Genomic DNA, 268,324 nt, shown 5'->3' on the forward strand with positions numbered 1-268,324 from the left:
ATCTTGGTTAAAGTAAAGATTGAAGTGTTTGTCTAGGACCTCTTTTACATGTCTTAATCAATTCACCATCAATACGAAAACATAGGTAATCATTTGAAAATATCGTATTTTTACTGTAGAATGACACAAAAGTTTCATTTTACATTAATAGCAAACGTCGATTTATACTATTCGGCCGTGAACTATTTGTATCGTTAAACTTGTTTTCCCCGGTACATCTTATAAAATACGGTAGTAGCCACCTATTCCAAGTTCAATTACTTGTTAAAAACATTCCTCAAGCTGGTCTCTTAATAAAACCATGTAAACAATGGAGACAAGGAAACATGCTGCCTCTAATTTTGACTTTAAATAACATTAAGGCGGCATATTCCAGACTTAGGTATTCGTTCATCGCAAATATACGTGTAATTATGTTTCATTAAATGAAAATAAAATACTTCCATATGATTTCATATCCTTGTTAGTGCTCAAATGTAAGAGATTTAAAATTCTTGAACTAATCTAATCATGTGAAATCTTCCAAGAAAACACACACAGGAGAGTGTTTGTCTAATACGCCAAGAGGATATCTATTTTCAAAGATAATTTTCACATTTGCAGTGTTGCCAATGCCGTGTAGGTACATTTCTTCCCCGTGAAAGAAGTACGACAAACCAGCAATGACCGTGTATTGTTGTACCTTAGGTTTGGTGTATGTCGGTAATTAATGAAAAAACAAAAACAAAAATGAATGTTTTAGTGCTAAAAGAATATTAAAAACCGATAGACATGATACTATATTCAAATATTTTGTAATGTTATGCTGTTGCAGTTATTTAATGTGCTTTTATAGGTATCTTCTGCTAGAATTCTAATGCAATTGTTTTTGTAGATGTTGTTGGCATACTTATATAAAAGCGATTTTTAAGATGGCTTTGTCCTTTGGAAGCTCATACTACATATAACGAAATAATAAGTCTAGGTTTGATTTTGATTTTTTTGTTGGCATGTTTAACGATGCCAACTGTCAACACGGCGAATAAAGGTCTTGTAGTGTCTTTGTGACAACGTGAGGGAAAACGCGATGATGGTTAGTTTGGCAAATGCATACCTTTGGACATAGGAATGTAGTGGTACATGCAACTTGAATGAACAGATCACAAAGTGTAAGTAAGGTCAGAAAAATCTTATTATTCAAGAAGGATCAAAGCTGACATTACTCAGATTATATTATGCCACGCATAATTGTTATCAAGTTGTGTTAAAGGGGCTAGACTCCAAATGATACCATTGCAATATTATTTTGACAAAAAGTTAGATATAATCTAACATCGTTGTCTACAGTCGTCGTCGTTTTTCGCAGTTTTATCTGGTGTCCAGTCCCTTTAAGAAAAGACGCTCAAGCAATAACAACCAAGCATTCAGTCAATACATTATCTGAAATTAAATCATATATGGCGGGGAAAATATTTATTCAGCACAAACAGAGTAGAAACGTTATCTCATTCGATGGCTTTTAGCTTCTTCACCATATAATTTGTAATATTTATTTTAGGGAAAACAAACAGCGAAACCGCAATGGCTGCATTTATGCTAAGCTGAAGTTATTATCCCGAAGTCTCTTGACAAGAAGCAGCAAATCGAGACGACAACAGGAGTGTATTTCCCTTGACACACGCGGTATATAAAACCATCAGTAAAATAACTGACCAACCTGATTAATGTCTCTCAACATCTAACAACAGGAAAGTGTTGGTCCACTAAATTCTTTGACCAAAGTAGTAATTGGAACATTCCCAGTCTTATTTTGGTGTATTAAGTCTATTACAGTAAGACGTCTCCGTAACCGTTTTAGGTTGATCATAGCTTACATACACGGCATCATATGATATTATATCATATCATATGAATGACTCAAATAATCAGCAGTTTTACGATTATTGGATTATTTGTATGCATACTTCGTTTCAGGCACTGGAAAGTACAGGGACGAATCCAGGAGGCAAAAGTCTAACTACTCTTTTTATAAAGGTACAAGAAACCGGCTCAAATAAACACAAAACAAGAGATGAACGGCTTTAAATGCCAACAAAACCACAATACACAAATCGCAAAATATCGTTATAAGTAAGTGTAACCTCCTTGCCACAAACTGTCAAGGTCGGTATTTGGTAAATTGGCATACAAGCCACTATCATGCCTGTATATAAATCACCGCCCATAGATGCTATTTAGTTGAAACTGTAGGTAAAACTACCTAAAGTGGAGTTAACTGCAGCGTTTGAACGTCTTTTAACTTAATTTTGGATAAGGTTTTGCATGAAAGCCCACGTTATTTGCATACACGTTTCTTAGTAACAGCCCGTGGCTTTGGTTTAACTACCCTTAACGAAACAATATTATTCTATAACCGCTTTTTCATTCTTGTTAGTATGGTTATTTATTTCAATCGAAGCTTATCAAAGTTTGGTTTGCATTCCATTCAACTCTTCATAAATGCTGTCTTATAAATAAAGTAGAAACTGAATATGGCTTGTTTTAAAGAATTGTGTTGCTATGACATTTTAATTATTTAGTCTCATTTGCTCTCTCCGTGAATAATACAGCTCGCTCTTCTCGAAAATGCAATGTTTTTTATGTATAATTGTCACTAATAAAGTTATTCTGAATTGTAAATTATCTGTATGCAAAACAAATTAATTGCAATATTGATGAAATGCGACAGGGATGCTATTTATTAATGAAAACGCCTCGTTGTATTAAATTGTGATCCACACAGTATTTAAGTTAGATCTGAGTAATTGTCCCTAAACATTTTAAACATTTTATATTACGACGATGAACGCGAAATAGCTTTTTTGGACATAGTTTCTTGCCGAACTTTACACTTTACACCAAAATCGCTACGAACTGTTACTGCGAAATGAAATTAATCAACCGTGATCAGTTCTTTTCCTGGCACATGTCTTTGTACCAAAACCTCTTCTAATACCTCCTTTCTAACAAAGCTAATTGTATCAATATTTATGCAAAAAGCTACAGAAACATGCTCAGTAGCAAAAAGTTTCAATATAAACCCGGTTTAGTGGCAATGGGCAAACGCCAAAGACATAAACGCCAAAAATACCTCCGTCATTTGTTTATATTTTTTCAATGAATAGTGTACATTGCTCAAATATCTCTTTCATTATGTTGTTTTTCTTAAGAAAGACACTTAATAAATGAATCCAATGTTTGTTTGTTTAATTAATGACACTTGAACCCCCACAAAAGAGCCATTAACAACTTTTCCCTATATGTCTATATTGGCTGCGCAACCGCTGCGTTTTCCCTATATATTTATATTGGCTGCGTTAATCGCTGCGTTTTATACAGACCCGTGAACTAGGATGTTACCATGCAAGCAAATCAACTATGCAGCAAACGACGTTATTGAATGCCGGATGAGGACAAGTAACATTCAATATTTTCACCTCGGTACATCAGATAAAGTTTAAATAACTTGTTCCGAAATGGACTGTCTTTGTAGCGACTATGGTGTAAATGCGAACGAGAAGCAGTATCAGTTTTGTGTTGAAATGCAAAATTTATTCTGGTCTGTTTAATATAACGATATTTCCATGGTCATCTGATGGACTTTTGTTTCGCATTTCATAGAGAAATAAAATCAATCTGCCTTTTGCAGATTGCAATTCCGTATCTCTGTAGAATGTATATGTACAAACATAATATCTCTAATTAGTTTTATGAATATTGTCTGCAATTAAATTACGTGTTCTGACGATTGCTTCCACAAACGTTAATTGTGCTCTTGTCTTGTTTCACCTCCCATGAAATAATATAAGCCGCTATCACCTAATACATCATGTGCAAAACATAATCATAGAGATCTTAGACATCAAGAATAATTCACTAAATCTTATTTCGTCGATATAAAGTTTCATGATATTGGCCGAGTGTTAAGCAATTAGAGCTGAAGTAATCAAGTTCAAGCCATATAGAAATGGTTAACGAGAGGCTAGACAGTGCAGGTGCGCGACGTGAATATTAATTAGAATGCTACAGCACACTTTACTTGTCCAGCTTGTTGCTGTGGAGAATTGCTTTGATGTTCAGGACTAGACACATAAATGCTGATCAAGAATGACTCTACTAGTGATCTGGAATTATATCCCAAGTGATTGAGGTAAAATGTTCCAGGAGTGTTGGATAATTTAAGTACACAGCTTTTGTATTTATATGTTAATATGGAGGTGTGCATGCATTATATGATATTTTATCAATAAAAAATAAATTATAACTTCAACTAGGTTTATAACTATTGATCTTGGCACGCATTAACAGATTGAGGAACGATTTTCTGCCAAAATTCCTAATGTTTTTAATATATCATTGAAAACGATAGAGAAAAACTCAGTAGCCGAAAAATTACCTAAAATCCCTTATACGGGCCCAATGATCACGGCCAAACAAACACTAAACGACCTTCACACAACGGCACTAAACAACAACAACAACAACAACAACCCAGTAGACGAATTAATATCAAAATATCGTTATTGGAAAATGACATTTGCAGTAAATGTTTAATTCAGTGTTTGCTCAAGATTTGAGTGCAAGTAACTATCACGCCTATATTTTTGTTCCGGTCACATACAACCAATAAGTCCTCTGGCCCTTCGGTTTAAGGGTGGCTACGCCGTTGTGAAACGACGAAGGTCTATGGGAGGTGAAAGTTGCGTATTAGAGTTCACACATAAAATATGCGTTGTACCACTCTCGTGGAGATAAGGATCCAGACTATCTAATATTTTTGTAAAAGAAGGGTGAGAGTTGTGGTAAGAGTCTTTAGCAACCTCCCACATTTGTAATTGAGCTGAAGCTTCATTATCGATATCGAACAGTTTGGTGAGATATCACTTTGTTCAAATAACTGAAAGATATTGGTACATAGCAAAACTAGCTACATTCACATACTAGTATATCAGAAACAACTTCATGCCTTTTAAAAACTAATTAGTGTTTATTTGCGGGGTCATTTGGCGATACTGCAATGATTGTTTAAGGTTTTATAACAAATTTGTACGTTTATTAGGGTAAGATATAACAAATAAAGTGACGCTCTTATTCAAAATCAATACATACACATGTATAACAAACATCAATTTTGACTGATAAACCTATAACTACTTATTAAATAATGCATTAATGAAAAATATTTACTACTAATAACAAGATCGTAACCATGTATGTAATAGCAGAAAGACCAAAATATTTAATGATTGGTGAATGCCTAAAGATTTACTATGATTTACTATAGTTTCATAAGGTATAAATTACCTTGTTTTATGTTCATTTTTTTTCAAATTAATCTCGGTATTATTCATAAGAACCATTGTTTTCGACATTTATTCATCCTTTTTGGAATATTAAAACAATATTATTAGATGTGCTAAACCTTTTTCAGTAGTAAGAGTGCAACTTTAATGTCGTGTGAAACGTGAACATTCATCGTAAAAATAGTAACACATTTACACAAGTTCAAAAAAGGCTTTACTTATAACACCTATTGATTTTTCTAGTCGAAATCGACAAAACACTTTCGATTTTTGAATAATGTTAGGCAGGAAATGACTTGTTTTACCAGTTGCTACTTCGTTTATAAAAATTAGTTAAATAAAAAAAATAGTTTTGATTCATCTATTAAAGTAATCTCAATAATATCGTGGGTCCTTACAAAAGTTTCGCAGTAACATTGCATTCAGTTCAACTCTTCATTAAGGCTATCTCATCACTGAGTCAGAAATAAAATGTAACTTTTATGTATTTTTTTAACAGGCTTTGCTTTTTCATTAAGTATTTTATTTCCCATGCTATTGATTCCGTCCGTAATTGCTTAAGTTATGCCGTTCATTTGAGAACCAAACAAAGGTGCACTTTATGAATAATGATGCCTGCAGATATTTTTCTCTTCTATAAAATGCAATCGTTGTTCAAATATCACTGTTATTGATATAATGATCTGTAACAGAATACAATTCAATTAAATTATGGGTATAACTGAACAGAGCAGACAGATAGAATTTCGATATCCGGTTCGGTGATTCAATTAATTAATTGCTTTATTAATTTAAAAGGCAAGAGACAAGAGTTAGACCTATAAACCATAGGTCCATGATAACATGCACAAAATAGAACTTATCTGTCATTGCAATCTCTAGCGCTTTCCATCTTTCTTCAAACAGCTATATATAAAAGTTCGCGGTTATCAACTATTACATTTTAACCATATGACTATATTTTCAAAACTTAATGAAATTATATAGTTCAAACCATTACAGCTCACACGGAACGCGACTGAACAGAATTATTGGACAAGCGGAACGTCTTCAACAATTTCAAGGACAGAATAAGTTTTTGAATATTGTTGGTTGTGTTTATAGTTTCATTTACTTTACTTACTCCATCGTTGATTGGAAATAACGTTGTGTATCTTGTGTGTGAATAGTAAAATTTCATTCAATATCTCTATTTGTTTTAACGTTATCTTCAATATTCCGACAAATTATTATCGAAGGGGATATTTGAAATATAAATAATAATGATTGTTAAAAATCCGAACTTTGAAAATTAATGTTGAGTCCCTCAGCATGTGCACGAGACTTTGATATATTCTTGTTTTGTTTCATTACAGAATCGTTGTAGGATCGCCGTTATATATTGTACCTCATAAAGGCCATTGTTGCTGTTTTCTAAAAAATACGCAGGCAAATTATGTTTTCTCGTATGTTTTTTCTTGTAGCCCTCCTCTGTGAATAAATTCACATCTGCTATATCCATATGTGTACACAAACGGACATTTTGCTTTAGACAATGAAAAACTCTATTCAAGACATATTTTATGCGAACAGCGTTTTATTGCGAGTCGTGATGTAATTAAACTGTTGAAAATATCTTATATTCATGTTACGTAAGTATACGTACCGAAAAAGAATTCGTTTTTGTGTGTGTGCTCTCTCAAAAATAATTCTTATTAGGAAACAAGTATAAATATTCAGGATCTATGGTATATACACAAGAGTGTACGATATATTGCTTTGATCGTGAAGACGTAAGAATAAACGCGATTATAGTTAGTTAGACATATGCATACCCTTAGATTTGGAAATTCAGAGATACATCCTACTTAAACATAAAATATCATAGTGATGGTTAGGTCAGAAAAGTCAGATTATACAAATAGGAGTTTAACTGACATACCTTAGAATGTATTATGACATGTATAAATGTTATTAAATTTCGCTACGAACGATACACATGCAATAACGATCAAACATTCAGTCAATTCATTATCTGAATTGAATCAGTATACAGCGGGGAAAAGATATAATCAGTACATAATATCCAATATTCATCACCGGGAGAAAACAGTGAAACCACAATGACATCAATTATACTTAGCTAAAGTTATGATCCTTAGGCCACCGAAGTTCAAAAGTTTAAGCAGCCTCAGAAGAAAGTACTTCCTTTGACAACTGCGAAATTCATTTACAACCATACAGATAATAGACCGGTTTGATAAGTCTCGCAATATCCAACAATAGGACAATAATGGTCCGCTGAATTCCTTGACCAAACTAATAATTTGAACATCTGAAGTTTTATCTAAGGCAATCAACACACTGATATCCCTCATTGTATGGTCACACCATCATATGGAAATCGGACAGCATATTGCGGGATATTCCAACCAGGACGTTGCAAAAAAAATGTCGAAACGAAATGAGTATAAGTGTGTTTTAGTATGAAATCAATCGAGAATGATTGAAGAACGTTATTGTTACGCCCGAATGGTTCACACACATGACATTTTATTAGATATTTTGTATTTTGTACTTCATATATACTCAATTTTTCGTAAATATAAAAACAAAGTTTTATTGCAAACGAGACGCACATTTACACACGACTAATGTTTATACTGGCATAATTACAATAAATCATTTTGATAGATATACTTTACTTTTAGTCATACTGCAAACTATTAAAAGAAATGCGGAAGATTAACAGATAGATGTATTATAACTATAAATAATAAAAAAAATATAAGTAAAACATTATAAATCATGATTACAATAACGACCAAATACCACGAAAATGAGAACAACATGAAACAAAAAATATGCATATACATTCTGATATGCATATGTTTTCTCGTGTTATCCTTTTACACGACAAACCATGCGTTTCCTTATTAACAGTTTGAGCCTCGGTAGAATACGTGTTTGTCATTGTTAGCGTTTTCATACAATTTCATTTACGGTTTCGATGCCGTTTTTGGTTCTATGTATTGTTTGACATAAGTTAAGTTAAGGAGATTTAAATAGTAACATCTACTTAGAATTTTTACAAAATGCTCGTCTTATATCGTGTAGTGGATATATATGAAAATTTATAAGCTGATGCTGATGTTCATTTAAGCTTTTATTTAGCTTTAAATATATGGAATTCGTGGTTTATTATTTCCGCTTCTTCCCAATTCACACGATTGTACCTAAACAAAAGTTGGCCAACAAACCTTTTTTTATTTTTTTAACAGCAATTTTCGCGCTGTAGAACGCGTTTTCTACGACAGAATGCGTTTTCTCTGGTTGAATCATAAATTATTTGATATAATTTATTTAATGTAATCTTTTTCTTTTTGCTTGTCCTACAAATTATATGCAAACTGATGACATTGCATGAAAAGGTATCTTTTTCCATATATTTTAAGTGACTTGAAGAGATCCAGTTGGAAAATAAATCTTGTTGGCTAGGGAACTGAATTGATTAAGATAGATTATGCAAAGGATAAACAATGTTTACAGTCACCTTCTAGTCAACGTTGATTTCCAGCTTGGACCAGCTTAGATCAAGCTTTGCCTGTAATCCAAATGTATACTTTCTGGAATGAGTGAATACCCCATCAAGTTTCCAAGGAGTATCTAATTTTGACGAGGACAACTTCTATCTCCGCCACAGTCGCTCTTGCTACTCACGAGTTATGATATAGAAATGGTCAAAATATTTTCCAAAATATCTAAACATAATACAGTGGGCAAGTGTTTCAATTTTTAATATACCTTTACTGATCCATGCATTATCAACTGTTTACCTTATAATATTACTATTATAATATCATGGTAATGCGTCCTTTAATAAAGCGGTTGACTTCTCAGTTTTGCATTGTCTGCAATTAATTCCCGTATATTAATGGGTGTATTATAGACCCATATCGCAGTACTTATTCATATATATCAATCTACAGAAACAAGGCCAGTGGCCAATAGCTTAAATATAAACCCCTTTAATGGCACAGGGTAAACGCCAAAGACATAGAAACACAAAAAAACAATCACAAACAAGAAACATGGATCAACAACTCAAAACAAGCAACATAGTACATATATACTATAGAAAAACTAGGTGTGCTTATCAAGGATTGTTAGGTATCGCATTTGAACGATCAGTAATGTATTTATGTTTCAAATAAACATACGTTACTCTAAGTACTATCTTCTGACATATAATTTGTAAAATAGAATGATAGGTATCGTATATGCATGAATATATCTATGTATTGTATTTCGCTTACTTCAGCTCCATTCATTTAAGATAGTGTGATATTACGTTAATAAGTCGAAATTTAGTGCATGTGTGTCTACTGATGCATACTATATTACAACATCCATCACTTTCAGTGATAGGTACGAGGGGTTATTTATCTCTTGTTGTTATTGTTTTTATACGTCTTTCAACGAGGCTTTGAATCAACTAATGCGTGTGCCGAAAAAGTTATATATCTACATTGATCAAGTGTTTTGATATTGATGAGCCTTATTTTCAATTCTCTAGTTATATCTCAGACTAATTCTTACGAATGCTTTGCAGCAAGGGTTAGGAAGAAGAATTTTGCAGGGATGGAGGGGGGGGGGGGAGGGGTCAGGAGAGGCGTAATGGAAATGGATCGTTTATGATTAATATAAGAGGTAATGCCGTTTAAATATTTCTTTGTTACTCATATATCAATTTTATATACCGCTTCAGAAAATCTCTGTACATTCATGATTTGTTCATATATACCTGCCAAAAGGCAACTGCAACCCTTACAATAAAAAGTGAAGATGTACGTCAAAACAATCAATTATAGTGTTACATGTAGTAAGGTTCTCTGACAGACATTCTATTGCCCACATACATAAATTGGAATTAATGTTTCTTTTCTAAATAATAACGTATTTTCTTCAAATGTATTTACTTTGTAGGCTTTGAAAACAATATGATTCAATCATTTCTAAATGTTCTTACACATGTTTTAAACAAGACATTTTCCATATGGGAATTATTTAATGAAAAACAACCAAACACAATTCAACAGTTCAAGGTCGACTTTTGTTGTTTAAATGTATGGGAATATATTGCAGCATTGATATAAGATTATTCAACGAAGCGCTGGAAATTGTTGTCTGGGTCTTATTTAAGTTTTGTTGCAGATATTCGTTCATTTTAGCATTTGTGTTCATTTGCGTTGTTCTACTTCGGCTAAAGTATAGACCTGGGATAGTTAGATTCAAATGGCTATGAACTTTTATAGATAATAATTCCCTGTTGCAGTGGTGGGGACATGCGTTCCATTGGGGGACTTTGCTGGCAATAAAAGGAGGCATGTCTGGAGATGTTAGGGAACTACGAGTGCAAGGTTGACTGGTAGTATTCATGGCTGTTTTGGCCAAAGCATCACCACACAAATCCTCATGCGGGTTGAAACAATCAAACTAATTCCGGAAGTCATGGTCTGGCATGCCTTTAATCAGCTCATGTCTGGCTGAAAGTTTGATGTCAAATGTCAAACTTGTGTGCACTTCGTATATTGAATAAGTACCTAGGGGTTTTGACAATATCTATGATTTCCCACCTTAATACTAATTTGTACTGCATCACCTATCCTAAATTGTTTTAAGTTTGACGTTGTTAAATTGATATGAAATTTATTGCTGATTTTAATAATGAACGCTCCCTGAAGTAAGGGAGAACATTCGATTTCACGTTGCTTTTTATTTGTAATTTATTGACATTTTTCGCTGAAAGCAGAGGAACAAGTAATATTGCCATATATTATTATTTTCATTATATTGTACTTAATTTCGAATAAAAATGCAATATCTTTAAAATGACGTTTTATTATCATTTTTCACGCGAAAATAAAATTAGTTCTCAATATTGAAAAGTAGTTTGATAATGACGGCATGATTACAGCGCGTGACTCATATTACATGGGGGTGTAATGTGTTTTACCAGCACTGGTCACATGACCGAAAACACACGTATAATGAAATCGCGATTAGTAATTCCGGAAATAGATTGTTTTTTTAGCGATTTCGGTGTAAACTTCGAATATAAATGGTATCCGCAAAAATCTATAGCGTTCAGTAACTTGTTATCAAAAACCTTTTATATCGAACTAAAATACTTTGTGAATTACAATTTATTATAACGATCTTTTCATTGTAATTTGTTTGACTTTGTGGCTTTTTAATTCATAGAGACCTTAAACTTATTTCCCTGTTGAACATCACGAATCTTTATCACTGTCGAACGTATATGCACACACATACTATCTGTACTAGGTTTCTGAAGGTTGCTTCATTGGCGTTTATTGCGTTTTTGTTTCGTTTCGCGTTGAAAGTTGGTAAATTGGGTGCTATTACCAGCATTGTCGCGTCGTATTATAGTTACATGTATTTGACCAATTTGTGAACAACGAGATACCAGACAATACAGGTGCGATACGTAAAATTTGATGTCCAAGCACGCTTGTTACTGTGATGAACACCTTTGTCATTCAGGACCAGACATATTATGAGCTAATCGAGAGCGACTGTATCCGCGATATGGTCTGTCACATTGATATCCCAGCTGTGTATCGGATGCCAAAATACTATTTTCAGATAATTTACTCTCCCTTGCACATAATTAAATTTATATTCATTTCCGACTGACAAAAACTCGCATTTCCTGTTCCCTTCCGCGGGTCGAGCCCAATTGTTTATTTGAAGAAAGAAATGAGAAATTTTAATAGCATTGGGGTCGTCCTCGGCGATATGGTGCAAACTGTACAATTTAATTATTTTCAGATAAGTACACATGTTGCCAGTGACAATTTCTACATAAATAGCACAAACATATAAGTCAGGCTTTTACAATTGCTGAATTCTAAATATTTTCGACAGAAACAACAACAGCAACAACACAAACACACCACTAACAGACAAGCGTTGCCATCCGTCTGCGGTGCCTTTGTTTGAGTTTTTAGCAAAAAAGGGTTATTACTGTTATCTCTATTGCATTTTGCGTGCATGGCTCAAGATCATATCACAGGAACTACCTCAAACAAATTTAGTTTTTGCGGAAAGCTTGTATTTATTGTCTTAGTAAAACAATGTCAACCACAGAATAACTCCATGTAACCTAACTATTCAACCAAAATCATCTTTACAGGCACAATATTCTATCCCCAATAAACACTAAACGGATAGATATACGACGTAGCACGTTAATAAATCACTTCACACAAAACCTTCTACCAAAACACATTTCTAAGTTTATTTAACGGTATTGACTCTTAATGTTTAACCAAGTATTTGCATTTGTATTTGCCTATGTTTTACATGCAAACCAATTCCATTCCTAGATATAAGCTACTGCTATTGAAACTTCATCAACATGGTCAAAGGTACAAAACAGTCACGTATCAACTCAATTTTCTGTGAATTATGACCATTTCCGAACGGGGTATTGGTCAAGGGTTTGCATCCATCATTCACATATATCAGTAACATCCCATGTCTTATGTGTTTAAAACCTACCCAGTGTAGGTCCTCAACTTACATGAATGGAATGGACTTATAATGGCTTTTCTATTTGGTTAAATGCTTACCCGCAAGCTTATACAAGTTTAACAGTCACTATCAATGTATTAAATTGAACTCTTCATAAAGGCTGTCTGTGACAAAAGCCTATCACTGAGCTATAAACCGAATATAGCTTGTTAAAGTGTGTGTGTGTGTGTGTGTGTGTGCGTGTGCGTGTGCGTGTGCGCGTGTGTGTGTGTTTTGCTTTAACATACTGAATATTTAGACCCTCAATGTAAATTCCATCCGTGATAATTATAAGACGAACGTTTCTTTAATACCTTTATAAGCAATGTTTGCAAATAGTTTGCTCTTGACTGTAATTTGCAAAATTATTCTTAAAGCTGCACTCTTACTGATTTACCGTTTTTTTTTTACCGAAGATCGACCATCTGATCTTTTGTCAGCAGTCTTTTATCACTGGTTAGCAGATATTTGCGCAAACAAATTCTAATTCCAAGACAAAAATAAAAAAGTTGGAAAAACGGTAAATCTGTGAGAGTGCAGCTTTAAAGAGGTACAATATAGGTTGATGCCATTCTTTTTTCATTTCAACGAATTATTTATTTTTATTTTTATTGGATTTCAGGATCATAACAAAACAAAGACCACATGATGGGTGTACAGATAGAAACATATTTGCGATACGTTAGCGCTTTTAAATTGGTGAATATGTGGTAACCTAGCTATTAATTGTTATTTTCTTAAGGCTTTAGGATTTCGATAAGCGACGACTGGGGAATCGATTTAAAATTTGTATTTTGTTTGAAAAGCTCCGGTACAGGAACATTTCATATGACAACGAAGCTATCGTTATATTGAATTAAATTGAGATATACATGTACCAGTGTTCTGTTTGATAAGAATAAGTGTACTCTGGCTTTTCCGAAGTTTCCATACATCAATATAATAAGCATTTATAAAAGTTATGTTTAAAGAAAGCTTCAGTATCTTATTTGGACCAATTCTTAAATTTACGATCTATGTTTTCGTCATCTTAAGTGCCTACCATGTCGGGTTTGCTGTTTATATACAATAGGCTTAAAATAAAAGCGCTCAGTTATTGGTTTTTAAATTCTAGCCCTATGTCTTCAAAATTGATTGAACTAATTTTACAAAATACTTCAAGTGGGACAAACCGGAACAGAATTTTAGGACAAACGGAACGTCATTAATTTTATGCCGTTTCATTGGTTTATTTTATATGTCCAGGTGGAATAAACATTGCGTCATTCGATCTGATTGCATATACAAATAGCTTGTTTGGTATTATAATTTAACTCTGCTTTTAATCACATTTCCTTGAATATTTTGACAAATAATGCTTAAGTGGAAACTATAATTTGAAACAATCAACAGTTTAGAAATAATATTTATGAAATTACACGTTGAACCCTAAAACTATTAACCAAATTTTGAAATTTTCTTTGATTTTGCGATATAAACAAAATAGGGATACAGTGCTGTGGATGTTGCTGAATCGACCAGAAATGAGGTAGGTTTTTTAAATACCATTAATCGAACTTTATTGATTGAAAGCCTTCTCCGTAGATAAATTTACTGAGATAAACCAACTATTACTTAATATACACAAATGAACTTTTTATTTTGAGAATGAGCAAATCTCGAAATGAAATATTTGACATGAATAACGAATTACTACGAGGCAATGTATAATATAACTGTTGAGAGTATCTTTGAATACTATACCAATTAAATTTGTTTTAATTTTAGTATTACATTTTATCAGATTACATTATTTTTGTATATAGGCTAGTTACAGGTATATCTAATTGAGCAAAGGTGCAGTTTAACCGTAACTCAGGCTAACTGTTTATTTATTATTGTCTATGGCTAATTTTCATATTTTTTGTCCCGTGCAGAATTAGCAAATTCCTTCAGGTATTTACTTCAAATCTGATATATTTATGAGCAGTGCAGTACTGTGGCACCATAGCTCTGAAGGAGTATTTGTTAACTAATTGCTTTTTGTCTGTTTTCAAGCTTTATCCTTTGTTGTAAGGCAAAATTGAAACTGTTCTTATTTCGGTGGGGGATATGGAAGTCTATGACTGCTTTTGTTTTCAATTTGGACCTCGGTAGCTTTTGTGTTTCGACAATCATCAAAAACACGTTTTCAAGGACCTTTCTGTTACTGTTTTATGTTTGACATTAGACAAATAAAGGAGATTTAAGTTATAAAACACTCTTTGACTTTAACATATTGCTCGTTTTATTGCCTTCTGCACTTCTATAGAAATAAGACTTGAAAGGCTGGTGTTGATGTTCAAAATAGTTTTTATTATGAGAAACATGACTTAAATATACTATATTTATTGAATTTGTCCCAACGAAAACCATTGTACAAAAACATAAGCGGATCCACATGCTGTTTATGGAGGTGTTGTTTTTTTCTATAGCGATTTTCGCGACTGTTTAACGCGTTTTAATGCGTTTTTAACGACATAATCATTAATGCAGTTAATACAGTTATTTTTGTCGCTAGTCGGGTAAAAAGTTATTCGCAATTGTATGATAATGCAAGTTTTGGGTATACAAAAATGAGTTTCTATTTAAAATAAATCTTGCCGCAACATTACCCGTTTGGAGGACCGAATTCTTAAAATGGATTAAGCAAAATATTTAAAAAAAAAATACTTTTGCTTTTAAACCCAAATTCATGCTGATATTTATTTACGTATTTTTTTGGAATGAGTTGATTCTCCATTAATGTCCATAGGAGTATCTTATAATCAAGTAACAGAACTCTTGTGTTTATGTTGTGCATCTTCTAACCAGTACATACTTCGTCAGTTTAACATTTTTTTTGCGTTTCATCTGGAAAAGTTAAAAATGATGTGTAGATATGAACTGTGTGAATATGCACTGATTTCTCCGTCTTTTTTTCTTTTTTATCATCCACCCATATAGTCTCAAAAATCTTTATATGGACGAATATTTTGTCTGGAACATGCCCATTGTTTGTTAATTTGTCAAACAAATCAATTGATCTTGTTGGTACAAAACATATTAAACAACTCATCTGTTTGATCATTTCTATGCTTATTATTTGTTTGGGCATTCCGTTTTGATATTAAGTTGTACTATTTGTTTTGTCCACATTATATCACCGCAATAATGCCACTTTCAGCGCTATCGATTTCATAATTCCAATAATTCTGAGTTCGGATGAAGGCATATTGGACGCAAAGCGCCCGCATTAGTTTGAATCATTCCTGTTTCTAGCATGAGCATTCGTGTCGAGAATTTTGAAGTCCCTTCACTGGTATTGGAAAGTTCTAAGTGCGTCCATATTCCAGCATCACTATCATGGTGAAAGAACAACTAGAACTGGCGATCAAGAATCGTATGGGCGATAACGGTAAGCTTACGTGTTTTTCTGATGTAAGGTCTATATGCAATGTAACGACGAAACAATCGATAGTTTTAGCTCTCCCGCGTTTTTGATCAAGGAAGGAGAGAAAAGTTAAACTAATATAGCATAACCTAACCAGTGTTTTCATCGCTAGATAGGTTCAACGATAGTAGTAAAAGAAACATTTTATTTTTTTATTTATAGTTTTGGTTTATGCGAATTCACGTATTTTTCATAACATCTGATCAATATTTAAAGTAACGCGTAAACACCCTAAATCAAGCTAGGAAGCTATCGCGTATTATATAATTTGCTGTCAAACAAATTCTAAGAAATCCTTATTTTTCTCGAAATCTTTATGTACTTCACCGTGTATGATGATTTAGATTTAAATGAACATCACCAGGTTTGGTGTTATTTCGTATCCTTTATTATGGGGTATTTTGCGATAGTTATGGTTTCTAAATGTTTAAAGATAATTTTAGATTTTACAGATATGTCTCCAATGAGTTTATGTATTTCACATATTGAAGTAGGCTTCTCAAAGGAACACATTTATGTAGTTTTCGCAACAACTGTTTGACGTTTTAAGTGCGGTTTTATTAGTTGTTGATATATATTCAAGGAAATATTAACTAAAAAAATGTATTGGGATTTGTATCAATTATACACATTTTGAAACAAACCGCATGACAAAGTATAGTTTATTCATCGTCGCTAAAGAGTTTATATCTTAACATCGAAGTAAGTTAAGATAAGCTCAAGTGAGCAAGAGTTCACATTGTTCTCAATAATCGAAACAAAATACTAATTCAATTTTCTATATATTATCTAGTGAATTGAAAAGATTTGCACCCAAAATGATTTCTAGTTCATCATGACCTCCAATTCCACAAGTCGGAAGAAAGTTCAAGTTGTGTACTATGCGTTAAACAACATTTTGAAAACGGTAACATTTCCTATGAGAAAAACAAAACTGTTTGATTGTAACTTCTATGTATTCACAATGTGGGGAAAATGTAAATTCGAGAAAGTAGACACAGTAGAATCAGCATGTCGAGCAAGAATTTGAAACCCAAACCGTTCACCTTCGAAACCTACATAAGCAATATTTGTCTTTATAAAAACCCCAACACATCTGCCACATTTAGAAGTAACTTAATTAATTAATTGATACTAAAAAAATCTGTAAATTTTGCGCCTTCTGTGCGCTTTGAAACTCTTACCGCCATCTTGTCAACTTCTATATTTCATCGAAATTTACACTGCTTTGTTACGTTGCAATTTAAATAAATGTACCAAAATAAGCATACCATAAGCGATTTTTAATCAGCAAATTACCTTAAAAAAGTGTTTCGAAAGCCCATATTCTATTGTAAGATAATCTTTTATCCTGAGCATGCGCAATAATTGATAGTTAATTTCCGACTTAAATGTACATCACTAAACTCTACTGTGCTGTACTTAATATTTATGGTGAGCGTTCTTGATCTTAATCTCGCATGTTTAAGACATCAAATGACGAATTGTGCTTGCCTTGGGTAGTCGTGCGGAGCTTTAACTTTTATTGTATCAAACTGCATTTATCTCAGAACGCATGGCGCTAGTTACAATTTGCACTTGTTATGCAAAGATACATTAAACATACTTTTTGTCACATTATGACATGTTTCGAAACAAAACAATACACAACAACAACAACAACAATAAATGGTTGTTTCCTTCGTGTATGGTGCTTTCGTTAGATATGTGAACATAAAGGATGTTATAACAGTAACTTGTCATCGCTTCCGTTGCAATTCAATTATAGTTTACATGCAATGCACTAAAACATATATCAGCAACAACCCAATTGATCAGCAATTCCAGGAATACCAAATAGTTAGTAAAACTATTTTGATTTAAAAACAAATGAAAATTACAAGGGACACAACAAGAAGACTTAAACATAACTAATATCCTTTCTCAAGCACAAGGATCAGGGCATTATCAACACTACACGAGACACATTACACATTACAAGCAACAAAACCAAAAGAAATAATCTCAAAATATCGTCTTTAGCAGTTATTTGTTGGAATAATCGCCTTGGCACGCAATATTCGTCCAATGTTTCTTCAAGATGTGCGTGCATTGATATTTCTAAGGAGCCAATCAGTGATGTAATTGAGTCAATACTTTATCAGCGGAATCAAACATTTCTTGATTTGTTTGTTTAGCTGAGAGCACATATTACCTTTTTGAACTTGAAAACATTGGACAAAGTGCTGCATCAAAGCCGACTATTTTCACCTACTCTTGTCTGGGTAAAGCCATGCCATTGTATATTAAGGTTCGCTTCAAAAGAGTCATTTGACTTAAATAAGATATTTGAAAGAAATAAAAAACATTGAAAGTATGCGTGATTTTTAATTAGAGCCTTTAAACCCCCCCCTATCTATTATTCTTTGCATTCAATTCAACTCTTCCTAAAGGTTGTCTTTTCACTGATCTAGAAACTGAATCTAGCTTGATTTAGGAATTTCGTTTTGCTATAAAAGACTGATCATGTCGCATTTGCCCTATATTTGAATAGTATAGGTCGTTCAACTATGAAATGCAATTGTTGTGCAAATATCACTGTGGTTGGATCAGATATAATCTTAATTTCAATTTATCTGTATCGGAAAACAGAATCATTGCAATATGGATAGAACTGAACAAAACATAGTTAGAAAAAGAAAATGTGCGACAGGGAAATTCATTTAATTGCTTTATTAATTAAAATACCACGTTGTATTCTGATCTGATATTCACAAAAGTTTTTAGTTCGGTGTTAGTCAATGTACAGAATCCGTTTTGCATTACAACACTAAACGCTTTGTGTATCCGGAGTTTTCTCCAAAATTTCTACAAACACTATTCTTTTTTCGGAATGTTCGAATCTCGATTTAAACAATTGCTGAACATCTAGGCATAACTACAAGAATTAAAGCCACAGTTACCAGGCAATGTCATACCCAAAGGGTTTTTTATTAAAACGTAATCCTTATTCGTAACATAGTATATTTATTTGCGTTTGGTTAAAAGTCAGTTCTGGTGTATGATAAGCTACCGTCAATGAATAAATATATCATCAGAATTTGAATTAATGTGTTGACAAGACTTCTTCATTGTATTATTTTTGCCTTATTCCTTTCACGCATATGTGTTGCCACCTCCGGCGCCTACCTTGTCGGTCACATTGTTTGCTATTGAAAGATGTCAATGGCCCATGTGGCTGCATTAAGAAAAGGTATCACTTCAATATAATCGATAATAAATTTTACAAAGCTTTAACAGCCCAAACGGAATATGCAGCAACATCATTACTGAATAGCGGAACGCCATTTATTTTGAAACAGTTTCTTTTTTTTCTTTTTTTTTCTTTTTTTTTCTTGAAAACTAAAATGCTTGAAATAATCCAAATTATTTTTATCACGGCAGTGTACATGAACATCCAAGAAACCTATCATGTTTGCTATCATACTTCGAACTCATTTACACTAACACTCCTTCGTTTTTATTTGAGCCGAAATAAAACAACAGAACTAGGTAATAATGTTAAAAATATACACATTTTACATAAAAAAAAATGAAAAATGAATGCCTAACAACTTCCGCTCAAGTCATGGTAAAAGATAACAGCTGAAAACCCTCTGTAGTTTCTGTGACGTAAGTATGTTTTACTGAAAGGATATTATGCAGGACCAGGAGCTGTTTATGTGTAGTAATTAAGGTTGCGTGCTCCATGTTGGGAATGCGTGCCTAATCCAGTCTAGTCAAGTCAAGGAGAGAAGAACAGAATCACAGCAATACGTGGAATATATTTAATCATATTACTTAAGTGAATCTTAACGTTTCCGTTATCTTTTGCAAATAATAATTAAGTAGCCATATCACTAAATATTTAATCATTATTGCAAGCCACAAAAATACTCGATCTGGTCATATTTACCAAGTGAAGATTAACCAGGACACGCTAACATAAAGCTATACATGTATTTGTTTTTGTATTACATTCTTAATAACAATTAAGATTGCACTATACTGAATAACCACCATTTATGTATCATTGCTGTAAATGACTATCAAGTGTCATTCAAAAGATCCAATTTCAAATGGTTAATTGTTTAAGCCTCTATATTGTAGCCATATATATTAGCATCACGTTAACTATTCTTGTTTGACATTTATTTAGGTTTTTCGTTGTTTATGTTTGCCATGCGTGTTCATGTGTAACAAGAAATAAAACAATCGATGATAACAAAATAATGACAGTGTGTTGCTAAAACTTGTCTTGTTAAAAATGATGAAACATGCCTGAATCATATCATTTTCAAAGTGTACAACAGTGGTAGGTTCACACAAAAGCATACATGTCTGAGAATCTTACAGGCACTATTCATGGTTGCTTCATCGTTTAAATAAATATCTTCACTTTGTTTTAAATGTGAGCTACACAAGTGCTGCAGTTACAATTTGGTGAGTAATGATGGGGGCTTAGAACATTACGAGAGAACTAGAATGTGAATATTTGCTTCAGTGGTTAGTATAACAAAATATGTTTCAATAGTAAAGCCAATTTTCAAAGCATTTCCACCAACATTTATCAGATACATTACCTTCTGAATGCCCCTTCGTGGTAACCTACTTTCAAACCCTTGTTGCAAAACAATCACTAGAATCGAGAATTCTGATTTTGGTTCCTAAAACCTGTTACAGCAATTTCGGAGCACAAATGATATAAAGGCGGCACATCCCAGATATTGGTCTTCCATGTTCGCATATAAACGAGTTTTTTGATTTATCAGAGACAATTAAAGAAGTTTATTGACGTTTATATCCTTTAAAATATTGTGTTTTTATGTCAGAGATATTAATATGTTGGGAATCTCTTCAAGAACAAAAGTGATCATGAAACACCGTTGAAAAGAAAGCTATAGATAGATATCTGTTTAATACGACAAGACGACTTCTATTTGAGAAATCCCTTTAAACTAAACAGTGGACCGTAATAAACAAGAAATACATTACTGTGAAAGGAGTGAACTTAAACATTTATGTGTGAAAGCAAAACTTGACGATGTGTATAAATTGTCTACAAACGATCTCAGTAAGTCACTTCGATGTTTTACATGTACTACTAAAGATTTAAACATACGTTAATGACACATTCAAATGTTGGTCAGCATTGGTTATTTTGCACCTGCGATTCATATTACAATTCATTTCATCTGGCAATAAGTATAGCAATTGACCAAATAAACATGGTTTAAACACAATTGTGTCGAATTTCACAAAAGCTATGTCCAGGCGTTTATCATAAGTATTCATCACTTCTTTCGATGCTTAAAAGTGTGTATGTTATTAGATAAAAGAACCTTTTGACATTTAAAACTTATCATGGACCTCAGGCCTTTGTTGGCATATGTTTTGTTTATCTTACAAAGGTGTTGCAATCCGATAATGTGAGAGGTCATTTGAACAGTAATTCATTAGACGATTATTTCTATATGTATTGGATATGACTTTTATGTTACAATTGAATGATTGCTTGAAATGTTTGCATTGGCTTCGGATTTATTATTGCATTCTTTGGTTTATGATAGCCATCTTATGTTTGTGTGAGAAGATGTTAAAGGAACCATTTAAAAACAAAGTTATACAGTACACAGTAACCATTTATGTACAAGAGATCGTTTAAGTCAGATTCGTTGAAAGAAGGTTCCATATATAACAATGACCATTAAGAACGATGAGCTCAAGAAAACGCCAGGTAAGCATATGGGCGATGGTAATATCAAGTTTATTGATTTTGGTATGATTATTCTTGATATTAAGGCTCCAGATCTAACGCGCAATTACTGTTCTATGTATGTATTCGCCTCCATTATCAATAATTTATACATGAATATGTTTTCTCACATATTTACATATTTTAACTCTATAATTATTTATCGTCATAGGTAAGTTTATCGTTTTTATTGGATGGTCCGTTTTGGTGTTATTGTTTTCTGGTTTATGCGAATCATTTCGTTTAAGTCTGTGTATCTCATCAACATTCTAACGTCGTCATTGGCGTGAAAAAAAACCCATCAATATATCCCGTAGCGTTGATAGTTTGAAATGTAGTGCATGTACGTATTCAGTTATATATTTAATAGCAACATCCATCTCTTCCATTAACAGGTACGATGTATTTTTCAGTTGTGTTAACTGACAAAACAAAATGTTTTTGATGCAAATGATCTTATGCGACTTTAAGCGAAACTTAGTTTAGATAACACATGGCATGAAGGTGGCATGTACTAGAAAATACTATACCTTACCCCGTCAATTTTTCATCCAATATTCATCAAACGTATCTTAAGTTTTCTGGTAATATATCAGACGAATTCTTAATGAATTACCAACGATTCGAAAGTAGGTAACTACGAGTTGGCGTTAGGCAACTGAAGCTCGTTTGTGATTTATTCCTTCAGATTTCTCTATTTAACTGAATCTTATATTTTAAAATATTTCAGTCCAGTAATTTACTGATTTTGTATATATACATTTCAAAATGCCAATGCAATATTCACATTTAACAAAATAGTTAAGATAGTAATCTTTATGCTCAAACAATCGATTGTAGAGACTTAAAGGTTCCTTAATACATATGTTACTATATATAGTAACACATTTGTACAGGGATTCAGCGATTATCAGTTTTGAGGCCCGGGCCGATTATTGATTATCATTTTGCGGCCCGTAGAACGTTCGCACGTGAATTCAATGTTCGCCTTAAAATGAATTTTGGCGACTGTGAAATAATGTCTTGACTAAATAATCAAAATTCATTGATCTGCTTGAACATATTTATTGTTAAAATCTTAAAGGGAGGCAAAGGCGAACGCAGTTCAGGAAGATATGCTAGTGTTTGATAACCAGTGTGGACCGTTAGGGAGGCGTTTTTCATTCTGCGTTGACATTCAAAAAACAAAACAAAGGGAGCGGCAAAATTGAATTTACTTGAAAAACAGCAACTGTTCATACATGTTGACATCATTAATACGAGGTATTGGTTTATCTAAGTACAACCAGTCGTTCTACTTGCTACGTGTTCATGTTTATTGAATTGAATTCAGTTATTCAGACCATGAATAGAAAGATGTCAGTGATTCGTACAGAAAAATTCGGATAGACGTTGTGGACTGTTCAAAGTGATCAATTGAAATTGGAATGGGAACATAAAAGTGACAAAAATGCTGTTTGGCTCACTCTCAAAAACGAAATAAATGTAAATTTAATTTGAGAATGAGTTAACTCATCGTTGTCAAGCGGGAGCAAAATAAGCACGATTGGATAGCAGGTAAACTTTAAAAAGCAAACTGTAGACTTACAAATAAGAAAAACATGCATATGTATACCATACAAAAACTTTTGACTCAATAGCCCGGCTACCCCGTGTATTAACCTCTAACTAATGTGCTATGTATTGTCCACATACAAAAGTTATTGTATGGTATGGGTTTTTGTATGAATAATGAGAATTTCTTCTGATGTATTCACTTTTGTAGACTTTGAAAAAAGTATGACTCAATTATATCCTATCAATGTGTTAATCAAAAATTATTTTAATTTGAGTTCTTTATGTAAAAAATATGTTTGAACAACCAAACAGCATTCAATATTTCCTGACAGACCTTGGCTTTAAATGTCTGGTAAAATCAAAAGCGAAATAAAATTAGTCAATGACGCGCCGGAAATCGTTATTCGAGACTTGTCCAAGTTTTACGGGAGTGATTTGTTCATTAAAGGGCTATTGGCCAATTAGGATATGAGATTCTAGGCAGTGCAGGTGCGAGACTTGATTAATTACTATAATGCACTAGCATGCTTTAATTGTTGAACCTTTTTATTAAAGACTAGACACATTAATGATCACCAGTGATTTGATATTTCCGCATGGGGATCCCAGTGGTAAATTGGATGCCGGTGCACTATTATAAGATAATCTGCACTCCCGAGCACAGACTTATTGGGATATTATAAATTCAACGATAAGTTGTGTCAAAATCATTTGATTTCTCCAATGATAACTTTTTCGTTGTGCTTCTGCGAATGTTGGCTCCGTTGTTTTTTAAGATAAAAATGGTGAAAGCATTTGGGTCTTCCTTCACCGATAGCTTGCAAAATGATGCGATGCGATGCATTTTTTTTTTAATTTTAACCATATTACTGTCGTCTCCGTTACCGTTATCGAATAAAAACAAATCACTGGAACTCTCATTGCCCAGTTTAGATATAGCGGCAGCCCTTGTCTTGTGTTTTTTTTAAACCTATGTACATTAAAAAAGGCTTTCGGCAACATATATTGTGAATATTATAAAAGAACGTGATTGAAATATGCTTTTTAACTTGTTTGCTTGCAAGCCTATACAAGTTTCTTAGACACCTACCTCGATTAAATTGAACTCATTAGTAGGGTTGTCGCAACCAAGAGGCTGCCATTTAACTATTAACTGATTTAAGCATGTAAAAGACGTTTTTGCATTGCTTGAAAATCTATTTTATTAGTCCGATATCAATTCCTCTTGCTTAAATTTATATATGAGCGATTATCCGAGAACTTCATAAGTAATGCTTGCAAAAAGTTTCTATAAAATGCAATTGTTATGCAAATATGTCTGTCATAGAAAGCTATTACATAAAAAACAGTTGGATAATGAATGAAACAGAAACTAATTGAAAATACATAAGGCTTTGGATTAAGCGACCGGGAAATTGATTTCAATATTAAATTTATCAAAAATGACTTAGTAAAAAGTTCAGTCAATAGCAATAAAACTATCGTTCTATTAAATTGTGAATTGCCAAATTTTTCGTTCGAAAATAAGCTCACACCGATCACTGGCGGATGATAATACAGAAGACTTTCGATTAAGCGACCGGGAAATTGTTTTAGATATTATATTTATTGAAAATGCCCTAAACAGGAGTCAGTCAAATAACAATAAACTTTCGTTTTTATTATACTAAAAAATAACCAAATTTTCGTTCAATAATATGTTCACACCGATCACTGGCTGTTCAAATAAAATAAAAGTATTGTTGAAAAAATCTCACGCGTATATTTTAGTTTAAATCATTGAATGCGCTGGATTGAAAATAAAAGGGCACAGTTATACGTCTTTATTCTAGCCGTACGTATCCAAAATTTGTTTTTGAGATGAAAACATTTTCTCTTTCACATACAGACATATTTTTATATATGACTATAAATGATTGTTGCTTTTAATTGCATTTTCTTGCATAGTTTGATAAGCTACTACTTAAGTGGATATATTTATTGATAACTATTATTATTCAAGAAAATGTATTCATAAAATATCTTTTGTGAAACTCAGCATATTGAAGCATTTCGATTCAATGATTATTATTGTTAAAGTTTTTAAAACGTCTACCCTCATCCGTTGGAAAGTTTGATTAGATGAACCGATATCCCTATGTATACATACATGAATGTTTTATTTTGCAAATGATTAACTCTATAAAAAAGATATAAAAAAAATATTTGACATGAATAACGATTTACTGCCGACATGAATAACGATTTAATGCCAGACTTTGCAGAAACGTACTATTGGTCATCATATATTGCAATTCCTGACGAGTGAAACCGTATCACATATACAACTTATAAACAGTTTATTTGCAAAAAAATCTAACGAAATTATTATTTTTACAAGAATTGAAATGTGATATGTAGCAATATATATCATGCCTCCAACATTAATGACGCAACGCCATTGGTACAGGACTGGTCACGCGGTGACGTCTATTTTTCCAATTCCGTTGAATATTCCGATGAATAAATGAAACATTTAAACATGTTAACAAGTTGTCGACATAATATACACATTACGGAGTTAGTAGGTGACCCAATATCCGATGTACAGGGCGCAGGAAACCATATTCGGGTTCGCGCTTCGCTCTCATCTGATACGGTTACCTTTGCCCGTATTTCACATCGGGTCACCTACTAACCAAGTAACTTGTAATACTTCTAAATTAGACATAGGGAGTATGCGAAAATAAAAAGTCATATATCAACATTTCTCAAGCTGTGTTAATTCGAATATGTAACTAATGTTTTCAAAATGAGTAAACCGTATCCGTAATTAAAATGTTAAAGACTTGTTTGAAGATTTCAATTATAAACACACCTAACTACTCTAAGAAAAAGCCATAGATTATAAGGTTTTAATTGTTTCCCCAAACACATCCAATTAAAGTACGGTAATAGTCACCTTCTTCCAAAAAGTTGCAATACGACATTCACAAATATGCTTGTTTTAATATAATTTACATTACTCTTCAAATTCCGAGCGTAAGTAATATTTAGACGGCTCATTCAAGACTTGCGAATTCCTCTTTCCATTTTGTACTTTCATGGGCGTAAAATTAGATTCTTTTACGTGATTCAATGTAAGGGATCTTAATAAGTAATAATATTGTTATCATGATATTATAAAGAACACAAACAAACACTTTTTGTTTTAATTTCTTTAAGATTAATACACACCGATAAACAGCGTTCAGTAACCTTGTTTTATAATATCCACTGATTTGCAAAAGTTGCATTTAAGCCAGGAAAACATTCCCAAAAGAATCCATTAAACAGTCTTTTAGAGAGTTTATTAGAGAGCCTGAAAATATCGTATTAGACTGCTTATATTCCCTACCAAGGACGCGCAAAGGTACCTAATGTACAAAAATGTGAATTGTTGTTGCCTATTGACACCATATTATCATTTTTGAATAAATTCGAAGGAATAAATGTCTAGGGATATAAAAAATATGTTAAAACATACAACAAAAGTAGTTTTAAAACGAGCTGTTTCGGCATAAAAAATGATATTGCACGTCCATGTTCAGTTGAAATAAAAAACATATTCAAATACTTTACACAAAGTGTAGTTTTTGTGATACAATTTACATATCAGCAAGCCTTTTACCTCACTCCATCATGAAATAGAGTCACCAACTTTATTGCCTATGGCACATTAAAATCACTAACCTAAATACACGTGGGTTTATGTTTTAAACGAAACAATGTTGTAAATGTCAATGAAATCTTAAACGTCTGGGATCGGTTGTTATATGTGCTATTTGTCTTGCAAATTCGTCATAGTCCAGACATTGCAACGGCAAGAAACAGTTCCGAGGGAAATTAGATTACATGATTCAATCCCATTGAATAGAATTATACTGACATGACAAGCTTGGGTTGACACTTCTGTACTCGCTTTATCGTTTTTCTGGGTCAGTAAATGATTAAGAAAGAAAATGATATATTTTGTATTTTATTTATTTTATGAACTTACATATCTGATTCTATTGGTTTTGTAATATAAATGCAATTCAGATCCGGATGAATCTATTTGAAGCATAAAGTAAACATTACAAAGGTTAAATTATTGGTTTAACCTTAACATTTAGCTGGTTTGTTAACTTTGTCCAAGGCAGTGCCAACCATCATTTCTGCAAATGCATGTCCATTGATTTCCGCGCGACAATTAATTCTTCTCTAGACATTGTCAAAAATTAACGCGTTAAATTGTGTTCGATGAATGCATAATCCTGTATTTAGAACACAAACGTAGAGGAACAAGCTACTTAAAAACAAATGTTCATAGTCATGGCCAAGAAAGTCAAGATATTTAGAAGCAGTTTATTTGACACAAAGCAGATTATATTTTGACATACATACAATTTATGATGTACCGTTAAGAAGGAAACACAGTTCAACAGGGAAATGAGCTTCAAATATACACACTGCCGATGTTAATACTGAAATAAATACTCAAACAATTATTTTTAAACGTATAACACTATATCTAAGGTAAGGCGGCAAATGGATTTTTTTTTAAATTATTAATATTGTTAATATCTAAACAAAACGTATACATACATTCTGATATGCATACTACTAAAAGTACAATTTCTCCAATAAAACATGCATACACATACTAATATACTTACAATTATAACGGATTACACAAAAACGAGCATTTCATTCTTTGTAATTTGGATTGCGGTAGCCCACGTCTTCGTGACTTTGGAATTCCGTTTACGGTTTCGATTTCTGTCTTTTGAAGCGCTTTTAATTCGCTTTATTAAGTAGATTTAAAAAGGTAAACATTCTTGACATTTTAAAAATTGCTCGTTTAACTTTCTGCTCCTTTTGCACATTAAACGTTTACGGCTAATGTTGATGTTTATTCAAGTTTCTATTGAGAGAAATATGTCTTAACTAGACAAATTTGGAATTGGAGGCTTATTATATCCATTTTCTCCTAATATGAAATTAAGCGTGCCTACTTGATGTTGCAAAACAGATTTTAACAGTGAATTTCGTGACTGTATGAGTTTTCTACTATAGAATCATAAATACAATATAAATATATTTACTTGTAGTTTGTCATGTAAAATTATCCATATGTTATAGCAAACTTGTGTTTATATTAGCAACAGGTGTCACACGAATAGTTTCTGTATGTTTGAATGAACGTTCAAGCTATTGCAAATCCTTTGACGCATGACCAAATAGACAAATCGAGTTAACATGAACTGTGATTAATCGAAACGTTTTGAAAAAAAGTTTATCCCAGTTCTAAAGACTTAAAAAGAGCAATGCCCACACGGTTCTCGCCATTGCTCGAGCTTTTTCATCTTCATTTTTCATTCTTTCATTCTCTTTATGTGTGCGTTTTTTTTTTGTCAGGAACATGCACAGCTACCATTGTTTGTCACTTTGTCATTTGAATCAGTTTAGCTTGTTGATACAGAGATATAATCTGTTTTAATCATCGCGATTATGATTATTAATTTCCATTTTGGTATGAAGTAGTATGATTTGTTTTTACAACGTTACCTCTAGGCAATTATAACACTTTCAGCGCTTTGTTTATGAATAATGTTGGCTTAAGGCGGATTCTATGCACAGCGCCCGCTTAGGTTTGAAGGGATAACCGCGAACACTCTTCTTGTCGAGTAGTTTAAGGCTCTTCACTGTTGATGGAAAGTTAAAAGTGCGTCCACATTATGGTCTAAATATGGTTAATGTAGATCTTAAACAAGCAGTCAATAATCATATGGGCAATGACGGTAAGCTTACATGTTGTTTGTTGTTGTTTTTCTGATGTTATGCAATCTATCTTTGTAAAACGGCTAATTAACTTTTTCGTATTCTCAAGTTTTCGAACTAAGAGAAATTATTAATCCGATAATGTATTATATTACTATTTTAATGGATTTTGCGTTTTCTCTATCATGATTCGTGCAAATATAAGAATTTAAGTCACAATTTTTTGATAGCATCTGCAAAAAACATCAATAATTACCGATTTTTAACAAAACCGGTGAGTTAATGTTATTGTTAAAATGTTCGTATGCGCTATTACACAAGCTGGACTCTTATATATTCCATGACATGCGGGTTTATGTTATCTCTACAAGTAGTTCGTTTTCTTACGATCATTCTTAATTCAGAACTATTCATTAACATTTTTATGGCCGGCACTCCTGTGATATTGAGTATTCATGTGTCAAAGTCCAACGTAACTTTATGTAAGGCGCCATCGTCTGATATTTAAATAGTCAAATATAAGGATATGTATCGTTTGTAATGTAATATATATATTTTCTTACTTTCCGTTCGTAAAAGGTTATGTGCTTTTTAGTGATTTAGTTACGAAAGATGTGTTGAAACTTCAAAAAGTTCATGAAAATAGTTTTAAGTACGTTTTAAGGTTTAATCCGTGTACTATTAAAGATTTGTCTGAGTGATTTATTCATTTAAGATTTTGGGTTCATTTCTTTTGCTGAGATTTGGTTAACGTTTATACGTAGGCGGGTTGGAATTAAATGACTTTGATATTTGATGTAATATTAAATCGTGATAGTTTAGGAATCATATGTGTTTTTTACCTTGATAAAATCAATAAAAGTTGGTATTTCTAAAGACATGAACTAAACAAATGAAATTGTTTGAACATAATGACGATCCGCCTTTCCTGTATTTTTGTTCCGGTGTTGGGTACTTTTGCCTGGAATATGAAGAAAAAATTACTCATTCATATGTAGCCTTGACATTTTCAAATAGCAAACCGGGGAACCGTCATGGGAGGAGCTAAGGTAGACCACACATAAGAAAACATGCTAGATTAAAAAATTGCATTGAAAATACCTCATCATTAAGACGGATATTTATATCGGTTAGTAACAATAACATTGTAAACAAGGCGGTAAACAAGAATGTAACTGACTTTAATTTTGATAATGAAATGAATTAGACTTTATTACTTTGGGCATTCACAAATGCCGACGGGAAAATAAATTATATTGCCTTTTTTGGCCTGTGAACTTGTGAATCAAAGATCAATGTAACGATATTTCACTGTTATTTGTCTGATTTTGTGGCATTTCAATCGATAGATAATTAAAAATCTTTTACCAGCAACATATTACTAATCCTTATCTTTTGTGTTCTGCTGTATCATTCAATCCCCTGACCATTTTATTAACACCGTCTGCAAACAGATGCGACTTTTAAAGGTTTTTTCACTTGAGATGATTGCGTCATGTTTCGTTTTGCACTAGAATTTTGTATTTCTGGCTTTATCGCCAGATATAACACCACGAAACTATACACATGAACATTCCTGACATCACAAAAATATATAAACTAATTTTTTTTGCCGCCCTTTAAGTTTACATGCTTTTGGCCAAGTGTTTTACGAGATGCTAGACAATCCAGGTGCGAGACTTGATGATTTACTTCAATACTTCAGCACGGGTTTTTTGTGCAACTTATTACTTTGTTGCACAATTCTGTTATACAAGAAAAGGCTTATAACGTGCTGATCAATGTAGAATGTACTAGCGGTATGATATACGGCATGGATATCCGAGTGGTGTAACGGATGCTCGTAAACTATTATCAGATAATATGTACTCCCGAGGACGTAATTAGTTAAATACTATTATACCAAGCTATCACAATATTTCCCGTAATGGTAGTTTTGTTGTGCTTCCACGGGTTTTAGCACCGTTGTTTATCGAAAGAAAAAATGGAGAATTTGAGAAAATTGGGGTCGTCTTTGACGATATTTTTCAAAACCGATGCGATGTACAGACACATAATTCTTATTAATTGTTTGGGTAACTGCGCATGCATTGGTACTTAATGTAAAACCAAAAATTTGCTTTGGTATTTGCTTATGTTTTGCATGATAACAAATATGATGCCTGTATCTAGGTAACTGGAATTTTAAACCCCATCATCATCGTCAAGGGTGCAACAAAGTTTCGTTAAAACTGTTGGTCAATAAATATTGCAAATTATTTCCATTTTCGAACTTTGGCATAGATGTGCAACCATCATGCACATATTTTTCTAACAACCCATATCTTCTGTATTTAAGTGTAGAATTAAAGAGATTATTGGCAACTAGCATTATGAATAAATTTCATTCATAAATGCTTTTCAACTTGATAAAATTGTAAGATGTTTTCATGCAAGCTTGTACAAGTGACCTAGTTACCACGACATGAATTAAAATAAACTATTCATAAACTTTTTCCTGTAGATGCTGCCACTGAAATAAGAAAATGAATATAGCTTGTATAAGACGTTTATGATTTACTTTGGCAACTCATTATTTGTCGGATTTTCATTTCTCATACATAAATTGCTATAATCCACTTAAGACCTGTATTTGTAGTGTTTTTTTCATTTCCTGGAATATTCTGACAAATTACTGTTCAAGGGAATATTACAATTAATAACTATCGATATTTTAGAAATTCTGTTAGTATTAATGATTAAATCACCTTTTAAACCCTGAGCATTATAACTGCATTGTGATATTTAATTAGTAATTGCGATATAAAATCGCCGTGGTATGTTTTTTTCGACGTTCTGAACGTCCAGGAAAGTAGTTTATTTTCGTATTCATTGAAAATATTTCATTAATACTCTCCTTGGTAGATCAAATTGCTTAGACTACCAGAGGTTTAGGTTAACTATATGTACATTTTGTTTTGAAAATGAACGACTGTCTTAAAGAAATTTAACATAGATAACGATTTTCTGTGACGTATACGAAGCTATTTTGTGCTCTCCCGGAATTGTTTCAAGTGATTTCAAGACATTCGGTGTATAAACTAGAATTGTGTACACCGATTGCAGAGAGGGTTGTTAAATATTAAAACGGGAACGATATCGAGTTTCGATTGTGCAGTATCATTTCGTTTTATTTAAGTATTAAATGTTAACGTTGAGTATAAACTAGTTATGCCAATGTTTCAAGAGCTCTTCGTTTCTCTAGATATTTTTTACGGAATTCAGCTTTATTCAAAAGCACTTGTATTTTTCGCACTTTCTTTTTCTTAGTGGCTGTTATGAACCTTGGCGAGTGACACGGTAACAAATAAATATATCTTAAATAATTATTTTTAAACGGTGCATTATAATCTATACGCATGCAGTGTAAATTCCAAATATATTCAAAATTGGTATATCATTTCCGTCATTCAAGTGTTGGTTTAAGGATAGATTGAACTGTTTGTTTATGTCATATTTGAGCTATTGAAAGCATTTAACAATAAACAAAAGTATTTTAATTCAGGAAATCAATTAAGTACATCGCTTTTTAGACGTATATGGAAACACCTATATGCGTATTTACAAAATTGCCATCATCTGTATTATATACCATTATGTTTTTACTATTGTTGCTTTCGAAACTGTTTCAATCCAATTGAAGTTTAGTAATATTCACTTATTTTTAAACAGTTGGCCCAAAACATTAGTTCTTAACAAAAAACAACAACAACATGTTCATCTACAGGGAGAAAACCAATTTTGTCTTCAAATTTCGACCACAAAAATTACCTAGACGGCATATATCAGACGCGGTTATGCCGTTTTTGAATACGTGCGAGTACCTCCCTAAGTGTTTATATCCTTTTACGTGCTTCGATGTCATAAGTCTTTAACGATTGAGTTTGGGATCAAGAGTAATCAGCACAATGATATTTAGTACGCTAATTGAAATATCCTAGTTTAAGAAATATAGCGGTACATGCATGTCAACATGGTGGTATGGTCAGAAATGTCGAATATTTTGTATAAACCATTTTCTGACACAACTCAAATTATATTCTGACACATTAACATTTTTTATTTAGCGAAAAGAAAGAGACGCCTGCGATTACCAGCAATCATTAAATTTTATCATTATACGACTATTATCTGAGGTATAGGAAGTATACAGCGGAGTACACTTTATGAAAAATAATCCGAATTGAAAAGAATACTCTAGCATTTCAAACAGATAATTTGTAATACTTATTATAGTGAGAGAAACATTGAATGCAAATGGCAATTGTGCTGAGGAGCATTACCTTAACTACCTCCCCACACAAGAAGCTTACGATGTGAGCATAGTTAAAATACAAATCGACACCACAACCTAAAAAGTAAATTCCTTTAACAACCGCTGTTTATCAATACATCTATAAATATTACTGATTTATCGGATTAATGTGCCTTAACATTCAACAAAAGGACAATAATGACCCGCTAAATTCTTGGACCAGATTGATATTTGGAACGTCTGATCTTGGGAAAATAACGCACAAATATCCATAGTAAGACGTTCAAGTCATTATTTGTATATTTTAAATCCCTTTAGCAAGTTACTTAATAAATAAGTTGAATCCTGAATCCTGTAATATTCCCACCAAATCGTCGTCAAAGCAAAGTGAGAACGTATTATGTTTACTCAATAGACATTGAGTTTGTTTTTTAGTAAAAATCACTTGAGGATAATAAAACACGAAAAGACCCTAATAAAACAGTTCATAATATATTTCATATATTGTATATAATTAGATTTCGGTTTGAATCGTCTGGTTATCAAAATGTATCTTGAGTTGAGTCGTTAATGTAGATTTACAGCTCAATAGGGAAATGAACAGCACATATACACACACCTATGTTCTACTGGCATAAATACTAAAACAAGTATTTTCAAATGTACTACACTAAATCTAATAGGAAGGCGGAAGAATGGCAGATGGTTTGATTTATTGAAACTGATTAATATAATTTATTTCACAACAAAACGTATACATACATTCTGATATGCACAACACTTATAGCACAGAGTAGACACTAAAACATGCATACACATACTAATATACTAAGAATTGTTACGAACAACTCAACAACGTGCATTTCCTTATTTCTAATTTGGATCGCGGTAGCCCACTTCTTCGTGACTTAGGAACTCCGTTTACGGTTTGATGCTGTTTCGGTCTCTGTCTTTTCTTAAGCTTTTTATTTGGCTCAGTTAAGCAGATTTAAATACGTAATCATTCTTGACATTATACAAATTGCTCGTATTATTTTCTGCTCAGTTTTTTGAACAATTAAACGTTTACGGCTGATGTTGATGTTCATTAAAGCTTTTATTGAGAGAAACATGTCTTAACCATGCCAATTTGGAATTGGTGGTTTATTCTATCTATTTTCACACGATACAAAAAAGCGTGTGTACGTGATGTTGCAAAACAGATTTTAAACAGCAGATTTCTTGCTTTTATGAGTTGTCTACTAGAGAATCATAAATACATTTTTAATATTTTCCTTGTCGTTTATCATGTCAAATGATGTATATGTTACAGCTAACTTGTGTTTATTCTAGCAATAGGTGTCACACAAATGGTAGTTTCTGTATTTTTAAATGAACATTCGCCTTTTAGCGTATTCTACTGCCAATCATTCGCGCATTATCATCGCCCGTGAGAAAGACAAATCGGGTTTAAACAAACAATGATTAATCGAAACGTTTTGTAAGAAAATGACTGAATGTAAGATTATCTAAGTTCTAGAGAGCTAAAAAGAGAAATGCCTTCATGTTTTTTGCTTTTGCTCGATCTTTTGCATCCACCCATTGCTCGATCTTTTTCATCAACTCATATAGTCTCTCACATCTTTATGTGTGCTTATTTCGTGTGGAACATGCACAACTTCCATTGTTTGTCACTTTGTCATTCGAATCAGTTAAGCTTGTTGATACAAAAAACAATATTCTGTTTTAATAATCACGATTATGATTGTTAATTCCTTTTTGTTATGAAGTAGTATGATTTGTTTTCCCCATTACCTCAATACAATTATAACACTTTCAGCGCTTCTTTTATCGATTATATAATTCCAATAATTCTTAAGTTGGCCTAAGGCAGATTCTACGCAAAGCGCCCGCTTTAGTTAAAAGGCATTACCGTAAACACTTTTCGCGTCGAGTATTTTTAAGACTCTTCGCTGGTGGTGGACAGTTAAAAGTTCGTCCATATTTCAGTCTAAATATGGTAAATGTAGATCTGAACAGGCAGTCAATAACCGTATAAGTAATAACGGTGAGCTTACATGTTGTTGGTGTTGTATTGAAATGCATGCTTGCAATGTATCTAGTACGTAAAACGACGAACTTTATATTCTGTTTATTCGCATTCTCGCTCTCTAGAACTAAGAGAAGTTGATAATCTAACTATGATTTTTACAATTATTTTAGTCTTGAACTTCAATGGCATTAGAAGATGATCCCTGAAATTTTTATAAATACTGTTTTTGAAATTAGGAAATAAGGTAAAATATATCATAGCAGTTAGTTCGACGTCATTGGTGTGCAGACACATCAATAATTACCGTAATAAAGCAGGTTAGCAAATGCTGTAATTGAAAATATTCGTAAGCTCAATTAAACAAGATGTAGTTATTCTGGGATCTTACATAAGGTGCTAGATTGGTCTCCTCTAGAAGTACACACCATTTACGACCATATTTTTTCATCCATAGTCATTTACAAAACATATTTATTGCCAGCACACATGTGTCAAAGTGTCACATTACTTAATATAAGTTGTAATTGTATAACATATAATTAGCAGAATAAAAGGATAGGTATCGTAAGTAATTCAATATATCTCCTTTTCTAATTATGCCCTCTTAATGAACAGTATAGTTGGCGCTATTATTTACAACCATTGTTATGTAAATATCACTGTCATTGATATAATTATTCTTAATTGCAAGTTACCTGTATCGCAATACAAAACATGTGCAATATGGATACAAAACAGACGGGGTCATAGAATTTCAATATGCTACAAGAAAAGTGATACAAATGTTCTAATAATAAAAATGTCATTTTGTTTTTAACTGAGATTTAAGCAGTATTTAAGATTAATTTAAGGTTTTGTACAAAGCATTTTCCATTGCAACCCCGATACCGTTCTGAGCCGGAGTTTACACAGAAAACACTTCAAAAACTACTGGAAACTTTTGATCATGACGTTCCTGTGCTATATTAAAATTGCTTATTTACAGTCCATTTGCAAAAACAATCTAACAGAATAATTATTTTTACAACAATCGAAATGTGATGTAAAGCAATATATACTTCTAAATTAAAAAAAAATACGACACAAGGAATATGCGAAATTAAATAGTCGTTCATAAAAATATCAACGTATTATTATTCTGATTTCAGTTTATTGTCATGATCAAAACAAAAACAAAAAATATATTATGTGTGTACAGATTGAAATTTATTAGCGATATTAACTAGCTTTTAAACTTTGGAATTTGTGGCAACGTATCTATTGATTGAACCTTTACATAAAGGCTTATATTTCATCTGCACACAAATCATATGCTATTTGTTTTGAACATTAAAGTCCAACAAGGTTTATCTTATATTTGTATTTAGTTTAAAAAAGCGCGGGACAGAAGCCTTTTAAGTTACAACGAGGCTATCGTTGTATTCAATTGAGTTTCACGAAGTGTTCCATTCGATAAGAGTAAGTGTTCTTTTGTTGTTCCGCAGTTACCACCCAACATGATAATTATCATGCATAAATTGCAAGTTATGTTTGAAATAATCACCATTCATCATTGAATTGACGATTTATGTTTTGGCCATCTTTAGTGCCTTCCATGTCGGGTTTGGTGTTTATAGACAATAGGCTGAAAATAAAAGCGCTCAGTTATTGATGCTTACATTCTAGCCCTATGTCTTCAAAATTGATTGAACTAATTTACAAAATACTTCACGTGGGACAAACCGGAACAGAGTTATAAGACAACCGGAACGTCATTAATTTGATGCAGTTTCAATGGTTTATTTAATATGCCCAGATGCAATAAACATTTCGTCATTCGATTTGATTGCATAAACAAATAGCTTGTTATGTATTACAATTTAATTACTATGCTATCTATCACATTTTTCTTGAACATTTTTCAGATAACCACTTAAGGGGATACTATAATTGATAACTTTCAATCTTTTAGAAATAATATTCATAAAATCACTTTTTGGACCCTCAGAATATTAACTACATTTTGATATTTTCATTAATGTTGCGATATTAACGAAATAAAATATCAGTGCTGTGAATGTTGCTGAAACGATTAGAAATGAGGTAGGTTTTTTAAATCTCATTAATCGAACTTTATTGATTGAAACCCTCGACCGTAGATACATTTGCTTACATATTAAGTAAGCCAAACTCTTACTTAATATACACAAATAAACTTTTTATTTTGAGAATGAACAACTCTCGAAATGAAATATTTGACATGAATTGCGATTTACTACGAGGCGATGTATAATTGTATAATTTAACGGTTTAGAGTATCTTTGAATACTTTACCAATTAAATTTGTTTTAATTTTAGTAATACATTTACCCAGATTACGTTTCCTTAACTAGTCCTTTGCTTGCAATTTTTGTCTTCAGACTTGTAACAGGGACACACAGTACAGAAAATATGTAAATACATTTTAAGATGAAAAATAATTAAATTACGACGACGTATTCCGATTTTCTCATATATACGGTTACATCTAGATATGTGTTTATCCTATTCCGTGCTGCAATGAAGAAATATCTTAAACGACTGAGTTTATCAAGATGTAATATGATTATATGAAACCATTCAAATGAACACACTCAAACACGTAACTTTCTGATACATAAAATGGACTTCTATCTTCACGAATCCTAAATAGCGCTTGAACAGGAACTACTTTCCTTTTGACGGAGTAAAAAAAACAACTCCTGAGGAAAACAAAATTAGAAGTTTATAGACAGTTTCTAAACAATGCAGCTTTCAGTAACTCTGTTTAATAATAAGTACCGATTTGCAAAACTTGAACTAACATAAAGATATATCTCATCGAAAAAGTGCAGTACATATATACTATAATTTTGACTGCACTATTATAGTAATTGCCCTTTGTGAATTATCATTTCCCTTTAAACTTTATACACAGATATATCTCATTGAACAGAAGTGCAGTGCAACCATTACTCTGGCTACTGCTTTTTTATTATTGTCTCGAAGTATACTTTTTCCTTTGTTGTTATGCAAAATTGGTACTGTGTTTACTTCGTTGGGGGATATGGAAGTCTATGACTGCTCTTGTTTACAATTTGGACTGCGGTAGCTTTCGTGTTTCGACAATAATCAAAACTACATTCTCAAGGACATTTCGAATTCTGTCTTATCTTTCACATTAGCTAAATACAGGAGATTTAGATCATAAAACATTCTTCGACTTTAACAGATTGCTCGTTTTATTGCCTACTGCAGTTCTTTACAAATAAAACTTGAAAGGCTGGTGTTGATGATAAAAATAATTTTAATTGAGAGAAACATGACTTATATATACTAATATGGAATTGGTTATTTATTGTATTTGTCCCAACGAAAACCATTGTACAAAAACATTAGCGGGCTATATGATGTTTTAAATGTGTTTTTTCTATAGCGATTATCGCACCTGTTAAATGCGTTTTATGCATTTTTCTACAATCATTAATTCAATTGATATAGTTATTTTTGTCGCAAGTATTGTAACATGTTTTAAAAGTTCGCAAATTTATGATAATGCAAGTGTATACACAAATGAGTTCCAATTGAAAATAAATCTGGCCACAACATTACCCGTTAGATGGACTGAATTCTTAAAAATGAGTTAAGCAAAAGAATAAAAAAAACCATTTACAGTCGCCCATGCGTCGAATGCGCCTTTCCAGCTTTGTTTTACTCTTGCTTTTAAACCAAAATCCATGCTGATATGTATTTAAGTATTTTTTTTGGAATGAGTAAGTTCTCCATCAATGTCCGGAGGAGAGTCTTACAATCAAGTTACAGAAACCTTGGGTTTATGATTAGCATATTCTTACCGGTATATACTTCGTTAATTGTACAATTTTTGCGTTTTATTTGGAATTGTTAAAAATAATGGGTTAATGTGAACTGTTAGAGAAAGCCCTGATATTTCTCGTCTTAGATATTTTTATCATCTAACCATTTAGTCTCCAAATTGTTCATATGGTTAAATATTTTGTCTGGAACATGCACATTGTTTGTCACTTTGTCATATAAATCAATTCAGCGTGTTGATACAAATCATATTAAACAACTCATCTATTTGATGCGTTGCTATGCTGATTATAAGTTAAGGCACTCTCTTTTGATATTAAGTTGTACTATTTGTTTTTGTCCACATTTTATCACGGCAATAATGCCACTTTCAGCGCTTTGTTGATCGATTTCATAATTCCAATGATTCTGAGTTTGGTTGAAGGCATATTCTACGCAAAGCGCCCGCATTAGTTTGAATCATTACCGTTTCTAGCATGAACATTCGTGTCGAGAATTTTGAAGGCCCTTAACTGGTATTGGAAATGTGTGTTCATATTCCAGCATCACTATCATGGTGAAAGAAGAACTAGAACTGGCGTTCAAGAATCGTATGGGCGTTAACGGTAAGCTTACGTGTAATCTTTATGTAATGTCCATATGCAATTTAAAGTTTCTACGTATAACGGGGACATATTTTATAGTTTTTGTTCTCCCGTGTTTTCGATCAAAGAAGGAGAGACATAGTTGAACTTATATAACATAACCTTACCAGTATTTTCATCGGCAGGTTAATTCAACGAGATGGTAGAGGATACATTTTGAATCTTTTATTTTTTTTATCTTGTTTTGGTTTATGCGAATTCAAGTATGTGAGTCAAAGTATTTTTCATAACATCTCATAGGGGCGTACGAAACATTAATATTTACCATAACGCTGAAAGCTCATAATGAAATCACCCTAAAGCATGAATGGAAGGCGAGCTGTCGCGTATAGCATACTTGCTGTCAAATAAATTCTAACCTATCCTTATTTTTTTCTAAATCTTTATTTACTTCATCTTCTATGATGATGAAACATGTGAATAAACATCACCAGGATTGTTGATTGTCGTATCATTTAGGACACATATTGCGATAGTTATGGTTTCTAAATGTTTAATGATAATTTTAGACAACAAATTCTGTAAATTTTGCGCCTTCTGTGGGTTTTATTACTCTTACCGCCAACTATTCAACTTCTATATCTTATCGCAAACTACACTCCTTTGACTATACGTAGGCATTTAAATAACATATACCAAATAAGCATAATACCAGCGATTTAGCAAAAGAAGAAATAAAAGTGTTTTCGAAAAGCCCGTTTACTATTGTTTATTACCTGCTCTCCTACGCAATAATTATTTGTTTTATCTCCGACTAAAGAGTACGTCGCACTTACGCTACTTTGCTGTAAAAGTATTTATGGTGAGCTTCTTGAACTAAATCTCGCTTATTTTAGGACATAAATGATGAATTGTGCTATCCTTGGGGTCGTCGTGCAATGCTTAAACTTTAACTGTATCAAACTACATGTACCCCAGAACGCATGTCTCTAGTTACAATCGGCACTTGTATTGCAAAGACACATAAAGCATACTATTAGTCATAGTGTGCTACGTTTCGAAACAAAACTACCCCAAAACAACATTAAACGGTTGTTGCCTCCGTGTGTAGTGCTTTTGTTAGCTATTTTAACATAAAGGGGGCTATTACCGTACCTCATCACCGTTATCATTGCAATTAGAATATAGTTTGCATGCAATGCACTTAAACATATAATATCAGGAACCACACAAGTGATCAGCAATTCCAGGAGTATTGGATAATTTGTAAACATATTTTAATTAAACAAACAAATGAAAATTACAAGGGACAATACAAGAAGCCCTAAATCTAACTAATATCCTTTCCAAGGCATAAACATCAAGGCACTACATTAGACACATACCACGTCACTAGACAACAAAACCACAAAACACAAATCTTTTAATATCGTCATTAGTAATTATTTGTTTTGGTAATCGCTTTGGCACGCAATGCTCGATCAATGTTTCTTCAAGATGTGCGTGCGTTGATATTTCTTAGGAGCCAATCAGTGATGTAATTGAGCCAATACTTCATCAGCGGAATCAAACATTTCGATAACTTTTTGTTTAGATTACTGCAATGTATGGCTCTTTTGATTCAATTCATCTGTATCAGAAAAGACAACTATTGCAATATGAATAAACTTGAACAAACAGGCAGAGTTATAAGAACGCAATGTGCGACAAGGAATTTCATTTTAATGCTTTATTAATTAAAATGTCACGTTGTATTCATCTGAGATTGAAAAAGGTTTTTAGTTCGGTATAGTCAATGTATAGAATCTGTTTTGCATTTCAACACTAAAGGCGTTTTTGCCATACTATCTGTATCCGGAGATTTCACCAAAATCCATACACAAACTATCCATTTCCGGAATATTTGAATATCGATTTCCTTGTTTTGTTCAATAGCTGATCATCTAGGCATAACTACAAAATGAAATTAACCCCCAGTTACCGGGCATGGTCATACCGCATGGCTTTTCATTAGAACGTACTCCTTATTAGTAGCATAGTTGTTTTTATTTGCGTTTGGTTAAACGTCTATTCTGGTGCATTGATTGGCTACCGCATATGAATATATATATCATAAGAATTGGAATTGATATGTTGTCAAGGCTTTTTCAGTGTATTATATTCGGCTTATATCTTTCACGCATATGCATGGCCACCTCACGCGCCTCCCTTGTCGGTCACATTGTTTTCTATTGAAAGATGTCATAGGCCGATGAGGCTGCATATAGAAAAGGTATCACTTCAATATAATCGATAATTATTTCTACAAAGCTTTAACAGCCAAAACAGAATATGCCCCAACAGAATTACAAGATAGCGGAACACCATTAATTTTGAAACAGTTTCGTTTTTTTTCATGACGAAAATGAAGACTAAAATGCTTGAAATAATTCAAAATATTTTTTTAAGACAATATACACGAACATTCAAAAAAACATATCATGTTTACTATCATTCGTTGAACGCATTTGACACTAACACTCCTTCGTATATATTTGATCCTAAATGAAACAACAGACTTATCAAAAATGTTACAATATATAATTTTTACATAGCAATACAACACAGCTGAAAAATCACAGCATTTCCTGTGATGTACGTATATGTAGCTGCTGAAAGGATATTTTGCAGAAATAGGAGCTTTTTATGTGTAGTAATTAAGGTTGTGTGTATGTGCCTAGTCCAGTCAAGGAGAGAAGAATAGAATCACAGCAATACATGGAATATATTTAATCATGTTATTTAAGTGAAGCTGAACGTTTTTGTTATCTTTTGCAAATGATAAATTAGTTGGCATATCATTAATACTTTATCATTATTGCTTGCCACAAAACTGCTCAATCTGGTCATATTCAGCCATTTAATATAATACCAAGATATTTAATCAAGACAAGCTTGCATACAGTTATATTTACTTTTATTACATTCGTATATCAGTCTTTCTTACAATTAAGGTTACACTGTAATTATACTGAATTCTAAACATTTGTGTATCATAGCTGTAAATTACTATCAAGTGCCATTCAAAAACTCCTAATTTTAAATGTAAAATTGTTCGAACTGTTTATATTGTGACCATATATATAAGCATCAGGTTAACTATAATTTTAGTTGTTTGACATTTATTTCGTCTTTTCATTGTTTTTGTTTGACATACGTGTTATTTATAACAAATCAAAAGAATCGATGACTACAAAGAAATTACAGTGTTGTTGCTGAAACTTGTTTTGTTTAAACAAATGATGAAACATGCTTAAACCATATCATTTTCAAAGTGTAAAAAGTGTTATTATTCAGAACAACAAAACAAACAACACAGCATACCAAACCTACGTTATGTATACGCAAAAGCATACATATCCGAGAATTTTACAATCACTTTATATGATTGCTTGATCATTTAAATGAATATCTTCACTGTGTTTAAATGTTAGTAACAGAAGCGTTGCAGTTACACTTTGGTTGGTACAGATGGGGGCTTAGAACATTTAGGAAGGTACCAGAATGTGAATATTTGCCGAAGCATTTCCACCAACATTTATCGTAAACAAGCAGATACATTACGTTCTGAATGCCCCTTCGCGGTTACCTTTGTTCAAACCTTTGGTGCAAAACAATCAATAGGATCGACAATTCTGATTTTGGTTCCTAAAACCTTTTACAGCAATTACGGAGCACAAATGACATAAAAGCAGCACATCCCAGACATTGGTCTACCATGTTCGCATATAAACGAGGTTGTTGATTTATCAGAGACAATTAAAGAAGTTTATTGACGTTTATATCCTTTAAAAGATTGTGTTTTTATGTCAGAGATATTAATATATTGGGAATCTCTTCAAAATCAAAAGTGATCATGCAAAACCGTAGAAAAGAAAGCTATAAATAAAGAGTTTTCCAGAGGACTTCTATTTGAGAAATCCTTCAAAACTAAAAAGTGGACCGCAATAAGCAGGAAATACATTACTACCATGTGAAAGGAGTGAAATAAAACACTTCTGTGTGAGAGCAAAACTTGATGATGTATATAAATTGTCTACAAACGATCTCAATAAGTGACTTCGATGTTCTACATGTACTACTAAAGATTTAAACATACGTTAATGACACATTTAAATGATGGTCAGCATTGGTTATTTTGCATCTGCGATTCATATTACAATTCATTTCATCTGGCAATAAGTATAGCAATTGACCAAATAAACATGGTTTAAACATAATTGTGTCGAATGCTTTCAAAGCTTCATAGTGCGTACGCCATGAGATAAAGGAACCTTGTAACTTGTAAAACATATTATAGACGTCCAATCTCATTAAAATCAGATCCCCAATACAGGCTTCACGACGTTACGCTATGTGGATCTGAGGACTTCGCGTAAGGGGTCACCTCAGGTTGACCTCTCCACTAGCCAATGAAATTGCTCGTTACGTCGAAGGCAGACACGAAGCTGACGTTTACTCCAAACGTCATGGCCGAATTAAGCTGTGGGTATATGGCAATTTTACAAAATATAGCAAATTTGTATGCTCAGAATGGTGTCGTTTTGATGAAACTTTCAGGGTTTCTTCCGAAACTTTTTTTCTCTCTGCATGCCAAATGCCATTAAAAGGACACCATTTTAAGATGCTGCAATAGCCGTTTATTTACGAGGTAAACACCGGCATCCGTCACTTGTAGATGTAAACCGATTGCTACTGGATTAAGTTTATAATAAATATTCCTTTCCATCCTGTATTTTCTTTTAACTGTTTTTTATGTGTCATTGATTACTGAAGTATTCCCGTAATTAACACTACCAAAAAACAAAATGGCGTCTTAGAAAATTGAACTTGTTTGTAAGTAAAACAATTGCAATATGATCATAATATTACGAACTATTGACCTATTATAAACGATGCGGATACATAAGCGTGAGTAAAAGATTAAATATGAATAGTTTAATACCATAATATTAACGGGTTCTTCTGATGTCCATGAAAAGTTATGAACTTGCTGTTTGTCCAGTCGACTGACACTTTCATTTTAACCAAATATATTACATTATTTATTCATTTCGTATGTACGAATGTTATGACTCTGCTGCAGCATTAGATACTCTGTAAGGCCTGCTTGGAAAGAATTATTGGAAGGAATAGTTTGATAAAAACACCGGATTATGAAACGTAAATACAAAATCGTACTGTGTGGGTAAGAACCAGCCGCCCGGTTAGCTCAGTTGTGTAGAGCGTCCTGCTAGCGTACCGGCGGTCGTGGGTTCGAGCCTCACCCCGGCATACTTAACCTCGCAGGTTACTTTAATATTGTAAATTATTGTAGTCTTGTAGATCATCATAGTTGATGTGTGAACCAGGCCCTGGCGGAGACCAAGTGTTTATTTCGCCAATATATTGTAATAATAATGTAAATGATAATAATTGATGACAGTCATAGATGAATACTATGAAACATGAGTCTTTGAGTTCTCTTCCCCAACCGGATATCCTACAAAACAGATATCATAAAGGATTTGAAACCAGATGACCCCCATCCAGGATACAAGCAGAGTTTATTGGTATGTACTAGCAGTTGTAGATGAATTTAAAAATTCCTTAGATTGAAGCTTGTAGACTGTCATTTCATAGAGTTTGAAACAAATATGAGCTGAGCTATCTTCCGTGGTTGAGTTAACATTTGAATATTTGTATAATGTTTAGATAATTTTAACAGTTGTTGTGATCACATGACTACCACGTGATCACAGAATAACTGTTCATTGTAGATGTACTTTAATAAATGCAATACAGTACTCTCCAAGTGTATCTAATCTTGTTCCATGGATGAATGTTACTGATGTACTTGTCCACAATAATACATTCTTAAAAAAAAAACCTACACTAATATTAAAACAAGTAATTATAATTTCACTGCTTATTTAAAGAATACATTTTTTATGTACATGTTCTTGTGTGCAGAATAAGTTACTAACTAATGTTACATTGACATGAAGTGAAATGAATGTGTGTGTTTTTGACAACTTATTGCTTTTAGTTGAACAATTCAGGAAGTCCAGCTGTCTGAAAGTCTCAGAAGAAGGTGTTCCTGTATTTACCATATCCATATGGTAATCCTTAGACACAAACAGAACAGGTGAATACATATTCAATTAAAATTTTCATCAAACTTTTTTTTATTTTATTTAAGGAATAGAAAATAGGTAGATATAATACTACTTGAAGTTAATGATTAAAGCATCTTTGGATTCCATTTGTTTGCAATATTTGTGTAAAGATAAAAAAAGCTTTTTTGTAAAAAATTGAATGATATTACATTTCAAGTCTGGAAATATACTTTTAAGTATTATACTTTCACTCTGTCAAAGAGGGAAGTCAGTGAAGAAATTTAAAGTAAATCATATTAGATGACTTAATATTTTTTATTACTTAGAATCCAAAACACAACATTGTTGTAGCTAAGCATTTATCAAGAATTTATTTATTCAACTATTCTTTCAATTCATTTTTAAGGTACACTATGGAAGTGCAGAAAAACTGGGACTCTTGCTGCCTCATAACAGCAACCATTATGTAAACCAATATGTTAAGAAAAAAGAATACAGGAGTCAAAATATTTGAAGTTCACATTAAACATGATCAGCTATGATGAATTTGATCATTTATACAGATCAGTGACATTCACTTCATTAGCTATATATACTGCAGATGAATACAGTTTGCCACCAATCATTAATTATTTTATTTGTTAATTGTTGTATTAAATGTGTCTCTTTATGTTATGTTTATGTTATGGTTAAAGTTTATTAGTTTGAATTTACCAAAATAAAATGTCTTAATGTGACATTTAGCAGCTTAGTGTTTGAGATGATATTTTGTCAACTGACCCAGCTTCTGTTCAAACCTACTGATTCACTTCATTAATCAACTACTGAATGCTGATTTACCTTAATAAATGTATACCAGATTTGAAAAGTACTGCCATCCCAATGGACAAAATATAGTTTTGAACACTAAGGCTACGTATATCGGGTATCTATTTTATTTAATAAACTGCTTCCAGAATACGATGATCTCATTTATTTTTCCTGTATATTTGAAGTATAATTAATCAAATCACCGAGTTAGATACAGACCTTTGAGAATAATAAAGACACTTCATCCTCCTTCTATTTTCGCTGAAAGAGAATCTATGTTTTCTTTACAGATTGTTCCATTACATGTATAAACTATGAAAGAAATCTAAATATGATAGAAATTTCTCTGAAGTGAAATATAATGCCTCAATTAATTTAGTACAAAAAGTTAAGGTGTAGAAAGCATCTAAACATCAAACTGTTGACTGCTTTTAACAAGGTTGTTGTTTTTTGTAACAAAAGAAGGTTGTTGTTTTTTTGTAAAAAGCTTTTCCGACTGCTATGTGCGCTCAATATTTTATCAATATCGCGAGAATACTCCGATCGAATGATGTGATTACTGAATTAGTGAATATGATGATGAAGTAGATTTTAAAATCTTCCATTTTAATAGCCGAAACACTTCCCAAATATCAAAACCTGATGTCGGGTTGGCAAAGGCGAAACCAAATATGTCCAATGTAATTATTAATATTTAGAATGATAATCATAAACAATATCACCCCAATTTACATTTCTAAGTATAACTTAAATGAAATACCCCCCTAAATATTCTTATTATTCACCTGATTCAGTCTTTACTCTTAAATCAAAACATTTTTTGGGCATTCTCTGAAAAATAGAAGAATTTTTTACTCCAATGCAGAGGGTCCCAGTCTCCTGGGTTTTTCATATTATCTTAAAACCTGTTTGATGATACATCCTTCTCCTAATAAAAGATAACATAAAAAAATCTTATTATTTATAAAATGAACCTCACTCTTCTAAGTTCCAAAATATTGCAGCTGCAATGCAGTAAAAACAGTTTATACCACAGGGGTTTCCCTCGAAAAATAACAAAAAACCCCGACTGAGCTTTACATAATTAAATACAAGTCAAGTTAAAACTTACCTGGCTTACAGTAACATTTATTGTGCAACATGATTAGCATAGATGATAGTTTACACATGCTATACTTAGGTGTTTACATATAACATTAACAATGTATCAATATGAACACTTGTAAGCATAGATATGTGCAAGTAATGACTAACTTTCAGCATTCAACTGGTCAATCAACGTGATTAACGCCTGATAACGAAGTTCAGGTCCAGGAATCTAGACAATGATGTTGCTCGTGCTCGCGAATTTGTATTATATTGTCAAATTCAAAACGTCACATCAGGTTTGTAGTGGTGTATCATCTATGGGTCTGATTAATAATGTTATTTATCCATTTACACGATATGCTCTCGTTTAAAAGCATTATATAACTTTCTTTAATCCAGTTAAGTTTATATGGTCGTTTTCCGATTCAATTGAACTGTCATCCTTCCCTTGTTATTTATTTCACGCTTCGTTAATTTATCAAAGGCTAACAGTCACTGATTTTCGGAAAGAAATTGTTAAAGCGGTCAGGGAGATCCCGGGTCAGCATCGTCACCAACGACGCCATTTAAAGTTTCAACCAAACCTGCTACGTTAAGAACGTTATCATTGGACATGATTTCGTGCACATGCTTATCAATATGCAATTTATAAAGGTAAACTTGAGGTGACCTCTAACGTCATGTTCTCAGATCATACATAACGTAATGACATGAAGTGAACGTCACGATATGATTTCAATGAGATTGATAGACGTCAGGCCTTTGTTGGCATATGTTTTTGTCTTACAAAGGCGTTGACATCCGATAATTTGACAGGTCATTTCAACAGTAATTCATTACACGATTCAATATATTGGATATGACTTTTATCTTACAATTCGGTGATTACCTAAAATGTTTTGCATTGGTTTCGAATTCATTATTTTTTTATTTTATTTTTTTTATTATTCAATATTGACAAATATTATACAACACAACACGCTGCAATATATATATATATATATATATATATATATATATATATATATATATATATATATATATATATATATATATATATATATATATATATATATATCAATGAGACATTTATATAGCGTACTTGTTATTTGTATTACATAATATTTGCTTTTTAAGTACTGGTGTATGAGTGATATCACATGCAAAAACATATTGTACAAAAAGTCAATATAGGTTACTGCTAATGCAGGAAGCAGTCTTTTAATCTTTCAATATTTAAGTGTTGAAATAAAAAGTAAGAAGATAATAATGAAGGAGGGTAGGATGTGTAGAAAGGATAGAAAGAATAGAATAGAATAGATAGAATAGATAGATAGAACAGATAGGAGGTATTTATGCATTTATGTAGTTATTCAACAGATGCTTTTTGTTTTCATGGAAGTTTATTTTGTTGTTGACTAGATCTGTTTCGCGCTCTATTTTTTCTCTAACATAGTTCAAAAAGGATGTAAAGGTTTCATTATTGCGTTCTTCGGTTTATGATAGCCATTTCATGTTTGTGAGAGAAGATGTTGAAGAGAACATTTAAAAACAAAGTTACACAGTAACCGTTTAGGCACAATAGAACATTGAAGTCAGATTCTCTAGTTTAAACATTATATATTTTACAACGATTGTGAAGAAAGCTATGGTAGCTTATACTAAGTCACTCTCGTTGGCACGATGTTGAGCGAGAGTGTGGTCTTGTGTTGTGGGGGAAACCGGAGTACCCGGAGAAAACCCACTTGTCCGGCTTGGTGACCACTAACCAAACTCACATGCGCCCAGGCCGGGAATCGAACCCGGGTCGCCTTGGTGAGAAGCGAGTGCGCTAACCACTACGCTAACCGGACAGCCAGATTCTCTGAATGAAGGTTCCTTATCAATTCAGAAAGATGAACTCAAGAAAACGGCAATAGAGCATATTGGCGATGGGTATCATATTTTCTGATGGTGGCATGTTTATTCTCGATGTCTAGATGTAACGCCCAATTACTTTCCTATATGTATACCCCTGCATTATCAATAATACATACATGAATAAGTGTATAAAATATTTAAACTTTATTATTTTTATTGTCATAGGTAAGTTTATCGTTTCTATTGGATGGTCGGTTTTGGTTTTAACTTTATTTTGGTTATCAAGGCTATGAACACATTGTTATATAAATGCAAGCAATTTGATCTTTAACCTAAAATATTTTGTCAATTATTTGATGCCTTTGTTGGTTCTATACTTAATTATGCATCCGAAGTATGGGGTTTTAGTAAATCCAAAGAAATAGAATGCATCCATTTGAAATTTTGTAAACGATTGTTACAAGTGAAATTTAAATATGTAATGCTGCTGTATATGGCGAACTAGGAAGATATCCTCTATATATTATTAGATATGTACGCATTATAAAGTACTGGTTTAAAATTGTTAATAGCAATAATATTATTCTGAAGTCTATGTATAATCATGCACTTGATGATCACAATAATAAGGGTTATACCAACTGGGTTTCAAATGTGAAAACTTTGTTAAATAATTATGGTTTTGCATATGTGTTTGATAATCCCAATGCGATACATGTTAATACATTCATTAGTGAATTTAAAAGTAGAATTGTAAATACATTCAACCAAGAATGGTGTGTAACTGCTGGTAATAGTCCAGTTTAAGATATGTATAGAGTGTTTAAACCCACTTTAGATTATGAGCATTATTTAGATATTGTACCTAGAACTCTACGATTGTATTTTGTTAGATTAAGGGTTTCTGTACACCCTTTAAGAATTCAGACAGGAAGGTATGCTCGTATTAATTTACCTCGCAATGAGCGTTATTGCTTATGTTGTAATACTAACGATATAAAAGATGAATACCACTTTATTTGCATTTGTCGTTGTTATACTCAATTACGAAAAAAGTACATTAAACGTTTGTATTATGTTAATCCATCTGTATACAAGTTCCACAATATGCTTACTTCAACTGATAGGTTGGAGGTAATAAATGTTTGTAAATATATGAAAGAGGCATTTGTTATTAGAAATACATTAATTAACATTGTGACTTAACTTTATGCAGTTTTTGTTTTTTTTCCGCATTGCCTATGTTAAAAATTGATCTATATACTATTTATTACTCATACATATTAGGTTTGATTGAATGAATTTATTTAATTAGTTCTTTTGATCTATAGTCTATTTATTATTCATAAATATTAGTTTTACTGTTTGAAGTCATGGAAATTATTTCTTTTGAAAACTATAATGTTTAGACACGTGGCATTGATTTGTGTATACTATTATGTATTAAGACGATATACTATTGTATAAGTCTAATAAACTGTCTGTTCTGTTCTGTTCTGTTGATGCGAATCAATTCGTTTAAGTCTAGGTATTTCATAACATTTCTATCGTCGTCATCGGCGTGAAAAACATCAATATATACCACGACGTTGATAGTTTAAAATGTATCGCATGTGCGTCTTCAGTTATATATCGAATAGCAACATTCCATTAATGGGTACGATGTATTATTCAGTTTCGTTGAATGCCAAAACAGATAAATGTATTTGCTGCAAATGTTCTTATTCGACTTTAAGCGAGACTTAGTTTGGATAACCCATGGCGTGAAGGTGGCATGTACTAGAAAATACGATAACTACTATTCATCCAATATTTATCAAATTTATCTTTAGTTTTCTGGTCATATATAAGAAGAATTCTTAACGAATGATTTGTACCAATGATTTGAAAGTAGGTAACTACGAGTTGGCGTTATGCAACTGAAGCTCGTTTATGATTAATGCCTTCAAATTTCTCTATGATTTACTGAATCTTATATCTTCCATATTAATATTCCAGTCAGTATTTTACTGATTTGTATATATACATTTCAAAATACCACCGCATTATTCACATTTAACAAAATAGTTAAGATAGTAAGCTTTATGTTCAAACAATCAATAATACAGACTTAAAGGTTCTCTAACGTGCTATGTATTGTCCACATAAAAAAGTTTTTGTATGGTATGTTGTTTTCTGAATAAAGATGAGAATTTCTTCTGATGTATTCACTGTTGTGCACTTTGAAAAATGTATGATTCAATTATATCCTATCAATGTGTTCAACAAAAAATCTTTCAATTTGAGTTCTTTATGTAAAAAAACATATGTTTGAACAACCAAACAGCATTTAATATTTCCTGATAGACCCTGACTTTTAAATGTCTGGTAAAATCAAAAGCAAAATAAGATTATTCAATGACGCGCCGGAATTCGTTATTCGTGACTTGTTTAAGTTTTACGGGAGTGATTTGTTCATTAAAGCCTTTGTGCCAATTTCTGTAAAACCAATGGAACTGTTTGATCATAATTCTGTTCCGCTGTATTGCATGTTTGCTGGTTTGGCTTCAAGAGTGTGAAATATGAATATAAAAAAATGATATCTGTAGTATACGCTGACTTATGTGCCTATGATATTTTACAATAGCAAACCGGGGAACCGACATGGGAAGAGCAAGAGTAGGCCAAACATAACAAAGAATCCCAGTAAAAGAATGTACCTAAGAAATCTTATCAACACATTTTATCCTCATTCTTAATAAGCCAGTACCAAAACCATGGTGGAAAAGGCGGAAGCGAAGTTATGCTACAAATTGAACTTGGCCATTGAAATAAAATCTACTCTGTATCGCAGGACACTTTCGAGTGTCAGGGAAAGGAAATAGATTTGCGAAATCACATCTTTGAAGTTCAACTATCGTTAAAAAGGAAAATAAAATCGCAAAGTTTCGCTTCGCTCGCAAATTGGGCGCTGTCGCCTTACAAATCATAAGTTAAACATAATCATAGATATTTTTGGCGTATAAACATATGAATTAAATCATTTTGTCGCCGTATTATAGTTACCTGTTATTGGCCAAGTAGGAAATGAGATTCTAGACAGTGCAGGTGCGAGACTTGATTAATTACTATAATGCTCTAGCATGTTTTAATTGTCTAGCTAGTCGCTAGGTTGAACTTTTTTATTAAAGACTAGACACATTAATGATCACCACTGATTTGATATTTCCGCATGGGGATCCCAGTAGTGTATCGGATGCCGGTGAACTTTTATAAGATAATCTGCACTCCCGAGCACAGACTTATTGGGATATTATAAATTCAACGATAGTTTTTGTCAAAATCATTCGTTTTCTCCAATGATAACATTTTCGTTGTGTTTCTGCGAATGTTGGCTGAGTTGTTTTTGAAAAATGAAAAATGGTGATAGCATTTGGGTCTTCCTTCACCGATATCTTGCAAAATGATGCGATGCGATGCATAAGGGATTATTACTGTCGTATCCGTTACCGTTACCGAATGAAAACATATCACTGGATCTCTCCTTGCCCAGTTTAGATATAGCGGCATCCATTGACTTGTGTGTTTAAAACCTATGTACATTTAAAGAGGCTTTCGGCAACTTATATTGTGAATATTATGAAAGAATTTGATTGTTATATGCTTTTTAACTGGTTTGCCTACAAGCCTATACAAGTTTCTTAGAAACCTACCTCGATTAAATGAAACTCATCAGTAGGGTTGTCGCAACCAAGAGGCTGTCATTTAACTCATAACTGAATTAAGCATGTAAAAGACCTTTTTGCATTCCTTGAAAATCTTTTTAATTAGTGCGATATCCATTCCCCTTACATAAATTGATATATGAGCGATCCTTTGAGAACTTCATAAGTAATGTTTGTAAAAAGTTTTTATAAAATGCAAAAGTTTTGCTAATATGTCTGTCATACGTAGTATTCTTAATTGCAAGCAAGCTATTACATAATAAAACAGTTGGATAATGAATGAAACAGAAACTTATTGGAAATACATAAGGCTTTGGATTAGGCAACCGGGAAATTGATTTAAATATTAAATTTATCAAAAATAACTTAGACAGGAGTTCAGTCAATAGCTATAAAACTATTGTTCTAATAAATTGTGAATTGACAAATTTTTCGTTCGATAATAAGTTCACACCGATGACTGGATGTTCAAATAAAATAAAAGTATTGTTGAAAGACTGACATGACCACATTCAAGCTTGTGTTGACACCTCTGTACTCGCTTTATATTTCTGGGTCAGTAAATGATTAAGACAGGAACTGATATATTTTTTTTTTATTCATTTTATGAACTTACATATCTGTTTGTATTGGATTTGTAGTATAAATGCAATTCAGAATCGGATTAATCTATTTGAAGCATAAAGTAAAGATTACAAAGGTAAAATTATTGGTTTCACTTTAACATTTAGCTGGTTTGTTAACTTTGTCCAAGGCAGTGCCGACTATCACTTCTGCAAATGCATGTCCATTGATTTTCTTGCGACAATTAATTCTTCTCTGGACATAGTCAGATATAAAGTTTTAACGCGATTATATTGTGTTCGATAAATGCATTATCCTGTATTTAGAACACAAACTTAGAGGAACAAGCTACTTAAAAACATATGGTCATAGTCATAGCCAAGAAAGTCGGATTTTTAGAAGCAGTCTGCGTGACACAACGCAGATTATATTTTGACATACATAAAAATTTTGATGTACCGTTAAGAAGGAAACGCTTGCAATTATGAGCAAACATTCATGTCATCACTTTATTATCAGAATTGGAGTTCGTATACAGTGGGTTGCACATGTATTAAAAACAAAACAAGGTAAAAAATGAATTTATTTGACGGCTTTTAGCATTTGCTAGAGATAAATTACTTATTAATTTATAATGCTGAAGGAAATCTTTGTTTTTATTTTTATTTAAACTTAAGGTTTAACCAAAATAAAGAGTATTGTTGTTGAGGTTGATGAAAACGACCAATTAGATAAGGTTAACTCTCATAATTATGGTAAATATTTGATTGGAACCCCCCTCCGATGATAAGTTTGATAAGATTAACCGAAATCCTTTTGTAAACATAGTAAATAAGATTATTTTAATAAATATTGGACATGAAAAACGATTTACTACGCAGCTTTGTATGATTTATTTATTGGCCATTTTATATTGCAATTCCTGTGACGTTTATACGCAGCAAAATATAGATTTTATCCGTGACTGCAGAGGTTTTTCATGTGAGGTTATTGTGTTATGTTTTCTCTAGGAATAGCTTGATATTTGAAGCGATTTCGAGACCTTTGGTATATTGACTTTGATTGCAGAACTGCTTTTGATTATTCTGGGTCAACTTTTCTATTTTTGCAATAATTGTTAACTTTAAGAACAAAAAGCACTTGCATCTGTCACACTTTCTTCTTGTAAATGTTTCTTATATCCCTTGACGAGTGAAACAGTTTCACATATACCTCTTACGAATATATGTTTTAATTGCTTTTGCAAAATCAATGTAAAAAAATATGTATTTTTACAAGACTTTAAATGTAATTTGTAGTATCTGTACGTCTAGATTTAAAAAATCAGAAACAGACGAAAACTATGAAAATAGACGTTCACCAAAAATCACAAGCAGTGTTAATTCAAATATATAACTAAAGTTTTCAAAAAAAGTATATCATATCCCTAAATAAAGTTTTATAGACTTTTTAAAGAAAAGATTGAACTTGGCGCAGTTTGAAGCATTCCACTATTATAAACAAACCTCTCAGGAGAAGCCATAGCTTATATTTTTTTATATGTTTTGCAGACACATCCAATTAAAGTACGGTATTATTCAATTTATTTCAAATCGTTGTTATTAGACATTTACAAAATGGTTGTTTTAATATAGTATATATTATTCTGCCAACTTTTGAAGTAATTAAGTATATATTTAAACGGCTCATTTCAGACTTGGGTATTCCTTTTTTCCCATATGTACGACTACAGCCATGAGTGTATATATAATTGAATGTGATTAAATGTAAGCGATCTAATTATTTATATATAATTTTGAAGGATTAAATGTCTAGGGACATAATATATTAAAATATACAACGAAAGTAGTTTTAAAAATGACCTATTTCGGCCTCAAAAAGGGATATGTTTGATGTCCGAGTTCAGTTAAAATAAAGGACGTACATTCTGTAAATACTTTACTTATACCGTAGTATTTGTAATGCATTTTCAGTACTCAGCAAGTCTTCCATCTCATAACAACATGATAAAAAGTCACCGCGCATCAGCATTTAACATGATCCCCTATGGCTCATATAAATCACTAACTTAAATGCACAGTGGGTATAGACGAATCAAAGTTACAAAGGTTTATAAGATCTGAAACGTCAGGGATTGGTTGTCATTTGTTCTATTTGTCTTCAAATACGTCATATAATGCAGGAATTTCCGAGAGTAATAAGATTTCACGATTCATCCCCATTGTATTGAACAAAGTGATATGACAAATTCAAGGTTGTTGGGTTGACACTTCTGTACTCGTTCATCGTTTTTCGGGATCAATGAATGACTTATCAAGGAAAACAAACATGCTATTTAAAAATGATAAATTTTTACATTGATTCATTTTAAGTACTGCCAAATTAGTATGTGTCGGTTTTGTAATATAAATGCATTTCAGATATAGAATTAATCCGTTTGAAGACTTATGTGCACCAAAGTAGAATTATTGGTTTCATTTTGACTTTAAGCTGGTTTTGATAACTATGTCCGTGTCAGTGCCGACTATCACTTCTGCAAATGCATGTCAATTGATTTTCTTGTGACAATTAATTCTTCTCGTGACAATTTCAGAAATAAACATAAAAATATTGAGTTCGATAAATGCATTATCTCGTATTTAGAACACACACTTAGCGGAACATGCTACTTATATAAACAAATTTTCATAGAGGTGATATGGCCAAGTCGGATTTTTCTTAAAAGTTTTTCTGGGGGTTGCACATGTATTAAAAAACAAACCGAGGTAAAACGTCAATTCATTTGATGGATTTTAGCATTTGCAAGAGATAATTTATTTTTCATATTATAGTGAATGAAACAGTCAATGTAAAATGACAATTGTACTGAGCATCATTATCTGAACCAACCTCCCATAACAAATGCTTACAATGTAAGCAGCTTTAAAATCCATATCGAAACCACAAATAAGTAAATTCCTTTGACAACTTCTGTATATAAATTCATACATAACTATAACAGATCAATCTGATTTATATCACTCAACATTCAACGAAAGATAACAGTGACCCGCTAAATTCTTGGACCAAATTAGTTTAACGAAAATCCCCAGTCTTTTATATGGAAAAGTACGCAAAAATATCCATCGTATGACGTTCAGTTCATTATTTTGATATTTTAAAATTCTCTTATCATTTGGTGTCTTATTCACTGAATCGTCGTAAAAGCAAAGTCGGAACGTATTAAGTTTAATCAATAGACATTGAGTTAGATTTTTTAGTAAACATCACTTGAGGAGGATAAAAGACACGAAAAGACCCAAAGGAAACATTTCATAAAATATTTTATATATTGTTTATAAGTAGTTTTCGATTTTAATCGTCTGAATATCAAATTTATCTTGTCAGAATTAAGTTGTTAACCTACAGATACAGTTCAATAGGGAAATGAGCTTCGCATATACACATTACTAATGTTAATACTGAAATGAATACTCAAACAATTATTTTCAAACGTACTACACTAAATCTAAAGGAAGGCGGTAGATAGGAAGGTTGATTGGTTTATTGAGAATGATTAATATTGTTAATACCCCAACAAAACGTATTCATGCATTCTGATATGCACACCACTAAAAGTACAGATTGCAAAATAAAACTTGCATACACATTGTGGTAGCCCACTTCTTCGTGACTTTGGAATTCCGTCTACGGTTTCGATGCTGTTTCGATTTCTGTCTTTTGTAACGCTTTTATTTAGCTCAATTAAGCAGATTTAAATACATAAACATTCTTGACATTTTACAAATTGCTCGTCTTATTTTCTGCTCAATTGTTTTGCACATTTAACGTTTATGGCTGATGTTGGTCTTCATTAAGGCTTTTATTGAGAGAAACATGTCTTAACAATACTAATTTGGAATTGGTGTTTTATAATATCCATTTTCCTCCAATGCAAAAATTAGCGGGCCTACGTGATATTGCAAAACAAATTTTAACTGCTAATTTCGTGGCTTTATGAGTTTTCTACTAGAGAATAATAAATACAATTTAAATATATTTACTTGTAGTTTGTCATGTAAAATTATCTATATGTTATAGCAAACCTGTGTTTATTCTAGCAATAGGTGCCACACATATAGTTTCTGTATGTTTAAATGAACGTTCGCTTTTATGTTAATGCTATTGCAAATCCTTTGACGCATGACCATCGCCCTTCAGCAAGACAAAACGAGTTTACATGAACGGTGATTAATCGAAACGTTCTGAAAAAAAATGCATGCGTGTACGTTTATTTAAATTCCAAACACTTAAAAAGAGTAATGCCCTCATGCTTATTGCCATTGTTCGAGCTTTTTCATTCACTCATATAGTCATATAGTCTCTGCTTCTTTATGTGTGCATATTTTGTCTGTAACATGCACAGCTACCATTGTTTGTCAATTTGTCATTCGAATCAGTTAAGCTTTTTGATACATAGATATAATCTGTTTAAATCATCACGATTTTGATTATCAATTTCCAATTTGATATGAAGTAGTATCATTTGTTTTTACAACGTGACCTCCATGCAATTATAACGCTTCCAGCGCTTTGTATATGGACTATATAATTCCAATAAATTTGGTTTAAGGCATATTCTACGCGAAGCGCCCGCTTTACTTTGAACGGCAAACACTCTTCGTGTTGAGTATTTTAAGGCTCTTCACTGGTGATTGAAAAATAAAAGTGCGTCCAAGAAACGGTCTAAATATGGTTTATGAAGATCTTAAACAAGCAGTCAATAATCATTTGGGCAATAACGGTAAGCATACATGTTTTTTTTTTGTGATGTAATGCAAAGCCTCTTTGTTAAGCGACTAAATATTTTTATTTGTAATCTGGCACTTTCGAACTAAGAGAAATTAGTATTCTGATAATGTATTATATTACTATTTTAATGGATTAAGCGTTTTTTCGATCATATTTTGATCCAAGCAAATACAGGTATTTGTATAACATTTGCAAAAAAAACATCAAAATTGTGAATAATGCAGGTGAATAATGCTGTTGTTAAAAATGTTCGTATGCGCTATCACACAAGATGTACTCTAGGATCTTCCATTATGTGCGGGAGAGGTCTTCACAATAAGAACGTTCATTTACACTCATGCATAAAAGATATTTACAGCCGGCACTCCTGTGAACGGTATTTAAGGCCGAACTTTATGTGTCAAATGTCGCGTTACTTTATTTAAGGTGCTATCGTCCGCCATATAAATAGTCAAATATAAACATTTCTTTCATGCTTTACGATGAAATATGGGGTTTAAACAGTGAAATAACAACAGTGAAAATATCAATTTGATATTTTCAATTCAAAATAAGGAGTGAAAATATCAATTTTCAGAACTACTTTTAAAATCCTTTGTTGTTACATGTACTTGCCTTGGTCAAAACAGAACAATGGACTTCAGTAAATTATGTCAAAAAAAGGTTAAAAAAAATAAAGAAATATTTTATAAATTTAAATAAATATATAATTGGAAATTAACAACTTACCTTTTATTACCGGTTATCCCGTTTATCAAACATTTTACTGATCTTTGAAGCTGAATGTTCGAACATTTGCTTTCATTCCAAACAAATTACAGACAAAAACAACTGTTCGAACATAAATAAAATTTTATAGCATCGATCAAATGTATTTTGAACTGTTAACCGTTGTAGTACGTAAAATGAGCTTCCTGGAGAATTCACACAACAATTTACAGATAGATCCGATATTTTTTACCCCACCCACATCTCAAAATGTGTCAACAAACTAGCGTGGCATTTACTCTTCTGGATAAAAACGTTTTAAAGCGAAACAGACTGGTCTCTGACAGTAAGATGACTGTATATTAACTTACTATAAAAACACGCGTATATGCAGTCTTAAACTAAGAAGAATGGTTAAAATCCAATGAGTATCCACATTTGTTTTGCTAACACATTTGACTTTCCAAATTTTCATTCTTTAAATAGCAGCGTAGTAATTTGGTTAAAATAAAAAGTGTTTTCATTATTTTTTGGAACATTTGTGCACTAATAATACTTCATTTTTTACTGTTCATAAAGCTTTGCAATAAAAAACGAGCGAATATTAAGATATAAGAATGAATAGCAGAGAACTATTTCTCAGCAAACCGAAAGTAAAAAAGTTGACAGCTATAATTATGCATGAGGGGCGCCCCACGGGTAGCGGCGTAAAGCCCACCCTTTTCAAAAAGGGGGTAATTCAGAAATAAATAAAAAAACAAATAAAACTCCGAAAATAAGCATAAAAGAAACAGAAGACTCGTAATCATAAAAAGCTACATTTTCACTCGTGGCTTCGCCACTCGTGAAAATATGTTTTTCTATGACACTCGTGAAATAAAATACGATCTTACACTGAAATAAACAAATATCCTCTATATTTATCGTTTGTAATTGAATATATCTATTTTTCTTATTTTACTTACTTCAGCCCCGTTCGTAAAAAGTTATGTGCTATTTAGTGGTTAAATTATGAAAGATGTGTTGAAATGTTTTAAAACAATGTAAATAGTTGAAAGTGCGTTTTAAGTTTATATCACTGTTTATTCATTAAAATTTTCGGTCCATTTCTGTTGCTGAAATTCGGTTAAAGTATATACGTAGGAGGTTCAGTGACAAATTACTTTGAAATATGATGTATTATAAATCCGAGATAGTTTAGGGATCATCAGTGTATACATTGTCTTGAGGAAATTAATATCAGTTGATTCAAGCTCTTTGGTCTTTCTAGAAATATGAACTAAACCATGTTACTGTTTGAACATTATGACGATCTGTTATTCCTGTAATTCTGTTCCGGCGTATTCCGTGTGGGCTACTTTAACTTGGAAAACCGATTATAATAATAAAAAAGATTAATATGTAGCCTTGACATTTTACAATAGCAGACCGGGGAACGGTCATGGGAAGATCAAACCAAAGAATAAATGTTAGATTAAGAATAGTGTACTGATGAAATTTTATCATTACATTTGCCCTCACTGTTATGGAGGATATTAATATTGGTGAGTACCAAAAACATGGTAAACGAGGCGGTATTCAAGCAACGCAATATATTTAACTTTTGACCAATGAAATGAAATCAACTTTTTTACGTCGGACATTTTCAAATGTCAAAGGAAGAAAAGTAATATTGCTTAATTTCGCGTAAGATAAAAAAAACGCGATTAGAACTTTCTGGAAATGGATAATGTTTGTAAATATTTCGTTGCAATTTCCGGCTACTAACTGTATCCACAAACAGCTCTTTATGCTATCCAAACTTGTTTTCTAAAAAAAATGTATATTGAACTAAAATACTTTGTGAATCTCAATTCAACATAACGATAGTTTAAACTGTAATTTGTCTTCCTAGCATTTCAATCTATAGATAATTTAAACTTATTTCCATTCCACATATTGCGAATCTTTATCTATGTATACTGTATATGTACATACATTATAGCTCATATTAGTAACATCGTCTGCAATTAAATCACGTGTTCTAAGTTTTTTCACTGGCGTTTGTTGCATTATCATTCGCTTCGCATCACAAGATTGTATATTTGACTCTATCAACTGACATATCATCAGCAAAACATACGCATAAACATTCTAGGCATCAAGAAATATAAACTAAATCATTTTGCCGCCGTATTATATGTACATGCTATTGGCCTAATATTTTACGAGAGGCCAGACATTGCAGGTGCGAGACGTGATTATTTATATCAATTCTCCAGCACGCTATACTTGTGCAGCTTATTGCTGCGTTGAACACTTGTTATTCAAGACTAGACTCATTGTGTGCTGATCAAGAGTGACTGTACCAGCGTTATGATATGTCGCATAGAGATCCAAGTGTTGTATCGGATGCACGAAAACTATTACAAGATAATATGTACTCCCGAGGACATAATTAGATGGATACTATTATTTCCCACTATCACCAGGGGTTTCCCTGATAGTATTTTCGTTGCACTTTCTCGGGGTTAAGCATCGTTGTCTTTCGACGAAAAAAAATGGAGCATTTTAAAAACCTTGGGGTCATCTTCGACGAAATTTGCAAAAACAACGCGATGCCTTTCTGAGAGTTTTAAACCAAAATGGATGGTTACTGTCGTCTCCGTTGTCGTTGCAGAATGCATGTATGGCTCTATATCAGCTCACAGGAACTATCTTAATCTAGTCTATTTTTTGCGGCCATGCTATTAATTGTTTCAGATCATGTTAAAATTCACAATGCTCCAGGCCAAACAACCACTAAACGAGAGACATATAACGTGACATCATAAATATGCGTATTACACAAAATATACCAAAACAGACTTATAAGTAATTGTTTGGGGAGCTGCATTGACACACATTGTTAAACCAACTATTTGCTTTGGTATTTGCTTATGTTTTGCATACCAGCCGTTATCACTTTCCTGTATCTAGGTAACAGCTATTTGAAACTTAATCTCCATCGCCAAGGGTACTACACAGTTTCATTATGTGTACAACTGTTTGCTCAATGGGAAATTATTTCCCTGAGCAACCATCATGCACTGTTTCACTAACAACCAATGTCTTTTGCGTTTAAGTGTAGATTTCAAGAGGTTTTTGGCAACCAACATAATAAGATTAAGAATGAATTTGATTAATAAATGCTTATCAACTTGATGCAATGATTATACGTTTGCATGCAAGCTTCTTCAAGTTTCCTAGTAGCAACGTCATGTATTCAATTAAACTATTCATAAACGTTTCCTATAGATGCTGACACTGAACTTAAATTGATTATAGCTTGTATATGACGTTTTTGTTTTGCTATGAAAACTCACTATTTGTCGGACTTTTATTTCCTTTACATAGATTGTTATAATCCATTTGAGACCTTTATTCGTAATGTTATTGCACTTCCTGAAGTATTTTGACAAATCACTACTCAAGGGGATATTATAATTGATAAATATCAAAATTTTAGAAATTATATCAATTAAATCACCTTTATAACCCTGAGCATAATAATTGCATTGTGATATTTAGTAAGTATATTCATGAGACCAAGAAGGTATTTTTTTCTCATATTCATCGACAATTTTAACTCTCTTTTGTAGATCATCTTGCCAAGACTACTAGATATTTTTAGGTTTACGATAGGTTTATTTTATTTTGAAAATGAACGACTGTCTTTAAGAAATTTAACATGTATAACGATTTTCTGTTACATATACGAAGTTATTATGTGCTTTCATGAAATTGTTTCCTATTTTGTAGTGATTTCGAGACACACGGAGAATAAACTATAGACGTTACTTCGACTGCAGAGAGTGTTGTTAAATATATCAAAAGGAACCTTATTTAGTTTCGATTGTGTAATGTCAAATTGAAATTGAAGTGATAAATGTTAACATTGAGAGTAAACTAGCTATGACAAGATTTCAAGCGCCCTTCGTTTCTCCCATATTGTTTACCAAATTCTGCTTTATCTAAAGGCACGTTTTTCTCACTTTCGTGTGTTTAATGTTTGTTATGAATCTTGGCGAGTAACACATTTATATCTTATATGATTTTTAATGGTGCATTATTATCTATTAGCAAGCAGTGTTAATTCCGAATTATTACCAATATTTTCAAGATGGAATAGGTAAATCATATCCGCCATTAATGTGTTAAAGTAATGGTTTAAGAATATATTGAACTGTTTGTATAGGCCATGTTTGAGCTGTCTTAAGCATTTAACAATAAATTAATTCATTTCAGGAAAATCTATTGAGATTATCGCCTTTTGTTCATATATGAACTCTCATATTTGTGAATTTAGAAAATGGCCATTGATGTCTTTGTATTTGTTTTCATTCAATTAAAGTTTAGCAGTAGTCACTTACTTTCAAATTGTTGGCTCAAAACATTCGTTCTTAATTTAACATGGTAATATACAGGAAGAAGAAAACATTCTGCCTTCAATTTGGACCTCAAATATCATTTAGACGGCATATTCCAGACGTGGGCATGCCGCTTTCGAATACGTACGAGTACCTCCGTAGGTGTTTATATCCTATATCATGCTTCGATTGAGTTTGGGATCAAGAGGTCATGTAATCACGTGACACCTCAAAAACAGCCGATCAAACACGTTTCTTTCTTCAACGCCCAGAGGAATTCTATCTTCAACAATCATACCGCCCGATGAACCAGGAATATCGGTCACGTGGATAAAATACAACAATTTGTCTTGCAAATACGTTATAACCCAGACATTGCAAGATACAATAACGAGAATAATTAAATTACACAATTCATCCCTATGGTATTGAACAAGACTGATACGACCAATTCGAAGGTCCTGTTTACACTTCCCTACTCGCTTTCTTTTTTTTGTGGGTATGCTATAGGTCAGTATATGATAAAGAAACAAACATGTAACAACATTATTTTAATGGATTAAAGAATATCGAAAACTGATAACTTCTTTTTTTATTTTATTTTATTGTATGCACTAAAATATTGTTCTGTATTGTTTTAATACTATATATGTACTATATATTAAACAATATTCAATTAAATGCATGCTGTACGCATTACTAAAGTAAAAATCTTAGTTTCAATTTAATCTGTCGCCAATGCTACCTAAAACACTTCAAATAAACATTTCCTTATGTCTTATTTGGATCGTGGTAGCGCACTATTTCGCGACTTGGAATTCCATTTACGGTATCCATGCCGTTTCGGTTTCTGTCTCATGTTTCGATTTGATTCCGCTCAATTAAACATATTTAAATATTTAAACATTCTTGAAATTCTTTACAAATTGCTCGTTTTATTTTCTGTTCAGTTCTTTGCACATAAAATGGCTGATGTTGATGTTCATTAAAGCTTTTATTGAGAAAAACATGTCTTATTATTATAGTATACTAATTTTGAATTTGTGATTTATTATTAAATATTAATTTTCACCAAAACAAATGTTTGTACAAAAAATGAGCGGGCCGAAGTGATGTTTCAAAACAAATTTTAACAGCGATTTCCGTGACTCTATGAGATTTCTTACAGCGGTTCATAAATACAAATAAATATTTTTACTTGTCGTTTGCCATGTAAAAAATCTATATGTAACAGCAAACTTGTATTTATGCTAGCAACAGGTGTCACACAAATTTTAGTGTACGCTTTAGCCAAATATTTAACGCATGGCCATCGCCTTTCATATATCGACCAAAAAAGTACAAATCGAGCTTACATAATTTGATTTATCAAAACGTTTTTCTTCTATGTAAGTTTATCTGCGTTATCTTTGCTCGATCTATTTCGTCCACTCATAAAATCTCTTACTTCTATATGTGTGCATATTTTGTCTGTAATATGCACAAGTACAATTGTTTGTCACTTTGTCATTCGAATTAGTTATTCTTCTTGATCCAGAAAAAATAATCTGTTTTAATTATCGCGATTATGATTATTAATTTTCTTTTGGCTATGAAGTAGTATCATTTGTTTTTACCTTGTTACCTCTATGCGATTATAACACTTTCAGCGCTTTGTTTATCGACTATAATATTCCAATAATTCTAAGTTTGGCTTAAGGCAGATTCTACGCGAAGCGCCCGCTTTAGTTTGAAGGCATTACCGAAAACTATTTTCGTGTCGAGTATTTGTTAGACTCTTCACTGGTGATGGAAGGTTAAAAGTGCGTCCATATAACGGTATAAAAATGGTTAATGAAGATTTAAAACAAGCAGTCACTAATCACATGGGCAATAACGGTAAGCTTACATGTTTTTCTGATAATATGCTTTCATGCAATTTCTCTATGTAAAACGACAAAATATGTTTTGTTTATTTGTATTCTCGCTCTTTTCAACTAGGAGATTTGGTTATCTAATAATATATATTCTTACCATTATTTCAATCTCGAGCTTCAATGGGATAAGAAGATGATCTCTTTTGAGTTTTTATATAATTATGGTTTTCGATATCAGGAAATTAAAATAATAAAAAAATCATAGCATTTATACCGACGTCAATGTCATCCAAAAACATCAATATTTACCGATTTTAATAAAGCAGGTCAGTAAATGCTGTTATTGAAAAAAAATCGCGTATGCAACTAAACAAGATGTATTTGAGGATCTTACATGCCATGATGGGATGCTGGATTTGTCTCCACAAGACGTACGTTCTATAACGACCATTTTTTTATCCATAATTATTTACCAAACATATTTTTTGCCAGCACTCATGTGTCAAAGTGTCTCATTACTTTATATAAGGTGGTATCATCTGACATAAGGATAGGTATCGTATGTAATTGAATATATCTATTTTCCTTATTTTGCCCTCTTCATGAAGAGTATAGTTTGCTTAATTATAAATTACCATTGTTATGTAATTATCACCGTCATTAATATAGGTATTCTTAATTGCAAGTTACAAGTATCACAATACAAAAAACGTGCACTATGGATACAAAAAGACGGGGTTATAGAATTTTAATATGCAACAAGAAAAGTGATACAAATGCTTTGATTATTAAAATGTCATGTTGTTTTCAGCTGAGATTTAAGCAGTTCTTTAGTTCGATTTAAGGTATTGTACTAATAATAAGTAATTTCCATTACAAACCAGATACCATTTTCAACCCGAGTTTACACCGAAAATGCTTCAAACACTGTTTGCGATGGCGATTTCATTTGTTTGATTGAAAGATTGATCGTGTCATCCGGGCGTTTCTACGCGATGTAACTTGCTGTTACTACGAAATGCATTTCCGGGTCTATTTTTGACACATGACTTTTAAGCAAAAGTTCCTTAGTCAAAACGTTGATCATATTGCACTGATTAAAATTGAATTCTGCTGCGTTGGTATCTTTCCCTCGTTTTTCTGACCATCTTTAGTGCCTCCAGTCCCTGTTAGGCTGTTGGCAAATGAACAATGTCATAGACGCATTAGGCTGTATATATAATAGTTATATTCAATAATATATTGTTAAAAGTCAATACAGCAAAAAAGTAATATGCTGGAACATATTACACGAAAGGCGGAACGTCATCAGTTTAAAACATTTTCGTTGGCCTATTTCATGGTACAAAAACGGTTAAACTGCTTGAGTCACAGGACATTCGTTTTTGTATTTTGGAATTATTTATTATAAACCTTTTATAATGTTTATGAATCTTTGGCATTCATAATTTCAGGTTAGTGCCTTCTGTTCTTATGTTTCCAAAAATGGTATTTTAAATTAGATCTAGTATTATTTTCAATTTACATCGTTTGTCACGACGGCTTAATTTAGCATTTAAGTACATGTATATCATTATAAGTTTAATTTTATACCACCATGTATATAATTTGTATAACTTGTATTAATCCGTTGCATTTGTGATATGTTTCCTAAAATGTGATGATCAGTTACTATTATTATTATTATTTATAATAAACATCTCTGATGTGTATAATTTTAGTTTTATCCCTCGGTAAACCGCGATACAAATAACACTACTATGAACATATTATATGGCGATTGGATAACGTTGACACTTACACACAAATAAGAATTAATTTTGTATACAAATTTTATGTAGGCTGTATTTCTGTAAGTGAATTACTACTACTACACTACTATTACTACTAGTAGTACTACTACTATTTATTTGCAACCTAACAGGTGAGTCGGATCTCGGAGAAAAATGTGTCCGTATATTCGAATGAGGCTGATTGAGTCAATGCAATCAATATGTCGTTGCTTAATGACAACGTGGAGATTTTTAGATTTTTTTTGTATACCTATAGATAACTATATCAGGGGCATATGTTGTGGTTCTGTCTGTGTACGTCATGTGGAATAACACCACGCCCTATTGTATTTTGTTGCATGGCTGAACATTCAAGACATATTGGAATGTTGGTTAGCATAGGCAAGTGTGCATCTGTAATCATATGACCATTAATTTCGTATAATAAAAGCTATGGTCATTGACTTGTGTGTACGTATGAAATTAAATAAAACTTTGTAATATTTAAAATAAATATATAGACGTTAGGTCTTTGTTGACATATGTTCTACGGCGGTGTTGTAATTTAGCAACATCCATAATTTGCATTAATATGTATGTATTATTTATTTCTGTTAAATAACAAAACAGATGGACATGTGCCTTTGCTGCAAATGTTCTTCGACGCCTCTAAACGAGGCGTTTTTGAATAACCGATGACGGGCGGGTGGTGAATACCAAACAAGTACAATATCTACTTCGCCCAAATTGATGTGATATTCATCAATCTTATAAAATATTATCTAGTTTTATCTCAGACTTTTTGTATTCCTTGAGACATGAAATATGCCAGTGGAACTGTTTGATTGTAATGACGATTCGCTTTTGCTGAAATTCTGTTCCGGCGTATTCCGTGTGGGCTACTTCGGCTTAGAAAAAAAACGAATATAAAGAAATAATTACTGTTTAATGTGCAGTCTTGACATTTTACAATAGTCAACTGGGAAACCGTCATGGTAAGAAATAGGGTATAACATTAAACATAAAAAAATATCTTAGATTTAAAAAGTGCACTACATAGATCTAATCAATACACTTGCCCTAAATGCTATGGAGGATATTGATACCGTGGTAAAAGAAGCAATAATCAAGCAATGCAATTGATCGAAATTTTGACCAATAAAATTAAATCAACTATTTTCCGTCGAACATTTTCCAATGTCAGAGCAAGATAAATATAATTTTGACTTATTTCAGCAATAGCTTTAATTATCTTAAAGAATAAAATCGCGATTAGATTTTTCTGGAAATGCAGAGTACCCGAAAACATCGTTCAATAATGCTGTCTAAATTTATTATCTACAATGACTCATATCGAATGAAAAAAACTGAGTGAATCTCAATTTAATATAACGATATGTTCACTGTCATTTGATCGACTATGGAATTTGAACGCTTATTTCCCCATCACACATTGCTTATCTTCATCTCTGTAGACTGTATATCACATAAAATATATCACTTAAATGTTTGATTTACATTGTCTGCAATCAAATCCCGTGTTCTGAAGTTGTTTTTTTACCTTCGTTTGTTGCACCATGTTTCGCTCGACATCACAGCTTTGTATATTAGGCACTATCGCCTGACATATCATCAGAAAATCATACGCATAAACATTCTTGACATCAAGAATAATAAACTATATTTTTGACGCCATATTATTTTTACATGTTATTGGCCAAGTGTTTTACGAGATGCCAGACAATGCAGGTGCGAGACTTGATGATTTGCTTCAATTCTCCAGCGCGCTATTTCTGTGTTGAACATTGTTGTTATTCAACACTAGACACATTATGTTCTGATAAAGTATGACGGTACCAGCGGTTTGATGTCGCATGAAGTGGTGTATCGAATGCCCGTTAACTATTATCAGATAATCTGTCCCTCTCGAGGACATAATTATATGGATTCTGATATTTCCATCTATCACTAATTTTCTCCGTAAAATTATGCTTGTTGTGCCTCTGCGAGTTATAGCATCGTTGTTTTTTTTATAAGAAAAAGCGGAATATTTTGAAATAATTGGGATCGTTTAAGATGATATCATTCAGAAAGAATGCAATGCCTATCTTAGCATAAACCAAATTTGGTTAAAGCGGTCGTCTCCGTAGACGTTGCAGAATGCATGTATGGCTCTACATCAGCTCACATGAACTGTTTCAATCCAGTAGTTTTTGCGGCAAGCTACTAAAGGGTTTTGATACTGTTAAAATGCAAAATGCTATAGACCACATAAACATTAAACGAGTGACATGTAATAAAACAACATATATATAACACAAACAATATACCAACAAAGTATTATAAGTTATTGTTTGTGTAGCAGCATAGGCACTAAATGTAAAACCAAGTATTTGCTTTGGTATTGGGTCATATTTGCATGCACGCCACTATTTTTCGTATATCTAAGCTTCTGCTATTTGGAACTTCATCATCATCGTCAAAGGTACAACACTGTTTCGTAACAACTCTTTAACGACCATTTTCGAACCTGGGAAGATAAGGGTATGTTACCATCACGCAGATATATCAATAACAAACCAAATGTTGTATGTTAAACTCGTACCATTAAAGACTTCAACAGGTTTATGACAACCAATATTATGAATGTATTATATTTATCAATTATTTTCAACTTGAAAAAAGGTTAAAAGTTTAAAACTCAATTAAAATTGTTTGAAACAATTAAGGTCAATTTCATGACCCTTTTAATGGCATGTGCATCCAGTAGTGTATGTTGGGTTTGTGTCTGTCATGTGGAATCACACCACGTCCTATTGCTTTTTTGTTGCATGGCTGTACATTCATGGCATATTGGAATGTTGGTCAGCATAGACAATTGTGCAACTGTAATTATATGACCAAAATATCGTATAAGAAGAGCTATAGTCATTGACTTGTGTGTGTACGTATAAAAATTGCACAACTTGGTAATATTTAAAACAGATATATAGACATTAGGTCTTTGTTGACATATTTTCTATGACGGCGTTGTAATATATCAACATCCATAATTTTCATTGATAGACACGATGTAAATTTCTTTTTTGTTAAATAGCAAAATAGACGGTCATATGCCTTTGCTGCAAATGTTCCTCGACTCCTTTAAACGAGGCTTTTTGAAAAACAGATGACGGGCGACGGGTGGTGAATATCGAACAAGTACGTTATCTACTTCGCCCAAATTGGTTTGATATTAATCAAACTTATTTTTAATTCTCTAGGTTTATCTTGACATCAAGGATTATAAACTATATTTTTGACGCAATATTATTTTTACATGTTATTGGCCAAGTGCTTTACGAGATGCCTGACAATGCAGGTGCGAGACTTGATGATTTGCTTCTATTATCCAGCGCGCTATTTCTGTGTTGAACATTGTTGTTATTCAACACCAGACACTATCACTAAATTTCTCCTTGACATTATCCTTGTTGTGCCTCTGCGAGTTATAGCACCGTTGTTTTTTTAAAGAAAAAACGGAATATTTTGAAATTGGGATCGTTTAAGATGATATCTTTCAAAAGGAATACAATGCCTATCTTAGCATAAACCAAATTGGGTTATAGCGGTCGTCTCCGTAGTCGTTTCAGAATGCATGTATGGCTCTACATCAGCTCACAGGAACTCTTTCAATGCAGTGTAGTTTTGTGGCAAGCTACTTAAGGGTTCTGATCTTGTTAAAATGCACAATGCTCTAGACCAAATAAACATTAAACGCTTGACATGTAATAAAACACAAACAATATACCAACAAAGCATTAGTATTGTTTGTGTAGCAGCATTGCCATTGGCACTTCATGTAAAACCAAGTATTCTTTTGTATTGGGTCATATTTGCAGGCATGCCACTATTATTCGTATATCAAAGCTTCAGTTATTTGAAACTTCACCATCATCGTCAAAGGTACAACATTGTTTCGTAACAACTCTTTTACGGCCATTTTCGAAACTGCGAAGTTAAGGGTTTGTTACCATGACGCAGATATCTCATTAACAAACCAAATGTTGTATGTTAAACTCGTATCATTTTCGATTTCAACAGGTTTATGACAACCAATATTATGAATGTATTCTATTTATCAATTATTTTCAACTTGAAAAAAGGTTCAAAGTTTGCATGCAAGAGTATTCAAGTTTCCTAGCTACCACAACATGTATCAAATAAAACTATTCAAATATGTGTTCTTAAAGTGGCTATCATTAAACTAAAAATTTGTTGTATCTTACAAAAAACATTTTTGCTTTGCTTTTACAAACTCATTATTCAGTCTGATCTTCATTTCCTTACATAAATTTCTATATTTCAAGCGTACATTTGAAAATACAGAATACACAATCACCATTATGCATATTTCACTTTCTGGAATAGTTTGACAAAAAACTACTCAAAGGGATATTATAATTGATAACTATCAATATTTATAAATTATATTAATTAAACCAGATATAAATTCGCCGAAATCAATGTCGTTGAGGTACAGGAAGGTAGAATTTCCTCGAATATTTATGGAAAGTTTTTAATTGAAACTGTCCTTGGTAAATGAATTTGCCTAGATTACCCTAAATCCTTATGTTTACACAAATGAACATTTTATTTTGAAAATGAACAACTGCATAATTTTTTTTGGACATGGATAACGATTTTCTGTTACATCTACGAAGTTATTATGTGCTCTCACTGAATTGTTTCCAATTTTAAAATGAATTCGAGACATTCGGTGTATAAACTAAATATGTTTCCTTCGATCGCAGAAAGCGTTGTTAAATATTAAAATGTGAACGATATCTACTTTCGATTGTGCAAGGGCATTTTTTTTCTAGTTTAGTATTAAATGTTAACGTTAAGAATAAACTTATAATGACAAGACAGCATGCGTTCTTTTTCTCTCTAGATAAAATTTACCAAATTCTGCCTTTTTTCAGAGTATCTGTATTTTTCTGTTGATAATGATTGTAATGAACCTTGACGAATGACATATCAACACATGGCTATCTTATATGTATCTTTTGGAATGATTGACGATCGTATTAGCCTCTACAATCTTACAAAACATGTCTTCTAACAATTTAAGATTGTGGTGTGTAGCAATCCATCAAACAATTACAAGCGGTGTAAATTCTAAGCTTTAATGAATGTTTTCAAAATGGGTATATCATATCCGTCATCAATGTGTTAAAGTCTCGGTTCAATATTGAACTGTTTGTCTAGCTCATCATTAAGCTGTCTTAAACATTTAACTTCAAACACAACTTACTTATTTCAGGAAAATCCATTAAATATATCGTTTTTTATACGTAAAAGGACACTCCTATTTGTAAATTTAGAAAATGGCCATCATCTATATCATATATTATTCAGTAGTTTACTTTGTATGTCTTTGTATTTGTGTTCTTAATACATTAAATTAAAGTTAGGTAGTAGTCACTTACTTTTAAACTATTGGCGCAAAACTTTCAATAAGTTGATCTCTTAATAAAGCAGTGTAATGGTTTGCCATTTAAAAACATATATATTTAAGACTACAGATAAATATACCAACGCTAGTTTCAAACTTAAGTGAGACATATTCCAGACGTGGGTATTCCTTTTCAAATATGTACTAGTTCTTCCATAGGCGTGTATATCCTTCTACGCGCTTCAATGTAATATATCCTTAACGATTGAGTTTATGATCAAGAGTTTATGTAATTATGTGACACCTGTCAAAAGTACACGATTAAACACGTTTCTTGAGGACTTCTATCTTCAAGACTCATACGTCCCGATGAACCAGGAATAACTTTCACGCGAACAAAATACAACAAATTGTCTTTCTATTACGTAATCCAGACATTGCAAAAAACAGTTCCGAGAGAAATTTGTTACACGATTCATCACCATTGAACTGATATGACAAAGTTTAAGGTCCGGGTGACACTTCTGTACTCACTTTATCTTTTTCCTGGGTATGCTGTCAGTCAGTAAATGATAAAGAAAAAGAATACAAACACTATGTTCAAGATTGAAGAATTTCGTCTTTATTTTGATTCATTTGTTGCCCTAACATGTTATTATTTTTTGGTTTAATAATATATTTGCATTATATTATAGAGATTATTCAATTGGAAGGATAAAGTACACATTACGAAAGAGGAATCCTTAGTTTCATTTTGACTTTTCGCTGGTATGTACACAATGGCGACTTAATTGCCAACTATCAACTCTGCAAATGCAAGTCCAATGTCTTTCTGGTGACAATACGTTTTTCGTGGCAACGTCAGAATGTACGCAATATTATTCAGTTCGCTTAATGAATTATTCTGCATTTGGAAATATGGCGGAACATGCAATGTAAATACTAGAGGTTATAGTGGTGGTATTGTCAGAAAACTTGGATTTTTGTAGCGATTTTTTCTCACACAACACAAACGTACATTTTTTCTGTAGCGTAATGTAGTGGACGCCTGTGATTTCTTCGAGTAAACATTCAATATACTATCTAAAGTGAAGGTAGTGTACAGCGGAGTTCATGTTATTAAAAACAATCAGAGTTAAAACGTCAAATTGTTAGAAGGCGTTTAGCATTTCAAAAGCTAAAATGAATACTGAAAACGTGAATCTCATTTTTCACCAGGTTTTCACACAGTGAAACCTGGTTATTAGAATGACGAACGTCGTTGTTTGGGCGGGCGGGCGGGCTGCCAGGGCGGGCGGGCGGCCGCATGGCGGCGTCAAACTCATTTATGAAACTGAATTACTTTAGAAAGGGTTGACATAATTTGACCAAACTTGGTCTTTAGAAAGAATTTATAAATACCTTTTATGAAAATGCGTTTGGGGTCCCTAGTGTCAAGGTCAAGGTCACTGTTACTAAAAATAGAAAAACAGTTGAAACTGAATAACATTAGTAAGGGTTGACATATCTTGACCAAACTTGGTTTGTAGAAAGAGTTTATGGGTACCTTTTTATAGAATTGCGTTTGGGGTCCCTAGGGTCAAGGTTAAGGTCACTGTTACTAAAAATAGAAAAACGGTTGAAACTAAATAACTTCAGTTAAGGTTGACATATCTTGACTAAACTTTGTATATAGGCAGAGTTTATGAAGACCTTTTATGGGATTGCGTTTAGGGTCCCTAGGGTCAAGGACAATGTCACTGTTACTAAAAATACAAAAACGGTTGAAACTGAATAACTTTAGTTATGGATGACATATCTTGACTAATCTTGGTCTATAGGAAGAGTTTACGGAGACTTTTCATGGGATTGCGTTTGGAGTTCCTAGGGTCAAGGTCACTGTTACTAAAAAAAGGGAAAAAAGTTGAAACTGAATAACATTAGTAAGGGTTGACATATCTTGACCAAACTTGGTCTATAGAAAGAGTTTATGGGTACCTTTCATGGGATTGCGTTTGGGGTCCCTAGGGTCAAGGTCAAGGTAACTGTTACTAAAATTAGAAAAACGGTTGAAACTGAATAACTTTAGTTAGGTTTGACATGTCTTGACTAAACTTGGTATATTGGAAGAGTTTATGGAGACCTTTGATGGGATTGTGTTTGGGGTCCCTATAGGTTTAGGTCAAGGTCACTGCTACTAAAAATAGAAAAATGGTTGAAACTGAATTGATTTAGTCAGGGTCCACATATCTTGACCCAACTAGGTATAAAGGAACAGTTTATGGATACCTTTCAAGGGATTGCATTTGGTGTCCCTAGGGTCAAGGTCACTGTTACTAAAAATAGAAAAACAGACACAGGCTGAACTTCTTCTGTCAATCATTAAAAACCTGGTTTCGTCGCATCGCGGCGTTTCTTGTTTCGACTTGGACCTCGTTAGCCTACGTGTGCACCATTGTTCTCATTCACTCTCATTAAGATTTCCATTTATGGTTCCGGTCTCGTTTCGATTCTTCTCAGTTTCCTGTAAACGTCAACCGCATATAGGACATTTTCAGTTTATGTTTTCCAGAAATTATCTTTCACATTTATTTAGCTAAACTTAGGAGATAAAAGTACTTAAACATTCTTAGAATTTTAGAAATTCCTTGTTTTATTTTCTACACAATTCAAGAAGTCCTTACAAAAATAAATTTATTGCGTAACACTGCTCAAGAGTGTTATTCGTGTGCCTTTAGTTCACACGCAACATAGACTTGACAAGCTAAGCGCTTAGGGTTGATGTTAAAGTTCTAGTTGAGAGATGCATGTCTTAAAATATCTTATAATGGAATTGTGAGTTTATTGTTTCCGCTTTGTCAAACCCATTTGATGATACAAACTATGTAGTGCCTCGCAATTATATTTTAAAATGTGATATTTTCAGCAAATTGCACGACTAAGTGTTGCGTTTTCTACGCAAAAGTTATAAATACAATTGATATATATTTTTTATTCCTTATCTTGTATTTTTTATCCAATTTGTACACGAAAACCGATGTCATTGCGAGTAAAGGGTGTTACACAATTACTTTCTGTATGTTTTAATATGCGTTCGCTTTAAGTGAAAGCTATAGCACATGCTATTCAATGGATGACCATCGTTTGTTTATTCACCTTCAAGAAAAATGACAAACTGATTTACCATGAAAGTTGGGTGAACGAAAAGGTTTGCTTGAAACCTTTTCGAATATATAGACTATCCTTGCGGCTTCTCTTAATAACAATGCTCTCCCTCATATTTGTGCAATTTGAAGCACAGGGTGGTCAAGTTGTCGCAAAAGCCAAAAACCTTGCAGACAACAGCATCTTTTTTGAAACAGGTTAATGGTTAGGCCTATTCAAAGTTAGCATAACGTTAATCGACTGGTCAATATTTATCTAACAATTACAGCACGCCAATAATTTTAGCATGTAAAAAAGACTAAAGATAACCGGTAGACAACCTATCTACGTGTTATACTGCTGGCTGCAGATGAAATGCATTATCCTTTTCAATTATTGCAGTCAGTATTGAAAAGAAGAAAAAGAGGAAATAACAACAATGCTTGGATGACCTTTCTTATTTTACAGATTAATCAGTGATCTTTAATTTTTTGCCAAGTAATTTTAATACAAATATGTCAAGTTTTCCATATCATAATACAAAAAAATTTGATTTAGATAAAACCTAACTGACTTGATCGAGATAAAAAGTTACCATGTGCTACTGGGAAATTAATTTGAAATATTCGATTCATTGAAATGCCTCACAGTCAAACAAATGAAAGAGATAGTATCTGCATTAATTGAATTCACGTTTCCGTTTTATTTGTACATTATTACACTGAACTCTATGAAAATATTGCTCGTACCACAAACTTCAGTTTTGTACTGACTAACGCGATTAGATTTACCCTACGGTGACAAAGGCTCCACTATACTTATTGAAGAAAATTACTTCATTGTTCTTGTAAAATGAAGCATGCAATTGGTTCACCATAGTAACAAAAGTACCATGCAAGTAAACGCTTGGATAACATCATCGGCTAAGGTTATTTTTGGCCTGTGAGATATGTTTTGTTCCCTTCTTTGTTTAAGTATGTCAGTAACTGATTTAATTGCCTTCTTTGACATTGCTTAGGCTTGTTCGAAAGCATCTCGTTTCAAATATAAACGTAACTGCATTGTTGAAAATTTACTATGTTGCATTGCATGGCTATCGCCTACTTCACAGCTTACTTAGTGTAGTGCAGTACTGACTAATATATAAAGAATCAAGATTCAAGATTTACCTACGAACTAAACAAGATTATTGCCCGTTGAAACAAATACATACGAAATGCAGTGTTTTCAGATGATTAATTACACATTAAAATAAATAACTTCAATAAGCCTACATATCGTATAAGCATATACAAGTACTATAGATGTTAAATAAATCCAATTTAAAATTTGATATTGTAATCTGCAAATAAAAGATTACTGATTTGTTTTTACAATGCAAGTGTACAATACTCATAGTAAAGAGCGTTTGTACTGTCTCTATAGAAATGTTGATCTATAGTTACACGATAGCTAAAACAACAGTTATATTATGATGTATATTTATGTATTAACAAAAATATGTGACTCTGTACAACAGACAACGAAACTATAGGGAGCCTTAGGGAATCTACAGAATCTTAAGATATACTATTGTAATATTCTTACCTAAATTAAACAAGGTTAGTTTAGAACCTGTTTTTGTTTTATACTACAGTCAATTGTTGCATGTAAAAAAAACTTTAACAATGACATCGTTATGTAAAGAAAATAGTTTAAACGAATAACCAACCATACATACTATTCAAATTGTTGAAATGATAAATATAAATAAATTATAACAATCATATTAAAAGCGTACTTATTTTGATACAGGTAAATTTAATTAGATATCGTTCATAACTACAATTGGAACACCCGTGCTGCTGATATATATCAGTTTCTAAAATTCAGCTAAGATTGTTTTCAAAGAGTTTTTTGCCAGTGTAGTTGAAGGTTGTCGAGTAATAGTACAGTGGTAAGAACATTCACTTCACCACGAAGACCATTATGGGCTCATTTCCCGGCCCGGACGCATGTGACTTTGGTTGGTTGTCACAAAGCAGGACAGTGGGTTATCCGTGGGTTCTGCGGTTTCCAACTCAATGAGAGTGACTTAGCATTAGGTACTATATTTTTCTTTACAATCCGTGTAAATTAAATAAAGTTTAAACTAAAGTGACCTTTACGAAAAATGTCTTTAGGAAATTACAGGAAAAGTGCAACGCCATTAATTTAATACAGATTCATTGTTTTTCTTCACATTTCCAGACGTAATAATTGATTTGAATTAGTTGTGATTAAATGTTTAATAACATCTTAACCAACGCTTGTGAAAATGTTTTTTTCTGTCAGATTTTGCAAAGGCGTTTGACTTACGTCCTTGTCACTGTATGATTTTGATGAAATACAAACACATGAATGAACAAAATGTGAAAATGAACAACTGTCTACAAGAACAAGTTTACTGAATACCGATTTATTGCAATTCGTGGTATTATTTTAGTATTAAACAAATCTCAATTTTCTGACTTATGTGTACGTAACTTTAAGGAATTTAACAAAGGCAGAAACCTACTTTTCGTAGACATTAATGAAAACAAACTGCTGGACGAAAACCTTCAAGTAGTAAATTGTGATAATCCCGATATTGATTCAGACATAATGACTTTCAAAGATCTCAAAATGTGGCAATTCCTCTTTATAAAACAATCTAAATCGGAACTTTATCATTTTGCCTATGTTTATCGTCCTTCAGAACTTCCGTTAACTAAAATAATAGTTTCTTATTTTAAGAACACATGTACCTGTCGTTCGTCTTTGTTCATCACGCATTGTCAATCATTTTTTCAAAGGTCAAATTAATACCATTTTTACACAAAGGCCTGTTGTGTACCTTAACGAGCGAAAAAGTACGATAAGCACAACTTATATTATCGTTTATTAACATGCTATCGATTTGATTAGCCATGACAACTTTTTAGCAACTACAGCTCAGATATTTGATATTTAACAGTATGTACTTCCTGATTTAAAACTATTAGATATAACGCCATGCTGCCATTCTTCATCAACAATTGGCACAGGCAGTGTCAATTCCTAGACACTATTTAAGTATTGTGTCTCGAAATGAGTCCGCTCGATTCGATACTGTCAAAGTAGTATTCGGTAGTGAGATGCTAAATAATAAGGTCTCGTAAACGATTATATCAATTGTCTCTGACAGTGAAGCTGTATTTAACCTAATGCCAACTGTAGAACCACAAACGAGGCATAAACACAATATCGTGTTCAACGACATAACTTTAATATTTAACATTTATGACCAATCTCGGGATATATTATAAAGTAGTTTACTATGAATGTCAGTACACACGCCATTTCAGATTGATTGGAGATTTACACTGAACCGAAAAAGAAACGCTCCGATTGTATTTTTGTAAAAACAAAACAAATAAAAGCCCTGTGAGTAATTGTATTTTGTATTTATTTCATTAGATATATGCAATCATAAATGTATTGTCAAAATAAATCTCATTAAAGTTATTTTATCTCAGTAGAAAATAAAATCAAACGTATTGAAAATCCCAGTTTGCACATTAAGTATCGAATATGTCCTTCATTATTTCTGACACATGCCTTACATGAATGCGCATGGAACTAATTGGTGTCTCAATACGGGATTGTGGAATGTTCGTCCACTCTTCTGTAAGCGCTGCACTGAGTGCGGGGGTTGAATGCGGCTATATACACGACTACCTAACTTTTACCATAGATGTTCAATTAGAGAAAGGTCCGGGGACATTGCTGGTCAATCAAGAACTCGAACACCATTCGCCTGTAGGAACGTCATAGTTAGGCACGCGGTGTGAGTTCTTGCATTGTCTTGTCGCAAAACACAATGACTCTGCTGCATGAACGGTAGAACAACAGGTTGTAGAACATCATTCAGATACGAAACGGCAGACTTCGAATGACTTCAGTTGTACTGAGTTGAGGTTCTCATTTCAAATACAAATCAGGGCAACAAGTAATTTTCTACCCATTGCAAAATCGGTGTTCGATATTTGTAATTCCATCCGTAAAGATAATTGACTAATCTGCGTAATGTCTTTCTGTACACACAAGACGGAACATGATAGTCTCCTGTATTCCTTGACCAAACGAGTTTCAATCCCTAACTCATATCTCGGGATGATAACACAGTTATATCCCCCATAGGACGCTCACAGCATTATATTTCACCAAGCCTTTGCGTAATATGTCTGCCGAAACGTCGTAAAAGAAAAGGCGGAACGTCATAAATTTTATCCAGAGACGGTAATTTTTATTTATTATGTTTTTTATTGGACAATCACTTGACAGTGATTGAGAAAATGGACTTGTTACACTTGGATGTTTTATGCATGAGACATTTAATTATATTTCTCATGGACTATTCTAGGGCATTGCTTTATATTGTGTCCATCTGATTCAAACATTAAGTTTAATTTAAGAAGCGCAATATATTTTCTCAGCGAACTTAGCTTTATAATAACACATTGTCATGGTTACATGAATTATTAGGAATAAAATCATTAAAATTCATTGTTAAAAAACCAAACGTATGTGTACTGATTTATTGAGATAAAGGTTAAACATTAAACAATGCATGAATATAAAACATGGTCTAAAAAGCAAAATAAACACTATAGAAAACCTTGTAGAATCAATGCATGCACAAATTATATACCTTGATATGCATTTAACCCGCGAATTTCCTGGTACATATAATATGACACGCCGAGGAATGCCCCTATGCTCGCTCTTATTAAAACATTGGTGTGACCTTACGGTTTTGCTGTGCTTGTCTTATGTTCTGTACAAGTATATATATATATATATATATATATATATATATATATATATATATATATATATATATATATATATATATATATATATATATATATATATATATATAGCTTATATGCACCTGCTTGTTTACGATATGTATGCTCATTCAATTTGTTGTACACTTTAAATTTGTTTTCGCAGTTATTGAATGTTTCAATTATTCAACTTATATAAAAGATTAATGAATGTTTTTATAAACCCTTTATTCCTTGAAGTGTTTTCATGATTTATGTTAAAGAGTTTTCAATTAATTCTTTACACATTATTATTGCTGGCTGCCATATGGCGAAATGATCACGACAAATATCTTTCAACATGTTTACCTCAGATAATCACAACGTATTTAATGTGTTTTAGTTTGACCCTCTTTTGTTTACCGTAAAGCTTGTCGTCAGCGATTTTTTTGAACGCACATGGTCTTTACCATATAACTTTTGCTGTCAATATGAACAAGTTACTTCAGTTTATGGTACATGTAAAGCGTGTTGGTGAATTGCGTTAATGAGTTGGCATAATTACAGCTATATGCATTAAGCGTCTTTTAAATACCAGCTCAATATTACATTTACACAATAACTTTAAGGGTTTTAAACAATTAATGATATCCCAGAGAGAAGTAAAGGGTTAAATATCGTATCGGCCTTAGAACCAATCACACGCAATTCTGGCCATTTAAAACAATAGCTCTAACCATGTGTTTGTTAATAAATGCGTGACGTACCAACCCTCTTACATATCAGTCGTTCAACTATAACTACCTTTGTTATTTAAGATCAAGTGGTGAAATACTGTTCATTTTTTATTAGTGAGCACAAATTGCCAATACTAGGCTATTGTGATTTGTCGTTGTATGTAATTGTTCGGCATGCGTCAACCGTCAACATTTATTCGTGAACACTGTTGTATCCTCATGCTTTCCCCAACTGTCGTGAAACTGAGCAAGAATGTGGTTATTTAACAGGGTCAATGTCAACTATGATTATGAGTTTCGTTAGATTATCGATAATTTGTTCTTTTAATTATGTGATTTGAGTTCGATTATATGTTTTGTCTCTTAAAAAGAAGATATTTAAAGCACGTTTGGAAAAGATAGTCAGGGCTATCATACAAAATATATTCGACAGTGCAATATATGGCATCTGAATTTTTAAAATGATTTTCCTAAAAAACCTTTTTCTGTCTTATGTTTTTTTTTCTATTTCGTCTTCCTTGCAGCTTCACGTCACGTTTGCCCCTTGTTAGCCTCATCAGAAATTCCGTCTATACATATTTTCCGTATGAAATTATTATTGGCACGGAATCTCAAGTGACAGAACATTATTATTCGACATGGTATGTTTTGATAAACACTAAAAGGAAGTTTATTCTGTGACAATTTTTGATAAATCAGACGTTGCGAAATCGATATATCCAAGATAAAGCATTCTTCTTGGCCAAAAAAATATGAATATTTGTATGCTAGAATATATGATGTCTCTTGTCAAGGTCAAATTCGCTCATACCTAAACGTACTAATAATCATTTTTGTTAAGAGTTGTCATGTTTAAATTAAATCAAGTTCGTATTTTTAATTATATTCGAAGGTTTCTGGTATGTAGGTCAAATTACTGTTACATATAACCTACAGTGTACGATTATATTTAAAAAGGCAACGCATCTTCACACAACAGAACACAATAAGCTAAAGATAAAATTCACATTGGATTGTTCTCAATATCACATCTTTTCAAATCCATGACGTCTTACAGATTTTATGAGAACCCGTACTTGACAGTTCTTTGTCGGATAAATAAACTTTAACTGAAGAAATAAAACTTGGAGGTATATGATGTTTTAAGATGAATTCAAACGAGTGCCCCGATGCGTTTAATGATCACGGTATCTCGCTTACTTTATTTAGATTTACATATATAAAGCGATTCAAGAATACATACAGTGATCAAAGAAATCCGGGAGCTTGAGTGACGATGTCGAGAGTTACTAAGAGCTAAGTACGCTTTATTTTACTGCATGTATATATACAACTGTAAAAAATTATGAACATAAACTTTGGCTATGTACGGTAAGGATGCCACTTATAATCTCTCCGCAATGACTTACACTTAAAATAGCCTATTACGGACTTTGCAAGAAATTGAACCCTCTAATTAATATTATTTTTTTCGGGAAACCTGATCGATTTTAATAGGTGTTGTTTTTTAATCTGTTTTACACGATGTCTTTTGTATAAGGGCATTTTTCACATTGAAACTACGCTGTTAAAGATCATGTAAAACTCTTGGTTGATTTTAATGCTAGCAATGAATTTTTAGACTGTTTTTGTGATTGCTCAACACTGAAATAGGCTTAACTTAACCGTCATCAATATGCTTATGCATACAATTTTTGGTTAAAAATTGTAAGCAATTTATTGATATGGTTTTAGATAGTTTTATACGTGCACGCAAGGCATTAAATGCATTATTGTCGGTGTTTATCATTTAAATGAGCTCAGATTTAATCAAAACGGAATTTGAAAGAGGCGGACGTTTCTGTGAAAACCGAACCGAGAGTCCATCAATATGTGTACATGCATTTTTTTTCTGGTATAAGATATTGCGTATGTTTCTAAGGAAAATTTTAAAATTAATAGGGACAGTTCTTGCTAAATCACAGACATTTGTAGCATATTTTGCATCGACTCGAAACTTGTGGCACGCACTGAAGAATACCACAGAAATGTTTGACATAATAAAGGTACAAAAACTAAAGGGAGTTCGTGTGACGGAACAGGGCCGATGTTAGGCAATTGCTTAGTAGTACTAGTAGTAGTAGTAGTACTAGTAGATGCAACAATTAACGTACCGAATCATTCCGCAACCGTTTTATGGTGTATGGTTATATAAAAAAATATATTCAGGTGATGACCGACTTAGGTAAATCAGACAATGAAAAATGATGTTGCATGATTCTTTCTTAAATACATGTTCAGCTCTTGTCGAAGAAAGATTTGCATACAACTAAATATCAAGTTAATGTTCCCTCACAAACTAATTTAACAGTTTATAAAAACAATAGGGTACATCAGCAAACAGGTTAAGTTTCTAATAATTACATTCGTAATGAACAAAGATTGTATGTATGAATTTACAAAAATAAATGGTTTTATGCGACGCAGTCGAATAACCAGATATTTTGTGTATGTACATATTAACTTACATCTATTAAGTGTTTAGGGGTCTACATGATTGTTTGTAAAATATCAACTAACTGGCCCAGCCAATGTTTATATCTCCTTTTTCACCTATTGTAATTACAATTAATTACGGCTTACTGCTGATTTAATGTAAGAACTTCCGAAATAGTGCATTTTCATTGAATACACACATCTCTGCAACCCTCAATGTCATTTCTTTGCCTACTACCTTGAGTATTCAAAAGAGGTTATTTTAATTATGAAAAAAGCTCTTCCGAGTTATGTCTTGCATTGGTGTTTATGCGGTCAATATTTCTGATTTAAGACTAAATATTGCATTCCCATTCAGTATATAAAACATGTATATGCATATCACGCTTGGACACACTTTCTTCTTGAAGATATACTAATTAATAATGAGTGACAGAAGGCCTTTAATGATTGCCAACATTTCTAATCGCTGGTGTTGACTTTGTTTGCACCCTGTTTTCGTCGCATTTCAATATTTTTGAATATTTGTTTGTTGTATACATTGTATCACATGGAATATATGTGCAGAGAGATAAAATACTTGCAAACTTTCGAAACAATGGCTAGTTACAAACGTATATTTAATGTTAAGCGTCAACATGTCCGTCAAGCCTGGTAGTTGAAATTAAAAGTGAAATATTGTGTTGAAATGTATATTGAACACATATTTTATATCGCACGAATATTATATCAAATATATGTGTGTATTGCATGCATTTGTGCCGTTTTAGGATATACACTTTGAATATTTCGCGCTGCCAGACTGTCAGGCTGCTTACTTTACGCTGCTAGACTGTCAAGCTGTCATTCTGCTAACGCTGCCTTGCTGGATGACTGCCGGGTTGTCATACAGGCTGTTGTTCTAACTCTGCAATGCTGCCAGGCGGCTGACTTTATTCATCTAGGTTGCAAGGCTTTCGTTACGCTGCCAGGCTGCCATAAAGCAAAAGAAGTACATTTGTTTCAGATTAAAACATTCATGAGATTGTCTCTGAAAATCAAGAGCTATTCACAAAAACATGATATCAAACACATTCTTCTGCTTAAACATTGAAAAGCACTTAAGTTATTTTGAAATCGAAGTAAGTGTTAAAACGATGACGCACCTGTTTCTGTTCGAAACTTTCTTTTCACTTCTAGAATTTTTTTTTGACAAAGATCCAACAGCAGGGAGAAAGGAGAACTTGAAATACAGAGAGGTTTACACCCTTTTTATCAAAATGTGTCAAGAAAATGACTGATTCATGTGGCTGGCATAGACAATATTAAAATGCTATTTTTAAACAATCAATAAGATGGTCTCTAAATGCAACAGTGTAATCTTCAGGAAGAAGACGTACACACGCTGCTCACAAATATCGACAACAAAAAACACTAAAATGAGCTATTCAAGACTCGGGTTTTCCTTTTCGAATATGTACTAGTACTTCCATAGGCGTGTATATCCTTCTAAGCGCTTCAATGAAATATATCTTTAACGACTAAGTTTGTGATCAAATGTTTATGTTATTTTGTGACACCTTTCAAAAGCACACGATCAAACACGTTTCTTGAGGATTTCTATATTCAAGACTTATACGTCCCGATGAACCAGGAATAGTTTTCACGCGAACAAAATACAACAATTTGTCTTTCTATTACGTAATCCAGACATTGCAAAAATCAGTTCCGAGAGTAATTTACACGATGCATCACCACTGAACTGATGTGACAAACTTTAAGGTCCGGCTGACGCTTCTGTACTCGCTTTATCTTTTTCCTTGGTATTCTTTCAGTCAGTAATCCGTAGTTTCATTTTAATTTGTCTTTTCGCTTGTATGTACACAGTGGCGACTTAAATGCCAACTGTCAACTCTGCACATGCAAGTCCAATGTCTTTCTGGTGACAATAAGTTTTTTGTGGCAACGTCAGAAATATACGCAATATTATTCAGTTCGCTAGTTTAATTATTATGCATTTAGAAATATGACGGAACATACAATGTTTATACAAAATGTCATAGTGGTGGACAAAAAGAAAAACGTCAAATTATTAGAAGGCTTTAAGCATTTTAAAAGCTAAAATTGAATACTAAAAACGTGAATCTCATTTTAATGACTTGGACCTCATTAGCCTACGTAGTACTTAGGAGAAATAAGTACTTAAATAAATTTTTATTTAGAATTTTAGAAATCCCGCGTTTTATTTCCTACAAATTTCAAGAAGTCCAAACAAAAATAAAGTTATCGCGTTACACTGCTCAAGAATGCTATTCGTGTGCCTTTATTTCACACGCAACATAGACTTGACATGCTAAGCGCTTAGGGCTGATGTTGAAGTTATAGTTGAGATATGCATAATGTCTTAAAATATCTTTAAATGAAATTGTTAGTTTAGTATTTCTGCTTTTGTCAAGACCATACGATGATACAAACTATGCAGTGATTTGCAATACTATTTAGAAACATGATATTTTTAGCAAATTACTCCACCGTGTATTGCGTTTTCTAGAAAATAATAATAAATTCAATTGATATAGTTTTATTTCTTGGCATTTGTCTTGTATTTTTACCAATATTGTACACGCAAACCGATGCAAATGCGAGTAAAGGCAGTAACACAATTACTTTCTGTATGTTTTGATAAGCGTTCCCCTTTCTTGAAAGCTATAGTAAACGATTTTCAAAGGATGACCATCGTATGTCTATTCAACTTCCACAAAAATGACAAACTGATTTTACCATCAACCTTTTCGAATATATAGACTATCCTTGCGGCTTCTCATAAAAGCAATGCTGAACCTTATACTTTTGCAATTTGAAGCACTGGGTGTCAAGTTACCGCAAAAGCCAAAAAACTTGCTGCGAACAGCAGCCAATTTGAAACAGTTTAACTGTTAGACTTATTAAAAGTTAGCATATCGTTAATCGATTGGACAATAGTGAATGAAACAAGAATGACAAACTGATGAACCATTAAAGTGGGTTGAAGGAAAAGGTTTGTTTTAAACTTCCTTCGAATAGTTTTGGATATCCTGGCGGCTTCTCATAATAACAATGCTCTTCTTTATACTTGTGAAATTTGAAACACAGGGTGATCAAGGTGTCGCAAAAGCCGAAAACCTTTCAGATAACATCATCAATTTTGAAACAGGTTAATGTTTAAGCTTATTAAAAGTTCGAATATCGTTAATCGATTGGTCAATAGTTATCCGACAATGACAGAAAACCAATCCTTTTTTAGTTTGTAAAAATACTAATTTATAGATAACGGGGAGACAGATAACCTATCTACGTGTTATACTGCTGGGTGCAGGTGAAATGCATATCATTACCAATTATTGCAGTCAGTATTGAAAAGAAGAAAAGAGGAAATAACAACAATATATAGATGACTTTCCATTTCGACGGATGAATCAGTGAAGTTTATTTTTTGCAAGATAATTAATACAACTATGTCAAGTTATCCGTATCATAATACAAAACAATTTGATTTAGATAAAACCTTACTGACTTTATCGAGATATAAAGTTACGATGTGCTACTGGGAAATTGATTTGAAATATTCGATTCATTGATATGCCAAACAGAGTCAAACAAATGAAAGATATAGTATATGCATTAATACGAAACATTCACGTTTCAGTTTGATTTGTTCATAATAACACTCAATCGTATGAAAATATTGCTCGTATCACAAACTTCAGTTTTGTACTGACTAATGCGATTAAATTTACCCTACGGTGACAATGGCTCCACAATATTTATTGAAGAAAATGACTCCATTGTTGTTGTAAATTGAAGCATGCAATTGACCTCATCATAGTAACAAAAGTATTATAGAAGTGAACGCTTGGAAAACATCATCGGCTTAGGTATTTTTTGGTTTGTTAAAAACGTTTTGTTCGCTTCTTTGTTGAAGCATATCAGTAACGGGTTTTACTTATTTTGACATTGCTTACACTTGTTCGAAAGCATCGCATTACAAATTTGAACTTAATTGCGTTGTTTAAAGCAAACTCTTTTGCATTTCATAGCTGCTACCTATTTTTAAGATGCTTAATTATTAAAAAAATATCGAATTAGCTTAAACCGTAATAACTTAACTTAGATATATCTATATATTTTATATTGCAATCTTTTAAATTATGTTCGGGTTCTTTTAGTCCTGATAATGAAAGTGTATATTACTATTAGTGGATAATGGATAAGCCTTGTAAATATGTGTATATATTCTTGTAATTTCCGGCTACTAGTGGTTTCCACAAAAAGCTCTTAATCGTTCAAAATTGCTATTCAAACTTGTTTTCTATAATAACTCATATCGAACTAAAATAACATGTGATTCAAAATTCAATATGACGATATTTTCACTGTTATTTATCTGATTTTATGGCATTCCAATCGATAGATAATTCAAAATGATTTCCCAGCCACATATTGCTAATCCATATATTTTGTATACTGTATAATTAAATCCCTTGTCAATTTCATTTACAGCGTCTGCAATTAAATACGAATTTTTAAAGGTTTTGTCACTTGCGATGATTGCATCATGTTTCGTTTCGCATCAGAAGTTTGTATTGTTGGCTTTATTGCCTGACATATCATCAGGAAACCATACACATGACCATTTTTGGCTTCAAGAAATATAAGGCAAATTATTTTGCCGCAGTTTTAAACTTACATGTTGCCAAGTGTTTAACGTGATGCCAGAAAAAGCAGGTGCGGGACGTGATTATTTACTTAAAAGCCCAAGCGTGCTTTACTTGTGTATCTTATAAAAGTGTTGCAAAATTCTGTTATTCAATACTCATTATGTGCTGATCAAGGTAGACTGTACAAGCGGTTTGCTAAGTGGCATGGATATCCGAGTGGTGTAACGGATGCCCGTAAACTATTACCAGATATTCTGAACTCCCGAGGACGTAATTAGATAAATACTATTATATCAAGCTATCACAAGATATTTCCGTAATGGTATTTTTGTTGTGCTTCCACGGGTTTTAGCACCGTTGTTTATCGAAGGAAAAAATAAAGGAATTTGAGGACATAAGGGTCGTCTTTGACGATATCTTTTAAAAAACGAAGCGATGCACATACACATCATTATAATTAATTGCTTGGGTAACTTCATTGGTACTTCATATAAAAATTAATAATTTGCTTTGGTATTTGCTTATGTTTTGCATGACAACAATTATCAGTTTTTAACTTCATTATCATCTTCAAGGATACAACACACTTCCTTTACTACTGTTGCTCAATAAATACTGCATTTTTTTACCACATTCGGACCCCGGCATTAGTAATGGGTGTGCAACCATCACTCACAAATTTAACTAACAAACCATGGCCTTTGTAATTAAGTGTAGATTTCAAGACATTTTGGCATCCAACATAATGAATGAATTTTATTCACCAATGCTTTCAATTTGATAAAGTGATAAGATGTTTGCATGCAAGCTTCTACAAGTTTCCAAGTAACCACGACATAAATTGAATCAAACTATTAATACACGTTTTCCTAGATGCTGCCACTAGACTAATTAAATATAGCTTGTATAAGACGTTTATGATACGCTTTGGCATCTCATAATTTGTTGGATTTCCTTTTTCCTAACATAAATTGCTATAATCTATTTGAGATCTTCATTCGTAATGTTAATTCACTTCCTGGAATATCTTCACAAATTACAACTCAATAGGATTATTATAATGGATAAATATCAATATTGTAGAAATTGTATGTATTAAATTACCTATTAGAAATTGTATGTATTAAATTACCTATTAGAAATTGTATGTATTAAATTACCTATTAGAAATTGTATGTATTAAATTACCTATTAGAAATTGTATATATTAAATTACCTATTAGACACTGAGCATACCAACTATATTGTAATATTTAGGTAGTAATTTCGATATAAAATTGCCGAGGTATATTGTGTAGAAGTTTTTGAAAGCCTAGGAAGGTAGGATTTTCTCATGTTCATTGAAAATATTTCATTGAAACTCTCCTTGGTAGATACACTTGCTTAGAATTTAGGTATACACATATGTACATTGTATTTTGAAAACAACTACTACTGTATAAAATAAATTTTGACGGCATGGATAACGATTTTCCGATACGTATACGAAGCTATTTCCCAGGAAACGGTTCTTATTTTGAAGTTATCTGAAGACATTTGGAGTATGAGCTATAGATGTTACTTCGATTGAAGAAAGGATTGTTAAAATTGGAACAATATCTAGTTTCGATTGTGCAATGCCAATTTTTCTTTTAAGTGTTTATTGTTAACGCTGAGAGTAAACTAGTTATTACAAATTTACCAAATTTACCTTACCAAACTCTGCTTTATCTACTAGCACGTTTTTCGCACTTTCTTGTGTTTTATGTTTGTTTTGAACCTTGGTGAGTGACACGGTAACACATAAATATCTTATTTTATTTTTAAAATTGGTGCATCATTATCTATTAACAAGCAGTGTTATGTGGTAAAGTCTTGGATTAAGAATATATTGAACTGTTTGTATAGGCCATCTTTGAGCTATCTAAAGCATTTAACAATAAACTCAACTAATTCATTTAAAAAAAATGCGTTTAAGTCATATATAGACACTCTTATATTTACAAAATGGCCATCATCGGTATTATATACTATTATGAAGTCTACCAGTGATGTCTTTTGTACTTGTTTAGTAACTGTAGTATTCATTTACTTTCAAACTGTTGGCTTAAAACAGTCGTTCTTAATAATACATGGTAATCTATATGGAGAAGAACTTATTCTGCCTTCTAATTTAGACGGCATATTCCAGACGTGCGTATGACGCTTTTGAATAAGTATGAGTACCTCCCTAGGTGTTAATACCCTTCATCATGCTTCGATTGAGTTTGGGATCAAGAAGTCATGTCATCATGTGACATTCAAAAACAGCCGATCAAACACGTCTATTTCTACAACGCCAATACGAATTTTTCTTCAACAATCAGACCGCCAGATGAACCAGGAATATCTGTGACTTGGACAAAATACAACAATTTGTCTTGCAAATACGTCATAACCCAGACAATGCAAATGACAGTTCCGAGAGGAATTGAATTACACAAATCATCCCCTTGGTATTGAACAAGACGGATACGACCAATTTCAAGGGCCTGTTTACACTTCCCTTCTCGCTTTATATTTTTCTGGGTAAACATAGGTCAGTAAATGATAACGAAAGAATCATATAACCACATTTTTAATGGATAAAAGAATATTGATAACTGAGAACTGATAACTTCTTTTTTATTTTGATTCATTGTATGCACTAAAATATTGCTCTGTATTGTTTCTATAATATATATGCACTATATAATAAACAATATTCAATTGAAAGCATGCTGTACACATTACATGAGTAAAAAACTTAGTTTCATTTTAATCTGTCATCAATGCCAACTTAAACCCCCCAAATAAAAATTTCCTTATGTCTAATTTGGATCGCAGTAGCACACTATTTCGCGACTTGAGAATTCCATTTACGGTTTCCATGCCGTTTCGGTTTCTGTCTTATGTTTCGATTTTATATCGCTCAATCGCTAAACATATATAAATATTTAAACATTCTTGATATTCTTGATTTTATTTACAAATTGCTCGTTTGTTCAGTTCTACACATTAAACTTATAAGGCTGATGTTGATGGCCATTAAAGCTTTTATTGAGAAAAACATGATTTAAGTATACTTTTTTTATGCAATTTGGAATTGGTGGTTTAGTTTTTAATATCCAATGCAAATGTTTGTACAAAAAATGAGTAGGCCGACGTCATGTTTCAAAACAATTTTTAACAGCAATTTCTGTGACTGTATGAGATTTCTCACAGCGAATCATAAACATTTTTACTTGTTGTTTGCGATGTAAAAAACTATATGTAACTGTAAACTTGTGTTTATGCAAGCAATATATATGCAAAAAGCTACAGAAACATGCTCAGTAGCAAAAAGTTTAAACATAAACCCGGTTTAGTGGCAATGGGCAAACGCCAAAGACATAGAACACAAATTCACAAACAAGAAACATAGAACAGCACGAAACTCTACAAACAGCACAGTGCATAAATACCTTATATATATATATATATATATATAAATAACATGTGTCACCCAAATATTCTCTGAATTTTTCAATACACGTTCGACTTTTAGTGTACGCTTTAGCCAAATATTTGACACATGGCTATCGCCGTTCATACATCGTCCAAAAGAAAGACAAATCGATTATACATGAACAGTTATTTATCAAAACATTTTTATTTATTTTCATGCATGTAAGTTCCAAAGACTTAAGAGTTATTCCTCATGTTGCTCGTCTTTTTCCGATCTTTCTCATCCAATCATATAGTCTCTTAATTCCTTATATGTGTGCATAATTTGTCTGAAACATGCACAATACCCATTGTTTGCCAAGAATCAGTTAAGCTTGTTTATACAGAAAATAATGATCTGTTTACATCATTGCGATTATGATTATCAATTTCCATTTTGCTATGAAGTAGTATCATTTGTTTTTTCCTCGTTACCTCTATGCAATATAGCACGTTCAGTTCTTTGTTTATCGACTATATAATTCCAATAATTCTAAGTTTGGCTTAAGGCAGATTCTAGGCGAAGCGCCCGCTTTAGTTCGAAGGCATTAGCGCAAATTCCTTTCGTGTCGAGTATTTGTTAGGCTCTTCATTGGTGATGGAAGGCTAACAGTGTGTCCCTATTTTGGTATAAATATGGTTAATGAAGATTTAAAACAAGCAGTCACTAATCACATGGGCAATAACGGTAAGCGTACATGTTTTTGTGATAATATGCATACATGCAATAACTTTATGCAAAACGACAAAACTTATTTTGTTTATTTGTATTCTCGCTCTATTCAGCTAAGATAAATTTGTAATCTGAAATTATATATTCTTACCATTATTTTAATCTCGAGCTTCAATGGGATAAGAAGATGATCTCTTTTGAGTTTTTCGATGTCAATGTTGTGCAAAAACATGAATATTCACCGAATTTAATAAAGCAGATGAGTAAATGCTGTAATTGAAAATATCCGTGTGTGTAAATAAGCAGGGGGTATTTAAGGATCTTACATAGGGTACTGGATTGGCCTACACAAAAAGTATGTTCCTTTACGACCATGTTTTTTTATCCACTCTTATTTACAAAACATATTTTGCCAGCACTAGTATTTCAAAGTCATATGACATATGATATGGATACAAAACAGACGGGGTTATAGAAGTTTAATATGTAACAAGAAAAGTTATACAAATGCTTTAATTATTAAAACGCCATATTGTTTTCAACTGAGATTTAAGCAGGATTTTAGTTCGATTTAAGGTATTGTACAACGTTTTTTTTCCCACTGCCGATACCGTTTCAGCCGGAGTTTACACCGAAAACGCTTCAAACACTGTTTCCGGAAAGTTCGTATGGCGATTTCATTTGTCTGATTAAAAGATCCGGGCGTTTATACGCGATGTAACTTGCTGTAACTGCGAAATGCATTTTCGGGTCTATTTTTAGCACATGGCTTTTAAGCAAAACTTTAAACTATCTTCGTCAAAAAGTTGATCTCACTGTAATAGTTAAATTTTAATTCGGCTGGGTTGTTTTTTTCCCCTCGTTTTTGTTGGCCACCTTTGATGCCTCCCTTCCCGGTTAGGTTGTTTGCAAATGAACAATGTCATAAACGCATTAGGCTCCATTTACTAGAATGTATATTCAATATTATATTGTAAAAAGTCAAAACAACAAAAGGAGTATGTTGGAATATGAAATTACACGAGAGGCGGAACGTCATCAGTTTAAAACATTTTCTTTAGTCTGTTTCATGTTACATGAACGGCTTAACTGCAAGAGTCACAGGACAAATTATATCAGGTGCATATGTTGGGTTTGTGTCTGTCATGTGGAATCACACCACGTCCTATTGCTTTTTGTTGCATGGCTGTACATTCATGACAAATTGGAATGTTGGTCAGCATAGACAATTATGCAACTGTAATTATATGACCAAAATATCGTATAAGAAGAGCTATTGTCATTGACTTGTGTGTGTACGTATAAAAATTGCACAACTTGGTAATATTTAAAACAGATATATAGACGTTAGGTCGTTGTTGACATATTTTCTATGACGGCGTTGTAATATATCAACATCCATAATTTTCATTGATAGACACGATGTAAATTTCGTTTTTGTTAAATAGCAAAATAGACGAACATATGCCTTTGCTGCAAATGTTCCTCGACTCCTTTAAACGAGGCGTTTTTGAAAGACAGATGACGGGCGACGGGTGGTGAATATCGAACAAGTACGTTATCTACTTCGCCCAAATTGGTTTGATATTAACTTATTTTTAATTCTCTAGGTTTATCTTGACATCAAGAAATATAAACTATATTTTTGACGCCATATTATTTTTACATGTTATTGGCCAAGTGTTTTACGAGATGCCAGACAATGCAGGTGCAAGACTTGATTTGCTTCTATTATCCAGCGCGCTATTTCTGTGTTGAACATTGTTGTTATTCAACACTAGACTCAGTATGTTCTGATAAAGTATGACTGTACCAGCGGTTTGATGTCGCTTGAAGTGTTGTATCGGATGCCCGTTAACTATTATCAGATAATCTGTCCTCCCGAGGACATAATTATATGGATTCTGTTATTTCCATTTATCACTAAATTTCTCGTTAACATTATGCTTGTTGTGCCTCTGCGAGTTATAGCACCGTTGTTTTTTTAAAGAAAAAACGGAATATTTTGAAATAATTGGGATCGTTTAAGATGATATCTTTAAAAAAGAATGCAATGCCTATCTTAGCATAAACCAAATTGGGTTATAGCGGTCGTCTCCGTAGTCGTTTCAGAATGCATTTATGGCTCTACATCAGCTCACAGGAACTCTTTCAATCCAGTGTAGTTTTGTGGCAAGCTACTTAAGGGTTCTGATCTTGTTAAAATGCAAAATGCTCTAGACCAAATAAACATTAAACGCTTGATATGTAATAAAACACAAACATAATACCAACACAGCATTATTATTGTTTGTGTAGCAGCATTGCCATTGGCACTTAATGTAAAACCAAGTATTCTTTTGTATTGGGTCATATTTGCAGGCATGCCATTATTATTCGTATATCTAAGCTTCTGTTATTTGAAACTTCATCATCATCGTCAAAGGTACAACATTGTTTCGTAACAACTCTTTTACGGCCATTTCGAAACTGGGAAGTTAAGGGTGTGTTACCATGACGCAGATATCTCATTAACAAACCAAGTGTTGTATGTTAAACTCGTATCATTTTCGATTTCAACAGGTTTATTGCAACCAATATTATGAATGTATTCTATCTATAAATTATTTTCAATTTTAAAAAAGGTTCAAAGTTTGCATGCAAGTTTTTACAAGTTTCCTAGTTACCACAACATGTATCAAATAAAACTATTCAAATATGTGTTCTTAAAGTTGCTATCACTGAACTAAAAATTGATTATATCTTAGATAAAACATTTCTACTTTGCTTTTACAAACTCATTATTCAGTCCGATCTTCATTTCCTTACATACATTTCTATATTTCAAGCGTCCATTTGAAAATACTGAATACACAATCACCATTATGCGTATTTCACTTTCTGGAATAGTTTGACAAATTACTACTCAAGGGGATATTATAATTGATAACTATCAATATTTATAAATTATATTAACTAAACCAGTGTTATGCGATATAAATTCGCCGAGATTAATGTCGTTGAGGTACAGGAAGGTAGGATTTCCTCCCATATTTATCGATTTTTTTTTATTTGAAACTGTCCTTGGTAAATGAATTTGCCTAGATTACCCTAAATCCTTATGTATACACAATTGAACATTTTATTTTGAAAATGAACAACTGCAAAAAAAGTTTTTGACACGGATAACGTTTTTCTGATACGTCTACGAAGCTATTATGTGCTCTCACGGAATTGTGATTTCGAGACATTCGGTGTATAAACTGAATTTGTTTACTTCGACCGCAGAAAGCGTTGTTAAATATTTAAATGTGAACGATATCTAGTTTCGATTGTGCAAGGGCATTAATTTTTTAGTTTAGTATTAAATGTCACCGTTAAGAATAAACTAGAAATAATGACAAGACATCTTGCATTCTTCCTTTCTCTAGATAAACTTTACAAAATTCTGCTTTCTTTAAGAGCATCTTTTTTTTGCATTTTTCTGTTGATAATGTTTGTAATGAACCTTGACGAATGACATATTAACACACGGCATCTAATATGTATCTTTTGGAATGATTGATGATATTATTAGCCTCTACAATTTTACAAAACATGTCTTCTCACAATTTAAGATTGTGATATGTAGCAATCCATCAAACATTTACAAGCGGAATAAATTCTAAGCTTTAATGAATGTTTTCAAAATGGGTATATCATATCCGCCCTCAATGTGTTAAAGTCTTGGTTCAATACTGAACTGTTTGTCTAGCTCATCATTAAGCTGTCTTAAACATTTAACTATAGAAACAATTAACTTATTTCAGGAAAATCCATTAAATATATCGTTTTTCATCCGTAAAAGGACACACCTATTGTAAATTTAGAAAATGGCCATCATCTTTATCATATATTATTCAGTAGTTTACTTTGTATGTCTTTGTATTTGTCTTCTTAATACATTAAATTAAAGTTAGGTAGTAGTCACTTATTGTTAAACTATCGGCGCAAAACTTTCAATAAGTTGATCTATTAATAAAGCAGTGTATTGGTTTGCCATTTGAAAACATATATATTTAAGACTACAGATAAATATACCAACGCTAGTTTTAAACCTAAGTGTGACATATTCCAGACGTGGCTATTCCTTATCGAATATGTACTAGTACTTCCATAGGCTTGTATATCCTTCTAAGCGCTTCAATGTAATATATCTTTAACGATTGAGTTGTGATCAAGAGTTTATGTAATTATGTTACACCTTTCAAAAGCACACGATTCCTTTCCGAATATGTACTAATATTTCCATAGGCTTGTATATCCTTCTAAGTGTTTCAATGTTATATATCTTTTACGATTGAGTTTGTGAAAAGAGTTTATGTAATTATGTTACACCTTTCAAAAGCACACGATCAAACACGTTTCGAGAGGAATTCTATCTTCAAGACTCATATGTCCCGATGAGCCAGGAATAACTTTTACGCGAACAAAATTTTATTCTGATTCATTTGGGTGCTCTTACATGTTATTATGTTTTAGTTTTATAATATATTTGCATTATATTATAGAGATTATTCCATTGGAAGGATAAAGTACACATTAAGAAAAATGTAAGTACAATGTATTTCTGGTGACAATAAGTTTTTCGTAGCAACGACAGAAATACGCAATATTATTCAGTTCGCTAAATAGTTATTCTGGATATTTTTGTAGCGATGTTTCTCACACAACACACATTTACATTTTTATGTAGCGTAAAAAAGTGGACGCCTGTGATTTCGAGTTAACATTCAATAGAAACAGCGGAGTTCATGTTATTAAAACAGAATTAAAACGTCAAATTATAAGAAGATTTTATCAAATCGAAAAAAATATAAAAGCGATTGATAAAGTTTTATTTCTTGGCCCTTGTCTTGTATGTTTATCAATTCTTGGTTTAAACATATTTTATTCAACATATCTCTATAAACATATAATACACGTTAAATATAATTTAAGTATTTGCATTAATATATTGAATCGGATTGAAACGAAAGCATAGCTTATAAAGTTTCTCTCCGTGAGAATTAAGTTACACGTTATGCAGAGTAATGAGAAGGTTAGACAATTTTAATTACATGTATATATGTTGTTAATGAAAACATGCAGAATATTATCTTAAGAGAACGAAAGAAAGCGTTTGAAATAGTGTATAAAAATGATGATTTGGGTAACAAAAAAAAGATGGATGGATGAAAAAAAAAGTAGACAGAGCGAGAGTATAGGTAAGTTTGATGATAGTTAGATTGATGATAGTTGGGTACCTGTACCGTTTGGTAGAAAGGGTCAAGTCTGGGAATATAGCATAATCAGAAGCGTTTCGAGTTTTGTAAGTAGCTATGAACAAAACTGAAGATTTTTTTTTATCAATACTTGACACGCGAACCGATGCTAATGCGAATTACTTTCTGTATGTTGATAAGCGTTCCCCTTTCTTGAAAGCTATATATATAGGAAACGATTTTCAAAGGATGACCATCGTATGTCTATTCACCTTCCATATAAAATGTTTTACCATAACAGTGGGGTGAACGAAAAGGTTTGTTTCGAATATATAGACTACCCTTGCGGCTTCTCATAATAGCAATGATGTACCTTATACTTTTGCAATTTGAAGCACAGGGTGGTCAAGTTGTCGCAAAGGCCAAAAACCTTGCAGCTAACAGCAGCCATTTTATAACAGTTTCACTATTAAAAGTTAGCATATTGTCAATCGATTGGTCAAAAATAACAGAAAACCAATCCTTTTTATATTGTAGAAATACTTATTTAAAAATAACAGGGAGACAGAGAACCTACCTACGTTTTATACTGCTGGCTGCCAGTGAACTGCATTATCCTTTTCAATTATTGCACTCGGTATTGAAAAGAAGAAAAGAGCAAATAACAACAATGTTTGGATGACTTTCAATTTTGATACTTTTAATACAGGTATGTCAAGTCATCCGTATCATAACACAAAACAATTTGATTTAGATAAAACCTAACAGACTTACCGAGATATAAAGTTACGATGTGCTACTGGGAATATTCGATTCATTGAAATGCCACACAGTCAAATGAACGAGATAGTATCTGCATTAATACGAAACATTCACGTTTCCGTTCGATTTGTACATTAATAAACTGAGCCCTATGAAAATATTTCTCGTATCACAAACTTCAGTTTTGTACTGACTAATACGATTATATTTCCCCTACGGTGACAATGGCTCCACAATATTTATTTAAGAAAATGACTCAATTGTTCTTGTAAAATGAAGCATGCAATTGACCTCATCATAGTAACAATAATACCTTTTAGATAACGTTTGGACTTTATCATCGGCTATATTTTTGGTCTGTTAAATACGTTTTGTTCCCTTCTGTGTTGAAGCATATAAGCAACGGATTCTACTTTCTTTGACACTGTTTAGAATTGTTCGAAAGCATCCGCCAAATATACTCCCGGCGGCCCGGACGCCTGTGTGTTTGGTTGGTGGTTTCAAAACAGTCCAATGGGTTGTCTGTGGGTTTTCCGGTTTCCACATAGATGAGAGTGACTTAGCATTAGTTACTTTATCTTTCTTTTCATTCCTTGTATAATAAATAAAGTTTTAACAAAAGCGACTTTTACGAAAAACGTCTTAAGGAAATAAAACGCCATTAATTTGATACATATTTATTGGTTTATTTCATATTTCCAGACGGATTAATTGATTTGAAAAAAATGTGATTAGGTATGTCAGAAAATATTAACCAACGACTGCGCAATGAACAGAAGAGTGTTTTTCCATCAGATTTTTCAAATGCGTTTGACTTTCATCCTTGTCTCTGTATGATTTAGATAAAATACAAGCTAACACATAAATGGAGAAAATTTGAAAATGAACTATTGACTGAATATCAATCTTCTTCTTGTTGTGGTATTATTTAAATAATAAAAACTCTTAACTTTCAAACTTATGTGTACGTTACTTTAAGAAATTTTACAAAGTCAGAAACCTACTTTTCGTAAACATTAAAGATTAAACTGCTGGACGACACTCGTTAAGTAGTGATGTCATATTCCCGATATTGATTCAGACATAATGCCTTTAAAAGATCTTAAAAGGTGGCAATGGCTCTTTATAAAACAATCTAAGTCGGAACTTTATAATTTTACCTATGTTTATCGTCCTTTAGAACGCCCGTTAACTAGCAGAAACATTATAAATCACACAATCAATGGGTTAAGTTACAAACATCATACAGACTTCTCACATAAGCTCTCAGAATTGCATTGTTTTACTATTTCAACATGGGCTATACTTTTATACTGAAGACGTAAATAATATATCGAACGAATAATGTTACCTTGAGTCTCGTGGGTTTACCATCACTGGACGTCCTCTTTAATAGTTTCTTATTTTAAGAGCACATGCACCTGTCGTACTTCTTTGTTCATCACTCAGTGTCAATCATTTTTTTCAAAGGTCAAATTAATACCATTTTTATACAAAGGGCTGATGTGTACCTTAACGAGCGAAAAAGTGCGATAAGCACAACTTATATTATCGTTTATAAACATACTAATGATTTGATTAGCAATGACAACATTCTTGCAACTACAGCTCAGGTATTTGATATTAAGCAGTATGTTCTTCTTGATTTAAAACTATTAGATAGAACGCCATGCTGCCATTCTACATCAACAATTGGCACAGGCAGTGTCAATTCCTAGACACTATTTAAGTAGTGTGTCTCGAAATGAGTCCGCTCGATTCGATACTGTCAAAGAAGTATTCGGCAGTGAGATGCTAAATAATAAGGTCTCGTAAACGATTATATCAATTGTCTCTGACAGTGAAGCTGTCTTTAATCTAATGCCAACTGTAGAACCACAAACGAGGCATAAATACAATATCGTGTTCAACGACACAATTTGAATATTTAACAGTTATGACCAATCTCGGGATATATTATAAAGTAGTTTACTATAAATGTCAGTACACACGCCTTTTTCAGATTGATTGGAGATTTACACTGAATTGAAAAGGAAACGCCCCGGTTGTATTTTTGTTAAAACAATACAAATAAAAGACCTGTTAGTAATTGCATTTTGTACATAATTCATTAGACATATGTAATCACAAATATATTGTTAAAATAAATCTCATTAAAGTTATTTTGTCTCAGTAGAATATAAAATCAAACGTATTGAAATTCCAGTTTGCACATTAAGTATCGAATATGTCATTCATTTTTTCTGACACATGCCTAACATGAATACGCATCGAACTAATTGGTGTCTCAATACGGGATTGTGGAATGTTCGTCCACTCCTCTGTAAGCGCTGCACTGAGTGCGGGGGTCGAAGGCGGCTATATACAGGACTACCTAACTTTTACCAAAGACGTTCAATTGGAGAAAGGTCCCGGGACATTGGTGGTCAATCAAGAACTGGAACACCATTCGCCTGTAGGAACGTCACACTCCTCTGTAAGCGCTGCACTGAGTGCGGGGGTCGAAGGCGCCTATATACAGGACTACCTAACTTTTACCAAAGATTTCAATTGGAGAAAGGTCCCGGGACATTGCTGGTCAATTAAGACCTCGAACACCATTCGCATGTCAACGTCATAGTTAGGCACGCGGTGTGAGTTCTTGCATTGTCTTGTCGCAAAACACAATGACTCTGCTGCATGAACGGTATAACAACAGGTTGTAGAACATCATTCAGATACGAAACGGCAGACTTCGAATGACTTCAGTTGTACTGAGTTGAGGTTCTCATTTCAAATACAAATCAGGGTAACAAGTAATTTTCTACCCATTGCAAATGCGGTGTTCGATATTTGTAATTCCATCCGTTAAGATAATTGACCAATCTGCTTAATGTCTTTCTGTATACACAAGACCGACAATGATAGTCTCCTGTATCCCTTGACCAAACGAGTTTCCATCCCTAACTCATATCTCGGGATGATAACACAGTTATATCCCCCATAGGACGCTCACAGCATTATATTTCACCAAGCCTTTGCGTAATATGTCTGCCGAAACGCCGTAAAAGAAAAGGCGGAACGTCATAAATTTTATCCAGAGACGGTGATTTTTATCTATTATGTTTCTTTATTGGACAATCACTTGACAGTGATTGAGGAAATGGACTTGTTACACCTGGTTGTTTTATGCATGAGACATTTAATTATATTTCTCATGTACTATTCTAGGGCATTGCTTTATATTGTGCCCATCTGATTCAAACATTAAGTTTAATTTAAGAAGCGCAATATATTTCCTCAGCGAACTTGGTCATGATAACATGTATTATTAAGAATAAAAAAAATAAAATTCATTGTGAAATAAAAAACGAACGTATGTGTACTGATTTATTAAAATATAGGTTAAAGATTAAAAAATGAATATAAAAACATGGTCTATAAAAGCAAAATAAACACATTAGAAAAACCTTGTGGAATCAATGCATGCACACATTATATACCTTGATATGCATATAACCCGCGAATTTCCTGGTACATATACTATGACACGCCGAGGAATGCACCTATGCTCGCTCTTATTAAAACATTGGTGTGACCTTACGGTTTTGCTGAGCTTATATTATGTTCTGTAAAAAATATATATATAGCTTATATGCACCTGCTTTTTTACGATATATATGCTCATTTAATTTGTTGTATACTTTAAGATTTGTTTTCGCATTTATTGAATGTTTCAATTATTCAATTTTTATAAAATATTTATGAACGTTTTCATAAACGCTTTATTCCTTGAAGTGTTTTCATGATTTACGTTAAATAGTTTTCAATAAATTCTTTACACATAATTATTGCTGGCTGCCATATGGCGAAATGATCACGACAAATATCTTTCAACATGTTTACCTCAGATAATCACAACGTGTTTAATGTGTCTTAGTTTGACCCTCATTTGTTTACCGTAGAGCTTGTCGTCAGCAATTTCTTTAAACGCACATGGCCTTTAGCATATGACTTTTGCTGTCAATATGAACAAGTTACTTTAGTTTAGTCTGACATTGTATCACATGGAATATATGTGCAGAGAGATAAAATACTTGCAAACTTTCGAAAAAAATGGTTAGTTACGAACGTATATTTAAGCATCAACATGTCCGTAAAGCCTGGTAGTTGAAATTAAAAGTGAAATATTGTGTTGAAATGTATATTGAACACATATTTTATATCGCATAAATATTATATCAAATATATTTGTGTATTGCATGCATTTGTGCCGTTTTAAGATATACACTTTGAATATTTCGCGCTGCCAGACTGTCAGGCTGCTTACTTTACGCTGCTAGACTGTCAAGCTGTCATTCTGCTAACGCTGCCTTGCTGTTTGACTGCCGGGTTGTCATACAGGTTGTTGTTTTAATTCTGCAATGCTGCCATGCGGCTGACTTTATTCATCTAGGTTGCAAGGCTGTCATCCTGCTTTCGTTACGCTGCCAGGCTGCCATAAAGCAAAGCAACTACTAAAAGCAAAAGAAGGACATTTGTTTCAGATTAAAACATTCATGAGATTGTCTCTGAAAATCAAGAGCTATTCCCAAAAACATGATATCAAACACATTCTTCTGCTTAAACATGGAAAAGCACTTAAGTTATTTTGAAATCGAAGTAAGTGTTAAAACGATGACGCACCTGTTTCTGTTCGAAACTTCCTTTTCACTTCTAGAAACTTATTTTGACAAAGATCCAACAGCAGGGAGAAAGAAGAACTTTAAATACAGAGAGGTTTACACCCTTTTTATCAAAATGTTTCAAGAAAATGACTGATTCATGTGGCTGACAATATTAAAATGCCGTTTTTAAACAATCAGTAAGGGTAATCTTGAAACAATTTTTTGTCGCCTGGAAGTGACATCTGTACTTTCCTTCAGGGTCGGTGAAGGCACTTATAATATTTTTCAATTCCCGTCTTGCAAATGACGGATAAATGGAAATTTACTATGACGTATTCGAATAAACTGCAGACACAAATCTTTCCTTTGAAATCGCATTTACGATTGTTTCAGCTGTTTAGTAGACAAATAAAGAATATAACTGCAATTGACACCCATAAGGAAATGCCTTCTTTTTCTTACAGGCCCTATTTATTTTAAATGGTAAATAACAGTGAATCAAAGCATGGTTATATCATCTCAGACCATTGGCTTCATTTCATATATGAAGGTTTCGAAGCTGAATGAGTTGTGATTAAATAAACAGAATGAACATGCTGGATATACCTTTCTACCTTTTTGTTAACATTTTCACTGCATTGTTTGTACACCTACATCGGATAAAGTCAATTAATCAAATACACAGTGGTTAGGTTCAACTATTTTGGCTATTTTTACTTTTTTCTAGCGTTGTTAAGTGTTTAATACACATGTGGAACTTTCTCCCCATATATGGTGTTGGGGGTCGTGAAACACTAGAAATCAGTGCTTTTTTGTACCATTCTGGGGTTACCCAAATCTACCGAAATATACGTTTGTTCGCCTATTTTGCCACCAACAACATAATTGTAATGTTTTAAACTGTTTCCTGCATTTAAATAATAATTGTGTATTTGGAAGTTTTTGGTTAAACAATCAGAAGGGCATGTTTTTAGTATTGCTGAATTGTATGCAAACACTTATATTTTGCTTCTTGATATATAACTCGACTTTCCCTTGCCTCACCAATACCAGTTCCATACAAGCTATTGCACGCCTAAATAAGATGCAAAATGACCTATGTTATAAGCTCCTGACTTGATACCAACCCGAACATTGCTTATACAATACACAATTTAATTTATTTACATGTACAGTCTAACCCCGATGGCTCGAAATCGCTCGGCTCGAAATCCTTATGGGCTCGAATTGAATGTAACACACCGATCTCTTTACACTGAAAGTAAGTTTTAACGCTTGGCTCGAATTTTCCGAGGCTCGAGGTATTTTTGCCAGTCCAAAGAAGTTCGAGCCATCTGGGTTCGACTGTAGTACAATAATAAAAGCACATTATGGAACAGAGATAAATTTCCCCAAAAGCACAAAATACAACATATAAAATAGTAGTTTAGGTTTAAGATTTTCGTTGGCAGAAGTTGTATTCTAAACAATGTTGAAAACAAATTCATATTCTTACATCGAAAACTAAGGTCAAATGCTTTCCTGATAAAATTGTTCTTGTTCGCAGCATTGTCAGAATTTAACGCTTAATTGTAGGGACATAGGGATCAGCTGTGAGTAAGAATTTTGCAGAACATCAAACTTAAATATAAAAGGTTATGATGGTTGTATGGTCCAAAAGGTTGGATTGTCGGAGGTATGAGTTTGTTTTACATGACTCAGAATAAATCCAGACATGAATAAATATATTTTATATCATTATTTATTATAATAATATATACTTATTTCATATATTATGATAAAGACAAGCCTGACATTTTGAGAAATATTCAGCCAAAAACTTTAATTGTCTCAGTATACAGCGGGAAAAACAAAAATGAAAGACAAGCTGAGGGCAAACGTTAACCAAATTAATGAAAGCAAACATTTGCAATAAATATGTGTTAAATATTTATGATGGTGAAACCTTGGTTGAACTGAGCTGCTAAACCTCTGATCCCTAGTTCCCGGCAGAAGAAATACACAACGTTAAAGCAGCTTTTATGTTTAACAAAATAATCAAAGCGACAAGTACATACTCCTACTGACAAATGTTGTGTTTGGCATCCATAAAGATAACTGACCAATCTGCATAATGACTCACAAAATTTAACAAGATGGACAGTGATGTATTCCCTGACCAAACGAGTATTCGAACGTCCCAAAGTCGTAGCTAGGGCCAGTAACTCAGAAATGTTCCTCATTGAACGCTCACAGCAATATATTTCAACCAGCCTTTGCATAATATTTCTGCCGAAACGTCGTTAAAGAAAAGGCGGAACATCATAAAATTTATTCAGAGACATTTATTTTCATTGATTATGTTTCTTTGTGGGACAATCGCCTGACAGTGATTCAGGAAACAAACTTGTAGCATTTGTTTGTTTTTCTCATGAGACATTTCATAATATTTCTCAAATATTGCTTTAGATTCTGTTTATCTGAGTTCTTTCAATTATCTTAAATTGAGTCCATAATCGCTGAATATACATTTATAGTGAACTAAGCTACAAATTAACACGCGGCAAAATGTTTACTTGTACTGTGAAAAGCATTAAAAAGGAAATGATACGTATTGTAAAATATTAACGGCTAGTTGTTGATAAGTCGTAGAAAACTTTGTTGAAGCAATGCAATCATATATATCCTGACATGCGCAACAGGACACTTAATTTTTCTTATTTTCATTGTGGTTCGTTGTAGCCAATGGATGCGCCAATGCTCGCTCTTGTTGAGAAAACAGTCAACGGTCGCGCTGACGTTTGGGTTTTGCTTATCGTCCACAAATGAAATGAAGAAGCCCAATTCCAATGCATATTCCAGAAATTCTTACGTATAAACTGAACTAAGGATATTTTAAATATGTTTAAATCTTTCACAAATTGCTCGTTTTACTGTTTGTACACATCAAACAGTCTTGAGTTATTTCATGCTAATGCAATCATAGCTAAGTAATAACGTGCCACTGTTTAAGAGAACATCTCACATGTCGTTTCCTTTACAAATAAGATATTTAGGGCCGATGTTTTATTAACTTCTGATTGAGATGCATTATGCATTCAACAACCCAAGGCTGCTGGTAAACTAATTACACTAATTACCAATGAGGCCAAATTAAAACCATTGAATTAAGTCTCCAACAAGGAAAATTCTTGATAGACATATTTTTTGTAACAGTTGTAAAGCATCTGTATGATGAAAAAAACGCATTTCACTATTCAAATAATTAGTAATAGACGTTAATATAACTACAAATGTAGAATGACTATAATTTGAGTGTGTCTTTTTCTTTTTTTTAGTTTGGTTGAAGCATCACTTATTTATTAATATATGTATGTACGCTATATCGACAGAGTAATTTGATCAGTAAAAATATATATCAACTATAAATCTTATGAAACATTTTTCATTATGTTTATGAACCAATTGATTTTGTTTCATGTTTACATATCCTTAAACCATTTGTCTATACATATCCTGTCAAATTCAATATTGGATATTTTGTATATGTCAAAAATCATAAGTCGCGTTTTCACTGAGTAAATACGATTTCATAACGCTATGGCTAAAACATGTTCAATCTTATCATTGTTTACCTAGAAATCCGGATTCATGTACCGAACGTGTAGCAGCTATGACCAAGTCATGCCTCATTTATAGGAAGAAGATGGAGGATCAAGGTATAATATTGATGATGGAGAAAAACGTAGCGAAGACGTTGTAGTGACAACTCCGTCTTTGTCAACTGCGCGTCCAAATTCATGTCATCGTTACGTCCATACTACGTAACAAAAAAACCATAAAGAGAATACTATAATACGACAATGAAGTTTATATCATAGCGCATTATGTCCCAACTCAGACATACCTAAAAACAGTCACGTCGTCCCACTGGCAACAGTTCTTGTCAAGTCATGGATGTGTATAGGCATAATGTGCTTAATTTTGAACAAAGAAGTGTGAATCAACAGACTAAAGGTGATCAATTGACACTGCTGGTAATGATGACATGACGGAGGAATAGAATACAACGAAGATCTTGCGGTGAGTCCTACGCTGCAAGCAATAAACCTTTTGTATTGCCATTATGACCGACTGCTAGCTGAGCTGAGAATAGAACCGCAATTCGTCAATTTTCTGAGAATGTGTTTGATGAACTGCTGAACAGAGTTCGGCCTAGAATTACCAACGAAGACACTACAGGAAGCATTGAGGCCATGCCTGAAACTCGCTGTAACTATACGCCTCTGGTGACAAATATTCAACCCTCCAGTATGACTTCATAGTTGCTCGCAACACACATGTCGTATTCATATCATACGTATGTTAGGCCATTGTTGATGTACTGAAATACGAAGTAATCGCCGTAAGTTGACGAATAGCGTCATCTTGCTGATGGATTCTTGAAACGATGGAATGTCACACATGGCCAGCGCTGCCATTTATGACAATCTGTCCATGTACTCTGCCATCTTCCTGTTGAATATGACCGGACTGGCCTCCAACAACTCAATCATTTCTTTTTTCTGCTTAGCGCTGAGATCAGTGAATATCTTTTACATGGATGGGGTTTTGTCGCTTCTTCTCAGCGCCAGCCGTTGCTTTAAGTTGTTGCCAGACCCTCCAGATGATATATTGAAATAAGTTACTTTAATTTATGATATATAAGCAATTTAATGAATTGTGTGAACGAGTTTTGCACGGTTATAACTATATATATTCAAGAAAATTAAATGCTTTTGAATATTACATTTACACAATAAATATGGACGCATATGAAGTTAAGCGTTTGCTAAACTCTTTTGACAAAAATGAGATACCAGACTCGGGGTAAAGGGCCAATTTGGTATCGCCCTTAAAACGAAACAATTCTGGAAATTCCGAACGATAGTTAGCCATGCTCGAACCATAACATGTTTATGTATGTGTGATAAACCAACCCCGTGCGTCATTCCTCAACTCTTTATTCATGAACATTTTAGTAGCCTTATGATTTACCCATTTCTCGTAAAAATGTGTTTTTTTTACTACAGTGTCAAATGTGATTGCGGGCTTTCTTGGGTCAGCGATACTTGTTTTCTAATTTATTTAGGAGTTCGATTATGTGTTTATCTATCAATAGCAGTAAAATGTTTTAAAATATAATTAAGGTTATCTTGAAAAATGAGTTTTAGACGTGCGATATAGGGTATCTGAATTATCATAATGGTTTGCCTTAAAAAGTTTTTCCGTGTTAAGTTAGTTTCGTATGCCTCTTTCTTGCAGCCTCATGTCACGATTTGCTCCTTGTTATTCGTCATAGCCTCATCAGAAATTCCGTCTACGCGGATGTTTCGTTTGAAATTATAAATGGCACGACACCTCAAGAAACACAATCATATCATACGACGTGATTTGTTTTGATAAACCCCAAAGGGGCGTTAATGCTGTGACAAATGTCGATAAATCAGAAGTTGTGTTTGTGATATTGTGGATTATGCATTTATCTTGGCATTAAGGATATTTGATTTGTATGCATTCCTATTTAATAAGAAGTGTACTGTAATATACAAGGTCAAACTTGCTGATAACTAAACGTACGTATTTTCAGTTTTGGGTTAAAGATGTCATGTTTAAATGAAGTAAGCTTTTTAGTTGTTATGCCTTTCGGGGTTCCATGGCTTCGTATATTGTTAGGTTTGGCCAAGGTCACCTTTTCCGAACAGGAGATTTGCTAAAAAAAACTCATTTTGTTGCAATGAGTTATGAACACACAGGCTCCAATTTAGAGTACTTTACAATAAAAGCAAAGCAACTAGATAAAATCAGGAGAAACAAATCTTAAGATAAAATTCAAATTGGATTGTGTCTGAAAATTGCTTTTTCTCAGACCATGAAATCGAAGCAATTTCATAAGAAACTAGAACTTGACAGATTTCTGCTAGAAAAACAACTTTGAAACCGAGACAAAACTTGGAAGGTATATGATTTATTAAGACGAGTTCAAACGATTGCCCAGATACGTTCAATGCTCACGGAACTTGAACAATATATTTAGATTGATATGTATAAAGTGATTTAAGAATGCACACTATTATCAAACTAATCCGGGACATTGAATGACGATGTTGGGCGAAACTACGAGCCAAGTATGCTTTAATTTACTATTCAAAACTTTACTGAAAGTCTGATTGAATTTATTAGTCTTTTAAACGCTTGTTTAGTTCAAGCGAGGTATTTCAGCACCATTTCAATGAAGTAAAACACAAGGTTTGATTCAAAATAATAAAAAAAGTTGCCTCGAGTCGATAACCTTCCTTTCTGCTTTCACACCAACCCATAGCAGCTATAACGCAATTCTTAATAAGTTAATTTCTGGGACGTGATTTTTTTTGTGCATATTACTTTTATGGTTTAAAGTGATTTAAAATGTACACGCAAGTTATTGGAAACATATATGCCTCATTTTAATTAATTCAGAATAAATCAACATACTTTAGAGCACATCAATATGTTGTTATGTATACGGGGCCAATTCCGACTGGTTCCTGCCACATACATATGTAGTAAACTAGTGACAAGCATTTCGGGAAACCGCAGAAATGTAAGTCATAATAAAGATACCAAACCACTTCAAAATTTGTGGACTGGAACATGGGCGAGGTTTTGCATTTTGTAATGGTTTAATGGATTGTTGCATGAGCATTTATGTAAGAACATACTAACAACCTTTTACTTTTGAGTGGTACACCTTTTTTACTGTAAAATATCAACTAAGATGGCAAGTCCCTGTTTATAACTACCGCTTTACGTGGTTTACATTTATTACGACTGACTGTTGATTTACTAAAAATCAATGTATTAAAAAGCTTAAGAAATTTTGTCTTCTCATTGGACAAATAAAATGTTGACCACCATATCTGTAGAATTCAAGTGACAAAAACACGAATTACCTACCGCCCTTATGGACGCAGACATTTTTTGGTGTATGGTTTAAAAACAAAGTATTCATGTGATCACCGGCTCAAGGGTATCAGACAATCAAGTTGAATAAAGTTTGATTGAACTAAATGCAAGTTCAACCTTTTTTGGTGAAAGCATTGCGTGCACACAAATATCAGAAATTTTAACTTTCATAAATGTAATAATTATGGTGTGCGTCAGCTAAAAGGTTTAATTACTTATAAATACCTTTCATTCAAGTAATGCCCCCTTATTTACTGCGCAGAATTAAGCTTCTGTTTTATACATATCCCAATAATCATTTCGTATGTAAATCATGTAAACGTTATTTTAGCCCTGATTTATTTTGTTTAGGTCTGTATGTGTATACCATTTCTATTTTAATAATGAATGTGACAGCAGGCATGACGGCCCAAATTTTCTGATGGCCTGTGTCATCAAGTTGATTTCGTCGCTTTTCTGTTTGTTATCTTTTTTAAAAATTGTTTTTATTGATTGTATCGTTATTTTTAATGTATATGAAAAGCTCAGAACCAAGCTCAGTAGCTTAAACATAAACCCCGTTTAATGGCACAGGGTAAAAGCCAAAGATATTGAACACAAAATCAAAAACTCACTTACAAGAAACACGGAACAACAGCACGAAACACCACAACAAACCCCGTGCATATATATTATAATATCAAAACTCACAGTGAATACATTTGCGGACCTTGAAAACTTCTGAAAAAACAATTACTAGAAGCCATAAAAGTACATATACTCAAGATGAAATTCAATTAGATTGTCTCTAAAAATCACGAACTTCGTAAGAAATGATATCAAACGCATTTTGCTAGAATTTCGATTCTGGCATTCTCCTGTCAGACAAACAGAGCTAAAACATAGAAAAGCACTTAAGTAATATTGAAAACGAATATTAAGTGTCAAAAAGTCAACGCCGTTGATTTTGATCCGAATATCTTGTTCTGCTTTTATTATTTTCTTTTAACGAACACCCAAACATAGGGAGAAAAGGAGAACTTTTTAATGCAGATAGATGTTAGTGATTTTATTAAGATATTTCAAGAAAGCATCGCAGCGGAAAACGTCTTATGTATGTGATTGACAAGAAGCTATTTAAACGACGTCGCAGTTTTAATACCATTAATACCGATACTCTTGAATCCTTGCGCCTGAATGTGATTCTGTACTTTACCCTTGATGCCGTTAACGGCATCGGCTGCATAAGCAAAACCTTTAACTGCATTAAATTATATTTTTATCAAAGCATGATTAAATTTGGTTACAATATAAGTGAGCTTAACGTCTCGGCCTTGTTTGATCGTGGCTTAAATCTCCTCAGTAACACAAGAGTCAAAACCGCTTTCACATAACAACAAGTAGGCTCATTTCATAAGCAGACACTAACTTAATGTCTATCTCTAAATTAATTGAGATGTGAAATGAGTATTGCTATGACATAAGGGCCTTCGCCTCTGTGTATTCAAGTTTTTACTCAGACACAAAACCGCAAATCCTAATTTTCTTAAAAATTTAAGATCAGCTGTGTAGATCATGAAACTTACTCAAAGGATTCAATACGACAAGTTAGACCTTTATCCTGGATTACGTGTTATACTTGTGTTTAATAAAGTTAAATTAATGGTGTTCTTATCTATATAAAACAATCTGAGTCAAAATCACAATTGGCGGCTTTACGCCAGCAATTGATTCACATGTAGAACTGAAGAAACAGCTTGGTTTCATATTTTCGCTATTCGCCATTCAGTTCGCCCTAAGCTATAATCAAGCTTCAACATTTGTCTTTTATGTTTTCATATATTATTTTCTTCAAGGACAGTAAACGTAATGTTGATCTTAAAATGCAACAGAAACAACGGACTCATGAAACATCACTAAAGTCTTATATTACACGTTTCGATCATGCGATTTGTAGCCTTTCATATGCTGATTAATGGATGCATTTCATTCCTTTATGGTGTAAAGTGTGCTGTAGCGGCCTATTAGTAGCAAAATGCTCGAAGGGGAGTCTATGACGCTACGACAGCAAAACAAAAACACTATGATATTTATTTCCCTTGCTTAATTGAGTCTTACAATTAGAGAGTATATCTATGTATAATATTCATGCGAGTTAAGTGACAAGGGTGGGGGGGATTGTGTTTGTGTTTCAGGATATTTTTGTGATTGTACAGCATATTTTTGTAGCTGTAACGTGTTTTGCATCAGTACTATCGTGATTCTGTATATGGAATATCATTACGGTTCGGGCTCATGCCTACTTGAATGGTATCACTGGGCAGATTCGCATTTAATTATTTAGAAGAGCAGCTCTTACAACAAAAAATCCATTTAGCAGATTACTGCAACTGCCTTATTCCTTCTAAGATACGAAAACAACGCCAAATTTCCATTGACATATTTTTTATTATTATATGAGTTCGTTGGAAGCTCGAACATGCGCACATGTTCATATATTAGCAATCGCGCTGGATATCGCAACGAACACTAAGAAAGTTTGCGTTAATGTGTATGGCGGCGCCTGGCTGTGGCAGGCTTATCGACTGAATCGATTAAAATATCAAAGATAAACACTTACTATTACTTACATATAAGGGCATTTCATGAAGTAAAACCATTGACTGACTTTAATGTTTACATGTTATTTTTTCACTGTTAACATAATGATTATGGTTTCATATCAGCAAATAAAACAGGTATCCTTCATGGAAATGGCGAGTTTTTTTCCAATTTTGAAATAAACAATATTGATCCCACATACATTTTATGTCGTATGAACACGTTTATATAATTATTAATATAATGATTTATTGAAAATAGCAACAACTTGTTATTCACTTTCTTATGGCTTGCTTAAATCGTTTATATGAGTTAAACTGATAATATGATAAAGCAATTTCTCTCCAGCAGTTATATATGTTTAATAAAGCGCGTCTGTCGTTCAAATAAGGCTAAATCAATTTCGTTGTCAGCCATTCTATGTGACATGAAATAAACGTGAGTAAGAAACCCCGCGTTTTTCCGTTTAAAGGTTTTCCTTTATGTAAATGACAGTTTTAAATGTATCTGTTATTGAAGGTTTAATATAACTTTAGTGAGAGCATGAGTGTTATCAGTTACGATCGATGGATTAAAGTAGCGACATGACCGGTAAGATAAATTAATTATTTAGCTTTTTTGTATAACGAATAACAATACGTACCAATTCTTGTATTTTATTTACTTGTTGTAAAGTCATGTTATTATATTTAGCGTGAAGTCGCTCTGAAGGGCTTATCATTTAAAAAGGGTTGAAGATTTTAAAAGCAAACTAACTTTCTTTTAAGTTGTATAGTGGTCTACATTATATTGTTGAGGCTACCAACTTAGTGAGAGCGCCGATTTTATATATACTGCTTCACCTGATTAATATAAAAAAACGACTCATAGCTGATTTACTGAAAATGTATAGGAAAAATTGAATAATATTGCCGTCTCTTGAAGAAATAAAATGCTGCACGCTAATATGTTTATGTGCATTCCTATAATACGATTTCATAGGTTTGTTTTCCTATTTCAATACATCAGTAAAATAGCTTTAACAATACATCTTTCTGAACGATTGATTATACATGTAAACCGAATTTATGACCTATTTATCATCTACCATCTACGGTACTACGAAATACATTATAGTGTATCCATTTCGTTCCACATCAGTATCTAATATTGGATTGGGTATTAGAAAACGTGCTCCACTTACAAAAGTATTATTAATTAGTTTTAGTTTCCATATTGGGGTTATCGAAACTTCCTCTCATACCAATGTGACTTGAAACATTTCAAGTAATTTGATATCGGCAAATCTTCATGTTTCATGGATGAAAATTTTTGCGATTTTATATTAAATTCTTTAATTTGTCGACTGCTTAAGTGGTTTGGGAGGACACATTCATCCATAAATCTGTTTTCATATTGTATTAGTGTAATTCGTATACAAGCATTATTATTTTTATACATGAATAATTATAACATGTTCAGGTGGTTAAAACAAAACTTAGATAGGGTAAACGCATAGCTATTTATTTTGTGTTTTGTATTTTTACAATGATGCTTTTTATTATGAAGCTCTATGATCACACAGTTTTAAACCTTTTATTTACTAAGGCAGACTGTGTGTGATGTTTATTGTTTTAAACAATAACTGCATCGTATCTTTGAAAAGTTTTTGCATTTGGTACTTTGTTGTATTCCTACGTCAGCAGATAAACTCACGATCCCTTATATTTGAAGTACTTGGGGTTCACCTATTAGTTTATTTTTTGTTTGTTTTATTATTAAGTTTCTTCAAGTTATTGCATACTATGAAAACATCTACCTTTTAGGTTTTTACTTTATTCTGGATTGTTGGGATAAGAATGAGGCTGTGCACGCAACCTGGTATAAACCTCCAGTAAATTTGTATTTTTGCTCTAGTTGCTTTATATATATGCACTGTGCTATTTGTTGAGTTATATGCTGTTGTTCCATGTTTCTTGTTTGTGATTTTCTTGTGTTCTTTTTATTTTGCGTTTACCCTGTGCCATTAAACGGGGTTTATGTTTAAACGTTCGGCCTACTGAGCTTGTTTCTGTAGTTTTCCATCTAAATATTTATCTAAATTTGCTACGCACCATATCACAATAACGCTCGCATCTTTGTCTGAAACTTACAAAAATGTGTTTTTTCTCACAATTCGAAATTTTAAGGCACGCAAAAGTAAAAAAGAATAATAGCGCATATCAGGTTTTGAAATGAACTTCCGTCTAGGACTGAAATTAATGTCCCATTGATCTCCTTCTTATGTGAACATAACATACCGAATAATCAGTGTAAACATTTTTTTAAAAATAAGCTTTCTTTTTTTTCAGGGGTACATAACACAAACACGGGCATTCTTCATGTTTTAATGTGTTTGTTTTTCACATTGAGGTTGCTTTTTGTCTTAACATTTTCGTAATTCGTCTGGCATGGGGACCAACATATTGGAAATGCCAGTCTGTGTGCTAAAGATTTTCTGAACACTTTTTACACATAGAAGTATGTTATTCAAAACAATTAAATTGAAAGAATGAATGATTTCTTTAGAAAGCATTGTGAAATACTAGTATATAAATATCAGATCCCATTGGGGGGGGGGGGTAGCGTATCTTTGATACTGTCAACCAAGGCGTTGAGCGATATTACCCCCTGTTTTAGTGGTGTCATATTCTTTAGGGATGAAAAGACAAACCATTCATGTACTGGTAAAAATTGTATGGTCGTTTGTTGTCTAAAAATATGGCGACTTATTACTGGACCCGTTTTAACTAACGTTTTGAATCTGAGTCACCATTAGCTATAGGAAATCTTTCAAGATTTGTCTTCATACAGTAGTATTATGTTTTCAAACAAGAAATAACAAGTATGATCTTACAATTGCAAAAGAAAGTTTCGTCAATGCCAGTTAATCCTTTCATTTGCTGATTCATGGCTTAATGTTTCATTTAAGAATGTTCTTCATGGTGTAAAAAGGGCTGTATAGTAAAATTAACAGCGGTCACAAATGTTGATGTTCAAAGATTTAGTATGAGCAATATACGCGAAAGGGAGAATACGAAGCTTGGGTACAGCAAAAAAAGACTGTACTATTTATTTCCCTTTCTGAACTGAAATTAATTCTCGATATCAGAGTAGTCCGTTTTTCCTATGAACTTATCTACGCACGGATATCTTCAATACATAATTTGGGATTAGATACAAGTGAACGTATTGGGTTAGTGTTTCAGGAAAGTATTGCGCCTGTACATCATATATTTGTGGATGTAAAGTGTTTTGCATCAATATTTTCGTATTCCTTATGAAGAATAGTGGTCAGTCTTATACCTGATCGAATTGGATCACTGGACAGATTTACATTTACAAATTTAGATGAATTCTGACAACCAAAAATTGATTTAACATATTTCAAACCGCAAAATTTCCATTAAGTAACGAAATCAACTATTAAATTTCCATTTCATCATATCTTGGATATATCAAGTGAGTTATTTAGCTGAAAAAGTATGCCTACTCATGGCATATATAAAGGCTTTCGCGCGAGAGTTTGCACTTAACACTTAGAAAGTAAAATAATTTCTTTCACGTATTTTAAATGCTAGTTTAGCGCCGTACTTGGGTTGCCTGCTGGCTTAATTGTTTAGAATATCAAAAGAACACCCTAACAATTAGATAGATAAACTGGCATTTCATGACGTAAAACCTTTCACTGACGATAGTATTTGGAAAGATAGCTTTCAAAGGCCCACACGGATATTAAACATTTTGACATGTAAAATTTATAATGATAACAAATGGATTAGGTTAAATTAAGATAGATTTAATCAAAAGGGTATCTTTAAAACAATTGCGGGTTTTGAAATTAAACAACTTAAATCCCACATACGTTTCCAGTCTGATAACACACATGTAAATGTCATGAATTAATAAATATAACAACAATTTCTTAATCCCCTTCTGATAGCTTGCACACATTGTTTATAGACGTTTAACTGATAATATGTTAAACTAATGTCTCTCAAGCAGGTCCATTTCATTTAATTAAGGCCACAACAAATTGATCATTTGTTCGTCGGATTTGCCGCACCTAAAATTCGAAAAACGAAAAAAAAACAAAAAAACTTTTTTTTGCGCCCGCACATACTATTTGGCCGCGCATATTTATATTTTTTGTTGACTTCTAAATTTCCTCTATTTTCTGAAATTCTTTTACTTAGAATTTAAACCTGCAACGTCGACCTCGCCTTTTTTAAGGTAATTCCATGCTTTACATTCTTCGCGAGCAAACTTTCCTCGTGTCAGGCCAAAATAAGGTCCGGGTAACCGCAAAATAGCCGATATTTGTTGACAGTCTTTTTTGTCGGGAATATTTTGCAGGACGCACCGTTGTTATTCATTTCCGGTATTAAGTTTCAGGTTACTTTCAGTATTTGTAATGTAAAATACACGTTTTAAGTGAAAATCAGTGTCATAGTCAATGGATTATAATCTTCAGTAAACAACAAGAGTTTCACAGCGTCGAAGGCAATAGTTATTTATGTGTGTTTTAAGTAATTTATTGTTTTGTACACAAAATTTAGTGTTAAATAATAACTAAATCGGATTTTGAGTGCAAAACTTATATTAAAATACACGAACACACAACTTACGGTAAAACCATTGAACATGTTTTCGTGGGTTATTTTTTAAATTCTTAAATGTCTCAGTTTTCATATAATCATAATTGTTTAAAACAGATAAAAATAGTAGGACTTGTAAATGTTTTAGAAACATTCTGTATTTATGCACGAGTCAATTGTAACCACGCCCCCCAACCCCCTCCCCTCAGGTCCGAGGATAGCGGGGTAAATGAACCGTGTTTTAACCTTCCAGGTGGCCCCGCAGTGTCGGGTAAATGCGGTGGATTTGCCCGGCGGGGTTGGCTGGACCGAAAGTCCCCGCTATTCCCCAGACCTGGAGGGGGGGGGGGGGGGTGGGGGGGCTGGTGGTTACAATTGACTAGTGCATAACACATACAGTTTGAAAATAACATCAGTTAAATCAGAAAATAAAACCTTTTATAAGTAAAATGACTGTTTTAATTTTCTCAATTCTTTGTGCTTATCCATTTTTTCCTTTGACCGAGTTGTAGTAAAGTGGCCTGTTTCTTACGGTCATTGAAGCTATGGGGCTATCATGTTATTCTTTTTAAGGCACGGACCTATACAGCATAGGTTCTTGGTCAAGGCGAGGTCTTGAAAGGGAAACACCACCTGCGTTAAAATAATAACCGGTGCCACATTTGCAGGATTGTTTGATCCTGCTTCAAGTATGTTGTCCCGCAATTCAATCCACAGTGTTTCTTTTTTAAGAAATGTTCTCTGTGTTATTTACTTTTTCAATCTTCTGCAATGTCAATGTCACTACAATTTTATCATGTGCTTCAAGAGGTTCAAATTTAGACCTGACCCAATATTTGGAAATGCTCAAATGATGAATTACTCTTACTAGTCTAAAATGTTTTTTGTGATAGTAAGTTACGGAATGAATACAATAGTTTTCTTTTTGGTCCTCGAATAATTGCACGTTACTATGACGAATGTTGTCTTTACAATATATCCACGTTTAAATTTAAGTTAATTGTAAAGCACTGGATCTCATTGCCATTTGTTAAATATTGAGACAGATTTTCATGTGATACAATCAAAACCTTTTCATTTATAACTGAGAACCTTTGTTTGTAATTGAAAAGCATTTCTTGACATAATTGTATGATAAATTTGGTAAGAAATATACTTTTTTATTTATTTTTTAATTTTTCGCTCTTCGCTCGCCTCTGATTTGCCTTAAATTTAAAAAAAAGTTTTTTGTTTTTTTTTTCGCTCGCTCGCTCCTACTTTTTTTTGGCAAAATCCGTAGAACAAATGATCAATTTGTTGTGACCTAAGCACATCTGTCGTTCAAATAAGGCTAAATCAATGTTGTTGTCAGCCATTCTATATGACATGAAATAAACGTGATTAAGAAAACCCGCATTTTTCCGTTTAAAAGTTTTCCTTTATGTAAATGACAGTTTGAAATGTATCTGTTATTGAAGGTTTAATATAACTCTAGTGAGAGCATGAGTGTTATCAGTTACGATCGATGGATTAAAGTAGCGACATGGCCGGTAAGTTGTAAATAATTATCTAGTTTTTGTGTTAAACGAATAACAATAAGTTACAAATATTGTATTCTATTTACTTGTTTTAAAGTCATGTTATTATTCATAGCTTAGAAGTCGCTGCGGAGGGTTTAAATTTAATCTTTAAGCTTATAGTAGTCTACATTATATTGTTTAAACTACCCACTAACTAAGTCCGCCACTTTTTATTTATACTCCTTCACTTGATTAAATCCATAACAATTGACCGCTGATTTACTGAAAACTTTTATTTGGAAAACTTGAAAAATACTGCCTTCTGTGGAAAAAAATAAAATGCTGCACACTAATAAATATGTGTGCTTTCCTTCAAATGTTAATCAGTTTTGCATATTGTACACCACATCATTATAGGAAAGGAAAAGACATGTCGGATAAATTGGTCTAATTTGTTGCTGTTTACATTCGTAAGAATTAATTTAAAAAGGTGTATCATCATTTTATCTGTATTTACCCATATCGTACACTTTCAGTAATTTTACTGATGAATGCGTAAGTCTTTCTTAACGATTGACTTTATATACTGAACAGTGAACACATCACCTACTTTACTGCAGGTACTACAAAATACATTTAAGTGTATCCTTTTCGCACCAGTATCTAATATCGGAAAGTATATAAGAAAACGTTAAAAACATGATCAACTTACGAAAATCAGTTTAATTAGTTTTAGTTTCAAGATTGGTGTTATCAAAACTTCCTTTTATATGGATGCGACATGACAGATACCAGGTAAATTGATAGTGTTTGCTTATGATTCATGGATGAGAGACTTTTGCGATTTCATATTAATTTCTTTATTTTTTCCACTGCTTAAGTGGTTTTGGAGGGCACATTCATCCACAAGTGTGTTTTTATATTGTATTAGTGTTATTCCAATACAAGCAATACTATTTGTATACATGTATCGTTATAGCATGTCCATGTGCTTTTAAGAAGTTAACATAATTTGCTTGGTTAAATCACGATATTATGAAAGGGTAAATGCAAAACCATTTATTTTGTGTTAGTACATACTAACAAACTTCAACCTGATGAGTGGTCTACATTGTATTGTGTAAACTACACATACAGTGGACCAGACACTGTTTATATATACTGGTTCACCTGATTAAAATAAAAAAAAACAGCTGACTACTGATTTAATGAAAAAGTATTATGTTTTCTTATTAAACAAAACAATATGTTGATCACTGAGTTCAAAAAGCATTTGCATTCAAATGAAATAGGGCTACACGAAGTGGAAGAGTTTTAAGTGCCAAAAGATTGACGCTATCCCAACTGTTTGTAAACCGTCAATCGTTTGGCACTTGAAACTATTATTTTCACCCACAACAAAATTCCTTCTTATTTAAAGGTGTTCAAGGGTCACCAAATAAAAGCTTTACATGGACCAAAATCTAAATTTCACATAAAACACACTTAAGACACCAAATGAAAGACGAGATATTTTCCTATCAGACTCACAGCAGCAGGAAATGTACCATAAACTCGTACAATATAGGTCGATGCGATTTTCTTTTGAGTTTAATGCATTTCCATTTTTAACTCATTTGGCTTTAAAGATCCAAACAAAACATGTAAATGATATTAGTACGGATAAGAAACTATTAGCGATTTTTGACGCGTTTTAACAGGATAATTTGTGGCCACGTAGCTAATAAATAAAAACAATAATTTCTAAAGGGTAATTTGTTTTCATAAGTACATAAATCAAATGTTTGTTTCTTTTTCATCTTAAAAACCAGTAAGTTTAACATGATCACGCATGTAATGATAATCATAAAATTATTTTTTGCACACCCATTGAAATCTGTAGTGCGAAGTTACCCCTGTTTTGGCGGTTTTATTTTTCTTAGGGATTAAGAAACAAACCTTTCTGTACTGATAAAAATTATATAGTCATTTGATATAATAAAATATAACGTCTTTTACTGGATCCGTATCAACTTATTTTTTGAGTTTGAGTCACCATTAGCTATAGAATTCGTTTTAAGATTTATCTTCATATAGAAGTTTTTTGTTTTCAAGCCAAGAAATATCAAGTATGATCTTAAAATTGCAACAGAAAAGAAGGTCTCGGCGATTCTAGTGTATTATTTCATCTGCTGATTCATGGTCCTCCATAGTATTCAGTTGGCTGTATAGTGAAATTACTAGCTGTCACAAATGAGCTGATTTTCAGTGTTTATATGAGCAACATACGCGAAGGGGAGACTAGGACGCTAGGACAGGAAGGTACAACTTTTGGGCTGTTTATTCCCCTGTCTGAATTCAAATTAATTTACGACAGCAGAGAAGTTCGTTTTTCCCGTGAACTTATCTTTGAACGGACATTTACAATACTTAATACGGGGTAAGTGACAAGGGGGATGATTACATTTGTGTTTCAGGAACGTATTGCATAGCATATAATTGTGGTTGTAATGCGTTTTGCATCAATGGTAACGTAATTGCGTATTATGAATAGTATTCAGGCAAATACCTCCGCGAATGGAGTCACTGGATAATAAGAGCATTTTTTTCATGTCTTCTAAATGTAAGGTTGGCTCCGGACTTAGGTTGACTGCAGGCTTGATTGTTTAGGATACCAACAATAAACATTAACTATTAGATAGATAAATTGGCATTTCATGACGTAAAACCTTTTACTGACGATCGTGTTTGAAAAGATAGCTTTCAAGAGCCCACTCAGATATATAACATTTTGACATGTTACATCTAAATTATTACACAAGGATTAGGCTTTTGTAAGTGTACAAATCAAAATTCGTTAATGGAAAATGCGAGTTTTTCCTATTCTTAAATAAGGTCCCATTAATAAGTTTATGTTATTGTCCTAATTGAATATAAGAACAATTTGTTATTCCCCCCTCTAATAGCTTGCACAAAGTGTTTATAAACGTTTAACTGATAATACGATAAAGCTATTTCTCTCAAGCGATTCCATTTGTTTAATAAAGCGCATCTGTCGTTCAAATAAGGATTAATCAATTTCGTTGTCAGCCATTATATGTGACATGAAATAAATATGCTTATAAAATCCCGCATTTGTTCGTTTAAACGGATTCTTTTATGTGAAAGACAGTTTTAATTGTCTCTATTATGGACGGCTTAATATATATCAGTGGTCAGGACATGAGTGTTATCAGTTAAGATCGATGGATTAAGGCAATGACATGGCCGGTAAGTTGAACATATCCTGTTTTATGTGTATTTTTAACGAATTATAAAAATAACCATTCTTTTCTTTTCTTTACTATTTCTAAAGCATGCTATTAGTTTTGTGTAGTTTGTAAGTCGTTCCAAAGGGGTTTAACATTTAATAATGGTAAATGGTTGTTAGTAAGTAATCACAAAAATAAGTAAACATTATATTGTGAAAACTACTTACTAACTGGGCCAGCCATTATATACCTAAATTTAATAACAGCAGCCTGCTGTTTTCCTGAAGTAAAGGTTTTGGAAAATCTGAGAAATACTGCCTCATTGGAAAATAAATGATCAGTCGAATAAATATGTTCTTATTTGTTGAAGTTTACATTCGAATATTTTTAAAGCATCTTAATATACATCATTTATTTCGTTAAAATGCATCGTTTACCTGTATTTTCCATATAAAAAAATTGCTTCGTGTCTTTGCAATAATATTACTGGTCATTGTGTATTGTAATTGTAATTAATATGTTTGAATTTGTTTCATTTTCTACTTTAATAAATCGCTAAACTAACCTTAGACTGTAATTCTTCCTTACCGATTGTTTTTGTAGATTGAATACAAACCTATTTATCCCCAGGGTAAACTGATCAGATACTCTAAAATACATTATAGATACTACGAAATACATTATAGTGTAACAATATTCGTTCCGCATCAATATTTTATATTGGATATTGTAACAGATAATATCTTACTGTTGCAATATAAAACATGGGTAATGTACAAAAGTTTCATCAATTAGTTCAAGTTTCCGGATGGGGAAATTAAAACTCCTTTATATATCGTTGTTAAACAAGACATTTTAAGTTATTCGGCAAACTTATTGTTTCTTTTTGTATTGCGGTTTCATAGTAGATTCATTTAACTATATCGTAAAAATCGCCAAACTGCTTTTATAGGTGACTTAGGAGAACACATTATCCATAAATTTATTTTTGTATTTCACTCTTATACAAGCAGTGTTAAAGATGAACATGTATCATTTGAACATGTTTAAATAAGAGCTTAGTAATGCGTAAAGATTATAAATAATGTCAGTAAGTACATACGAAATTAAATGGTTTGATACGCATAACCGTTTATTTTAGGTAAATACATTTTATAAACCTTTAGTGCTCTAAACTTTATTGCCTAAACTACTTAATGAACCAGTCATTGTTTATATTTATCGCTTTACTGGATTTAAATTTATTACGGCTGACTGCCGATTTACTGAAATAAATGAATTTAAAAATTGGAAAAAATACTGCCTTCTCGGTGGACTAAAAATGTTGACCACAAAGCACATTTTACTTTAAAAGTTTAACGCGATTCTGTTAAAAGAGGGTTTGCATTTTCCAATAGAAATGGTTGTGAAGCATAAAAAAGCCAAACGATCGGCACTATTCAAAGAACAAAATGAATGACTTGCTGCTTTGTGACGATTGCTACAATATCAACAAAGATAGTTCCCTTTTCTGAGCCGGGATATTAATTCAAGGCAAAAAGGTTTGAATAGCTTCCTTATTTGTAACATTTATCAATACTACACAATGAATTTGTTGAATGGATAGTTTGGCAAATTGAGATCATTTGGGTGCAATCATATTTCCATATTGTCGATAAACCATTCTGTTTGGGAACAGTTTTTTTATCGAATCATATATAGTCCAATCGGAATCCCGCCCTTCGCCTTTTGAAAATGACAAAGAAAAAGAAAACTTGACTATATTTTCAAGGGGCGGGATCGCGATGGCCGTAATAAGAGGCTGTACTTTTTCGTGAAATAAACCATATCCTAAAATGAGTATATTTATGCGCATGCTAAACTCGCAATTCATATTTTGTTAAATTTACTTTCTCAGGAATACATAACAAAAGAAGAAATTGTTCATTATTTATGTTGTTGTTTCTTAAAAATAGGTTCTCTTTTTTATCATTATAACGACGACACTGCTATTAAAATTTTTCTTAGGTTGTTCACAATTTAAAAACGTGCTGTTTGAAACAATTAAAGATTAAAGATGTAATTATTTCTTTAACAAAAGTCGTAAAAGAATAGTTTATAAATATCAGATCCCATTGAAGAAGATTGCATAGAGTGTTTTGGTAAGCCAAGAACGATAATGTCAACAGAAGCTTTGCGCGATGTTTACCTCTGCGATGTCGGTGTTATTTTTCTTAGGTATAAAGAGAAAAAACATGCATCTATCGACAAAAAACTATGTTCAGTTGTTATTATAAATAATAACATTTTATTGTATGCTTTCCGGTGGTTTATAGATATTTATCATTGAAATAGAAATCATATTTCACCGTTTGGAAAAGATAATTTCTATTGTCATTGTTAAATTAATTCTTTAAACAGTACTTCTCAAAGTACTTAGTTGCTGAGCTAGTACACTATTGTGAGGAGGTAAAAGCGTATCATATTGATATTAATATATAGTTATGCACCATTCAATTATAACCACGGCCCACGAGGTCCGGTGGTATACAGGGGAAAAGGGCCGTGTTTTTACCTTCCAGGTGGTCCCGCAGTGCCGGATGAATGCGGTGGTTTTATCTTCGCGCCAAAAATAGCGGGGAATGGGCCTTACCTAGGGTCCCTGGGGCGCGGGGGCATTTGGCGGAGATTTTACCAGCAGTTCGTCCCCGCAGGACATTAACCCAGGCTTGGCTGGAACGGAAGTCAAAGTCCCCGCCTTTCCCCGGACCTCGGGGGGGGGGGCGTGGTTATAATTGACTGGTGCATTGACATATATGCCTTCGTCACATCCGCACTATGAGCTCCGAACGAGTAGGTTTTCAGTACAAAAAATCCCTACAGACAAATTTGTCTCTTGAGCATGAGCATCTTATGTATTATTTGAAATCGTAGAGGACTTGCAGACTCCGTTAAACTGTTTCACTGAGCTCCAAAGTTCTCGGCGAGCTCGTAGAAATTTTCGGAAGCAGCTTGCAAAAGCCCCATTGTAACTCGGTACGGCCATCGCACGGATGATTTGGATCCCTGCGTGGCAAGAGTTTGCCGGTGCTCGCACGACTATTGCAGGCGAGGCGCAAATGCACCATACGAGCCAGTACTAACACAGGTGCAACGTACGAGGTACATCCGAGCTCCTTGCGAGATTCGCGCGACCCGTCTGCGATGTCCGTAAGGATATCATACGATTGTATCCTCAAAAACACTGGATTTTAAAAGTCGCTGGACGGCTTTATATATAGTACCAATATCGTATGGAAATGTGACGGAGGTATAAGCGGACGTTAGCACCGGGGCTGGTCAAACAAGACATTATTACTAATTTCTAGTTAACATATGCTATCTTATGCAAGAAGACGTGAATGTATCATAGGGAATTATGAGTTTTGATAAATTCTCACCAAACCCTTATTCTTCATGTATTTTACAATCCGCAATATCAAAAATTACTGTTTTTTTTTAAACCAAGCTATATTAATATAATCATAGTTTGTATTTTGGCGTTTGTGGTAAAGTGGTAAAGGTGTCCACATCTATCCTTCGATCCTCACGAGGGGTACTTTCTTAGTGCACACTACTGGAATCGCTAAAAACGAACTCGATAGCGATTTATATCAGCTTTCAGCTTTTTGCACAATCGACCTTAAATAAATAAATTATCATAATACAAATGATAAAATGTCCTGACCCCAATTTCTCGATCTGTCTGTAGTCCATTCGTTACAGCATAAAGCCAGGCACACGTATTCATTTGGTATAAATTGTGTTATATTCCCCTGTTAAAGTGATATTTTTAAAGGAAATTATTTGAAAGACAATCAAGATAAACTACTTGTTATTTTGTAAAATCGAGTTCAAACAAATACATTGGCTGAATGTTGTATGATTCTAGAGCTTGCTATTCTTAAAATATTTTGAGAAATCGGTGAAAGATCACAAAACTCTCTTAAATTTCCATATAAAAATCGGTCGAATATAATCAGATTCTCTGCATAACAACTTTCTGTCTTTTTTGTTAGCCAATGAAACCTCTGTCTTGCGTTTGAAATTTGAACATTATTCCTAATAAAATGCCCTATGCTATGATATAGAAAAAGTAAGCTTTCCTGTATGCGGTCTACTCAATAACGTACAAGACAAAATAGTTCAAACTTACCCTGCGCTCGCTCTTTATTTCATAAATTTCGCTATGTTAGCAAACTACTTGGAGCCTATTCTTGAAAAGAAACACTAATTATCTGTAATTTTGTATCCTTCTTAGGCATAAACTAACGAGGTTTATTTGAATGTTGGATTGTTATTCATTTATCTCGTGAACAACGAAAGTAAGAATAACATTTTGATATTTTCACTGCAAACTTTGGAGTGAAATTATCAACTTGAGGAACTACTTTTAAAACTCCATTGTACATACTTCTCCTTGATCACAAGTCAACACGCCCTTTTTAACCAGAAAATGTTGCCCAAAATAATTTGATATTAAAAAAGGTTGAATAATTTTAAATCAAGATATACTCGGAAATAAACAACTTACCGTTTATAAAATAAATGGTAATCCGGTTTTACAAAAGCTTTCATGAACTTTAGAATTGAATGTTCGAACATAATTATGCTTTAATTGTCATGCAAAACAAATTATAGACGAAACAACTGCTCGAACATATATATGATGTTATATCACCGTTCAAATATATTTTTGAACTATTTGACAACCCAAATTTCGATATAAGTATTTGAAAATATAGTGGAAAGCTAAACGTTTATAAAGACCATGGTCGTATTATGATTTTTTTTATCTTAAAGTGGCACACATACAATGTTTATGACGTGAGGGAGCTAAGATATTATTTTAATATAAAGATGCAAAGCAATATGCATAATGCGTGAAGTATTATACTGTATATATTATATAAGAATAAATGTATGCAAATGAAAATCATAATAGCTTTGAAACAACGCAAAATTAGCTAGGCGGATCCTCTCAGTATTGTAATATAGGAGTATCATACTGAATATAAGCATTTTTAGAATATATATACATATATATACAATGTTTTATTGAGAAAAAAAACTATTAATTATGTCATATTTATCACAGTCAGTAGTATGAGGTGCTTGCTATGAGTGTGAATGCATGTAGTTTCATCAATATAAAAAAGATAAAAACCAACATTTCACTTCATATATACAGGGAAGTATCAATACTCATAAGTTAGCGAGGGAAACGTTTAACAAGCAATAAGTAATTTAATAGTAGCCCTACTAGTAAGAAAGCCATTCTCGCCCGGAAATGGAGGTCTTCATTGAATAACTTCTCTAAAGGGAATTACAACTTTTACATATACGCGTAACTAAACGTCCAAGTGTATGTGTTGTTTCCTAAACCCGCTATTATTCATAATTATTCATGGCTAGAAATTATTTACCCTCCATGACCCAAATGTATTCTGTCGGATGGCGTGTAAAAGACATTTATTGTCATGGCTCAATTAGGATCAGATCTCTCAAAAGGCCACATTTCTTTTTCAATGAGACAGTGGAAGACAGATTCCCAGGCAACGAACATTATGCATGAGTTCTGTTTAACGTATTGCCGAGAACTCAAAACCCACTTGTATGGTGATTCCGTACAACTCAGGCCATAAACGAACGGTTGAGGAGGTTGTTGTGCCCAGTGGAATATGGATGCTGGAGGTAAAATAATTAATGTATACATTTTTACATGTTTTGCTTGGCGTGATCAGCAATGTTTTCTTTGTATATAAATGAACGAATTGGCACAAATATCCATTTTTTTATTTTCTTTTGAGTAGTAATAATTCCGACATTCTATATTCGAATAGCTATAAACTAACGGCAACCATACGTGTATGTGTTTCCATTCAACAATATATTTTCATACTGGAGGTCGTTAAATGATAATATTTGTTAGGAAATGCCGGCATTTGAACATGCCTTTTCTGTAAACGTTGTATGTAAGACGCCAGCGCTGAACGCATTGAGGTCAATGCCTAATTACACGGTATAATTAAGTAAAAAATGTATTACCCATATTCCTATAAGCTAGTATGCGTGCACTATAGGCGTTTGCGACTTTCGTTGGAGAGTTTAATCCACCGCGTGCATTGTATGTGCCGCGATGCATCAATACACAGCAGCGTAGCTAACGTGAGCTTCTAAAAGCCTTAACTAAACTTAAAGCAGATAATATAGTTATAGTAGTAATCCAATCAGACATAGCCGTAAAGTACTTGCTTAGCCCGTAACACAGATACCGTTGATTTGTGAAACCGGGCCCTTGACGCCCAACGTCAAGTGTACGGATGAGCTGTACGGGATTGTCTAGGCCGTTTTCAACGTTTATGTTGTCTGCATATGTCGTCGCACACCCATTTTGCAACAGTACACATATTCCATATGCCCCCCTAAAAGAATACAGGAACTCGTATTCCTCATAATATAAAACAACATCGGATAATAACAGAGTAATTACTTTTCAATGGCCTTCGTTGTATTTCACAATAAAATGATTTAATGTTTGATATGAAATCACAAAATATGCCAAGTTTTAATTCACTAATTTCCATGTAAAACGTGTTAGTTTCGGTCCGAATGATTTGCTTCGTGACAATGATTTTACGCATTCTAGTTTATCAATTGTTCATAAAATAGAGTTTCTCCTCATTCAAGCCAACCCCAGTCCGTCTAAATGTCCGCATCTTTGCGATTAATGCGGACGCGGATCGGACACGCAAGCGGAAGCGGCCGAATTGAATAAATAAAAAAAAATATCTATCTGGTTTATATACGGAGGGCGGATGTTGTCGCGGATGTGGGAAACGTGCGCATGGACGACACGCTGAAGGTCAAGCAAACTTGAGAAGCTTTACTCATAGTTAATGTTGTTTTTCTTATACTTGCATGATAAATGCTAAATCAGGGACATCAGCACGAACTTGGACATTTTCCGTTGTATTTTAATCATAAGATTGCTGATCAAAACCGCAATACGATCGTTTTATTACTCCAAATTTGATGTCTTAAAATTGTCTACCGTTTTGTTTTTACCAAATTCGAGACATTATTTTATTAAGCCTTAGTACTGTTAATCAATTTTTTTTACAAAAATCAAACATACTTTAAAACATACGTTTGCTGCAAAGAGTTTGCATTAAAAGACGTATGTTCAAGATTTTACTTACTAGTAACGTAACTTAAATATAATTTTCCTAATCAAAATCGTCAATATATCCCAGACAACAAAAGCTAGACTTTTTCACAATTGTGAATGCCAACAATAATACCAGACACCACAGACTAAACTTAACAGTTCTACATTTCAATAAATTTATCTGACATCAAAGGCAACTTTACATTACGAACATGACTTGTTTTTGGCATCAAATATACAGATCAATTGAAAAAGATGTACTTTAGTTGAACTGTGTCAGATAGAAGTCACACCACATGGGTGCCGTTTTGTCGAATGTGAAAACATCAGGAAATTGTTCCCCCAAAACATGATTTTCAAACGACAGATAAATATAAACGCAGCGCCACAAACATACGGAGTCGCACAAATCCCGATAAAACTGTCTTCTGTATGTTGAAAATATCATAGTTTACAATTATAATATCATACAATACAAACGAGTGGGCGGGCAGGACCAAACAAATTTCACTTAGGTGGTGACGCTGCCAATAAAAAAAACATATCGAGTAACGTCGCCTGCCACTACATTAAATAACCCTGCACGAACACCCCGTGCATTCCAGCCAATATTCCTACGCCAAACGACTAATAACTCGAGCAGACGACAAATCGTCTGTTTTGAAACGGTTAAAATTATATATTTGTTTTTTGTTTACTCAACGTAAAAGTAGATTGTGCTAGACTGTGCTGTTTGTGGAGTTTTGTGCTGTTCTTCTATGTTTCTTGTATTGTGCTGTTTGTGGAGTTTTGTGCTGTTCTTCTATGTTTCTTGTATGTGTTTTTATGTCCTATATCTTTGGCGTTTGCCCAGTGCCACTAAACCGGGTTAATGTTTAAACTTTTTGCTACTGGGTTTGTTTCTGTAGCTTTTTGCATACATACTCGTGAAAAATATCAAATGTAATGTTTTCATTAAAAGAGGGGGAATCTGATAAATAGTTTTAACTTCAAAATCTCTATGTTGCTGCATGGTATCATATTTATACAAGGAGTCAATTACTCATTCAAAATAACAGAAACATACTTCTCAAATAAGGCTTGTCTATGGTCATGTAAGTCCTTTCTATTACTATAATTGCTCCTTATCTAGTGATGAATACGTAAAGCCAAGATGTTTAGCTATAAAAGAATAGGATTTAGAATTTTTAGAAGTGTGATTATCTAGTCGTAGAAATATAAAGACGTAAAACATTCCCTTTAACACGTGGTGGGTAGACAACGCATTTTTTAAAAAATATGTGAGAGACTGTTTTTTGCATGCGATATTTTTTTAATGTAACACCTAGTGGCAACTTATTATCTCTTAGCGCATCGTGTGGGGTTATCGAGTCAATAAGTCTGAGTTATTAATATATCTTTTTACAAAATTATAGTTTGAGACGTCAGTTCAGACAAAGATTAAATGATGGTGGAATTTAAACAACCAATTTTATTTCTTCCACAGAGACACAACTGAACAGAAAATCTTGAACTTACAATATTTCGTCGTCTGCTCGGTGATATAATGGCCCCATAATGACTTAAACTTCGAAGAATGAAAACATTAATGGAAGCAAATAACAAATGCATAATTTGCAAGAAAATTAGAGAGAAGACAAGGTTTCATCTTAATTTCATATTGTACCGACACTGAGTTAATGGAAACCTCGAGTATCCACAAAAGGCACGAATCTGATAATTACACTTTACAAAAAAGACAAAGAAATGTCGGTTAAAAACAAGAATCATGGCCTAGCAGTGTTTGAAAATTACCGTAAAAGTTATGTTCACTTTGTAGCAGAGTTCTAGTTATGCAACCACTTCAAAATATTGTGTTAAATGTAAAACAAAAAAAAAACGTAATTCCAATTTCAGTTTTGCAACCGCTTTGTTATTTGAATGTCAAAGCGATTAACCTATTGATAGTTTACATGGCGTACATAAAGTGGACTTAACACAGCGGGAAAGGGAGACTCCCGCAGGGCGGAGTTTTGAATTCATACTGAATCCACCTACTGATTATAGATTTTGTCAGTTTTATTTCAAAGGATTGTTAATGCCTTGAACCTTGCACATCTCAGACCCAAAGGATTTTGACAAATTTCCCTGCTGTAGAGGTGTCATTAAGGCACTAAAAATTACAGTGAGTTCTCAGTGAAATGAAATGGATTTTACATAAGCTGTCCACTGGACTGTAACTTTTAACTTTTTTATTCAAATTTGGCGGTCATTTTTTTCAACGATCAGTTTGAACAAAACATATGTCATACTCACGCATGCAACAAAACAGTTGGACAAATTACCATAAAAATAAATACAATGCTCAATTCAGCGCATTGATCATTCTGTGTTTTTCATAGTTTAACCAAGAAGTCAGGCAATACAAAAACATAATTTGTATCAACAGATAACTTGGATCAGTAATGCTTTTATGTTTTAGGGGATTCAAATTATTTGTTGCACGTTTTTAGTGCTCTGTGACACCTTCATGCATTTGCTAAATCAGCATCCGTTTTTGTCGTTTAAAAGATATGAAGGACTGCTTAATCTTTTAAATTAAGTAAATATTTAAAAACAGTGTATGTCTGGTCGTACAAACATGTTTAAATTTACAAAAACATGGCATTATAGTTACATGGAACCTTGTACATATGTGAACTATGACATTTCATATATATGAAGCGAGTTTGCCATAACTCTTGTTGAAATAGTTTTGTTGCTTTTCTGACCATTCATCCCATTCCATCGATAGATTGTAGCGCCGTGATAACATTGTACTAGTATCTATCAAAAAAGGTTAAACACAATAATGGTTTTAGAGTTTTTTTGAAATGTTTTGAAGTGGAATTTTGAACATTATGATCCCATCAGTAATAGATTGTGCAAAGGCAAAGAAAACGCAACAAAAAACTTTTTTTTTAAATTAAACAGTACATGTACTTAATGAATGTAGCGAACCAGAAAATAACAGACATTAAAAAGGAATCGTTTAACGAACTTCGGCAACTTTTGACAAAGTGGGGAATTTAAGATATGCAAAAACACATAGCTAGCGTGTATGCGGTACGGATTAGATCGGATAATAGGAAATAAAGATATAGTAGATAGAACTTAAATAATAAAAACGGCACATTTGATGTTACCCTCTTCTCATTTAGCCCAGCTGGCCGTTGTGATTGCGTGTTCCGCTCTTGGCACCCTGGCGCTAGCGGGGCTGCTGTTGGCCGTTTGGCGGTTGTGTGTGGTACGCGCCGCCCGTCGCCGCTCCTCCAGCTACGAACAAATTGTTGCCGATCACCGTAAGCACTCCAAGGTCGACATAGGATGTCTTCCCGACGGCATCACTGCGTAAGTGTTTTGTTTATGTTTACTTTCAAACAATGATTCATCTTCGTACGCTTTCGTCCTTTTGAAATATTTGAAAAGCATGTTCCAGGTACTAGAAGTACTCTTTTATTATCTTGACATGGCTAACAGATCAACAGGGGAATGTTTCCTAGAAAGTGAAACATTAACAACTAATTACTGCATTTTTTTCTGGATAAAACACACGAATAGACTAGGCATTATGAATGAACTAATTACATGTATAATACAAAGACAAACAACAACCTACAATTTTGCCTGAACATATTCAAATACTTGCCAAGTTTCCATTTTTCTTTATTTAGAACCCAGTTCCTGAAAACAGGGTCTAACAGGTTTAAACTATTATTAAGATAATGATTATTTATAACTTGCTCATTATTTTATACCAAATGAATGCCATTGCAAAAAGTATCTTTCTCCGAAGAAAAACATTTGTTTTCATTCTGAGCTTTCACGCCTGTCTCTGCTGCGCCAATCCGACCATCATACATTCTCGTTAGGTGCTACGAATGCTGTTATTCTACGAACAAAGTCATTAAGGCGCGCTGTGAGGTACCATTGAAGCTAGACTTACGTTTTCTTAGCTCGTTTTCTATTCAAAATGCATCTTATAATGGACTTCGGCGTCCGCAAGGTCTTTATGCAAAAAATCGTTTATTAGCATACAAGCGCTCAAAATCATTATGAAATTGGATAGACAGTTGTACATTGAACGTACACCAGAGTATATCAAACTTCATATTTAAAATGCAATTGTCGAGTTATGCCCATAGAGAGACTGGCTGAATCAGCGTTGACATCCGCTTGTTGTTTTTCGAATTGCACTTGGTAAATTGGTAAAGACATTGAGCCGATTGATCAATGGCATGTTAGAAGTTAACTTTTGAATCTTGTAATGGATACACTTTGGATTTGATGTATTTGTGACGAGATTTAGACAACCGTTCAGCTGCATTTAATTATATTATTAATTGTATAACCATATAATGAAATATTTTAGTTTTTTTTTTTAAATTAACAATTAATGCCGCTAAACACGTTAAACAATCGACCAAATGAGATGCAAATAATTTAAGATATATGGACCACATTAATTTTCTTTCAAATATCATCATACAGGTTAAAGTAACTGAGCTGGACGAGTTAAATGTTGATGTTGAAGCAAAGTTCGGCAGAAGTTATTCTCAAAATGTACACATGTTTAGTAAGAAAATCCTTCGGTTTAATTCGGGCAGCATAATTTCTGTTCCCTTTTGTTAATATTACACCAATACCTGGAGTTCAAGGTTTATCAAACATTATTCAAATTTGAGTCTCTCGAAAGTGCCATAAATTACTTGGTACTTTGTTGGTTAAATGTTTACAGGTTACCACTTTAGTGCTTTCTTGGAAACTTTGAAAGAATCACTATATTTTAATAAAAACAAATAGTATATAAATAATGTGTGATCATCAGAAGCGATATAAGTGTCATTATGGCACTTAAATTTACTATTAGAAAGCACATGAAGTGACTAAGGTTGTTTTCTTCTTTCTTTATTTATTCAACACAAACATATTGAATGCTTTAAGAACTGTGTAGATATAATTGTTATCTGCACAAATCCTTTCTAACGCAAGTATATGTTAAATAGTTTGATCGGCTCCTTTTCCGAAGGTATCAGGTCATATAGTTCCTATGTGAATACGCTGTCATTTATCACTGCTTATTGGGTGTCAGTTTATTGCTATTCTATGGCTCCATTTCGTCTGTCGATGTTCCCTATGGACCAAACATTTGTTTTTTTCTGTTTTGTGTTGATGCTATTTAAGTATAGGAATTATATAAATTTGTCATATTATTTTATATATTGCTGTTATTAGCATGCAACATTTAAACATTCAGTACTGTTGTCAAGATTTTGAACATTTTGATAATTCATGTACTTTGACGGGATAATAAGAAAGCACAAGGAACATAAAAAGAAAACAGAAAAAAGCATATAACCATTTTCGCTTATTTAAATTCCAAAATGTAGGTAATATTTATAGAAAAAAATACCAAAACAAGCTCAGTAGCCGAATGTTCAATCAAATAAATACTCATAAATCAACAATCCGAAAGTAAAATACAACAACAACAACAACAAAAAAGCAAAAACGAACATGTTTTATGAAACATAAGTAGTATTATATATTAATACTGAGCAGTGTCTTTTTTTCCTGTGAAGCGGTTCTACAGATTATAATGTTTTATATTGATATTGTCATGCATTTTCTAGATAATGTGTGGATAAACTAAAACGTCCCTAAAATAGTCGAAAACCCTTCCTGTTAATCGGAACAACATTATTTAGCTGGATTATTGGAAGTTAGTCTTAATTATAATTGTAGGTGGAATCCCACAAATCTGTTTCTGCTTCAAGAATTTATTTAAAACAAAACAAGCCATTATCCATATTTTTCGATTTTATTTTGACATAATTATACCTTTATCGGTTTGTACTGACGGATTACTACTGTCAAAGAAAAATCATTTTTAATTGACACGGACGTGGTTAGCAATTTCAAACAAAAGCCTGAATTTGCAGGAAATGCACCTGATACCACATTCATGTTTATTTTCTTAAGGAAAAAAAGCTATTAATTACTAGGATATTGACGCATATGAAACGGATGGTGAAATGTGAAATACTCGAAATGATTTTTTCTCCTGGGTTTGACTTGATTATTTCAAAATAATACATTCATCAATAGTTCTTATTTCTTAAACTTGTCCTTCGTTCCGATGTTACTGCTGAATATACACTCTTGGTTGTAATATTAGTGTTCTGTAACCTCCCAAATATTCGTGTCTGCCTCCCAACGAGCGATATGTTAATTATATATATATTAAATGCAAATCAAATAATATTGTTTTTTTTTATTATCACACTTAACTGGAGTTTGCAAATGATCTATCATACCTTGGTGTGTTTTTTAATTAAAATGACAACGATAAGCAATGTAGAATATGCTAGGATAGTATTTGTCCCTTGATCAATTACTTCCAATGCTTGATCTTCCAGTATCATTGAAATAACATTTATTTGATTTTTTGTTTGCCCTTATTATAAGATTGTAGGGAAATTTGGAAAGGGGTTTTAAACTTTTGAATATTATTCAACAATGCCAATAGAAATTTTGTGGAATAATCCTTGGCATAAAATCATCAAGCCCCACACCCACCCACAACAATTGTATAGTTAATGTAGTGAGTTTATTTATCCCATTATTCTACAAGTAAAGCCTAGAGGTCTTTGCTTTTGGGCCAAGTTACTGTATTCCAATGCAATGTAATACAATGAAAACTACTGGGACAAGCCTAGTAGTCGAAAATTCATAAATAACCCCTGGTTATTTACATAAGGCAATAGTCCGATCGACAATCAATTATTGACACAAACGTATGAACACCACAAACACAAAACCAAACATCGCAGACAAAAACTAATATTTTGTATAAGAATGTTAACGAAAGAATTTGTTTGATATTCATTCATATTTGGGCTATATGTACAGAAATAATTTGCAATTCTAACTCGACGTTTTTAAAAGATGAAATGGAAAAACATAGGTGTACGCCAATTTTCAAGTTAGTATGACGTGATAATAGTTTAACGCACTGTCGCGTGCTAAGCTACGATTTGTTTAGTTCATTTATTTCTTTTTACTTTAGTGAATTACAAACAAACACACAATTTATTTCCGTTTCGTATTTTGTTTCGATTCAAATAATGTCAGTTCATGCTTTTTCTCTGATATTCTTTGATTGTTCCTGGAAGGTTCGTCCATCACCAAGCGTTGGACGTTATTTAATACGCACTTAAGTGCAACGGTGCCAAAATAGTTCTAGCAAAAACGTTTAATTCATTGTTTCCCTGGAAACAATTTGCAAGAAAAAGCATGTTCGATTTCGATTCAGACGATTAACGGGAACTCGGTAAACCTCGTTTTCGTGAAATATCAAGCACTCGTGTTCGGGTACATCTATCTATTACTCTTAACCATGGAAGATTCGTATAATCTTCCACATCGGCGTCGGGTGTTTTTTCTTGCACACCTAAACTGGATATTCGGTCATGGATGACAGAATTATATTTACCCGTGGGCAAAGAAAATACACCCGGATTTAGGGGACTGCTTTTTGCTGACGTTTTGTCATTTTTACAATATATCTCTTGTTTTTATTATTTTATTCACTAAAAGAACGTTTATTAAAAAATGCACTTATTGTTTGCTATATTAGCTTATGTAACCTTTCAAACCTTTCAGTTCATTAAGCGCAATGTATTTAAACATTTTTTTTTTAAATTTTCGCCGCCATTATTGGTTGTAGACTCATAGCGCCGCACTAATATTTAACAGACTCTTTTCATGTGTACCGTCTGCTACTATTTATTTAGTTATTGACTGTTAGCAGTATGGTATTGAAGCATAACGTTAGATATTAGAAAAAAAAATCCTTGCAAGATTTTTCATAATATTTATTTCGGTCGTAAATCTTTGTTAAAATATGACAGAATTATTTTGAAAAATTACCTCCCATATTGAAAGAATATTGGCCTTTTTATAACAACGCCTACGTTATAATATTAGGGACGCACATAAATCAAAATGAGAAAATGCATTTAAATGACTCATGGATGTATATGAGATGTAATGCGGCACATAAAACAATGGCCAATATCTGTATATCGTCAATATGGGAATAACTAGCCTCTGTCAGATCTTAACTATCGAATAAACTACTAACTGAACCGACAGAATATGACCGATAAAACCTATTTGCTCAATGCGCAGGAAAACGTTCTTAATTTAGCGAAGATCTAGTTCTTAGAAACGGTTCATAAAAGTCGCCCTGAGGACGGATCATTCGTTGTTTTAGAATTGTATTTGCTTCATTTGCTTACGAAGAGCTCCGCCGGGGGCCTGAACTCTGGCAGAGATCGCTCTGCGCACTGGCGTCAGTGCTTATGGCATTTGGTAATTACGAAATTTCTATACAAGGAACATGCTCTGCAGTTGATAAAGACCGCATTTCAAAACGTTAGAGAATTGTAAGACAGTTCATTCAGTTGTTAAATGTGCCGCATTTAATAGATTTGGACGTAAGGCGAACGAGAAGATACATTTGCAAATATGGCAATGTTCCGGTATGTCCATGTTTTTTTATTTAATTTATATTCTTTAGTTCTAAAAATATTTGTTTGTTGTAAATATTTATATGGTTTATTCCTACATGTCCATTTGAAGGAACATATATCTGCATGCTATGAAATATATTTAATATAATTGTATCAATTTTAATACGTGTTCCAAACAATAGATGTCAGGCTGCTACAAATGTTGCAACCAAACTTATACTATATCTTTTTGCTTATTTATAAAAAAATCGTTTTAATTCATCTTAAATGAACTTAATTTTTCTGCCCGCAAAAAATGTAGTTCAAATAAGAAACAATATCGACAATAACTAAACTTTGTTGTCCAGTAATGTTATATTGTGCAATAATGAATTTGATAAAAACAACACTTAATCCAGAACCTTGACATATAATCGCAACATGTTATTATGAGTCGGTCGGGCGTTATAGTCAAAGACAAATATTTATTTGAAAAGAAATACACACATATATATATATTTAATTAATTGATTTTTTTTTGTATATCTTTGTTTATTTTTGGCAATGTTTGATATTTAAAGGGGCTATACACCGTATGATGAAAAAGTGAAGAAAAGAAAATTGTCGAAAACTGACATAAACTTAATATCGATGTGTACATGCATTGAAACTAACTAACTGAAGTACCACATAGTTTAAAATTAATTTATTTTCGCAGTTTTTTTCGTATTTTTCCATTGAAAAAGATTACTAGGTATGTATACCTTGTAGAATATATTCTTATGCGTGATTGGCTAGTCGATGTTATCACGTGATATTACCAAGTTAGAAATATAACTTAAATATTCCATTGGTTAGCCTTCGTAGCATAGTGGATACAACACTAGACTGCAATTTTGGCGACACCGGTTCGAACCCCGTTTCCGAATTGATTTTTTTTTTACATTTTGGTATCTTTTTTACAATTATGATACCAGAGATTTTTCTTTTATAAAATAATTGTCCTGAGATTTGTTACAGAAAAAAACAACTTTTTTTGTTCCAATCTGGTGTATAACCCCTTTAATGATGTCATATAAGAAATGTTGTTTTGAAGCCCGTTAGATTTTATAGACGTATATATATGGATATATATATAACACTCAACGTGATATCGTTCCGTTATGTTGGTGCTATTATGACTGAAAAATACATAAAATATTCATATTCCGTGCCGAATAAAAGTGTCGTCTGCCTGGAAATGCTGAATCAGCAGTCGTATAATATGCTTTGTTTTACTGACCTTACTGGCCGAAGAAATACACAATAAAAGGCAAAGATAAAAGTGCGCGATGTCCACAGTAGTCCATTATAATAAGGGCAACGTATGGGTGGTTGATATGGATATTTTTAAAAGAAAATAGTTAGTTGGTAAACCAAATATTTCTTTAAGGTCGTGAAATTGAGCTTTATTTTTGATGTTTGATTTATTTGAAGTCTCGAAAACGAAAATATTTGTAGAACAAATGTTCAATTTAAAAGGGTAAAATACTATATGGTAGTTGAAACTTTCCTAATCCCGTTTATACGGAAACGATATGCTTCAATCAGAAATAATTCAATTTTTTAACTTATCAAGTATTTATACTGTTGAATGCCATCCGCTAAATGAATTTGTCTGGTAAACGATAAGAAAATGGTGTTTATCTTATCTTTACATATCCCCACAAGTATTTACAGTACAAAGTTATTTCGACTATATGAGTAAAATGTGTTTTAATATAAATGCTGTAGGATCAATATCCCACAAACTATATATTCCTTCATTTTTCGTACATATAGTCTTGTTCAAAGTTTGATTTGGTACTAGTAGAAACTGTAAAATAGTACATGTTTTCTTCAAGATACCATTAGAATTGTTTGTTCGTAGTAAAGAAACAATAAGATGATTAAAATGAGTTAGTCATAAAGATGAAAGCTATACTTGTCTAGTCATTTAAGTAAACTGTTGAGGATCGCAGGACCAGCATGAAACATTGCTGTTTTGTCAGGCTTGATTTTATTACCTTGTAAAGCCTTGACAATAAACCTTTTATCGCCATGCAAAGTACTTTCTGGTGTTTTGTGCTAACAAATTAATAGAGGTTCCATTTAGATATTGAGTTAGCGGAAATAGCGTCGTAGAACATTATATACTGTGACAGTATCAATTGTACGCAAATCACTCGAGTGAAATACCCATTGCATGTATTGAAGATTGACAACAGATTTTCCTACTATATATTATTTGCAAACACTGTTTTTTGCCATTGATACACATAGAAACGTTTTTAAATTGATTACAAAATGAGATGAAATGAAATTCACGCCATATCCTTCTTGTTTTTCTTTTTTAAGTGCACTTCTTCATTTTTATTGGACTAGGTAAACTTTCAACTTTCTCGACACTTTCAATTATGCACAAGAATATATATATTTTAGTTATTAGTGCCATGAGCTCATTGGCAGTACTGGGTCAAATAGTGTCGACAAATGCGAATATCTATACAATAAACAGGAAACCCTAAAAAGAATCAAGATGTTATAGTTAACAAACACGCGCATTTAAGGCGAACGGTAGAATTGATGCGTATGACGTTTTAAAGCTGCACTCTCACAGATTGAACTTTTTGATTTTTTGTCTTGGAACGAGACTTTTTTTGCGAAAGTTCAAAAAATGATTTTTTATGCGTTTTTCTTAAAACGTTAGTAATGGTTTAAGCCATAAAACATTAATTTTCGAACGGAACTATATGAATATCTGCGATCTTATTTTTGTCAGTAACCTTTTATCATTGGTTTGCAGATATTTAGGCAAATATTTGCTCTTTCCAAGACAAAAAAAAAAAAAAGTTGTAAAAAAATTATATCTGTGAGAGTGCAGCTTTAATGCATTATTATGTTTAAATCTATTTGCCTTTATTGATCAAAACAAAAAAGCATATGATGTGTGTACAGATAAAAAATATAAGCGATATATTGGCGCCGCTTTTTATCAAAGGGGTGTGTGGCCACGAAGATATTAATTGAGATAAGATACATATATAAAAGCTCATATGAAATTGTGCTTATACAGTTCAAAAATAACTTCTTATCAACCTATTATTTGCGCTTTCAAAGATGCACAGTTAGCGTGCATAAACTTAATGCAAGACTACAATGCTATTTGTTTGCATGCTTTAATCCTGTTCAGTTAAATGCAAACGGAAGAATATCAAGAATTATCGGAAAAAAAATCCAAAACAAATGGTTTATGTCAATCACAATGCACTGACGATTTGATAACATAGCCTTTATCTGCAGAAAGCATTTTGTTAAAACTGTTTATGTTATCTGTCGATACACATTACAGGTGATAAATTATTACAACGGAATTAGCCCATTTATGTCATATGATTACGTCCCATTCACCACGGTCCGACAAGCCCCGCAGCTCGACGATCCTTTATAATCTTTGAACGTGCCTGGAGCCAAATGAATTCGACTCTTTATGTTGTATGAATCATTTTGTGAAGGTTCTTAACAATTACTGTTCGAATTATGCTTCTCTGGCTAGCTACACAGGAGCTTACTGCTTATTGAAAATGTTTTGCTTATTTTCTCGTAGAATAAAGCTAACTAGTAACATTTGATGATCACTTTGATCGTTTTTATATAGGCATAAGCAAATGGGCTGTTGTCAGCATTTGTATTGCCATGTCTTGTTTTCTGCTAATGGCCCGATCTAGGGCCCATTTATGCTATGCAATAGGCCTTCTGTCTGTATATGGTAGGTGGTGTTCTAGGGTGTGACCATATACCGGTTGTTCTTTCGTATGCCAAACCGATTTTAAGTGTGAATAAAATATTTATTTTTGTCGAATGGCCATGGATTTGATTTTGTGATATATAAAACATCGTTATGCTTTTTTTGCATTTTGAAATCATAGTTCTGATACCGCTCATAGGGCAAACGCAAGAACAATTTTCCAATTTTATTTGCGGACATCGGAAAAGTCGGTGCTAATAAGAAGGTGAGGTTATTGTCATTTTGTGTGACAAATATTCCACTAAAATCCATACACCGTCCACTGGGGACAGCTCAAATTAGTACCATATTACATGAACCGGTCAACTAGAAGCGCTTGCCCATCTATTTATCTTATTTGCCACATCCGCCTCTCATTATAGTGGCCATATAATACAAGGCACAATTACACATAGCAATAGCTGTGCTTTTATGAGATTCCTGAGTGAATGCGTGTGCTCAAGTATAGCAAAACGCTGTACAAGAGCTCTACTTGGAAATTGTGAAATGTACTGGCGGTAGACGTCTCGGTTTATGCCATACCATAGGAAAGAGATTGCATATGACAGGCAATACTTTATTTTACTAAAGTGACACTCTTATTCAAAATCAATTCATACACATGTATAACAAATATCAATTTTGACTGAATAACCTATAACTACTTATTCAATAATGTATTTATGGAAAATATTACCGATAACCGTGTGTTTAATAGCTGAAAACGCAAAAAATAATATTTAATGATTGGTGAATGCTAACAGATTTACTGCGATCTACTAGGGTCTCTTAAGGTAGCAATACCGTGTTTCTGCACATTTCTTTTAAATTAAACTTGGTATCCTTCATAAGAACCATTGTTTTCGACATCCAACGAATTAATTGTGGTAAATCTTATTTGGGAGTAAGAGTGCATCTTTAAATATTTTGTTTTATTTGTTATCTTATAATTATACCCGTAGATATTCGAACTGATAACAAATAGGACATACTATCAATGAATCAAAAGGCTTGCCATAAAACTTTTCTTTTAATGATGACTGGGGATGACAAAGACACGCATTCCGCAAAATATGTCTTTAAAAAGAGGGATTGCACTTCACTGATTAGCCTTTGCACTTCTGAGGCAAAGCAGATGTTTGGGTTATTAACGAAAAAATCGAAGTGGTTATTATGGCCTGAATGTTACTGCTATTGCTTGTAACAAAATCAAGAACTTTTACTGCTTTAAATTACCAGTATTAAGATATGTCTGTTTTTTTCTCACTACTTTGAATTTTAACATTTTTGGGGTGTATTTATATTGTGCAAATGGCGCCGAATACAACAAAAACGTTTGGACACGCATTTAAGAAGCGTTTGGAATGAATGAAAGGGGAAAAGCATGGATGAGCTATGGAAGAGGAAAGGAGGTTACAAATAAATGGAATGTGCGAAAGAAAGAAGTAAGAAACAATACTGGATTTGAGATTAGATTTGTAAAGGAGAGAAACCGGGCGAATAAAATAAGTTTTAGGAGCGGAACATGTGCTTACTTGTTACGTGACTGTAGAGACTTAAGCACGGGAAAATAGATGAATTGGATGAAACAGGGAAGGGCTCGTAGGAAATGTAAGATACAATACAGAGTGGAAGACGATAAAACAACTATCATTACATACACGACCACATGCGCAACTGAAAGCCATTAGAAATATAGTGGAGAAAACAAAACTTACCATGCGCAAAAACGCCTCAGTCAGGATTTGAAATCTACAGAAACTGGTCGATAAATGGTACCTTAGCGATATCGCATTATTCTGAGTAAAGGAGATTAAAAATTAACAAGATATTTTTTACGCCATATCCATTTACGGAAGAACAGTTCACGGAAATATTGTCGTGCGCTTCTCAGATGAGGTATCACTAGAGTAGGCGTTAAAATTTTAGTTTAATGAAACGTCAATTTTCCATTTACTGTACGTTGCAATGGCATCCTAGCGAGGCAGCATTCGATGGAAATCGATCGTATTCACATTATGGTGTATTTTTCGTTATTATATGAGTTTATGTTTGTCGTAATGAAAGCCTGTTTACTCAGTTTGATAAATGATTATTTCAGCAAATATTAATTTAGTAACTTACCGGCCTATGAATCATCAACTGTTTAGCAAATAGTATGTATGTATTTCCATTGGTAATGCGAAGCCCGTATTGTTAAACCGTGCTCGACCGACAAGTAGGATCAAGGAATCCTGTGTCGTTTATAATAAAACTTCTGTTCCCAATCAAAGCTCGACTATTCGAAAAAAAAAACACACGCCCAATTAGTTAAATATAAGCAAGACTTGGCAAGGTTGGCATGGCGGGCAGTGGCCAAGTAAAATTATTCATAAAGGAATTTGATGCATATTAAATTGAAAACGTAAGAATACTATCGAACCCCGTTGGCTCGAACTCCAAGAGACCGTCGAAAATACTTAAAGCCTCGAAAAATTCGAGCCTAGCGGAAATGCTTACCTTAAGTATAAAGAAATCAGTCGTTTACATCAATTTCGAGCCAATGCGAAATTCGAGCCAAGTAATTTCGAGCCAACGGGGTTTGACTGTACCTTCTCTGAAAGGCAAAAACCGCTTTTATTGTACATATAAGACATATCTCATAAATATCAATATAGAACAAATAATAACAAAGGATCTACTTTAACAAACAATTAACGCTCCCACCATCATCATCATGAAACGTACGGTGTTTCTGATTTCGCTATATCTATATGAAACCACAGTTCAATCACAAAAACGCATTTTTAATTATATATTCTTCTTTCAATGCCACAGAATCGTAAAAAACATGTATCTCGTGCGATTGAAAGACAGATATTATTACATTTTTATTATTATTGTATTATTAATATTATTATAATTTGCAAAATCTTTTAGAGTTATATTAGACAATTGTAAAGCTTAACGCTTCAAAGAAGATCTGATCTAATTTAAAAAAAAAAAGAATTTTTATTATGAATTAACACTCTAAAAAGAGTCTTCCATTTTCTTTGAAATATTAATACTGTTCGACAATGACATTGTCATTGACAATTATATATTAATATTGCCTATATTTGATCTGTATTGTGATTTGCATTCAGCTTCAAAATGATATATTCAAAAGGCATATTGATGTGACGCTCGAAGAAGTGTCGATGACACGTACAGCGGGATACAACCTTGTATTTTATCAGTGCAAAGTTGAGAAATTCGTGCGTCACATCGTGTTAGAGACAAGGATATATGCACGCACTGAACTTGTGTTGAGTCATGTGTATACTAGTATATAGATATCGTAAAGATTCAACTTAAACAGAAATTAAAGAGCCGAACACTCCCGTTGAAATTTCCGTTAGGCCGTAAAGACTCCACAATGATTTTATCAGGGAATAATATGGGTGGGCCGAAAGGTCTGAGTGGCAGGACCGAAATGGTTAAAGGGTAAACTGACCAGATACAGGCCAAGTGCCTACTAGTAATGAGTCAGACAACCTAGAGGTCGAAGAAGACTATTGAATTGAGGTTATTTTTTGTTTAAGTCGTCTCCATGCCTGTTGCAAAAGGTAAGCTTTTACTTAAAATCTGACAATGGTAGATTATGACTCTTGGGACAATGTGTTTTATTTCCTGGGGAATACGAACATTGCAAATAAATGATCTATCAGCAAGAAAAATGGAACAAGCTTATCGCATTGATTCTCATTTATTAGGCTTTCTAATACAGTTTAACCAAGCATAGATATATGGTGCACCCGCACGATTTCTGCCACATTGATTTTTTAACACACTACCCTTGAATAAGGGAAAGCAGCGTAAATCCGTTGTTTCTTCCCCATAACAATTACGTATCCCTAGATATGTTTTAAATACCGTTTCATTACGTGTAGGGGTCATTATCGTTATGAAAAGTTTTGAACAATTTCCGGTAGGTACATATCCATAGGCAAAATGCTTATCCTATTTCTACAATATCTCAACAGTCTGAATACAAACGATATTTTAGCAACACAATCCATTTTCGTGTGATAGAGTGCCAAATTGTACATACAAATATCATTACTCTGCCGTCAGCTTGACCGAAGGATCTGAAAACGATCTTATCTAAGCTTTTTGTCAGGACATTATTGCACAGCGAGGTCAATCAATTCCATTTTTATCCCATAACAGAATGCCGTTAGCCAATGTTTCGGACTTTACCATTTCCATAACATTTCGACAGACAGTTGTCTGACGGAAGTAACATTACAACACTTCGAAAACGAACAGTGCATTTATATCAGATGTACATCTTGATTGTATTTGATCAATGGATATTACAAACAATACTCAAGTCGCATCATCTATCTATCCGTACAGTTTGCGCTTTATTTTCAAATCATTGTTCATATGGTGATCCATCGTTAGTTAAAAGAATATCATGAACATTGAAACAGAAGCAGCGGAATGTGATAAGTGTTCATTTAAGCTATTGTATTTGTATCGGCTTGATGGCAATTCTGATTCAAACACCATCAATACATATTCAATGACCCTGAAGGATCTGCACATAAAATTCCACAGACTTGACGAAGTATTGTTTAGGGTCGACACACAAATCTATACTGTAATTAAAATATCAATTTGTTTTAGGAAATACCAGCAAATATCAATTAAGCAAATACACCTGTGTCCGTGAGCTTACTTCATCACTTCGTTACACATATTGCTCTACTTACATCAGCATCTTCCTTTCACAAACATAGTCACTCCTAGCATTAGACATATGATATTCTTTAAATGTATTACTTAAAATGAACTGAACATTTCATTGAAACTAAAAGTGTAAAAAATATATTTAAACACCAGCAGTGTAGGACCTCATTCATGAATACTACAAATGCATACAACTACAGTATGTAGCGATTTAATATATCTTATGCTCCTCGACGTGAGGAAGATAAATAGTTGCCGTAACGTCCGTCCGTCCGTCCTTCCGTCTGCCATGAACCTGGTTTTTTATAGAGGTGCTTGTCCAAGCCATATCTTGGACAATAACCAAGGGACTGAAATGATATATGAAGGGATAGACGTTATAAAAGATGAAGAGTAGTACCCCAAAATCATGACCCTACCCTGTGTTATTTTGTTATATCGCAAACTACTCTCTTTCAACCTGATATTTATGAACACGCAGTTTGTCCGGGCCATATCTTGAACTATACTTAAGGGATTTAAATGGAACTAAAATATAATTGGACGGAAATAAGTGGAAATGTAATACTCAGGAATCATAGTCCTACACTGTATATTTATTCAGTTACTCCTCTTCACACGATATTGTTCAATAATGAGTGCTTATCCGTGCAACGTCTAGAATTTAATGAAAGGGATTGATATGAAACTTGAAATAAAGATAGATGACGATGAGAGGAAGTGCAGTATACAAGAACCAAAAATCTACCCAACGTACGTATTTTGTTGTCTCCTCTTATTCCACTATGGATGCTTGTTCGGCATATATAAAATGGAATTATGGAAATATAAATGGAATGCCAAAAAGAGGTTTAAATGTATCTTGATACATAGATTGAAATGACATTATAAAACGTTTGAAGATATGACCTTTTTCGCAAAAAAAAAACACGTTGTAAAATAACATTTGTATTTCGATACTTTACAGCAGGATCTTCATCCAAAGATGTTTTCCTACTATACACTTAAGAAACATGTTTCATTTGCAAAAGCAACAACATTTAGATGCCAAAAAATGTGCATGGTATCAAATAAATGTTAGGTTTTCTCAATTTTGAATGCAAACAGCGAACACTTTGATATAGGAAAGAACTGTTCATTGAAGCCACCAAAAATATATATATTCGTAATGGAAAATGACGAAGACACGAAGTAATGCATTAATATTTGTAATAAAAACTGGAAAACATTTCAGTCAAGAACACAGACTACATTTTGAAATAAAATATGCAAAATATCCGTGCATGAGCGAAATACAAGACTATAAGGGGACTGCTTGCATGCTTTTAAGCTGATTACTTTAATACAGAATATCAAGTATAATCGGACAAAATAAACCACAACATGTTGTTATGCTGATCAAATGCACGTAGGATTTGATATTGCAGGCTATATTAGCAAAACGCTTTGTTTATTAAATAATTTATTTTCCCTGACGATTAATATTACTGGTGAATTATGTGAGCATGTCCCTTTTATCATGGCGGGTCCCGCCAGGCAGCCAAAATTTTACATAGACCTTTTATAATCGTTGTGATGTAAGAATTTGTAAGCTTGCATTTAAAAACAACGAATTTCTCGCAGGCGTAGTTCAAACTTTCTTAATTCCTTTAAGATGACTGATAAAGTATGTGCGAATACTCGAGAGTGTTAAAAGTTTTTTAGTATGACTAGTTCACCACTTATTTGTACATACTTACTCTGACAGATTTGGACGGCTAAAATTATTACCATAAACTGATCAACAAAGATCACTTCTCCAGCGTTTTATCTTTTCTGCTGCCTCCACTCCTAATTGCAGCTTTCATTACATTGTTAGCTTCAACTACCAATAGCAATAACCGAGTGGATGGTGTTCATGTGATCAAGTATTGAAAAACGTTTCACACTATTTCCATTTGGATTTTGTTAGCTGTATTTGCAGTCCTAGGTCTTTGTTCCTGCCATACCATTCTTAAGGGAAGACATATTGCCATGCAATCCTTTATCATTTTTGATAAATTGTGTACCTTATTTTCTAAACATATCTACATACTATGACAGTACTGATTAAACTATTACAAAATATCAATAAGAAAAGGATTCAGATAACATCTATTCAATGATGTTGATATCAAATAAATACATTCAGATGTCATTTAGAGTAATTGCACTTTACTGATTAAACGCTGCAAAGCATATGTCTGGCTCATTAGTGATAAAATCGAAGCTGTATTCATGGCAATATTGATACCAAGTAATTTAATGACACGATGGTTACATTTTATAATACTAGTTTAATTTAGTACTTTATTATTAGCCTGATTGACAATCATAGAAACGATTAGTTGTTCAAAAATGTATAACAGAACCTCGAGTGCGTATTTCCTTATACAGATACTATTGATAATATGTATAAGTTGTTTCCTCCCATCATTTGAAGTTTGGGCACTTTTCAAATAAGGTTTGACAGCGTTGTGATACACGTGTAGGATGTAATGGAAATGGAAAAGAGAAACTGCATTGTTGGGTAACGAGTGAGGACAAGAGATCAGAAAATTGAATGGACAAAACAAAGCAGTAAGAGGGAAGATCGGATTAAAGTTTCCATTCGTAAAGAGATGAGAAAAAATAGGCGAAAGGAAAGAGATTAGATCAGCGGAATATATAAATGACGCGACGGGGATGGAAAGAGAGGGAAAGGATGTTTCGAACTATATGATGTAACTTAGAGCGGATTACGATTCAGCAAATATTATGACAACGACCAATTTCGCATCCGAAAGCCTTTTGCAATATTTTGGAGAAAATATGATATTTACCATGTACAAAAGCACCTCCTGTTTTGTAAGAAACAAACAGACATTAGTAGATAAAATATCCTTTAACACAAGGACAATTCATGGCAGTATTATGTTTCGCATTTAATCTGACGCATCTTTTGATTGATTCATCACTTAAATGATTTGTCAATTTTCCTTTGTCAATGACAAAGGAATTCTAACAAGGTTTGATTCGATGAAAATCGATTATATTCACATTGCTTTTTCATCTTACTAAATATATGAAGCAGTGTCTGTCTCTATGAAAGGCTGTTTATTTAGATCAATATATGATTGTTTTTTTAGCAAACATTAATTGTAATTAATTGACTGATCACTCAATCATCAATTAGTAAGCAAATAGTTAAACTTTATTTATACGAAACCCATATTGTCTGGCCGTGTTTGACCGCCAATTACGATCGAGGAGCACAGTACCGATTTAATTAAAATAACCTAATCGTAGCTGGACTGTTTGAAAAAGACGCACTATATGAGTAACAAATGTGTTATGGACTTCACAATGTTGGCATCCTCGTTGCCACCTTTTACCTAGCTTCCGATCAACTGTAGTAAAAAGGTCAATGTAAAATAACTCATGAAGAAATTGGATGTAAATTGAATCGATTACGCATAAATTCATTCGTTGAACGAGCAATGTTAACTTTCATTTTGCATTTGAAAACACATCGAAACAGTTTTTGTCCTTTAAAATATATACAGAACAGTTCTTTAGTTATTCGATTCAGGCATACGTATGAGCAAGGAAATTAACTGCATGTTTCGTATTTGCTATAGTATTATCATTTTTAATGCAAAACGACTCAATTCTCAATTCTGCAAAATATTGCTGTATATTGCCTAGACGACCATAGTTAACACGATGCGCATCTGTGTAAACCTAAACGATTTGTTATTGTTGGGTATTACAATGCACTGGTACATCGGGGAAACATTGCACATACAGGAAATTAAATTCGCGTCTACAGTTGGAAACATGAGATATTGTTAAGACGAATTCAATTACATTAATCAGTTAAACACATGGTGTCTCGAATGGTTACCATTTTGTTGAAAATACTGAGAATTTTTTTGAAAAGCAGATGCCCTAATTACGGTTGTTATCAAGATTGTTATTGCAGAATGAATAATAAATAACTACGTTCTTTATCAATTATATTAGGATTCTCATCAGCCTTAACTTGAAACTTTCTTTGTTCCCGATATGACCAAATATTGAATAAAGTAATATATGAAACCACGTTTTCATTATTCAGTACGCAATTTTGAAATATATACCTACAATGCCACAAAATGGTCAAATAACATGGAACTCATGCAATTGGTTGTCATACATTTGTGTCATTTCTTTTTTATTAGTAAAATTATTCATTTTAATAATCACTAGTGATGGCTGCAAAGTGTTTAAGAGTTATAATGGATATTTGTAAAGTTGAACGCTTCAAAAAAGATTGATAGTAAAAACTTTGTATTAAAGATTATAATCTCTATTGAACATTATTTTGACAATTTCAATAGGATTAAGAAACAAATAAAACAATTCAAAAACAGTTTTAAAAGGCTGTCCGACGTTCACTGTTTACGAAGAATATTAAAATTGTCCTAAATGGTGACGACATAAATAACTATGTAGGCTACATTTGATGTATAATTGTTATTTGTATTTGGATACAAAATACCTATCAAATATGGTGTGCGAGGCAATGTGTCGGTGACATATACAGCGGGATACGACATTGTATTTTTTTTTGGTTTTAACATGAGAAATTCATGTGTCACATCGTGTCAGGAACAGGGACATATGCACTAAACTTGTGTCAAGTCAAATGTATACTATTAGGTATCCTAAAATTGTAAGTGTCGTGTTTAAAGTCAGTGGTTTGTATGTGTATTGTTTCTATCAGTTTACGTATGTTTTCCATGGATAGTATGTATGTGATATAAAACGTGTGTTGTTTTTTTATGTATATATTTTTCATGTTCCCTTAATAAGATTGATGAAAAATGCATCCCTCCGAATAATATGTATATATTTACTGAAATTGTTTAATCATTTAATAAAAACTTAAACAAAAAATCAAAGGACCAAATTATCCCGTTGAAATTTTCGTTAGGCCGAAAACCTCCAGAGTTAATTAACAAGGGAAAACAATGGTTGGGCCGGAAGGTCTAGTGGCAGGGCAGAAATAATAAGGAAGTGAGAGGTCCGGATACTAGGCAATAAGTTCCTATTTTTATTAGGTCAAAAATCCAAGAGCTTAAACGAAGCTTTTGAACAGAATATACTTTTGTTTTAGTTGTCTCCCTGCCTGTTGTACAAAAGTATGCTTTTACTAAAAAATTTGCATTGGTATGATATGACTCTGTGGGAAAAATGCATTTTCATTTACCCTGAGAATAAACAGAACGCAAACGGATGATTTATTAGCAAAAATAATTGAACAAGCTTATCGCATCAATTGGCGTTTATAGGGCTTTCTAATACAATATAACCAAGAATAGATATATTGTACACTAGCAGGATATCTGTCACAATAAATGTTATTACTTGATTCGCTTGAATAAGGGAAGTAGAATTCACCTTGTGGCAATTTCAATATCAATTAATTATCCTAATTCTTAGTTTAGGAATGTTAAAAATAACCCCGTTGTATAACGTGTAAGACTCACTATCCTTTTGAAGGTGTTTCGTTTACTTTTTACGGTAGTTACATGTCACTAGGCACAAAGCTTATTCTTTTTGGTACAATCGTTATGCCTTTAATATCTGAAAACAAACGGTAGTATAGCAACACAATTCCTCTTGGGTGGTTTGAGTGCCAGTTGAACATTCCCAAATAATTCATCTGCTGTCAGCCAGACCGAAGCATCTGAACACAGTTTTTTCGAAGCTTTTCTTTTGTATATTAGGAAACAAACGCAGAGTGAAATTTCATCTTTGTTCCATATTCACAATACCGTTAGCCATTTTTTCGGAATGGAGCATTTCCATAACCATTCGACAGAGAGTTGCCCGACGTCATTATTATGCAAGTGGCATTATGACATTGTAATTGAGATGATATTACCTCTGTTTATTACTTAGTTTTTTTTGTCATTGGTTATTTAAAACCGTTTGTGCAATGTTTCCGATGGCGAACAACGACGCATTTATTTCAGACGTAAATTTGAATAGCATTCACTCAATGCATATCAAAACCTGCACAGAAGTCGCATCAACTGCTTATCCGTGCAGTATGCACTGTATAATTATCATATTGTCGTAAATTAGGTGAACCCATCGGTAGTAAAATTTTAATGGAGACAGAACATGGAAACAGAAGCAGCGGGCTTCGTTTTTGTACAATTAAACTATTGTATTTGTATCTGCTTGAGGGATATTCTGTTTTAAAACACCACAGGACATACAAGACATAGTTAATGACCCTGAATGATCTGCACAAAACTTCACTGAAGACAAAGTATGGGGCGAAAGTTTACATCTGCCACACACTATTACTTGTTATTGAAAATAAGGTTGGCTTCAGTATTCACCAACAAATGCATGCTAATACGGAATGTCAAAATTGTTTACACAGTGTTTTAACTTGAAGTTAACGATAACTTTGTCTTTGTGAAAACATAAAACATAAACATTTCAAAACAACTTTTTTAATGCAAATATCAGACGGTAAGGGGAAATGGTAATGCTCTCTTCAAACTATTATTAAGTGTGCAACAGCGAGAGTTTTGCAGATTTCAGACGCTTTATGCCGATATTTCACCATAAATACATTATTCATATTTCATTTTAATATATGTGTTGAGAAATGTTGCAGTATAGTAAAGATTGCAATGTTGAAAATGGTTAAGTTAGGTGCAGGCTGTAATTGTTTTAACGATCTTAAAATAGAACATTTGTGTTATAATCTTTAGGGAGTAATTTGTGTAGGAAAAGGTAGACCGAAACTAGTTAACGAGTTTATTATATTTTGGTGCAAGCTGATTTTGTCTTAATGTTGTCACAACTAAATTCTGATTGCCTATTGCTTTTTCTTGAAATATTGACATGTGGCATTAAACCTTCTCACTTTACCGGCAGCTTTGTGTCTGCGAAAATCCCACTTTTTAAAATATGTTGAACACTAGCAAACGTATGGTCATCGTATTGTTCAAATTGAACAACATTGTCTTTTTTCCATAATTTTTATATTTACTCATAGAATAAGTGAATTTTATTTTTAGACTTGATAACCCCCCCCCCCCCCCTATGCCACCAGCTACTGCTTGAATGATATCCAAAATTAAGCGTTTAAAACTACGGATATTGTCGTCCCTAACAGCAAACGCTATATTGGATGTCCGTAAGACACTTGATTAGTATTACATACTCGTATAAGGATCGTGTTGTCTGGCATCCTTGACGTTCACGTCTTCGTCCGTGTCCGCAATGTAACAAGTTTCTTATTTTAGTATGAGTTATCTAAATTTTGTTTTAGAATGTTTAATGGCATACTATTTCCGCTTGAATGCACGAGTTTTTCTGGATACCTAATTGCCAGATTTCTTATCATAATTTGCCACAATTGACAACAATGTCATTATCACCGGCGATCTGAGTTTTATTTGGACAATCTTTCTGATCGCGACACTATCAGATTTAACATGTTATCAACATGTGAAAGGGCCAACCCACGTCCACAGTCATACCTTAGACGTGGACATCACTAGAGACATGGAAAACATAGTATCTGCAGTTGTAGTGACCGATCGTGGATTATCAGATGGCTCTGGCAAAATAGCTAAGGACCATTTCGCAGTAATGTTTAATGCGCTTGCCGCAAAACGCTCTCCGGTAAAGAAAACTGTACTATACAAGAAACTTCGGTCCATTGACGTTGATTCATTCAAAGCTGATATTCTATCTTCCGATCTTTCGAAATTGTCACAGAGCACGTCAGATGCAGACACTCTTGTATCATCATACAATAGTGAACGTTCAGCTTTAATAGACAATCACGCGCCTTTGTGTTAAAAAACCATCACATTAAGACCATCTTGTTCCTGGTTCACGAAGGAGCTGCAAGGTGCCAAACATGTGAAGCATAAGCTAGAACGTAAATGGCAGATTTCAAGACTCAACGTTGACCATTTAATGTATAGGAACCAATGCGCAATCGTTAACAAAATGTTGAAAAAGGCAAGAATTAATTATTACTCAGAGAAAGTAGAATCAAGTGAACGGGACCAAAAACGTTTGTTCAAAATAACGAAACACCTATTGAATGGTCCAAGCGAAGTTACACTTCCATCGGGTAAGAACAGCTCTCTACAAAATTCAATCGTGCCTATATCGTTTAAAGCATCACGAATAAGGCCATTGTTAAAAAAGCCTAGTCTTGAAAAAAACATACTTAAGAACTACAGACCAGTTTCAAATTTGCCATATCCCTCAAAAATACTCGAAAAAGTGGTAAACAGAAGAATTGAGAAACAATTGGCAAACAGCCAATAACATGAAATAAACCAGACAGCGTACAGGAAATTTCATTCAACTGAAACCGCATTGGTAAAAGTTCAGAACGACATTCTCGAATCCCTAGACACAGGTGATGTCACAGTACTCGTGATGCTGGACCTTTCGGCTGCATTTGACACCATTGACCATAACACCCTTCTTCAAAGACTCGAATTTGACTTTGGATTTGCTGATAAACCTCGTCAATGGATCGCATCATACCTAACAGACTGCTACCGAACGGTATGCATCGACGGCAAACACTCTGAACCAGTCCTTATGAAATTCAGTGTTCCTCAAGGATCGATACTGGGCCCAAACTCCTACACTATGTACACCAAGCCGGTCGGGTCTGTCTGTAAAAACCATGGTTTAAACCACCATTTGTATGCATATGACTCCCAACTCGATCTATCGTTTAAACCAGCTGACCAAGCATCAAAGGTAGTCACAATCACGCGTGTTGAACTTATGCCACAACATGTTGACTGGTCTCTTACGGTGATAGGAGTTTCAAAATTGCTGCTGCAAAATTATGGAATTCTCTTCCGGACTATCTCAGAAAAGATTCATCACTTAATTAATTCAAAAGAGCTCTCAAAACACACCTTTTTAAAACTTTCTACAACGTATAGATAACAACTGTGGCTGTTTTTTTTTATCCCTACTAACGTTTACGATACAGAACTACAGTAACTATATATATATATATATATATATATATATATATATATATATATATATATATATATATATATATATATATATATATATATATATATATATATATATGTTTTTCATGTTGTTGACGTTTCTTATTTTAATTTTATTTTTTATGCTTATTTTATTCGCATGTAGCATTTTAAGACATTTTATGCGTGTGTGTGTTTTACAAGATTTGAGTTTCACTTGAATTGGTTTAATATGTAAAAATATGTCATTTTTGTGATTTCCACATATCTGCGATATGTCAAATGCTTAATTGTAAAGCGCCCTTAAACGTATAACTTTTATGAAAAGGGCGCTCAACAAATCTGGTAAAATAATAATAATAATAATAATAATAATAATAATAATAATAATAATAATAATTGTCCGGGCCATATGTTGGAAAATATTCAAGGGATTGAAAATAATATTGAAATATAGATAGATGACAATGAGAGGAACTTCAGTGAACAGTAACCATAATCGTCCCCTGTATACTTTGGAACTTATCTCTCCTTTAATTATTTATATTTAGATGTGTTCCTGTCCGGGCCATACCTTGCCACATACTGAAGCAATTGAAAAAATAAAAACAAATGAAATACCCCTTATATTTCTTAAAATGTGACAACGGGATTCGTTTTTCACAAGAAATTTCGCGGTTTGTTCAATTTTGCCAACTCATGCACTTTAGACACATGTTTGAATTGCAAAGACATTTTAGATAGAAATGAAATTCACGCCACAAGTGAGAGCGTATCGTGTTTTGTTATAACAGTTTTGAAGGAACTTGTTAATATTCTGTAAAATGTACACGTATCAAAATGTACGCTTTATTGAAAACAAGGAACGAAGTTATCGATTAAATGTTATGCTTTTAAACACTAGAATGCGAACAGCTCGATAACATATATTCTAAAAAAATTTTTTATTGGAAACTTGTGTGAAATTATTACATGAAGTTATGTTTGAGAACATGTTTTTAGGAAGAAACACCACGTCGTGATTAGAATCTTTTTTTTAAAAGATGTGTGCATAAACGGAATGCCATACTATAATGTGACTTCATTATTGCTTTAAACCTTTAATATTAATCGACACAATCAATTATTATCAAGTATTATCATACACAATCAACAAAAGCAAGGTGTTCATGCTGAAGAAAATCACTTAGGACTTGCTGTTGCAGCCTTTACTAGCACAACATTTGTTTTATAAACAATTTATTTTCCCCGACGATTAATATGACTGGTGAATAATGTATCCCTTTCATCATGGTTGGCACCCATCCGCAACTTAATTATTATCATAGATAAACGAAATGAAATCTAATAATACCTGGAGCTAAACTACACATTAATTATATGTTGCATGATGAATTTGCTTCACGTTTGTTAAAAATAGTATATTAGAGTCAGCTACCCAGGGGCTTGTCTTTTTCATAAAATATATACAAATGTACTTAAAAGTAGTGTATGATTATCGCGTTGATATCCATCAGCTTCAAGCGTTGCTATGACCGTGGTTTGCTTTCTGCTTATGCTCCGGCCTTTGGCTAAGAATTTCCTAGTCCATGTGATACCTATTCTACATATAACTAACCATCGTTGTGATGTACGAATTTTCAAGCAGGCGTTTAAAAATTACATATCTTGCAAACGCAGTTCACACTTTCTTATTTCCTTTAGACAAATGAAAATGTCTGTTCAAATACTCTGGAAAGATTATCGCCATTTGGTATGATTAGTTTACCAATAAAATGTATTCTCCGTCTGCTTGGGATGTCTTTAAACACTACCATAATTCGTGAACAGGTAAACTAGAATTACTTCCAAAGCTTCTTATCTAATTTGCCCCTTTCGTCCCTCATTAAAGTTGCTATATAATGTAATGTCCAATTTATAAATAGCATTAATCGAGTTGATGTTTAGCATATGTTCAAGTTTGCCGAAAATTACACAAATTATCATTAATTAAATATATTTTGCAATTGTTTTAACAGAACGTTAATACAAAAGGTTGTTCTTGCATAACATGCATATTAATTAAATAAGTAACATAAATAACAGTGTATTCATTTAGAACGCATGATACAAATACATGCGTACATATTCCAAATACATGTTTATATTTTAAAGTTAAACACAATGGAATGATGAGACAGACGCACTGGCATGAGAATAGTAATCAAACATTTAGATTTTAGAGAAATAAAAATAGAACAAATTGCATTGAATAAAATAAAGCACATATACATTTGGTTTAATAATCACTACACATAAATATTTCAGTGAAATAATAACCGTTCATGTCATTAAAACAGATATTAGTGAACTATTTACACCACGAGATTAATTTATCAAATAGTCTAAAAACAAGAACAAAATACATGCTCATATGTCTTAATCAGCTATTCACTTTTATCATATTAAAATAACTAATATGCTGGAATAGCTGAACTGAACAACTGTCCAATCCTACAAAGAGTTGTGTTTACAGTGTTTATCTATCATGGTTTTAAATTAAATGCAATATGTTGGAAGCAACTTCGATTTTTTTTTAATATCATAATTCTTTCCCAGTTTTATAAATGATTCAGTGTGACAATACATTTTGGCACATTCAACCCTTAACCGCTGTGGTTATGCAATGCACTGGCAGTAACAAAGGTTAGCATCGTGGCTGTGAAAATAGAGCAAGGATTTAAAATGAGTTCACTTTATATACTGGTATTGATAGTGAAAAAAGCGATGATTTCTAGATTGTAAATGTGTATAATGATAATTATTTAGATAATAGAAACCTTTTCACTTGAAAATGTGCATTTGATTTCGATGAAACTTATAAAAATAAAAATAAAAAACGGGACGATTCCCGAAAATGGCGAAATACAAAACTCAAAACGATAACAGGATTTCTGATAGTATACAGTTATGAAAAAACAATTTAAAATCATAATAACTCTCGGAAATTATCATGTACCTACGTCATTTCCAATAAGGGGGGAAACTCTTCTGCACCAATAAGTAGAATTATTGAAAGGGTGTATATTCCACACGTCTTGCTGCCTGTTAGTTATAATTTTCTCAATAACATTTGAACTATTTTTTAAAGATATAAATTCTTGAACGGTCGCCATTTTGTAGTTATATTGGAAAATTATTATTTCCTGAATTAGTTTTCACATAAGTATCGTTCGCGAAAGTATAATTGATTATGTCTTGTAGAGCTGGTGTATTTTCATTTTTCTCTTTTTTAAACATTATGCCAAAAAGAACTAATAAATGCACGTGGAAATTTACTTGATTTGTCGTAGGTGTTATATTAAGAGATTCTTTGTATGTAACTGACAGGGTAATCTCCGATCTCCAATACTCTAAATATGGTAAAAGGTTGCTAAGACAAGCATAGCAAATAAGTGTCTCATCTGTGTCAACTGAAATCTTTCGCTGTAGTTTGTCATCACACGATGTCATTGTATATCAAGACATTTACCTATCAAACACATAAAATATATGCACAATTACATTCAAAAGAAAACTTGAGGTAATAATAACACTTTGACGTTTATCAGCTAACAATTAACAGTTGTCTATTTCGAAAGCTGTTATAGCATCACATTTATTTGGAAAGTTGCTGTAAATCGTTCGAATATATAATATATGACTAAAGTGAATAGGTCGTTAAAACTCCCACCTTGAAAATTCTGCAAAAACACGTTAATCGTTAATGTCGTAGTGAAGGGCCTTACATTATTTGTTAACTGTTCGCTGTTGCTTTATTGCCTAGCTCGTCAGGTCCATTACAATGTTAAGCCCTGACAATAGACGAATAAATGCCCGGTAAAGATGTCATGCATGTTTTGTGTTAAACAATAAATAAAAGTTACATTTAGATGTAAAGTTAGCGGTAGCAGAGTCATACATCAGTATCTAGAAGTGAAATACACGTTGGTTTCTTGATACTTGAGAGTAGGCTATTCTTCACAAGAAATAATGCGGTTTGTTGATTGTTTCCAACTTTGCACTTTAGACACATGTTTGAATTGCAGACATTTAAGATAGTAATGAAATTCACACCAAAAGAAAAAGCGTACCCTATTTTTATTATAACATTTCAGAGGGGACATGTTTATATTTCTGAAAAATGTGAACGTATCAATTTATTCCCAGCATTTAAAGATAGTACTAATTAAGTCATATAGAAGTTATATTTTTAAAAAAAAATTAAAAGCAAACAGCAAATATAACGAGTATGTCAGGATCTGTTAATTGAAATCACTAAAGTTATGTTTATTTTAATGGAAACTAATATGATACAACTGCATAAAGTAATGGTTGAAACCATTTCAAGGACACCCGTCTTGCTTTAAAAGATGCAAAATATGCGTGCGTAAACGAAATGCAAGACTTTTATGTGACTGCTTCCATGCATTGAAGCTGATAAAATTAATGCAAATCGAAGAATATCAAGTTTAATTGGACAAAATCAACAAAAGCACGGTTTAAATACTGATCAAATGCATTCGGGATTTGATATTCCATCCTTTATGAGCATAACGTTTTGTTTTATAAACAATTTATTTTCCCTGATGATCAATGTTTCTGTTGAGTAATGTGAGCTTGTCCCTTTCATTAGGGTTGACCCCGTCTCGCAGCTGAATTGTTTTCATACGAAATAACCTCTTATGGACTAAAGCCAAACGACCCATACATTGTATTTGCTTTTGTAGGGTTTTAAACATGTTTGTTCAAATTATTTTCTTCCAGTCAGCTACCCTGGGATTCGTCTATTACTAATAAAGGCTTATACAAATATATTTAAAGCGACAGTCCGCAAATCGGGCAAATTAGCCATGAAAAAAAAATAAAATTCATCTATGTGTTGATAAGCATTCCTGACTGACGAATCCAAAAAAAATTTGGTTCAAATCGACCTAGAAATGAGTTTTTCGTGTCATTTTCAATATCTCTTCTTAACTATCGGCCCCCGAGAGTTAACGGTTATATAAATAGAAAAAACAGTGGGATTCCAAAGTTCTTGCGCATGCGCAGGGCGATACTATTTCCCGGTCTCTCCTCGTAAAATACGGTCTCATCCGGTCTCATAATTCCCGGTTCATAACTTATGGCCCCAGGCAACGGATTGTGTTGCTGATGTTTATAACACGATTTTGACAATCTTATTTGTTTTTATATGTAACAAAATGGTATAAAATATTTAAACATTATGTCTTAATTTATGCAATTTGTTATAGGTATACACTATTTATGCAATTCGTGTTAAAGGTGTAGAGAAAGATGCGATGCAGTACAAATGCTCATGTTTTTTGCATAAAAGATTGAGGACGGCTAGAGTATGAAGTAACTTAGAATTGCACCTTTTAAATTATGTTATGTTATGTTATTGTTCTTCCTTTTATGTTTACCCCCCCCCCCCCCCCGACATAAAAATTTTTAAGCATAAATTATTACAATTGAAAAATTCCATGTTTGCATATCCGACTCATATCTGATTTACATGTAGTCAAGCATTGTTATTTTTTGTATTACTATTATCAATAGTATACTTATAACTGAATTTGATATGAAAAAAACACACACTCAATGTGTTTGTTATTCATGACATTAATTTCAGTACATGTGCATATTTCATGTTTTTATCTTTGCCTAAATTTATTTTATGTTTTATTGATATAAAATTTGAAATAAATAGTGACATAATTATCATCAAATATCTAATGTTTTAATCAACTGTAATCTTTTGTAATCCTATTATCCCCCGCGGTCATTAACACCTTTTTGATCACGCCCGATAGCTACTATAAAACAGAGACCGGAGGAGACCGGGACCGGATGAGACCGGGACCGGGAAATAGCATCGCCCCCAAGAGTAGTCGGAAAAACCGTATACCTACTTTCTCTTTTGCCGTCTAAAAATAGCAACTTTCGGCAATTTTTAATTTGTTAAATCTAAGTTATTAAAGCGATTTTTTAAAAAATAATTGCGGTTCAGTCGGTCTGAAACAATGTGGAACTTATTAAAAACTTTTGAAATACGGTTACTTTTGCGGACTGTCGCTTTAAAAGCAGCGTCTGATGCTATCATCGTTTTTATGAATTAGCCATCAAAATTGCTCTGATCTTTGGTTGCTGTTTTCTTATTTTCCGGCCGCTGGCTCAGAATGTCATATTCCTTGTAACTATTTTACAACTTCACATATATGTAGCCATCATTGTAATGTAACGACGTGTAAGTGGTGCTTTAAACCCTGCACATGCTGCCAACGCAGTTAACACTTTCTAATTCATTTTAGACAACTGAAAATGTCTGCGCGAATACCCGGGAGAGATAATAGGCATTTGGTATGACCAGTATACCACTAAAATGTTAACTCAGTCCGATTTGGACGTCTTAAAAATATAACCATATTACATGACCCGGTCAACTAGGATCACTTCCCAAGCTTTTTGTCTATTTTGCCGCTAAAGTCCTTCATTACAGTTGTCATGAAATGTCCAATTACAAATAGCAATAAACGAAGGAAGGATCTGTATGTTTTCTAGTATTACAAAATATTGCTCAATATTTCCATTTGGAATTTGGAACTGTTTCAGCAGTATTCAGTCTTAGTTCTTTTTTCATGCCATACCATACTACAGGGATAACATATTTCATATTCAATCCTCTTTTCTTGAATATTTGTCTACATTAATTTTTAAACCCATCTACATACTTGGAGATAACAATACTGATAACAATCTTACCAAATATCAAAGAGATCAGCTTTTAGATAACAAATACATTGAGATGCTATTTAGAAGCTGGACTTGCACTTTACTTATTCAACGCTGCAACGCATATGTCTGGCTCATTCACGATGAAATCGAAGTTGTATTCATAGCCATAATGACATCAAGTAAAACAACTACCATTATACACAATAGGAACTTTTGTCTTCAATCATGTTTTCTGAGTACATTATCATTTTCCAAGCGCTACCGTTAGTGAAGTTGTTCCAAGTTTTAAATAGGAACAAAAGATATAATGTATTTCTTTGAACAGTTAATATGAAAATTAGGTGATAGTTTTGTCCCAAAATAAAGTCTTTATTTCAAGTAAGACTTAGGGTTAGAACATTGGTAAATGTGAAAGTGAAACAGCATGGGTAGTTAAAGGACAAGGGAATCAGAGGAGAAAGTGGGATTGGCAAAAGAAGGGAAGAAGAGAGAATATTGTAGTAGATACATTATTCGTAAATGATTAGGATGAGAGAAAATGATTATGAAAAATAATACTTGAGGCTAAGAAAAAACAATGGCCATAGGGGAAAATAAGGTAAAGAAGGCTACGAATGAGATATACTGTTCGGACGGTACGTTGGGTCGTTGTTGTGTGGCAGAAATCACGGTAACAAATGCAATGGTAATTTGATAATTAATGATAAGAGGCAAGTACAAAAAGAATAAAAATCAAGAGATGTTTGTCGAATAGTATGGCTTCTTAGCACTGCATAGCTGGATTGTTTGGAAAAGAAAATGGTTTTGAGGAAACGGTGTTATATTGTTTACTGCGAATAACATGACAAGCACAGCCACGTGTGCATCTGATAGACTTGTGCCACTTTAAAGAGGAAACAGAGTTTTTACAAGGCACGAAAATAGCACCTGTGAGGATTGGAAACAAACAGAAAATGTTCTATACTATTTCCGATGACACGAGGAAAAATCATGTAAAAAATATATTGCGCCTAAAAGTTTTCGTATTTCTAGAGCATGCGTAAATCCATCTATTCAATGAAACGTCAATTTCATATGGTCTGTTAACGGTAATAGAATGATATCAAGGCCGGATTCGATGGAAATTGATCATATTCACATTGTTTATAATCTTAGTTAATATATGAGGCTGTTTTGGTCGTTATCAAAGTCTGTTGGCTCAGTTGTTATATGATTGTCTCAGCAAATATTCATTGTAATTAATTAATGGTTTCAGGAATTATCAATTGTTTAGCAAATAGTACCACTTGTCCTTGTTTATACGAATCCTTTATTGATATATCTGCTTGACCACGAAGTACAAGCGAGGAATCCTGCATTAATTTGATAGAAACAGAGGTTACCATACGATTTCGACCATTTGAATATAGGTTATTTAGGTGTCATGAGCTTAGGTTGGCATCGTCGTCGTTGCTTCATATTCGTCTTACATATATCTATTAATATCGTTTTGTTTGATAAAGTTCAGAATGGTGAAGGGACTTATGATAAGCATGTTTAAAAACTCTTCTTCGTATCAGCTGTAGAAAACCTTTATAAGACGGACACCTCCGAGAATAGGTTTAGTTAATGGTGTCTACCTAAGCCAGGGGACATGTGCCCGGTTTGTGACGCTTAAAAAGAATCGATCATGGTTTGTAAAATGCACCTTTTTCCTATTACGAAATAAAGTGTGGCAATTTATAAGGAGTGTTAAAACAAAATACCAAAAGCTGGAACACTTTAGCATATGTTGATATGTGCCGTCTTTAAAGACCACAGTATTCATAATAGTTTATAAAGCGATTGGAAATCAATTACGGCTGTTTAATTGGTTGATAGACATTATCGCGTTTTGTTATCAATGTAGCCTTAATAGGTGAACACATCCATCGCTTTCTTTAAAGTCCCGATGGCAGTGTGGACTAGGCGGCTGTTTAAAAAAAAAAATTCTAGTTTTTACCGGCATTGGTTCGAACTCCACTTAAACCAAAATACTTTTTTAAGGCTTTTTCTTTGTTTTTTTTCTGCTATTCGCTATCATAGAGTAAAATAATGATAAAATAAGTAATTGGAGATGTTTTACCGGGAAAACTAATTTTTGGTCCAAAAACATGAGCGAGTCACTTTATGATTATAAATAAATGTATTTTCTTTTCATTACCTTTCGTCATCTGTGTTCTTCCACCTGTACATTCCATTGCAAATGTTGTCCAGCTCATGCAGTAATGCAGACGGTATTCTGTTGATTACGACAAGTTCACCCATTTTGCCGCATGTAAAAGGAATGATGATTTCGTCAACAATTGGAATCTGTTTATATGGTTGCCATTTTGTCATTTTATAGCTATTAGAGAAAATAAGTGAATGGATATGTACACGAATGTATCATTATTTTTAGCTTAGATCTGGTGTATTTTCGTTTTTGTTTTTCCAAAAGGAACATGAAAATGTGGTAATTGTAATAGAGTTGATTTGAATGTAACCAAAACGCTGATACTCCAATAGTATAGTGATTGTTTTTATTCCGCTGTTGTTTATTATCACATGATATCATGATATCAGGAAATATTGCACATATTGTGCGAGATTGTATTCTTTCGCCGATAAGTTCAGAAACCTAAGAGTGTTACGAATAATTAAATTGAATTAACTAGTTTAACACATGATGTACGGAAACACTTTTTTCTTTATAACTTACGCTCCGGTTGTTATAAAACATGTTAATACAGAATAACGCTCTAATAATTTTATAATCTAATGAACATCAACATTGAACGTGTAAGGTGTTCCAGATTCTGCAAATTCTATAGATAGTTATAACAAAAAAAATATACCCGATGCCTTATATACATGTAATTTACTATTTTCGACTTCTTTAAAAATAGTAATCAATGTTTTGAACTGTTGACCAGTATACAGTCTGAAATGTCACCCGCGCGTATGGCTACGTCATAGCTACGTCATAGCTACGTCATAGCTACGTCATAGTCACGAGTTTACCGAAATTCTTAAAATAAATTGCATATCGTTTAATCGCGTTGATTTCCGGTATTGGTTCTGTAATTGTAATTGATTCATGCAGAATATCGAAGAAATTTAAAGCGCTTAATCGTCTATATGATCACGATGACAACCAGACGTAAAAAAATCAATATCAGACGTGAACAAAAAATGTCGCGATTTGAAGATGCTTTAGAGATTGCTCTCAAGAATTTGCTAGAAATACACCTTAAACACGAAGAATGTTATTGAAACTATATAATCGGGTTATAAAGCACTTGTTGATTGACATTTGTGTACCTGTAAAAACTGTTGTCCCTCAGTGTCGGGGATAACATTCTGAATTATTGCCCTCGGCCTCGGGAAAACAGATCAGAAGTATCGCCTCCAGCTCGGGACATCATTATTGACTGTTACACAAATGTACTCAGGAACTAAACTTCCAATGAAACAGTATTGTCAAGCTCAATTTATTCTACAGTAACTTTAATTTCAATTACAGCGAAGAGATCAAACGACACTGATTTATAGAATATGTTTAGTTGTAGTTGTCTACCTGTTTGTCGCAAAAGGATATACCTTAAAATTTACATTTGTACTTTATGACTATTGGAAAAGCCAACTACATATACCCTAAAAATAAGCAGTCGCTTAAAGATGTTTTCAAAGCCAAAAATAAACAACAAGCGTATTGCCCAGATAATTATTTATCAGTTTTTTACCCAAACATACCTTATAATACGATCGTATAAATGGAGCGCACAAAATAGTTCTTCGTAAGAGACATTATCATTTGACAATCTTCGATAGCTGCATGTCCCAAGGTAAAATATATGTTCAATGTCTACACAGCTTTACTAGTCTTAAAACAGACGCTAGTGAAGCAAGCCAATCCTTCCTTAGGTGGTTCGTGCCAATTGTGTACTCAATCGTATTTGTCTGCTGCCAGACAAAAAGATCAGTCGACGATCTTATCTGAGCTATTTCTGTAAGGACATTATTGCGCGGCAAGGTCAATCAATTTCTTGCAGTCTATACAAACATCGCGTCAAGTGCTTGTCACTGAAGTTTCTGATGCAGTGTAAGTATACCATTGTTTCTGGGATGGTTAACTGGATGCACATTCTGCATCACAAATATAGAAACAACAGCTTTCATTTGATATAAACTGTTCATTAACAGTATTGAGAACGTGCAATACAGGCAACGACCACTACTTCGAGTGAAATATAATTCACTCCTCTAAGTATAAATTCTATAAGAGGTAACAAACACACTCTAGTATACAAATTAGATTGCGGAATTTGTGCTAGCGGTTGTTTTTAATTAAACATGGTGATACTCAATTGAATATTTGAGAGGCTTCATTTTCAACTAAATTCACAATGAATACAAATTATGACGTCCTCATTTTTAATGAAATCATTTTATAATACTGAGGTAGGATGTATTCAATATTTTTAGTTCATGGGTACACCAAAACATATTTATAAAAGTAAATCCAAGTAATTACCAAGACCGCTCGACTAAAAGACATATTCGATGACCATGAAGGACCTGCAGTTTTTACAACTTTCAAACAACATCGTACAAAAGGCGTCATAAACTGCCTTACCAAAATTCGATATGCCTTTTTGATGACTATTAAATAAATACTATTATATCAAAATAAACTAATTAAAATCAAGTAAGGCTTAAGGTTAAAAGTATCTTCCATGGCTTAGAGCATGAGATTATTCATCCCATCCCTAACATATTACCTTTTGCGAAAACGAGGTTTAACGAGTTTCCACATAACACCCTGAGCGATGGTTCGAATGAACTTAACTTACACTCTCGGCAAGAGAAATTTGTACGTGGTAAATGTTTGTTCTCTCACCGCAGTTAAACAAATTATAAAAAATATGTAGTGAAAATGAAGTTTGATAAGGGTACTTTTTTAACTTTGCCCGTGGTCAAATAAGGATTTTAAGCATTGGAAAAAGTTTTGGTCTCCTTATCTGGGGTTCGGAGAAAACACATCCTATTTATCATTTTGTCTTTATATTAACATAGCTTTTGACATTTCCATGAATCTAAAACAAAATATTAAAAGGTTGAAATGCAAATAACTTGGAGGAAGGCAATGTTTTATGCAAACAATTTTCATTTGTACACGGCAGTAGACTGTTGACGATTTAAGATTCCGCTTTATGCAGATATTTCCAAAAGAAAAATGATTTATCTTTCCTCTCACTGTATGTTCGTGTTAAGTAATTTTTTACTTAGGCATACTGAGTATATCCCATTCTGCACTGCTGTCAGCTACTAAGCACGGAATGGGCTTTGTTCATGATGTCAAAAAAACGTTTTGTTACATATAGATTAGGCCATACCAAATTGATATATTATTCCTCAAATATTTGCAAAAGAAATGGAGAGAGTGAGCGTTAAATTGATAAAATACAATTATGTCAGTTTTCATTAACCCGAATAGAGCGATTAGTCGATAAAAAATATAGCTTACACTTCTAAGATAATTTTAACATATCTTAAGTAGGATGATGATTCAAAATAAAATAAAAGATAAACCTGTTTTTTAGAAAAAAGGTTTTAAACAACTTATCTTTCAGAATGACATTTACATTATTTGCATTTGTAGTTATATATTTATAATAATTGATTTTAGATATTTGAAAAGTGACCTGTAAGCAAGTTTTACAGACAGTTTCAAACAATTTAGGAGTCTATATACGTATGTGTTAATTTCTTTATATAATTTCGTTTTGAATATCACAGTACATCCAATGACATGTGCTAGCCGATATTACCAGTATGAGAGTTTGTTCAAAATACTAATAAGGTCAGGGATGTGTTTAATTCAATGACATCGAAGAAAATGCTGAAAAAGAAAACAGTTATCAAGGTAGTTAATATAAATTAGTATTACCTATTGTTTGACCTGTTCGAACAAGTATTCCTTTCCATATTGATCGCTATTTGTGGACAGATATTTGTTCGAAATTGTTGTTTTGTCAGTATTGGTCAAAATGAATTTGAAACATAATTTCGGACCAAACCCTGAAGTATATTTCTGTTCAGTTAAGTTGTCTTCTACAGCATCGACGTCTTAAAATCAAATTCAGTCACGAGTAACACATTTAAGCCTTTAATAAACACCAAAAACAGTGAAGTATATGTACAAGCGGCAAATTGTGCTTGTATCATAATGACAATCACTTCATAGTCAGATGATGTCATTTGAACGATTTCTTCGAATTTAAGTCTTCATTTCAGTGAGATAACAACATTTCGCTTTGGATAGAAAATTACAAAACATGTTTACCCACGGTTACTCAAATTTTGGCAATCAAATGTCATCAGGCAGACGGATTGTTATTGGTCTCAATGTGAAGTCATTGTTCATTACTCCAATTTCCATCAACACAATAAATACTAATTACGCAATATTATAGCTACCAAAGATAGATACCTTATTATTATATCTAACCGATAACGCATTTGTAAATCCGAGTTATTTTTCCCAAAGAAGCCAAGCTTATCTTTACCCTCTACCATGAACGTAGGGAGAGTTCCATTTGCTGACCGTTGTAACACATCCGTCTTTGTGGTATCTAGTTATCACTTATAGATTTTAATTGGGCAAAGTGTTTTATGAGTTTATTGCTTGTTTCCCAACGCTCAAGTTCAAGAGGCAACCTTATTGTGCACAAAGGCATCATCTACTCGTCTACTATTATGCCTAAGCCACTTCAAGTACTACTGTTCGGTTCAAAAAGTGCCACAGACTTGGTTTAAACAATATTTATTTCGATATAATATTTACAATTAGTTTAGTTTAACAAATTTGAGCATAATCAACGTTAACAAAGACCAAATATGTAATGCATATAAACAACGAATATGTTAATTATGCACAAAACAATAGTGTAAACAGAATTGAGAAGAAAGCCTTAAGGCGTATACTATGTCTCGCTTCTGTAGGTCATTCACGCTGCTTAGGCAAGTGTGCAAGTTGCGGTGACTCGAATAAATATAATCTTATAGTCGTATTGTGTAAACTATGGTATGTAAAACAAGTTGTTTTAGTCTGAAATCATTTAGTTAGAAGGAGGAAAAGATAACGTTAGAATAAAAGGAAGCTGAACGAGAGAGGTGGTACAGGCACTGCCACGGACTTGACCAACACAACGATATTCAATCACGTTCAACACTACATTCGCCAAACTAAACGCTTTTGATCTACTTTAGATAATAAGAATAAACCAGGTTCTACAACTGACCTGACCTGTACATGCCCAGCCCCGTCTTCCCGCTTCTTGACGTTTCTCTCTCTTTTGCTGATATCCTATTTCCGCATTTTGCTAATTCCTTCATTTGTCATTCACCTTTCATCTTATCCATCAAATTAAAACGGTACCAAAAATATAAACATCATAAATACATTTACACCATAACAAGTAGCTTTAAAGTGTGACAGAAGCGAGGCGCAGTATAAGTTTATAAGCTTCCGTCTCAATTCTGTCGTGAATAATTTGTTATGTGCATATATCACTTGCTTACTTTGCCTGTACTACTATGTTAGAAAATATTTTATTATTGATTATGCTCTAACCTTGTGCATTCCTTAAAATGTTTCTTTTGAAATAAATATTGTTTTAACCTAGAGGGAACCTTTCGTTCGAAATAACGTGAGTGATTATGTATTTTGGATCATTATGCCTTCAATTCGGACAATATTCACGAAAACACATCTGATTTGCAATTAAAACTCAGTCGACGTGTCATTACAAACTCATGAGCGATATGAATATACAGCAGCATTCAAGTAAGTCTAAAGTTTGAATATTTTTCTACATCCTAAATGAGTTTACTGTATGAACGTACTAAATATTGTGAATGCCAAGTGGCCATTTACATCTTTTTTGATTAGGCGTTTTCTTAATTCAAATAATTTAAAGTCATTTGGTTTAGTAACATTCCTTGTTCCGGTAAAAAAACAACAGGAAATTTATACTAAACGCTCATCCTTGTCAAATATTTATAATTACGCACCTAACTAAAATTCCAACATATATTCAGTAACAACTTAAGCAAATATAGCATGTGGTGCTCTTTTTTATAAACATGTACGTAACTATTTTCGATATCGCGAATCGTTTTAAATAAATGGAAAACAGTCACAATTGCAGAACTCTTTCAGCAAAATAAACACAAAACCTTGTGTCACAAGGTGCTGTGCAATTACTAAATGGAATAGCACGTGAACGCGTTGTTTAATCAGCTGAAAGACAGCTCAGGGGGTTCAAAACGAATTCTTCAGAGGAGATTTTTTGTTTAAGTTGTCTCCCTGTCTGTCGCTAAACACGCTTTCGCATTGGTTATAAAATCTTTTAAATTAACAGGAAAAATGTGTTATGCTGAAACGGATCTTCTGTTTTGCAAGGAACAAAACCCAATAGGCATATTTCATGACTCTTTGACAACCAATAGCGTTTGATGATTTTTTAATCTTGCCTTTTTTATTCATAAACAATACATTACAAAGAAGCAACAACTCTTCCATACGTAAATTAAATTATAAAGTACATATTTAATGACATTTTTAATCAGGCCTTTTTAATCAATGAACAATAGGCTCCAAAGAATAACCAACTCTTCTTATAAAGAACGCAAACCAAAGTTTTATAAAGAAAAGATTGAACGTGAACCAGTTGCTTATTAAATGCAAAAAAACCTTCTTACATACATGTTTTAGATTTAGATATTTATAAAAGTGCAGAAGGTTATTGCATATCTGTCTGTGTATGTATTTCTATATTGCCTGTACGACAAAATTCCTTCATTGGTTGATTTGATGCCAATAAAACATCAAAATGTCGTCACTCAAACCAAATGAAAAGTACTTATATTTTGTTTGGATATTATTACGTCCGAGATCCAGCATTGTCATATAATTTCGACATAAAGATGTTATCAAGTGTCATAATGCAATTGTTTTTTGTTTGTTTCATACTCTTTACAGATATCAGTGTTGAAAAACAACAGTAACTAATTTTAGAAAGGGAAAATTAAATGTTTTGCATAGTGACTTTTTATGTTTCCATTAATGATAATTGCGCTAAATTAATCCTGCCTTCAGGGACTTTCATTTGAAGATTAAATAGAATGTGTAATCCTGATTAACATGTTGTTTTCGCTCCTTTATACGTCAGTCAAGTCTGCAATTTACTTGGCAGAAAACAATTTCATTCAGGAATAACTGTTGGTACTTCATGCTAACTACGCTCATTTTGGCACTATAAAGAATACCGCAGATTTTGATAATGTTTTAAAGTTCTACGTTTCTATTCTTTTATCATGCAGGCTTTATAATTGTAGTAAATGCCAACCTTATATACCGTCAACTATTTGTTGTTTCGGGTGTTTTATCATAGTCATAAACACTGCTTTTTTGTTAATCGCTGCATTGGTTATTTATTAATTTGTATAGTATAACTTTATTCATATGAACTGTTTACTTAGTGCATTCCATGTAGATTTTAGTAGTGCATGATATGATCTAGTTTATTATAAACTACTTAATAATACACCTTTTTACAACAATGAAGTGCTTATTTACATAGTGTATGAATAATAAATCTATTACGTCAAGATAACATCAGAAAAAAAAAATATTTTGGCCCTCAATATTGTATTTAATTCAAAACAATCTGTCAAAAAGCTTTTAACCTGTTTCAATATTACATCTTATATTCAATATTCGGGAATATTTAACGGTATTTTTGATGTTTGCCAAAATATTAAAATAGCCATAAAACGATGCAAATAATTTTAAAATCCTCTCAGAGGACGCCGACCGCTTTTATTTGACATTATTTTGGTTGATAACATGGATTGCATCGTATCAAAGAAGGAACCAGGCTGTAAGAATAGCGTGTGGCTTAAAGCACAACCCTGTTCTTGGGTAAAATAAGAAAATTGGTCATTAGTTTTGCAACCTGTAAAATACATTGCACAATTAATTATAATACATGGTAAGGGGCGAACAAATATCGCATTATATGTCCACTTTTCATCAGCTAAACATAAGCTCAAACGAAGGTTTTTAATTACTGGGCAGATTTTACATAACATATTATAAGATCTCAATCCAATTTTCTAAAAAAAATACGCACCGACGACTCTATACTATTGAACATGCAAATCGGCGTTTACAAATATCATTGAAAACTGGAAAAACAGGCACGGCTTGCATAATTTAATATATATATATATATATATATATATATATATATTTATCGATGCACTTTTTAATGGAAATATGCGAACATGGATAACAATGGTAATGTTATAACCCCATTTTTCTTACCTTATGGATGTTTCATGAATAACTTCGGAATGGTGTTGACGCTGATTACCTAAAGGATGAAAATTATTAAAGCATGGAAAAGAACACAGTGCTAGTAGACAGTCAACATTTTTTGTATGATGCACGAAAACCAATATCATGTTCAAGATAAACGTGTATTGCACAAGCGCTAATGCCACCATTGTTGATGACCATAGAACTGTGCAAGATAAACGTTTATTGGACAAGCGATAATGCCACCACCGTAGATGGCCATACTATTGTGCAAGATTAACGTGTATTGCATAAGCAATATTGCCACCTACGTTAATGGCCATTCTACTGTGCAAGATAAACGTGTATTGCACAAGCGATATTGCCACCACCGTTGATGGCCATTATACTGTGCAAGATAAACATGTATTGCACAAGCGATATTGCCACCACCGTTGATGGCCATTATACTGTGCAAGATTACCGTGTATTGGACAAGCGATAATGTCGCCACCGTAGATGGCCATAATACTGTGCAAGATAAACGTGTATTGGATAAGCGATAATGCCGCCACTTTTGATTACCATTATACTGTGTTAGATAAACGTGTATTGCACTAGCGATATTGACGCCCCTGTTGATTACCGTTATACTGTGCATGATAAACGTGTATTGGACAGACGATAATGCCGCCAATTTTGATTACCATTATACTGTGTAAGATAAACGTGTATTGCACTAGCGATATTGACGTCCCTGTTGATGGCCATTATACTGTGCAGGATAAACGTGTAAATGACAAGCGATATTGACGCCCCAGTTGATGGCCATCATAATGTGCAAGATTAACGTGTATTGGACAGACGATAATGCCGCCAATTTTGATTACCATTATACTGTGTAAGATAAACGTGTATTGCACTAGCGATATTGACGTCCCTGTTGATGGCCATTATATTGTGCAGGATAAACGTGTATATGACAAGCAATATTGACGCCCCTGTTGATGGCCATTATACTGTGTAAGATAAACGTGTATATGACAAGCGACATTGTCGCCCCTGTTGATGGCCATTATACTGTGTAAGATAAACGTGCATATGACAAGCGACATTGACGCCCCTGTTGATGGTCATTATACTGTGCAGGATAAACGTGTATATGACAAGCGATATTGACGCCCCTGTTGATGGCCATTATACTGTGTAAGATAAACTTGTATATGACAAGCGACATTGTCGCCCCTGTTGATGGCCATTATACTGTGTAAGATAAACGTGTATATAACAAGCGATATTGACGCCCCTGTTGATGGCCATTACACTGTGTAAGATAAACGCGTATTGCACTAGCGATATTGACGCCCCTGTTGATGGCCATTATACTGTGCAGGATAAACGTGTATTGGACAGACGATAATGCCGCCAATTTTGATTACGATTATACTATGTAAGATAAACGTGTATTGCACTAGCGATATTGACGCCCCTGTTGATGGCCATTATACTGTGCCGGATAAACGTGTATTGGACAACTCCGTGACCATATTCCACTCAACTGACGTCACGTCATAACAAGTATCAATGTTAGTTTTTAACATGACGTCATGAAACAAAGAAGTGCATCATAAAGATTACATTAATCACGATATTTTGTGTAATTTAAGTTACTTACACCAGTAATGCATATAATAAAGGGTTATTCGTACTGATCTTTTATCCGGAATATAGTATTCGACTCGTAAATTTGTACACTTTGATTTCACTCGGCTTGCTCCTTGTGTTACCCCAATGTGCAAAAATACACCCGATTCTAATACAACCCGTATCAAAACGTACCAGACATTTGAATGATAATAGTGTACATTTTATTAGTTGCACACACATATAATGTATAACGAGTGAGTATATCGTCGAATCTAGAACCACTGATGGCTTCGATAATAAAGCAAATGATACTTTTAGTGTACAATTAAAATGAAATGTTTCGAAATTCATTATCTGACATTTCCCAAAATGAAAATCTTTGAAAATCTTGAGTATTGCTGACGTCAGAGAGAAGACTCAATAACGTTTTTATTATGAAACCATTCATAAATACACTCGACGTACTTTTGAACAGCCTTTTCGTCATTATTTACGAACATTTGTACTCATGATACGATACAAAGTTCCAGACAGCGGTATAAGGGACGCTTGAAAAAAGCTGATTGACAACGACTCAACAAGTTATTGCTAGACTAGTCTAGACTGTTATAACATTTCGTATACTTTCTATCTTCAATTTGAACTGTGTCAAAATTGATGGAAGAATAAGATATTACAAGGCGGTCAATAGAGACATTGCAACATGGATGGACGTGTGCACCGATTCTTAATTTTCGATTTTGTTCCGTATAATAAAGAAATGGGCATATTGACAATATAGCACATCCACCACACGGTGGTAATACGGTGTGTATAACTTTGACCATTTAACAAGATAAAGTCAAACACGTAAGCCAGTCACACGAGGTACGTAATCTAAGTGTTCTCTTTCAAACATGATGGGCATCAACATTAAAGGCCTAGTTCACGGAATGTTTGGCATGACAATCCCCTGCTGTGCATCTTCTGCTAATTGCACTGGTGTCACAGTAGATGCCATTTTCCTGTATATTGGTTAAGTGACTTAGGGCCATTTAGGGTCCAATATTATAATGAAACCTCCAAAACTGCACAGCAGGATACTCAGATTGGAGATCTGATAAGAGGGGTCAAGGCAGTAGACTAAGATTAATAAACAGAGGTTGTGTGCAATACCCCGATTTGGGGGGGGGGGGGGGCTGGGGGCACTTATAGAAGGCTTAAACTAGGCCTTTAAACTAACTTATCAAAAACAGGGCACTATATGGAAACTCATTCTAAAAGAATGCAAAATAAAACATTTGAACGACAGTTTATTAAAACAAACGACATTTTCTTCCTAACAAAAACGCCCAGGAAAATACAATTCAAATGCAGCGGGAGAATACATTGTATAGCACATCTTCGAAAATTAGCATATAATACTGATCATCTGTCATGTGGGAATGGAAATTTCTGAGAATAGCAAGATATATCAAGATTTAAGAATACTTAAAAAAACTGCTTTGTTTAAGTTGTCTACAATCTGACATTTGTATGGTTTTGTTTCTGAAATGACAGCGTTGCCAAAAAACCCAGAGAATTAAGCAGTTTGCGTATGATTTACATGATTCATTGCCAAGACAAAACGGCACAGACTGATGACAAACTACATAATGATTTTTTAGAAATGCTTAAAGTGCAAAAAGAATATTCATCGCTGCTGACCAGATATAGCCTTACGATAGCCTTAAGATTTCCGCATTATATATAAAGTAGTTCATTCTTTACTTTGGTTAAAATTAAAAGAATATTTTATTGATTGGGTAAATATATTCAAAATAACAAAAAGCAACAACAATCAAATCATTGAAAATAATATGTGCAAACCAACCGAAAGATAATCAGAGGACAACTTGACCAAGTTAAATACAATTGGCTGTAGAAGTACAATACCTTGTGCAATATTTGCACTTCCTGTGAACAATAGAATACTAACACGATGAACACGATCGGGATAATCCCAGTAACCAAGCTTTTAACAAATACCGTTTACAAAGACACAGATTAGTGGCCTAACAAACACTGACATAGAGAAACACAGACAGACAATGTATGCATCCAGATCACTGCCTTGGAACGGTCAGGAGAAACAAATATTTGCTTTTATTTTCAAGAAACAAATTTTAGCTCACCACAAAACATTTCTTTGGTTGGTTGGTTTTAAAGATGTATCTGTTGACCGTTCATCTTCCGTCGACCTGGCTAGAATACGTTTTTTGGCAACTTTTGTTTTAAACTCAAATCTCAAATTCTGTTAATTCAATTGTCTTAATACTTTGATTAGCCATCACACAATCAGGTGATATTATAATGTATTTAATTAGGTGATTTCATATTGGCCCAGTTATTTGTCCGAAGTAAGCTGTATTTGCCTGAGCCCGAAAGAGTTTGGTCGATATTGAGCGAGTTTTGACATATATTGTCTTCAATTGTCTGATATTGGTACCGCGATTGTCCCCGTAACTCCATCAAATACGTCATATTAAATTTTGATTAAGAAAAATCCATATTAACCAATCATACAAAAAATGCTCATAATTGACTCTGTGACTATTTCATAGCTTTTGACAGGCACATTTTTAACCAGGTCTACACAAAACGAAATCTGATTATAAGAACGACGTTGTTCGGGTGTCCCGAACTTGGTACATAGAAATAATTAATGAAGACCTTTCATGGAATTTCGTTTTGGCCCCTAGGATCAAGGTCAATATTTCTTTAAAAGGTTGGTGATTAAGAACTACAGTTTGAGTTGACATATTGCGACCATACATGGTATGTAGGAAGGGGTAATAGAGACCTTTCATGGGATTATGCTTGGGGCCAAATAGCTATAATTAAAAAAAATGTCACTACTTATAAAAACAGAAAAATGATAAGTACTGTATAACTTTAGTTAGGGTAAAACATTTGTGACCAAATTTGGCAAATATGATTAGCTAGTCGAGACCTTTAATGTCACTATAACGGTTGGTACTGAAAAGCATAAGTTAGGGTTGACATATTGCGATCAAACTTGGTATATCGGAATAGTTTATTGAGACCTTTCATGGAATTAAGTTTTGACCCATAGGGTCTAAACAAGGTCACTGTTACTAAAATAGTAAACCGTTTGCTACTGAATAACTTTAGTTACGGTTGACATATTGCGACCAAACTGTGTATGTACGAAAAGTTGATTGATAACTTTCATGTGCTTGCGTTTTGGTTCACTAGGGTTAAAACTGGGTCACTGTTACTAAACAGGATAACCGTTTGGTACTAAATAGCTTTAGTTAGGGTTGACATACTGTGACCAAACTTGGCATATAGGACTTATTTTAGAGGACTTGCATTGGATAGGGTTTCGGATCAAGGTTACTAAAATAGAAAGTAAACAACAGTTGAAACTGAATTTTACAACGAAGGCAGAAGTTCTTCTATCAATTTTTGAAAAAAAAACTTTTTTCGTATTGCTGCGTTTGTCGTTTAGTTTTTAATTTGACTATTTTACAGGCACATATTACATTCGCAACGAGACCTGTTGATTCTAGATTTTCAATAGAATATCATATTGCAATATAATCATTTTTTCAATAGTTTTGTTTTGTTCATAGCTAGTGCAAGAAAACAAGCAAAAATCTAATGTTCTAATGCAATTGTCTTGTCAAAAAAGCATATTTTTTTTCGTGCACATTTGTAAGGAATAAATGCACTCTTTTTGTATTTGGGATGATATTTGTTCAGATTCTAGAATAATTTTCCGTTACGACTCTTGATCCTTTTACGAACCGGATGAAGAATTGATGAATAAGAGTGATGATCAAGAATAATGTTGACATTTAAATTGACTTATTGCTATCATAATCCGACATTATTCTGGAAAATAATATGATTAGTATATATGTAGACAGATCGCCTCCGAAAATCTGTTATAGAAAGAGGATCAGAAATTGCGTTAACTCTAACACGAATCAATAGACCATCATTTGAAAATGCAAAAGAGCATTGTTTAAGAAAATTAAAAATGGTAATGAATTACTCATTTATATTTTTATTTCCATATATATCGTGTAAGAATTACTGAAATGTCATCTTATTCTATAATAAGTCAGCAATTACTTGATAACGTACTATTCAGCAAAATGAAATTCTTAGTTTTAGGTTGATACATTATAAAAACAATCGATGCGGTCAAGACGATTTCGAAAACAAAAAAAGAAAGAGTTCGATTTCAATTGCTTAAATATATAGCTAAATGGTTTTTATTTCAAAATTCATTATCTTAATACCTAAAAGGTAATTGATTTAGGCCAGTATGGTAAACAGTTAAATAAATCAATGCCTTTTGCAGGTGTCTTTAAAGATGATTTTGAAAAATGGAAAAAGATAAAATAAAAAAACAACATTTCTGGTCAATAACGATTAATTTCTTTTTTTCTAGAAAGTGCGATTTGCACTGTTTTAAGATATATTATTGTACAATAATCTGATTGTATTTGATGTATTTTACAACAAAATAAACACAAAGATAAATTAATATGATCAAACTATATCATTTTATACTAGAATGAAAAGAAAGATTCTGAAGAAACGTTCACGTTAGTCCCTTTCCTGGGTAATAACATATATCCAGTTAAAACTGGATACATTAAATGGAAATTCATCCAAGTTCCATCAGACAATGGTTGACAAAAGGTTATCTTATCTCAGTCGAACATCATTGCGAGGTACAGCCATTCAATTTCGTCTTTATCCCCTGTCAGAATGACGTTGGCTGATGTTTGAGAATCAGCATTGCCATGCCATTTCAACATAGATATGTCTGACGTAGTAATTCTACTAATGGAATAAGAAGTTTGATGCTGACGCAGTACTAATAACCCTATTTTATTATAGACTCGCCATAAATCCACACGCAATTTATATCGCAAAACACGGCAGTCCGTATTTTACTCCAGTGCAATATGGCCATATTCCACCCTTTTAGGGTTAGTTGTATTTCATTTTGATCAGGAACGTCGTATTTGACTCTCATTGAATTTTACAGGTATTGATTTCACTCAGCGTGCGTGAAATCCGAATCTGCAAAAAATCCAATCAAATCGAATACAGCCTTCCGGATCAAAACGCAGTACTAATAACCTCAAATTATTACGTACCAATCACAATTCCAAACGCAACACATATCGCATAATTGTTTTCTACTCCAGTGCAAAAATACATTCATTATGATAGCATGTGTGTTTTTAGTGACTTTAAACTAGTAATGTATTTAATGAAAGGTATATAACGCAGTACTAGTAACCTTTTTGCATGTCTGTATTTGTATGGTAAGTGTGTACATTTATTTTATTGCGTTCAAAAAAACTGTACTGAAGAGTGAGTAAACTGCCGTTTCTAGAACAAACGAATCCTTCGATTATGAAAGTCATATCTGTTTACAATCCAAATGAAATGCTGAGAAATAAATGAAAAACAGACCTTCAAAAAATGAAGAAATTCTTGAGAATTGATGATGTCAAGTCAAATGAGAAAAAAACTTCACCATCAGTATAATGTTTTTATTTAGCCATCAAAGCTATTAACAAGTTTCTATTCGATGTTTAAAGTGTCAATATAGTACAAAGCGGAATTTAAAAAGCCAATATTTTATTCCTCTCACAATTCGCTCGCAGCTTTCTTTTCTTTTAACATTGCATTTTTTCGGCCGTTTAGGGCTCAATTCCTGAAAATGGATATGGTTTACCATACCCGGGAAAACATCCCCTTTTAAGAAAATTAATATATATTTTTTTTTTTTTAGAGGGACGTCGACCGCTAAACGTTTAACAAATGTAGCAATATAGCGCCAGTCATTAATATGTCGTTAGGTTTGTTGAATAAAAGGTTTATAGACATGTTGAAACTTATATGAATCATGTTAGTATATTTCCCCTCTTTGCAAAACCAACATCATGGCCCCCATATGATTTGACATGGTCGGTTAAATGTTCATGTCATAAATATATTTTGAATACAGTTCGGAGAGAACGAATTATCGTTAATTTATTTTTTGTTGAAAATTTGAACTGCTTAAGAACAAGTATGGAACATATTTTTTAGCTTGGCAAAAACTGCAAAATTATAAAATTTATTTTCCTTCAAAATATGCCTCAAATACAGCTGCGGCGATATAGGATTTCAAAATATTACGGAGGGGCATGCCCCCGGACCCCCCAAGAACAACGGGGCCTACACATTGATTTTTGACAAAGTACGCCCCTGATATCAAAGGGCCCGCCACGATTCCATTAGAGTTAAAAAATGATACTTTTAGGTCGATTACCCGGATTAAATAATAGAAAGTGTTTTGTTTTTTTTCAAAAACGCAGATTCATAGAAAATCTCATGTATGTTATAATTTGAACACAGACCTTCCATTCCAGCATTGAGACTTAAAACAGAGTTAAGAAAACAAAACAAAACAGTTCTTTTTTCATCATGCATCATAGGAACAAGCATCAACATTAATACAATATGGTATGAAGCAATACAGCATATCAACAAAAATAAGGTTTGGTACTCAAAAATTAGCTTAAGCAGATTTAAATTTCGCTTTAGCTCAACAGTTTCCCAATGAAAGCTCCACTCTCAAAAAAACGTTTGACGTACGTTAAACAATTTACTGTCTCCTCATTATCAATGGTTACGTGCACACATGTTAACATACAAAAATCCAGACAGTTATAACACGCATGAAAAAAGGTGAGTGGCAACGACCAAATGATGTATCGCTAGTCAAGTCCAGACTGTTACATCAGAAATATTCTTTGTTACATCAATTAAAACTGTGTAATTGATGGAAGTATGATATAATGTTACGCGGTCAAGGGAGAGATTGCAGCAAGGATGGGCGTGTGTGCACCAATACGTACTTTTCGATTTTGTTCCGTATCACAAGGAAGTGGGCATATTGTCACCAAAGCATACCCATAAAACTCGTGATTAACTTCGGCAAATTAATAATGATGTCAAAACCGTAAGCCAGTGATATGTGGTACTTAATCAGCGTGTTCTCTTTCTAACACGATGGCTCTAAATGACTTTTATACAACAGAACTGAACATGAAAACTTGATGCAAACGACTACAAGATAAACTTGTAACGTGCAACGTCAAACAAACACCAACAGATCCCTTCAGAGAAAAGAATGCTCGACCCTGAAGGGGTCCGCTCGTCTTTATATACAGTAATTCTCAATCCACACAGAACCTAGGTTTTGCTAATTTGCATATAACCAACCAACTTAACATACGTACTATGAACGTACTTCCGTCTATAACGGAATGTTATACTATGAACGTAAATACGCCGCCTACTGCGGACCGTTACACTAATCCGCCGCCTACCGCGGACCGTTACATTAGTTACACTAATCCGCCGCCTACAGCGAACAGTTACAAAATATTCCAATGACAGTTTATATCAATTAACGACATTAACACCCACGTGCAAATGCCCAAGACATATTATTCCTATGGAACATTACGTTTACACTGTATATCACAACGGGAATTAGCATTTTCTTCTGATCAGCTGTCATGTGGAACTGGTAATTTCTGAGACAATATAAATATAATTATCAAGATAAAAGAATACTTAGAAAAACTAGTTTGTTCGAGTTATCTTTCTTTTAGATGACATGATTTACTATCTGATATGTGCATGGTTTGTTTCTGATATAACAGCATTGCAAATACCTAGAGAATAAAGCAGTTTGCAGATGATGCAGATGATGCCAAGACGTAAAGCACATACTGATGAGTAATTAGATATTGGTTTCTTGGTTTAAGGGCAAACGGAAATAATTTTCATCGCTGTTAACGAGTTATAAGCCTTAAACCTACATCCAATTGTATATAACTGGTTAATTCTTTGTTTTGATCAAAGTAAGCCGAACAGTTTATTGATTGGTTAATATGTATCCAATGATAACAATTAACCAATAAACTAAGTTTAATGTACAAACTAGCCGAAATGTAATCTGCGGACAACTGAACCAAACTTTGTACAATTGCCTGTTGATGTACAACACTTTATGCAGTATTTGCCTTTTGTATCAACAAAAAACTTACTAATACAGTGGAAACGATCGGGATATGCCCAGATAACAATCTTTTATCAAATACCTTTTCCATAGACACAGGCCAATGGCAGAACAGACACTGACGTATAGACAGACAAGGGTCGAACAATACAGACAATTAATTAATGCATCCAAGACACTGTCTTTGAACGGTCAGGAGAAAAAAAGCCTATGCTTTTAATTTCTAACCACCAATTTACAGCTGTCATTAAACATGTCTTGGGTTGTTGGGTACCAAATATGCATTTAAAGATTATTCATCTGCGGTCGACCAGGTTAGATTACGATTGTATTGCTTAAAGGCATTCCACAGTTAAAAAAATGTTTGAAAAAGAAGAACATAAAATGTTTCAAATTTTCATTTTTTATTTTGTCTTGAGGCTCACTCTTTGGCAAACATAATGCATGTATCTTCTGCTTATACTCGTATGTATGAAAAAAATGTTGAACACAGTTTACGAAATAATTGCATGTTTCAGCAGCAAAAATGCATGTTTCACTCGTTAAAAGAAAGTTCCTGAAAACTGAATACACTATGAACATTTAAAGCATTATATACTTTGGTTTCCCAACCCATTGTGGTTCTGTTGAAGGCCCTTGCACGGAGATTTTTAAAAGTATTCATATTGAGAATATCTAGTCTCGTTAAGTGCAGATAGGTTATTGGCCATCGTGCCTAAAAAGGTCATTGTTATTGCCATTAGCTGTTTTTCTTGTTCCCATTGTATTTTTCGACAATAAACTAATTAAAAAAAAAACACATTCCCAACTGCACCATAAACTGGTTAATTCCAGATCTTTATTTGAATACTGTATTGCAATGTTATCATTTTTACATCAGGGTTTTCTTTTATTCATAGCTAGAACTCCAAAAAAGCAAGCAGAAATCTATTGTACTAATGCAATTGCCAAAATCATTTTGTTTCATGCACATAGGTGAGGATGTAATGAACGCTATGCTCTTTTTGTATTTGGGGTGATATTTTCAAGATTTTAATATAATTTTCTGCAAAGAATAGATGAATAGGAGAGATGATCAAGAATTATGTTGACGTTTTAATTAGCTCATTGTTATCATATAACGACATTATTCTGAAAAAAGTATATGATAATTATGCATGTAGACAGATTTTCCAAGAAGTTATTAAGGCCATCATTTTGAGAAACGAAAGAGCACTTTTTTAAAAAATCTAATTGGTGATTAATTACTAACATTTTTTTTTTCTTTAGGTATATCTTGTAACGTTTATAATAGTTCACCTTATTCTCTAGTTGGTCAGCAATTACTAAATAACATAACAATCAGCAAAAATGAAACTCTTTTTTCCTGATTTATCAATTAAAAACAATATCAGTTCTATGAATTCATGAAATTTCAAAATTAAGTGCGATTAGAATTGCTGAAATGTATAGCTTATTAGTTTTCATCTAAATATCATCATCAAAATAAAACAAAGAAGTGATTTTATTAAAGCTAATGCAATTGACAGTTGAATTATTCAATAGCTGTTGCGTGTGTCTTTAAAGCTGAGTTTGAAAAGCAAAAATTAGAAGAAGAAAACAACATTCAGATAAGACTATTACAAAAGTAAATATTAACGTTTAAGTGATTTCCCTTAGGATCCCTACAGTTTCGTTTCGTATAGGTTGTCCGATATAGGGAGTTACAGATATTTGCAAACATAACTATCATCATAGCACAACTTTTGTATATATGTAAAATACCCTCTATTTCCACTTATCTGTGATTCAACATATACCGTTATTGACATGTTAATTTAATTTATAAATTGCGTTATAAAATAGTTTGATTTACTGAACTTATGTTGATGTAATTGCGTATTTTTGGTTGTTTAGTTTTGTAATTACATATGCATTGAATCACCTGAAAACACTATATTGTTTATTTATTTGTCCATATGGGCTTTGGCCGTCTGAATCTTGATTCTTAAAGCTATCATATAAATTATATTGTGTTTGCAGCAAAAACAAACATAAACATGCATAAATACGATTTATTTATAACCTTTTTATACTAGAAAAAGAAGAAAGATGCAGAAGAAACGTTCAAGTTTGTGCGTTTCCTGGATGAAAACGTTTAACCAATTTAAACAGGATGAATATTCGTTGTTTTTTTACAGCTTTTTTCTTCTCTGATAATGACCAAGTGCACCTATGGTAAGACAAAATACATTCCCGCCAGACAGCTGGGATCTTGGCAAATACCAAATTATTCATCGCTATTCTAGATATTTATTACATGTTGTATTCTTAATTTCTGGACGAGAACAGTGTCGTAGATAATAGAAGTATGAAATGTTCCAATGCACGCGTTTTAGAGGTAAAAGGGTAAAGATATTGAAAATAGTGTTTTGCCAAACTTGCATGGATTGTCATTGCTTCCGAAAAAAATGTTGGACTAGTCGGTAGCGTAATATTTAAAATCGATGCAGTTTCATTCATTGCCGAACACGCACTGGGGATGTCAACATTGAACCAGTTCGTGGACCGATAAGTGAGTTTCAATTTCGTTCCGTATCACAATGCAAATGATATTTATCAATGACACTCATGTGCTGTTGTTTCTCCGCTTATGACATGACCAATTCCATTAACGTGTGCTGTTTCACCAATGATGGCTCGAAAAATTATTTATTATAACAATATGGTAAAAACGTCTTGCCACAAATATTGCAGAGTTTTGTAACCAAAATTGACATCTAAAACTTTTAAAAAAGTCAAAAATGCAGTCCAAAACTTCGCTCCGATCAGCATTTGTTTCTCTCTGTTTTACGATTTTATTCAAATGAACCAGGTTCTAAATCAAACAAATACTAGTCCAATGCTGCAAAAGCAGTGTAATGCATATCACAGATTCGGCAATCATTCTGTACAACTGATCTCCGTCAACAAAGAAAGGGCGATGGAACTTTCTGGGACAATTAAGATATTGACAAAAATGCTCCATAGAAAATCTACTTTGTTCTTGTTATCTCCCTGGTATTATTTGACATGACACACAGTTGTCATTTGTAAAGTTTGTCTCTCTTGTAAAAAACATTGTCATTACCCAGAAAATAAAGCAGTTTAGTTTTTAAAAAGAGGATTGTTCCCAAGACAGAGCTGCTTTTGACAACGTAGTTAACTGTTTTTGAAATGTGTTTGTTTTACAAAGTAACTGTTAAGGGACTAGACACCAGATGGTCAAAATTCGGCAAATAAAGTATATTATCAAACCAAGCATAGACTTGTCAATGCAAGTTTGTATGAGGCCGATAAATTAATGCATAATTTTACATGATTAACCGAATAAACTTAACATGTTTTTCTGAACGCCATGTGATCGTTCCGCAAACTTAACTGTCAAAAAGCACTTTTGCGACTTGCTGTCATTTTCAGCTTTTTAAACTTTCTGGGATTTTACATGGTAGACAATCGCAGTAAATATAGAATTTACAAAAAATGGTCAAAACTGCGATGTACTAGCGATCAGTAAGTAAGATTCATTGCGCTGTACACAACGATGTCAATTTTGTGCTAGTTTTTTAAAATAAAATCTTGGAATTGTATCATCTGGTGAGTAGTATGTTTGTTATATGTGTTCATTATAATTTGTGTTACATACTTCCCCTAGCATAATGCTCTTTCAAATAATATTCTTTCGCTGCGCTCCGCTTCCTTAGATTACTTATTCTGTTTAAAAGGCGACGAGGCGGAGACTTAACAGAAACTGAGAGACAACCAACACAAACAGACCGCAAATGTTTCAACATAAATTTATCAATAAATGGCGTGGTCATTGTCTAGAAACGGCGCACAAAAACACACACCATGCTTAGAATATCTGAAAACAAACCGAATTTATGCAAATATTTCTTGTATGATTATTCATCTGTCTTTAACCAGACTCTGTAGACGATCTTATCTGACATAGAATTCTGTTTGGACATGATTGCGTGGAAGAGTCAATCAATATCTTCTTTATTTCATATAAGAATGACGCTGGCTAATATTTGTGATTGAGCATTTCCAGAACAAGTTGATTATGGTACCTGTATAAGTATATCATTGTGTATTGTTTCCTTTCGCTTTGTATGGCTATTAGTTGAATTATTCAGTTTTATTTGCATGGTGTCAAATAGACGTCTTTACCCCCATCATATTTAAGTATTAATATATGTGACAAAATTTGTTTTGAATGTTCTAGAATGTTCTATTTATCCCATGTATAAAAGTTTTATAATAATCAATCAATTACTATTTTGTATTAAAGAACACTTTTCTCAGATCTGGGGTCTTTGGTACAATTAAAATTAAAGGTTAACGAATCTGTTAAATTCCTCACCAGTGCTGGAGCATTTATAAAATCCTGGATTCATTTACATTATTCTATGAGGATAACATTTAAGCGGTTTGTGGGAATAATTCTGAAAGTGTTCTTGTATTTAATTAGAGTTTAATACTACATGCGTCCTTCTGTCAACACGTTTCAACAATTATTGAAATCAGATGACATGAAAAAAATAATTAAACATTCATTACATGAAATAGAAACTCCTGGTATTCAGAAACACATTATTAACTTTAAAAAGTACTAAAAAGTTCAACCTCAAGTCAATATATTATTTTCTGCATGTTTACAAATTATTTAAACATTTTTTGTAAAATACATTTCATTCAACATTTGTAAATGTAACACCAAATATGTGAAAACATGTATGTATTGTAGATGATGTACGTTGTAATAGTCCAAATAAGATGTAATCTCCTGTTCTGATATGAAGGGCTTCATGTGGATTTTTAAGGGACTTAAATTATGCGCATATTAAAAATAAAATATATTAGAAGATATTTGGTGAACTTTTGGACCTTGAGGCCTTATCAGCGATTTGTATAGTTCGATCGAAGTTTCATATCCTTTAATATTGTTTGCAATGAGGTAAATTTTACATCCAAACGTTTTACTAAAAATGAGATTTAGAAGTCAAATTCTAATTATCATTTGTGACACTCGCTATATAATCAGTTGAACATCTCTCATAAGATGGATTAGATATTCTTAAATCAAGGTAATATGAAACTCACATTACTTATTTGAAAGTACTTTTGTAAAACTGTAAGTAAACAAAAGTGACCTTTGATTTACGTTTGTTGTTGTTTTCCTCTTTCCCGGTTGTGTTTGGAATAATGGGGAGATGGTTGATGTCGTATGTTCTCCTCAGGCGTCACATCATTCTGATTGAGATGGCCTCTACTGCTTGTTACCTAATTGCATCAGACAAACAAGTGTTAGTTTCAGAGAACTAGTAGTTAATATAATCTATTGTGTCTGTCGCAGGCTTTCTGTCGTACTTTGATCTTTACACCTAATAGAAGCACTATAAAAGATGATGCAAATGAGAATATAACAAAAAAATGCCCTATTAGGTTTAACTCATTTGACTTTATTGATAACAACAAAAAGGCATATGATTTGTTTTCAAATGAAAAATATAAGCATTTGTAAAAGTTTTTTTTTTAAATAAAAGCAAAGTCGCTACAAGTTTCAAAGCTCCAAATTATCGCTTACAGTTTTATATCTGTACACAAATGATATGTTTTTTTTTATCAAACGGACAAAACAGTTAAACATGATAATGCATAGACATGTCCCCCTTTTATTTTAACCTGTAATGTGCGAAAAAAATCGTCAATTGTAGGTTCCAGGTACTGTCGCTATATTTTCCATTGCATTACATGACGACCAACTTAGTTATCATACTTAAGCATCCAATTGCAATTTTATGTTACAATTTAAGATTAAATTATACTCTATTTAACATTTTTTTTATGTTTTTGCTTCATATCCATTTGCAGGGGTCAATATATAGTTGTCACACTGGCGGTTCCGTCTAGTGCGTACCTGCGTGCGTCCTGGCTGATTTTTTTCCGTGCTGTAATTTGACCATGCATTATACGATTTTCAAAAACAACTCGTCATGAAGGTCCAGCATGATGAGGTTGCGTATTGCACACAAGACCTCAAGACATCAAGATGCGGCGGCCTAACGTGCACAAAACCAGCTCTGCACTTAAAAAAAACTTGGCTAATGTTTTCAATTCGTAAACTAATGTAGTTTAATAAACTCTGGAATCAAATGATTCCGTATTGAATGAATGAGTTATATTTACTTTTTAATGCTAGTTTTGTTTTCTTAGGTTGCAATAAATGTTATTGTGAAATACCGCCGAAAAGAGTTTTTTTATCTCGTTGGTGCGTGATGCTATATTTTATGTTGTAATTTGGCTTCGTTAAGGCTCGTTATCTTCTATCGAGCCAGAAGGCAAATTGATGTACACAAGAATTGTTCAAGAAAATGTTGACTTTTATTAACCTTATGGCTATCGTATTCTGATTCTGATATCGCATTTATATAGAGAAAATCTAATTTTAGTTGATGCTTTTAAGTTCTTTATTGTAGGAAAACAATGGCTTATATCATGTTTCTCTCACTTTCGCCCTCTTCACTCTTTTAGACAAACATAATTGCACACAGTGTTTGAAAGAAAAAAAAAGGAATTTCGTATGACGTAATTAGCTTATTTTTGATGCTAATTTCAAATAACACACCAATCAATGTCGATTGATTATACTTTTCATGAAGTATAAGCATAATAATACTAAACTGAAAACTTGTATACTTAAATATATTTTTTCGGAGCGCACTCGTTCATTATAGTGTTACCTTACCATAAACTGATTTGACACACTCAATTATACTCAGAAAAATGTCTCATACTAAAACAACAGAACTATCCTCCAATCTAATAGGCAAGCGCTGGTAAGGTCTTACCAATTGCGAAGGAGGGGGTAGAGGGTAGAAAATGGTAAATAATAAATAAAAAAATATTTTGTAATACATTCTGCTAACTTGTTTAAAGCATCACCAGATGCTCTCTAGCCCATGGGCAATAACTCAATACCTGACTCTTAAAGAAGTAAAATTCTTAGTTCGTTTATTTTGAAATGTAACATGAACTCATTGACACGTGCACATATGCGTTGAACTTTTTATATTGGTAATGTAATGATTTGTAAACATATTGCTCATTTAATGTAGCAAAACCTGATTCGATAAGTGTCAATGGGCCGATTTTTCAGAATTGTGGTTAAGTTTACATCATTATTAACCTCATCGCTACTTTCAAATCTTTATTGCTCTTGAATTTTGACAAATACACTTGTGATCGGCTGTATTTGTAACAGCATTTGAGACAATTTTTCAGTTGGACATTTTTATTTAAATCTATGAGCACATTATTAATTGTTTTCTTCAAAGTCAACAATGATGTAGTTAATCACGTTGTTAACATAAATCTGAACAATTGGGCCCCGATATTATAGACCCAACGCGACGTGAGGGCAATCGCCCTTTATTTTAGTGATCTGTTCTTAACATTCATTGATAACAATGCCGAATATTCAATTTTCTTAACTTACTATGAGGGTCGACCATGATTTACAAGTTGTCAGTGTTATGTAATAACACTAAATTAGGAACATTGTTATAACGGTTAAGCTTTTTCATGGTCATATTATGCATGATTGATGATAGAAACTCGGTCCATATATATCGACAACAGCATTAAATGGATGTTCACAAGGATCTTTAGACTGTCAACATGGGAAATGCTAGTATGTTAACATACCCAATAGATAAACATATTGTTGCACCAATAACTATTGAATCCTATAACCAATTGCTCTACCAGTATCAATGTTTTTGATGAAATTTTATTTTGTCTCGCCGCATTCAATTTCTTTACCCTGCTACATTTGTATTATTTAAAAAATAATAATATTTGTTGCTTTTTATCAAAAAAGGATGATTAAGGGAAAATTGTTAATAAATATTTTTCATATAATTCACATGAAATATGTGACGAATATGTCATTTTGGTTTGAAACGCTGTAAATGTGTCATTATGCTATACTGTAAGTGCATACATGGCTTTTCGTATAAAACTATTATTTGTTACAAATAAAAGATTCACGCGCTCCCTCAATATTCTCTTTTTGATGTGCCTAAGCAACTAAATATTATTCGTTCATGGCCAAACAGATTGTGATATTTAATACATTTTGTGTTTGCAATAACATATATACAAATTCATCAATCAATACGGTTAATAAAAAATATCATTTTATATACTAGAACAAAGGGTGATAAGCGGAAAGGACGTTCACTTTAGTCCGTTTCCTGGATAGAAACGTCAAGTTAGTTAAAACTTCACACTTACATTTAGATAGTCATTGGTTATTGAACACTTCGTTCTTCCTTAATTACCATGGGCACAATGGTATGACAAATGTGTATGATAGTTCCAGACAGTAGTAACCAGCTTGTAACAAGCTCCATGACAAATACCGAATGATTAATCGCTAGTCTGATATGCTATAAAATATGGAAAGTCTATTTTAGCTTCGAGAAAAATGGTCGAATAATATGTACTATCCTACAGATAAAAGTACGCTGGTTAACAGAAATTTGATAAAATAAATATATATAATGGAATTTCAATGGTATATAATATCTGTAGAAAGGATGTCGACCGACATTTGGCTTTTTGGCGTTTTGTCTACAATGCCTCTGTGATAATTTCCATACGATCCCCAAATCATTATATCATGTACAATTAAACTCAAATAGAGCAGAAATTGAACGAACTTTCGTCTAATTGATGCCTTTTGAGGCAAACAGATTGCGTATGAGACTGAAAATTTGGAGTACAACGAAAATCAAATCCAAAACCGTCACAATTCCGCTTTTACAACAGAATCAATTTCGGACTAAGATTAAAATGATCTATTGTTTTTTGAAGTTGTTCCAATCCAATAATAAAACTAGACTTTCCGTCTGGAGTAACAGTTTGTAAAATGTTATTTATTTCTGTCACTTTATTTTGCAATTTATTAACTTTAGAACTCATTATGTTATCACATACACAGCACATATAGTCACTTATGTTTTTTATTTTCATACGGATTAGAGAAACAGCTGCACCGAATGTTACTTTAATGTTCTATTAACTTTGTTTTGGTCTACTTAATGGCTTTTCAAACAAGCTAGAGTCTTCAATCAATTTTGGATTTCTTTTATTTACAAGAAACATATGTATATTTGTATAATGTCGTGCAATATTGTCTCGTCTTTATCTACAATCGAAGAGTGCGACCAAAACAGCATAGGGTCCAATGATATTGGAAAACTATCGAGATTCCCTTTATTCAGTGTCAGCGTTCTCAAGAAACCGTGATGGAATTCAAAGACAAACGCTTAGTCTAATGCATGTTCTGTCCCAGTTCTTTAATGCCGTCATCTATATTCAGTGAAGGTTCTTGTTTCAAACAGTGTGTTTATTCTTAAGAATAGTTAAATAAGTTCACATGGAAGGGGATATGAACAAGCTAGCGTCGGTGAGGATGCAAAAGGTGCTACGGAGATACAATTCCTTGATTGTCTTACCTTGCAGTATGAAACAGATCCCGTTCATGGTTCCCCAGCACAGCTGTTCCACACCGCCTGCAGCCCGCCACTCGCGTTCAGAGGAGGACAGTTATGCATCCGAGCCTTCATCTCCAATGTCAAAACGGCCGTCCGTGGAAATACCGGGTATGTTTGTTTCGCTACATATATATTTATATGCATAGATTGTACGAATCAATTAGAAAAGTAGACGTATAGTCACCACATTGGCAGCTTATTTGCCGTCGTCGTCTAACATTTTAATGCTAATAATAAAATGAACACCACTCAAAACATGTTCAAAATAGTATTATGAAACTTGGTAGATGCGATCACTATGACAATATATATATCTACTTGCTCAATCCGCTTCACTCTTCTTTTACTTTTACATGACATATCTTGTAATGGAATTCTTTTTTTGATCGAGAGTTGGAACTTCTCGTATAATTCTGTTCTTCTATGAAAGTATATTAACATTGATTTCAAGGCAAGTTTGAATCCTTAAATTGGGTAGGCTTAAATATTTTCAGACCCGCATCTTCTTGGAACCGTAAATTTGCAATTACTTTAATTAATTTAATACTGCACATTAGTGGCGCTATCTGCACACAAAAGGAAATGACATAACGCGAGAAAACACGTGTTTTCCAGCGCATTAATTTTTTAAGCCCGTCATTGGTTTTATTTCTACATCATCTTTGTTCATTGACAGTAGAAATAAAAACCTTTAAACGCTTAAAAAATAGTTATTTGAAAGAAACAACATTTACCCGTGTGGCTTGGTTTTCACATATGAAAAAATAAAAACCTATTGTTATCGTCACTGGCAATAGTAGGGAAAAAGGGGAAATTAAATATATTCATTGAAATTATTACGATATACCAGACATTTGTTACATTATGCAAACAAAACGCCACAACATGCTTTTTTCAAATGATTTGTTGTTCTTTAGAAATTTGTGAATAACTATTATGTTTTTAACAGACAGGACATTCAAACTATTCATTTTCTTGGATTTAAATTTTGTCATTTAGAAAACAATTTCCAGGAAAGTTTGACATTTCTGTGTATGCATTAAAATGAAGTATGCTGCAATCGAAATATCAACTTTTTCTAAGGAATCACCACAGGCGGTTTGAAGGACGCAGTCAACTTGTAGGGCTTCATTAGGTTGTTTAAAATAATAGATATTTACATATATGGTAAGCTATGTTTGAGAGTTTAGCACATTTTAGGACAAAAAAGAGTAAATAAACACATCGTTTTAAACTCATAACAGATGCCAAAACAGAAAAAAGTATAAGATGCCAAACAGTTTGACACAATCAAAGCAACAATGCCATGTGTTTTGGTGATTACCGCTATTTTATGACAGACATACATTTTTCGTCATGAAATAAATTTTAGACACTGTTTATGTAATATGTAATTAAAACTACATAAAATCTGAAAGCATTGCAGGGAACGGTTGGCAATATGATAATGTATTTAGAATTGCTACATTTAAAGGCCGATTGACATGTGAACAGTTTTAATAATGTTTTCAGAGATATGAAATTCCCAGTGTATAATTCGGAGCTTATGTTACATCGTTAATAGTAAACCGCTCTTGCAATAGTCTTGGACCCCCCCCCCCATAAAAAAACAAAAAAACACACAAAAAAACGAGTATTCGAGCCTGGAAAAAATATGGCCAAAATAGTGTAACCATGTTATGTGTAGGGTGTGTATTTTAAGTGGTTCAAGTTAGATCATTGATTATGTCAATTTCATCAAATTTTGAATAAGTGTCAAAACTCAGGAGTTATTGCAGCGATTTAGCTGGTATTTGAACAGTATCCGATATGTTATGCTCATAAACTCTGTAACCAAGCTACGTATGGAGATGTCAAGTTGCCAGAACCATTAGTAAGAAAAAGAAGAGAAAACGATGATAAAACTTTTTATAGGTATTATTGCTACACGCTGAATGAGAAGAAAACAAATGCCACCTACCCATTTAAAAGAGTGAAATCCATACACAGGTGTTCCCGCCCTATGTTCATATTAAATAGGTGTTAATTAAATCATTGCATTCACCTATAACGCATGTCCCTTTTTGGCATTTAATTTCTATTTTGTGGTCGTGACGGCACACGCGGCGCTGTCAACCCATAATGTCGAGGTACATTTGTATACTCTAAAATCAGTTAATGTTCATAATATTACTCAAATTTATTGGGATTGTTATCACTGTGAGCAATCAATAGGAACAAAGTAATAAACCGCTTGTTTATTTATGGAGTGGACATCGAATTGATCAACGTGCCTATAAAAGCTTCAAATGGGTTTGCTATATAATCTTGTTTGAGTCCCGATGTGTACGATAAAGCCTTAAAGGCACATGCAGAGCAATTTTCTTTCACGCATCGGAATTATATATGTCCTGCAAAGTCAGGCATTGCTGTTATGTGTTATATTATTGACGGTCAATACAAAATATCCGCGTCCTGATTAAGAGTTGATACAATGTGGCTTTAGCAATAAAGGTTATGCTACAAACAGACAATGTTTAGAAGCAGCGACACATTTTGGCATGATAATGTTTATTTGCGAATCAACGTTCTGAAAGCTTTGCCTGGTCATTGTTTCGTGCAGGTGGCTTAGATCGGGCAACTGGGCCAATCACAAAATTCGATAAGTCTCTCGCGTCATTGATAGACAGGGAGCACATAGAAAAAGATTTACATCAACGAAACTTATGGTAAGGTTTGCCATAGAGTGAAATGTGTTGCTTGACTAGGCCATACCAAATTGATATTGCGTTAGGCGTTAATTTCCAATTTGATAAGCTACATGCTAGGCAGGAAAAAAAAAATTGTCGAGAAAATGTGTGACTTATAGTCGAAATAAGACATGTTTCGGTTTAAAAATTTCCTGAAGCAAATTAAATCGAATTAACTACAATAGTTTATTTATATATTATAAGTGTGGACTTTAAAAACTGTATCTTCACATTTTCATATGTACATTTTGAAACCTACATAAAAGCATAAGCTGCAGACCAACTTAACATAATGACGTAAGCATTACCTTCTATACTTCATAAATCAGTTGGCATAGCGCTCGATGTGTTTCTTATCAGTAAATATGAGAAGAAAACATATGAACGAATAAGTTTCGCTCCCAAGAATTTTGCAATATATGAGGGATAAGTGACACATTTAATTTTCCTTAATCTTCCTCATGTTTACCCTTTTTATTATTCCACCAGAACAACAATTGAACGGTTTGTTAGCATATTCACACTATAAATTCGTAAACGTTTTTGTAAGTTGAGATATAGTAAGTGTTTGTTGTCTAAACCGGAAGTCATAAGTTGAGAAATCGCGTTTGTTTGTTGTCTAAGCCTGACGTCAGTAAGTTGAGATATCGCGTTCGTTTGTTGTCTAAGCCTGACGTCAGTAAGTTGAGATATCGCGTTCGTTTGTTGTCTAAGCCTGACGTCAGTAAGTTGAGATATCGCGTTCGTTTGTTGTGTAAGCCTGACGTCAGTCAGTTGAGATATCTCGTTCGTTTGTTGTCTAAACCTGACGTCAGTAAGCTGAGATATCGCGTTCGTTTGTTGTCTAAGCCTGACGACAGCAAGTTGAGATATCGCATTCGTTTGTTGTCTAAATCTGACATCAGTAGGTTGCGATATCGCGTTCGTTTATTGTCTAAACCTGACGTCAGTAAGCTGAGATATCGCATTCGTTTGTTGTCTCTTGTTGACTCTTGTTGTTCGGCTGCCTAGTTCATTTCAACAGTATTGCAGTAAGTGTTACGCCTTCGGGTTTGCCTATTCTGTTTCAATAAGATTTCTCAGTCGTAAATCTTATCCTGCTGTAAACCCACAGGCATAATCTGTAAGATAAATGTTCTTAGAATATTAAAATTGAAACACAGTGTACGCTAAAACTGGCATAATCTGTACGATGAATGCTCTCAGAATGTTTAATTTAAAACGCAGTTTACGCTCAAACTGGCATAATCTGTACGATAAATGTTCCTAGAATGTTTATATTGAAACGCAGTTTACGCTAAAACTGGATTACGCATTGAACGTTACGATCTTAAGCCTTCCAAGGGTCTGTTTCGTTTATTTAGGGTTATATTAAAACATCTCTTCATAATATCACCCTTTTGTCGTCCATATTTTTGTACATATAATTATGGTCAGGGAAATCTGGGTTTAGTGATAATTATGTTGCTATCAAGTATTCACGCATCAAATAAAAGTGAACAAGGCTTACTAATAACGTGAGTACTTTAAACATAATTGGCCATGAAAAATTCTTTAAAGAGGCATTTTATTAGTATAAGGAGATTATTTGAGGATAAATACGTGTAATCATCGTGACATGTAATCATCTTGACATGATGTCAGCTTCTAAATCATGTCTTCCAGCAATAAACTGTTATTATTGGTGTGCGATAGGAGCTACAGTTGAACTTTCAATGACTGACATTGGCAAATCAATATAAAGGTCCGAAATGTCATTATTACGTAAAGAAAAAAATCAAGCTTTATCAAACAAAAAAAATGTGACTTCTACTTTTTGACTAAGCAGACCTCCGACTGATTTCTTACTGCACTTCAAGAAGACTAAAAGTTAGCACATTTTAAAGCATTCATAATTATACTGACAGTTCATTTAGGGATTTTAGTGCAAGGAGTCAACTATTGATCGAAGGTTAAAAGCTGCTGTCGCAGACAAAAGATATTGCCTGAAGTTCTTTAATTGTCACCATTCAAGAAATTAATAGATCGTTAAACTAAGCGTAAGTCAATATATTATGTTCCAGAAATGTCGGTCTAGCGAAAAAGATATTAATCATCGCCAATCAATTATCATGATGAAATGGGAAATTATGACTTGTACACAACTTTATGATAGTCTGTCCTTAAGAAAATTGGGCAGTGCGCAATGCGAAATGCATCAAGACAACGTACATTAAAATACCACATTGAAATAATGTTGAAGGAGAAACTATTCCAAACAAGTATGTATTTTGAGGTAAAATGACCTTTAAAGTACAAAAATCTCTCTTCCGACACTTTTAAACATCAAACTGGTCGAAGGTTTACCTAAAATAATACCTTTATTTCTCAACTTAAAAGCTTGAAACTAATAACCGAGAGACACACGTAGAACCAAAAACACGCCGGGTATTTTTTTGAAAATATATGATTAATACAATTTACAAGGCGAATACAAGTTCCAAAAATCCTATATGTTCCACGTATCGCCGCCATCGTGCAGCTCTTATTCAAAATCCCCACTTAAACCGTTGCAAATTCGGAATACGTATACCCCCCCCCCCCGCCGCCCCCAGTTAAATGTAGATTGTAATCAGCATGATGAATTGGTTAGAAACAAATGCGCAAGCGCATACGATGTGTCCTTGTCGGGTGGTTAGATGTATAAACTGTGCTGTTTTGGTTTGGATTCACGAAGAAGCATACTGCAGACTGATTAGATTAGATTGAATACAGACTAAACAGATTCACGACATTCCCAAAGTACCAAACACTTACAGCATTGTAAGAGTTCAATTGTTTGGGATAAATTGTGAGAATGAGTCAGAATTATCCGACTGTCATTGATGAGACTTTGGAAATGAACTAGGCTAATCAAGAGTAAATGCTGATACCAATTTAAAAATGATCACGTGACGGACAGTTCAGGTAGGGGTGATGAGTGTACTGAGATTAGCCTTGATTGCAGGTCCGAAAATGCCGTCGCAGACCAAATAAAAGGACATTGGCACCATTCAATAAGTAATTACCTCGTTAAACTAAGCTATATTAATAAATTATGTCCCAGAATAGTCGGTCTTAGCGAGGAAGATATGGTCTAAAGACATCCAATTATGATGAAATGAGGAAATATGAATGATTTAAAAATTTACTGTATACAGTTCTTTTAGAAAATGTGCAGAACAAATATGCGGCCATGCACGAAAAGTATGTTACATGTTTTTGTTATGTAACTTATAACCATTCGTGGTTGTTTATTATATATTTTAAAATTGAATTTGAACGATATATATTTCTAGATTTACACCAACGCCATAATTTCATGCTGTACGACTTAGTCCTAAAACTTGATGCACTTTTATTTTGCCTTTCAATTGCTATTGAAGACTTTGCATTTAATTATAAAAGGTGAATATGTGTTTTGTCGCTCCCTACGAGTGAATGAGTTGGGTAAGTCAAATAAGTATCAAGAAATGTGGAATGACGTCGAAAAATGTGAGTGTATCTTCAGCACACCTATTGGAATTGCAAATATAGTTTGTATTATTTGCGAAAATCACACTTTAAAATAAATTTTAAAACATGTATAGATCAATGACGAATTATCCAGATACAAATTTCATATGAAAGACGTAGTTTGTCATATGATGGGTTGCTGTATTGACAAGTTTTCTTCCGTGACAAATTGGTTGCGTGGTTTTCAAGTATGGAAATTGGCCTTGTCTTTCGACAATTGATGTATAGCTATTTGACTTACTTGTTATTGCACTTTCTGTTTTCAATCATAGCAAAGAAGGAAATCACGCATTTGTAGGTCGCGGTTGCTTAAATATTTAGTGCTTCTTCTACTTTTTTAAGTTTACAAATATATTTTGTATTATGAAAATTGTCACTTATAACAACTTATAGCAATTATCAACCCTTCTAGTTTCGTTCATGCTCTACAATTTTAATGTATAAATCAAAGAATTCCAGAATATCTGACTGATATTACAAAACTATTTAAGGTGCTTGTGTCTTCTGCTATTAAAAAGAACCATTTGCGCTTCTCTGAGGTGCTAGCTTATTTGATTTACCGTTGACCATTTGGTCCATACGTCATTGTAGCGAGATTTTCTTTTACGGTATACTCTGAATTGCATATCAATCTAAATAATTGCAGGAGCACATTATCCTGTAGGTAAAACCGAAAAAGGACAAAATAGAAATATACAGTTTTCTATACATACACAATTGGATCAGGCATAATTCTATAAACACATTTCGTTGACAGGAACGCACTTTAGAAGTAATTCTTAATTGGAAAGGACGGCCTAATAAAAAGCATGATTAATTGCTTGGAGACAAATGCTTAACCAAATCGGATGCGATATGCTTTTGATGGATGGTTAGATGTAATGACTGTGATGTTTTGGTTAAGATTCTCAAGAGAACAGATTTATATTATTTTAAGAACTGTATTTCTTATCAATCAGAATGACGAGGTACCAAATAAGTACTAAGTCGTAAAAAGTCATTTTTTGTCTACAAAAAAAGAACAGTTTACATCCGGGGCCGTAACACGCTTCAACATTTCATTTAGTCTATTTGCCTGCTTATTTTACAGTCCAATCACGACACTTACAATTTACTCTGTAATGTACGTTAAACCTAAGATGGTTATTGAATGCGGACCCAGGTCTCATTTATTAGGCTCCCACGTTTATACGTGTAAACGGCATCATGTCGTTTATCGGCCGTTAACGAAAACAAAATGGAAAACCGTTTAACCAAAATGGTCAAAGTGTGCGAAAATTTCCCCAGTATTTTCCAGTTAGCGATGTTTGATTTGCCAGGCAAACAGACTGAAGTGTGGCAACATTTTACTAATTTTGAAAAAGATGATCGTCCGAAGGTTAAGTGAAACATATGCTGAACCGAATTGACTTAATATTCTGGGGGAAATACAGTTGCATTTATACAGATTTGGAAGCTATTGTAAACGAAAATAAACTGAACAATCGTATAAGGCGAATAAGTATGCATCGATTCGTTTGTTTTCGAGTACAGGACGTCGACTTAGTCCCATGAGAATGCAAAAATGAATTACATAATGATGTCGAAAATCAGTGAATGTTTCTCTAAAGAAAACCTAAGGGCAATGCATATTTTGTATTAATTGAGAAAAAGATATTTGTACAAATACAAAATAAGCTTTTATCAATATATATCAAATACGTAGGTCGTTATATAATGGACAAGTGTCAAGTGGTTTTCCCAAGACGAACAGCTGCTTGTTCTTTTAGTATGAAAATTGTCCTTCTCTTTTGACAATTGACGAAAAGCTGTGTTTCATATGTCTTTGACTTATGTGAAATTGCCTTTGTTTGAATCGTTGCCGGGAATGAAATCACACACGTACGTCATGGTGGTATAAATACTTGTCCTTTTAAGTTTACGAGAATTGTGAAAAATGGTAAACGATTAATGTTTTGCTCAAAGTCTCCAAATTTGAAATATTAATATAAATAAAACTAAACTTTCGTCATCTCTGACTGATATTGCAATACCAACTGAATGCGCTCGTGTTGATAACCATTACAAAAGAAGAATTTTGTGGTATATTGATTTCTTTTGTTCCATACGCCACTGCAGTTAAATAGTTTCTTTGCACTTTATACTCCGAATTTCATGTCAATCTAATTTAAACTAATTTAAGAATTGACGTGGTAAATCCTGTTTCGCTCAATGTCTCCAAACTCGAAATATTAATATAAATAAAACTAAACTTTCGTCATCTCTGACTTATATTGCACCAACTGAATGCGCTCGTGTTGATTACCAACAAAAAAGATAGCGTTACGCTGAGGAACTTATGTGGTATATCGTTGTCCTTTTGTTCCATACGACATTGCAGTAAGATCGTATTTTTCTTGCACTTCATACTCAGAATTTCATGTCAATCAAAATGATTAAAAAATTGACGTGGTAAATTCTGTATGTAAAACAGAACGAAGACACGATGGTAAAATTGATTTCCCAACGCATGAACAATTGGATCAGGCGTAACTCTATTATACAAATGTCGTGGACTGGAATGCGCTCTAGGAGCCGTATCACAATCTGTTAGGAAGATCTTAAAAACGGCATGATTTATTGGTTGGAGACAAATGCTTTATCGAAGCACTAAAAATATATCTTTGTTCAGAGGTTAGATCTATAGACTGCATGTATCAGTTTGCGTTCGTAAAGATACAGAAAAAATAACACAATTCAGTGTACGGACTGATTTGATTGACGCCTTCACTAATTTGCTACATCAGTTCGAACAAATTTGGTATGAGTCCATTTATTTCGGACACAAAAGTGTTTATGAATCTTACTTCTACTCGACCAATATTTACGGTAGTTCGATACTGAACCATGACCTGTATTTTTAAACAACGACACAATAACAAAATGTCTTTTTTCATGTCATATATTTATAGCCGTTTTCAATAATTAACTGTTGGAGGCTTCTGTAACAAAGTTATTTTCATTGCAAAAAAGAAATTGTATATCAACATGAAAATAAAACCTCAGTTGAAGTACATCTTGTCAGTCGAAAGGTCTTCTCTTCTAAAGGAAGATGTATTGATGTCGGCCTTAAAGTTGATATAATATTAATTATATATTGATAACTTAGGTAATCTAAGATGTTAAAGTCTTGGTTATTTCTTGATCACAACAAATTAGATTTGCAGTGAAACTTGTTTTTGCTTTTAAAATTGAATGTTAAGACAAAACACATATAGTAATTTCTTTACTTTATTCCTTTTACCTGAGTAATTGAATATAATTGAGGCAAATCTTTCAATATGGGCAGTTGATCCCTCGACAAGTTCTAACTAGATACTTTATGTTTAAAATAATAGTGTGTTCAAACTTTAATAACTATAATGAAGCAAAATATACACAAAGGAATTATTTAGATAAAGATCAAACAAATGCCAAAGAACAGCACCGAAGAGGCCGCATCTGTTTCGTAAATAACGCTATTTAAGGATATGACGGATGTTCAGGATATAATTGAGCATATGACATCTCTGGTTGTATTGATGCCGACTGCTTGTCGTTTTGTTGTGGGAATGAGTTTTAAATCGAATTCATACAGAGAAAGTTGTGGTCATTTCAAGAAAAGCTGTCAAGAACAATCAATAAATATCGTTTTTTTTGAGATTTTTGTCATTGTGATATATGAAAGACAGATAACCTTCCATTTTTATCTCGAATATTACATGGCGTTTCATGTTTCTTTAAAATATCATTGACGAAGTAGTCTGTTTTTTTAAAACATTAATTTGACTGGCGTGTAAGTTGTCTAAAGTCACATGACGAAAGTCGCCTTGAAAGCTGGTATTTAAATAAAACAAATGCAAGGATCCGAGTAACTTTAAAAAATATTTAGTTGCTGGTTGAAATGTTTATAATCAAAATCTAAGGCCATAATATCTTCAAATTAGCGTTCGTTATTTCCAGAAAATAATTAAATTCTTTAAGTAACCGCTCCTATTTGCCCCATGAAATATATAGAAAATGCTTAACTAGCACTTCCGTGCGAGCCATGTATTTTTTAAATTACGCAAATCATGATGTTAATGTCTGTGACAACTTCTTGAAGACTGTTACATGTATATAAATGAATATTATATGTTGAATAATTGATATAGTATAATCATTCTATCATGCTTTTACATTACATAATGAATGCCACTTAGTTGATTGACATGATGTGTCTGAAAATGCGGTTTCATATCCTGAGATGATTCTTATTACACTATACTTCGCAGTTTACATCATGAGATACAGTCTGATTACACTGTACTTGGCAGTGTACACCATGAATTATAGCCTCATTACACACACTGTACCTGGCGGTTTACTTCTTATATTTGTACTGCAAAAGAAATGCAGATAAATACAATAGATGCTAGATTGGCCCTAAAACATAATTTTAAAAATAGTTGGCATAGTAATTCCCTGCTGTGCACTGGTTTGACAGCAGGGGTCAAATTTCCTGCGTATTTGTTTATTTGGTCAGGACAATTTAGGGTAGATACTCTCATGGTCCCACTAATGCATATGGACAATACGCATAACTAATGTATTTATAATTCAACCGACTGGAAATAATCAATAAACAAATAAGATTAATAAGTTTTAAAGTAGTTATATAACATTTTGAATCCACTTCAAATGCATGGTCACCATTGTCATATCCAAATTGTGAATCATCATGGTTAAATCGTGTAGTGACTTCCTCGAAGTAACTTGGGTTGTTCTTCTCGGAGTCTCATGTTATGGTTTTCTCAGAGAGTCAAGTGATGGATTTCTCGGAGTCTCATGTTATGGTTTTCTCAGAGAGTCAAGTGATGGATTTCTCGGAGTCTCATGTTATGGTTTTCTCAGAGAGTCAAGTGATGGATATCTCGGAGTCTCAAGTTATGGTTTTCTCAGAGAGTCAAGTGATGGATTTCTCGGAGTCTCATGTTATGGTTTTCTCAGAGAGTCAAGTGATGGATTTCTCGGAGTCTCATGTTATGGTTTTCTCAGAGAGTCAAGTGATGGATTTCTCGGAGTCTCGTGTTATGGTTTTCTCAGAGAGTCAAGTGATGGATTTCTCGGAGGCTCAGGTGATGGTTTTCTCGGAGTCGCCTGTGGTGGTTTCTCGAAGTCTGATGTGGTGGTTTCCTCGGAGACTTATGTGTTTGTTTCCTCAAAGACGCATATAATGGTTTCCAGTGGTGGTGTGGAACCTTTTGGGAGTCTCTTGTACAGTTTTATTCGAAGCATCATGTGTTATATGATATCCTTGTGATTTAGAGATATATTGAAAAAAATACCTTAAAGGTGAAACTGTTCGTCCCAGCCTCTCTTAAAGAAAGGAACAGAATGTGTATAGGTACGCAATGTCTGAGCGGCGGCTTGAAATAACATGTTTATGTGTTGGCAATGTGCTCAAAACACACGTACCAGTATTATCTGTGTTTTTTTTATTCACCCAAAGCGGTAACCCAACAAGTTCCAGTAAACAAAGTTTTGAGGATTTTGATTTATATACTAATTTTACTAACTGATACGGCCATCTATGGCTTGTCCCTGTAGTGTCATTGTAATCTGCACTTTTTCATATTAACGCTGCTTGCTTCTTTGATGTTACGTTTTGTTCATGCTTTCTGTCATTAATATGATGACCGTATCGATAGATTCGTTATCCTTGTTATTAATCACATTCAACTAAATTCAGTTTGATGTATTTAACGCAGTTTGCATAATTCGCTTGGCAAACATTATCCATTTAATAAAGTGAAATAAACACTCTGTTTGTTAGTTTATATTCCGAATCAATGGCTTTTACTGAGATATCTCGATCCACAAGTGTTACTTCAAACAGCAAAGGGTTAATTAGTTTAGAAGACGATGAAATGAAAAAATATCAAAGATTCTTATGCAAGTTATTGTTTACCCTCGCTGTGGGTTGGACCAATTAATCCATTTAAAACGACACTTGTACTGTCTCATTTTAGGATCTGTCCGCAAGTTATTGACACAATTCTTCGTTGTATATGCCATCTTGTAACCAATTCTTCCGATCACTTGGAAAATAGCTGACATAACACGTGGTATTCCCGCAAAGATAACAGGATATTGGTTTTACAAAGCAAATTGCAACTGTTATGAAACTGGCTTTAAAATTCCAAGTACAATTATCTTTTATCTCAAACTGTCTGACAAGTTCGAAATCTGTAATTCTCTTAGACGTAAAACTTTAATAGTATAATAAATAAGAAATTTTGCGTGGGTTTGAGGAACCATTAAACCATTGTGTTTGCCTTGATAAGGGTCATTTCTGAAGATGAAGGAATCATCTGAGCTACGTTATTGTAATGGAGAGTCAACAAAATACTGTTTCGCCTCTTTCCTGACTTTGAGTATTACTCTCTCCATGGCCCTTCTTTGGAAGATACGGATGATACAAGCAATGCTGGTTATATAGACCAGTACTAAGAAGAGAGTTAGATGTGACTGAGCTAGGTTTCCGAAATGAGCTTGCTGACCTGTGGGTTCAATACTATCTTGTTGTAATCATATACATCAGAAAAGTATACGGGCCAAATTAATTTAAAATAGACGCAGCCGGAATCAAAACCATAAGTCAAGATTTCTGGCCCTTCGTCATAACATTCAGATGACTTCAACAACGTCATTTTCATAATAATCATATACAAACATGTAGCTCGAATTGATGGCATGTCGCTAAGGTTCAATCCAAATAATGAAAAAATGCAGATATATTGTTACTGCAGCTACTCTTTTATCAACATGCCGCTATTAACTTTGGAATCGATCCCAAATAGTTCTCTTATAATTAAAGATAAAATCTTAAGTCGAGGGATTTATCTAATTTGCTTGTTTGTCCAATTATCTCACTTTGTCTTAAAAAAAAGACGCTATTTGAAATTCAAAACATTAAATTTGAAACAATTTGGACTAAGATATTGGCTTTTGAAGCGATTATAACTGGAATGATGTGAATTGTGATTTTTTGTTGTCGACCTCGTGCGTAACACAGGCGTCAAATGAATAAATTCTGACAGTAATGTAATAGCCTTTTTCGTAAATGCAGATACATTTGTAAAACTAAGATAAATTCACGAGTTATGTAACAAAAGTGACGCCCAATGTTGCAAGTGATTCTGGTTTTGCAAATGTTGAATTTCAACTAGAATGTTTACACTTTATCTTATAATTGAACTGCCAATATTATGTCGTTAAGATTAACATGGGTCTATTTGCAATAATGTTATTCATGAGTCTCCTACCAATGAAATTTATTTCTGTAGTTTTATTTAGTAATTATTATGATTGCCTTTTTAAGTGTATTTATTGGTGCTATATTTGTTATATATAAGCTTATACATTCAGTTGAAAGATATGTCTGTAGTGTTAACAATATAGAGGGTTTTTCATAAGATCTTTGAAAACGAGTAAAATAAATTTTGAACTAAAACCAAAATTCAACACATGTTCTGCCTCTGTTAGCTAAAGTTAATGAAAAATGTCAATAACTGTCAACAATTATCAACGAAACGCGTGATATAAATAACGTCCTGACATGAATTTGGTTACTTCATTTCAACATTTTTACTTGGCACAACAGAAGCTATGTTTCTTTGGTTAAGAAAACGAAACCAAAATCTACAGAAGCAGTAATCATATTAGAAATTGTATTTTAAGTAACGGTAGTTAAAATAAAATGTTATTTCACCAAAAAAGCATAACGGAAATATACTATACCTTATATTAAGGTAACTTTGTTCGCAGTTGTTCTTTGTATTTTGTTTGTAAGTTTGTATTGCGCAGTACCTTAAAGTCGATTTTGGTGTATGAATGTCACTCTTTTCATGTAGGTGCCTACGCCCTAGGATCAATAGATCCCAGCCTTTACCGAATAGCAGACGAAGACGACGACTACGACATCCCTCAGGACCATCTGGGTCGTGCCTGGTTCGCAGTTCAGTATGAAAGGGAGACAGAGAAGCTACTCGTCACATTGATCAAAGCCAAGAATCTCCCTTCAAAGGCGTGTGCCGCGTCAAACGGATGTGATCCATTTGTCAGGTGTGTAGTGATCTGGAATCGGCTGTCATAATATTTGCACAGCTGGAATAAATGTGTCTGCAATTGAACCATTCTGTGTTAAGGTGTTATTTGTAGTTTACAGATATTGCGTTGGACTGATATATCTTATTTGTTCGAAACTCCACTATATCAATATGTCTGGTTAAAGTCATTCTGTTATCAAGAACTACTATTGCCTTAATAAAAGTAATTGTATCAATTTCCTATTACCAAGAACACCTATTCTATTTTCAATCAATTGAAATATACTTTTACATGAAATGTCTGCTTTTTGGAAATATGTCAACTATGTCAACAAGAAATTTGATTTTAACACGTTATTTATAAGAAATTGTATAACGAATCAACAAACGAGTAGTGAGTAACAAAAACCTTTGTTTTATAGTAGCATCAAAATGTGTCAATCTTGATCTTGATATGTTATTCAATATAATACTGATGAGGTACTAAAGATCGTAAATCTTAACCCGCCTGTTTCAGAATATACTTGATGCCCGATGAAAGAAGATATCTGCAAAGTAAATTCAAGAAAAAAACTTGCAACCCGAAGTTTGAAGAAAGTTACGTTTTCCAGGTAATATGACATTTAAGAAGAGTATATCATTACAATGATAGGAATAAAATTCCTTTTTTGTATAAATATTTTTTGGAAACTTAACGAAATGTAAACCTAAATTTAAGAAAACTCTGTATGTTTTCAACACTAGCAATACTATAGTGAGACCATAACGATGACGATGACAAAAATAATGTCAGTGAAATATCTGCTCGATGTTGGGTACCCATGGACTTATTAATGACCTCCTGTTTCGCTGAATTTTCCACGGTAGTAACCTTGACATTTTCTAATTAATATGTTGTGATCTTTGTATCAAGCGAAAACAATTTCCGTCTTAAAAATGACCTTTTTCTCAAGTTCTCAATCGGAATTTACAGGAGTCTTCATTCGATCTGTTATGTGTTAAAACGCAATTAAATGTTCAGTTTGGCATCCATCTTCTATCGCTATGATTTTACCATTTAAACGTATAAACATGCCATGCAGCGTCAAGCCCTATTTTCCTCCACGTCGCATATGTCAGCTCCGTTTACTTAGTCAACCACCTACTTCTTCTTGCAGAAGTTGATTTCTTGTATAATTATGATTTTTTTGCAGATAACGATATGTCAGGTCAGAAATGTCATTTTGTAGTAAATATTCTAGGAGCAGCTTCTGAAGATTGGCCACAAATAGGGATATGTCAGATATTACAATATTTCTATACTTTATTTCGTATAAAGTGACCAACTTCGAATATACATACTGATTGAGGTCACTACATAAATATATTATACATACCATATTACAAAGGCTTTTGGGGGTACTCGAAGGTCAGAGCTAATGTAGCAAAACGTTTTTACTTGAAAATACAAATAAAAAGATACTGAGCTCGCAAAGGAAATTATTGAAATTGTACGCGGGCGCTTCAGTCAACGCGTTTGTAGACAGTACATATAGATGATATTTACTGCAACCAACACATAATGTATTGAAACTGTTCATTAGCGCTTCAGTAAAAGTGTAGTGTATTCAGTACATTGCGTATACGTTACTGGAACCAACACATAAATTATTGAAAAGCTTCAGTTAATTTTTTTTGTATACATTACATATAAATTATAGCTACTGCAACCGACACATAATTTATTGGTTATTGAAAATGTTTCCAATCGTTTTAGTCAAAGCACCGTACCGTACATATTTCTTGTGCAACCATATCACAAGTTATTGAAGTTAAAGGCGTGTTTGATTTAGCGTTTTGTGTAAAAAAAATAACGAATTTGCTCTCTCTATGACGTCATTTCAACATCGCACAACGGAACTTGTTATGTCCTCGAGCCAGCGTTAGAGCGAACCTGCTCTATCGTATAAAAGTATACGTTGTATTGACCTTACATATGAGGGTTTAAACAATGTTTTAAAAAGGTCAGGGTCTTGTAAAAGAGAAACAGGATGGTTATGCAGAAAAGGGCACATTGAATCGGATTACTTGCATATTGTGAATTTGACCAAATTCATTAAATTAGAATTTAGTTTTTATTTAAAGCAAAGTAAATATTTAACAGCATTCAACATTTCATTTTAGAAGGGCATAAGTGTGCCCATGCTGGTCTCCATGAGGACAAAAGTGTTCTACTAGCAACGGACATAGTGCAACTCTTAAGCGAAAATATTAATATGTAGTGCATACATAATTGGTCGGGGTATATAAATTAAACCCCTTCCCCTATATAATGTATTTCAGGTTTCTAGTCGAAGTTTTGCGGATCGTGTGTTGAAATTTACGGTGTACGATGTTGACCGTCAGAAGAAGCATCACGTGATTGGTCATGCCCTGTATCCGCTAAAAGACCACGAATGTGAGGGAAATGAAAGGCTAGTCATATGGAGGGACCTCGAAAGTGAGGTCTTAGAGGTAGGATATTGAGAATAATTAGGTCGTTCAGATAGGACTGGAATGCTGTAATGGCGTTGTTTATATTGAATCGCGATAGTTGCGTTGTTTACATTGGATTGCGATTATGGCGTTGTTTTGATTGGATTTTAATGGTGGCGTTGGTTATATAGAATTGCAATAGTTGTGTTGTTTTGGTTGGATTGTGACGGTGAGTTTTTTTTTTTAAATGGTTTGTGTAAGTGAGATCGTTCAGGTTGAACTTGAACAGTGGTGTTGTTTAATGTGGTATGAAGTCGAGATCGTTTAGGTTGGATAACATATGATTTCGACATTAATACTGTTAAGATAGGCTCTAGGCAGGTCGGTTAAATTTCAATCTGAGAGTTAGGATGTCGTAGCCTACTGTTTGAATCGACTAAAGGAAATGCAGACATACGATAAGCAAGTAATATGCAGGCATTGTTCCATTTCATGTGTTGTTGAAATTTTCATCTGTGAGGTTTTGTAGTTAATATATTCTAATGTTTCTAAAACATATGGTGAAAATACAAGGGAGATCATCACTTATATCTCATACATCGAACATATATCATAGCAGTTTATAATGTTTGAGGTAAATTTTTGAAATGTATCAAAATAATAACAATCCAATAATCCAATTTATCAAAGATGATAATGGTCTATTATTAATTAAAATGATATTTTTTGTTATTAGAACCCTTTTTTTAGACATACACAAATGCTTAGCGTGAGTTTAGCATGCATTTTGCCCATGAGTGATAGACATTTAACGTTTACAAAGTCATTTTAGATTTGTTTTTATTAATCCGACCACCAAAGTGTATTAATGTATGGTTACAATGACTTTGTGGTTAATTTCCTCCGCCTCCCAGTAGACGGATTTCTTTAAGCATCTTAGAATGGCCTTTAACTTGTTACTATCCAGGAAAATAATTCAATACATCTAGCGTCAAATTCAAATTCAAACGTTTATTGCATGAAGGCCTCCAGCCCATATACACATATGCATACAATCAATTATAAACAAAGAGAGTGTTGACACATAAGGCAAATATGAGATGTTTACATTTTACATGCACACACAATTTAATAAGTTTCATGTTTTCTGCACACTTATGACTCCATGTTTGAAGATGCTTATTCTAGTTACATACTCATTAAGAAAAACACATTCGTTTTCAACATACTGGTCTTCCCAAATATAACCAAAACCATTTTATACAAATTCATGCGTAAAATAGTAACCCTGTTTTCATAACCTAAACTATCAAACTATTTCAACATATTATAACACAACTTAACATATCTATCATGAAGAAGTTTTAAAATTTTAAACCAATATTTTAGACATCGTTTAGAAGCATGAATATGTAAAGGAAAACGCCATAGATCACCCAAAACCGCATCATTGCATGATTTAAATGATATATTGAAAAACCTTTTACAAGCATACACGTGCACATTTTCAATAACATTCATTGGAGTCATGCCCAAAAGATCAGCATTATATAGCATATTTTTTGTACCAAACATTTTAAAAAACACTCTAGAGTTAACAAAAGGTAAAGAATCAATGTCTTTAAGCAGGCAATGTAAAGCTTTCTTAACTTTTAGAGCAGAGCTCTCAGACATTTTAAACAATGACAATGTACTACTAAAATATATCCCCACATATGTAAACCCTGATACTACTTCTATGGCTTCACTATTATAGTTCCACTTTTCATTTCGAGATAACTGCCCACCTCCTTTAAATGCCAAAAGTTTTGTCTTATTAATATTAACTTGCATTTTATTATCAGAACAAAATTAATAAAGAGAATTTAACTGCCTTTGCAGACCGAAAACTGTATCCGACAATAGCGCAACATCATCTGCAAACATAATAAGGAACACTTCTACATCGGACGGAGACAGCTGAACACCATGTGTCCCACATATTTCTATATAATCACAACCTTGTTTTAAACCAACTGGGCAACTAAATGGCTCAGTAACGCCTTCCTTACATCTAATACACTTTTTAACATCAGTATAAATTGCTTGAATAGCGTCTATACAGGTTCACAATCGAATTATACTTAATATGTCTGAACTTTACACAATTGTATATGTATTGCCAGACGACACAGGACCAGAAGGGAGAGATAATGGTGTCATTGAGTTATAACAACCACCTGGAGAGGGTCACTGTCGGTGTCTATGAGGGACGATCATTTACATGTAATGGAAATGCCCCGATTGGTAAGAAAACCTTAGATTATGTACTTTGATAGCTCTTCGATGCAAAAGACGGGGGTTTTTTAAACTGCGATTTATAAGCATGTTACATACATCAAATCAGTCACATAGTCACCATTTTTTTAAATTTTCTTTTTCATTAATTTCACGTTGCGCGATTCTGACGAATGTACGAAGCACACAAACACAAAATTCATAAAGTATATTTCAGTCAGTCTATTTTTTAACAAAGCATTTTCATCAACTTGCGTTTGTAGTAAACGGTAGCATATACCTGGTGTTTGCATTTTTGTGGGGGTCAATGCCAATCGAGGGTTTTGTAAATAAATAGTTTGGCTTAAGTATTCAACATTCACGTAGTAAATAACAGCCACCAAAATAGCTATATTATTTCGACGCAGCTGTTGTTTTGAAACGATTCTGTCGATTAAGCAACAACAAATAAATGCAGCTGCCAACCGTATGTTCCTTTTCTCGAGGTTAGATATTAATTGGGTACAGCCTTTTGTACTTCACCATATCGTTTCAATAAGACCTATCACAAAATTGTAATTCTGAGATGCCTGGTGCATGTAGATTAACTATGACAAAGGAGCGACGTCCAATCATTATTAGACGACAAAGTTTCTAGACGTAAAAAACATATCAGAAGAAAATGTAACAATTCGTGCAGGCAGCGAAAAACGAAACAACATTGCATGGCCTCAATCGGAGCTATTCGGCCATTCTTAATCGTCAACAACCTTGAATGTATATGGACGGTTTACAAGGTCAGAATTATCTATATTTAACTACGCTGCAAGTAGAGCAAGTTGTAATTTCAATTTAGCAGCTGAACGTTAGGACTTTGTTCTCAGGACTCTTAAATATTTAGGCAGTAATACACTTAACTGTGAATCAATTGACAAATAACACGTTAATTCTTCTAATTCAGCGGCATACACCCGAGGTTGATTCCGATGGAAAATGGTATATGTGTTCCGATTGTATATCGTAGTCGAAATGAATGAGCAATTAACTAAACACCTGCTTTGTTGGCTGTATTTTTATTTGGTACATGCTGAACTGCCCGATCATCAAGATAGTTAACGACGAATACATTTCACTTGTAACCATGAAAAAAGAGGCTTAATAGTAGTAATGTAGGAAGTTCTGTCTCGATATTCCGTCTGTAATTGGCTCTATGCTTATTTTTCCGTCCTGCAGTGTGTTACATACCTCGAAATCCTTCTTAGTTAACCTTGAAATAATTTCATACTTAAGTGATATGAAGTATGGTAATTGCCTTTGGCGTCCTAATTATAATGATTACCTTTTGACGCTTAATTGGGGATAACCTTTAGATTAAACACATTTATACATCCATATGATGTTCGGTTAATGCCAGATTATATCAAAACCTCCTATTGTTAAATTGTGCCTGGTACCTACGAGTATTGATGTTCTTCTTTTGAAAACCCCTGTTTTCGTTCTTGGCGGAACAACTTCATTCATTGCAGACGTGATCAGCGTAGTGTAGAAGTCACGGAATGGTTTTGCCGACCGTGGTACATCACTGTTTAACTCCATTTCAGATTCCTATGTCAAAGTGCATCTCATGGTACAAAACAAGCTCGTCAAGGGCAAGAAAACAGAAATCATAAAAAAGAACAGCAACCCTGTTTTCAATGAATCGTTCACCTTCAAGCTTCCAGTTGTCTCCCTTGACACGGCAAACATCACCATCACCGCTATGCAACACCAGACGGGATACAAAGGTTTGCATAGTTGGTTTGATATTACTTTAAATTTTCTGTTTCACTGAGCGTGTAAAGGCAGTAACTTTACTGAGTTGCAAGGATGGTTATTTCCCAGACATGCAAAGGGGGTCTACTCACTGACGTACAAAGGCGGTAAATTTACTGACTTTCAAGGGCGATAAATTTAATGACGTACAAAGACAGTAAATTCACTGTCATGCAAAGGGGGTTAATACACTGATGTACAAATGCGGTTAATTCACTGACGAGCAAAGGCGGTAAATTCACTGCCTTTGCAAGGATGGTTATTTCACTGACATGCAAAGGGGGTTAATACACTGACGTACAAAGGGAGTAAATTCACTGACGTACAAAGGGGGTTATTTCAGTGGCGTATAAAGGCGACAAAATCAATGACGTGCAAGGGGGGGGGTGTTCAGTGCAAAAGCGGTAAATTCACTGACATGAAATGGCGATAAATTCAACAGACCATGCAAAGACTGTTAATTCACAAGGCGTTAAATCCACTGACAAAGGTGCAAAGGTGTTATCTCTAAAAGTTGTTTTATTTGTGTCCAAATGTTAGCTCTAATGCTCTGTTTCTATCGTTTTGGTATCAATAAAAATCACTAAGTTGCATCCATTAACTGTGTTTCAAATGATTTATACATATATAACGACTAGCAGTACCGAACTGTTTTTGTTTACTTCCCAGATAAGATGATCGGCAAGGTGACTATTGGCTCGTTCATGTTCGCAAGGGGAAAGGAACTTCAGCATTGGAATGAGATGGTGGCAAACCAAAAGGAACAAGTTGTTAACTGGCATACTTTAGTCTCGTGAAAATAAACTATGCTCGTTTTGGATTTTTTTACCAAATTCATAGTGACATTCCGCCAGAAACATGTCTGTATGGTTTTGTTTTGCCGATGAGTGTCTATATTTGTGTTAAATGTTCAATCCTGTTCTTGCATCTGCATATACAAATCTACTCGTACACGCGATTATTTATAAAAATCCTTTTGTAATAACCAGGCAACTAAGTCCGATTTTAGTCTCTCTATTTAATAGTGAACTTGCTCTATTCAATAGTGAGCTTGCTCGATTCAACAGAGAGCTAGCTCTATTCAATATTGAACTTGCTATCTGTATTGAATATGCTCTATATCAATAGTGAACATGCTCTAACCAACAAAGAGTTTACTTTATTCAATGGTGAACTTGCTCGATCAAAATTGAATTTCTCTATTTAATAGGGAACTTGCAATATGAAAATGTGAACTTACCCTATATGATTGTAATTTTCGTCTGTACAACAGTCTATTTGCTCTATTCAATAGTGCGCGTGCAGTATTCAATAGTGCTCCATTCGAAATTGAACTTGCTCTTCCATTCCACTTACGATTATTACTTTTCAAACTAACATTTAACCTATTTTACTTTTTTACAGAGTTATCTATATTTCAACATAAAATGTAATTTTCCAGTTTTACATATTTCTGACACAAAATCAGCTATTATGCTTGACAGAACTTGGTGAAATAGTATGTATCAGCCTGTTTTAAGTATCAATATAACACGTGTGTGTATGCTTTGCCTTATAATTTTAAACGTATTACGTCATCATTTTTGCTTAAAATTAAGGGCAATAAAGAAGCAAGTAATCGTTAAACGCAATTTGTATTGTTACAATATCAGTTGTTTATTATTTGTCCTGACAATTAAAGCTCGGGACCCCAATTCTGATAAGTTTATCCCTAATGACGAAATTAATATTTATATTCGAAAACGAACATGGTTTTATTGTAACTGCTTAATATTGAAGATTATAAATACAATAACGATCTTGAAAGATTGTGCAGTGCCTAGACTCGCCTAAGCCCGAATTGCTTATGACGAAGCTTTTGACTGTTGTTCATCGTCATTAAATGCTCCATACCTATCGTGGAGTTTCCTTGAATAGTTGCAATGATCGACCATGATCTTCAACACTTAATATATATATAGATAAAAAACCGCTGGCGTCAAGTCATGCACAGCCCATCGCTCATTTGTGTAACAATTGAGATGAATTATACTTGTCGATAACCACAGCGTCTGTTTTATCATATTTTCTCAGAAACATTGACTAGTTATCCACTATATGTTTTGCAAATATTTTTTTCTTTTATTGCCAGAATAAAATATAGCTTTGAGGTCATTTCTCAGGCGTACGTGAATAATCAAAGGTTTTATGCACACTTTTTTTACTAAAACTAGATTGGCCATCGTTTTTGCCAATAAAGATAATCTAATGCAACGTTGCGTCTGAGCTCAACGTATTGTCAGCAGTTAATTGTCTCATGCATCATACAATTATTCATTCGGCAATCATATCACGGTATTGACAATTACTGTCACAATTGCTTTCCGTTTCACTAAGAATGTTTCTGAGTAATGTATAACCTTGGGGTATTAACATCAAAACGTGCTTCATATAATACCCCGCTGGAGTGAATATTAAAATACATCTTCATCATATCCATATTCAAACTAGCTATCGATTCAAATGGTCTTCATGGGCCTTAAAAATGTTAAAATATCTTGAAATGTTTATGTGGTTATGTGTTATTAAGTTTTCTTCACACTTATAAAATGTTTTGAGTATTGTTATGAAATCTGGTAGTGATAGGAGATCATATTCAACAAGAGTCTTGCTATATGGAGTAAATAATGGAACTCCTTGAAATGTCATTGTTGATTTATAAATTGACTTCAAAATTAAACATATGACTCAAAACAGCCCACAAGGATAACTTCGTCTTATTTTCCAAATGTAATTTAAACAAACGATAAACTCAACCGTACACTTAATCTATCTTTGTCATGGGAGACGTAACAAATGAAGGACAGACGTAACAAATATTTTTTTCTTGTTGCATGTCTACTATGACCCAATGGGTACGTATGTACGTCAAGGATAAATCTCTAATATACTCTAAAATTGTCGCTATAGTATTGGAAAGAGTTTCATTGCTCTTGCAAATGCTTTGATTTAGAACAGACGGTACACGTGAGCTCACATCCATTGACGTATGGGGGACACCTGAGCGATGTACAAGAGGCATGGACAAAGAAGACAGCCGTTCGTCCTCATATTTGCCTCCACCCATAAGTACTGCTAGTCTAGCATCAATACATATGAACCCAGGTTTACCCGAATGGTCCGAATGGTCGGCCGAGAGGTATTTCTGGTACTCTAGTGTCCATCCATCGTAGCACATGTTCATCGCCGGATGTAGCATGACGCTGGACCGTGCTGTCGACAGACGGCGCACGGGACGTTCTTATTGTCTTATTCTTATAATTATAAGGCGCCAACTCGGTAAACCTCGTTTCCGCAAGACACCATACTCTCGGGTCGGGATGAACCTTTCTTACACTCTCAGTCATGGAAGATACTTATAATCTGATTGATTTTGAGCACATACGTTTAAAGATGTTTACATTTTAGATTGTTCGCTCACTGATAAGTTTATTAGTACGATAACTCTTCGACTTCAAGGAATATTAATATCAAGGTTGAACTCACAACTTGCATTTGTTCTTGTTCGTGAATTTACACGTATTACTTTTAAAACTTGTGGTTGAATTTGAAAGTTATTTTCAAAATCTCTCTTTAAACTTTTACTTGTACGCTCACTCACGCTCACTTGTAACGCTCTTCACGTTTATTGTATTCATACTTTGACGTCGTAGCGTAGAAACAAAACACAGTAACAAGTATACACAATACACGTACACGGGCATTTCCGAGCGGAAACCCTTACAACGAGGAGTTCCTGCAGGCTTTAAACGACCGCCAAACCCACGTCTTGACATGGAGGTGTAAGTTGTTGGAAATTTCACAATCTGTAGAAACTAAGAGAAACTTATACACAATTCCTGTGTCCTCTTTATCAATAACTGTAGAACTGTTAGAAATCTTTAAAGTGTACGTGTTTGAACTGTTCAATCTAAAACATTCAATGCATGTTTAATGCATTTGATTAATTAGGTACGGTAGCCCCAGGTTATTGCATTTTCAAATGTCATAATTGTTAAAGGATAGATAAGAAAAACGAGGTACCAATTAAGTTCAACGTTGTTAAAAGTCCACTTTTATTTATATAGGGAACAGTTTACCTCTTGTGCCGTAACATGCCTTCAATTCAATAAAATCTATTTGCCAGGTTATTTTACAGTCCATTCACGACACACTTAATTTACTCTTTAATGTACGTTTTAACTAAGATTGTTATTAAATACGACTTCAGGTATATTGTTACTGCAGCTACTTTTTATTGACTTGTCGAATTTGAGTTTGGAATCGATCCCAAATAGTTCTCTGAAAGTTAAAGATCAAATCTTAAGTCGAGGGATTTATCTTTAATGTTTTTTTCTCTCACTTTCTCTAAAAAGACGCTATTAAAAATTCAACATATTTAATTGGAAGCAATTTGGAATAAAATATTGGCTTTTGAAGCGATTATAACTAGCATGTTGGGAATTGTGAAATTGTTTTTGTCGACCTCGTGCGTAACACAGGCGTCAAATGAATAAATTCTGACAGAAATGTAATAGCGCTTTTCGTAAATGCAGATAGATTTGTGAAACTAACGATAAATCAATGAGTAATGTAACAAAAGTGACGCCTATGTTGCAAGCGATTCTAGTATGTTGAATTTTAAGTTGATATTCACACTTTATCTAATGTTTAAAGTGCCAATTTTATGTCATGAGTCTGTTATCAATGAAATCGATTTCTATTATTCGAATATATTTATCATAATGATCGAAATGATTGTATTTTTAAGTGTATCTATTGCCCCTATATTTCTAAAAAGGGTGCCTACACTCTCAGTTAAAAACGTGTGTCTGTAAAGCGATGTATTACCATGAAAAATATAGCGGGTTTGTCATAAGATATTTGAACAGGAGTAAAATAAATTTCATTCTTACACCAAAATACAAAACATGTTCTGCTTCTGTTAGCTTAAGTTTATGAAAATGTCAATAACTGTCAACAATTGACAACAAAACCCGTGATATAAATAACGTACTGACATCATTTTGGTGATGTTAATTTAACAACTTTACTCGGCACAACAGAAACTATGTGTCTTTGGTTTAAAAAAAAAACGAAACCAAAATCCACAGTAGGAGTGATCATATAAGGAATCGGTTTTTTTGATAACGGTGGGTAAATTAAAATGTTATTTCACCGAAAGGCCTAACAGAAATATATCATACCTTACATTAAGGTAACTTTGTTCTCAGTTGTTCTAAAGTTTGTAGTGCGCAGTATCTTATATTCTAATTTGTCATGAAGCATAATAATTACTCTTATCATGGATCAATATATCCCAGCCTTTACTGAATAATAGACAAAGACGACGACTACGACATCCCTCAGGATCATCTGGGTCGTGCCTTGTTCGCAGTTCAGTATGAACTACGACACCCCTCAGTCTCTTGTAATGAAATTCTTGTTTTTGATCGAGAGTTGGAACTTCTCGTATAATTCGGTTCTTCTAGGAAAGCATATTAACGTTGATTTCAAGGCAAGTTAGAATCCTTAAAATTGGTAGGTTTAAATATTTTCAGACCCGCGTCTTCTTGGAACCGTAAATTTGCAAATACTTTCATTATCTTAATACTGCACATTAGTGGCGCTATCTGCGAATTGTAAATCATTGGTTTTGTTTCTTCTACATCCTCTTTGTTCATTGACAGTAGAAATTAAACCTCTTAAACGCTTAATTGATTAGTTATTTGAAAGAAACAGCATTTTCCAAGGTGGCTTAGTTTTCACATATAAAAGAATAAAAACCTATTGTTATCGTCATTTGCTAAATAGGGCTAAAGTAGGGCAATAGGGGAAATTAAAAATATTCATTTAAATCATCACGATATACCAGACATTCGTAACATTATCCAAGCAAAAGGCCACAAAATATTGGTTTTCAAATTTATTTTTTTTCTTTAGAATTGTGTGAATAACTATTATGTTTTTCACAGACAGGACATTCAAACCATTTATTTTCTTGCATTTTAATATTTGTCATTTAGGAAACTATTTTCTGGAATGTTCAACATTTCTGTAAATGCATAAAAATGCTGCAATCGCAATATTACCTTTTTCTAAGAAATCTCCACAGACGGTTTGAACGCAGTCAAATTGTAGGGCTACATTATTTAAAATAATATATCCTTACATAAATGAAAAGCTATGTTTGAGAGTTTAGCACATTTAAGGACGAAAGGAGTAAATTAACACTCGTTTTAAACTCATAACATATGCAAAAACAGAAATAGCATTTGATGCCAAACTGTTTGACACTATCAAAGCAAAAATGACTTGTGTTTTTGATGATTGCATCTATTTTAAGACAGACACACGTTTTTCTTCATAAAGTAAATTTAAGAAACTGATTTTGCTATATGAAAATGAAAATACATAAGAAAACTTCTTGACATCGTTGATAGTCTGGAACTATTTGTAAACATATGACAAAATCATAATATCAAAAGAAATTTCTGTTCATTTCGTAAAAAGTCATCAAAAATGCTTAACTCGTGAACACGCCAAAACGTTTCGCATAGGACACATAACAAAATACTTTACCTCACTTAATGAAAGTACTGAAATCATTGCAGGAAAGGGTTTGCAATATGATGCTATATTTGGAATTGGTACCTTGAGAGGCGTATTGGCATGTGAACTGTTTTAAGAATGTTTTCAGAGATATGGAATTCCCAGTGTAAAATTCGGAGCTTGTGTTATATCGTAAAAAGTGGAACATCTGCAGTATTCTTGGAACTCAAAGAAAGAAAGGATTATTAAGTGAAACAATCTATTGCCGTATTGCAATTGTCACTAAGAGTTGAATCAAAAGTGGTTCAAGTAAGATCATGGATTATGACAATTTCGTCAAATTTTGAATAACAGTCAGTTATTGCAGCGATCAAGCTGGTATTTGAACAGAATTTGATATGGTATGCTCATAAACACTGTTACCAAGCTACGTACGGATATGTTAAGTTTCCAGAACCGTATGCAAGAAAAAAGGTAGAGAACGAAGATAAAAAGTTTCATTGGTATTTATTGCTTCACGCTGAATGAGAAGAAAACAAATGCCGACTACGCATAAAAACGAGTGAAATTCATACACAGGTGAACCCGCCCTTTGTTCATATTAAATAGGTGTTAAGTAAATAATTGCATTCACCTTTTATTTCTTTTTTTTGAGGTCGTGACGGCATACGCGGCGGTGTCATCCCATAATGTCGAGGCACATTTGTATACTCTAAAACTAAACAACAGATTAGTTAATGTTCATAATATTACTCATATGTATTGGGATTGTTATCACTGTGAACAGTCAATAGGAACAAAGTAATAAACCACTGCTGGATTTATGCAGATGACATCAAATTGATCAACGTGACTATAAAAACTTCAAGTTGGTTTTCTATATGATCTTGTTTGGAGTCACTATGCGTAAGATAAAGCCTTGAAGGCAAAGGCAGAGCAGTTTTCTTTCACGCATAGGAATTATATGTGTCCTTCAAAGTCAGGCATTGCTGTTATATGTTATATTATTGACGGTCAATACATAATATCCGCGTCCTGATTAAGAGTTGATACAAAGTGGCTTTAGCAATAAAAGGTAAAGCCACAAACAGACAATGTTTAAAAGCAGCGACACATGTTGGCATGAGGAAGTCAATTTGCAAATCAACGTTCTGAAAGCTTTTTCTGGTCATTGTTTCGTGCAGGTGGCTTAGATCGGGAAACTAGGCCAATCACAAAATTCGATTAGTCTCCCGCGTCATTGATAGATAGGGAGAATATAGAAACAGATTCACATCAAAGAAAACTATGGTAAGGTTTGCCATACAGTGAAATGTGTTGCCTGGCTATGCCATACCAAATTGATACCGCGTTAGGGTTAATTTCCAATTTGATAAGCTACATGCTAGGCATGGAAAAAAACAATTGTCAAGAAAAAGTGTGACTTACTGTTAAAACATGTGTCGGTTAAAAAATTGCCTGAAGCAAATAGATTTACATCGAATTAACTACAATAGTTTATTCATACATTATAAGTGTGGACTTTAAAAACTGTATCTTAACATTTTCATATATACATTTTTAAAACCTACATAAAAGCATAAGGCGCAGACCAACTGAAAATAACGACGTTTACATTTCCTTCTATAATTTATTAAAAAAATCAGTTGGCATAGCGCTCGATGTGTTTCTAATAAGTATTTAAGAGAAGAAAAATTATGAACGAATGAGTTTCGCTCACCAGTATTTTGCGATAATTGAGTGATAAGTGACAATCTCAATCTTCCTTAATTTTCCTTGTTCTGCCTCATGTTTACCCTTTTTATTATTCAACCAGAAAAACAATTGAACGGTTTGTTAGCATATTCACACTTTTAGTTCGTAAACGTTTTTGTAAGTTAAGATAAAGTAGTTGTTTGTTGTCTTAACCTGACGTCAGTAAGTTGAGATATCGCGTTCGTTTATTGTCTAAATCTGACATAAGTTAGCTGAGATATCGCATTCGTTTGCTGTATCTTGTTGACTCTTGTAGTTTGGCTGCCTAGTTCAATTCACCAGTATTCAGTAAAAGTAACGCCTTCGGGTTTGCCCATTCTGTTTCAATAAGATTTTTCAGTCGATAATCTTATCCTGCTGTAATAATATCTAAATTGAAACGCAGTATACGCTAATACTGGCATAATTTCTACGATAAATGTTCTGAGGATGTTTAAATTAAAACGCAGTTTACTCTAAAACTCGCATAATCTGTACGATAAATGTTACTAGAATATTTTCATTGAAACGCAGTTTAAGCTCAAACTGGATTACACATTGAACGTTACGATCTTAAGCCTTCCAAGGGTCTGTTTTTCGGGATGTATTAGAACATCTCATCATAATGTCACCCTTTTTTCGTCAATATTTTTTTTACATAAAATTATGTTCGGGGAAATCTGGGTTTAGTGGTAATTATTATGTTATCAAGTATTCACGCATCAAATAAAAGTGAACAAGACATTCATGCAACGTGAGTAGTTAAAACATAATTGGCCATTAGAAATTCTTTAAAGAAGCATTTTATTAGTAAAAGGAGATTATTTGAGGAAAAATATTTGTAATCATCGTGACATGTAATCGTCTTGACATGATGTCAGCTTCTAAATCATGTCTTCCAGCCATAAACTGTTATCATTCGTATGCGATAGGAGCTGCAGTTGAATTTTCAATCACTGACATTGGCAATAGCAAAAAAAAAAATGATTTTAATCTATAAAAAGTCCGAAACGGGAATTATAACGTAAAGAATAAATCAAGCGTTATAAAAAATAAATATTTGTGACTTCTACTTCTTCAGTAAACTTATGTATTCAGATTACAAAATGAAATGTTAAACAATGGTATACGTGCATGGGATTTAAACAAAAGCAGACCTCCGACTACTTTCTAACTATACTCCATGAAGACTAAATGCTAGCACATTTCAAAGCATTCATAATCATACTGACAGTGTATCTAGGGATTTTTAGTGCAAGGAGTCAACTATTGATCGTAGGTTCTGAGCCGCCGTCGCAGACAAAAGATATTGCCCACAGTACTTTCATTGTCATCATTCAAGAAATTAATATATCGTTAAACTAAGCGTAAGTAAATATATAATGTTCCAGAAGAGTCGGTCTAGCGAAGAATATAGCATTCATTGCCAATCAGTTATGATGAAATGGGAAATTATGACTGGTATAAAACTTTATGATAGTCTGTTCTTAAGAAAATTGGGCAGTGCGCAATGCGAAATGCATCAAGACAACGTAAATTTAAAATACCACATTGGAATAATGTTGAAGGAGAAAATATTCCAAACAAGTATGTATTCTGAGTTAAAATGACCTTTAAAGTATCAAAATCTCTCTTCCGAAATTTTTAAACATCAAACTGGTCGAAGGTTTACCTAAAATAACAGCTTTTATTCCTCAACCTAAAAGCTTGAAAGTAATAACCGAGAGAAACACGTAGAGCCCAAAACACGTCGAGTATTTTTTGAGAATATATAATCGTGCATCTCTGATTCAAAATCCTCACTTAAACCGTTGCAAAGTCGGAAAACGTATATCCCCTCCAGTTAAATGTAGACTTTAATCGATGTTCACTCCCACCGCCGCCTGTGTAGTATACATACATTTCCAAGAAAAAAGTCGTATTAATTTCGGATATCTTTTTGTCTGTTTGAACTGTTTCAATTGCAATTTTGAAGAAGAAAAACAATAAGGAAAGAAGACAGTTTTCAGATATTTTCTTTACTGAAAGAACATCATATACTGTTTATCTGTAACGTTTATAACCATCGGATATCAGACATAGCCTTAGAAAACTATAGTTTCCTACGCATAAACAATTAGATCAGGCATAATCAAATTATAAAATTTCATTGATTAGAAAGCACTATAGAACCCGTATCACAATGTGAAGACCTAACAAACAGCATGATGTATTGGTTAAATGCGTAAGCACATACGATGTGTCATTGTTGGATGGTTAGATTTATTAACTGTGCTGTTTTGGTTTGGATTCACGAAGAAGCATACTGCAGACTGATTAGAATTGAATACAGACTAATAAGATTGACGACATTCCCAAAGTACCAAAAACTTACATCATTGTAAGAGTACATTCGTTTTGGATAAATTGTGTAAATGAGTCAGATAATTTTCCGACTTTCATTTATGAGACTTTGAAAATGACTTAGGCTAATGAAGAGTAATTGCTGATACATTTTAAAGATGATAACGTGACTGACAGTTCATGTAGGGGTGATGAGTGTACTGAGATAAGCCCTGATTGCAGGTCCGAAAATGCCCGATGCAGACAAAATAAAAGGACAGATATGTCTTCATTGTCACAATTTAATTTAAGTAATTACCGCGTTAAACTATGTTACATTAATAAATTATGTTCCAGAATAGTCGGTATAGCGAGGAAGATATGGTCTAAAGACATCCAGTTATAATGAAATGAGAAAATATGATTGAATTAAAAATTTACTGTATACAGTTCTTTTAGAAAATGTGCAGAACAAATATGCGGGCAGGCACGAAAAGTATGTTACAAATTTTCAATGTAGCTTATAACCGTTCGCGGTTGTTTATTATATATTTTAAAATTGAATTTGAACGATATGTATTTCTAGATTAACACCAACGCCATAATTTCATATAGTACGACTTAGTCCTTAAACTTGATGCATTTTTATTTTGCCTTTCAATTGCTATTGAGGCCTTTTTTGAAGTCAACAGACCAAACACTTGTATTTGTATTTCATTATGAAATGCGAATATGTGTTTTGTCGCTATCAACAAGTGAATGACGTTGGGAAGTCCAATAAGTATCAAGAAATGCATAACGCAATGACATTTCTACAACACACCTTTGGGAATTGCAGATATAATTTGTATTATTTGTGAAAATCACACTTCGAAACATATTTAAAACATATATAGGTCAATGACGTATTATCCAGATACAAATTTCATATGAAAGACGTAGTTCGTCATATGATGGGTTGCTGTATTGCCAAGTCTTCTTCCGTGACAAACTGGTTGCGTGGTTTTCAAGTATGGAAATTGGCCTTGTCATTCGGCAATTGATGTATAGCTATTTGACTTACGTGATATTGCACTGCCTGTTTTAAATCATAGCAAAGAAGGAAATCACGCATATGTAGGTCGCGGTTTGTTCAATATTTAGTGTTTCGTCTACTTTTTTAAGTTTACAAATATATATTTTGTATTATGAAAATTGTCACTTATAACGACTTAAAGCATATATCAACTCTTCTAGCTTCGTTCATGCTCTACAATTTCAATTGCAGAATACCTGACTGATATTACAAAACCTATGCTTGAAGAAGCTCGTGTCAACTGCTATAAAAAAAATAGCCATTGGCCCTTCTCTGAGGTTCTACCTTACTTGATTTACCTACCATATTGTTCATACGTCATTGCAGCGAGATTTTATTTCACGGTATACCCTGAATTGCATGTCAATCTAAATAACTGTAGGAGCGAGGTGTTCTATCCTGTTAGTAAAACCGAAGAAGGACACAATAGAAATATACCATTTCTTATGCATAAACAATTGAATCAGGCATAATTCTATTATACAAATTTCGTTGACAGGGAAGCACTCTGGAAGTCGTATCTTAATTGGAAAGGACAGCTTAATAAATAGCATGATTATTGCTTGGAGACAAATGCTTAACCAAATCGAATGCGATATGCTTTTGATGGATGGTTAGATATACTGACTGTGATTTTTCGGTTAAGCTTCTCAAAGAAACAGATTTATATATTTAGAACTGTATTTCTTATCAATCAGAATGACGAGGTACCAAAAAAGTACAAAGTCGTAAAAAGTCCTGTTTTATCTAAAGAAGGAACAGTTTACCTCCTGGGCCGTAACACGCTTCAATGATTTCATTTAGTTTATTTGCCTGCTTATTTTACAGCCCAATCACGACATTTACATTTTTCTCTGTTATGTACGTTAAGGCTAAGATGGTTGTCGAATTCGGACCCAGGTCTCATTCATAAGGTTCCCACGTTTACACTTGTAAACGGCGTCGTGTCGTTTATCGGCCGTTAACATTTACAAAATAGCAGAACGTTTAACCGAACTGGTCAGTGTGCGAAAATATCCCCAGTATTTCCAGTAGGCGATGTCAGATACGTCAGGCAAACGGTCTGAAGTGTGGCAACATTTTACTAAATTTGAAAAAGATTGTCGTACGAAGGTTAAGTGAAACATCTATGGAAGGGAATTGTCTGAATATTCGGGGGGAAATACAGGGACAATGACGAATTATTTGAAGCACGTGCACAAACCTCTTAAACAATAAACAGTTTTTAAATATGAACAGTCACTAACAATTCCGTCTTACAACATGCTGTTTTACGGTTATTTGCTTTGTTCCTGAAGGTTAATAGTTAACACGAATTTCTAAATAAATATTTTTTACAATTATTTTACATTATTCCCCTTGAGAAGACCACCTTGATTAAAATAGAAAACCATGACGTCATAAAATGTGTGTATACGGCGTAAATATGAATAAATGATCGGGAATGAAAATAAAATACTGAATTAATTTTCGCAAAGATTTATGGTATACAGGTAAACAGAATACTGACTATTAATACGTGCAGACTAAAAAAATAGTGGACATTTATGCATCCGAACAACATTGTACAAGGAGTCAATGGAGCATGTAGATATCTAGTGTATACATGTACGTGCATACTGGCAGCATCGATTTACTATGACGTTTTGTAAATTTAATCGTTAAACCAGATGTATTTTCCTAGCAAGTTGCATGTGTTTGTTTGTTTTGTTATAAGTGAATATTGTGAAGGAGAATGCTCCTGACCGGTCAAACACCTTCCCATATCACACACCTATCACTTGTCTTGTTTCTATAACTTTTCAAATGAAGCAGAGACAAGATGTCGCCAACATGTATGAATGTAACATTAATATATATCAGCAATGTGCGTTGAACGTTGTTCCGGTTTGACTTATGATCCTTGTTCTGTTTAACAAGCTTGCAGACAAGATAGAGTCTATAGACAATCCAATATGAGAAAATATAATTTATATGTTCAAATATTTATTTATTTTTATATTGCTTTTCATTTGCATTTATACTGATTTGGATATTTTGTATTAGTTGTGAAAAAGATATTTGTACAAAAACAAAATAAGCTTTTATCAATATATATCAAATACGTAGGTCGTTATATAACGGACAAGTGTCAATTGGTTTTCCCAAGACGAACAGCTGCGTGTTCTTTTAGGATGAAAATTTGCCTTCTCTGTTGACAATTGACGAATAGCTGTGTCTCAAATGTCTTTGATTTATGTGAAATTGCCTTTGTTTGAATCGTTGCCGAGAACGAAATCACATACGTACGTAATAGTAGTTTACGAGTATTGTGAAAAATGGCAAACGATTAAAGTTTAACACAAACATCTGATAGTTTTGCTCAATTCGATATATTAATATTGATAAAACTAAACTTTCGTCATCTCTGACTGATATTGCAACACCAACTGAATGTGCTCGTGTTGATTACCAATAAAAAAGACAGCGTTACGCTGAGGAACTTATGTGGTATATCGTTGTCCGTTTGTGCCATACGCCATTGCAGTTAGATCTTTTTTTTCTTGCAATTTATACTCAGAATTTCATGTCAATCAAAATAATTGAAGATTTGACGTGGTAAATCCTGTATGTAAAAAAGAACGAAGACACGATGGTGAAATTGATTTTCCTACGCATAAACAATTGGATTAGGCATAACTCTATTATACAAATGTCGTGGACTGGAATGCGCTCTAGGAGCCGTATCACAATCTGTAAGAAAGACCTTAAAAACGCCTTGATTTATTGGTTGGAGACAAATGCTTTACCGAAGCAATAAAAATGAATCTTTGTTGGATGGTTAGATTTATTGACTGCATGTTTCAGTTGGCGTTCGCAGAGAAACAGAAGAAATAAACGGACAGTGTTCAGACTGATTTCATTGACGCCTTCACTAATTTGCTACATCAGTTCAAACTAATTTGGAACGACTCCATTTATTTCGATCACAATAGTGTGTATATCCACATTTTCTACTCGACCAATTTTTCTGGTAGTTTGATTACAACCTGTCAGTACTTTCAAACAACGACATAATAACAAACTGGGTTTTTTGTCATGTCACATCCTCGTCGCCGTTATCAGTAATTTTCATCATGAGAATAAAACCTCCATTACACGTTTTGTCAGTCGAATGGTCTGCTCTTCTAGAGGATGATATATTGATGTCGGGCTTAAAGTTGAGATAGTTTTAACTATATATGGATGTCATAGTTTATCTAAGATGTTAAAGTCTTGGTTATTCCTTGATCATAACAAACTAGATTTGCATGGAAACTTGTTTATGCTTTCCAAATTGAATGTAAAGACAAAACACACATAATCATTTCTTCACTTTATTCCTTTTACCTGAGTAATTGGATATAAATGAGGCCAATTTTTCAATAAGGACTTTTTATCCCTCGATTAGTTTAAACTAGATACTACATGTTTAATATAATAATGTGATAAAACTATCATAATGAAGCAATTGTACACAAAGAAATTATTTACTAGATAAAGATGAAACAAATGCCAAAGTATAGCACCAAAGAGGCCACATCTGTCTTGTAAAAAAACGCCATTAAAGGATATCAAGGAGGTTTAGGTTATAATTTAGCATATGACATCACTAGTTGTATTGATGCTGTTTGCTTGTCGTGTTGTGATGGGAATGCGTTTTAAATAGAATTCATGAAGAGAAAGTCGTGGTCATTTCAAGAAAATATTTATTTTTTGAGATTTTTGTCATTGTAATATAAGGAAAGACAGATGACTTTCCATTGTTATCTCGTAGATTACATGGCGTTTCACATTTTCTTTATTATACGAGGGTTGATCCAGAATTACGTGGACTTTTTTAATGATTCAAATATCGTTGCACATAGAACATATAAAAGTCACATACAATAGATAAAACTTATATGGTATATTTCCTGAGATTTTCAGAACGAAACATACTTTATTTGCTGAATTACAATGCATTAATGACATATGGTTAAACCCGACTGGCGCAGTCCAGTGACGTTATTGACGTTGCGCTTATAAAGCGTCACATTTTTTCGAAGTATTTCCCACCAACACTGACACACTTTTCATGGCGCGTAATCCACTGCGTATAAATATTCGCATACCACTCTATAGAAAACGTGGATATCGTATCATGCACATTTACTTGCAGTTGATGGAATATATTTCATAACAGGTGCGTACAAATTGCTGTGAGGATACATTGATACAACTTTATCAATATCTAAATATTTAATTTAAAATAAATCGTCTGATTTTTTCTGCGCGGCAGATATTTGTGTGTTAGTAGATATTAATGTACATTTTTACGTTTACCGTCTAACATTAATGTGCAAATAAATGCTGGTGCTTCCCATACTTGTTTTCAGTATATTAAAACCTAGGTTTAATGGTTAGACTAAGCAAATATGCGTGTTATTGAAAGTTATTTCGTAATCAAGCAACCAATTGAACAAATATGTTAATATTTATTTGGTTAGACGTCTTTAACGGCAATGTTCTATGATGCGTATGTCTTATGCTGGCGAAACATTGTGACGTTTGGAAGACATAATTTCCGACAAAAGGACATGCAAAGTAAGGCTTATCTTTAGCAAAATATTATCCCTTTCCTTATTCCTTAAATGATATGTAGGCTTCTATGTTATGGATAACAATGAAAAGAAAAAATACACAACATATATTGCAATCTACAAGCTATCGTGTGGTATTCGTTATTGATTGGACAAATTAGCTTCGGAAACGTATCCAGGCCATACTATCTTCAAATTAGTGTTCATAATTTCAAGAAAAATAATTAGATTATTTAAGCGACCGCTCCTATCTGAAATATAAAGAAAATGTCTACACCACACTTTCGTGCGAACCATGTTGTCTTAAATTACGCAAAATCATGATGTTTTATGTCTGTTTCAACTTCTTGAAGACTATAACAGGTATATAAAATGAATATTATATGTTGCATGATTGATAGAGTATAATCATTCTATATCATTATATCATGCTTATACATAACATACTGAATACCACTTTGTTGATTGACATGATATGTCAGAAAATCCGGTGTTACATTCTGAGATAATTCTTCTTACACTGTGCTTGGCGGTTACATCGTGTGATGCATTCTGATTACACTGTACTTGGCTGTTTACTTCCTATATTTGTAATGCAAAATAAATTCAAAATATAAATGCAATTGATGCTAGATTGTCCTTAAAACATAGTTTTAAAAATGTTTGGCATTGTAATCCCTTGTTGTGCACTGGTTTGACAGCACGGATCAAATTTCCTGCGTATTTATTTATTGGCTTAGGCCCATTTAGGGTAGATAATCTCATTGTCTCACTAATAAATATGAACAATATGCATATATAATGTATTTATAATTCAACCGATTGAAAATAAACAGATAAAAGTATTAAGTTTTAAACTATTTATATAACACTTCAAATGCATGGTCACCATTGTCATATCACAATTGTGAAGCATTATTGTTTATCTATATTAACATTACTCTTATTCTTATTCCTAAAATCGTTATAATAATGCTGTTATTATTTGAAAGGGTAAACAAAACATACTAATAGACAAGATGTTAAGTATATTTCTATAAACACCTTCAAATATGCATAGCATGACACAGAGATCGGAGATCGGAGATAGGACATATGTTTGTATTTAATAAGTGGCGATATTATCAGTTTATAAAACCCATTGCGAATCGCTTAATGGCTTGCAAAGCCTTTTCATATTACTGACCTCTTTTTTTAGATTTTTTCTGATCTCATGTGATGTTTTCTCAACGTTTTCTGCGATGGATTCCTCAGAGTCTCGAGTAGTGATTTCCTCGAAATCTCAATGGTTGTTTCCTCAAAGTCTCAATGGTTGTTTCCTCGAAGTCTCAATGGTTGTTTCCTCGAAGTCGCAATGGTTGTTTCCTCGAAGTCTCAATGGTTGTTTCCTCGGAGTCTCATTTTTTGGTTTTCTCGGAGTCTCATGTAATGGTTTTCTCGGAGTCTCTCGTGATGGTTTCCTCGGATCGAAGTCGGATGTGGTGGTTTCCTGGGAGTCTTATGTATTTGTTCCCTCAAAGACCCATATAATAGTTTCCTAGGAATCTCCAGTGTTGTGGGAACCTCTCGGCGTCTCTTGTAGTGCTTTATTCGAAGTATCATGTGATATATGATGCCTTTGTAACTAAGGGATATATTAAAAATGCCTTTTAGATGAAAACATTCGACCCTGCCTCTCTTCACGATAGGAATTGAATGTATATAGGTACGACGATGTCTGAGCGTCATAAAATAACATGTTTATGTGTTGGCAATGTGCTCGAAACACCCCTACAAGTGTTCACTGTGTTCGTTGATCCATCCAAAGCGGTAACCCAAACAAGTTTGAGTTAACAAAGCTTTCAGGATTTTGATTTATATACTTATATAACTAACTGATATTGCCAACTATGACTAGTCAAAGTGTCATTGAAATCTGCACTTTTCCATATTTGCGCTGCTTCTTGGATGTCACGTTTTGATCATGCTTTTGTCATTATTATGATGACAGTATTGATAGATTCGTTATCCTCGTTATTAATCACATTCAACTAAATTCAGTTTGATGTATTTAACGCAGTTTGCATAATTGACTTGGCAAACATTATCCGTTTAATATAATGAAATAAACTCTCTGTTTGTTAGTTGATATTCCGAATCAATAGCTTTTACTGAGACATCTCGTTTCACAAGTATTACTTCAAACAGCAAACGGTTAATTAGTTTAGAAGACGATGAATTGAAAAAACATATCAAAGATCCATTTGCAAGTTATATGTTGAGCTTATTTACTCTCGCCATGGGTTGGACCCATTAGGCGAGAAAATGTTTAAACTTGTGATCGATTATTGAATATAAAGCGCGACTTGTACTGTCTCAATTAAGGATCTGTCCGCAAGTTGTTGACACAATTCTTCATTTTATATTACATACTGTAACCAATTCTTCCGATCCCTTTCAGAATAAATATTATGACACGTAGTATTCCTACGAAAATGACAGGATAATAGTTTTACAAAGCAAATAACAATTTTTATATATCTGGCTTTAAAATCCCAAGTAGAATTATAGTTTTCTTTAAATGTCTGACAAGTTCAAAATATGTATTTCTTTAAGATGTCATTCATCTAACAGTATTATAAACGAGAACATTCGCGTGGGTTTGATATGTGTCACTTTTTAGGTAGTGGCTAGTATTTACATTTCGATCTACATTTTCTATCCAGGGAATTTTTACGTGCGACATTCACATCGAACAGGAAATTGCTTTATAATCTCGAAACTTACACCTACTGTTATAACAAAGAAACTGACACCTGCTGGTATTGCCCCGAACTGATAAATTATATAATTTTTGCTCCGAACTGACACCTGATTGTATTTGCCTGAAACTCATACCTGCTTAAATTGTCTGGGAACTGACACTTACTGATTTTGTCTCAAAACTGATACTATTGCCCCAAAACTGACATCTGCTGTTATTGATGCGAAACTCCTCTGGCAAGGACACAGATACACACACAGATATAAGCAAACATACTGGGCATCTGTTGTAGATATTTAAACAATATTGGCTCACGGACGTTCAAATTGTTAGACATTCATTTCGTGTAGAACAAAATCTGTTTTTATTGGTGATTAATATTGAATTTACATTTTCATTCATTAAGCGTATTAATCAATGACAGGAAGAGATTATTTTTTGTTTTTGCCTTTAAGTCTAACTCATGAAGTCAGGGTCTTACGTTACAAGACTTGTAAAATTGTTCAAAACAGTGAGTATCTACAGTCACAAACAACTCTATTTAGACATTTCTCCCTTCTCGTTCGCTGCTGATGTGTCTTTTTTTAAAGAATATCGAATTAAATCTAGCATGTTGACGCAAGTGTTAGATCATGGCCCTTCAAACTTGTTTAAGCACCCAGTACACTTGTGTTCCAATAAACTTGTGTTTCACTGGCTGTGTATTGTTTCAATTAAGTAATCGTATCATTTAAAGGTGAAGCATTTTGATGCACGTATGAATTGTCGTTTAGGCCATTTGGTTTGTGTCTCTAAACAACGTTTATTTTTCGTCTACTGGATTTGTCCTCGTAGTTTTATTCATTTATGAGATATTTGTGAGCTACGTCCGAAGTAAAATATATGGCTAAGCATTGGATTTGGTAGTCGTTAGTGATACAAATGACGTTTCTAGGTCCTTTTCGGTCGGTATGACACGGGCTAATTTGTTATTATTATTCTGGAAAATATTAAACCATTGTCTTTGCCTTTATGTGTGTCATTTCTGAAGATGAAGAAAGCATCTGTGCTACCGTATTTAATAGAGAGTCAACATAAGACTGTTCCGCATTTTTCCTGTCTTTGAGTATTACACTCTTCATGGCCCTTCTTTGGTAGATATGGATGATACAAGCATTGCTGGTTATATAGACAACTACTAAGAAGAGAGTTTGATGTTACTGGGAAGTGTCCGAAGTGATCTTGCTGACCTATGGGCTCAATTCTCTCTTGTCGTATTCACATTTATCAGAAAAGTGTGCGAGCCAAATTAATTTAAAATAGACGCAGCCGGGATCAAAATTGTAAGTCAGGATTTTCGGCCCTTCGTCATAACATATAGATGTCTTCGACAACGTCATTTTCATAATTATCATATACAAACATGTAGCTCGAATTATTGGCATATCTCTAAGGTTCACACAGTTTTAAACCTCTTAAGTCAGACTGTGTGTGAAGCTTTTGGTTTCTAACGATGACTGCATCGTATCTTTGAAAAGTATTTGCATTAGGTGCTCTGAATTGTTTCCCTCCGTCTGCAAATAGAGTTGGGATCTCTAATCATTGAAGTACTTGGGGTTTACCTTTTCGTTTTATATTATTATTTGTTTTATTGATAAGTTTCCTCATGTTAATGCATACTTTGATAAGATTTATCTTTTGCGTTTAATCTTTATTAAGAATTGTTGGGATAAGAGTGAGGTTTGTGCACATAAACTGGTTTAACCCCCCAGTAAATTTACATTTTACTGACCGTTCCAAGGCGGTACCTAACAATTCTTGATAAACATAACAATTATTTAAATATATATATATATATATATATATATATATATATATATATATATATATATATATATATATATATATATATATATATATATATATATATATTTAGTATTTATGCACTCTGCTGTTTGTAGAGTTTTGTGTTGTTCTATGTTTCTTGTTTGTAAATTTGTGTTCTATGTCTTTGGCGTTGCCCATTGCCACTAAACCGGGTTTATGTTTAAACTTTTTGCTACTGAGCATGTTTCTGTAGCTTTTTGCATATATATTTAGATCAAAGTAATGAAAAATAAATGCAGATATATTGTTACTGCAGCTACTCTGTAGCGACGTGTCAAATTTAAGTTTGGAATCGATCCCAAATATTTCTCTGAAAGTTAAAGATCAAATCTTAAGTCGAAAGATTTATCTAATTTGTTTTTTGTTCAATCATCTCACTTTTTGCTATTTAAAATTCAACACATTCAATTGGAAACAATTTGGAATAAAATATTGGCTTTGGAAGCGATTATAAAAAGCATGTTTGGAATTGTGAAATTGTTTTTGTCGACCTCGTGCGTAACACAGGCGTCAAATGAATAAATTCTGACAGTAATATAATAGCCCTTTTCTCAAATGGAGATACATTTGTAAAACTAATGATAAATCAACGAGCAATGTAACAAAGGTGACGCCCAATGTTGCAAGTGATTCCGGTATTGCAAATGTTGAATTTTAAGTTGAAATTTTCACTTTGTCTTATGTGTAAACTGCCAATACTATTTCATTAATATTAACATGAGTCTATATGAGATAATGTTATACATGAGTCAGTTACCAATGAACTTGATTTCAGTAGTTGATTGCCTTTTCAAGTGTATGTGTTTGTGCTATATTTCTAAAAAGCTTACGCTCTCAGTTGAAAAGATATGTCTGTAGGGCGACATATTACCATGTATTACCATGAATAATATAGAGGGTTTGTCATAAGATCTTTAAACAAGAGTAAAAAAATTTTTGAACGCACACCAAAATTCAACACATGTTCTGCCTATGTTAGCTTAAGTTTATGAAACATGTCAATAACTATCAACAGTTATAATCGAAAGGCGTGATATAAAAAAAGTCGCGTTTCTTTGGTTAAAAAAAACGCAACCAAAATCTACAGAAGCAGTAATCATATTAGAAATTGTATTTTAAATAACGGTAGTTAAAATAAAATGTTATTTCATCGAAAGGCAAAACAGAAATATATCATACCTTACATTAAGGTAACTATATTCTCAGTTGTTCTTAAAGTCGAATTTGAAATATAACTGTTACTCGTTTCATGTAGGTGCCTACGCCCTTGGATCAATAGATCCCATCCTTTACCGAATAGCAGACGAAGACGACGACTACGACATCCCTCAGGACCATCTGGGTCGTGCCTGGTTCGCAGTTCAGTATGAAAAGGAGACAGAGAAGCTACTCGTCATATTTATTAAAGCCAAGAATCTCCCTTCGAAGGCGTGTGCCGCGTCAAACGGATGTGATTCATTTGTCAGGTGTGCAGTTATCTGGAATCGACTGTCATAATCTTTGCACGGCTGGAATAAATGTGTCTGCAATAGAACCACTCTGTGTTACGGTGTTATTTGCAGTTCGCAGATATTGCCTCAGACTGATACATCTAATTTGTTCGATACTCCACTTTATCAAAATATCCGGTTAAATTCATTCTGTTATCAAGACTAGTATAAACTTAATAAAAGTAATTGTATCAATTTCCTATTACCAAGATCACCTAATCTATTTTCAATAAATCAATGTATGCTTTTACATGTGATGTCTGCTTTTTGGATCTGTGTCTAAAAGAAATTTGTTTTAACGCATTATTTATAAGAAATTCTATAATGAATTAAGAAAAAATATAGTGAGTGTTACAACCCTTTGTTTTATAGTATGCATCAAAATGTGTATATCTTGATCTTGATATTTTATTCAATAAATTATACTGATGAGGTACAAAGGATCTTAAGACTAAACCCGACTTTTTCAAAATATACTTGAAGCCTGGTGAAAGAAGATATCTACAAAGTAAATTAAAAAAAAAACAAAAAAAAAAAACTCGAAACCCGAAGTTTGAAGAAAGTTACGTTTTCCAGGTAATATGATACTTAAGAAAAGTATATAATTACGATGATAGGGATAAAATTGCTTTAGTAAACATATTTTGCACATATTGGAAACTTAAGGAAATGTCAACCTAAAATAAAGAAAACTCTGTATGTTTTCAACAATAGCCATACTATAGTGAGACCATAACGATGAAAAAAAATCAGTGAAATATCTGCTCGTTTTGATGTTGGTACCCATGGATTTATTAAATCCACAATGAACTCCTGTTTCGCTGAATTTTCCACGGTGGTAACATTGACATTTACGTGTAATCTGCTTTGCTTTATTATGACGTTGTGTGTATTTAGTTAGGTGTCAGTGAAGCCTTAATGATGACCATTTAAACAGACTCTGTGTCTGTTTCGTTAAGTGTTAGGTAGGCCTTGATAATGATCATTTTAACAGACTCTGTGTCTTTTTCGTTAAGTGTTAGGTAGGCATTCATAATGATCATTTAAACAGACTGTGTGTCTATTTCGTTAAGTGTTAGGTAGGCCTAAACAATGATCATTTACACAGACTGCCTGTGTATTTCGTTAAGTGTTAGGTAGGCCTAAACAATGATCATTTACACAGACTGTGTGTCTATTTCGTTAAGTGTTAGGTAGGCCTAAACAATGATCATTTACACAGACTGTGTGTGTATTTCGTTTAGTGTCAGTTAGGCATTAATACTGATCATTAAAACAGAGTCTGTGTCTATTTCATTTAGTGTTAGTTAGGCCTAAACAATGATCATTGAAACAGCATTGTGTGTATTTCGTTAAGGGTCAGTGAGGCATTAATACTGATCATTAAAACAAAGTTTTTGCGACATTTTTGAACTGTCAGTGAGGCCCTAAGATGATCTTGTAAATAGAGTCTTCGTGTATTTCGTTACGTGTCAGTAAGCCCTTATAATGCCCATTTAAACAGAGTGTCTTGTGTATGTCGTTATGTGTCAATTAGGCCTGAATTGGGTCTCTTTTATAATTCTTTCACTCCTTGCCTTGTTACTGTAGTTTCTGTTGTATTATCAAAATCGTGTCAATCTAAGAAGTAATTTAACAATGTTTCGGGTAGGCTGGCTGAACTTATTCAAACATTCAATTTTTTTGTATGCGTAAGTTTTTATATTTGTATAAATGACTTGTTGGTTGGACAGAAGATATATTTCAGGAACCTAAGCCTAAGAGCCAAAAGCAGTTCTTCAATACTCTTCATGCCTGATCTAAACCAGGAATGCTCAAGCAATTTAAGATCACTTCAACGACTGGCTATAATTGCATGATGTTTATTTTATTGTCAGAAGAGATGGTTTTCAATTAAAGCAATGTTAGTATGTTTCCCTCTGGGCTTGTCCATGTAGTCAAAGTTAAATCATACCATTATTTTCTGTTTTGCTATTTAAAGCCTCAAGTAAAATATACTCAGGAAAACTAGAAACGTCCCTGTTTTATAGCCGGTGAAGCTTTGTCTGTGTAGTTGCTACATGTTCAATGTACATGTATTTTAAACCCTGGCGATGTTCAGAATACGATCGTGTACAGTTTACCCGATACGCAACGGTTTACATATCGGCCAGTAACCGCAACGGTCATTAGCACATTTTGCACGTGCACGCTATACATGTCATCCATATGTTGATTCATTCATGTCGTACCATTCATGCGATAGGGGCTATTCTGAAAATAAATTGTTTTCTTTAATTTTTCACTATTTTCGATATGCCATGGCTTTCCGAAAACGAGCGAAATCAGGCTATTGGGATGCTTGCGGGCGGGATGTCCGCCAGGGTAGTCGTGCGTCGCTTCGGATGCTGTCGAAAGACGACTAATCGTCTTGCATGGTTGTTGTACAGGGCAACATTAATGCACAGCGTTATGTTTCAGACGTGCTAAATACATATGCCTTACCATTAATTCGTCAGCAAGGTCCTGGTGTAACATTGATGCATGACAATGCCCGCCCTCATGTAGCCAGTGTCACCACTCAATTCTTGCAGCAATACAATGTCAACGTCATGCCATGGCCCGCGGTTTCCCCGGATCTCAACCCCATTGAGCAAATATGGGATCAGCTGGGCCGCAAAGCACGAGCTTACCATCAGATTGATTATGTTCGCGATCTTACACGGGCGTTACAACAGGAATGGAGGAATTTGCCCAACGCACTGGTATTGCGTTACGTTACGTCGATGCGGCGTAGGATCATTGCATGCATTCATGCAAATGGTGGACACACTCGGTACTAACGAGATTTACTGGATGTGCCACATTTTTTATTGAAATTACATCTCTAAATATTCAATAACACCTTTCTGAATTTTAGGATTTTTGATTTTGATCCCTACCTCTCTTGACCGGTTATCTCTCGAAAAGTTAACAAGACAGCCAGATGTTATCAATTGGTTTTGATACAGAAATGAATGAACTTGTTTTTCTATTTTGATTCATAAAAGTAACCCTTTTGGTTTTCGATAAATCTTTCCTGAAATCTGGAGGGACGTTTTTATTTTTGCTGAGTATTTTTTCTCAAGTTCCCAATCGGAATTTACAAAAGTCTTCATTTGGTCTGTTATGTGTTAAAATGCAATTATATGTCCAGCTTTGCATACACCTCCTGTCGCGTTGGATGTTACCATATAAACGTACAGACATGCCATATAGAGTGAGTCCCTATTTTCCTCCTCGTCGCATATTGCAGCTCCGTTTACTTAGTCCACCACCTACTCTTCTTTGATAAGATGATCAAATATTCTAGTCACATCTAGAATACGTATGAACATTTTCTACAGATAACGATATGTCAGGTCAGGTATAACATTATTTAGTTAATAGTCTAAAAGCAGCTGATGAAGATTGTCCACAAATAACGATACGTCAGATATCACATTATTTATAAGCTTTATAAAGTATAAACTGATTAACTTCGAATACGTTACTCCTCAAATTCCATTCCTTAATTGAACTGCCTTTCGGCAATTGCATTTATCAATCGATGAACGCATCATCTTCGGATATGTTCGGATCGCAATTCATCGCATAACAATATACATGAAAATTATTGATCTTGTTTTTGTTTGCATTGTGTCAGCAGGTCCTTAAAAATATATATCAACATTTTAGAAAGTGTTAACTTATTATATTTCAAATGAATTGTTGCCATAAGTGTTTTAATTTTATGTTAAAAGCTGATTTCATGTGGTTGATCTTTTCCCGCGTTACTGTGGCGTCATTTAAAAAAAAAATGTTTCCAGTTACAGTTCTATTTACAGAATGGGTAAGAAAGGATTACTGAAGGTTTTCTTAAATGAAATGAAGTATTTTTTAACAGTTATTGAATGAAATACTGAACTATTGGTGTAAATATAAGTAATGAATTGCGGGATTGATTCTTTTGGACTCTACACACTTTGACCAGCCCAATTGCGTTCATACCCCGTAATGACATCAACCCCGCAATTCATTCCTTAAATATACATACAGATTGAGGTCACTACATACAAAAAATATTTACTGTATCATATTACAAAGGCCTTGGGAGGTATTCGAAGTCCCGTCAGATCTAAAATAACAAAACGTTTTTACTTGGTATAAAAAAATAAAAAGATACTTTTGCCCTAATTGGTGAGAAAACCTCAAAAAAAATCTCCGATGCAAAAGACGGGGTTTTCAACATGTGAATTACAAGCATTGTACATCTATCAAATCAGTCCCATAGTCAACTAAGCATACTGATCTTACGTAGTGTAAGCATATTTGTGTTGGCCATTGACAATCGAGGATTTTTTTAATTTTCTTTTTCATAAATTTCACGTAGCACGATTTTAACGAAAGTACAAAGCACAAACACACATTCCATAAGATATATTTCAGTCAGTCCATTTTTTCAACAAAGTTTATTTATTAAACTTGTGTACGTAGTAAACGCTAGCATATTTTTGGTGTTTGCGTTTTATGTGGCAATCGAGGGTTTTGTTGACAAAATGATTTTTTGTAGGTCGATTCTGACCATGCACGAATTAACATCATATTAATACGAGTCCAATTTTGACGATCTGCAGATCAGTTCATCGCCAAAATTGCTCAGATACCGCGTGGGTTACAATGACTTATCAGGCTCGCAATATTAGGCGTAAGCTAAGCGAAAAAGTTGCCTGTAGCAATCATTATTCACGTTGTAAATAACACCCACCCACAATAGCAATATAATGTCGACGCAGCTGTTGTTTTGAAACGATTCTGTCGATAAAGAGAAACAACTAAATACAGCTGCCACATCGCATATTGTTCTTCTCAAGGTTTTATATCGATTAGATACAGCTTTTGGTACTTCATAAATTCGTATCCATAAGACTCATTACAAACTTTTAATTGTTAGATAACTGGTAAATACATATAAGCTATTTTTAATGTTACAATTCGTGCAGGCAGCCAAAAAAGGAACAACATTACATTGTATCAAATCAGAGCAACTCGGTCAGTTTTCATAGTTAACAACCTTGGATGAATATGGACGGTTTACAATGTCATAATTATCTATATTTAACAACGCTGCGTTGCAAGAAGAGCAGGTTGTAATTTCAATTTAACAGCTGAACGTAAGGATTTTATTCATAGGAATCTTAAATTGTAATGCAAAATTACACTTTCTTGATAATCAATTTACAAATAGCACGTAAAAACAGTACTGATTCTTATTATTCGCCGGCATTCATCCGAAAGTGTTTTCGATCGAAGTAAGCCGATGTGTTCCGACTGTATATTGTAGTCGAAATGAGTGAGCACTTTCCTAATCACATGCATTGTTTGCTGTAGCTTTATTTGGTATATCCTGAACAGACAGTAAACGACGAATGGATTACACTTATAACCATGGAAAGAGAGCCTTAATAATAATAATACAGGAATTTCTATCTCGGTATTCCGTGTGTATCTGTCTGAAGGCTTATCTATCCGTCCGTAAGTGTGTATCATACCTCGACATCTATTTCAGTTTACCTTGAAATAATTTCATACTTAAGTGATAATATAGTATGATGATTACCTTTCGATTAAATGACGTTGGGTAAATACCAGGTTATATTAAAACCTCCTATCGTTAAATGTTGCTTGGTTATTTTTGGAATTTACCTCACGACTATCGTTGTTCTTCGTTTGAAAACTGCCGTTTCAGTTATTGTTGGAGCGATTTGATTCATTGCAGATGTGATCAGCGTAGTGTAGAAGGCACGGAATGGTTTTGCCGACCTTGGTAAATTAGAGTTTAACTTTCAGATTCCTATATTAAAGTGCATCTCATGGTACAAAACAAGCTCGTTAATGGCAAGAAAACAGAAATCATAAAAAAGAACATCAACCCTGTCTTCAATGAATCGTTCACCTTCAAGCTTCCAGTTGTCTCCCTTGACACGGCAAACATCACTCTGACCGCTATGAAACACCAGACGGGATACAAAGGTTCGCAAATTTGGTTTAATTTACTTTAAATTTTCATCTTCACTGACCGTGTAAAGGCAGTTAATTTACTGACATATATACAAGGATGGTTATTTCCCAGACATGCAAAGGGCGTTAATCACTGACGTACAAAGGGGGTAAATTCACTGAGAGTACAAATGCATTAAAACCACTGAATGTGCAAAGGTCTTTACTCCAATATATATTGATATCGATATTTTAATAGTTGTTTTATTTGTGTCAATATGTTAGCTCTAATGCTCTGTTTCTATTGTTTCTGTATCATTTAAAATCACTAAGGTGCACCAATTTACAGTGTTTCAAATGCTTTATACATAAATTACGACTAGCAGTACCGAACTGCTTTTGTTTTCTTCCCAGATAAGATGATCGGCAAGGTGACTATTGGTTCGTTCATGTTCGCAAGGGGAAAGGAACTTTAACATTGGGATGAAATGGTGGCAAACCAAAAGGAACAAGTTGTTAACTGGCATACTTTAATCTCGTGAAAATAAACTATGGTCGTTTTGGAATTATTTACCAAATTCATAGTTTACAGAGTTATCTATATTTGTACATATAAATGTAATTTTCTAGTTTGACAAATTTCTGACACCAGATCAGCTATGTTTACATTATGTTTTGACAGAGCCTGGTGAAATAGTATGTATCAGTCTCATTTGATTATCAATATAATACGTGTGTGTGTGTATGCTTTGCCATATAATTTTACAGGTAATACGTCATCATTTTTTACTTAAAATCAAGGGCAATAAAGAAGAAAGTAATTGTTTAAAATAACGCAATTTGTATTGGTACAATATCAGTTGTTTCTCATTTGTCCTGACAATTAAGTGTGAGTGCTCGGGACCCCAATTCTGACAAGTTTATCCTTAATGAGGAAATTAATATTTATATTAATAAGCGAACATGGTATTATTTTAACCGCTTAATATCAAAAATTGTAAATACAAATACACTCTTGGAAACATTGTGCAGTGCCATAGCTCGCCTAAGCCCAATTGCTATAAAGCTATTGTCTGTTTTTCATCGTCATAAAATGCTCCATACCTATCGTGGAGTTTCCTTGAAAAGTTGCAATGATGGACCATGACCTTCAACACTTTATTTAGGGAGATAAAAAACCGCTGGCGTCAAGTCATGTACAGCCCATCGCTCATTTGTGTAACAATTAAGATGAATTATACATGTCGATAACCACAGCGTCTGTTTTATTATATTTTCTCAAAAACACTGACTAGTTATCCACTGTATGTTTTGCAAATAATTTTCCTTTTATTGCAAGAATAAAATATACCTTTGAGGTTATTTCTCAGGTGTACGTGAATAATCAAAGGTTTGGTTGAGATTTTTTTTATAAAACTAGATTGCCCATCGTTTTTGCCAGTAAAAATGATCTAATGAAACGAAGCGTCTGAGCTCAACGTATTGTCAGCAGTTAATTGTCTCATGCATCATACAATTATTGATTCGGCAATCATATCAAGGTATTGACAATTACTGTCAAATTGCTTTCCGTTTCACTTAATGTTTCTGAGTATTGTATAACCTTGGGGTATAAACATCAAAACGTGCTTCATATAATACCCCGCTGGAGAGAATATTAAAATACATCTTCATCACATCCATATTCCAACTGGCTATCGATTCAAATGGTCTTCATGGGCCTTAAAATTGTTTAAATATCTCGAAATGTTTGTGGTTATGTGCTGTTCAGTTTTCTTCAGACTTATAAAATGTTGTGAGTATTGTTATGAAATCTGGTAGTGATAGGAGATCATTTTCAACAAGAGTCTAGCTATATGGAGTAAATAATGGAACTCCTTGAAATGTCATTGTTGACCTGTCAACTTATAAACTGACTTCAAAATTAACACATATGATTCAATACAGCCCACAAGGATTACTTCGTCTTATTTTCCAAATGTAATTTAAACAAACCATAAACTCAACCGTACATTTAATCTATCTTAGTCCTGGGAGACGTTACAAATATTTTTTTCTTGTTGCATGTCTACTATGACCCAATGGGTACGTATGTACGTCGAGGATAAATCTCTAATATACTTTAATATTGTCGCTATAGTATTGGAAAGAGTTTTATTGTTCTTGCAAATGCTTTAATTTAGAACAGACGGTACACGTGAGCTCACGTCCATAGACGTATGGGGGACACCTGAGCGATGTACAAGAGGCATGGACGAAGAAGAACAGCCGTTCGTCCTCATATTTGCCTCCACCCATGAGTACTCCTAGTCTAGCATCCATACATATGAACCCAGGTTTACCCAAATGGTCCGAATGTTCGGCCGAGAGGTATCCCTGGTACTTTAGTGTCCATCCATCCATCATAGCACATGTTCATCGCCGGATGTAGCATGAAGCCGGACTGTGCTGTTCGACAGACGGCGCACGGGAGGTCCTTATTGTCTTATTCTTATAATTATAAGGATCGGTTCCAAAGAATTTCCGCCGTTCTCTACTGGCTAATCCATACTCGGCACCAAACGGTTGCGCACATACTTGAACAGAATACTCGTACACATCTCATAACGGATCCTTGGGCAGACACAGTGCATCAGCAGCCTCTCCTGTAATTGCGTAGTGTGAACTACCTGCATACCCATCATACATCGTCTCCGTCCCATTTCCGGGACACGAGAACCGGCCTCAACTGATGTATACGTTGCCGCTTCCACCAAGTGAGATAATGGATTTCACTGAGCTCAACTTTGCCAGGAGCGTCTTGTGTTTCCCCGACGTCTCTGGAAAAAAAGAATTGAAAGCACCAATTAAAGAAATGGTTTTTGATCATACATTAAATTAAATTCGACATGGAAGCCTTTTGTATCTCTGCTTTAAAAAACCAGGGAATAGGTTTTGAACCTGAAATACTTGCTTTCCAGGTGCATTTTATGAACACCTTTTATATCATTATGTCGCCGGAGAAGCGTGGCACACATATGCGAGACAATTTTGCCGGCGTCTTCGTCGTTCTTTTTTTTACTATCAATAACCTTTGAAATTCTTCATTTAGAGTCTTAATTTGCACAACCATGGTCAGGAGATGACCCTGATTGATTTTTGGGTTAACATATGTCAAGTTAATTGTGACATTCATTAGAAAAAAACAGGTGCTTTTAATTCCTACCAACAACTTCACCACGACTTGGTGTAGCATCCTCAATCTTGATGAGAATATTGATTTTGGATAAAAAGTCTATGTCATAGTGACATTAACTAGACAACCTATGCGCACTTTCGTTCGAACCGATTACTTTTGAGCAACTTGCAGTTTTCAAATTGTATAGACAATTTTCATAGTAAGTATATTAACCCTATTTATGGTCAAGGGTGTGAAAATCTTAATTATATGAAATCGTTTTTTTAGATAACGGTAGGTAAAATAAAATGCTAATTCAGCAAAAGGCAGACATATACTTAACATTAAGGTATTTATTTTCTCAGTTGTTCTTAAGTTTGTATTGCGCAGTATCTTAATTTCAAATTTATCATGAAGCATAATAGTTACTCTGATCATTGATCAATAGATCCCAGACTTTACCGAATAGCAGACGACGACTACGACACCCCTCAGAATCATCTGGGTCGTGCCTGGGAGCCGTTTCATTAAAACATAATGTCGTAACTTTTACGATATCGTAACTCGGAAGGTTACGAACATACTTGCGACCGTTTCAGAAAGCGGATCGCAAGGTGCGATCGTAACTTTATGATTTTCTTTCGGGTAAAATAGAAGTAAACTTGTTGACTGCGCATTTGTTTACTTCCGGTTCGTCGTCTGCTCAATTTTGGACCAGTAAGTTTCAGTTACACTGACAGTTTATTTTTAAAAGGAAGAATGAATTAAAATTATATTTGAATTACAATTATTTCAATAATCAAAGCATGACTGTTATAGTATCCATGGTCATGTCAGCCTAATGCTGAATACATTTGGCAGAATGTCGCATGCAATGACTCACATGTTTGATTCACCCCACTTATTTATCCTGCCTCATGGCCTGTTTTTGTTATGTGTGCATGGGAAAAAACAAAACATGTGTGTACTTTTCACACATATGTTCGTTTAAATGTTTATGTTACTTGTTGCTCCTGTTCAATAACATCTATATAAAGGAATAATTTTTACTTACATTTCAGACTCCAATTCAACTATATATAGGCTGCCATAATCATATTTTGTAGTTTCTTCCATATGTGTTTTTTCTCATAATCCACTGATTTGGACCTTCATGCTTTTTGTTATCATTTAAAAGAATTCAAAGTTGAGTTGTTATTCAATTGAAACATGTTCCTAAAACTGCATACATGTACCTATAGCAAATGTCTTAAATTATGTTGTTAAAGTAATATTGTAATTTCTGTACATTGGTAATTCCTTGTTAGTACCAATGCTTTGTTGTTTTAATTATTAATCATATTTATCAGGCTTGAATTTGCCATTGTGTAGCTCAAATTTTATAACAGAATAGTTTTGGTTCCTGCTTATTTGTGTATTATCAGTTTATGTGTTAAAATGTATGTGATATATCGATGAAGTGAATTAAAAAATTGAGTAATGGTTAACAGACATCCTTAAATTATGATAGTTTAAAGACTCCCACACAGACCATTACAAGGGAAACCTCTTGATCACTGAACATATGAGTTAAGCGTACATATAAGCGTCATTAACGTAACAATTAACAAGAAACGCGGCAATGCGACGAAACCAGGTTTTTAATGATTGACAGAAGAACTTCAGCCTGTGTCTGTTTTTCTGTTTTTTGTAACAGTGACCTTGACCCTAGGGACCTCAAATGCAATCCATTGAAAGGTATCCATAAACTCTTCCTTTATACCAAGTTGGGTCAGGATATGTCAACCCTTACTTAAGTTATTCAGATTCAACCATTTTTCTATTTTTGTAACAGTGACCTTGACCTTGAATCTAAGAAGCCCAAACGCAATCCCATGAAAGGCATCCATAAACTCTTCCTTTATACCTGGTTTGGTCAAGATATGTGGACCCTGACTAAATGTATTCAGTTTCAACTATTTTTAGTAACAGTGACCTTGACCTTTACCCTAGGGACTCCAAACACAATCCCATGAAAGGTCTCCATAAATTCTTCCTATAGACCAAATTTAGTCAAGATATGTCAACCCTAACTTAAGTTATTCAGTTTCAACCGTTGTTCTATTTTTAGTAACAGTGACCTTGACCTTGACCCTAGGGACCCCTAACGCAATCCCATGAAAGGTACCCATAAACTCTTTCTATAGACCAAGTTTGGTCAAGATATGTCAACCCTTACTTAAGTTATTCAGTTTCATAGTTGAGTTTGACGCCGCCCGGCCGTCCGCCCGCCCGCCTGCCTGAACAACGACGTTCGTCATTCTAATAACCAGGTTTCACTATGTGAAAACCTGGTTAAAAACTGAGATATTATCTTAAATCACTCATTATCAGTCATTATACTTACTGATACAAATCATAACAAATACAACATATGGAATGAGTGCTTCATCGTTAACAAAAACACTTATCAATTCTGTAACAATGTCAAATCCCGAATTAAATGGCATGAATATAGCAATTCAACAAAAAGCTTTTATAAAGCAATTGGCAATAACTATAAAATGCAACTTGAGTTATGGTTTCTGTACACAGCACTTCTCCCTATTTTGATTTATTTGTTTATGAAGTCACTGCCTTAAAGACACAAAGTCATGCTCAAGACAAAAAATGAGTATGAAGAAAATAAATAGGTGATACTTCACCTGGAATAATGTTTTACACATTTACATTTATATCCATATATGAAGTCTGGCTCCAATATCACAAAAATACTAAGTCAAATCTCAATCTCAATCTTAGCTCGTTTTAACAATGAAAGTATAGTATGATGCAAAATCTTACATGTTTTGTTAAACAAATAAATCTTATGTTATGTGGTAGAATGAGTTGAGACTGAGTTTGATATTTGACTTAAGTATTTTTGTGATATTGGGGCCTGAAGTCAATTTCAAAGAAATATTCAAGCTAGGCCATGGTTAAAGATTGGTACCAAAATCGGCATTGGAAAATAATAAATAAAACTGCTCACAGTTAAGTTATAGTTAATATAAGTCTTCTCTATCTATATGTATACCATTACTATATCCCCTACATAAAACTAGTAAATATTGTAACAATCATTAAACCTAAGATTATGTGCACATTGCCTAATTTAAATATAGTAACCGTTTGTACAATGGCAAAATTTGTTGCACATGAAATCGTGAAATCTATTAATACACCAGTACTGTCACAAGACCACAATAAATTTTGTTCATGCTTCATAGATCAGGTAAAAGACTGCATAACTGCATTTCTGCACGTTTGGTGGTGAACCAGTCCAACTTGAGCCACTGGTTGAAAGGTATCTGGTTGATCATCTGGAATAACTTGTTCATTGAAATCCAGTCCATTGTCAATGCATAAATTATGCAATTTCATGCAGCAAATGACAATTTGCTGACATTTGGCAGGTGCAAACATTAGACAGCCTCCAGATCTGTGCAAGCATCTGAAAGTTATTGACATGAATAGCAATTATGATTGATATTTGATGAACTAACATTTGGGCTTTGTACAGGAAAGGTTTGTAATAGTTTTGAGTAACTTTTGACCATTACATTGAGCACTTCCTTTTAAAACAAGCATTATTATTGTTGTAAGTTGCATGCTCATAGCTGAATAAGTTTCGAGAACATTTAATATGACACTGTTGACAAAGACTGGGTAACACAATAAACCTTTATTGCAATTGTATGTGAAAAAGGAATGCATCGAATTAATACAGTATTAATAGTGAAATTTCTGCAATATTGCATTAAGAATTACAGAATATTAATAACATGATTACAATGTGTGTGCATAGAAATGAGAGATGTAGTTTATACTGACCTAAAGCGTGACTTCAGCACGCCAAATGCCCTCTCAACAACTAGACGGTCCCTGGCATGGACATCATTGTATGCCACTTGTGCGTTGGCAGTGGGTCTTAGGATTGGTGTTAATAGATAGTTTCGTAAAGCATAACCCGAATCACCCAGCAATACACCAACAGCATTTGCCTCCAGATAATCCTAGAAAAGATTTTAACAATACAGTAAAGATCATTTAACACAATACAGAGACCACTTGTTTCATCTTTTATTGACAATTATAAGACTAATCATTCAAGTGATGCAGGGCAAAATCCTAAGTCTGTGATGCTTCCAGTTAGGTCCAAAGAACACTTCTGAATACACAAATAATGAACCATAGAGACCAAATGTTATAAAACAGAAATGAGGATATAATAACAATTTCTTACATTTTAGAATACAATGGGAAATACATGGGCAAGACATTATCAAACAAAGCAAATCATATTAAACTTAAACTGACAATACCTTCAAGCCAGACATCTCAAAGATAGTAGCATCATTGGTTGCGCCAGGCCACCGCGCCACAGCATCAATGAATCTGCTCAGATCAAAGTGCAATAACATTAGTTTTAAAAACTTGTGGACAAATTGTTCATTACTTATTATTGGCTATATATAATAGCAATATACAATATAAACAAAGAATTCAATTAAAAATGAGACCATTTCTTAATGCATACCTCAACTTAGTGTCCACCACTGCTTGAACATGTAAGGCGTGGTAACCCTTCCGACACACATAGGATGCCTCTTGGGTAGTTGGGGTAGTAATTGGTATCAACGTGCAATCAATAGCACCAAGCACCCTAGGGATTCGGCTAAGCCTATAAAATGCTGTAGCTGTGCTTCTTCTTTCTACATCTATTTCTGGGAATCTGAATGTTAAAACACTAATATAATTGTTGATTGCGTGATTCCTTTCCTAAAATATTTTAGATTTTAAGCATGCACACAATCAAGAGAACAATTAATAATGAATGGTTACTTTTGGGACATACTTCAAAGTTGTCATAATTTAAAATTAGCTTTATTATTTAACATATAATTTTGTAACAAGAACATCTGGTTTTCTTAGTACAAGTACATTTGAACCGTGACTGAACAACCTCCTGCAAACCTTATGTTATCAACCCTGTTGTTAATCGCCAGCACCACGTCATGCAAGTGTCTGGACATTGACGACTTGGACACACCATGGATATCTCCTACTTCAGAAAAAAGTATCCTTTAGCCAGGTACCTCAATGTCAGTAAGACTTTTATTGACACAAAATGAAAGATATTGACAATTTATGTGTTAATAGTGGACGCCACTGTAAACATGGAATACAAGGGCCAGTCATCAGCATATCATTTGTAATTATTAAAGGATACATTTAAAATTGATACTCATTTGAAAGGGTACTGTGAGGAAGACCCACTTAAAGGGTTGCGCTGAAATGATTAATTATGTTGGTGTTACATACACACAAACGCTACTGGTTCGCAGTTCAGTATGAACTACGACACCCCTCAGCCTCTTGTAATGAAATTCATGTTTTTGATCGAGAGTTGGAACTTCTGGTATAATTCAGTTCTTCTAGGAAAGCATATTAACATTGATTTCAAGGCAAGTTAGAATCCTTAAAATAGGTAGGCTTAAATATTTTTAGACCAGTATCTTCCTGGAACCGTAAATTTGCAATTACTTTCATTACTTTAATACTACATATTAGTGGCGCTTTCTGCGAATACCAGGACACAAAGTCAATTTTTCAGCCCGTCATAGGTTTCATTTCTTTTCTATCCTCTTAATTTATTGAATTAATTTAGAAATTAAACCTCTTAAACGCTTAAAGGATTAGTTATTTAAAAGAAACAGCATTAATAAATTTAAGACACTGGTGTTGTTATATGAAAATGAAATATATCACAAAACTTCTAGACATTGTTGAAAGTCTGGAACTATTTTTTACATATCACATATTCATATTATCAAAATGAATTTCTGTTCGTTTCATAAAAAATCATCAAAGTCGATCAACTAGTGAGCACGCCAAAACGTTTTGCATAGGACACATCGCACAAACGTTTACCTCACTTAATGAAAGTACTGAAATCATTGCGGGGAACGGTTTGCAATATGATACTGTATTTAGAGTTGTTATATTGAGAGGCCGATTGACATGTGAACAGCTTTAAGAATGTTTTCAGAGATATGAAATTCCCAGGGTATAATTCGGAGCTTCTGTTACATCATTAATAGTTAACCGCTTCTGCAGTATTCCTGGAACTCAAAGGAAAAAAAACGAATATAAAGTGAAACAACCTGTTAGAATTGTCACTAACAGGTGAATCAAAATATACGAGTAAAAGGTTTGAAATGGTCAAGAACAGACATCGTCAATTTAGTCAACTTTTGACAAAGTGCTACTTAAACCACGAGCCTGGTAATGAAATATCGCCAAAATAGTGTAACCATGTTATGTGTAGGGAGTGTATTTTAAGTAGTTTAAGTAAGATCATGGATTATGTCAATTTCGTCAAATTTTGAATCAGAGTCAAAACTCGCAGTTATCGCAGCGATCTAGGTGTACCCGCCCAGCTATGTTCATATTGAAAAGGTGTCAAGTAAATAATTGCATTCACCTATAACGCATGTCCCTTTTTTGCATTTTATTTATATTTTAAGGTCGTGATGGTACACGCGGCGGTGTCAAGCCATAATGTCGAGGCTCATTTTTATACTCAAACATCAACAACAGACTAGTTAATTTCCATCATATTACTCATATGTATTGGGATCCTTATCACTGTGAGCAGTCAATAGGAATAAAGTAATAAACCACTGGTTGATTTATGCAGTGGACATCGAATTGATCAACGTGACTATAAAAACTTCAAAAGTTTGCTATATGATCTTGTTTGGCGTAGGATAAAGTAATGAAGGTACAGGCAGAGCAGTTTTCGTTCACGCATCGGAATTATATATGTCCTGCAAAGTCAGGCATTGCTGTTATATGTTATATTATTGACGGTCAATACAAAATATCCGCGTCCTGATTAAGAGTTGATACAAAGTGGCTTTAGCAATAAAGGTTAAGCCACAAACAGACAATGTTTAAAAGCAGCGACACATGTTGGCATGAGGAAGTCAATTTGCAAATCAACGTTCTGAAAGCTTTTTCTGGTCATTGTTTCGTGCAGGTGGCTTAGATAGGGCAACTAGGCCAATTACAAAATTCGATTAGTCTCTCGCGTCATTGATAGACAGGGATAATATAGAAACAGATTTACATCAAAGAAAACTATGGTAAGGTTTGCCATATAGTGAAATGTGTTGCCTGGCTATGCTATACCAAATTGATACCGCGTTAGGGTTAATGTCCAATTTGATAAGCTACGTGCTAGGCATGGAAAAAAACAATTGTCTAGAAAACTTGTGACTTACAGTTAAAACTAGACATGTGTCGGTTTAAAAATTGCCTGAAGCAAATAGATTTACATCGAATTAACTACAATAGTTTATTTATACATTATAAGTGTGGACTTTAAAAACTGTATCTTAACATTTTCATATGTACATTTTTAAAACCTACACAAAAGCATAAGGCGCAGACAAACTGAAAATAACGACATTAACATTTCCTTCTATAATTTATTAAAAATAAATCAGTTGGCATAGCGCTCGATGTGTTTGTAATCAGTAAATATGAGAAGAAAAATTATGAACGAATGAGTTTCGCTCCCCAGTATTTTGCGATAAGTGAGTGATAAGTGACACTCTCAAATCTTCCTTAATTTTCCTTGTTCTGCCTCATGTTTACCCTTTTTATTATTCAATCAGAACAACAATTGAACGGTTTGTTAGCATATTCACACTTTTAGTTCGTAAACGTTTTTGTAAGTGGAGATAAAGTAGTTGTTTGTTGTCTAAGCCTGACGACAGCAAGTTGAGATATCGCGTTCGTTTGTTGTCTAAACCTGACGACAGCAAGTTGAGATATCGCGTTCGTTTGTTGTCTAAACCTGACGACAGCAAGTTGAGATATCGCGTTCGTTTGTTGTCTAAACCTGACGACAGCATGTTGAGATATCGCGTTCGTTTGTTGTCTAAATCTGACATAAGTTAGTTGAGATATCGCATTCGTTTGTTGTCTCTTGTTGACTCTTGTAGTTTGGCTGCCTAGTTCAATTCACCAGTATTCAGTAAAAGTAACGCCTTCGGGTTTCTGTTTCAATAAGATTTTTCAGTCGTAAATCTTATCCTGCTATAAAACCACAGGCAAAATCTGTCAGATAAATGTTCTTAGAATATCTAAATTGAAACGCAGTATACGCTAATACTGGCATAATTTGTACGATAAATGTTCTTATGATGTTTAAATTAAAACGCAGTTTACGCTAAAACTGGCATAATCTGTACGATAAATGTTACTAGAATATTTTTATTGAAACGCAGTTTACGCTCAAACTGGATTACGCATTGAACGTTACGATCTTAAGCCTTCCAAGGGTCTGTTTTAGGGTTGTATTAGAACATCTCATCATAATGTCACCCTTTTTTCGTCAATATTTTTTGTACATAAAATTATGTTCGGGTAAATCTGGGCTTAGTGGTAATTATTCTGTTATCAAGTATTCACGCATCAAATAAAAGTGAACAAGGCTTTCTAGCAACGTGAATACTTAAAAAATAATTGGCCATTAGAAATTCTTTAAAGAGGTATTTTATTAGTATAAGGAGATTATTTGAGGAAAAATGTTTGTAATCATCGTGACATGTAATCGTCTTGACATGATGTCAGCTTCTAAATCATGTCTTCCATAAACTGTTATCATTCGTATGCGATAGGAGCTGCAGTTGAATTTTCAATCACTGACATTGGTAAATGCAAAAAAAAAAAGATTTCAATCTATAAAAAGTCCGAAACGGGAATTATAACGTAAAGAATAAATCAAGTGTTATAAAAAATAAATATTTGTGAATTTTACTTCTTCAGTAAACTTATGCATTCAGATTACGACATGAAATTTTAAACAATGGTATACGTGCAAGAGATTTAAACAAAAGCAGACCTTCGACTACTTTCTAACTATACTCCATGAAGACTAAATGCTAGCGCATTTCAAAGCATTCATAATCATACTGACAATGCATCTAGGGATTTTTAGTGCAAGGAGTCAACTATCGATCGAAGGTTCTGAGCTGCCGTCGCAGACAAAAGATATTGCCCACAGTTCTTTCATTGTCATCATTCAAGAATTTAATATATCGTTAAACTAAGCGTAAGTAAATATATATATATATGTTATGTTCCAGAAGAGTCGGTCTAGCGAAGAGTATATTATTCATTGCCAATCAGTTATGATGAAATGGGAAATTATGACTGGTATACAACTTTATGATAGTCTGTTCTTAAGAAAATTGGGCAGAGCGGAGTGCGAAATGCATCAAGACAACGTAAATTTAAAATACCACATTGGAATTATGTTGAAGGAGAAACCATTCCTAACAAGTATGTATTTTGAGTTATAATGACCTTTAAAGTATTAAAATCTCTCTTCTTAGATTTTTAAACATAAAACTGGTCGAAGGTTTACCTAAAATAACAGCTTTATTCCTCAACCTAAAAGCTTGAACTTAATAACCGAGAGAAAAACGTAAAGCCAAAAACACGTCGAGTATTTTTTTTTTGAGAATATATAATTTATACAACTTACAAGGCGAAAGTTCCAAAACTCCTGTATGTTCCACGTATCGCTGCCATCGTGCATCTCTGAGTCAAAATCCTCACTTAAACCGTTGCAAATTTGGAATACGTATACCCCCCACCCCCAGTTTAATGTAGATTTTAATCGATGTTCACTCCCACCGCCGCCTATGTGGTATACATACATTTCCAACAAAAAAGTAGTATTAAATAACCATCGGATATCAGACATAGCCTTAGTAAACTATAGTTTCCTACGCATAAACAATTGGATCAGGCATAATCAAATTATACAATTTCATTGATTAGAAAGCACTATAGAACCCGTATCACAATGTGAAGACCTAACAAACAGCATGATGTATTGGTTAGAAACAAATGCGCAAGCACATACGATGTGTAATTGTTGGATGGTTAGATTTATTAACTGTGATGTTTTGGTTTGGATTCACGAAGAAGCATACTGCAGACTGATAAGATTATAATTGAATACAGACTAATAAGATTGACGAAATTCCCAAAGTACCAAATACTTACAACATTGTAAGAGTTCATTCGTTTTGGATAAATTGTGAGAATGAGTCAGAATTATCCGACTGTCATTTATGATACTTGGACTTAGGCTAATGAAGAATAATTGCTGGTACATTTTAAAGATGATAACGTGACTGACAGTTCAGGTAGGGGTGATGAGTGTACTGAGATTAGCCTTGATTGCAGGTCCGGAAATGCCGTCGCAGACCAAATAAAAGGACAGATATGTCTTCATTGTCACCATTCAATAAGTAATTACCTCGTTAAACAAAGCGTACATTAATAGATAATGTTCCAGAAAAGTCGATCTTTGCGAGGAAGCTATGGTCAATTATGATGAAATGAGAAAATATAATTGATTTAAAATTTTACTGTATTCGGTTCTTTTAGAAAATGTGCAGAAGAAATATGCGGCCATGCACGAAAAGCATGTTGCATGTTTTGTTTTGATAATGTTAGTTATAACCATTCGCGGTTCTTGGTTTTATATTCCAATATTGAATTTGAACGATATGTGATTCTAGATTTACACCAACGCCATAATTTGTTGCTGCACGACTTAGTTCTAAAACACTTTTATTTTGCCTTTCAAACTTTGCTATTCAAAACATTATTTTTGAAGACCACATTCTTGTATTTGAATTTAACTTTGAAAGGCGAATATGTGTTTTGTCGCTTTCAACAAGTGAATGACGTTGGGTAAGTCCAATAAGTATCAAGAAATGCATTACGCAATGACGTCGAAAAATGTGAGTGTCTCTACGGGACACCTATAGGAATTGCAGATATAGTTTGTATTCATTGTGAAAATTACACATCAAAACAAATTTAAAACATATATAGGTCAATGACGTATTATCCAGATACAAATTTCATATGAAAGACGTAGTTCGTCATATGATGGGTTGCTGTATTGCCAAGCCTTCTTCCGTGACAAACTGGTTGCGTGGTTTTCAAGTATGGAAATTGGCCTTGTCTTTCGGCAATTGATGTATAGTTATTTGAATTACGTGGTATTGCACTGCCTGTTTTAAATCATAGCAAAGAAGGAAATCACGCATATGTAGGTCGCGGTTGCCGAAATATTTATTTTTTCTTCTATTTTTTTAAGTTTACAAATATATATTTTGTATTATGAAAATTGTCACTTATAACGACTTAAAGCATTTATCAACCCTTCTAGGTTCGTTCATGCTCTACAATTTCAATGTATAAATCAAAGAATTGCAGAATATCTGACTGATATTACAAAACCTATGCTTTAAGATGCTCGTGTCAACTGCTATTAAAAAGAACCATTTGCGCTTCTCTGAGGTGCTACCTTACTTGATTTACCGTTGAGCCTATGGTCCATACGTCATTGCAGCGATATTTTCTTTCACTGTATACTCTGAATTGCATGTCAATCTAAATAATTGCAGGAGCGAAGTGGTAAGTAAAACCGAAGAAGGACACAATAGAAATATACAATTTTACTATGCATAAACAATGGGATTAGGCATAATTCTATTGTACAGATTTCGTTGACAGGAAAGCACTCTGGAAGTGGAATCTTAATTGGAAAGGACGGCCTAAAAATAGCAGGATTAATTGCATGGAGACAAATGCTTAACCAAATCAAATGCGATATGCTTTTGATGGATGGTTAGATGTACTGACTGTGATGTTTCGGTAATGATTCTCAAGGAAACAGATTTACATATTGAGAACTGTATTTCTTATCAATCAGAATGACAAGGTACCAAGAAAGTACAAAGTCGTAAAAAGTCCTGTTTTATCTAAAACAAAAAAGGAACAGTTTACCTCCTGGGCTGTAACACGCTTCAATGATTTCATTTAGTCTATTTGCCTGCTTATTTTACAGCCCAATCACGACATTTACATTTTAATCTGTATTGTACGTTAAATCCAAGATTGTTATCGAATACGGGCCCAGGTCTCTTTCATGAGGCTCCCACGTTCACACGTGTAAACGACGTCGTGTCGTTTATCGACCGTTAACGTTTACAGAATAGCAGAACCTTTAACCTAACTGGTCAAAGTGTGCGAAAATATCCCCAGTATTTCAAGTAGGCGATGTCAGATTCGTCAGGCAAACGGTCCGAAGTGTGGCAACATTTTTCTAAATTTGAAAAAGATGATCGTACGAAGGTTAAGTGAAACATCTATGGAAGGGAATTGACTTAATATTCGGGGGGATATACAGGGACAATGACGAATTATTTGAAGCACGTGCACACATCGCTTAAACAATAAACATTTTTTTTAAATATGAACAGTCACTAATAATTCAGTCTTACAACATGGTGTTGCGATTATTTGCTTTGTTCATGAAGGTTAACACGAATTTCTAAATAAATATTTTTACAGTATTCCCCTTGAGAGGACCAACTTGATTAAAATAGAAAATCATGACGTCACAACATGTGTGTATACGGCGTACAAATGAATAAATGATCGGGAAATAAAACTGAGTTACATTTCGCAAAGATTTATGATATACAGGTAAACAGAATACTGACTATTAATACGTGCAGACTAAAACAGTAGTGGACGTTTATGCATCCGTACAACTTGTACAATGAGTCAATGAATCATGTAGAGATTTACTGTATACATGTACGTGCATACAGGCAGCATTTATTTACGATGACGTTTAGTAAACGGAATCGTTAAACCAGATGTTATTTCCTAGCAAGTTGCATGTGTTTGTTTGTTTTGCTATAAGTGAATATTGTGAAGGAGAATGCTCCCGACCGGTCAAACACCTTCCCAAATCACACACCTATCACTTGTCTTGTTTCTATAACTTTTCAAATGAAGCAGAGACAAGATGTCGCCAACATGTATGAATGTAACATTAATATATATCAGCAATGTGCGTTGAACGTTGTTCCGGTTTGACTTATGATCCTTGTTCTGTTTAACATGCTTGCAGACAAGATATAGTCTGTAGACAATCCAATATGATGAACTGAGAAAATATAATTTATATATTCAAATATTTATTTTTTTATATTGCTTTTCATTTGCATTTATACAGATTTGGAAGCTGTTGTAAACGCGAATAGACTGACAACCGTATATGTAAATGTTATGCAGGCGATAAAGGAATGCATCAACTCGTTTTCTTTCGAGTAAATGACGTCGTGATAGCCCCATTAGAATGACGAAACGAATAACATTATGACGTCGAAAATCAGTGAAAACCTGAATAATAATTGAAGATTTGACGTGGTAAATCCAGTATGTAAAAAAGAACGAAGACACGATGGTGAAATTGATTTCCCTACGCATAAACAATTGGATCAGGCATAACTCTATTATACAAATGTCGTGGACTGGAATGCGCTCTAGGAGCCGTATCACAATCTGTAAGAAAGACCTTAAAATTGGCATGATTTATTGGTTGGAGACAAATGCTTTACCGAAGCACTAAAGATGAATCTGTGTTGGATGGCTAGATTTATTGACTGCATGTATCAGTTTGCGTTCGCAGAGAAACAGAAAAAAATAAACACAGATCAGTGCTCAGACAGATTTGATTAACGCCTTCACAAATTTGCTACATCAGTTCAAACTAATTTGGAACGACTCCATTTATTTCGGACACAATAGTGTTTATTAATCTTATTTTCTACTCGACCAATATTTATGGTAGTTTGATTATGAACTATGACCTGTCTGTACTTTTAAACAACGACATAATAACAAACTGGTTTTTTTTTCATGTCATATCCTCGTCGCCGTTATCAGTAGTTTTCATCATGAGAATAAAACCTCCATTACAGCACGTTTTGTCAGTCGAAAGGTCTGCTCTTCTAGAGGAAGATATATTGATGTCGGGCTTGAAGTTGAGATAGTATTAACTACTCGTATATATGATGTCACAGTTTATCTAAGATGTTAACGTCTTGGTTATTCCTTGATCAAAACAAATCAGATTTGCAGGGGAACTTGTTTTTGCTTTCAAAATTGAATGTAAAGACAAAACACACATTGTCTTTTCTTCACTTTCATTTTACCTTGGTAATTGAATATAAGTGAGGCCAATCTTTCAATATGGGCATTTGATCCCTCGACTAGTTCTATCTAGATACTACATGTTTAATATAATAATGTGATAATACTATCATAATCTACACATGTAGCAAATGTACACAAATGAGTTATTTAGATAAAGATCAAACTTATGCCAAAGTATAGCACCAACGAGGCCGCATCTGTCTTGTAAATAACGCCATTAAAGGATATGAAGGATGTTCAGGATATAATTTAGCATATGACATCCCTGGTTGTATTGATGCTTGTCGTTTTGTGGTGGGAATGAGTTTTAAATCAAATTCATACAGAAAAAGTCGTGGTCATTTCAAGAAAAGCTGTCAAGAACAATCAATAAATAGATCTTTTATGAGATTTTTGTCATTCTGATATAATAAACGACAGATGACCTTTCATTTTTATCTCGTAGATTACATGTCGTTTTTTCTTTAATGTATCATTGACGTAGTAGCCTAACAAACCTTGAAAAACGTACGCTACTTAAACTCACTTTAAACCGTTAATAAAGTGATAAGTTTATAATCTTGATACATTTGAAATATTTCATAACAGGTTCATAAAAATTGCTGTGAGGATGCATTGATACAAGTATAACAATATTTAAATATTCAATTTAAAATAATGCGTCCGAATATTTCTGTACCATGAAATAAAAAGAAAATGCCTAAACAACACATCCCTGCGAAACATGTTTTTTTTTTTTTAAATTACTCAAAATCACGATGTTTTATGTTTGTGACAACTTCTGTTACATGCTTGATACATTACATAATGAATGCCTCTTAGCTGATTCAAATGATGTGTCGTAAAATCTGGTCTTACATCCTGAGATAATTCTTATTACAATATTCTTCGCAGTGAAAATCATCAGATATAATCTCATTACACTGTCATTGGCAGTGTACAATATGAGACATAGTCTTATTACACTGTCTTTGGCAGTGTACATCATAAGATACAGTCTTATTACACTGTCCTTGGCAGTGTACATCATAAGATACAATCTCATTACACTGTCCTTGGCAGTGTACATCATGAGATACAGCCTCATTACACTGTACTTGGCAGTGTACATCATGAGATACAATCTTATTACACTGTCCTTGGCAGTGTACATCATGAGATACAGTCGCATTACACTGTCCTTGGCAGTGTACATCATGAGATACAGCCTCATTACACTGTATTTGGCAGTGTACATTATAAGATACAATCTCATTACACTGTACTTGGCAGTGTACATCATGAGATACAGTCTCATAACACTGTCCTTGGCAGTGTACATCATAAGATACAGTCTCATTACACTGTACATGGCAGTGTACATCATGAGATACAGTCTTATTACACTGTTCTTGGCACTGTACATCATAAGATACAGTCTTTTTACACTGTCCTTGGCAGTGTACATCATGAGATACAGTTTCATTACACTGTCCTTGGCAGTGTACATCATGAGATAAGCCTTATTAAACTGTCCTTGGCAGTGTACATCATAAGATACAGTCTCATTACACTGTCCTTGGCAGTGTACATAAAAAGATACAGTCTGATTATGCTGTGCTCAGCAGTGTACATCATGAGAAACAGTCTCATAACACTGTCCTTGGCAGTGTACATAATAAGATACAGTCTGATTACACTGTACTTGGCAGTGTACATCATAAGATACAGTATCATTACACTGTCCTTGGCAGTGTACATCATGAGATACAGTCTGATAACACTGTCCTTGGCAGTGTACATCATGAGATATAGTCTGATAACACTGTAATTGGCAGTGTACATCATAAGATACTGTCTAATTACACTGTGCTTGGCGGTTACTTTGTGAGATACATTCTGATTACACTGTACTTGGCAGTTTATTTCCCATATTTTTAATGCAAGAGAAGTTCATCAGAAACGCAATTGATGCTACATTTGCCTAAAACATAGTTTTAAAAAATATTCGGCATGGTTATCCTTTGCTGTGCACTGGTTTGACAGCAGGGGTCAAATTTCCTTCGTATTTGTTTACTGGCTCAGGACCATTTAGGGTAAATGTTCTCATTGTCTCACAAATGAATATGAACAATATGCATTTCTAATGTATTTATAATTCAATCGATTGGAAATGAACAATAAACAAATATGATTAATAAGTTTTAAACAGTAATATAACATATGAATTTGAATCCACTGTTCGTCCCCGCCTCTCTAAATGAAATGTATTTAATTTGTATTTGCACGCAATGTCTGAGCGGCGGGTTGAACTAACATGCTTATGTGTGGGTAATGTGCTAAAAAAAAACTACAAGTATTCACTGTGTTTGTTGATCCATCCAAAGCGGTAACCCAAAGAAGTTCCAGTAAACAAAGTTTTGAGGGATTTTTATTTATATACTAATATAGACTGATACTGCCATCTATGACTTGTCCCTGTAGTGTCATTGAAATCTGCACTTTTCCATATTTACGCTGTTTCTTGGTTGTTACGTTTTGATCATGCTTTTTGTCATTACTATGATGACACTATTGATAGATACGTTTATCTCGTTATTAATCACATTCAACTAAATTCAGTTTGATGTATTTAACGCAGTTTGCATAATTGACTTGGCAAACATTATCCGTTTAATATAATGAAATAAACCCTCAATTTGTTAGTTGATATTCCGAATCAATGGCTTTTACTGAGACATCTCGTTTCACAAGTGTTACTTCAAACAGCAAACGGTTAATTAGTTTAGAAGACGATGAATTGAAAAAATATATCAAAGATGCTTATTTAAGTTATGCATAATTGACAGATTCGTTATCCTAGTTTTTAATCACATTCGACTTAATTCAATTTGATTTATTTAACACAGTTTGCATAATTCGCATGGCAAACATTATCCATTTAATATAATGAAATAAACTCTCTGTTTATTAGTTGATATTCCGAATCAATGGCTTTTTTACTGAGATGTCTCGTTTCACATGTGTTACCTCAAACAGCAAACGGTTAATTAGTTTAGAAGATGAATTGAAAAAATATCAAAAATTCTTATGCAAGTTATATGTTGAGTTTACCCTTGCTGTGGGTTGGACCCATTAGGCGAGAAAATGTTTAAACTTGTAATCGATTATTGCATATAAAGCGACACTTGTACTGTCTCTGTTAAGGATCTGTCCGCAAATTATTGACACAATTCTTCGTTTAATATCAGATCTTGTAAACAATTATTCCGATCGCTTTAAAAATAACGGTTATTACACGTAGTATTTCCGCGAAGATAACAGGATAATGGTTTTACAAAGCAAATTGCAACTGGCTTCTGGTTTTAAAATTTCTAGTAAAATTATATTTTTCTCAAACTGTTTGACAAGTTCGAAATCTGTTTTTCTCTTAGACGTCATTCCTCTAACAGTATAATAAACGACAACTTTTGCGTGGGTTTGAGATGTGTAACTGATTTAGGTTGTGGCTATTATTAACATTTCGGTCTACATTTTCTATCGAGGGAATTCGTACAAGCGAAAATCACATCCTACAGGAAACTGCTTTTATAACTGACATCTACTGTTATTACACAGAAACTGACAACTGCTGGTATTGTTCTAAACTGACACCTGATTTAAATTGCCTTAAACTGACGCCTGCTGAACCTGTCTTAATTGATTGCTCCATTTAGACATTTCTCCCTTCTCGTGTACTGCTGATGTTTTCAAAGAATATCAAATCAAGGTCTAGCATCTTGACACAAGTGTGAGATTATTGCCCTTCAAACTTGTTTAAGCACCTAGTACATTTTAGTTCCAGTAATTTCGTGTTTCACTGGCTGTTTCAGTGAGGTAATCATATCATTTAAAGGTGAAGCATTTTGATGCAAGCGTGGTCTGTTTTTGGTGTTTGTATTTTTGCAAGTGGTGTTTATTCGTTTGTGTCTCCAGTTCATTGTCGTTTAGGCCATTGCTTTTTGTCTCTAAACAGGGTTTGTTTTTCGTCTACTTGATTTGTCCCCGTAGTTTTATTTATTTATGAGATATTTTTGAGCTACGTGCAAAGTAAAATATATGGCTAAGCAGTTGAAGTATTTTGAAGAACAAATACCACGGATCGGGAATGTGGCCAGACCTCAGGTGAAACTACATATATGGACAGTTTCTAAATGCAGATTAGTCGTTCGTGATTCAAATGATGTTTGTAGGTCCTTTCCTGTCGGTAGGACACGGGCTTATTCGTGATAATGTTTCTGGAAAAGTTTAACCATTGTGTTTGCCTTTATGGGTGTCATTTCTGAGGATGAAGAAAGCATCTGTGCTACCGTATTTAATTGAGAGTCAACATAAGACTGTTCCGCATTTTTCCTGTCTTTGAGTATTTCACTCTTCATGGCCCTTCTTTGGTAGATATGGATGATACAAGCATTGCTGGTTTTATAGACAACTACTAAAAAGAGAGTTAGATTTTACTGGAAAGTTTCCGAAGTGAACTTGCTGACATATGGGATAAATACTTTCTTGTCTTATTCACATATAACAGAACAGTGTAGGGGCTAAATTAATTTAAAAAAAAGACGCAGCCGGGGATCAAAACCGTTTGTCAGGATTTCCGGCCCTTCGTCATAATAATTAGAACACTTTGACAGCGTCATTTACATCAAAATAATCAACAAACATGTAACAGATATATTGTTACGGCAGCTACTTTTTAGCGACGTTTCGAATTTAAGTTTGGAATCGATCCTAAATATTTCTCTGAAAGTTAAAGATAAAATCTTAAGTCGAGAGATTTATCTTATTTGATTTTTTGTTCAATTATCTCACTTCTTCTAAAAAGACGCTATTTGAAATTCAACACATTTAATTGGAAACAATTTGGAATAAAATATTGGCTTTTGAAGCGATTATATCTGGCATGATGTGAATTGTGAAATTGTTTCTGTCGACCTCGTGCGTAACACGGACGTCAAATGAATAAATTCTGACAGTAATGTTATAGCCCTTTTTATAAATGCAGATTCGTTTGTTAAACTTATGATAAATCAACGAGCAATGTAACAAAAGAGGCTCCTAATGATTCTAAGTGATTCTGGTATTGCAAATGTTCAATTTTAAGTTGATTTTTACACTTTGTCTTATTTTTGAACTGCCAATATTATTTCATTTATATTAAGATGGGTCTAGTTGAGCTAATATTATACATGAGTCTGTTACAAATGAAAGTCATTTCTGTAGTCTCATTTTGTTCGAAATGATTGCCATTTTAAGTGTATGTTTTGGTGCTATATTACAAAAAAGCTTACACTCTCAGTTCAAAAGATATGTCTGTAAAGCGATATATTACCATGAACAATATAGAGTGTTTGTCACTTTTGAACACGAGTAAATTTAAAAACTTACACCAAAATTCAACACATGTTCTGCCTCTGTTAGTTTAAGTTTATGAAAAATGTCAATTACTGTCAACAATTATCAACGAAGCGCGTGAAATAAATAAAGTCTTGACATCATACTGGTTACTACATATAAGCATTTTGACTTGGCACAACAGAAGCTATAATCTACAGAAGCAGTAATCATATCGGTAATCGTATTATAAGTAACGTTTGTTAAACTAAAATGTTATTTCACCGAAAGGCATAACAGAAATATATCATACCTTATACTAAGGTAACTATGTTCTCAGTTGTTCTTAAGCTTAGTGCGCAGTATCTCAAAGTCGAATGTGAAGTATAAATGTTTCATGTAGGTGCATACGCCCTTGGATCAATAGAGCCCAGCCTTTACCGAACAGCAGACAAAGCTGACGACTACGACATCCCTCAGGACCATCTGGGTCGTGCCTGGTTCGCAGTTCAGTATGAAAAGGAGACAGAGAAGCTACTCGTCACAATGATCAAAGCCAAGAATCTCCCTTCAAAGGCGTGTGCCGCGTCAAACGGATGTGATCTATTTGTCAGGTGTGTAGTTATCTGGAATCGGTTGTCATAATCTTTGCACGGCTGGAATAAAAGTGTCTGCAATTGAACTATTCTGTGTTACGGTGTTATTTGTCGTTCACAGATATTGCCTCAGACTGATACATATCATTTGTTTGATACTCCACTTTATCAAAATGTCTGCTTAAATTCATTCTGTTATCAAGACTAGTATTGACTTAATAAAAGTAATTGTATCAATTTCCTATTACCAAGAACACCCAATCTATTGTCAATAAATAAAATAATACTTTTAATTGATATGTCTGCTTTTTGGAACTGTGTTCCTCGTCAAGATAGATGTTATATATGTAATTAAAATGACAGGGAAATGTCATAAAGAAAATTGTATTTAACACATTATTTATAAGAAATTCTATAATGAATTAAGAAACATATAGGGAGTAGCACAAACCTTTGTTTCATAATATGCATCAAAATGTGTTAATCTTGATCTCGATAGTTCATTCAATATAATTTAATTATACTGATGAGATACTAAAGATCTTAAATCTAAACCCGACTGTTTCAGAATATACTTAAGAAAAGTATATCATACAAATGATAGAAATAAAATTGCTTTCATTGAAATATTTTGCACACTTATTAAGATCTTAACCAAATATGAACCTTAATTACAGTAATTGTTGTATGCTTTCAATAAAAGCCATACTATAGTGAGACCATGACGATGACGATGATAAAATAGTGTCAGTTAAATATCTCCTCGTTTCGATGTTGGGTACCCATGGACTTATTAAATCCCCTATGACCTCCTGTTTCGCTGAATTTTCCACGGTGATAACCTCGACATTTACTAAATAATATGTTGTGATCTAGATGTATTTAGCCTTTGTTGTTTTATGACGCTGTGTGTGTTGAGTAAGGTGTCAATGAGGCCTTAACAATGATCATTTAAGCCGACTGTGTGTTTACCTCTTTACGTATCAGTTAGGCCATAATACTGATTACTAAAACAGTCTTTGCGTCTTTTTTAACTATCAGTTACACCCTAAAAATGATCTTGTAAATACAGTCGTTGTGTATTGTGTAAAATGACAGTAAGAACTAAATAATGGCTTAACAAGAGTCCTTGTGTCTATGTGTAAATTAGGCCTGAATTGGGTCCATCTCTTTTCTAATTCTTTCCTTTCTTGGCTTGTTACTGTAGTTTCCATTGTATTATCAAAATTTTGTCCATTTAAAAAGGAATTTGACAATGTTTCGTGTACACTGGCTTAATCTATAGAAAAAATCATATTCATATGCTTATAAGTTTTAATATTTGTATACAAATGACTTGTTGGTTGAATAGAAGATATGTTTCCCGAGCCTAAGCCTTAGAGCCAAAGACAGTAAAAAAAATACTGTTCATGTCTGGTTTAAACCAGGAATGCATGATCAATTTTAAGATCACTTTAAAGACTGACTATAATTGCATGATGTTTATTTTATTGTCAGAAGAGATGATTCAATTAAATTAATGTTAGTATGTTTTCCTCTAGGCTTGTCCATGTATTTCAAGTTAAATCATACCATCATTTTCTGTTAATTTTTTCTATTAAAAGCCTAAAAAATGCAATGGTCTTGCTGGTTGAGGTAATAGCTGATTGCTATTACCAGGCTTGGTATAAAGCCAAAACAATTTCCGTCTTACAAATGACCTTTTTCTCAAGTTCTCAATCGGAATTCACAGAAGTCTTCATTCGATCTGTTATGTGTTAAAAGGAATTATATGCCAAGCGTGGCATCCTCCATCTATCGCGTTTGATGTTACCAAATAAACGTACAGACATGCCATGCAAAGTCAGTCCCTATTGTCCTCGTCGCATATGGCAGCTCCGTTTACTAAGTCCACCACCTACTTCTTCTTGCATACGATTTTTTTATTATTAAATATTCTAGTCCCAACTAGAATACTTATGAAACATTTCTACAGATAACGACATGTAAGGTCATTGTTTAACTGATTATTTAGTAAATAGTCTAAAAGCAGCTGGTGAAGATTGTCCACAAATAACGATACATCAGATATCACATTTATTTATATACTTTATAAAGTATAAATAGATTAACCTCGAATAAACATACAGATTGAGGACACTACATAAATAAAATATATACTGTATCCTATTACAAAGGCTTTGAGAGGTACGAAGTCCCGTCAGATCTAATATAACAAAACGTCTTACTTGGTATATACAAATATAAAGATACTGAACACGCAAAGGAATATATTGATATTGTAAACAAGCGCTTCAGTCCACATGTTTTGTATACAGTCTATAGATGATAGTTACTTCAACCAAAACATAATGTATTGAAACTGAAAATCTTCATTCAAAAGATTTTGTATACAATATATATACATATGATAAAAATGATTCCAATCGTTTTCGTCAAAGCATTTTGTGTACCGTATATAATCGTTTTAAGTCGTGCAACCAAAACACCACTTATTGAAATGAAAGGCGTATTTGTTATAGCGTTTTGTGTAAAAGAAGCACGATTAATACGTTATCATTATTATTATTTCAACATTGCACAACGGAACCTGTTATGACCACGAGCCAGCGCTTGAGCAGACTACGTACTACCGTATGGATGTTTATTGACCGTACATGTCAGTGTTCGAACAATGTTATAAAAAAGGTCAGAAACAAAAGAGAAAGGTTATACAGAAAAGAGCACATTGCATCGGATAGTAATAATAGTGTTCAGCTGTCAAACAACTTGGATGTACTTATAATCATATTAGAATTTGTTATTAATTTAAAGCAAAAGAAAGATTTTACAGCAATCAACATTTCATTTTAGAAAGGCGAAATTGTGCCGATGCTGGGTCCATAAGACAAAAATGTGAAACTAAGACAGACAGTGTGCAATTCTAAAAAATTAATATGCAGTGCCTTCATAATTGGTCAGGGTATTTCATGTGTTAAAGTGTACGGTGTACGATGTTGACCGCCAGAAGAAGCATCACGTGATTGGCCATGCCCTATATCCGCTGAAAGACCACGAATATGTGGGAAATGAAAGGCTAGTCACCTAGGGACCTAGAGAGTAAGGTCATAGAGATAGGATATGGAGAAAAATCAGGTCGTTTAGATAGGATTGGATTGCGGTTATGATGTTGTTTGGATTGAATTGCGATAGTTGCGTTTTTAGATGGGATATCAGTAAAAGCTATGTTAAGATTGGATAAAGATTCACAG

General features: G+C 33.4%; 1 protein-coding gene across 6 annotated transcripts; it reads left to right on the forward strand.

Annotated features, from left to right (window-relative positions):
* The first annotated feature begins 16,181 nt into the window (after positions 1–16,181).
* LOC128218821 (synaptotagmin-15-like) lies at positions 16,182–215,137 on the forward strand. Of its 6 annotated transcripts, none has more exons than XM_052926557.1 (9): positions 16,182–16,314; positions 133,180–133,369; positions 192,516–192,655; positions 206,724–206,934; positions 207,436–207,529; positions 209,241–209,411; positions 211,538–211,658; positions 213,230–213,412; positions 214,110–215,137. In XM_052926557.1, exons 1-9 carry the CDS (start codon positions 16,263–16,265, stop codon positions 214,235–214,237), a joined length of 1,290 nt encoding a protein of 429 aa, XP_052782517.1. In that variant the 5' UTR covers positions 16,182–16,262; the 3' UTR covers positions 214,238–215,137. The 6 variants fall into 6 exon arrangements, with proteins under 6 accessions (XP_052782517.1, XP_052782504.1, XP_052782510.1 ...); XM_052926544.1 differs by lacking the exon at positions 16,182–16,314 and adding an exon at positions 40,119–40,223; XM_052926550.1 differs by lacking the exon at positions 16,182–16,314 and adding an exon at positions 93,181–93,308.
* The last annotated feature ends 53,187 nt before the right edge of the window (positions 215,138–268,324 follow it).

The sequence above is a fragment of the Mya arenaria genome, chromosome 2 (genome assembly GCF_026914265.1).
Source record: "Mya arenaria isolate MELC-2E11 chromosome 2, ASM2691426v1".
NCBI classification, from domain to species: Eukaryota; Metazoa; Mollusca; class Bivalvia; order Myida; family Myidae; genus Mya; species Mya arenaria.

Excerpts from the sequence above, each read along its gene's own strand:
- LOC128218821 (XM_052926557.1), top strand. The coding sequence starts at position 16,263 with ATGGTGAAAGAACAACTAGAACTGGCGATCAAGAATCGTATGGGCGAT. Across the intron at positions 16,315-133,179 it reads GAATCGTATGGGCGATAACG|CCCAGCTGGCCGTTGTGATT; the intron begins GTAAGCTTACGT and ends CTTCTCATTTAG. Across the intron at positions 133,370-192,515 it reads CTTCCCGACGGCATCACTGC|TATGAAACAGATCCCGTTCA; the intron begins GTAAGTGTTTTG and ends CTTACCTTGCAG.